Here is a 288,358-nt window from a genome sequence, read left to right as displayed (position 1 = left end):
TGAGAGGATAATTATAAAAGAAATATTGGGTTAGTCAGCCACTGGATGACTTATGTGGCCCGTAAGGGGCTGGCAGAGGCCAGATGAGGGCTGCTAGTGATCTCAGATTCCTGATCCCTGAAGCCACTGTTGGGTGTTTTACACTGCTCTTATGAAAGGCCAGAAAGGAAGAAAAAGCTTGTTTCTTACAACTGAGCAGACTGGATTTTAGGCAGAAATCAGAGACTCTGGGAACCACTCCTAAAACAGCTAGAGGCCATTTATTACGCAGCATTCCCTAAGGAAGTACCCCTTAAGCTACAAAGTGAGCCTTAAACTCATTGTACAGATGTGGAAGCTGAGGTCCAGAGAGGGCAAGCAATCTGCACACAGTCACACAGCCAGGAAGTGTCAGAGCTGCGATCTGAATCCAAGAGTGTCTAATTCCAACGCCCAGGACGTTCAGAGGCAGGAAAACATATGCTTCAGAATGGGGGCGGTGGTGGAGGGGGGCGCGGGTGAGGCGGGGGTGTGGGGGGGTGTGGGGGGGGTGGTGATAGCTACCTTTCCTTTACCCACAAATAAGTAAAATAAGATAAAATAAAACAAACGAAATAAAGTAAATAATTAGATTAAATAACATGAATTTAAAGATAAATTAATCAAATAGAGAAAATGAAAACAAAATAAACGAAATACACTAGTAAAATGAATGTGAAGTGAAATAATAAACCGAGTAAAATAACCAAGAGGAATAAAGAAAATAAAAACGAAATGAAAGGAAATAACTAAAATAAAGCAAAATCAATAAAACTAAACAAATACGAGAAGATAAGTAAAATGAAAAGAAAGAAAACTAATCAAACACCATAATCATTAAAGAACACCGAGCGTGCGCTTTCCCGCCAGCATCTTTGGGCTCCCGGGTGTCGGCCAGGGAGAAAGCTCAGCTCCGGAAATGCTGGGTCCCCAGCACTGCACTCCTCCGCCCGGGGTGGGTTTCCAAGCCGGTAAAGGTGCAGCCGCGCTGGGGAGAAGGGGCGCTCGGGGCTTGACAGTGACCCGGCTCTTCCCGGGCTCGTTTCCCCGAGCCCACCGACCTGCCGCCGGTAGGTGGCGCTCTGCGACCCGAGGCCCACGCGCGGCGCCTGCGGATCAAGTCCTCCTGGCGCTGCCCGGGCACCAGGAAAGCCGCTTTAAACCCGCGCATCTCCACCCCAGCCGCCTCCTAACCCTTGGGGCTGAGTGTCTCCCTCCTCACCCCACCATCTGCGGTCTCTGGGGTGCTCACTGAGGACGAACCACGCACTGGCTAGTTTGGAGCCCCTGCAGTGTCTTATCAAACGCAGGGTTCTTGCCACAGGAACATAAATGTGCAGCTGGACATCCAATGCTTTGATCTTCCTTGATGGAATACGTTGTTTTACATAAAATAATTGGAAGTGTTAAGTAACATCTTGAAGTTGGAGGGGAAAACAAGTCACCTGCCTGGCGCCTCGGGGGAAAGCTATTCATTCCCAACGTTCCCGAACAGCTACCTGTGGCTTTGGCGGGGATGAATGCCGGCAGAGGACACTGGCAGACTGTCTTTCCATCGGCCCCAGAGGTCCCCTAGGAGCTGTGTTGGGGGAGGGGAGAGATGGGGGTGGGGGTGGGGACAAGGGGCCGCTCGCATGCAAATGCCGCTGTGACAATCCAGCCGGGCGCCTCCGCGCCTGGGGGAGGCCGAGGCTGGAACAAAGCATTAGCATTTTCTACATGTGAAAAGCCCGCATTCCTGGGCCCCTCTCCGCATTCACACACCGGACCACACAGAGCGCTTCTCCAGCCAAAGGCTCGAAGGTTCGTTTCAGCTTTCTTTTGACCCGGGCGATGCATACGAAATGTAGATATTTCCCTAAACGCCGGCTTTGACATTTAATGCGATCCTAAGTAGTCTGAAATGTGGACCGGATTAGGACGAGGCTTGGGGCCCACAGGGACACTTGGCCAAATCCTCCTAAATCCTCCCGGACAATTGTTTGTCACCACACGGATCCCCTCTGCCCCAAATGAGGGGGCTAATGAACTTCGCTGCCTCCTCCCCCGGTGCCCCCACTCCTACCCTACAGCCCGTATTTCAGCCCGGTTCTTCCCTGGGAGAACAGGAAGGTGAATGTGTAAACTGCTTGCTTTGTGTCAGTGAGGGTCTGATTACTCTAGGCTGGGCCGCGAGTCTGACCAGTACCCACCTGTGTTGGGCCGTATTTAACACTTGATAGGGCTCAGGTCAAGGATGCTGAGTCCCTGTTATGTTAATTGGCCAACCCAGCCTTGCAAGTAGTTCCTTGGGACATTGACAGGCCTAGGAAGAGAACATCATCAAAATTCTTCCCTTTAGCCCGGTGGGAGTGGCTCAGTGGTTGAGCATCCACCTATGACTCAGGAGGTCACGGTTCAATTCCGGGTCAGGGCACATACCTGGGTTGCAGGCTCAATCTCCAGTGTGGGCCGTGTAAGAGAGCGCCAATCAATGAGTCTCTCTCATCATTGATGTTTCTCTCTCCCTCTCACTTCTCTGAAATCAATTTAAAAATATATATATATATATTTATAATTCTCCTGTTCAGATTTTATTGCTCATACAGATCCTTCTACTGTATCATGAACAGGAAGGAGAAGAAAACAAATTACAAAGAACAGAACATAGACTGTGCCTGCAGATTTGCCACATCCTCAACAAAAAAAGCCCAGAACATGCCTTTGGTGAGCATGGGTGGAATGAAGAGTTGGGGCATAAGAGACCCTCCTTGCAGGTCAGGGACCCAGGGAGGCAGTGTGAGATGACGAGGATGTGGACACAATGAAATTGGAAGAGAGTTCCTAGGAGCGGAGGAGACTGAAGCAAAGCCCTGGGGGTGGGAAATGGTGACTCCTTTTGGGTGACAGCAGAGAATCCAGTTTGGGTAACACATGGGTGTAAAGGAGGGATCCACAGAAGCTAAGCAGAAGGGAGCAGTTACCATGAAAAGACCCTGAAGCTCCTGAAGGAACCTCTGGGCGGGAATCAGAGCTGTTGGAGGAAGTGTAGGGTGGTGAGGAAAGGGTGGGAGAAGGGGCCTGAGGCAGGGAGACTCTGGACTTGTCATCACAGGGTAAGGGCCCGAGGCAGGTAACAATGGGATGAGAACACAGGATGCCCGTGAACTGGGCACTGGACATTCCAGAGTAACTTACCTCGGAGCCCCCTGTCCCCTACCACCCACCTGCAGTGCTACCTCCACAATGTCACAGGTTCAGAAAACAGTCTCTGCTATGACATCTTCTATATCACACAGTGAAAATATCTGCACTGTGGAGTTCCCAGCATGTGCAGCCATAGCAACAATAGCCAGGCCTTAAACCTCATTCCAACCTTGTGAGGTAGGTGCTGTTTGTGTCCTCATTTTACAAATAAAGAAACCGAGGCACAAAGAAGCAAAACAACCTGTTCCAGATCAAACTGTCCCAGGGAGAGGGCCAAGATTTGAAGTCAGTCTGAGTCTGGCTCCAGGGTCTGTGATGTCATCACTTTCCTCTAGGTGCAGAGGGTGACTGGGCTGAGCAGGTCCTTAAGACAGCAAGAGGGAGGAGTAAGTGAACTCACCTGTACTCAATGGTGCGCTTTGCATTCACCATCTCACACTGGACCCTGAGGAAAGGTGCGCTCATTTTGCAAACCTGTCAAAGAACTTAGAGACCCAGCATTTGCTCAACATTGCTTGGGTTGAGTAAGGGGCAGAGCTCCTAGTCTAGTCAGATAAGGGACTGACTGTGAGTGCTGGAAATAGCCATCAGGGCAGGTGGTTATGACAGGGGGCAGAATTTGAGACGTGCCGCCTTGTGCAGGCAGGTGGAAGAGGATCCGGAAAGGCCAATGAAGGCTTCTGGGCCTACATGCCGGTCAAGGAAGTGGCCAGAGCGGAGCGCTGTTGGGGGCCTCCTAAGGGGTAGGAGCCAGGAGGACGACCCCAGCCCTTCTAAGGGTTCATTCCTTGCAGTTTGGGGAACACCTACAATCACATTCTCATTGGGTCAGTGAATTTTGCCCCATTTTGCAGCCGAATGGATAGTGGAGCTTCAACAGGGCGCTTCTCAGAACTCACGTCCCCATCAAATAAGATGCCATCCTTTGAGGCTAAGTCCTACAGCACCCACACCTGTTAAACTACAGAAAACCGTAAGATCCCCCTTGATGGCACATACAAGAATCGACCAATAAATGCATAAATAAGTGGAACAACAAAGCGATGTTTCGCTCTTGCTCTCTAAAATAAATAAAAAATTAAAGCCTTTTAGCAGAGTTAGTATTACTTTGGTTAGCAGGTGGCATTAACAACAGGGAGTGGGGGCCGGGGGTGGGGCAGGAAAAACAGGTGGGAAGAAGCCTTCCTGGCTGATGCACCCAGTACAGTCACCAGGTGAAGAGCTTACATTTAATGTGCCGGGATCTGCCCAGGGTGGCAGTGGAAGGCAAAGCTGGGCTGCTGGAATCCCAATTTGACACAAGGTATCAGAGATAGTTCTCAGGCTGGGAAAACATTTAATGGGGCAGCGACTTCACTTCTTTCCCAGCCTTCCTTGCAGCTAAGGATGGCTACACGAGGACCTGACAGAGGTGATGTAAGCTGAGGTCTGCTGGGGTTTTCTGGGAAAGCTTTGATCCCGACAGTCTCCTACCAAGATAGATTGCCTTTGCCCTTGCATTCTTGCCTTCCATGTGGGTATAATGCTGGAACATCTTGTGGCCATGGGGACAAAGGCCCCAATGCTAAGAGTGATGAGGGAAAATAGGGCCGAGTCCCTGCTGGCGTCATGGAGAACTAGAACCCAGGCCAGCAGGCGGCTGCCTACGTGGCCCCTTCAGTGAGGGAAAAACATTCGTCCTTTAAACAGCGGGTCCATTTTTTGCTGCTTATAGCCAAATGTGCTCTTATTTAACACAACAACCCGGGGCCTAACCTGCCTCACAGTTGATTCCCGCTTTCCCATAAACCGAACAGCAAGCGGGGAAAGTTCTCATTTCTTGACATTTCTTCCAAGATTATCTTTGAGTATAAACTACAGGCCTTTTCCCACTTCACACAACGCAGGGCCCGGTGGGGTCCTAGCCATTTTTGAGGTCTGTAGACTCTCTTTCCAGAAGGTGCCCAGGTTAAGCAACCCTGCGGCCATCCTGCAGCAGAGGAGGGGTCCCACAGAGCTGGGGCTTGGAGAGTAGAGGCTGCACACCTGGACCAATAGCCAGGGCACTTTAAGAAAACTCCTTTCATCTCATCTGGAAAAGGCTTTGAGAGGCCCACGGAAACGAGGGCCTGTATTCTGGACCTACATGGAAAGAATCTGTTCTGTGTATAAAACTGGAATGTCACAGCCCTGGCCGGCTAGCTCAGTTGGTTAGAGCACAGTCCTGACATGTCAAGGTTGCAGGTTCCATCCCCGGTCAGGGCACATACAAGAAGGAATCAATGAATGCATCAATAAGTGGAACAACAAATCCAAGTTTCTCTCACTCTCTCACATCAGTTAAAAAACAACAAAAACTGTAATCTGACAAAAGAGCAAGACCATGTGCACATCCATCCCTGCGTCTGAGTGATCTGCAGGCAATGTCTAATACACTACAAATACTCAGTTCTGGGATACAGCCCTAGGCTCTGTTGGATTTCAGCTAGTATCTAATTCAGATAAAGTTCTGGATAAATCTTGGGCTATGCAAACACTCACTTTTCTAGCTGTGAAACCCAGGGACCTGCATGGAGCTAGCTAGTGTGATACACTGTTCCAAATCTGGGAACTGGAGAGATGCAGATAGCAAGAGTACTCCTAAATGACTAGCTTTGATGAATCTACCCATTTGATTTTAACTGGGAGGTCATCCATTTTTCTAAAGCAAGTCTGTATTACATCTGCTTTTTTTTTTTTCTACTTCAAGTTAGTATATTAACCCTATGCACAAATTTTGGCCACGTTGATCCTGCAACACGTACCTGTCTTCGGGAAAGGAGCTTGTAAATTTTTGTCTGCATCTGCAAAGGGGTTAGCAACAAAGCTTGAACAACTTGCTAACAGACTCCAGAATCAGTGCCTCTGCCCAAGGGGATGGAGGTGACACGGGACCAGAGCCCTGAACCTTGTTGTCTTCACTTGTGATTTTTAGCAAATTGATTCCTATCAAATCAGTAATCTCTTCTTTTGGCCAATTTAACTGGCCCTCTGGGTTTTATTCTGCATTGTTGGTCCTTTTATTCATAACTAGGCGTAGTAAAACACATGAACTTCTCCTCCCCTATGCCTCCGGGTCAGCTTCTGAAGGGCTACTCATCTACTGCTGAGGTGGTTCTCTCGATTTTACAAACTTTAATACTAAATAAATCTCAGATGCTAACATACTCTGAACAGTTGCAAGAAAGACAAAATCTGTTATATGAGGCCGTTCTGGTAAGACCATGATTTAATTACCTATGACACAGATACATTACATAATGGCTCCAAATTAATAGTCTAGCAAAGATTAAAGAAAAACAGATGAAAATTAATTTGTGAATCCTTAATTTTAAGTGAGCTTCCGGCAAAACAAAAAATAGAATCAGGGGTTAGAATCGTTTCAAATTGTATGTCCAAAACTAGCACCCTTCACCATCTGTCTTTTATTCATTTTGCTGTGATACAACTAAAAAGGCCCATAAGTACTCCCCTGGGTCTCAGGTAACAGTTTTCCAAGAGCAAAATATCACTTTCTCTGTACAGTGAACGCTGGCATTTGGATGGGCTGGATCGGGTGGACGGGCTGAAACACTGGCTTCTTTCTCATTTCAGAGAGAGTTTTCACTGTAGGGAGCAGCTGATTCCTTTTGATGATCTGTAAGGCCAGCTGGGTATTACCTAAAAAACACTTCCCATTAAAAAAATAAAAAGAGCATACAACAATACCACCACATCTAAAGCAAGCCACTGGAATCTGCGAGGGGGTTGAGATGTTCTGGAAGAGCAGGGGTCGGCCCCTCTGCTACACCCTGGAATCACATCATGCCTCCGTCCCAGCCCCACAGGGACGTGTGTGACCTGGGCAATGGGATTTTTTTTTAAGCTCCGCAGTCATGCTCAGGTATAGCTCAGGCTGAAAACTTGTCTACAGGCAGAAGGCACAGAAGGGATCTAGAACCATGCACTGACCCTAATCGTGCCTTTCAGGAGGCCATGATTAGTGCCAGGCACCTAACGCCCCTTCTTCAGCTATAAAGAAGGGAACCTTGTAAGGATTCCCATGATCCACAAGAAGGTCTGACTTTCAACTCTATTTCTCTCTCTTCTAATTTCTCCCATTCACATATCTTTTCTACTTATGTTATCTCTTACGTGGGACCCATAGGTTTCTTGCAGGGAGCCATATCCTTGAGGTTATCTATACCGCAGAAGTGTAAGCGGTATTTAGGACTGTCTAAACCAGGGATGGCGAACCTATGACACGCGAACTCATTTTTTTGGTTGATTTTTCTTTGTTAAATGGCATTTAAGTAGATAAAATAAATATCAAAAATATAAGTCTTTGTTTTACTGTGGTTGCAAATATCAAAAAATTTCTATATGTGACACGGCACCAGAGTTAAGTTAGGGTTTTTCAAAATGCTGACACACTGAGCTCACAAGGTTCGCCATCACTGGTCTAAATAATTCTTAGCAAAAACCGGTTTACTGCAAAACTCATTAATGATATCTGTCTTCAAAGTACTCAGATGTACAACTCAGAGCCACTGGCATTCTGACTCATGATCTCAATTAGAGTCATTTGGCTGCCTAAGAGAAAGATTAATCAGTAGGGATTAAATTATAATTAAGTGTCAGAAGTTATGCTATTTCACATTTTCACAGATAAAAGGAAATACACTTAACTTGCAAGAAGGAACAGTCTGCAAAATACCAAAAATTGCCTAGCTACATTTTTGTTTAGAAGACCCTGATGGGTAATATCTTCAAGGAAGGCTAAGTTCTAATTTCAAAGAGAAAAAAGCAAACCCCAGTAAGAAGAGGAGGAAAGCATTCCTTACCATTCTGCAGTTCAAGGTAGACTGCTAGTAGGATGGCTTCAGGGGGTATCTCTTTAGGATGGATCATTGAAGCTGCCTGTGCTCAAAACAAAAAAGTCACTCGTGAAACCAGCAGCTTAAGATGCAAATGCCAAGTAATGCCAAAACAAACAAACAAACAAACAAACAAAAAGGATGTCAGCCTACCAATGACAAGTTAGCAAACTTATTGAAGCTCATTCCCACATGACCTCCCAGGGACCACTATAGTTCTGCTCTGATGGCTCTCAGATGCCTTTGTCTTGATCCCTACCAACGAAACCAGACATGTAATTTTTAGTTAAATATTTATTTTCCCTTGCCTAATCCATAATAAGGTCTTCAGAGGGGAAAGCCTTTCTGCCCCCTTGGCTTTCACTTGTCTGGGTTCTTCTATCTCCAGGCTAAATTCATTTGAGAGTTAGGCCCTCCTGACTCCACTCACCAGCTTTTCACCACACATACACTGGCACTTGAGTAAAATCTGCATGCCCATTCATCTTCCTACGTAACCTGCAAGTTCCCAATGTTAGCAACAGGAATTCAATCTTAAAAGCTGGCGATATAGGCCTGGCCGGTTTCTCAGTGGTTAGAGCACTGGCCCTTAGGCTGAAGGGTCTTGGGTTCCATTCCAGGTAAAGGGCACATACCCTGGAAGCAGGTTCAATCTCCCCTGCCCATCCCCCCTCAGGAGCTTGAAGGAGGCGCGAATTGATGTGTCTCTCACATGTCCACATTTCTCTCTCTCCCCCTCTCCCTCCCTTCTACTCTCTCTAAAAACCAATGGAAGAAGTACCCATGGGTGAGGATTAAAAAAAAAAATAGGCCAGCGATACAGAAAATAGCATACCACTATGCCTATCATGTCTCCATTCTTAAGGACTAAACTGCGATTTAGTCAAAATAATTTCTTTGCTCAGGCAAATGCTGTCCTTCCCCAGATCCAAGATCCATTACCAGCCAGCAGCTCTCTCTGCCCTGGTCCTTGGAAAAGGAAACCTGGACTGCTCTGGACAAAGATGCTGAGGTCACAGGTTTATTTCCTCCGCCCTGGCCTCTCTGGGCTGCAGCCTTTCTGACACTTAGCACGGACTCATATCTCCCCATCCAGTTTCAGGTGCTCGTGCTCCCAGACTGCTTTGCTTCTTCCCTTACCCTAACCAGAAAGTGTACTTCTACAAATATTTACTGACCAGATAATAAACAGGCATGTAAATAACTGACAATCACACTAACCAATTTACCTAAATGCCAGGGAGAGAGGAAAGGGAATGTACTGGGAATACGGAGAGAAAAGGCGTTTCTTTTGATGGACAGCTTCCAGGCGAGGGAAGCCTGCCCTACTCCTTGCAGGGTCCGTGTCTGACAGGCAGAGAATGGGGAGAAATGGCATCGCGGCCGAGGGGTGACTGCGGGAGCTGTCCTTGGGTCCAGACACTTGCCCAAGTTCAGTTCCTGGCAGCATTAGGAGGAACCTCAGACGAGTGGGGATTCCTGTCCAGAGCACATGCTCCCGAGTCCCTCGGGAGTGAAGCAGGGAGCTCTCTGTCCCTCCCACTACATTACTGAGGGGGAACAACTCCGTCCAGAAAAGGAGACTTTATATTTCCGGGCCCATCTTTTATATATATATATATATATATATATATATATATATATATATATTTTATTGGTTTCAGAGAGGAAGGGGTGGGGGGGAGAGAAACACCAATGATGAGAGAGAATCCTGCACGCCCCCCACTGGGGACTGAGTCCGCAACCCGGGCATGTGCCCTTGACTGGAATCGAACCTGGGGCCCTTCAGTCCGCAGGTCGATACTCTATCCACTGAGCCAAACCAGCCAGGCCAGGCCCATCTTTATACAGGCAAGCTCACCATTACAGCATTTTGTGAATATTAAACTCTCCATTTTCCCTCCAACGGGCCACTAACATTGGTCATTTGTTATTCTTCGCATTGACCACAGTCTGCAGCTTTATCTATTATGAGACTTAATGGTGTTTTGCTTACTCACTGTTCAGAACGGTCAGGGGTGGGCAGGCAACCTCAGAAACATATGCTCAGGAGCCCTTTCCAACCCTTCACATCACTGTTCTGCCCTCCCAGGCAGGGTGGGCCTCCCAATTAACAAAGGTCCAGCAACTGGATTAACCTAAAAAACCCAGGGACCAAAACAAACCTCCGTCAGACCCCGAAGCAGGCCATGTGTGCCTCCCAGCGTGGCAGCCGCCATGGCCACCTGCTGCATGAGAACCTGAGCTGGACCGTACACGCTGTAACTTTAGATCAAAAGCCCTGTTAGCTGCTGTCATCGGGGTCCACCAGCACTTTCAGAGGGCTTTTAACCACCCTTGCCTTGCCACTGAGAACAGTGAAACGTTGGAACTCGTACCCATTTAACTCCTGTACTCAACTCCTAGATAACATCGAACGTGTTTCCCTGGATAGTCCATCACTTAGCTGTTCTGATTCTGGATCACAGATGCTGACCAGATGCCACTAAGTTGACTAAGCATCACTCCTGGTTATTTTCTGCATGGTAAGCCCAACACTGCTGGACACACCAAGTGGCCTTCACGGGAAGGAATCTCCCGAAGCCACCATATCCTGAGAATAGGTTCAATTTCAGTTACTCTGACAACATCTGGGGATGTGGGCTCTCTCATGTGCTGCTGGTCAATATGTCACTTGGCACAAACTTTCCATATTAAAAACCGTAACATCTGTATACCCTTTGACTTTGTAATTCCCCTTTTTAATAAGCCCATATTTAGATAGTTTGCAATATTTTTTTTAAAATCCTCACCTGAGGATATGTCTTTATTGATTTGAGAGAGAGAGAGAGGGAGGAAAAAGGAAGGAGAGAGAGGAAAGAGGAGAGAGGAGAGAGGAGAGAGGAGAGAGGAGAGAGGAGAGAGGAGAGAGGAGGAGGAGGAGGAGGAGGAGGAGGAGGAGGAGGAGGAGGAGAGAGCGAGCAAGAGAGAGAGAGAGAGAGAGAGAGAGAGAGAGAGAGAGAGAGAGAGAGAGAAATGTTGATGTGAGAAACATTGCCCTGATCCAGGGCTGGTTTCCAATCTTTTGAAATTTAAATTATTAAAATCATCAGAAAAAAACTCTCCATTAAGTGCCTAGGTTCATTTTCTTTCTTTCCTAATCAAGTCCTAAGTTCATTTCCATACTGCTCAGATGTTTACCTTGCACGAATATCTCTAAGCTTGGAAAAGAATATTCCAATGTTTAACCAACTCCCCAGGAGCCTCAAACAAAACAACGAAGCCCACACTCCACACCTTTGCCGGCTGCTTTACAAGAGGCCTGCACAGCCCTCTCTGCCTCACCTGGTGCAGACACTTGCGGGCTTTGTCGTACTCGCTCCTCAGGCAGTAGGCGCTGCCAAGGTTAAACAGCATCACGGTCCTGGCAGAGTTGACGGAACTGGGGTAGCACTGAGGGGCCCGCTTCCCAGCTGGGGAAAAAGAGCACAGACACTGGTGAAGAGGTCAGGCCAAGGGCCCGGGAGCAACCCAATCCACTGCCCAAGAGCCATTCCAAACAAAGCACAGCTCTGCCCCTCAGGCTGACAAATGAAGGACAGGAGGCTGGAGTCTAAATCTTCGGGATGCAGGCCAGGCTACTTAAGTATTTACAAAACTTCTCACTTACAGGATTCCATTGCTTCATTTTCTCCTTTGTCTGATCCTGCAAAGACATGAAAATAAATCTCAGGAAGCAGGACAACAGAGTATATATCCTAAGAGCCTAATTTTCTTTATGAAATGAAAATCCAAGGTCCCAGCAATTGTATTTACTTCTCTTGTAGTAGAGGTTCTATTAAAAGACACCAAAACTCGACCACCACCTACCACCCTGTGCCTGAGAAATAACCTTAAATGAAGTGGATGCCAGTCTCACTCCTTCAAAAAAACTTAGCCATGATTCAAAACGATAGATCTAACACTATCAGCCTTTTAAAAGTAAGAATTAAGACCACATGATAACCAACGCCTAGGTCTACTTAACAAACAATTACTTCAAAGGCAGTACAGCTAAAAATGTAGATAGCCACCTAAAACTTCCTTCCATTTACAACTGTGCCCTTAAATTTCCACACATCCTGAGTTACAACAGGAAGGAAGTGGAAATGGTGACCACTTCCGATCAAATGTGTCCTCATTAACCTTGGTCCTGCTCATTTGAAGAGATCCCTAAGGAGACATCAGTGACATTCTCCGGGTTCAAGTGAGTAATGGCATCAGATATTCTGTCCAGAGAGATGAGGGCTTCTGCAGCATATAAATGACCCAAAAACCTAAAGTTAAAAAGAAGAAAAACAAAAAAACGGATTTCAAACTGAAAAGGAGATCACCACAAAAATACCCAATGTATAAGAGTTGGTATGTTACATATATTCAAGTCCTGGAACTGATATCTAAGTTTATAAATGGATAATTAAGGGTCACTTAAATGGTATCTCTTTAAAACAATCTTTTTTTTTTTTTTTAAATATACTTTATTGATTTTTCACAGAGAGGAAGGGAGAAGGATAGAGAGAAACATCGATGAGAGAGAAACATTGGTCAGCTGCCTCCTGCACACCTCCCACTGGGGATGTGCCCGCAACCCATGTACATGCCCTTGACTGGAATCAAACCTGGGACCCTTCAGTCCGCAGGCCGACGCTCTATTCACTGAGCCAAGCCAGTCACGGCTAAAACAATCTTAAAATATACAATAATAGCTCACTTGGTTGGGTGTCATCCCATGAACTGAAGGTGGCAGGTTTGATTCCTGGTCAGGGAATGTGCCGGGGTTGCGGGCTCCAACCCCGTTTGGGGGCGTGCAGGAGGCAGCTGATCAATGTTTCTCTCTCTCCCTAAAAAACAATTAAAAAAAAATCTTTTTAAAATATACAATAATTTTTATATTAACTAAGTAGGGACAAATTACACATATCAATTAAGAAAGCTCAAAATTGGCAAATTTATGCTGTTCTAGTTATACAGAAAGTAACATTAACATAGGAAGGTAATGAGGCTCTAAAATGAGAGGCAAGGCCAAGGAGGAATGCCCATCGAGTGAAGATTCAGAACCAGATTGCTCCAGTCTCTGCTGCCAGAAAAGCCAAAACACACCAGAGTGCCAGACCAGACTGAGACCAGATTTCAGTTGCATCGACTCTACTTCCATTCTAAAGGTTTCTGCTTTTCTGATCATCTATTTTATGCCCACTGGTGCCAGAGCAGATGCACATCCTCCTGGCTTGCCATAGCCGCTTCTTCCAGTCTCTTTCTTACCTTGAGCCATTTTCCCCTCGATGCCCTGATTCATTTTTCAAAATGAAAACAAGCTCAGACATATTACACCTTTGCTCAAAATCTTAATGATTTTTTTTTCTACACGAGAACAAAACAGACAAAGCTAAACTTTTATAGATTTAAAGCTTCCACAGTTTGGTCCTACTGTCGTTCATCCAGTCAATATTCTTACTCCCTCAAAGATTCCCCTGTTCCTACCAAAGAGTGTCTGGGCAGAGCACGCCCACTGCTCCCGGATGGCCTTGCCTTCCTGGGCTCAAAGCTGGACCTCAGCTCCACAAGCCATTACCTAACTCCGCCTTTAAAAGGGCCAGCTCAGGGCTCACCTCCTCTAGCTAGCCTGCCCCAACTGAGGTTGGGGGTGGAGGGGAGGGGAGGGAGGAAGGGGCATGCAACAAGTGAAAGAATTTCACTCTTAAACATGAAATATATACCAGTTGTTTTCTCTTAATAATATATATTCACTCCAATGGGGGAGTAAAAAAAAAAAAAAAAAGCAATATGCACCACAAACTAACTGAAAACCTCCCAACAAAACAAAGCAGGGACACACAGGGCAAGTCACACTTACTTAAGGGATCCTGACAGCTTGGGCTGCTGAAGAAGTTTATCTGCGTGATTCAAAGCCATAAGGTTATCACCCAAAGCCAGAGCCACGTATGCACTACAGGCCAGGATGGAGCATCTGCAACATAAAAGGGGAGGGCTGAAAACCCGAGTTACAAAACTGACAATGGTTACATCTGCTAGATAGGAAAGAACACCCTAGTTATGACTGTGACAATCTGGACACCAGGAAAGCAGAGAGGAAGCCACAATAGTAATGGAAAATGCTTAGAATGATGTATAAAACTTTGGTCTAAAGCACAGTATAGCTATTTCCCTAAATAAATCATCTTTGGCTTCCATTCAACTGACCCCCATCTCCAACAAGTTAACCAAATAGAGTTACGATATATATATTTAGCCTGTAAAAAAATACTGTAGTTAATGGCTTATTGAGAACTTATTTCCATAGAACATTTCTTTTAACATCCTAGAAATAAAGCTATAGAAGCAGATGTTATTCTTCCTATATTTGAGATTTTGCTAAGAAACAGTCCACTTTCAAAAATCCATTAACTTAGCTACTGTAAAAGGTCCTTCTCTGAGCCTATTAAGTAGTCATAGTTCTTGCTAAGCAACAACAGAAAAAGTAACTAAAATAATTTCAGTTACACAGGTACTATTATCCTAAATGAATATTCAAGAAAAAAACCCAGGCTGAATAAATACCTGTGAGAAGAAAAACATTAAGTTACACTTAATTTTGCTAAGTTGGGCTGGAAACCCACATTTCTGTTTGGTTTTCTACTTAACGTGTGGCTCATTTAAAACAGCTCTCGCTGAAGACTTGACACTAATAGATCACTCGAATGTTAAACAACCGTTCCACAAAGCAATCTTAAAATAAACCCTTGTCAAATAGAAATGAAGTCTGAATGGCCGGCCGCAAATGACCTGACTCAGATACAGGGTTTTGAGTTATGTTTACAAATTACAATACATATGTATATCATTAAGCGCATTTGGGTTGTAATTTCAGTCTAAGGAAGAACGTAACCATATCACCACTGAGTTTTCTAACACTCTGAAATCCTCTGACTAGAAATGGCCCTTTTTAGTAAAAGCCCAGCTGGGCCAGTTGGAGAGTACTCTGCCGTTTCCTCTCACTGGCTCACTCCTGGCTGCCGGAACCTCAGAAAATGATCTACTAACGGAAAAGTAGCCCCTCAACTTTGAACAACACAGAAAAGTAGACTGGTCCCAGAGAAGGCAAAAGTAAATTGAGATGTATGGCCTTAGGCTGCAATGGTAGGACTAAAAGACTGCCTAATGCGGTCCCTTGTTTTACCAATGGAGAAACTGAGATTCAAAGTAATTAAATACACTGTTCTCTAGCTCAGAGGGTGTGATTCGAGTCAGGCTGACAGTCAACACTGTGGACTCCCAACTCACTGCTCTCCCCAGCCTATTCTCACTGCTTCTCTATCAAGTCCCAGGACTGCCCTAAAAATAAAGCAGAAAGATAAGATTACATTATGATTTGTCTATGCACATATTAACTTTGCATATATCTGTACCTGCTGTCTTTTTAAAAAGGAAGAGAACAATTTAACCCAGATATTACAAGTTTAAGTATTGTTACTGAGCACGTAACTGAAAATCTGATAAGAATTTAAGAGCAGGCAAATAGTGCCGCTTCCTGAGGGGTTTCCCTAACAAACCTACTATCAATATCCCTCTATCTCCAAGAGCTGTCCTCACCAGCAAGACCACCCCATGGCTACGGCCCTGGGGGGATCCTCTTCCTGACAGAAGACTCACAGGCCCAAAGGAGGGAGGCAGGGGCTACTTATCTCCCTTTTTCAGAAGCACTGCAGTGGTTAGCTCCCGTGTAGGGAGATTAGGGAAATTTAATTTCCTCTGTTGGTTTACTTGTAGGTTTTATTTTACAACTAGTGGCCCGATGCATGAAATTTGTGCACATTAAAAGGGAATTAATTAGAGGAAATATTTTAATATTGCTATTTGCTCTTTCTCTATAATAGAAGTGTCTGGCCAGCCCCACCCCTATTGGATGACACCAAGACCCACCTCCGCGGCTCCGTGCACACGCAGCCCCGCCCACCCGCCCGCGCCCGCTCAGCACGCAGCCTCCTGGTAATGGATTATGACAGCATGGCGGCATCACAGCGTGACGACCATTTACATATTAGCTCTTTATTATATAGGCTGGTGATGAACATTTAGTTATCAGCAATGTATGCATCGCTTCTGAAGAAGAAGGAAGACTTTGAAAGCCGTGGGTCAGGTGTTCCAGAGGCCTAAGAAGATCAACTCAGGGCCTATATGAATGAGAGTCACAGAGCTGAACACCCATTTTCATTGGTGACTCTGCCAAAGATGGGGACAAAACATAAGCTCCTGAAAAGCAGAAGCCCACATCTTTTCCCTCCACAAAGACAAGAGCAATTGTTCACCACGTGCGGTAGGTGTTTACAAGGTATTCACTGAAGACCACTGCTTCAATGTTTTCAATTTACTTCTCAGGCACCCAGAGCCACGCCTGTCCTGTTGTAGGTCACCCTCTGACCAAGCCGATCCTTCCTGGCTGCCATAGTCAGGGGAGCCACAGAGAGTGCCCTGGGTCCCAGAGGCCAGGACAGCCACTCCTCAGGCGGCTCGCTGGGAAAAGTCTGCCCTGGCCTCTCCTGACAGTAGGGGGCTATTACTGCTCCAGCCCACTGTCAAGCCCACTTTGGGTCCAGAAATCAGTCATGTAAGATTTGCAGCAAGGATTCTGTTTCCCAGGAAGTCCAAACGATAATAACATACAAGGTAAGTCTGTTAACTTCTGCCCCTTTCCCCATAAGACACCATTATCAAATCACAACGGGGTAAAAGATTCTAATAATAAAACAAGCTTTCTAGGAAAAAACACACACAAATATGTGAATGCAAAACTTGAAGGCTGACTTTCTGATTAAAAAAACATTAGGATTAAGCAAGTTCCACCGCATGAAACGCAAAGTAACATTCATGCCCCTCTTCTCTTAGTGCCTTACAATGGCCCCAACTCACCTCTCCTCACCCTCTCACTCATCCTCCTTTTCCTCTTAGAAAACAGTCCTGTACTCTTCTGCACCATTCTCACAGACCGGGAACCCCAGAAATGTGCACGGCTTTATCTACTAAGCCCCTGGAGAACACACTTTACTTTTGATAGTTGCTACTTAAAATAGTGACACTCCCTACCCCTGCCCCACTGTTTCCTCGAGTCACTGTCCAATCTGCTTACCAACCCCTCAGTGGATCTGACAGTTCAGCAGACTGGAAGGACTATACCTCAAGGGAAGAGACACAATAGCTTCTGCCCGCTGTGGAGGATCTCACACAATCCCACTCTCTCCTCCACACACTGGAGAGCTGGCTCTAGGTCCACAGACCGCCAACCCTTGGAAAAGAAAAAGATGAAGAAAGGAAAGAAAAAGGAAAAAAACTCCTTTTCTTAAAGCACCAAATTACAGCAACAAGCTACACAAGATTGGGCATTAAAATCTGTCAAGCCATATATCTCGTGAATTAAATATATCTAAAGCAAGTATCTGAAGTAGTTTAACCTTTATTAAAGAGAGGTTAGAACAGGGGGAAATTCAGGAAGTCACCATTTGTCAAAGGAAAACAAATTCACAAAGTGATCTCATAGCAAACATTGTTTGAAAACTTGACTGCAAAAATCCAGTAAGAGAAATTCTTCCAAAAAACTGAATATAGTATTGAATTTTAAAATGTAAAAAAAAAAAAAAAAAAAATTCAAGCTGTTTCCATTTATCTGTAACCATCTAGAAAATGGTAAACCTGTCAACTTTCAACTCTTTAAGAAAATTCAAAAGTTAAATTAGGTAAGTTTTTCACTTCATATCTTCTGTAATCATTTTGCTTTCCAATAATAGTTCTATGCAAAAAAAATAAAATAAAATAAAGAAAAATTAAAAAATCTTACTGATAAACACACCCAAATCCAAAACAAATAGAAGCCCAGTATAAAGAAGCTGAAAAAGTTTTTCGTTTTAACCAAATCTAGCACACTGGAGAACCCAGTCCACCCCAGGCGGCAAATAAAATGCATAAAGTCAGAGATTTTATACGTGGACCTTATGATCACCCAACTCAATTTACTTAGTGGACAGAAGAGAATAGTAAAGCCCAGAGGGAGTAAATGATTTGTCCGGTGTCAGCAGAGGCCTGGGGGGTTTCCACAGAGCGGCAGACCACTGAAGAATTATTCTAATCCTGGCCTGTGAGGAATCTCATCACCAGTTCACCTAAATGAAATCTGGGACGCACATGTGAATCATACCAATCTGAGCACAAACTGCTGATAACGCAAACAAAATGTCATACCTAAAAAAAAAAAAAAAAGTCATACCTGCAGGCAGGTTTCTTCTTTGGAAGTTTATTAGATGGACAAGCGTTAGTAGGACCATACTCAGTTACAAGACTGAAATGGGGGAGATTCAAAAGATTATTAGCCATAATCCTGTTTTAGGTATGTCTCGTGAGGTACAATAGAACCATTAGGCTAAAACCAAAAGAAATGTGATTCCTTAAGTACACTAAAACTGCCCATGATATTTATGTTATTAACCATTTGTTTGACTCATTTCCTCTTATAAACATTGGGCCATGGGAGGTCCCTTTCCACTGAATGGGAAATAAAGAAGGTTCCACAATTTATGTTTATGAAATAACTTAACTGGGCTTAATTAAATTTGGTCTGAACATTTCCTTTATCTATTTTTAAGCCTCTTATTTTTAAAAGGACAAATTGAAACTTCATTTTTATTTTGTATGCTTTGATTTCAATTTCTCACACAGACATTTCCCATGTTAGTCTCAACATTATTTCCTACCCTTTCCCAATTCTATTATACTATTTTCCAGGTTCTAGAGCAGCCTCCATTAACTTCTTCTAGAAATTAAAATTTCAGCTAGTATCACAATCTCAGAATGAACAACAAAGATATCCTCTAATATGCTACATGGAAACTCAGTACATACTTATGACAGTAATTAAGCCACTATGCAAACATGAAATGTTAATGTGACTAATTTTCTGAACTTATTTATTAATAATAAAATATCAGTATGCAAAAGAATTAAGTTAAGCCCTTATCTCATACCATATCTAAAAATTAACCCAAAATGGATCAAAGACCAAAATGTAAGCGCTTATAAACCATAAAACTCTTAGAAGAAAACATAGTGGTAGGCCCATGATCTTGGATTTGGTAAAGAATTCTTAGATATGACATGAAAAGTACAAACAAATAAAGAAAAATATAAACCACTTCATCAAAATGAGAAACTTCTGTGATTCAAGGGATATCTTCAAAAAAGTCTAAAGACAACACAGAAAATGGGCAAGGGTATCTGCAAAGAATATGCCTGATAAGGATCTTGTATTTGGAATATATAAAGAACTCTTACAACTCAATAACAAAAAGATAAATAACCCAAGTGAAAAATAGGCAAAAAATCTGAATAAACATTTCTCTAAGGAAGATATACAAATGCCCAATGCACACACAAAAAGGTGCTACACATAATTAGTCTTCAAGGAAATGCAAATCAAATAAGGAGATACTACTTCACACTTTCTTTTTTTTTTTTTTTTTTTTGGGCCAATGAAATTGCTTTATTTACTCTCCATCGTAACTCAAATTCCTAGTGGAAGAAGGATTAGATAAATATATCTACACTTTCTACAATGTATTATCAAGTACTGGTGAGGATATGAAAAAACTGGAGCCCTTAAATAGGGCTGGTGCAGCCACTTTTAAGAAGTCTGGCAGTTCCTCAAATGATTAAACAGAATTATCACTATGACCCAGCAATTCTACTTCTAGGTATACACCTAAGAAAAATAACAACATGTCTACCCAAAAACATGTACACAAGTGTTTATAACAGCATTGTTCATAATAACCTAAAGATGGAAACAATCCAAATGTCCATCAATGAATGAAATAATAAACAAAATATGGTATGTTTATATAATGAATATATTTGGCAATAAAAAGGAATAAAATACGATACATGCTATAACTTGGATGAACCTTGAAAACATTATCCTAAGTGAAAGAAGCCAGTCATAAAAGCCCATATATTATATGATTCCATTCACATAAAATCTAAAAAGGAAAAACCTATAGGAAAGTAGATTAATGGGACTGAGGACTGGGGCAAAAGGTGATAGCTAAAAGGTACAGGGTTTATTTTTGAGGTGATGAAAATGTTCTAAAATTTACTGTGGTGATGGCTGCACATACCTGTGAATACACTAAAACCCATAGATTGCACACTTTAAATGGATTAGTTATATGGTGTGAATTATCCTATATAATAAAAGGCTAATATGCAAATAGACGGAAACAACTGGAACAACTGAACAACCAGTTGCTATGATGTGTGCTGACCACCAGGAGGTGTGTGCGAAACATGGCAGGCATTGGCCGCGGCAGGATGGTGGAGCAGGTGAGTGGGGGCGCCAGACCAAGGTGGGGTGCCCTTCACTGTCATCGGGGTGAGACTCTGGTGGTTACTGAAAATTCTTTGCTACCATGTGCTGCGGTCCCACCTGGCGCTGTGCCTGCTGCCGGCACTGGCCCCGCTTGCACGCACTGCCACCAATGGAGCTGCTGCTTGCCCCTGAGGGCTTCTCCACCTCCCCCTGCTCCTGAGGGGCGATTGAGGCAACAGCCGCCACTTGTACCCGCTGCTGGCGCCGGCCCCTATCACTCTGTGCTGTTGGCAGGTGCGAGTGGGGCTGGCGCCATCAGCACATGGGAGTGGTGGTGATGGGAGTGGCGGTGGCGGGCGGGAGTGGGGCTGCATGCAGACAGGGGACTGGGGGCTGTGGCGAGAGGGGCTGGGCTGGGGCGCGCAGGATGGGCCAAGACTGCCCCTGTGCCTACTGCAACCTTGTAGCCCACAGTTCCTTTCAAGGTGCACAAATTCGTGCACTGGGCCCCTAGTATCTCAATAAAACTTTTAAATATATATCAGTTGACAGTCAATAAATGGTTGACTCTTTTAAAAAAAGAAAATCTTGCCCAACCAGCATGGCTCAGTGGTTGGGTATTGAACTATGAATCAGGAGGTCATGGTTCGATTCCTAGTCAGGGCACATGCCAGGTTGTGGGCTCAATCCCCAGTAGGGGATATGCAGGAGACAGCTGATCGATGATTCTCTCTCATCATTGTTGTTTTTATCTCTCTCTCTCACTCTCCCTCTCCCTTCCTCTCTGAAATCAATAAAAATAAATTGATTTAATTGACTTAATATATACATATATTTTTATTGTTTAAAGTATTACATATGTCTCCTTTTTTCCCCCATCAACCCCTCCCCAGCCACTCCCACCCTCCAGGACAAGCCCCCACCACCCCAGTGTCTGTGTCCACTGGTTATGCTAATAAGATTTAATATTTTTTAAAAAAGAAAATCTTAAAAGTATACCCTTGTTATATAATCAATAAGTGCATAAGAAAATCATCTCCAGCCGAAACCGGTTTGGCTCAGTGGATAGAGCGTCGGCCTGTGGACTGAAGGGTCCCAGGTTCGATTCCGGTCAAGGGCATGTACCTGGGTTGCGGGCATATCCCCAGTGGGAGATGTGCAGGAGGCAGCTGATCGATGTTTCTCTCTCATCAATGTTTCTAATTCTCTGTCTCTCTCCCTTCCTCTCTGTAAAAAATCAATAAAATATATTTAAAAAAAAAAAAAAAAAAAAAAGAAAATCATCTCCAAATGCATGTGGCAGCATTAATAATTAAACCAAAACATATGGCCCATATATCAAAACTGTGCAACCTTCTACATTCTAGGATTCATTTGGACCCTAGGCCTTTTAAAGACAAAAATATTTCTGAAGAGATATTCAGCTAAAATTTGTGGCATGTGAGAAAACTGACATAGCAACAATATTATACATTTATAGAAACCATATATCAACAATACAAACACTTCAAACCCAGCTCAAAAACCTTGAAGCAGCACTGCTCAGTAGAAATACAACTGGAGCCATAAGTGTAATTTTAAAATTTCTAGTCAGCACATTTTTTTTAAATATATATTTTATTAATTTTTACAGAGAGGAAGGGAGAAGGATTGAGAGTTAGAAACATCAATGAGAGAGAAACATTGATCAGCTGCCTCCTGCACACTCCTTACTGGGGATGTGCCCGCAACCAAGGTACATGCCCTTGACCGGAATCGAACCTGGGACCCTTCAGTCCGCAGGCTGACGCTCTATCCACTGAGCCAAACCGGTTAGGGCAAAAATTTCTAGTCAGCACATTTTTAAAAAATAGAAAGAAACAGGCAAATTTTAATTAATTGTATATATTTTAATTAACCCAATATACAATCAATACCAGAATTACTGAGATAATAAATTCTGAAATCTGGGTATCACCTATTTAAACAGCACACCTTGTTAACAGCCACATTTCATGTGGTCAATAGCCACATGTGATGAGTGGATCTGTACTGAATACTGTAGCCTTGGAATCTAAGAAATATGTTAAATACAAGTAGAGGAATTTTTTTTTTTTGGTTAAGAAACCAAGTTTTCCATGTCATGGCACTTCATAAATGATGTGTAAAGGAAATTGACTTTTTATTGGTTAAATTGTATTTCCTGAAAGAATATATTTTAGAATTATATTAATTTTCTAAAAACCTTAAAATTTTTTAAGTGAGGTATAATTTACATACATTAAAGTACACCATTTTTGCCCTAGCTGGTTTGGCTCAATGGATAGAGTGTGTCGGCCTGCGGACTGAAGGGTCCCGAGTTTGATTCCAGTCAAGGGCACATGCCTAGGTTGTGGGCTTAATTCTCAGTAGGGGGCGTACAGAAGGCAACCAATCAATGATTCTCTCTCATCACTGATGTTTCTATCTCCCACTCCCTCCTTCTCTGAAATCAATAAAAATTTATTTTAAAAAATACACCATTTTAAGTGTACGGCTTGATGAGGTTGAATATACACATACACACATATATATTAGCATACAGAACGTTTCTGTTATCCCAGAATGATTCCTTCTAGTTAATTTCCCAACCACTGTTCTAATTTCTATCAATATAAATTATTTTGTATAGTTTTGTCCATCATATTAATGGTACAAATGGAACTATATAATATGTACCTTATACTAAGTAAAAAAAACCCCACAAATATTTGAGATTCAAATCATGTTAACTTGGGCATCAGTGATTTCGTCCTTTTTTTATATAGCTGAGAGTACTCCAATAGATAGAATAAATCACACATTTAGTTATCCATTCTCTTATGAATGGATAGCTGGGTTATTTTCTAGTTTTTGTATTATGATGAGTAAAGCTGCTATAACATTCTTGTGTGGACAAGTTTTCATTTCTCTTGTCTAAATACCTAGAAATAGAATCATCTTTTATTTTAATATATATATTTTTTATTGATTTTTTACAGAGAGGAAGGGAGAGAGATAGAGAGTTAGAAACATCGATGAGAGAGAAACATCGATCAGCTGCCTCCTGCACATCCCCCACTGGGGATATGCCCGCAACCCTGGTACATGCCCTTGACCGGAATCGAACCCGGGACCCTTCAGTCCGCAGGCCGACGCTCTATCCACTGAGCCAAAGCGGTTTCGGCCATCTTTTATTTTAAAAACTTAAAATCAGAGCATTTGTTTAATTCAGAGCTGAACTATGCGTTTTCCTAACTGAATGAAACTGATGCACACACACACCTTTCTTGATCCATTATATCAGTACCTCTAAGTTCATCTGAGCCTCACAATTAAACTATTTAATTTCGCAGACATTTCCCTGATTTGGGGGCAAATTTCTGTTTTAATTGTGAAACTACTTTTCTGAAACCTACCTTGATTTTATAGTATGGAATCTCTCAACTAATTCAGGTGTCATATGCCTTCTGAAAGCATACTTGTAACCTGGTTAGAATGAGTACTTTTTGGAGCCATCTTCCTTTATGTACAAATGAAAAACAACAAAACAAAACAAACAAACAAAAAAAAAGGAAAATACTCAAAACGCTGTGAATCCATACCATAAGAAGTGGTCATCAGAACAGTCATGATAATTTACTGCTTATTAGTTATGCTGGAAACAGGAAATGAGGTTTTGCATTGGTGTCTTGGGTATTATAGAGCACAAAGGGGTCAAATATAATAGTCCATAAAAACTAAACTATTCACGAGTCACACACATTTCCAATCACATATAAGAATTCAGGACAGAAATAGATGAAATCTCTAAGAATTCACGATCCTCACAGAGCCAGTGTGCTCCTTCCCTCCATAGAAGACAGCTGGCTCCTGCCACAGAACTGCACTTGATCATACCCAACTGCATTGTGAGCTTTTATAGCCTTAAAAATTACGACACTGATCTTTCACGACTCTTTCCCTGCACCATTTGTCTCCACATTACCATGACTACTGTCTTGCATAGCAGTCCTTTTTATAAATTTACCCTAAGGCTCCTTCCATCTTGTCCCATTTCCTTTCTCCCATCTGCTCCGTAAGAAAGAAAGGTTAATATAAACCGAACCCATCTTCGCCTCACTTTATGACGATGAAACTCCCTATGGGAATCCTTCACCCCTTTCCACAAAAATAGGGAAGTAATTTTAATTTTCCCTGAAAATCACCAATCCTCCTGCTAGGTAAGACATGGAAAGCAAAGAATTATGCCATGAGAAGTACAAAGCCCTTTGAGAAGTAGGCCACCCTGCACATACCCTTTTCTTTAATGCCATTTTCAGAATATAAAGTTAATTTATACCGTTCTGCAGCTGTTCAACTATTATGGGATAATATACTTCTTAAGCTGCATGCAAAAATTAAGAACCCTAAAATGAGTATTCATTCAAATAAATCTGTAGACATTAAATCAAGTTTCAAAATGGTTTCAAATACCTTCTTCTTTAAGAAGTCCCCTATAGATTGTGTAAAATGATATTCACTGAAGCACTATTTATAATAGCAAAGGCTGAAACATTATAAGTAGCCAAATATAAAGGAATGTTAAATAAACTGTGATACCATATAATGCAACGTTATGCACCCATTAGAAAGAATGAAACAGAGATCTGTACTAGTATCAAACAATAAGATACACATAAAGTCAAATGGGAAAAGTAAGGTATAGAGAAGTATGGACACTATGCAATTACTAGTATAAAAACCCCACCATATATACATATGCTGGAATTGACAAATACATAACCTACCCAAACTGATACAGAAATAGAAAATGTGAATAAAATTCTTCTATTGAAGAATCTGAATTCATTATAAAAAATTCACCACAGAGAAAAACCTAGGCCAGATGGTTCCACTGGTGAATTCTAGCAAACATCTGAGAAGAAGTATTTATCGTACATACACTCTTTCAGCAAACACTTCCCAATTCATTTATATGTTCAGCATAACCATGACACCAAAACCTGACCAAAGACATTACAAAAAAGCGTGAACCAATCTTCCTTGTGAACACAGAAGCAAATATTCCTAACAAAATATTAACAAATTAAATCCAACAATTTACAAAAAGGGCAATATATTCTGATTAATAGTGTTTGTCACGAGACTAGAGGTTAGCTTAACATCTGACATTCAATCACTGTAATTCATAATCTTAAAAAGAATAAGAGAGATTAAAAACAATGTGCTTGCCCTCACCGGTTTGGCTCAGTGGATAGAGCGTCGGCCTGTGGACTGAAAAGTCCCAGGTTCGATTCCGGTCAAGGGCATGTACCTGGGTTGCGGTACATCCCCAGTAGGAGATGTGCAGGAGGCAGCTGATCGATGTTTCTCTCTCATTGATGTTTCTAACTATCTCTCTCCCTTCCTCTCTGTAAAAAAATCAATAAAATATATATTTTTAAAAAAACAGTAACAATGTGCTCATTTCAGTAAATGCAATACTGATTTTGTTTGGATACTCACTTTAAGTTTTCTAATTCCTGTTTTCTTAATGGAGAAGAAGGTGGAGCTGGAATGAATTTATCTCCTTCATGACTTTTACTGCTAAAATAAAGAAGGACTCTTAATTATGAAGAGCAATAAATAAAAAATTAAATGTAAAATTTTGTTTCCCATGCATTTTTTTGTAATGAAAGTACAAAAGAGGCAAAACAATGAAATCTGCTTATAAGTTGGTATCATTGATGTGTTAAAGCTATACTGTTTATTAGTTTCTTTCCCCCAGCACACAATACTGCTTTAAAAACCTCTAATTCAAAACATTATCTCCATCATACAAAAAAACCCACTTCAAGGTTTTCACACATTTCTCATTCTTCTGATGACCTTTTATCAACTATGGTAAAACATAACCCCTTCATGGAGAGAAAAAAAAAAACCCACAATTTTTCCCCCCAGATTTTCTATATTAAACACATATTTCTATTATCATTAAGAAAAAATGCTGGGATAGGAGACTTGAGTTTAAAGGTGCCATGTGTAAAAAAGAACACTCTCTGTATAAAATGGTGTTTGTTTATTACTAAATAAGCTTTCCCAATTTCTATAGATTGGTACAATTTTAGGATTTAAGTATTTATTTTATTTATTTAAAAATATTTCATTAATTTTTAGAGAGAAAGGGATAAGGAGAAAGAGAAACATCTATGCGAGAGGGGAACATCCATCACCTGCCTCCTGTAGGCCCCTCGGGATGGAACCGCAACCTGGGCATGTGCTGCCTGGGAATGGAATTACAACCTTCCGGGGCACGGGACAATGCCCAACCAACTAAGCCACAGTGGCCAGAGTATTTATTTTATCAAAAGTAAAAAAAAAAATACAAACAAACATTTATACTTTCCTTCCTTATTATTCAAAATGGAGAACTTTGGAAATTCGGGGTGAAGATTTCAGGGATTCACCTGCAGCACACAGAGGCTTGCTTACTAATAAAGTCCTGAAGGGATTCTGCCAAGGAGAGTCAAAGGGATTAGAATACCTGCAAGTTTCGCTGCTTTCGCTGCTCTCAGTGTTCCCACCTAATTGATTACTGTTTTTAGACCCATTTTCCTGCTTCAGATCCTGCTGTTCTTCAGGTAACAGCAACAAGGCATTTCTGAGACAAATGGCTGCAAACTCCATACTGGCTACAGGAATGGCTGAAGACTGTCCATCACTTAAAAGGACAAAATCAAATTAGCTACGTAAATAACATAAAAATAAATAGCATTTTTCCATTATCAGAAATAAAACCAATATAATTGTAAATGAAAACTTTGCCCTGTGACAGGTAGAAATTTTAATATAAGCAGTTATAAGAGAATGCTTAAAGCTCAAATTGTAAATACAAGGTGCAACAAGTATATAGATTGCAAGTATATACATTATACCCATTATTGTTAATGGATTAGAGGAGTTATCAACAAGAAAAATTGTAATGAGGGCCAAGATAGGTATAATGAGAATTGGAAACAAGGGAAGGAAGATTTCCACATTTGAGCCTTGTTTTGGTTGATTTTTAACTTTGAAAAATGCCTTTATTAAGTTTTACAAAAGCAGCATTATTTGTCTTATAATTTTGTTGAGATTTTATATAACTTTATTTGCTTTGATATCAAACTAAACCGAAACTAAATAGGCTTATTAGGAAATATATAAATGTGAAAATTAGTAACAATTTTGAAATTGTAGGAAAGTGATGTGCTATATCAAGTCCTTAAAAAAAAATCTGCATCGTAGTTGAAATAAATTAATACCAAAATATTGTGTGCCAGATACTATTCTAAAACTTTGGGAAAACTTTGAAATGGTAGTGAACAAATTTTATGTTGGGGGGGAAAAAGCACGAAGTTTTTTTTTAAAAAGCCTACTACTTTAGAAATAGTAACAACTCTAAATTGGAATCCTTATACAAGATAAAGACGTTCATATTTAACTAAAGACTTTTTTACATGTGACGGATTTATATTGCTTTGGATGTTTTATGTATTAGTACTTTTTCCTCCTAATACAAAGAATTCGCTTTAGGGACTATGAGAAAATTACCTAAAAGTTAACAATGACACTATAAAAAGGAAACATTGAGATGCCCTCTTCTGGACATTCTGAATAATGGCACTGACTAGACAGGGCTTCTTAAGCCATCAATAATTTCAGCTCCCAGGAATGTAACAAACCAAAGTCACATGTCAGGTAACATTCACTATGCACCTATTTTGAAATAGTCATAAAACTTAGTTACAAGGTGGTTCCTCCTATGAAATAATAGGAGGAACTTTCTCTTTGCAAATACTTACTTATACACTGTGTTCTGTATGGACTGTGAGGCCAGAACGATCTTACGATGATAGCCTTGACCAACAATAGACTGTACAATTCCTTTTTTACTGGGAAGACCTTTAGTTTCTTGTTCAGAAGTCTATAAAATACAAATAATTTCTCATTAATTTAATGGAGCTGTAAAACAGGGTATGAAAAATGATCCACTACCTTTCCAGTTACTCTAAGAAAGTTATTAAGATGCATCAATGTGGAGTTTTTGGTGATACAGGAAATACGTTCAGTATTGAAGGAGAGTACATGGGGCTGACAGTCTGTGTGACATATGCTATGCTTCATTAATATGAGGTTTGAGGTAGTTCTAAGGAACAAAGGCAATTTAAGTATGACTTAAGCATGTATTTAGAACAATTTATTTAGGACATTCTATCCCCCCAGGCACTATGCTGCATATTACGGACACTTTGACATTAGAGTAAAGAAAAAGGGAGTCACAGAAACACAGTGAAGAAGAAAAGGGAGGCAGCTCCACTTCCTAAAACACAGATTCGCCCCCCCCCCCTTTTTTCCTTTCTTTCTTTCTTTATTGATTAAGGTATTACATATGTATCCTTATCCCCCCACTGCCTCCCTACCCCCTACCCCCTTTAAAAATATATTTTTATTGATTTCAGAGAGGAAGGGAGAGGGGAGAGAAAGATAAAAACATCAATGATGAGAGAGATTCATTGATCGGCTGCCTCATGCACGCCCCCTACTGGGGATCAAGCCTGCAACCTGAGCATATGCCCTTGACAGGAATGGAACCTGATGTTTTTTCCTTCTTAAAGTGAAAGTATTAATTAATTTGTCAACAACATATGAACTTTAATAAGCTACCTATATTAAGACTTACATGGGCACATGTAAAAATATACATAGTTTAGCCAAAACCGGTTTGGCTCAGTGGATAGAGCGTCGGCCTGCAGACTGAAAGGTCCCAGGTTCGATTCCGGTCAAGGGCATGTACCTGGGTTGCGGGCATATCCCCAGTAGGAGATGTGCAGGAGGCAGCTGATCGATGTTTCTCTCTCATCGATGTTTCTAACTCTCTATCTCTCTCCCTTCCTCTCTGTAAAAAATCAATAAAATATATATTTAAAAATATATATACATAGTTTAAATACTTAAGTCTTTTAAAATGAAGGGAGAGGGAGAGAGAGATAGAAACATCAATGATGAGAGAGAATAATTAATTGGCTGCTTCCTGCACGCCCCACACTGGGGAGCAAGCCTGCAATCTGGGCATGTGTCCTGACTGGGAACTGAACTGTGACCTCCTGGTTCATAGGTCAATGCTCAACCACTGAGCCCCACTGGCCAGGCAATAAAAATATATTTTAAAAAAAAATAATAAAGGCTTCAGCCCCAACTATTCCCAGCATTTTTAAAAAAATTATACATAATTAAAATATTGATTATTTTATAATGTCTTCGCAGTAATAGCACTCACAAATCTTGAGTTTTAGAACTCAGAAAAATAAATGGTACATTTTCAGAAAAGTAAATGGTATATTTTATGTTCTTTTAAAATGCCTTATCTTACATTGGTTAAATACTCTTCCTACAACTGAGTCTTATACTTTCTATTTAGCAGATATTTTCTCACATATTATAACACTACCCACCTAAACATCAGTCCTGCTTGTGCCAAAAGGTCTGAAGCAACCAACATACATCAGGTAAACAGGACCAAATGATCTCCTTAGTATCACCAATTTAACAATTAAGTTGGTTCATTTTATTAAAATATAAATTTGTTTCTGAGACTACAAATTGCCTTCTTCAGCGTCCCCTGTCCTGACCAAGTGAAAGAAAATTTACAGAATCTCACTTGGAGTTTCTTGTTGCTCCTATTGGGATTTTGCTTTCTGATTATGAAAACATTCTGGCTTGTTTTTACTATCATTTTAGGCCACTTCAGGTCATTTTTAAGAGGAGAAACACAAAGAGATAATTATTCATTTCCTATTATTAGCATAGACTAATACCAGAGTGTAATCTGGTAGCACAGATACCAGAGTGTTCTGGTATCTACCAAGTTATGGCAACCAAGTCATCTTGACCATTTTTTAAAAATTACAAATTTTTAAACTTTCTAGATAAAAGGGGGGAGGGTTTGCAATCCACAGAACGAAGACAGTTTTAAAAATACTATTTCTAAAAATATGTAATTTGAAAAGAAAATATTAAACCTTAATATGTGTCTCTACTCCCAGGAAGACGTAATGCCCTGGTTCCCATTAACTGAACTACAAGAGAATGGCCTACACTCATAAATGGATGAAATAAAATAGCAATTTCTAGAGAGCCTTTTATTTTAAAAAAGTATAAATTCTGCCTAGAATTGTCAGTTAATTTTAACAATTATCCAATAAGCAAACAGTCATGTAGAAGGAAAAGTAAGATGGAATAAATCAATGACACAAACTTGCAGATGTTTTCAGGAAGTGCTGTCTAGGAGGAGGAGAGCCCAAATACCTTCTACCACCTTTGGCAGGCCTGCCAGGCAGCGTTCCATGCCACCCCCTCCAACCCACCGCCCCCAAGAGCACAGCAAGGGTGGGGGGTGGTTCGGAAATGGTGATACAGACATCTGGTAATTCTGATACAGCCTGTCTTCCCCCACTCCCACTGACCACTCCTCACTTGAGATACAAAGGCTTCCACTCAGTGCCTTGTGGAGATAACCTAGGCATGGACACCGACGTTAACTGGCCTATTTCTCTTAGACACTGTGGATAAATGTGTGTCAGAGGGAAACAGCCTGGTAATTGTGATCTCTGAACCAATTACTGAATCAAAGTAAAGCCTCGGGCCCAGCTGGTGTGGCTCAGTGGTTGAGCGTCAACCTATGAACCAGGAGGTCATGGTTTGATTCCCGGTTGGGGCACGTGCCCAGGTTGTGGGCTCAATCCCCAGTGTGGAGCGTGCAGAAGACGACCGATCGATGATTCTCTCTCATCATGGATGTTTTTCTACCTCTCTCTCCTTCTCCCTTTCTCTCTGAAATCAACAAAAATACTGATATATTTTAAAAAAATAAATAAAAGTAAAGCCCCGGGCACTGAAGGGAATGCAGTGTAATGCAGTCCTCTCCACACTCACTAGGTTATCACCAGGCCTTCTCTAATCGCCTGGTACACACAGCATCCTCACACCCACAGATGACATGGCCCCTGCCCAGCAGCTAGCTGACCACTGTTCCAACAGGTATGACCTTGTTGGCTTCAACTCTGTAATGTGAGTGCTGATACCTGTTGCCATACTTTCCAAGAACCAGAATGTTAACAAATGACTTTTGGAACCTAAAATTTTTTGTCCAGCTATTAAAGAACAGAAGACTCTATAAATTCCCTGAGAGTTAAAAAGGGGATGAGGTCTGGTAGATTTCCAAGTATTTTTTGCTTTCCATGTAACAGTGTGTGTGTGGGGTGGGGGTGGGGGGGATGGGTGGAGAGTGAGGGTTCCGAAAGGTACCCAGGCAGCACTCACCCCCTTATTGGCAGCGATGCAGCATTCAGCCAGCCGCAGCCAGAGGCGGGGATTGGCGTGATACACCTGAACAGCTTCGATCAGGCACTCGAAGGCAGCAAGAGGTCTTCCGATGTGAAGAAGCTGAATTCCACAGTTATACAGCAACTCATACCTCTTGTTGGTCAGCAATGTACACATGGGTCGTCCTGAAAATTTTTTGCCTAATGATAAACATTAGGTGGGAATCAATCATTAGATTTAAAATAGCAGTTACTTAATGGAAAACATTCATTCCACTAAGTACTTAAACACTACTTTGTTCAATACCACTAACCCCAGTGTGAAGTTTAATAGCTCTCATCAATGACAACCTCCAGCCCCCAACCCACAAGTATTTGCCAGAATCATTTCCGTCGTCTGTGTTGCCAACAAGTGAGAAGCAACCCAGGCCACACATATTCCAGGAAGGCAAAGAGAAGAGAGAGGACCCACTCTCACGCCTTTGAATCTTACACATTTTAGAGTCTGTAAAAAGATTCCACTCTTTTTTAAGTTTGGTTAATTATTGTCATGTACTTTTTATTAACCAGAAGTATTCAGTTAATGTTATGGTGTTACAGAATTTTACTGTGGAAATGAAAGTTAATGTGCTATACCTATGATAACTATCATTCACTCACTCAGAGTTTCACCATCAATAATAAAATAAGACTATTAATGATTTTGAATACATTTTTCATAAATTAGTTTTTTTTAAAAAATATATTTTATTGATTTTTTACAGAGAAGAAGGGAGAGGGATAGAGAGTTAGAAACATTGGTGAGAGAGAAACACCGATCAGCTGCTTCCTGCACGCCCCCCATGTGAGGATGTGCCTGCAACCAAGGTACATGCCCTTGACCGGAATCGAACCTGGGACCCTTGAGTCCGCAGTCCGACGCTCTATCCACTAAGCCAAACCGGTTTGGCAATTAAATAGTTTTTTAAATTCAAAGCTAAACGATTGCTTGATTTTAAGCATTTCAAATCAAGAACCTATATAATATGAATATTAAAGGAATAAATTTCAGGAATTGCTTAAAGATTGCCAGGTGCTGCCAACAGTACCACATGTGAAACCCTGAAAATAAGTTATAACATTAGTTTGGCACAATCAAGAAATCGTCAAAAATTACTATGTTTTTTAACATTACCATATGGGATTACTGATTTTCAAATCTATGAAAAAAAGGGAATTAAAATGTCTTTGATAATTACTCTTAACTCCTTGCTATTCAAATATCTACTAAAAATCCCCACAGTCAAACTTGTTGGGCAGGGTCAGTGATAACTGTAAATGCACACGGCATGCATTTTGACCAGATGCTTGCTCTCTGAACTCAGACTTTCCTCAAGTAGTAAAATATAAACTGTCCCCCAGCAAAGGGCATACCTGGATCAGTGCTGCCTGCACTGAGCTGTGCACAGACATTGTCATTCTCCTGTAGAGCTTTTTTAAAGTAGAAAATTCCCAAATTGTGCTTGCTCATGGCAAAATGGATGCAACCAAGATTATTCCAGAACATACATCGCAAGCATTCACCTGAGAAAAACACAAATAAGTTTGTCCACAGACAAATTTTACTGTTGATGTACATCAGACAAGAATTGGGCTTATCTAACGTGAGTTAATTCTATATGCAATTCCACATAGTCCCTATAGAACTGTTTATAAGGTATTTGAAATTTAGGAAACATCTGAAAACTTTGTAAGCTCCCTTTCCTCTTTTTTTTTTTTTAAATCCTCACCTAAGGATATGTTTTTATTGGTATGTAGAGAGAGAAGAGGGAGAGAGAGAAACATCGATCAGTTGTCTCCCATACACACCCTGACCTGGGATTGAACCTGCAACCTAGGTATATGCCCTGACCAGGAACCTTTTGGTGTACAGACGATGCTCCAACCAACTGAGCCACCTGGTCAGGGCAAACTCCCTTTTCCTTTTTTTTTTTTCTTTTCCTCGTAAATGTTTATTTTTCTTTCTTTCTTTTTTTTTTTAACAATATACAAAATAAATCTATTACCAGATTCCCTGTCCTTTTAAAATGTCATTTATTAAAGGCAATAAACCAACCCTGCATAATGATTTAATTAGCCTGTTCATGTTTTTTTATGATGTAATTTTATCTTTTTAAAAAAATATATTTTTATTGATTTTAGAAAGGAAGAGAGAGAGAGAGAGAAAGAAACATCAATGATCAGAGAGAATCATTGACTGGCTGCCTCCTGCACGCCCCCTACTGGGGATTGAGCCTGCAAGCGGGCCAGCTGAGCTCTGATGTAATTTTATTTATTTATTTATTTATTTATTTATTTATTAAATATATTTTATTGATTTTTTTTTTTTTACAGAGAGGAAGGAAGAGGGATAGAGAGTTAGAAACATCGATGAGAGAGAAACATCGATCAGCTGCCTCCTGCACATCTACTGGGGATGTGCCCGCAACCCAGGTACATGCCCTTAACCAGAATTGAACCCGGGACCTTTCAGTCTGCAGGCCGACGCTCTATCCACTGAGCCAAACCGGTTTCGGCACTGATGTAATTTTATTTTATTTATTTTTTAAATTTTTTTTTTAAAATATATTTGATTGATTTTTTACAGAGAGGAAGGGAGAGAGATAGAGAGTTAGAAACATCGATGAGAGAGAAACATCAATCAGCTGCCTCCTGCACATCCCCCACTGGGGATATGCCCGCAACCCAGGTACATGCCCTTGACCGGAATCGAACCCGGGACCCTTCAGTCCGCAGGCCGACGCTCTATCCACTAAGCCAAACCGGTTTCGGCACTGATGTAATTTTAAATCATTATAGGCAACAGATTAAAAAAATTGCAAAAAAGGAAAAAATATTTATTAGTAAATTAATATATATGTATTGCATCCACATAACAAAATACTATGTAGAAACTGAAAGAATTAAGTATATATGGAAACAGTGAAAATATGTTAAATGAAGAATAGCAAAAATACATAAAGCAGGATATATAAAATCCTGCTTTTGCTTGTTAAACTGTAAATTTCCACTAACCTGAGCGCCTATCTTTTCATGCTAGTTGGGCATTTGTATTTCTTGTCCGGAACACTGCCTCTTCCTGTTTTTTACCCCTTTTTTTATTTGGTTACAAATGTTTTTCTACTGGGTACCTGTTTAGAAACCTTCTGTCACATCTGTTTCAAATATTTCCCCCACTGCCAGTTTGTCATCTGTCTTGTGATTTGGTCCAGTGTATCTGTGTTTATTGTTTATGTTTTTAATCATAAAAAGTTTCATATTTTATGTGGTCAAATTTAGTAAGCTTTCCCAAGTGCTATGGTTCTTAGATTTTGGGTAATGTTTAATCAAGGCTCCCCTATCACAATATTAATATATTCCTCCAAGTTGCTTTTGTGATTTTATTTTCATATTTTAATCCTTCATCTCTCTGGACTGTATTTTGGTGTAATGGAAGCAATCCAAGCTTTAGTTCCTTTTTCTAAATGGCTTCCCAAACATTCTAAAACAGTTCACTGATAGTCCATCTTTTCCTCAATGATATAAAATGCCTGACTAGATTGACAAAATTAATAATCAGGATAGTCAATGCTTAATACTAAAAACTAAATGTTGGCTTTTGAACTATTTTAAAATTAAGCAATGACTGTATTTTAAAAAGAAAAACTATGCTAAGGTAAAAATGTTTAAGTGAGGTTGCTTCAGGGTAGTGGTATTGAGAACAATTTTTAAAAACTTCTATTCCCAAATCTCCTCTAATAAGCATATTTTATCAGCAACAAAAAAAATAAAGTTTATATGAGGGAAGCAAATTAATAATTTAAAAATTAATAGTTATAAAAAAATCAACATATAAAATATACAACTATTATATAAAAATATTTCCTATTAAATGATGGTAACTGTCGATTAGTCAACAACATGCCCTGCTCCCAACTCCATTTTAGAGATTGCCAATATCAATTCTGAAATCTGTGCCAAGACAATCCTAAGCAAAATTTTCTCAAAGCATATTATCTGCGTAGAGTCTGAGAGATCATTTCAGTGATTGGGTGTTAATGGGCCCCTAAGGGGAAGCCATGACAACAAAAACATCAAAAATTAAAATTTAGCATAATTAGAAATGGGTACTGGAGGGGTGGGGGGACAACAAAGGGTAGAAAAGCCAGGAAGAAAATACAAAAATTTCACCATTTTCTTTTACCTGTTTTCAAGAATCCTGGATGTTCAGCAATGTTTGAACTATTTAATAGCTTCACAGCTTTTCGGTAATTGCCTCTTAAGTACTCAAAATTGCTTTTAAGAAACAGAGAGGGCGCAGACTGTAAAGAAAACATCAGTTACTTATAATTTGTTTTTAGATGCTCAATGAGATCATAATCGCACTGTTGTGGTGTCCTGCATTCAAGGGCATAAATGAGCCAGTTAAGTCATGGTCACCAAAACGAGGCTCTCCCTCACGTGTTCCCTGTCTCAGGGGTAACAACTGTTTCTTACATTACAATGATTTATTTTTCTGTTTGCCTTTCCCTATGACTATGATATCCTTTAAGGCAAGGATCATGCTTTTATTTTTTAATCTCAAAAAAAGGATTCATAATGACTGCCTGGCTACGTAGGCCTTTCCCCTCCTCTTAGGTCTAGGCTACAAATGTTCTCAAAAATCACTTGAGTACTGACCCAGTGGCTAATCTGAATCCTGCTTGGGATTTTCTAAGGTCAATTTTCCTGAACTATTCCTACTACAAACCATATCTTGTCATGATTTAATACTTCTTTTAAAAAATATTTTTTAATTGATTTCAGAGAGGAAGGGAGGAGGAGGGAGAGATAGAAACATCAGTGATGAGAGAGAATAACTGATCCGCTGCCTCCTGCATGCCCCCTACTGGGGACTGAGCCTGCAACCCTGGCATGTGCCCTGACCGGGAATCGAACCATGACCTCCTGGTTCATAGGTCGATGCTCGACCACTGAGCAACTGTGGCCAGGCATGATTTTATACTTTTAATTAATATCCTAAAAGCCTCAAGATTTTTCACTTCTGTCCTTCCCACTACCATCTTAATAATTATTTCTCAGTGGGGGGCTGGGGTAAAGGGGGTGGAAGAAAGGAGTAATTATATCTCAAATACTAGCACTAGTCAAACTGAAGGCATTGTCAGGCCAAAGATCATTTGGAAGGGGCAGTTTTGGGCTACAACTTGACTGTTAATCTTGAATTAATGTTGTCAGTATAATCTAAAAAAATCCTAGTGTCTTATAACAAAGAATGTTTATATGAATTGTGATAAACAACTCACAGAACACTGGTTAGCTATTTAAAATAGTGGTTTGAAGGCTACATACCAAGGAGAAATGCTTGTGATAATTTTAAGGCAGAAACATATTGCATTAAATTGTAGTAGACACAGTATGATCATTACTTCATAGTTCACTATCAGGGTTTATATCTGGTAGTATAATATACCATAACAGACTAAGATAAATTATTTAAAACTGACAAATAACAAATTGTACAAATAAGAAAGTTTCAGGACATGAGAGACAAAATTGAAAAAAAAAAAGTCAAGAAGAAACTTACATTTCCAGCTGTGTTCATGACGGACTTGATCTCCCTTTTGCACGCTTTCAGAGACTTCATTTGGATATACGCTCTTACTTTATACTGTCAGAGGAAAAATGCTAGCATGTAAGAACTATGGTGTATTTACACATAGTGAAGCAGTTCTGCTTTCTCGTTAAGGAAATGAAACCCAATCTGTTTACAACATGGGTATGCCAGCTACTTGCAAGTTAAAAGTTATCTTAAATAATCTCTTTTTACTGTATTAATGGAATACACTCTAAAAAACTAGAAACATGGTAAAATAAATAAATAAATAAAAAACTAGAAACATGGTAGAATAAAATTTATACTTAAGTTCCAAGCAAAAATCCTACCAATTCTTATCTGCACATGGCTAATTAACAATGAATTTTTAAATGAATGTGATTTCATCATCTAATACACTCCCAGACCATTTTTTCTCTCAATCTTCTATTGAATAAATAAAAGAAATGATATTGCATTATCACCTTAAGTATACTTAGAAGGATTAAATGGCTTCTAAACTACAATACCTCGAAGATAAATAAACATACATGTCTTAAATGATTTACTGCCTTCAATGATCCATCACATTCTTCATCATTCATAACCACAAGTAAATAAATGTGATGTATAACCTCTCTTAAGTCACATTACCTGATGTATCTTTGATTTTGCAGCTTCTATTAGAGCTCCACTTTCAGCTTTATGGTTAGAACTGTCTTTGTTGGTGTTATTACCAGTCTAGAGGGTGATGAACAAAGTTTATCAAAATGAAATATTTCTGACCACAACTTAAATCACAGATTTCCAAGTGAGCGAATCTCAATCACCTAGAGAACGTTTCAAAATTCAGAATCCTAGGTCCCAGTCCCAGAGACTCAGGTTTACTAGTGTGGAGTGTGTGACAGGAAACTCTACCTATGAGAAGCTCGCTGTGGCGCACAATGATAGACTAGGTTTAAAACGCATAGGTCTTACTTGGGCAAAACTCAGCTTAGCTTTCTAAAACCCAGACACGATCATGTAATTCCCTTCTTAAAAACTTCCTCTGTCATAAACACTCCCAACCTCATACCCTAAATTCCTAGTACAGTATTCAAAATCCTTCGACAATAGGACCCATATTCGAGTGGTCAATCTCCCCTGCTGCTGATCTCCATTACATTTCTCAGGCACGACTTCCCATTTCAGATGACTACAACTCCCCCAACACACCTTCTCACACCTTTTGTGCTGTTTATTCTGCAAGGATGATTATCCTGCTTCTTCCTTCCTTCCTTTTCTGATTTGTCAAACTATTACATCTTTAAAGGCCCAAGTCAAACATCCAAACTTCTCTGAAACACTCCCTAACCTCCATCCTCCCAGTCCCTGAGCAGATTTGCTCAGTATTTTCCTCCCACAGACCTGAGTTCCTTGAAAATCCAGAACTGCAAGGTTTTCATTGTTGTCACCTTAGTACCAAGCAGAGCACAGAAGCATCTGTTGAACTGAATTATACTTCACCAACTATTACAAGTATTGAATATGGGAATAGTTTACTACAGTTTATGAATAATGCTCAGATTATTTAACTGAACTCTTATACATACATGTTTAAGACCTACACTCTAAACAACTTTCATATATGAAATACAATAGTATTAACTAGTCATCATGCTGTACAGTGAAATAGTATTTCAGTAAAGCTATTAAAATAATAAATAACTACAAATGTTCATTATTATTTAAATTTCAGTCTGATCACTTTAGGATACTCACCTCGTTCTTTCCATTTTTGTTATTGTTACCCTGTGAAATCATCTTTTCTAGGACAGCAAGAAGATGCAAAGCTTTCTCAGCTTGGTAAGTTAATATATACAGGTCTACAAGTAGGAAACACACTGCTTGGGCAAATTTTTCTTCTGGGGGTGGGGAGCGGGAAAATAAAACAAAAAGAAAGATTACAATCCAAAGTGAAGCAAACATCTCAGTCCTCCCTCCGCCCCTCCAAAGCTCTAAAGAGCAAGGCCTAAGCCTTTACTTAAATGAATTTCATCACCTAGAGCAGTGGTTCTCAACCTTCCTAATGCCGCGACCCTTTAATACAGTTCCTCATGTTGTGGTGACCCCCGATTTCATTGTTACAAACTGAACATAATTAAAGCATAGTAATTAATCACAAAAACAATATGTAATTATATATATATATATGTGTTTTCCGATGGTCTTAGGAGACCCCTGTGAAAGGGTTGTTCGACCCCCAAAGGGATCGCGACCCCCAGGTTGAGAACCAATGACCTAGAGCCATGGTGGAAACAACTTGCAATTAGGCATCTTGTGTCCCCTCATTTCATCCCAATAGGCATCTCACCACCTCTCATTTCAGGAAGTCTAGTGACTGAACATCCTTTGGACACCAGCACATGAGATGACGATTTTACTTTATGTGGAAGGATATCTCAATTCCCATTCCTGCCTGGCTACTTACTAGTTATGTGGCCTTTACACGTCATTGAACTAATTTTTAGACCTCAACTGGCTGACCTGTAAAATGGGGAGAACATTTTACCTGCCTAAAGGCAGGGGGGTGGACCAGGTTATCTCTTGAAGTTCCTTCTAATTCTAAAAAGATCTTTGACTCCGGTAAATATATTTCCTTTCAAGGTGCAGAGATGGGAAAAAGAAATAATTTGATTGCAGACACAAAAGAACCAAGGTGTGGATTGGAGTATATCAGAAAATGTCAACAGCCAAGAGGGAAATATCAAGACAAGAACATCAAAGGAAGAAACCAAGGAAGAAAGGAAGGGTGACCCAGCATGACATAACACTATTTCCTTTCCTTTCAAAGAGAAGATAAAAGGAAAAATAAGGATGAAAAGAAGGCTGCTATAATCAAGAACAGAAAATTTCAGAAGTCCTTAACAGCCTCCTAGCAAGTCTTCCTGATTCCCTTCTTGCTCTTACATAGTAGCCAGAGCGGTTTCCATTTAAAACTAAAATCAGTGCAGTTAATACGCAAAGGTGGCATCTCCAAGGGCTTCCCTCCAACTTAAACAATAAATCCCGACCCAGGTTACAATACTTTACCTGTTCTGTCCCTGGCTACTTCTGAGCTCATTTCCTACCATTTCCCCCACCCAGCTCGTCACAGTGGTATTCCAGCTGTTCCTCTCGAAAAACAATATCCCCAGTCAAGCTCTATTCTATGCCCAATTTTAGCTTTTCTTCACAGCACTGAACTATCTCACAATATATTTCTTGTGCAGCGCTCTCTCCCATTAGAATGTAAGCTTAATAAGGGTAAAGACTTTTTTTCTTTCATTCACTGCATCAATCTTTAGGTCCCAGTGTCTGGCCCATAGTATATGCTCAATAAATATATGTTAAATGAGGAATCCAAGTAGTAAAGTTAAAAAAATAATAATTTTCAAAGAAGAAAAATACATTTGAGTACTAACTGGTTGCTAGATTCTGCTCAACCCTAGCAGATTAACAGGATTTCAGGAACTGTTCTGGAAATTCTAAAAACCAGCTTTATTTGGGGGCGGGGGTGGTGTGTGTGTGTGCAAAACCACATCCGTGCCATCCTTGAAGTATAACTCTGACTTCTAGCTTTTCAGAAGAAAAGGACTAGTCACCCGTTACACAACGCTTCACCACTGAGGTCTCTCGGGGGCAGTGTGTCCAGCCACCACGCCCTCAGGATTGGGGTAAAGAAGAGAAGCGCCCTGAAAATGCTTCCCTGGAGCCATAGTAAGCAGCTGTTCAACCAGCTGTCAGCAAAAGGGGGCTCTGTAACTCTCCCCAAAGCATCACGGGGGAGCCACCCCACCCCACCACATGTCCTGAGGGGACCACATCAGCAACCGGGTGTTTATAAAGCAGGAATCTGCATTGCCGTTTTGAATTTAAAAGAAAGTAACCATGGAGAAAAAGACAGAAATGTGAATCACAACTGAAATGTGCTTGTGAGAGGAAACCATTGGTCCTCTCTAACAACCATTTCCTGCGTCCAGCTTTGCTGCTTTATTTGCTCTCTCTTTTCCCTTTGCCCTTCCCTTTGTTCCTACTCTTGAGGCCAGTGATTGTAAGCTAGTTAAGATAACAAAAAAAGCTAACACAGTTCTCTACTATCTACTCTACTTCAGTTAGGCAGTAGACAAAATAAATTACTATGCAGTCCCCTAACATTACAAAACAGGCCTTCCTTCATACACCACTTAGGTAAGAAAGGATCAGGTACACAACCAAAGAAAACCCCTCGAATCAGCAACTCTTTCATATTAGAAACAGCAATTCTAACAGTTATCTTAAAAAACTGGGTTGGGAGTGTGCTAAAAGAAAACCTGGATTCATCTGAAAGTGATATACTTTTTATCTTTTCTAACCATTAAGAAAACCGAACAGAGCTTTTTTCCCTTTCTTACTGACATGTAATTCTCCGATTTAGGTTATCTGGGTACAAACACCAGAGACCTTTGCAAGTATGAGAAGATATGGAAACTACTGACTTGAAAGATAACATACCAAAAGGTTCTATAAACTGATAAAGTTTTTCACCAACTGATATGGCTTCTGTATACTGCCGCAAATGATAAAGAATGACTGCTTGATTGTAATACAACATGCTGTTTTCAACATCATCTAATCCATCCATTTCTTCAACAGCTGAGTGGACCTATAAAACAATCCACAGGGATTATACTCTAACAACAGTCAGAAAATAAAGCACAAAAGTGAAAGAAATCTACATGAATAAACAGCAACACAGGCCAATGCTTCTTACTCTGAATTTTCCCACATTTTCAACAGGATCTCTAGATTTCAATTACTCTCACACTAAAAAGTATCCCATTCATAATAAAATTCTGTTTAGTAAACTGTTTTGATGGGACTTAATATTAAGTACCTCGCACAAGGCAAGGTGATTCTCCTTCTTGCCACTGTGAAGATACTAGTATATCTTTAATGCTGAACTGCCAGCATGGTTTCTGGGTTGGATTTCCACCTTGTAGACTCATGGGGAGTGGGCCAAACTCAAAACGGCCTTTCCCATGAGCATGTTACACAGTATGTACACAGAAACTTGGTTCCATTTGTAAAAACAAAAGTAAAATTTAAATGTGAACAAACAATAGCTAACTACTTAGCTATGTGCCAGGCCTGCTACATTGAACCTTTTTACAGAGAACACCTCATTTAATCCTCACCATACCTCGAGAACAGAGATAATATTGCCATTTCCATCTTATAAATAAGGAAACCAGCACAAAAAGCTTAATTATCTTGCCCAAAGCCATATAACTAGAAAGTATACTTTCTGATTTTCCTATGATGTCCAGGTTTTGTTCCCTTAGTAAAAAGGATAGATTTTTTTTGAAGTAATTAACAAAATACACTTTGTCATACATGGCAGTGAAAACAGACTCCCAAGGGCTTTACTAGAACCCTAATGTCACCATCTGATACCAAAAGAAAATTACACCACTTTGCATTTTCAAGCTAGACTCTCTGTCTACCCAAAGCACATTCAAATTTGGTATATAAATCTATTTTATTCAAGTAAGAAAACCCAATAGAAAACAAAATCATATTACATAACTTTCATTTCCTGGAATAATAATTTTATACAAGTAAAATTAATACCAATGAATGTTACAGATATATTAGAAATTGTGCTATGAATATCAGACAATAAGTCACATTAATTTTCCTTAACTATTTTTATCCTAAAATTTAGAGAGCATAATAGCTAAATTCATTTGTGTATATTACCTGATTCTTCAGCTGGTTAAGTGTTTGTCTCAAACTATCTGTTGTTGTTTGGTTACTTTTAAAAAACTCAGCTACCGCTGTATTTAAAATTATTTTATAATCATCTTTGTTTATATCTTGTAGGCAGGCAAGGTGTTGAAGACAGGCATCATAATTTCCAGCCTAAAACAAAAATGAAAACACACATTCACAAAACTACAAACCAGCTTTAAGACCTATATGATCATTTCCAAATATATTCCACTCATCTTTATTTTAAAACTCTTTAAAAAGATATAATTCCCCAAAATATGCTAAAGTTGTTAGATAAAACAATGTTTATGTCAATTAAGAAACTGTGTGCTCTAGCTGGTTTGGATCAGTGGGTAGAACGTCGGCCTGCAGGCCAAAGTGTCCTGGGTTTGATTCTGGTTAAGGGCAGGCTTGGTTGCAGGCTCCTCCTTGGCCCGGGCCCTGGCTGGGACTTGTGCAGGAGGCAACCAATTGATGTGTTTCTCTCACATCAATGTTTCTCTCTGTCTTTCCCTCTCTCTTCCTCTCTCCCTAAAAATCAATGGAAAAATATCCTCAGGTGAGGATTAATAAAAAAAACAACCCCCCCGCCCCAACAAACTGTGATATGTCAATCATATCTCAGTAAAATTGAAAAAAAAAAAAAAGAAACAGAAATGGTGGCTATATATATCCTAAGAATCAAACTCTAACACTGATAAATGTGCATCATTTCTATAACACATATACATATAAGTATATATATAAACTATACCTATATATGTTATAATCATATCTATATATATAAAAGCCTAAGTGACTGCCTGACCGGTAGCTATGACATGCAATGACCACCAGGGGGCAAACGCTCAACGCAGGAGCTGCCAAGCTGCGGTGACTTGGCAGCTGTGGTTCTTGGGTGACGCACCTGGAACCAGAGAAGAGGAAGCCCGATTCCGGGGTGCATCACCTGAGAACCACCCACTCGCAATCCAGGACCCCTCGGGGGATGTCAAAGAGCAGGTTTTGGCCCAATATCTGCAGGCCAGGCTGAGGGACCTTGCCAGTGCACGAGGGGCCTCTAGCATCTACACTAATAAAAGAGAAATATGTAAATTGGTCACTCTGCTATGCCCATCAGCCAATTAGAGTGACTATGCAAATTGACCCAACAAAGATGGTGGGTTAATTTGCATATGCAGGCGCGGAGCAAAGACTGAAGACAACTGAAGACTGAAGAGGCTTGGCTTCTCCGCTGTGGCCAGAATGGAGAAGCCAAGCCTCGCTGCGGCCGTAGCGGAGAAGCCTAGCCTCGCTGCGGCCGGAGCAGAGAAGCCTAGCCTTGAGGCTTGGCTTCTCCGTTGTGGCCAGACCAAAGGCCTGGGTCCTGGGTGCCAGAGGAAAACCGATGCCAGCAGCCAGGGGAAGGAAGGCCTATTGCGCGAATCTTCGTGCAATGGGCCTCTAGTAATATATATATTAATTATTAGTATATATTGGTACATATTGCTAGCAGGGTATAACAGCCAAAGCTAGCCAAGAAAGGTAATGTGATTACTCCACAGTTTATTTTCTAGTTAATATACTTGAATACCAAAGTCTCAAGTTCTTCTGCTTACATGTATGCAACTTGATAATCAAATATAAGGTGTGTTTTTTTATATATTGTTTAAAAATGTCAGAATAGTTAGTGTGACAAACTTTTGGGGTTCTATTTTAAAGTACATTCAAGAAAAAAATTGAAGAGACTAGTGAAATGAAAAGGCTGACCCACATACTTACAAGTATAAATTTAAAAGACTTAAAAAAAATGTGTGAGAGTTAAAATGTATTTATGAAAACACAAACACTTGGGAATGGCTCAAACCATTCCTGATCCTTTACCATAGTTAAACTCTAAAATATTTTTATTTTAAAACTAAACCTACTCTCTAAACTTAACTCTTTAATTAGTACACACACAGAAAAAGTATAAATTTAAAAATTCAATGTGAAACAATTCATACTTGACAGATCCTAAAAATGGAGCTTAATTAAGGGAAACATTTCTTACCGTGAAAGCTTGGAAAGCATTGGTGGACAGCTCCTTCTCTTGATCAGTGATCCCAGAGGACTGACCTGTCCCTTCATGCTTCTCAGCTCCCTGATCTGCAAGTAAACAGTTTTACACTTCTTTAGAAATAACAGTTGTGCAGTGATGTGTCCCTAGTTTTCTTCTTAATAGTGTTCTTCCTAATGAAGTTGCCAAAGTTAGAGCTCTCTCAACTACAATGACTAATTAGTGTTGAATAAGAAGCTACTCCTCTACAAACTTAAAAATTTCCTTTAGCTGCAGCCAAATTCAATGAAAGCCCACCATTATTTATGTAAGGACTAGAGGCCTGGTGCATGACATTCATGCACTGGGCGGGGGGTGTGCCTCAGCCCGGCCTGCGCCCTCTTGCAGTCCAGGACCCCTTGGGGGATGTCTGACTGCCAGTTTAGGCCCGCTCCCTGGCAGTTGGACATCCCCCGAGGGGTCCTTAGTGCTGCTGTGGAGGCAGGAGAGGCTCCCGCCCCCGCTGCTGTGCTTGCCAGCCGTGAGCCCTACCTCCTGGTGGTCAGTGTGCATCGTAGTGACCGGTTGTTCCACCATTTGGTCTATTTGCATATTAATGTTTTATTATATAGGATTACAGCTCTGCCCATCAGGACATTAGGGCTTAGAATGTTGTGCTCTTTTATTTTATTTTTAAAATATATTTTATTGTAAAAAAAATATTTTTTACAGAGAGGGAGAGGGATAGAGAATTAGAAACATCAATGAGAGAAAAACATTGATCAGCTGCCTCCTGCACAACCCCCATTGGGGATTGAGCCTGTAACCAAGGTACACGCCCCTGACTGGAATCGAACCTGGGACCCTTAGTCCGTGGGCCGAGGCTCTATCCACTGAGCCAAATCGGTAAGGGCTGGTGTGCTCTTTTAAAGATATTAGTTCTGCCGAAACCGGTTTGGCTCAGTAGATAGAGCGTCGGCCTGCGGACTGAAAGGTCCCAGGTTCGATTCCGGTCAAGGGCATGTACCTGGGTTGTGGGCACATCCCCAGGAGGAGATGTGCAGGAGGCAGCTGATCGATGTTTCTCTCTCATTGATGTTTCTAACTCTCTATCTCTCTCCCTTCCTCTCTGTAAAAAATCAATAAAATATATTAAAAAAAAAAAAAAAAGATATTAGTTCTGTCCCTCTAGCAATATACCAAAAGTAGGCCCTAGAGACCCAAGGAGATTATAAATACACTAGAGGCCCAGTGCACGAAATTTGTGCATGGGTAGGGTCCCTAGCACCTGCTGACTACACCCTCCCTTCCCCCAGATGCCTGCCACTGCCACCAGGGCCTTCCTTACCCCGACTGCCTGTGGCCACCGCCGGCTGGGGCCTCCCTTCCCCCGGCTGCCTGCTGCTGTTGGCTGGGGCCTTCCTTCTCCCAGCTGGGCCTCCCTTCCCACGGTTTGCCGGCTGGCCCTGCGCCCTGGTCGAACTGACAATTTGCATATTAGGCTTTTATTATATAGGATGTACAATGCCTTCAAGAAGTTTATAATTCAGTTGGAACATAGTAATAACATTTAACAATGAGAAATCTACATTGATAACTCAGAGGTAATTTCCAGGCAAAGAATGCTTTCATAAACTTAGAAATCCAAAAGTCAAGATTAACACATTTAAAAAGCTTCCTTAACATGAGTTAAGTGTCCATATACATTCTAAGATTAATGATTCCTGCTCCACAATTTATTATTTTAAAAATTAGATTTTTTCTTCCCTGACTGGGTAGCTCAGTTGGTTAGAGCATTGTCCCAATACGCCAAGGGTATGGGTTCAATCCCTGGTCAGGGCACATACAAGAATCAACCAATGAGTGCATAAATAAGTGCCCAAATCAATGTTTCTCTCTTTCTCTTCCTCTCTCTTTCTCTAGTCAATAATAATAATAAAAAGAAGTGATACTTCTGTTACTTAAAGTTAGCAGATAAATTGGCATTTCATTTTATCATCAGCATACAAATAAAGAAATAGAAGAAAGTAAAAGGGGGATAATGGTGATGGATGGAGACTTTACTTGGGGTGGTAAACATGCAATACAATACACAGATGATGTATTGAAGAACTATATACCTGAAACCTATATAATTTTATTAACCAATGTCACCCCAATAAATTCAATAAGAAATTAAATTAAATTTGTAAAAAAGAATTGAGTCCTAATAGGGAGGAGGAAGAACTAATAGTTTAATGGAGAAAGTTTACCAGTTTAAAATAAGGACAGTGTTCAAACAGCTTTTCCTTTAGAAAGCCAACATGCTTGACTGCAAGACTACTGTTTACACCAGAGGTCCTCAAACTTTTTAAACAGGGGGCCAGTTCACTGTCCCTCAGACATTCCACACATGCGCACTGCGGGCCCAGGACGAGTCGGCTGCTAAGCAGGACAGGCAGGGCGGCAAAAACTCCCGGCGGGCCGGATAAATGTTTTTTGGGGGGCCGCAGTTTGAGGATCCTTGGTTTACACGGTACATCTATTTTACAAAACTTTCAGGTGCACAGGAACAGTAAGAACCAATTACTTCAAAATGTGTAAAAATGGGACACAGGATTTCAGGACCCCAGAAAGCAAAGTATGAGTTTAGAGTGAAACAGAAGTCTCAACTCCATGTCTATTTATTATCTATCTATATAAAAGGCTAAGTGTCCGTCCTTCCCTCTGACCAGTAGCTATGCTGCGCAATGACCACCAGGGGACAGACACTCAATGCAGGAGCTGCCATGACACGCACTGGCCATTTAAATATATACAGCACCACGGACCTGATGCCCAAAAACCAACACTTGGCTTCCCCCAAGTGGGACACAGGCCCTGCCACCACCCCAAAGCGACACCCCACCAAATCGCAGCCAAGACCCCATCGCGCAAAATGCAGCCCACAGCCCAGCCCGGAAACGGTCGCTGTGGGTGCCGGGTAATGACGTCATATAGCAACGCCCAGTTTCCTCTACCTAGCGACTAGCCTCCTTGGAGTTTCTTCAGCCCAGGAACCTGACTTGCTTTATAGCCAGGTGCAAACATTTTACAGTTCAACCAAATATCTGTGAAGCGTGTTCCCGTGCCTCCTCTCATTTGATCCTCACAGAAGTCTTGGAGTAGGCAGATAGGAGACTCAGTAGAATCCTATTTTCTTTTCATTAGCAAGACAACGGAGATTTTAGAAAGTTTAGAAACTTGACCCAACTGAAAAGAAGAAATGGTGGAACTTGAAAATGACTTCAGGTTTTCTCACTGTGCAGAATATAGTCAAACATTGCTACAGTTAAATATTTTACCCTTTCCCTGCCCACATGATCTACAATAACAATCTGCTCTTTGTTAATATTTACTGCTGTGTTGCTGACAATTACCTGAAAGAGAAGTTGGGGTGCTTCACTGGGCTGGAAAAAGTTTAGCTAAATCAGAAAGCAGGTCTAATTAAGAAAGTGTATGTATGTATGTATGTGTATGTGTATGTATATATATATGTATATATATAAAAGGCTAAGTTGACTCGTGTATGTGCGATACATATAAAGCTCTTGCTGGCACCAATTGCACACGTGTGCTTCAATCTGTCATTGTCGATTGTGAATTTGGTTAACACTTCCATTGTAGAGAAAGGGCGAATAGCGACATTGAAGTATTTCTTCTAATTAATTTCCTTTCAATGTGCACAAATCCGTGCACTGGGACACTAGTCAAATTACAACGAACACAAATACTTAAAAAAAATTTTGGGAACCTAAACTGTTTTAAAAATGTATCTTCCCTCATCATAAGAAAGTAAACTAAATTTAAGACAAATAACAAAAATTCTTGATCTGCCGTCAAGTTATCTCCATAGCTTCTTCAAAAATATATCCTAAAAAAAAAAAAAAAAAAGAATGCTGTAACCAGTTTGGCTCAGTGGATAGAGCATCGGCCTGCAGACTCAAGGGTCCCAGGTTCGATTCCGGTCAAGGGCATGTACCTTGGTTGCGGGCACATCCCCAGTAGAGGGTGTGCAGCAGGCAACTGATCGCTGTTACTCTCTCATCGATGTTTCTAACTCTCTATCCCTCTTCCTTCCTCTCTGTAAAAAATCAATAAAATATATTTTTAAAAAATCCTCTCTGGACTAGATGACATTCTTTAATGGGACTTCTGGGCTCAACTGTCAAAGAGTGATGTATAAACACAGGGCAGAGGGAAATACACACAACTCACCAAGGTGTTGAGGAATTTAAGCTTCTATCTACTTCCACCAAAGGCAGATTGGCTCATGCGGCCACTGCTGCTATCATTATCCTCTAGGAGCTGTAAAAGTCTCCTAAAATCTTCCAGGAAAGGAGAGAAGCCAACTTTAAGATAAATAAATAAATAAGCTAGACTCGAAGGCTGACAAGAGACTCTGAAATTGTCATTTCTACAGACATTTCAAAGAACTAAGCTCAATAACAGCCTTTTACATGTTAACCAACCATCATTTTACCTACATTCTTTTACATTAAGATATACTTCAATGGAATTTTTATTTTCCTTGTTATCTCCACTTCTCAAGTTTTCTGCAAGAAGTGGGTATTATTTGTATAATCCGTTTTAAAAATGTTTTTAAAACATTCATTTTTTGGTAACTGCTGATTTCTTACCCGTAAGAGTCTGCACGTAATCCCACAATGTGTCTTTATTTGTCCAAAAGTAGTCTCCATTGCCAATTGAAACGGTGTATGACCGTTCATCCATAAGCTTGACTTTCCTTCTACTGTGGCCTAATGCACATGGCTGACCTTCTAGGCGCACAGAGCTCTTTGGCGCACAAAACTTAACATTCTTTAAGCCAAAGGGCTTCATTTTGAACCAATCAATTGCCTTTAGGTTTGAACTAAGTACAAAAGAAACACACTGCTTTTTCAAAACTGAGAAAAGTCAGTTAACTGAAAGCATAGACACATTCCATTAAAAGAATGCTAATTCAAATATGATTGGAGGAAGATCTTCTATACAAGCTAGCTAGACTTCTCAAATTTTAACTCCAGTGACGTTCAAGGAAAAAATTTTGTTCCAAAGAAAAAAAGGATTGCTGAGGCCGAAGGAAATCTGCAACACTCACAAACTAGTGTTGATGCCTCTAGTGAAGGGAAATTTTAAATAACAAAGACATTTTAAACAAAAATAATTCAGGTTCACCACAGTCACCATCTAGCTAAGGCTCACAAGCCTCATGTGTGGTTTCCTATCACTTGAACTAGTACAGCCAATTTATAATGCTGATTTCTGTACAACTCAGAGAAGTAGCATGTGACCAGTAGTGCTATAGACTTCAGCACCCTATCCAGCACTGCAGAAATAAACAGAATATCAAGAATCAAGAATATAACAGCATGCTTTGGGGAAGACAGGCAAAGCAGAACACTACCACTGCCAATGGGTATTTTTATTTTCATATCTGAGAGTAGTTTTATGCACAGAAAAAAAGATTTCCTCTGGTTTTCAAACCCATAACCGATGCTCTAACCACTTAGCAACACCAGCCAGGGCTCTTTTTTTTAAAAAAAATTGAGATATAATTGACATATTAACATTATATTACTTCCAGATATATAACATGATTTTGTGTATATCCCATAGATTTCTTCTCATTGCAAATGGAAGATGTTCCTGTCACCATCTTTACAAATTGATCAAATTTAGCATCTAAGAGTGAACAAACTGACAATATGTACTTCATAAAAAGTATTCAGCTTCACCTACAGAGTATCTTACAAATATATTAACCCTAAATCTAATTAAGCCTGTTAAAATAACTTTTAGTTTACAGAAAATACAGGATAAGGAACTAAAGGATGCCAGGAAGAAACAATCAGAAAAATCCAGAACGTAGGATGTTCTACAAGGCAACCAACTTAGTTTCTTAAAAAAAAAAAAATCATGGAAAAAAAAAAAGGAATTAAGAGACATACCAAAATATAATATATGAATCTTAACTGGTTCTTAATTTGAAAGGCACAGTTTCTTTAAAGTTTTTTTTTTTTTAATATATTTTATTGAGTTTTTACAGAGAGAAAGGGAGAGAGATAGAGAGTTAGAAACATCGATGAGAGAGAAACATCGATCAGCTGCCTCCTGCACATCTCCTACTGGGGATGTGCCAGCAACCCAGGTACATGCCCTTGACCGGAATCGAACCTGGGACCTTTCAGTCCGCAGGCCGACGCTCTGTCCACTGAGCCAAACCGGTTTCGGCTTCTTTAAAGTTTTACGGAACATTTTTGGTTCAACTGGGGAAATCTGACATATTCAAATATTAGTTTTCTGAAGTATAACGGTATTATGGTTACATAGGTAAATGTCCTTATTTTAAGAAATGCATGGTGAAATATTTAGAGATGAAATATCATGATGTCTGTAACTTCTCCAGAAATGACTCTTAGCTAGAGATAAAGGAAATAAATACAGCAAAATGTAACAATTGGTGAACGAGGTGGTGGTTATATGGGTATTCATTTTATTTTTTCAATATTTTGGATGTTTGTTAATAAAAAGTTGAAAAAATATCAAATGAGCACAGATTTTTGTAAGTATGTATGGTGACACATGTTAACTAGACATACTGTGGTGATCATTTTGCAGTATGTACAAATATCAAATCATCACATAAAAACACACTAACCTATATTGAATGCTTACTGCATTTTTCAAGGAAAAGAGAATATCCAACTATAAAGTTGTGTGACTCTATCAAGGATGTCTCTTTCTTTTTTTTCTTTTTTTTAAAATATATTTTATTGATTTTCCACAGAGAGGAAGGGAGAGAGATAGAGAGTTAGAAACATCGATGAGAGAGAAACATCGATCAGCTGCCTCCTGCACATCTCCTACTGGGGACGTGCCCGCAACCCAAGTACATGCCCTTCACCGGAATCGAACCTGGGACCCTTCAGTCCACAGGCTGACGTTCTATCCACTGAGCCAAACCGGTTTCGGCAAGGATGTTTTTTTCAAGTCAGTGTGAGGTTGGGTAGGCCAAGAAAAAGTCTGGAAGAACACACAAACTTATATTGGTTACCTGGAGAAAGGGAAGATACAGGACTTCATACTTTTTTAAAATATATTTTTATTGATTTCAGAGAGGAAGGGAGATGGAGGAAGAGATAGAAATATCAATGATGAGAATCATCAATCAGCAGCGCCACCCCCCCCCTCCCCCCCCCCCGCCCATGCCATCCTGGGGATGAAGCCCACAACCCAGGCATATGCCCTTGACTGGAATCAAACCTGGGACCTTTCAGTCTGCAGGCTGATGCTCTATCCACTGAGCCAAACCAGCCAGGGCTGGACTTCATTTTTTTTTTTTTTTTTTCACCTTATACACTTACTACTAAAAAGTTTTGGGTGTTTTAAATAAAATAAAAAATACCCTTGGCTTAAAGTTTTTCCACTTTTAGTCAGTCTGGCTCAAAATTTCAAAGCCCTCCCTTTAAGTACTCATCTCCTGGTTTCGTATTATTCACCTGGTCCTGTCTTTCCCTTGTTCATATCATCATCAACCTTTCCCCATTAAGCCTACTACTGCCATCCTCATAGTCCAAATTCTCAGATAAATTCAAACCTAGGATTTTGTTTGCTAACTTCAGCCACATTCTCCTTTCAAATAACTATCAAAAGTAAAGTAAAAAATGATACTGGTTTTAGACTTTTCTGGTGTGACTCAGTTGCTGAGTGTCGACCTGTGAACCAGAAGGTCATGGTTCGATTCCTGGTCATGGCACATGCCCATCAATCCAATCGAGGTTGCAAGCTCGATCCCCAGTAGGGGGTGTATAGGAGGCAGACCATCGCTGTTTCTCTTTGACTCTCAAATTAAAAAAAAAAAAAATTAAAATGATATTGGTTTTATACCGCCTTTATATATTATATAGGGACACAAACCTTGTGAACCTTCCACTGCCCTTCAATCTCTGGCTTTGGTTGACGCCCCATCTACCCTCGGACACTCCCCCCTTTACAATTTGGTTGAAATATAACTCAGGGTGTGAGACTGCTGGCTGATCAGTCACTGAGAGGCCACTCAACCTAGAAAGACAGGTAAATTTGTTCCCAGGAGGTGAGTCTTGACCAATTGGAAACAAAAACAGAAGGAAGCTAGACAGATAAATGATCCCCTTTTTCTTCCTCATGCGCAGTTTCTCCTGGAAAACCTTTAAGAAAAATCCCACATGCAAGTGACCGACTAGGTCTCTTCCCAGCTCGAGGTGAAACAGTGGCCAAGGATGGAATGTACTGCATCTCCCTCTGCCTTATTCGTTCTCTCCATCCCTCCCACTACCCTGGACTTTCACTTTCCAAATAAAAAGTTAGCACCTTAATTGGGTTCTGCTTCCGAGAAGATGTGGGCTAAAATACACACCTTACCTACCTCCTGTTGATCCTCACAAGCTACAACTCTGTGAGGTAATTAAAAAGCTACTAGGAATAAAGAAAGAACAATTAGCATCCCTATTTTATAAATGAAGAAACTGAGGCTCAACCATTCCTGAAAAGCAAGGCTTTCTGCTTACATACCATACCAATTAGTCATAAATTCTGCCAATTTTACTCCCTAAACATTTCCCATATCTGCCTCTCCTCCCCATCCTACCACGACCCCAAAGTAATAGTAGTCAGCATTTTAAAAAACTAGGGTCTGAGATGATCTCACTTATACCATTACCAACTCTGTGCAGTAGGTGTCATTTCTATTCTACACATAGGAAAACTGAGACATCAAAAAGGCTTCTTAGAATTTACCCAGGTCTCAAAAATACCAAGTGGTACCACTTGAATGAACGTAGGCTCTCTGATTTCAAACCCTATGCTCCTAACTCGTCATCGATTGTCACCTGGTTTAGTTAAACCATAAATCAGATCACATCATGCCCTAGTTGAAATCTCCCAATGGTTTTCCATTAGTTTGAATGAATTCAATTTTTTAAAAAAATATATTTTATTGATTTTTTAAAAAAATATATTTTATTGATTTTTTCACAGAGAAGAAGGGAGAGGGACAGAAAGTCAGAAACATCGATGAGAGAGATCAACCAGCTGCCTCCTGCACGCCCCCCAGTGGGGACATGCCCGCAACCAAGGCACATGCCCCCGACCGGAATCGAACCCGGGACCCTTGAGTCCGCAGGCTGACGCTCTATCCACTGAGCCAAACCGGTTCGGTTATTTTATTGATTTTTAAAAATATATTTTACTGATTTTTTACAGAGAGGAAGGGAGAGGGATAGAGAGTTAGAAACATCAATGAGAGAGAAACATCGATCAGCTGCCTCCTGCACACCTCCTCCTGGGGATGTGCCCACAACCAAGGTATATGCCCTTGACCGGAATTGAACCTGGGACCTTTCAGTCCTCAGGCCGATGCTCTATTCACTAAGCCAAACCGGTTAGGGCAAATTCAATTTTTTTTCAAGGCCTGACATAAGCCATCCCCTGCCACACCTCTGACTTCATCTCTTGCCATGCTCCTTTGCTCGCTATGCTATAATCCTCGAGTGCCTCCTATATGCCAGCCATTGCTCTAGGTCAGTGGTTCTCAACCTCTGGCCCTTTAAATACAGTTCCTCATGTTGTGACCCAACCATAAAATTATTTTCGTTGCTACTTCATAACTGTAATGTTGCTACTGTTATGAATCGTAATGTAAATATCTGATATGCAGGATGGTCTTAGGCGACCCCTGTGAAAGGGTTGTTCGACTGCCAAAGGGGTTGGGACCCACAGGTTGATAATCGCTGCTCTAGGTGCTGGTGAGCGAGCACAGCTAACACAGACAAAGCCTCTTTCCTCAAGGGGTCTTTGAACACAATTCCCCATTTGTTTCTTTCCGCTTACGGCTGGCTCTTTACCTTTAGGGTCTCTGTTCAGATGTGACCTCTAAGGGAGCCCTTCCTTCTCTAACCAATCTATTCACAGTGGAGTCTTGCTCTCAGTTATCCTCCATCCTCTTACTCCTTTTTCTTTTCTTCACAATATTTATCACAACTTAAAGTCATAATTATTTATATTGTTTAAATGTATATGTCTTTCTTACTACCTTATAAGCTCCATGAGAACAAAGACTTTGCAGTGCCCCCGCAGAGCAGGCCATTGGTGAGCATTAATTGAATAATATCATATTAGCTGATCTTAGCTAGTCTCTGGCCAGTCTTGGAATCCATCCTATACCATAGCCAGTGTGATCTGGTCACTTACCTTCTTAAATCTCTCTAGATCCTATGGGCTTCTTTTCTTACCCTAATGAAGAACAAGTATACAAGATCTTCCATGGAAAGGGCCCTGGGCTCAGGAGCTCAGAGATGAAGAGCATATCAACTAGATTTCTGAATGACGAGGGTGTTCACCAGATAGAGAAGAGAAAGCAGGGTGTTGCCGCTCAGAAGCTCAAAAGAACACAATGCTTTTCAAGAGTGTAATTTCAGATGTGAAGAGTTAGATTTGCTGATATGAAAACATCCACTGAAAATAGTTTGTGAAGAGCCTTACAAATGACATTACTAGTAAGTTTTGATGCACACAAAAAATGGTACTGTCTTAGAAAGTTTATTGATAGAGGAGGGGTATGACCCAATTAGTTTTTAGAAATAAAATGAAAAGGCAGCCCTGACTGGTGTTGTTAAGTGGTTAGAGCATCGGCCCCAGTATGGAAGGATCTTGGGTTTGATTCCCGGTCAAAGGCATGTAACTGGTTTTGGGTTCGCTCCTTGCTCCCAGACAGGGTGCATGCGGGAAGCACCGATGTGTGTCTCTCACATCGAAGTCTCTCTCTCTCTCTTTCCCCTTCCCTCCACTCCCTTCCCCTCTCTCTGAAAAGAAATGTTGTTGAGGATTGACAACAGCAACAAAAAATGTTTAATGAAAAGACAGCAGTGAGAAGAACAGACTGGATAAAACATCAGTCAAGAGATTGCTTAATGTGAAACAGATCACATAAAGAGATAAAGGCCAGAATCTCAGAAGCTGAAATGGGGATGGAGTGGAGGAACAGAGAATTCAAGCAAGCCCCACTAAACACTGATCCTTACAATAAAGAGCTAATATGCAAATAGTCTTCACACCCTCGCAATGGGACCAGGAGACCTGAGGCTGGGCCGGGGGACCTAAGGCTGCGCCCCCCCACCCTGTGGGGCTTGACGGGGGTGAAGCTGGTTGGGTCTGGGTCTCGAGCAACTTCTAGATGTGCATGGGTGGGCGGGGACTTGACTCTGGGTCCCACAGCAAGCCCCAGACTCTGACAGGAGGGAGATTTTCATATACATTTTACTAATTTTCTTTCATCTCTGACACCTCTTTTTTTAAAATATATTTTACTGATTTTTTACAGAGAGGAAGGGAGAGATAAGAGTTAGAAACATCGATGAGAGAGAAACATTGATCAGCTGCCTCCTGCACATCTCCCACTGGGGATGTGGCCCCACCAAGGTACATGCCCCTGACCGGAATCGAACCCTGGACCCTTCAGTCCGCAGGCCGACGCTCTATCCACTGAGCCAAACCGGCTAGGGCAGGAACTTATTCTTCAACTATACATATTATATAGCTCTTCACAGATGGGAGTGCCACTATAACCATCCTGTCTCTAGCAGACTAAATAATAGGTCCTCCTCAAAGGCAGGGAGTATGCCATATCCATTTCTTCAATATCTAAGGCGGCACCTGGCACTTTCAATCTTTGTGAAAGAATGAATGAACAAGTAGAAGAATGCTTTATGACTGAGATTGGACTTGAAAACTAGGTGAGCTTCAGGCCTAAAACGGTCATTCCAGGAAGTGGTATGGTATGGGTTATTAGGTCTGGTAAACCTGGGAAATAGAGACACTGTCCTAAATTAAGAAGACAGATGTTGGGCCCCTTGGTCCAGCCTTGGACAGGCCGTGCTATTCCCTGCCTGAGACCTTCTCCCCATCCACACATCCCTGTTTCCTTCATTGCATTCAGCTGTCTGCTCAACTATCCCCTCACCTGACGCTCTCCCTGACCAGCCCACTTAAAATTCGACAGTACACTCTATTAGCCTCACTTTCTAAACCTTTTCTCTGTTATTCTTTTTAGCAGATTACCGAAGAGATCCTCTAACGGCTTTACTTACCTGTACCTATACGAGGATGGACTCACTTTATTTCAAATCAAGTGTATCTGTCAGTTATTAACAGCAGGACCTACTGAAACCTACAGCACACTGAGATTTTCTTTTCCTTTAAAAACTAATTTCACGGTGAAGTCTAAGTGCTGACCACCTCTCACTCCTCTCACTTACGTTCCTTCCAACAAAACCTGGGTGCCACAGAGATCATTAATTTCTTACAGGAGACATAGGCCGCCACACCGTCTCAGAGGTAGGCAGGGAAGAATTTTATATTCCTTAAAGGAGACGATTCTAGGAACGGGGCAGTAATTCATCAACAAAATCGAGGTGAAAGCAATCACAAGGAACTAGGGGGAAACAGGTTCTAAATGCAAGATGTTAGTGCAGACCCGAGTGGCAACTATAATTCCAAGTCTATTTAAATAAGTGCCTTAAACACAGTTAATCACACAGCACGTCGCTGACCAGAGGCAGACTGATGCGGCCAAAAGGGCGCCCAGGTGAGTCTTAGCTGAGCCAGGGGGTCATTGAGGCAGCTGTGTGTTCCGGGAAGAATTCTCCCTGCTCTGCCTTCACACTGGGAAGTCGAAAAGTATATGAAACGGCTATCTAAATTTAGGCTTTTTCAGCCAGAGATATTCTGGAGGAGAGGGGCGGGGGAGGAGGGGGGCGCAAAGGCAGCCAGTAGTGACTTCAAGCCGTACTTGGGTGAAGAAACTATTGGACCTGGGGTCCAAAGACTCACATGAGCGAGGGCTGAGGGCGGGGAGGGGGCAGAGAAATGCACGCCCCAATTAAAGTCGCCCTTGAGTTCTTACCCCCCGTTCCCCACTCGGGGCCCCGCGGCCTCAGCGCGCAAGGTCTGCACCCCGCTCCTCCCCACCCCCCGCGTGTCCCGCCGTCTCAGCGCGCAGGGCGCGGGCGCCTCACCTGCAGGCTTGTCTGCAGCCATCTTCTCGCCTCGGCTCGGGGTCTTCCCTGCAGGTGGCGTGGTCTCGACTCCAGCTGTCCGCCGGCCGCAGTCCTGGAACTCTGAGGGCGACTCTGTGCCCACCTTGGCTCTGGGCGCCGGAGTTCCGGCCTGGACGGGAGGGAGGACCGCGGGCTGAGGAAGTGACGAAGGCTAGTTCGCGTCGTCTAGCAACAGCAGCGGCATCTCCGCCCTGGCGGCTACACTGCATCCTGCCATGTACAGCCTCCGCCCGGCGGAGTCCCGGCCACGCTACTTCCGGGGGCGTCGGCGGCGTGGGAACTGCGGAGGCCCCGCCCCGCGCTGGCGCCCCGCCTCCTGCGGCGTCCGTGCGCGCGCGCGCGCGCCTCGGAGCGTGTGCCGGGGCGGCGGGACGGGGTCTGCGCGCCACTGGCTTCCTTCGGCTCATCCTGGTTCAAACACGTAAGGGTCAGAGCTGTTGTCCTTCGTTTTACATAAAATCACCGTAACCGTACCTGACTTCATGTGCTAAGCACTGAGCCCTGCACTGGACCTGACTTTCTCATTGATTTTCCACGACTCTGTAAAGAAAGCACTGTCGTGGTTCCCGTTGAAACAAAACATTTTTAGAAAAGTTTTAGACTTACAGAAAAGTTGCTAAGATGACACAGAGAATTCCCGTATACTCCTCACCTACAGTGCCCTGTAGTGGACATCTTAATTTTTAAGTTACTATGGTACATCCATCACACCCAAGAAGACACCTTGATTGGTACATTTGTATTAACTATTTTTAGGTTTTGCCATTTTTCCTTTTCCGTTCCAGGAACGGGATACCTACCACGTTACATTTCTTTGTCATGTCTTCTTAGGCGATTCTTTTTTTTTATACTTGAATTTGTCTCAATTTTTTAATTGAGGTGTAATTAACATACATTATATTAATTTCAGGAGTACAACATAATGATTTGATAATTGTATTTATTGCAAAATGATCACAAGTCCAGTTAACATCCGTCACCATACATAGTTGTAAATAATTTTTTTCTTGTAATGAGAAAAAAAATTTTTTTAAATATATTTTTATTGATTTCAGAGAGGAAAGGAGAGGGAGAGAAAGAAACATCAACGATGAGAGAGAATCATTGATCGGTTGCCTCCTGCACGCCCCACTCTGGGGATCAAGCTCGCAACCTGGGCATATGCCCTGACCAGGAATCGAACTGTGACTTTCTGGTTCATAGGTTGATGCTCAAGCACTGAGCCATGCCAGCCAGGTTAGAAAACTTTTTAATATGAGAACTTTTTCTGTTGTTGTTAATCCTCATATAGGGATTTTTTTCCCCCATTGATTTTTAGAGAGAGTGGAAGGGAGGGGGAGAGACAGAGAGAGAAACATTGATTGGTTGCCTCCCCCTGGCATGTGCCCTTGATCAGAATTGAACCCGTGACCCTTCAATGGGTAGGCCGGCGCTCTATCCACTGAACCAAAATGGCTAGGGCTTAATATGAGAACTTCTAGCAACTTTTTCTCTTAGCAACTTTCAGTATTATTAACTATAGTCACCATGCTGTACATTACCTGCCATGACTTATTGTTTAACTGGAAGTTTATACCTTTTGATCCCCTTCACCCATTTTTGCTTCCTCACCTCCCACCCCCACTTCTGGCAACCACTAACCTGTTCTCTGTATCTATGAGCTCTTTTTTTAAACATTATTTTTTAAAGATTCCACATATAAGTGAGGTCATATAGCATTTGTCTTTCTCTGCTTGACATATTTCACTTAACATAATACTCTCAAGGTCTGTCCATGTTGTCGCAAAGGCATCACCTTTGTCCCCTGTCCCCTTCCTGCTTTGGATATGGTCAGGCAAGGGCATGGTGCTCAGAGCTTGGGCCCACCAAGGGAAGACAAAAAGAATCCCAGGGATGTCAAACTGCAACCTGACATTGTTGAGTCACTGATCCAACAATGGAACCGCCTGCTGCAGATTTCTCATCAGTGAGATAATTAATGCCTATGTTATTTGCGACATCAGGACCATTGGCAGTACAGTATCTCTTCACATGGTGTGCCACTGTTGTCACAAGAAACCCACTCTGCAGGTTTTAATTCTGGCACTTTCTAGATCTTACCAGAAGATGCCCCAAAGGCAGGTTTTTAGATTAAGTTCGCAAATACAGAGGGAATGACAAGTACATCACCACAACCATCTGACAGACAGTGATTGTGAAATGCTATGGGTTGTGAGAAGCCTTGCCAATTTCGGAGATGAAAGATTGTGTTTTAAAATCAGTGAAATGTGGTGAATCTTCCCTAGAAGTCTCTCACCAAAATTTCCCCTTAGTTTTCATTGTGGAATTAGTTGCCTGCCCACCACTGGGCAGTTACTGGCAAAAATAATGAAGTCAGGAAAACCAAGATGGCAGCATAGGTAAACACCGGAAATTGCTGCCTCGCACAACCACTTCAAAAATACAAATAAACGACAAAATGGACATCATTCGGAACCACAGAAAGGCTGGCTGAGTGGAAATTATACAACTAGGAGGAAAGAGAAAAGCACACTGAGACTCAGAGGAAGTGCGGAAGTAAAGTGCAGAGGTACGGAGGCGCACACGGAAAGGGCTGGCAACTGAGGACACAGCTGTCTTTTTCAATCGGGAGGGAGACACAAGCTCCTGACTGCTCTGAACTCCAGTTCCGGGCGAGTCTCTGGGGATCCAGACACATACGGGGAGGAACTGAACTGTCTGGCATTGGGGAAGAACTCGAGGGCGACTTTCTCTCAGAGGTGCGTGCAGCAATTACCACACGACACTGAGACCCGGGACCTCTTAGGGCAGGACGGAGGATCAGCCATAGCTGTTTGCTCCGGCCTGTTGATTCCCTGAGACCCCGCCCCACCCAAGCTGTGTGCAGCGGCTTTTGCATATGAATGGCCTGGCCCTTTGCAATCTAAAATTACCTAACAAACTGCAGCTGGGTCAGAGAGACCCAGAACATCCAAAAGAAGGCCCAAGGCCCCACAGCAGCTTGCACTGCTTCACAGCTGGGCCTCATCTGGGCACCTCCAAACCCCAAACAAAGAAGAGGAATTTGCAGATCTCTCCATAGCTCCTGCTGGGTAGCCTCAGGCAGAGGCTAAATTAGCACCTCCTTAGAGATCCAAGAGCCAGTGTACCCAGTGGTCAGAGTGGGACCATCCAGATGACAACTCCTCAGATCCATAAGGGACACACTCAGGGGACAGACTCAATGAGCACCAAAGCCCCACTGAAGCAAGTCTTGCCCCAGAAGGGTGTCTCCAGCACAGAAGTTCTCCCACTGTAGACACAGCTGATTCTCACAGCCAATTGGCCTGGAGGTCAATTTCTCCCAGTGATACCTACAACAATCAAGGCTTAACTACAACAAGACTGTGCACAAAGCCCACAAAGGGGCGCACCAAGAGTGTCTACCTCAAGTAATTGGGGAGGCTGAGACACTGGGCCCTAGAGGACACCTAGCACAGAAAGCCACTCTATCAACACAGGGAAGCAGCCAAAATGCGGAGACAAAGAAACAGGTCACAAATGACAGAAATGGAGGAAAGCAAACTACTGGATATAGAGTTCAAAACCATGGTTATAAGGTTTTTCAAGAATTTTCTAGAAACCGCCGATAAATTTAGTGAGATCCTCGATAAATCTAGTGAGACCCTCGAGGATATGAAAAAGGACCAACTAGAAATTAAGCATACACTGACTGAAATAAAGAATATTATACAGAGATCCAACAGCAGACTAGAGGATCGCAAGAATCAAGTCAAAGATTTGAAATACGAAGAAGCAAAAAACACCCAACCGGAAAAACAAAAAGAAAAAGAATCCAAAAATATGAAGATAGTGTAAGGAGCCTCTGGGACAACTTCAAGCGTACCAACATCCGAATTATGGGAGTGCCAGAAGAAGAGAGAGAACAAGATATTGAAAACCTATTTGAAGAAATAATGACAGAAAACTTCCCCTACCTGGTGAAAGAAATGGACTTCCAAGTCCAGGAAGCACAGAGAACCCCAAACAAAAGGAACACCAAGACACATCATAATTAAAATACCAAGAGCAAAAGACAAAGAGAAAATCTTAAAAGCAGCAAGAGAAAAACAGTTACCTACAAGGGAGTACCCATATGACTCTCAGCTGATTTCTCAATAGAAACTATGCAAGCCAGAGGGAGTGGCAAGAAATAGTCAAAGTGATGAATAGCAAGAACCTACAACCAAGATTACTTTACCCAGCAAAGCTATCATTCAGAATTGAAGGTCAGATAAAGAGCTTCACAGATAAGAAAAAGCTAAAGGAGTTCATCACCACCAAACCATTATTATATAAAATGCTGAAAGGTATCCTTTAAGAAAGGAAGAAAAAGAAAAAGGTAAAGATAAAAATTATGAACAACAAATACATATCTATCAACAAGTGAATCTAAAAATCAAGTGAATAAATAATCTGATGAACAGAATAAACTGGTGAGTATAACAGAATCAGGGGCATAGAAAGAGAGTGGACTGACATTTCTCAGGGGGAAAGGGGTGTGGGGGTGTGGGAAGAGACTGGAAAAAAATCATACACCTATGGATGAGGACAGTGTGGGGGGGGTAAGGGCAGAGGGTGGGGTGGGAACTGGGTGGAGGGGAGCTATGGGGGGATAAAAGAGGAAAACTGTAATAATCTGAACAATAAAGATTTAATTTAAAAAAAATAATGAAGTCATTTCCAATTTTCATTTTACAAACATGGCTGCAGAGCTCACTCTTGAACATGCGCACAGTTAAATGAGTTTCTCTAGATTCTAGAATAACACTGTACCCATATTTTTAGGGGGTGAATTTAATTGTGAAACTTTCCAAAAATATTCAAAAGTAAAAAGTATAACAAACTCCATGTGTCCATCCCCTTGTTTCATTTTACCATATGCTAGTAGTTCTTTCATTTATCCTTTCCTCCTCATTATGTTTTGCTGCTGAAGTGTTTTATTTTTTTAAAGGGGAGAATGATGATTTTTATTTTTTAAATATATTTTATTGATTTTTTTACAGAGGGGAAGGGAGATGGATAGAGAGTTAGAAACATCAATGACAAAGAAACATCGGTCAGCTGCCTCCCGCACACTCCCCACTGGGGATGTGCCCACAACCAAGGTACATGCCCTTGACCGGACTCGAACCTGGGACCCTTGAGTCCGCAGGCTAATGCTCTATCCACTGAGCCAAACCGGTTAGGGCGCTGCTGGAGTGTTTTAAAGCAAATCCCAGACATCATATAATTCACCTCTAAACACTTCAGTATGCAACTCAAGAAGAAAAATCCAAATATTTTCTTGCTTAACCACAATGCCATGATCACATCTAACAAAATTAAAAATATTTCTTTAATATGCAATTACCAAGCCATACTCAAATTTCCTCTATTATATGAATTTTTTTTGTAATTTCTGTTTAGAATCAGGATCAAACAAGATTGATTGTTATGTCTCTTGTATTTCTTATAAGCCTTTTACTAGTAACTCTTATGTTTCTCTTAATCTAGAACAGCCCCCTCCCCTTTTATCATTTCTTTCATTGACTTGTTGATGAAATTAGGATCCAATATAAGATCCCTCCTTTGAGATCTGGCATGTTTCCTTGTGGATTGCATCCTTTATGCTCCCTTTTTCCTGTGGACTACAGGTCAGCTCTAAAGTCTTGATGATTATGTTATGATTCAAACATTTTTTCCCCTGAGAATCCTTCCTAGGTAGCGCTTTCTTCCTAGGTGTACTTTTTGCATCTGCATTAGAAGGTACATAGTGTTGGTTGTCTCACTTTTTGTGACATTAGGATTGATCCTTGCCTCCAGGCAGTGACAGCCTGATTTTTATACATTTCCTATCAGCCTTTCTCCTAGTGGTTTTAGAAGCATTAATGACCACTGCCTGAATCACTAATAATTGAAATAAATTTCTAATTTGGACACTCTTGCATTTGTTAACTAGAATCAGGGGTGAGTGCCTTCTTAAATTTTATGCTTTAGGCACCCACTCACCTTTACCTTACTCGCGGCCTAAGGCAGAATTCTTCTGTACTGAAGATCTTTCCCTTTTCCATAGGGATATTTGGTTACACTGAAATTCAGTTTACATCAGAAAGCAGGATGAATGTTTAGTTCTTTCCCTATGATTACCAATTTTCAGAGGAATAAGTTTGATGTTCCAGAAAACTGCAGGATTATTTCCTTTCCGAAAAATTATCTGAATCCATTGCTTTTTACATATTCAACTAGAGGCCCGGTGCACAAATTTGTGTACCAGTGGGGTCCCTCGGCCTGGCCTGCAGGATTGGGCCAAAACCAGCTCTCCGACATCTCCTGAGGGGTACTGGATTCCGAGAGGGCACAAGCCAGGCCCAGGGACCCCACTTGTGCATGACCAGGGCTGGGGAGGGTCGTGGGAGGTTGGCCAGCTAGGAAGGGACCGAGGGAGGGCTCCAGGGCGTGCACAGCCCGCCTCACTCAGTCCCGATCTGCAGGACCCCAGCAGCAAGCTAATCTACTGGTCGGTGCATCTGCCCCCTGGTGGTCAGTGCACATTATAGCGAGCGGTTGAGTGGCCTTAGCATATCATTAGTATATTATGCTTTGATTGGTTGAACAGCTGACCGGTTGACCAGGCACTTAGCATATTAGGCTTTTATTATATAGGATGTTTTAGCCAATTGCAGTTCTTCATCTTTTTCTTTTATAATATATTTTATTGATTTTTTACAGAGAGGAAGGGAGAGGGACAGAGAGTTAGAAACATCAATGAAAGAGAAACATTGATCAGCTGCCTCCTGCACACCCCCCACTGGGGATGTGCCCGCAACCAAGGCACATGCCCTTGTCCGGAATCAAACCGGGACCCTTCAGTCCGCAGGCTGACGCTCTATCCACTGAGCCAAACTGGTCAGGGCTCTTCATCATTTTGAAATTAAAATAATTCCATGTGTGTCTTTGAGAGCACACAATCCTAATGATTGTCTGTTATTATAATTATACCTTGCTGTTAATCCCTTAATTTATTTATTTATTTATTTAAAAATATATTTTATTGATTTTTTACAGAGAGGAAGGGAGAGAGATAGAAAGTTAGAAACATCAATGAGAGAGAAACATCGATCAGCTGCCTTCTGCACACCCCCACCGGGGAAGTGCCCGCAACCCAGGTACATGCCCTTGACCGGAATCGAACCCAGGACCTTTCAGTCCGCAGGCCGACGCTCTATCCACTGAGCCAAACCGGTTTCGGCAATCCCTTAATTTAGCTGCTGTTGTAGATGTGTTTTAGATATATTCTCATGTTCACCAGTTTCTTTGCTCATACTTCCTTCTTTTTAAAAAGATAGCTATATAGAGATATAATTCATGTACCTTACAATTCACCCATTTTAAGTGTACAGTTTGATGAGTTTTAGTATATTCACAAAGTTGTGCAACCATCACCACTAACTCCAGAACATTTTTATCACACCCAATAGAAACCCTGTACCCATTAGCAGTCATTTCCCATTCCTCCTATCCCCCAGCCCCTGGCAATCACTAATCTGCTTTCTGTCTCAAAGTGACCATCTGAGGATCTGTCTATTCTGAATTATCCTATATAATAAAAAGCTAATATGCAAATTGATCAAACGGTAGAGTGACTGATCACTATGACGTGCACTGACCACCAGGGGGTAGACGCTCAATGCAGGAACTGCCTCCTGGTGGTCAATGCGTTCCTGCAGGGGGAGTGCCACTCAGCCAGAAGCCCTGAGCTGGGCTCATGGCTGCCGAGTGCAGTGGTGGTGGCGGGAGCCTCTACCGCCACCGCAGCACCGCTAAGGATGTCTGACTGCCAGCTTAGGCCCACTTCCTGAGGGCCTACCATAGGTTGGACATCCCCTGAGGGCTCCTGGACTGCAAGAGGGTGCAGGCCAGGCTTAGGGACACCACCCCCTCCACACACACTGCATGAATTTCATGCACTGGGCTTCTAGTCTTATATAAAGAGAATCATCATAAAATGTGTACCTTTTGTGACTGGCTTTTTTTCACTTAGCATAATATCTTCAAGGTTCATCAATGTTGTAGCATGTCACAGATGTATTTCAGATTGTTCATTGCAAACATATCTATAATAATAAAAGCATAATATGCAAATTGACCAAATGGCCGAACAGTGGAGTGACTGTCCAGACGTCCTTCCGGACAACCTTCAGGACGAAGCCGGGGCTGCAAGGGCTGAGGCAGCCGACGGGGTTGCGAAGGCCTACTCTTGCACGAATTTCATCCATAGAGCCTCTAGCAGTAATATAATTGATTTTTAAAAATTTATAATTATTGTTGAAAGTATTACAGATGTTCCCCTTTTTTCCCTCCATTGACCTGCTCCACCCCACACCCACCCCCCACCCCGGGCCTTCACCATACTATTGTCTATGTCCATGGATTATACATATATGCAAATAAATTCTTCGGTTAATCTTTCCCCATCCACCCACCCCATTCCTGCAACCTCAATGAACTGGTTATTAGTTTTAATGGTTTTTCAGTTAATTCCTTAGGATTGTGGACACTCCAGGTAATTAAAAAGGCGTTCTCTCTTATGGTGATTTTTCTTTCCAGAACCTGCTGTCTCTCATTCCAGTCCAGCCTTCTTTGGGAAATCCCAGTTTATTAGGCAGGTCTGTACCTGTCAATCCAATTGTGAATTGTTTCAAGTTCTTTTTGTGTTTAGGACTTCTGGGCCATTGCAAATTAAGAGGTGAAATTAAGCAACCGTTTTAAATGTCCCTGCATTATCAATGATAGTTAAGAAGTTCTTTGAACTTATTCCAACAGAGAGGAGGTTGGTCTGCCCAAGGCACATGGGAATTTTCTAGGAGCCTCGTTTTCTCACCGACTGCGTGTCAGCTGTATTGATGAATGTCTTAGTTGGCTCCAATGGAAAGAAAGCCAAGCCCAATTACCCCACTGGGTAACACTGGGTAAATCAAACAGGTTTTACATACCTAGGGGAACCAGAAGGAAATGAGCAGAGTCAGAAAACAGCATAATGATCAGCAGCATTTTTTTAGATAGAGTAAAATGCTAGCTTCAGTACCAAAAAAATCTCACCACAGGGGTGTGTGCGCTAGTGGTGGGGGTGAGTTACAGATGGAAATATCTCAGTAAAATTGGGTCACATTAGGCCTTTAGGAAGCTCAACTCTTCCTCCTAGGCCCAGCCCTCTGTGTGTCTATGTCAGCCAGGACATAAGCTGGGCCAGTGACCCTCATCAAACCTGGGGTTAAACAATATGCAACAGTACTATTGGGTACCACTCAAGTACCCTCAGCATGAACAGTCTTCATTCATCACCCTCTCCAACGTCAGGTAAATCCAGCCTGGTCCAAAACATTCCTGAAGTCAGAGCTGGGGACCTAGAACAAGGCTCAGTGCTCCAGAGCCTCTGAATCATCCAACAGATCCTTAGACCAGACGAACAGTTTAGCTGCAGGTATCTAGTGTCAAAACAGAATCATCTTTCACCATCTATATTCAGGAAATGCCTCCCACAACTTCTGCGGTTTCCATTGCTACCATCTGTCCTAAGACCTCATCATACTAAGCTTCAAAACTGGCCTCGGAAATGCCCTTCACGGTCCCTGGTTCTATATAATTCTCACGCATGTGGCTTGCACTACAGATGTATTGGACAGCGCCAATTTAGACCTCTGTGACTTTGCTTGTATTACACCTCTAACTTGAAAACATAAATTTACCATTGACCAGTAGGTGGCACCCTGTCACAAATTATACTACATTGAGTGTAGGCTCATTATGACAGCTTTCTTTGTTTGAGATTGCCCCATCCACACAGGAAAAGGCCAATCTCATGTGTCTCCTGCTCAGTCCAGCCTGTCTAGTCTCAGAACTTTGCCAATAGGGAGTATGCCTTCCACCTTTGTCCTTTCATTTATCAATAAGACGGAAGGGAGAACAATAGGATCACAAATCCTTTTCCTTAAGTGGTCCAAGAAGGTCCAGGCCACACTATTTATAGCAGTAATGCAAATGGAAATAAGCCAAGATATCTTCTCCTGTGGATTTGATTGTTCTGGTTCCTTGCTACTGTTGAACATCCTGTGGTGATTGCAGCTATCTTATCTAATCTAATAAAAGACACACATGCAAATTGACCATACCTTTGCTACGCCTTAAGCCACGCCCACCAGCCAATCAGAGCGACCATATGCAAATTAACCCAACCAAGATGGCGGCCGGCAGCCACAGAGCTGGAGTGAGCAGGAGGCTTGGTTGTTCCAGTGATGGAGGAAGCCAAGCTTCCCGCCCGCCCGCCCTGGCCCGCTCTGAGCTCCACTGAAGGCAACAAAGTTTCAATTATAGAAGGTAAATAAATCCCAGAATAAAAGAAAAAAAGGAGAGGCTGGGAGCTTCTGTTGCCAGGGGGCTTGGCCAGCCTGAAAACGACCCTCAGCCCCTCACCCAGGCTGGCCAGGCACCCCAGTGGGGACCCCCACCCTGAAGGGGATGTGACCAGCCTGCAAAGACCCATCACCCAGGCTGGCCAGGCACCCCAGCGGGACCCCCACCCTGATCCGGGACACCCTTCAGGGCAAACCAGCCGGCCCCCACCCATGCACCAGGCCTCTATCCTATATAATAAAAGGGTAATATGCAAACTGACCCTAACAGCAGAAAGACTGGGAATGACTGGTCACTATAACACACACTGACCACCAGGGCGCAGATGCTCGATGCAGGAGCTGCCCCCTGGTGGTCAGTGCGCTCCCACAGGGGGAGCTCTGCTCAGCCACAAGCCAGGCTGCCAGCTGCCAGTACAGCGGTGGTGGTGGGAGCCTCTCCCGCCTCCTCAGCAGCAGCACTAAGGATGTCAGACTGCAGCTTAGGCCTGCTCCCCACTGGCAAGTGGACATCCTCCGCGGGCTCCTGGGCTGCCAGAGGGATGTCTGATTGCCAGCTTAGGCCCAATCCCCCGGGGAGCGGGCTTAAGCCAGCAGGTAGACATCCCCCGAGGGGTCCCAAACTGCGAGAGGGCACAGGCCAAGCTGAGGGACCCCCCCACCCCACCCTGAGTGCACAAATTTTTGTGCACCGGGCCTCTGATATAATAAAAGGCTAATATGCAAATAGACCAGTTGCTATGACGCACACTGACCAGCAGGGGGCAGACGGTCCATGCAGGAGCTGCCCCCTGGTGGTCAATGCACTCCCACAGGGAAAGTGCCGCTCAGCCAGAAGCTGGACTCACGGTTGGCGAGTGTAGTGGTGGTGGCAGGAGCCTCTCCTGCCTGTAAGATGTTTGAGGGCTCCCAGACTGCAAGAAGGCGCAGGTTGGGCTGAGGGACACCCCCTGAGTGCACAAATTTCATACACCAGGCCTCTAGTATTTCATAAACCTGGACGCAGCTGGCCCTTGCTCTATTGCAGCAAATGCTGGGAGGTCCTAGCCAACTCTCCCTTCATCTGGTCCCAGTGCACTTGCAAACTAACAAGGCTTGCTATCTGATTTCCTGTCATGGCATTTGGCTTATTTCATGTTCCTAGTATTCTTGATTCAAAGCATATTTTTTCTTTATTGCAATATGTGTGAAAGACTCAGTACTCTACAGGCCACTCTGTGAAGGTTGTTGCCCCTGGCAGAATATTATAAGATGCAGAGGATTTTAAAGTAGGGAAAGGGGGATTGACAATCAGGTTAGTTAGTAAGACACAGCAGCCCTGCTAACTCAAGAGGAAATCCCCTGCTGGTTTGCATTCTGCTTAGTCCTTTTGAGGAAAAACAGAAAGTGAGAAACTAGCAAGGTATGAAAAGAGACTTAGTGTTAACCTACTTTGGGCTTGTGGGATTAAAAATAAAGATTTCTTTCCCTTTGACTACCACATACTCTCCTAACAATAGATTGTAGTGGCTATGCTTATGGGGTAGATTATAATTACCATGATTTGAAGAGGGAGGATTTATTTGTGTCCTCTACCTATGGTTGAACAAAAACAACAACAATAACAACAACAAAACAATTCTTTCCTTCTGATCACAAACCTCAGGTTTATCTGTAGATAGCAATTTGTACACACAGTGCAGAAACAACATAAGGATCTTGCTTTATTCAGAATTTGGCAAATAAAACGGCAGTGACTTGAGGTTAACTATGTGAAGTCACCGGGCAAACTAGACTGTCACCTGGACCCAGGGTAAAAAGGAAGCTAACTAGTTGATGATATCAGGAAATGGAAAGCCACAGATAAGTGGGAGGAGGTGCAGTCCGTGTGGAATAAAGGAATATAGTGATGAAAGGAGGACATGAGAAGCAAGTGTCCTGAGCCTCACACATGATTGTCCTTCTTAAAGACAAATATATTATGACTGCTATTTTCATCTAGGCCTTCTTTTCTTTACCTGTGAAATAAGAAAGTTCAACTACAGAATGTAGGGGAAAATATGAAAGACATTGAAATGGAGCAAAATGATTACTAGGTGCCAGCAACAGAAAAACAGGCAGACATTATCCAAACACTCCTGGGTTATCTGATTCTATGGAATATCTGTGCCTTTCATTGTCTTGGAGCTCTTTTGTAAGTATATAGACCAGCGGTTCTCAACCTGTGGGGTCGAACGACCCTTTCACAGGGGTTGCCTAAGGCCATCGGAAAACACGTATATAATTACATATTGTTTTTGTGATTAATCACTATGTTTTAATTATGTTCAATTCGTAACAATGAAATTGGGGGTCACCACAACATAAGGAACTGTATTAAAGGGTCGTGGCATTAGGAAGGTTGAGAACCACGGGTATAGACTGTAGACAACCAATAGCAAAACAGATTATTCTTGTCCAAAGACATGCAAATACATTTCGGTATGTGGAAATGCAACTGAATTCCCTCTCCCTGTGTTCTTCCAAATTTGTCATGTGTCATTTGTGTCCACTCAGGGCTGTCTGCTGACAGAGTAGCTATGATTACCACACTGGGGTAGTCTCAACTAAGACCACGTTGCAAGAAATGATGGTGGAAGGAGATTTGGGGTGGGCAGCCTTGAGAGAAAATATACATATGGGAGAAGGAGTTCTGAAGGGGATCTTCACAAATCTGAAATAAATCTTATTCCTTTTTTTTTTTTTTTTTTTTTTTTTTTACTGTGATAACCTTAAAAATAAAAAACCAAAGTGAAAGGCAACAGATCTTTATTTGCCATCAAAGAATAGCTATTTGGGAAGCACTGATTCAGGCAGAAACCCAAATAGAGTTCTGATGATTATGAGGTGCAGGCAAGGAGTATTTATGAAAAAGGGAAGGGAAATAATTCCATGAGTAGAAGGAAGGAATTTCTATAGGTGCAAATGAGCTAAGTTGTTCTTCAGCTACACATGGCGATGCTAATTATAAAGAATGCCCCTAATTTTCAGTCTTCATAGTCAGGATGTTGGCTTTCTTGTTAGCTTTACAAATAGTTGTTTCAAGGTTATTTGCCCAATTCAAACATTCCAACGGTTCGAGTGGTAAAATTTACAACGTCATTCCTCTGGGATGGCAGCCTTGACTCCAGTTTGAAATGGCTCTGTTCATATAATTTTTCACAACTGTGTATCTCTGAGCTAATTCTATAGCCTGGAGATAAAGAATATTTGTAGAAACTGGGTATCTTAACCTGATTCCTCTGAAATGAGAGCTTACCATTAAAGCTTATGGGGAAGCCATTTATTTGGGAATGTGACTCCAGGAGACATGAGTGAAAACAGGGATGGAGGAAAAGCCAACACAAGGATGCATCATCAAATTGATATCACTAAGGGAGACTGGTTGCTCAGTCCTCTGAGAAGCCTTATGAAATTCATATCCAAATTGTCCAACCTGGGGGAGCATTTGAGATCTTGCTCCCGGTTTATGTTGTCAAATTTTCCAACTTGGGAATGAAAGAGAAAAACATTTATCTCCCAGGGCCTGTTCCCTATTAATCAAAGGTTGCTCCCTGGGGCATTAGCTTCCCTCACTCATAAGTGCTGAACTGGTTTAGAGAAGCCAGGGCAGGAAATAAAAAGCTTGGTGAGGTACTTGTTGAAGCCTGTGTGCAAGTGGTCCCTGCAGCAGGGCTTAAGGAAAAGGCGAGGCCACGATAGTAGTGTCTGAATAAATGCTTAGCAACCAGCTTTTAAAGACAGGAAAGAAGCTCTAATTTGTAACGCTGGCCAATATCCATGGTATTAATACTCCCACCAGGGAAAACTTCAAGCCTCCAATGTGATGTCACTGAAGACGGAGTTGGGAAGAGATGTGCACAATGGACCTGATGAGCTGGTAGGAACCAGCTCCAGGACATCTGGATTTGGAGTAGTGTCCAAGCCTTGCATGATACCCTATTATTCAGGTTCTTATAGCTGCAACTCAAATTAGCTTAAGATTTTAAAGCATTTTACGCAAAGAGGAAATGTATTGGCTCACATGATTAAAAGAGGCAGAGGTGGAAGTGACCAGATAGTTGCTCAAAAAATGTACGTGAGCATCTGTTTTCATCATTCGCCTTTGTCTTCTTCCTACTGGCTTCATGCCCAGGCAGTCTCTTCCCCCATAGTAGCAAAATCAACTTCAAGTTTACATATCAACTATCTTTTCAAATCTCTAGTGCATTTTTGTATGGAGGTTCCCCCCCTCCTTGTCTATGTATTTCTTAGATCTGCCATTGAAAAGGTCTAGAAACAATGATAAAATAAGCCCAGTAACAATGAGCACCATTAGCATCCAGAAAGTGGCTTTCAAAGTCCATTCCCCACTGGAAAAATAAAGGCTCTTTGGGGAAATGGTTGCTTCCAAATTTATAATAAAAAAAAAAGTACAAGATAAGCCCAGAACATCCTGTCATATGAACTAGCAAGGAAGCTATCCAAGAAGCTGACGTCAAAAGGATTCAGAAACCAAGTTGAAGGGGTTGCACTGGTCTAATGTGAGACAATCTGAACATTAAAAGAATGCAATGGGCCTGGCCAGTTTTGCTCATTGGTTAGAGCGTCAGCCCATGGACCGAAGTAGGCTTGCTCCCTGCCCCTGGTGGGGGCAAGTGAGGGAGACAGCCCGTCAATCAATGTGTCTCTCTTACATTGATGTTTCTTTCTTTCTCTCTCTCTGTCTCTCTCTCTTCCCCCTCTCCCTTCCTTCCTTTCACTCTCTCTGAAAATTAATGGGGAAAAATCTCCTCAGGTGAGGATTAAAAAAAATTCAATGAATAAAAAAAAAATTTAAATCCATGAGTCTATAGTGGTGCTCAAAAAATTTTTAGTGACCGTTTCAGGATGTTAGTGAACAAGCTCAGTTGGGAAGCTTGAAAATAAAGGTAAAGAATCAGCTATGTATGCTGCCGCCCTGGTCCCTCTACTTGGTACTGTCCCTCTATGTAGCCAAAGAGTACATGCAGAGAACTGTTCTTTATAGAAGTATTCCAGATAATATATGAAGAAGAAATGACCAAGTTAGAATATCACTATATTGTAACTCCTAATGGAATAATGGATATATTATTGATCAACACTTGATCCTAAGAGAGGCACAGTCATTATGTGCCTACTAATTGGAAAACACAATATAATCCATGAGGTAGTCTTACCAAAAGAAAACCAAACTCAAAGCAGATTAAACCTCTAGATCTAACTACAGGAAATAGAGGGCAGAGGAACATGTTAAATATACCATGAGGAATGCAGTCAGCAAAATCGAGCCAGCACTACTAGAACTTTGTTATTTATTTATTTTTATTGATTTCAGAGAAGGAGGAACAGGGATCATTGATTGGCTGTCTCCTGTGAGCCCCCTACTGGGGGTCAGGGGGTCAAGCCCACAACCCTGGCATGTGCCCTGACCGGGTATTGAATTGTGGCATGACCTTCTGGTTCATAGGTCAATGCTCAACCGCTGAGCCATACCTGGCCATGCTGGAAATGTTTTTAGTTTGTTAATCCTCTCCTGAGAATATTTTTCCATTGATCTTTTGGAGAGAGTGGGAGAGAGAGGGAAAGATAGAGAGAAGCATCGATGTGAGAGAAACACATTGATTGGTTGCCCCCTGCACGTGCCTGACCAGGGCCCAGAAGGAGCCTGAAACCAAGGTACGTGCCCTTGACCAGAATCTAACCTGGGATCCTTTGGTCTGCAGGCCGATACTCTATCCACTGAGCCAAACTGGCTAGAGCTAATAGAACTTTATGTAACACTGGAGATATATTGTATTTGCACTGTCCAGCTATTAGTCAACGTATTGTGCAGACCTATCTGTAAGCCAGATTTGAACTTTTCTTTCTCTAAAGCTGTCATAAGAAGCTCTCCATGAGGCCATGGGTGTGGGTTAATGGACTGCAATGCAGCAGGATTGGGTATCATAGGAGGAGTAGGTGCTGAACAGGTCTGAGCCATCTGCATATATACCTTGCTCATGCCTTCTAGACCTGCTCCAATCTGATCTCTAACCTACCACTACCATTTGAGGTGGATTGCTGCTGCACATGCCTGACTTCACGGGTTGACCTATCAGAGAGCACCCAGTTCTTTCAGTTACTTAAGTTTCCACAGTCAAGCATTCATCTCTATCAGGGCTTAGGAGCAAACCAGAAACTTTCTTGAAAGGAGAATGGTTAAACGCAGAAGAGGATATGGCTTTGCTCCCAAAACATACCTATTTATGCTATGATTTTCCTATTGGGGCTCATCAGAGTCTTTGTCTGGTGCTTTTATTTACCAAAGAACACTCAAACGTTATGCTGAGTCAAAAGACCCACATGGCCCAACTAGTGTGGCTTAGTGGTTGAGTGTCCACCTATGAACCAGGAGGTCATGGTTCAATTCCTGGTCGGGGCACATGCCTGGGTTGCAGGCTCAATCCCCAGTGCAGGGTGTACAGGAGGCATTAGCTGGGAGATTATCAATGATTCTCTCTCATCATTGACGTTTCTATCTCCCTCTCCCTCTCCCTTCCTCTCTGAAATAAAATACATATACACACCCTAGTGGCAGGTTGGCATGTACCTCAGCTTGGATTTGCTTCAGAGTGTTTTATGTTCTTTTAAATTAATTACAAATGTTTTGTCAATTACTATTGACATACAATATTATATTAGTTTTAGGTGTACAACATAGTAATCAGACAATTATATCACTTATGAAGTGCTCACCTCAATAAGTCTAATACCCATCTGGACACCATAAGTAGTTATTATAATACAAGAGGCCCGATGCACAAAATTCATGCAAGAGTAGGCCTTCCTTCCTTCGGCTGCCGGCACCAGCTTCCCTCTGGCACCTGGGACCTGGGCTTCCCTTGAAGCCCTGGCTTCATCAGGAAGGTCATCCGGAAGGACATCCGGTCTAATTAGCATATTATGCTTTTGTTATAGATTATGCTGCATCGTGCATTTTCTGTTCTGGGACCACACTCAAAACTGGCTTCTTTACAGCAAGTGGATTGGAGCTGCACACTCAATATGGTATAATTTTGCCTTCAAAATCTAAAAAAGCTAAAACTATAAAACCTAGAAGAAAATATAGGCATAGATCTTTGTGAGCTTGAATTAGGCAATGAGTTGGCACAGCAACCAAAGGAAAAACAGATAAATTGGAAATCATCAAAACTAAGAACTTCTGTGTATCAAAAGACACTCAACAACAAAAGACAACCGAAGGATATCCAAATGGTCAATAAGCACATGAAAAAATACTCAACATCACTAATCATCAGAGAGATGCAAATCAAAACTTCACACCCACTAGGATGTCAATAATAAAAAAGATGGACGATAGCAAATATTGGTGAGGATGTGAAGAAATTAAAATGTACATCGCTGGGGGAAACGTAAAGTAGTACAGCCACTGTCAAAAGCAGTTTGGCAGTTCCTCAAAAACGTAAACAAAGTTACCATATGAGCCAGCAGTTCCACTCCTAGATATACAACCAAGAGAACAGAAAACATATGTTACCCCAAATACTTATACATAAATGCTCACAGCAGCATTGTTCATAATACCCCAAAAATGTCAACAACCTAAATGTTTGTCAATTGATGAATGGATAAACAAAATGTGGTATATCCATTGAATATAATGCCATTAGGCCAGTGATGGCGAACCTATGACACGCGTGTCAGAGGTGACACGTGAACTCATTTTTTTGGTTGATCTTTCTTTGTTAAATGGCATTTAAATATATAAAATAAATATCAAAAATATAAGCCTTGCCGAAACCGGTTTGGCTCAGTGGATAGAGCGTCGGCCTGCGGACTGAAAGGTCCCAGGTTCGATTCCGGTCAAGGGCACGTACCTGGGTTGCGGGCACATCCCCAGTAGGAGATGTGCAGGAGGCGGCTGATCGATGTTTCTCTCCCATCGATGTTTCTAACTCTCTATCTCTCTCCCTTCCTCTCTGTAAAAAATCAATAAAATATATATTTAAAAAAATATATATAAGCCTTTGTTTTACTATGGTTGCAAATATAAAAAAATTTCTATATATGACACGGCACCAGAGTTAAGTTAGGGTTTTTCAAAATGCTGACACGCAGAGCTCAAAAGGTTCGCCATCACTGCATTAGGCCATAAAAAAGAAGACAATACCGAGACTCGTGAATAGGCAAATCCATCTATACAGAAAGTAGATTAGTTGTTGCCAAGGGCTAGTGGGAGTGGAAATGTCGAGTGACTGCTAACGGTATAGAGCAGCGGTTCTCAACCTGTGGGTCGTGACCACTATGGGGGCTAAACGACCCTTTCACAGGGGTCGCCTAAGACCATAGGAAAACACATATATAATTACATATTGTTTTTGTGATTAATCACTATGCTTTAATTATGTTCAATTTGTAACAATGAAATTGGGGGTCACCACAACATGAGGAACTATATTAAAGGGTCGCAGCATTAGGAAGGTTGAGAACCACTGGTATAGAGGTTTCTTTTAAGGGAGATAAAAATATCCTGGAGTCAGATAGTGGCGATGGTTGCACAACTGTGAATATACTAAAATGCACTCAATTGTACTTCACTCTTCTTCCATCTGAAAAGAGTTCTTCAGTCTTCCATGGCATTTTGACACCTTTGAAGAATATAGGTCAATTATGTTGTCAAGTGTCCTTTATTTGAGTTATTTGACGTTTCTTCTTGATTAGATTCAGATTAAGCATTACATCATTTTAGAAAGCACCTGATGTCAGTTTTCCTAATGTCCGTTTGTCCCAATACTGGTGATATTAACTAGGATCATTTGGTAAAGTTGGTGTCTTCCGGTCTTGCCACAGTCAAGTGACTATTTTCCCCTTTACAATAAATATGTAATTTGTGGTGGCTGATACTATATCAATAACTTATTCCTCATCAATTTTCACTCATAGTTTTAGCATCCTTTCATTATTTTCTCAATCTTCTATGGTTTAAAATAACTTGTTCCTACTCAGACTAGAAGCTGTTTAAATACATTATTGTCTTACTCCTAAGTTAATACCAATTCCTCTACAAAAAGTTTTTTTTTTTTAAGTCCTGCTACTCTGAATATGTATCTTCTGATCACAAGAGAGGCATTTAGGCTGAGAAAGAGTTTGACACAAGGAATTAAAAAACAGCAGGGTGCATTTTCCTTTCTGTTCTCTTGTTTTCAAATGCAAGCTCTGTGTCTAGACATTGAAATAAACACACAATTGTTCAGTGTAATTATATGTATTGTTTATGAGGCTGGATAAGTCTGGTCGGGGAGGATAGACTAATGAAGAGGTTAACACTATTTCTTCCTCCCCACTCAGGCATAGATTGGAAGAAGTACAGCTTTGGAAACACAAAATAATGTTTTCGGAGTCTTTATTAAGCCCATCATTTGATTTCCGTCTCTTGTTGTCCTGGTGATAGTGGGTGCAGATTTGTGGTGAAGCTAGTGACTCAGGAGACATTCTGGAAATAAAATGCTGCAGGAGCAAGCGACTGGGGCTCCACTGATTGAGGCTCTCTGCATCAGTTCTCCCTGGCTATTTATGTCCTTACCTTCAGCTTTCCAAGCCTGTTTCCTCATCTGAAAAATGGGAAGGGGTGGTAATAATAATATCCAACTAATTGTTTAAATGAGTTAATACATGGGAAGCACTTGATATGGGGTTGGCACCTAGTAAGAACTCTGTAATGTTGGTTATTATCATTATTATCGAGCAGTCTTAACTGGGCTAAGGTATATGCAATGACAATTTTTTATTTATTTTTATTTTTTAAAATAATTTTTTATTTTTTCCAATTAGTATTGGAATTATTACATATTGTAATATGTACAATATTATATTAGCTTCAGCTGTACAACTCAGTGATTAGATATTTATATAACTTATAAAGTAATCACCCTGATAAGTCTACTACCTATCTGACACCACACAATTATTGTATTATTGACTATATTCCCTATTCTGTACTTTACATCCCCATGATTATTCTGTAACTACCAATTTGAACTTCCTAATCCTTTCACCTTTTCCACCCATCCCCCAACTGTCCTCCCATCTGGCAACTGTCAAAATGTTTTCTGTATCTGTGAGTCTGTTTCTATTTTGCTTATTTGTTTATTTTGTTTTTTAGATTCCACATATAAGTGAAATCATATGGCATTTGTCTTTCTCTGTCTGATTTATTTCACTTAGCACAATACCCTCTAGGTTTATCCATGTTCTTGCAGATGGCAAGATTTCATTTTTTTTAATGGCTGTGTCATTTCATTGTATATATCCATTCATCTATTGATGGTCACTTAGGTTGCTTTCATATCTTGACTATTGTAAATAATGCTGCAATGGCCCTGACTGGTTTGGCTCAGTGAATAGAGCTTTGGCCTAGGGACTGAAGGGTCCCAGGTTCGATTCCGGTCAAGGGCATGTATATATTTTTTTTAAATATATTAAATTTAATATATATTTTTTAAATATATTAAAAAAAATAATGCTGCAATGAACATAGGGATGTATATGTCTTTTCAACTTTATGTTTCGGATTTCTTCAGAGAAATACCCAGCAGTGGAATTGCTGGGCCCTTCTTTGTCTCTTGTTATAGTCTTTGTTTTATTTTTTTAAATATATATATATATATTTTTAAATATATTTTATTGATTTTTTACAGAGAGGAAGGGAGAGAGATAGAGAGTCAGAAACATCGATGAGAGAGAAACATCGATCAGCCGCCTCCTGCACATCCCCCACTGGGGATGCGCCTGCAACCCAGGTACACGCCCTTGACCGGAATCGAACCCGGGACCCTTCAGTCCGCAGGCCGATGCTCAATCCACTGAGCCAAACCGGTTTTGGCTTTTTAAATATATTTTTATTGCCCTGACTGGTTTGGCTCAGGGGATAGAGCGTCAGCCTGCAGACTGAGGGGTCCTGGGTTCGGTTCCGGTCAGGGGCATGTACCTTGGTTGTGGCATATCCCCAGTGGGGGGTGTGCGGGAGGCAGCTGATCGATGTTTCTCTCTCATCAATGTTTCTAACTCTCTATCCCTCTCCCTTCTTCTTTAAAAAAATCAATAAAATATATTTTAAAAAATATATATTTTTATTGATTTTAGAGATGAAGGGAGAGGGAGAGAGAGATAGAAACATCAATGATGAGAGAGAATCATCGATCGGCTGCCTCCCGCACACCCCACACTGCGGATCAAGCCTGCAACCAGGGATGTGCCCTGACCAGGAATAGAACTGTGACCTCCTGGTTCATAGGTGGATGCTCAACCACTGAGCCATGCCAGCCGGATCCAAGCACTGTTTAAATGCAGCATGAACTCAGGACTCTTCACCAAAAGCCTATTATGTAGGTTGTATTAGGATCTCTGTTTTGCAGATGCGATATGTCTCAGGGACAAAGAAGTCACAACTAGTAAGGGTGGAACTGATTCAAACTCAGGCAAGTTCATGCTTTTTGTCTGCAGGCTCTTTTTTAATATCCAGAAATACAAGAAGGGTAGAACCCAACATCACTAAAGACTTAGATCATCATAGACGGTCATCACGCACTGAGGTCTTGGTTATGGAGAACAGGAACTTGCTACAGGGGTTTGGCTCCTGCTTTGTGGAGCTTGTTTAAACTGGAGCCTCTGTGCAGGTATAACACATCATTGCTCTCTCTGTGAAGACTGTACCTGTGGGGGTGGGGTGGGGAACAGGTTCCTGGTGCTTTCTAAAAAAAATAAAAGCTTTAGAAATCCATAGCTTTGAGTATATTCTCACAGATGGAAACAAGCTCACCTCAATTTGCTAAATCTGGCAGCCCTAGGCATTGGCTATTCAGCTCTTCTGCCCCATGTTTCCTTCTCTTGACCCAATTTTTCTTCCAGCAGTTGCTGCAAAACCCTGCTGCGAGCAAGTGTAATCTAACAATACCTATCCTGTTCAGTAGCCAGATTTTTTAATAAAAAAAGTAAAATCCTGTAAAATTCTAACCATGAATTTTTGCTTCAAAATTGGGACCAGTTCTGCGTTCTGTCGAGGATTTAAGGGAAGAGCCTAATTTCAATTTATAGTAATTATTTTAAGAACATCCCTTCTATATTAAGGCTGCCTGCTTTGGAACCCCCAGCTCCACCACTAATTAGCTGTGTTATTTTGTACAAGTTACATGATCTCTCTGGGCTTCAATTCCCCCATCTAATAAAATCAGAGTGGTAATACTACTTAATTCATGGGATCACAGTGAGGCTTAAATGAAATAATACTTTAAAACAGAACAGTGTCTGGAATGTGGTCAATAATAAACGTTCTCACTTTTCCTAATCCTGTATTTCCAATTAGCTGTGCGTAAATCACGTTTTGGTGTATTTTAATTACATCCAAGAGGCCATTTAGTAAGATAAATTTTTTGGCATGCAAATAAATGACCTCTTAATCAATCTGTTTAATTGTAACAGCCCTTTTCCACAATGCTTTCAAGGGAAGAATGACAGCCCCCCTCACTAGGAGGCGCCAGAGTAGGCTCCCCTAGAGTGAAACTAGGGCCTTAGAGCGCATCCCAACCAGAGTCTGGCTCACCAGCTGCCAGATAGCGTCATAGGTGTGTGGTCAATTTGGCCTGCAAGGAATTCACAACATGTTTAAAAAAAAATTTTTGCCAACATAAAAAAATCAGAAGATTTCATATAAAAGCCAGATATCCAGCCAGTCAACAAGTTGGAAGATCTGTCAACCTCAGGCCTGCAGTGGTGCCTCCAGAAGACTGGGCTGGTGTCCCCGAGTCCAACAATGCCTCCAACGGCCCCCCAGACCACATGCCTCTCTCATTGGTTCCTCCCGGGCTCCTCTGGGCATTTGAGTTCGTAACCCCTAATTCTTCCAATCCCTCCCTTTTCAGATGTGGAGGCTGAGGTCCTAAACACAAGTTGAGGGCTGGACCTACAATCTCAACACTCAGGCCAAGGTCCTTTTGACACCTATTATGGTTTCTTTTACTTTGGTTGTCTGCAGAGAAGGAATAAAGTGAAACAGCAAGAGAGAGACATATGGGAGAACTGAAATTTGGGGGATTTGAGGCATCATTTAGATGACTAAAATGAGCTTTGGGGAAAAGTTGAGGTCAGAGGATTTTTTTTTCTCTGTGGAAAATAGCTTTTTTTGGGGGGGGGCGGGAGAAGTGATATAGGTTCAGTGCAAAAGATGAAAACAATATGGAAAATACAAAGAAGAAGGTAAATGTGGTGATTGCAGAGGTGGGGATGGAGGTGGAAGAGAGTATAGGAGGGATAAATGGTGAAGGGAGAAAAAAGAGGGTAAAGATTACCCAGCATTTCACTTTCATTTATGACTTCCATGAACATTTTGGTGTCTATCCTTCCAGCCCTCTCTGTGTATTTATAGAAACACTTAATATAAGCACTATATGGGCCAAGGAATACCTGAGAGTGTGGGGTTTTGGGATTCCACATAATTTTCATCAGCTCCTCTCCAACTAATTCTTTTATTTCCAAATAATTCTTTAATATGGCCAACTGAGAGTTTTTTCAATTATACTGAAGTGCTTAAGCAAATGCAATGGCAAGCCTTTTTGCTTACCCCACCTCCCTTCTAATCAGATTGTTATTTAGCCCACCTCTATAGAAATTCTGGAGCTGCCAGCATGCATGTTTGAAAATTTCCATAACTGAGAACATACAAGTTGTTCTGTAAACTGATTTTTCTAGTAATAGTACTCCTGGGATATCTGTCCCTAGTTCATCAATACAGACTTAAAAAAAAAAAAAAAATCCCACCTTCAAGAACATTCTTAGTATTCTCAAGACAAGCTAAGAGGTCTCCTATTTTTTTTAAATGTTTACTTATTAAATTGGGGTGACAGTGGCCAACATGAACATATAGGTTTCAGCGCTATTACACAAACTTTGCTCCATCTGATTAATGACTGGAAAGATGGGGACCAACTAATTGGAACCCAGAGTGCACATTTCAAAGTCCGTATGATTGCTCATGGTAGGCATTATAGGAACAATTAACTTCTTCATGATCATAATGTTACATAGCAAGTAACACCCAAATGTCAGTGATTTATAACAACAGACATTTATTTTCCTCTCACTGGTCTGTGCACTGCATGTAGGTTGGCCAGGCTTGCCTTGGGCTTAGATGTTGGTCTGCTCCTCTTGTTTCTCCTTCCAGGAGTCAGTCTAAGTGGGCATTCTCTCCTCATGGCAAATGGCAGAAATGCAGGAGATCAAGTCAAATTTCACAAATTCATATAAAACCTGCCGTCAGACATGGCATATGTTATATCCACCTGCATTCTATAGACTAAGGCCTATATGAATGAGGTGGGGAAGTGTGTGCTGTATCCATAGCAAAACATGTCAAGGGTAGGGAAGAAAGGAAGAATTGTGAATAAAAAATACTGTCTACCACTGGGATCAAGCAGGATGAAGGGTAAAATGAAACTGACACCGAAACCTACTGTTGAGCCTTATAATGCAATTTAAACCCACAGTGCTTAGGAACCACAGCAGCTTCATCTAATGGCTGCCTTAATCAAAGACCTTTCGTCAACAAAGATCCTTAATGAAGCTTCCTCTTTGTACTCACTCTGCCTTTATATTTAATATGCTTTATTGCTATACTGCATTAGTATACTGTATATATATCCTATACGGCATTAGTATACTGTATGTATACAGTATATCCTATACAATAAAAGCCTAGCCCTAACCGGTTTGGCTCAGTGGATAGAGCGCCAGCCTGTGGACTGAAAGGTCCCAGGTTCGATTCTGGTCAAGGGCATGTACCTTGGTTGTGGGCACATCCCCAGTAGGAGGTGTGCAGGAGGCAGCTAATTGATGTTTCTCTCTCATCGATGGTTCTAACTCTCTATCCCTCTCCCTTACTCTCTGTAAAAAATTCAATAAAATATATTTAATAAAAAAAAGCCTAATATACTAAGTGTCCAGTTGTCCAGTCGTCCATACAACCAATCAAAGCATAATATGCTAAAGATGTGCTAAGGCTGCTCAACCTCTTGCTATGACCTGCACTAACCACCAGGGGGCAGATGCTTCGACCGGTAAGTTAGCTTGCTGCTGGGGTCCAGCCTATCGGGACTGAGTGTGATGGGCCCGACATGCCCTGGAGCCCTCCCTCGGTCCCTCCCGGGCTGGCCAACCTCCCGCGTCCCTCCCTGGCCCCAAACGTGCACCAGTGGGGTCCCTTGGCCTATGCCCTCTCGCAATCTGGGAAAATATATATATATATACACACATATATATATATATATATACACACACACACACACACACACACACATATATATATATACACACACATATATATATATATATGTATATATATGTTTTCTATGCTCTTTAGGGTTATGGAGACCTCATTTGGGTATTTTGAAAAAAGATTAAACTGGCCTATCCATTCTTGAGTGTTGAGAGAACTATATTCTCTTTCCCTTTCCCTGCCAAAGTCCCACCAATCAGCAAAAATAAATTTCCCTGTGAATAAAATCAAAGAGTATTGCTGCCAGGCAACTAAGAAAGTGCTATTTTTGTTTTTTGGAAGGTGTTGCATCTTGCTCCACTGTTTCCATGGAGAATCCCAATTGTCGAGATAAATCAAATGCTGGAAAACTGAAATTTATCCAAGGAGACTAGCTTAGTAAACAATTATCCATGCTAAGTGACAACTAGGAGAAATATTTAGATGAAACCTCTTAGCACGAATCAAGCATTATCCTCTGGCACAACTGACTCAAGTTAACACTTTCATGTGCGCCAACTAGCTTTTCTAAAGTCATTACAATGATATGTCATTAAAATCACAAATTATGGGTATGTCGTTTCCAGTATAAATCAGCAGTGAATGTTTAGAATGCATTTGAACTGCATCAGAATACTGTAAGCAATATGTAAGGAATGGTTGTAAACAAAGTTGTCTCTATTTTGTTAGCATGATAATGTGTCAATTTTTAAAGTTCTCCCTAATAAATTAATAAGAGAGACTATCCAAGACAATTCAGAAAAAGTAAAGGAACTCCTACAACTCAACAGCATAAACAAACAACTAGATTAAGACATGGTCAAAGGACTCGGATAGACATTTCTGTAAAAAAGATACACAAATGGCCAATAAGCACTTAAAAAGATGCTCGACATCACTAATCATTAGGGAAAGGCAAATCAAAACTATAGTAACACACCACTTACACCCATGATGATGGCAATAAAACAATCGGTAAATAATAAGTGGTGAGGATGTGGAGAAACTGGAATCCTTATGCATTGCTGGTGAGAATGTAAAATGGTAAAGCTGTTGTGGAAAACAGTATGGTGGCTCCTCAGGGAAAAAAAAAAATCAATCATAGAATTAGCACATGAACCAGAAATCCCACTTCTGTATATATCCAAAAGAATTGAAAACATGCATTTGAACAAATATGTGTATACCCATGCTCATAGCAGGATTATTCACACTAACCAAAAGGTGAAACAACCCAAATGTCCATCAATGGATGAATAAACAAAATATGGGATATACATATCATGAAATACTCTTCAGCCTTAAACAGGAAGGAGATGCAGACACATGGTACAGAAGGCATGGACCTTGAGGACATTATACTTAGTGAAATAAGCCAGACACAAAAGAATCTAAATATAATTTTAAAATCCTAAATGCTGCCACTATGCTATTGCAATATTTATTACAATCATGGGTTTTTGTTGTTGCTTTTTCCCCCTTCCTCAGGAAGGAAATGCTGCAGACTTTTCTCTCTTATTAAAGAAGTGATGTTTAGAAGGTGAGGTCTGATAATTATCTAAACTGTTTTAAAATTGGGGAGAGTTATGTTTACAGGGACACAAAATTTAATATACCTACTAGAAATACACAGGAACTGATTTTTTTTTTTTTAAAGGGGAATCCAAGAAGTGTGTGTAAAGGTTATTGTTTCTGAGACATGAAAAGAAGTAGTGGTCTAGCACCAGCCCAGGCATCTGGTTATGAACCATCAGTGCTTTGGGGAGGAAGTTGCAAGAATTGAACTTCACACTACAGGCAGCCATCCTCACTGCTGGGGAGCCACAAGAAAGGGGAATCTACATCAATGTCAGGGTCCTTTTAATGGGGATCAGCGAGGGCCAATGGCAGCAGGCAACACAAAACATCCTGATCATTCAGGAAGAAGGAACCCATGGGGACAACACCCAGCACAATAGAGTAGAGCAGAAGGTGAAAACGTGGATGTCGAGAATGATCTGGTGATGAGGAAAAAGGAAAGACTCAGCACTTGACTAAGGTAAGACCAGAAGGACCTAGTCATAGATCCTTTTCTACAACATTCCTGCTACATATGATGGACCAGAATCTACTCTAAAAGGACAAACCCAGAAAATTGAGACAGAGTCCTACATTATCTCAAAATATATGCACCACAGAGTCATTGGAGCAATTTTATAGAAGACCCCATAGGGACTCAAATGCCTTTCCTAGACAATTATTCTACCTCTGGCTACTTCTTGGACCAACAGTGTTTTGGTAGTAATAGTGTGTTAGTTGTTGACACAACTTTCTGAGGATCAGTTTAACCAACTTGTGTTCTTAAGATCGAGTTGGGTTGAGTGAGGGGATGGGAGTTTTGAAGGGCAAGGAGGAGAAGCAGAGCAAGAAGAGGCCAGGAAATGAGGGAGGATGGAAAGTGCTGAGAGGGAGGTGTGAGAATAGGACCAGGAAGGAAGTTAGGAAGGCCTATTTTGTAGCTATTTGGTTAGCCTTTTATCAGTGTTCCAAGTACTTCCAGTAATTTCCCTTTTGTGTAAGGTCTCTCACTCAGGTTCTCTTTGTTTAAAATATATTTTTTATTGATTTCAGAGAGGAAGGGAAAGGGAGAGATAGATAGAAACATCAATGATGAGAGAGAATCCTTGATCGGCTGCCTCCTGCATGCCCACACTGGGGATTGAGCCCGCAAGCCGAGCATGTGCCTGGACTGGGAATCGAAACGTGACCCCTTGGTTCATGGGTCGACGCTCAACCACTGAGCCATGCTTGCTGGGCATGGTTCTCTTGCTTATAACCTAAAGAATCATAGTAGTACAGTTACTTTATTTTCTTTTGTCTATGTGCAGAGTAAAAAAAAAAAAGGATCTAGGAACAGATCACTAATTCAGAAGAGGGTGAATTCAGGGCTTCTGAGCTTGGTGAGAAAAAGCCTACCTGGACAGCTCTCTTTGCATCAACAAGAGGTAGGAGCTAACAAAGCATCTCTCAACTGGTTAATTTACACTTTCATCCTATGTCAGAGGCTGAATTAGTTTCTCCTCTTGGAAAGTTGGTGTCTGGCTGTCAGCCTCAAAACTATACACTTCAATCTGCAACTCCCTCTCCATTGGCATTTTTCCTTTTCTTATCTGTAGATGCATTTTTCCACATTTCCCCCTATATGGTCATGCAACAATGCTGAAAATAGAGCAATTCAACTGCATGAAGACAGCTTTACTTCCTAATGAAAATATCTTCTGAAGGAAAAAAGTCTTCCTTGTGAGTGAAATTTTTACCCCAAAATTGTTCAGTTTTTTAATTGTAGTGAAGGAAATGAACTCAACAGAAAAACCAAAATAGACACACATGACTCCAAATGATTCTAAAGACAATCCTCTGATCTGAGTTACCAGGCAACTGTCTCCCCAAGGATGCTGCCATTTAAATTTTATAGAATAATCAGGCACGTGATTTTCTGACTCAAGAGACTGTGGGATAATAATGAATTCATCTTTTAATATTTAAAAAAATTATAAGCAGAAAACTCTCTCTTGCTTGGTGCATGTTTGCTTTTTTTTCTTTCAGTTTCTTTGTTGTGTGCCTTCAAAGCAAATAGTTTTTCATGTGTTTGGGATTTTTTTTTTTTTTTGATCCTTCTGAAAGTGGGGATGGATGAAAAACTATGCAAAGTGCTGATTTTTAGTTGCTTCAGATTCTGACCCTCTGGTTATTAAGATGTTTTAACCACAAGAAGCTCAAGAAAAAAAATTGCACTTAAACATCACCTAAAATAGTAGTTATGGTAAATTCATCCTTATGCCTAGAAGTGAGGTCACTGTACATAGGTAGATAAATTATTATTGGATAAAGAGCTGGACAAAGAAACAGAGCACACAGAAGACTGTTTTCATCAATATTTGAAAAAGAAAATCCCTACAGAAGCACAATTGTCTGTTTGGGTACTTGTGTATAAAATCACACATGAGTTATAGAAAAAATGCATGCTAATTTTCCTTTTTTTTTTTAAATCTGTACCATGATGTGTTACTCTTTATTCACTTGCTGATTAATGAAAGCCTAATTTGTGCAAGGATCTCTTCCATACATGAGTCTACACCAGTGGAAGAGTCCATAGTCCCATCCTTCAAGGCGTTTGCTCTCTTAAGATGGACAGAGACATGTCAACAACTCTTGACCAATGATATTGGAGTGAAAATAGTAGGATCTGCTGTCTATGCCATTACAAGTGGCTTACTATTTAAGGCTTTTTGAAGTTGTTAAATGTTATGTATAGTGTGAGCTTCTTGTATTGTTGTTGTTAATCCTCACCCGAGGATATTTTTCCATTGATTTTTAGGAAGAGTGGAAGAGAGAGGGAAAGACAGAAACATCGATGTGAGAGAAACACATTGATTGGTTGCCTCCTGCAGGTGCCCCAGCCAGGGCCCGGGCTGGAGAGAAGCCTGCAACCAAGGTACATGCCCTTGACCGGAATTGAACCCAGGACCCTTTGGTCTGCAGGCTGATGCTCTGTCCACTGAGCCAAACCAGCTAGGGCTGAGCTTGTATTTTTGTTTGTTTTTTAAATATATTTTTATTGATGTCAGAGAAGAAGGGAGAGGGAGAGAGAGATAGGAACATCAATGATGAGAGAGAATCATTGATCGGCTACCTCCTGCATCCCCCAACCCCCAACTGGGGATTGAGCTCGCAACTCGGGCATGTGCCCTTGACCACCATTCCACCTGGGACCCTTCAGTCTGCAGTCCGATGCTCTATGCACTGAGCCAAACCAGCTAGGGCTGCTTCGTCCACTTTCTACTTCCTTGGGAACATTTCCTTAATAAATCACTTCTGCATGAATATGTATCTCAGAGAAGGCTTGTAGGGTACCTGACCCTCTAGGAAAATTCCCCAAAGCCTCACCTCTCCAAGGCCACCCTGGCCCCTCCCATAGGATGTCTCATATCTCCCTGTGAAATAATGCCTGGCCCAGCAGGGATCCTCTTAGACCAGTGGTTCTCAACCTTGGCTGCACATTAGCATCACCTGGGAATCTTTTTAAAATCCTGATTTCTGGGCCTCATCCTCCGGAAATTCTGTTTCGTTGTTATGGGATGGGGCCACAACATTAGTAATAAAGAAACAGAATTTCCGGAGGATGAGGCCCAGAAATCAGGATTTTAAAAAGATTCCCAGGTGATTCTAATGTGCAGCCAAGGTTGAGAACCACTGTTAGACCCTGTTCCTAGACCACAATCAACATTTGTTCTGAATGGTCAGCACCTGGGCCATGGCAGTTGTTAAATATTTTGAATATCAACCCTGAACCTATTTAAGTGTGAGGGTCCCGGGTGTGGGGTGAGGCAGAGGCGGTTAGGGACAATCAGGCCAGCAGGGGAGCAGATAGGGGCCATCAGGCTGGTAGGGGAGCAGTTAGGGGTGATCAGGCAGGAAGGTAGAGGTGGTTAGGGGTGATCTGGCAGGCAGGTAGGCAGGCGAGCAGTTAGGAGCCAGCAGTCCTGAATTGCGACAGGCAGTTGGACATCCCCCGAGGGGTCCCGGATTGGAGAGGGTGCAGGCTGGGCTGAGGGCCCCCCCCCACATGAATTTCATGCACCAGGCCTCTAGTCCTCCTATCTAATAATAGACAAACATGGTAATTGACCATACCTTTGCTATGCCTCCCATTGGCTAATCAGCACGATATGCAAGTTAACCACCAACAAAGGTGGCGGCTAATTTGCATACTGCAGGCAGGGCGGGACAGCACCATCCCGCCTGCCCCGCTGCCATCTGGGCCTGCTATTTGTGGCCCGGGGCAGTGGGTGGGGCAGCAGAGATCGGCCAGCCCGTCCAGGCGTCCCGTGTGTGACCCGACCAGGGAGGCGCCCCAACCCCCGGATCGGTCCTGCTTGTGTGCCACCCGGGGAGGTGGGGCACACACCGAGGGATCGGGCCTGCCATCTGCCACCTGGGGAGCGGGCCTAAGCCAGCAGGTGGTTATCTTCCGAGGGGTCCTAGACTGTGAGAGGGCACAAGTGGGGCTGAGGGACACCCCCCACCCCCTTCCCCTGCCAGTGCACACATTTTTGTGCACCGGGCCTCTAGTATGTAATAAAAGGCTAATATGCAAATAGACTCTTACGACAGAATGACCGGTTACTATGACACACACTGACCATTAGGGGGCAGATGCTCGACGCAGGAGCTGCCTCCTGGTGGTCAGTGCACTCCCACAGCGGGAGCGTCACTCAGCCAGAAGCCCTGAGCTGGGCTCATGGCTGACAAGTGCAGCGGTGGTGGCAGGAGCCTCTCCCACCTCTGAGGCGGTTGGACATCCCCCGAGGGCTATGGGACTGGGAGAGGGCACAGGCAGGGCTGAGAGACACCCCCCCACACACACCGTGTGCATGAATTTCATGCACTGGGCTTCTAGTATAATATAAAAACTAACTAGAGTGTCTACTCCATTCACAAAATTTCCCAGTTTCTGGGAAGACTCAAATATATAGGGGCAGGTCCCTCTTAGTCATGTGTGAGCCACTTGAACCTACTACTCTGGTCATGGTTGTTTGGACTAAGTATGGGCACCTCACCTAAGTTGGGCCAATCAGGTTCTCTCCCCAGAAACTTGAAACTTAAACTGAGGAACAGAGCAGTTGGGACTTGTTGGCGTGAGTCAGACCATAATGGCATCATCATTGCCCTAAGGGAAAGGTCCATGAACACCTGGTCCTGCCCTATCCAGGGCTTGGATGTTTAACTCTTTCAACAGTTGTGTTCCAATAAATTTCCATTTTTGCCTACATTTGCTAGAGCAGCTTTCTGGTTTTTTGTAACCAGAAGACTTAACTAATATCATATATTAACATCTGGAACAAGCATTACTTGTTTGTCTTTTTCACAAGCTTACTACAGGTTAGGCACTCAGTGAATTTTTGGTGCCTCAATTAATAGCTCTCTGCAGGAAACAGAAAAGTACCTTGAATATATACATATATACATGATTTGGATACAGGCACAGGCTTGAAAATGGGGAAATGAAGGCAATAGAGTGATTGGATTAAAAGTGTCTTCCTTTTCACAACCCAAAAAAAAAAAAACTGGCCTGTGTTTCTCAAAAGTGTTATGTTCATGAAAGATTTTAAAAAGAAGAAAAGTTGAGGAATTGATGCTGATTAAAAAAGCTAGAATGTGTGATCATGGATTGGTTCATGAATGAGAAGAGGGGAAAGTTACTGTAAAGGATATAATGGGGCAATTTGGAAGTCTAAATATGTGCTGTATATCAGATAACTTAATTATTTCATTGCTATCTTTCTGAAATGTGATTATTCTATTATGTAATATCCTTGTTCTTGGGAACTACACACTGAAGTATTTAGGGGTAAAGCTGCTTAATGTCAGCAACTTACTCTCAAATGATTTATCAAAACTACTACTGCCGCCTGGCTGGCATGGCTCAGTGGTTGAGCATGAACCAGGAGGTCATAGTTCAATTCCCAGTTAGGGCTCGATCCCCAGTGTGGGGCGTGCAGGAGGCAGCCAATCAATGGTTCTCTATCATCACTGATGTTTTCTATCTCTCTTTCTCCGCCTCTCCCTTCCTCTCTGAAATCAATAAAAATATATATTAAGAAAAAGATATATACCTTTTTACACTGCTTAAATGAATCAGGACTATGAGTAAGGAGAAATAAATCTGGGGATATAAGTTAATGAATTAAACCATACATGCTGTTGCTTCCCAAGTATCTTGAGTGACAGAGCCAGAAATTTTACCTTCAGAAATCAGGATGTTGCTGTCACCATAGAAAATCAGGCCAGCAGAAGGGTGTTCTCGGGCACAAAACAACTGGTTTTGCTGGTGGTGGCTTCTTAGACAGCATGTGGGTGTTAACTGTAGCCATCAAAACAGGCACAAACCCAGAGAAAAACAGTTGGGTAGTTGTACCTCCTGCTTATCAGAAGGCAGTTTATATTTAGTTTTGAAGTAATTTTGAAAGTTCAAGCAAACAGAATAAGCCCTTTAAAAGATTGGTAGGGACTGCAGCTTAATTAGAAAGTCTGGGTAAGCCAGAGGCATAGGAATGGGGCACGTGGACCCAAAGAAAATGCTTTTGTGTGTGTAGAAGAAAATGGACTTGAACCCGTAAGAACTGTGAAGTGTTTTCATTTTCTGCCATTTGAGAAGGATCTGTGACAAAGGTGTCACCTGAACTTAAGAATAGAAAACAGTCTATGAAAGACACCTTACTATGTAAGGGTGTGGCAGCTAATGAGAAAAAGGCCTTCTCTCTCAGACTCCAAAGCATTACTCATTTTGCCCACGGGTGGCTCAAATCGAAGCTGAGAAACCGTCTGAACATGGGGAGCACACCCACTAACATGCTGTTTGTTAACGCTGGACCTGCTGAAGACGGTGAGCTCTTGCTTCCACTCCTAATTCCATCCTTGCAATAGGGAGATGTGGCACCATATACTGAGGTGTTTCATTTATTAGATGTGCCAGGTGCTCTGCTAGGTCATCATTCACACACAATCACGAAGTCTCCTGGACAATTCAATGAGGCAGGTATTATGCCCTCCCACTTTTGTATTAATGAGGAGACAGCCGCAGAGGGTGAAATGACTTGCCCAAGACCATACAGTGGTAGAGAGCAAAGATTAGCACACAACTCCATCTGATCCCAAACCTCCGGCTCTTGGCTGCAAGGAAATGCCCAGACAGACTGAAGTGTCTGGTGCCCTTCAGAGTGGTAGGAAGATGTCCACAGTCTGCCCCACGCCTCCCTTGCTACTTAGCAACATTTCCTTGCTGAGTGTGATCTCCAAATCGGTATCAGCCAGCATCTCCTGGAAGCATCTTAGACTTGCAGAAACTCAGGCCCCACCCCAGACGTACTGAGCCAGAATCTGCCCTCTGGAGAGGAAGCCGAGAGGATGGACGTGACCACCTTCCTCACTGGAACATCTATGACAGGCCTTTCATGAAGTGCTAATTATCCTGTGGTAGAAAGCACCTCTGAAAAACTATTTCTGTGCCCTTTGTCCAATCTTTGACTTTTAAAGGGTGTTCCTTCTACTACAAAAGGGGTGTCACTTCTAACTGACCCCTTGAAAGAACAGAAATCTCCATGGATCTAGCAGGGGGAAGAAGTAAGGGAAGTATTAGAAAGGGTTTGCTGGTAAGCCTAGCCAGCTGCATTTACTGGCCCGTGGATAGTAGAAGGTAATGCTAAATATTAAACCTAAAAAGATTAGCGGAGATCGTAGGAGGAAGATTTTCATTGCGTTAAAGGTCATTTATTCCCAAATATCTTTGTTTCAAGGGAGCCTCAAACAGTGCTTGAGGAGGGGCCTCATAGTGGAAGTGACAGTGTCTGTAATACACATCAGACCTGGAGTCTAAGTCTCCATTCAACAAACAAGAAAGGTTCTAGCTGCCCTCACAAAAGTGCTTTGCCTTTCCCAGTGTAGTTTTCACTGAGTCAGTCTGACCCAATGGGCTGTATTCCTCTGGTTTATTTTTGCTCCTAGGCACCCCACCAAACCTCATGGTTCTTCCAAACGTAGAAAGATATATTTTATCTTATGTGTAGTCAGCTGATGGGGAAGGAGGCACCCTTTCAGGCCCCCCAGCATCAGAAGAACATAGCCTCTCTTCTGGTTGGGGAGCCAGTTGTCTGATCATTCCATCTTCTGTGTCGTGACGCCATTTAATTTCTAAAAACAAGCCAAGTCTTGAGTCTGAGTCTGGCCCATGTGTGCTTCTTTCAGAGGCTTGTCAAGGGCTTGCTTACATGTGTGCCAGGAGAAGTGGTACATAATTGCCAAAAATTGCAAGTGACTAAATCTCTTTGAGACGCAGTTTCCTTATCTGAAAAACAACAAAGAGGGTTTGGGAGGAAACCATCTCTGGGGTTCCTGCAAGTTCAAGGACTCTGATCCTGTATGTTGGCACACCAACGAGTTATCTCCACCAGGGAGTGCCTGTAGAACGCAGCCCCTTAACTCCGTCCTCAGACTTTTGGTCTCATTCCCTTTTGACTCTGTAATTTCACACCCAAAAGTACAGTTTGACAAAATACCCAGAGGTCACATGGTGTTCACCACACAGGTGTTCACCACAAATTTACAAAGGTATTCAACACAAATTTACAGAAGAATGGCCAAGGAGTTCATGGCACATCCAGGTTATGGCATATGATTGAGATGACAGAAACATTTTCAAGAATTGTCAATGACATGCAGAATATGTTTGAGCCCCCTGTGAAGGGATTTCCATCTAAAATGGAACTAGAGGATATGAAATGGAGAATCTCAGGTTTCAGGAATACAATTCCACATTACATCATCTAGGAGAACAAACTTCGCTGAGAGACCGATTTCCCGTAAAATGCCTTATTTACAGAAGACCCAGACTTATCTCCTGGCCAATGAACATCTGCCAAAACCCCTTCTCCATTCTCAACCCAATGAACTTACTGCTTGGACTCCGACTAGACTTCCCCTCTGTCCCCTTTGCCCATGAACACAGCCCTCTACCCCCACACTTACCCTCTACTCCCACGCTTATCCTGAATTGCAATTCCTCTGCTATTCCCAAATCAACTCAATTTCTGGTCACTTGAGTTTTCCTCAGTTTACTTTATTTAGGTTGACACATGGTGTGCTATAGGAAGAACAGGTTAGAAAATCATATATGTAGAAGATCCCAACTGATCCCAATATGGGATTATACTATGAAAATTCTGAATTTTATGTACATATTTATAAATTTGTCTTTTTTGTTTATATACTTATAAAAGATCAGAAAATGGACTTACAGGTGATTTCCCCCCTTCATTACCATTTTCTGTATTTTCTTAGTTTTCTGCAATATTCGGAAGTATGTCTTGTTTTTACAAACCAAAAGAAAGCAAAAGTGTTCTTTCTTCTTAGAAGAAGAATTAAAATAGAACATGTGTGGACCTTCTCATTTGTCTGCAAGAGCACTAATGTGGGTACCCGGCACTATACTAGACATCTTGTACTCATTGGATTTAATTGTCATGGCCATCATAGGTAATCAACAGTGTCTTGCATCATCTAGATATAGATGATGGAGCCTGAGCCCTGTTCTTCCTTGTTTCTTGCAAGTACTGTCGTCTCAGTTTTCTGCTGAGTGTCAGTGGCGTCATCTTCTGCCCACACTTGTGCTGACTCTACAGGGAGAGGGTGACCTCATTTACTCTGAGTACAGTTGGAGAAGGGGAATGGAAACGACAAATGGTGAAGGCTTCAGTTCTAATTTGCTTTTGCTCCACAGCCAGTAGCTACAGCTGGGTTTTCTGCTACCTTTCTTAAAGGCAAACATATCTTAAAGGCAAAATGGTCTTTCAAAAAGACAGACTCTATATTTTAAATGAGGAACACAATGGTTGTTTATAAGTCTGTCTCTGACTCTTGTAACAGACGCTGTTAGTGCCCCACCCATGTCCTTTGCCTACCTGGAGGACTTCCTATGCCTCTGTTTGAGGACATTCTCTGACCTTGGAGGGTGGGGCTGTTCAGTCCCCTTTAGGGCAGTTAATGAAGTGTCAGTTAATGTCCCAGGAGCAACCTTCAATCATTGAGGAGTGGGAGTTGGTGTATCAGTACCACAACTCATCCCTAGAGGGACCGTTCTGAGGCATGTACTTGCAGACTCTCAGAGAGTCCTCAGCAGGATTAAGCACCAATTGCCCACAACTGAAACTTGCTATTTAACATCTGCTTTACTGGCTCTCCACTCTCCCCTTCTCCCTTAACCACTCCCTCATGTGGTCCTGAATAAACTACTGGCACCAAAATCCTTGCCTCAGAGTCTGCTTCTGCATTTGAGGGAATCCAACTAAAAGAACCTCACTCCTTGTGAATCTGACAATGTTCTTGGGCCATTTGGAACAAAAGACATCACCTTTATTCCCTCCAAACTAAGGTGGTATTAGGGATGTTGAGTTCATCTACTGTATCGGTCATAAAGCATAAAGATGCCCTACATTCCTGTGGTTTGAAACTCTCCAAGTTGGAGGTGCTTAGCACCAGTTAAAACCCCTGGTGCCAGTAAGCAGTGAATTGTTTCCTGTTACTACAAAGAAAGAACACATTCTGGTTACTGGTTGCCAAAAAAAAAAAAAAAAAAAAGACAGAACCCATTTTATTTCCCTAAAACTATGAAGACGTTGCCCCCCTGGCAAGTGAGCTTTTAAATTATTGTACCCTGCCCTAACCGGTTTGGCTCAGTGGATAGAGCGTAGGCCTGCGGACTGAAGGGTCCCAGGTTCGATTCCGGTCAAGGGCATGTACCTTGGTTGCGGGCACATCCCCAGTAGGGGGTGTGCAGCAGGCAGCTGATCGATGTTTCTCTTTCATTGATGTTTCTAACTCTCTATCCCTCTCCCTTCCTCTCTGTAAAAAATCAATAAAATATATTTAAAAATAAATAAATAAATTATTGTACCCTAAAAATAACATTCTCATTCCCGAATGGGTTATAGAAATTGAAATGGTAGTGGCTATGCTGGCCACAGGGAGCTTGCCAATTGGTCTGCAATGGCAGAGGTGGAGGAGACACTGAAGCGACGTCAGAGACAGAAGGAATGCAGGGAATCACTGTGGTGAACACAGAAGGCATTCCCATATAGAGGACCATGGACAATCCCACCACCATACAGTACGCCAACCTCATGCACAACTTCATCTTGAAGACCCAGAGTACTGTGTGAGAAGTTGACCCCCAGAATGACCTCACCTTCCTTTGAATTCACTCCAAGAAAAATGAAATTATAGTTGCACCAGATAAAGGCTATTTCCTGTATTGTGATTCAGAATCCAACTGATATCAACCAAAGAACTTGTATACATATATGCATAACCCATGGACACAGACAATAGGGTGATGAAGACCTGGTGGGGGGGCAGGGAGGGCTAGAAGGGGTCAATGGGGGAAAAAGGGGGACATATGTAATACTTTCAACAATGAAGATTTTAAAAAAGAAGAAGAAAAGAATCCAACTGAATAAGCCACTCTCTTGGCTCCACACATCATTCCTTAATTTAATGTTCCCCAAGAATAATAGTGTTAATCATGTCAACCAACTGGCAGGTGGAAATCACGTTGGAGTCCATGCAGACCAATTCAGTGACCAAGGTGGGATGCAGCACCACCCCATCCCACTAGTCACCCCTCTGCTGGCCATTTGCCCCTGAGATCCTAGGAGGGCCTTTTTTCCTCAAGTCCAGGTTTTGGAGCAAGAGCTTATGAGAAGCCTTATACCCTGCTTCCTTCTGACCTTCAGTTCACTTTGTTGCCCTTGGAAAAGTCTGTTTTTCTTTAACTAAAAATAGCTGAAACTTGAAGAAGAAGAAAAAATTGAAATGGTGGGTTATTTTCATCCACCCCCAGAGCAGCTGCTCAGGAACTCTGAATGCTGGAGGGAATTATGCAATGACTTGGTGCTGTCTTCGACTTGGCAAAGCAAATCATTGTTCTGTGATGGGCTTTCAAGGTACTGCAATAGGACATTTGAGGTTCTACGCAGGAAGGGAAGAAAAGAGATTAAGACTAGGACAGATGAAGAGAGGAGTAGGTGTCTGCATTACATGCAGGGCCTATCTACCTTCCTGCTCACCTTCGGGAGCCTCCTGCCCACCATGCTCAGGAAGGCCCTGCTCCTCTCTGCCCTGTTCTCCTTGTCTGTGATTTCCTATACTACCTCTAGGACAGATCATTGACCTAGAGTTAACCACTGACTTCATACTGTCAACCACTGATCTAGGGTTGACCACTGACCATGAGAATTTGCTGACAGGTGTCTGGAGAATATACAGGCTTTTGAACTGTCTTCTGATGTGGAGTCAAGCACCCCCAGCTTTGTAGAAGAAGCCACGGAGGCCACAGTCGATTGCAATTCAATTCACACAGAGTTTTTGAGGGAAGATTATTGCAGATGCCATTGCTGTTTATCATGACTAGAGCACTAAACCAGCCCAGCACCTCCACAGGAAGCCACATGCTCTCAATGCTTGTTTAAAATGAAGCAAATTCTCCATTAGCTGTGATCATTACTCTGCAGCCCACCACTTTCTAATAGTCTGAGCTTCTGAACAAGCCTATCATTACAATATAGGAGACTGTGTAATTGTAGAAAACTATAGAGAACATGGAATATACCTACCCAGTTGAGGAGAAATTCAGAGTAAAGGGAATTGTACATAGACAGAGGAAAGGCATTTCTTAACTATTTCCCATTTAATATGGGATCAATAAATGTTCATTTGAATTGAAAAAAAAAAAGACTGGATGAAACTAGGGCTTTGTGAGACCTAAGAATATTTTCCAAACAACAGGGATGATTGATAATTAATATTTGTATTATGCTTTCTACCTTACAAAGCCCTTCCATAGACTTAGCCTTACTCAATCCATAACAGCCCTGTAAGTATTTAACCCCTCCATGTATAGATGAGGAAATTAAGGCTCAGAGAGGTCAAGTAATATGCTGCAGTAAACCCCGTCAATATAGCTGAATGTCAGTTGCCACGTGACATCACTCTTAGTAGTTTTCTTATAATCAAGACGACAAAGAAATATCTCTGCATGCATACCCCTAACAAAAAGTGGGAAAATTAAATACAGATCACAATGCTATGTATTGAAAGAAAATTATGAGAGCAGTGTTCTTTGTGGAAGAATACTTCTAAATGTTTAATGTGCACAGTATGTGCATATCAAAAGAAGAGAATGTAACATGTTATTCTGAAGTGGCCCATAGGAAGAGTTACCATGGGTATAGAGCAAAAAGGCCTGCTGAAAAACTTATTCCCTGAAAAAATGGGGTTTAGCTCAGTTGGTTAGAGCATCATCCCAATATGCCAACTTTGCGCATACAAGAATCAACCAATAAATGCATAAATAAGTGGAACAACAAATCAATGTTAAGTAGTGGTCCCAAATTACACAGATAGTAAGTGGAGGAGTGAGGATTCAACCCAGATAGTTTGACCCTAAACTCCAAGCTATCCACCATTGTCTTCTCCTTGAGAGCGATAGGTAAAATGGATAAACTAATCTATACCAACAGTAATTTGTTATCTAATATTAGTTTATTATTTCTTCAGGAAACATAAGACCATAATTCATTATATGTTTAGAGGGCCCTGAAGAAATGAATCTAATGAAGAAATTTTGCCCTTATTATAAGCCACTGCAGATATAATTTGAAAGTGATATTTTTTCTCATGCCCGTCAGATCACACTCTAACTTCAAGGAAGGCCAAAGGTTCAGCAAACTGAAAACTTATAAAGAGAAATTTTTTGGGAAAAAAATTTGACCATGTGTACTCCACATAGGGAGCACGCATATTGGATGGCAATCAATGAAAACACAAATATCACTTTAGGACTTTCTTACCCTTAAAGGTTTTAAGAAACTTGGCTTAAATTCTCCTTCATGAGGATGGGCAGCTCCAGTACCTGCCCAGGATTTTAGACTCCACTTCCTGGTGCTTGTTTGGATTCTGGTCCCAAACAAGCAGTTCTGTTGTCTCCATGTCATGTCTAGATACAAAACTCCACCTTCTTAGTGGTTCCTGCAAAAATATCAACGAGACCAAGCATGTGATCTTTTCTGTTTTTACTAAAGATTTTAAGACACAGAGGAGAGGATCACATCACAGATTATGCAGCCACTTCCATCTCTTGAGGCCCCAATCCGTTCCTCAGGTCACACCTCTTTCAAAAATCCTTACACTCTCTACACATGGAGTACTGGGTGGGCAGTCCCCCAGCTCTGGCTGCTTCTCTCAAGAGGAACAATCCTATGAGGCCACCTGTTTCTCTAGCTTTCAGCCAACCTTTCCCCCAGAATTTTGACAAATACAAATTTTAAAATTTTGTTACAGTAAGAAATATTAAAGAAAATGATGAGCTAAGACAGTGGTTTTCAATCTTCTGGCCCTTTAAAATAGTTCCTCATGTTGTGACCCAACCATAAAATTATTTTCGTTGCTACTTCATAACTGTAATGCAGCACCACCCATCCTTTCCTCTCTGAAATCAATAAAAATATATATTTTAAAAAAGAATATGAAAGGCTTTTCTTTTAAAATATAATTTTATTGAAAGGTGAATTTCATTCTTTGCAGATGTATGTTTATACATACAATTGTTTTGTATGTTTTATTTTTTAAAATATACTTTTTATTTCAAAGAGGAAGGGAGAGGGAAAGAGAGATAGAAACAGCAATGATGAGAGAGAATCACTGATTGGCTGCCTCCTGCACGCCCCACACTGGGGATTGAGCCCACAACCCAGGCATTTGCCCTGACCGAAAATCAAGCCGTGACCCCCAGGTTTATCGGTCCACCCTCAACCTCTGAGCCATGCCGGCTGGGCACCTTTCATATTCTTTAATAACTTTTTTGTGTGTGCTCTAAACACGTTCATTTTAAAATGTCTAAGACACACACAAAAAATACTTTAACCCTTAGTAGGTAGTCAGAGAGACTAACCAAATATAGTAAAATAAGAGACAAAACTCCTTGATTGCAATTTAATGATAGAAAGGTAAGGTTAGATGTGAAATACTTTGTTCTTATTTTGAGAGGTTTTTAGGTAATCATGAGACAGGACAAATCATTTTACATTCCTGCCTCTGTGTTCATATCTAGGGGCTCAACTATGAAGTTCCTTCCAACTCTAATGTTTTATGAGATCCTGGAACTCTAAGCTCTTTGTGAGAGTTTAGAACTCTGATCAGCTTGCCAGGAGTGACCTGCTCCTGGCAAAAGTTAAAAGCAGTCTCCTATCAGCTGGAGAGAATTAAGCAGGGAATGCTCAGGATACAGAGGACAATGTGGAAAGGAAACTGACACCTAGACTTGGCAGGCCAATTAGGAACCAGTAGGAGCAGTGAGAGGAGGGATGCTGAGAATGTTAGTCCTGCAGATGAGATAACTGTTCTGCTCTCTTGGACAACAGCAATGTTTTGGGAACAAGTATATCTACTTTGTTCTTAAGTATTGGGATATTTTGAATTCTACATTATATGTATATCTCTTTACCTGTAGTAAAAATTGATGGTAATTAAAATATATACTATCAATTCAACAGTTGCATATGTGCTTGAAATGACTAGTATAATGGTATTATAGTTATATTTTTAAAGAAAAAAGTCTTTATTTTTAAAATATATGCATTGAAATGTTTATGGATGAAATGATACCATGCCTAGAACTTGCTTTAAGATAATTCGGAGAAGGAGGGTGATAGTGGAAGTCAAACTAAAATAAGATCGGCCATGTGCTGCTAACTACTGAAGCTGAGTGACGGGTACGAGGGGTTCATTATACCATCTCCCTATTGTACTGCATGTTTGAAATTTTCCATACTAAAAAAAGGCAAAAATAATAGTAAAATAAAATGCTTCATGGGCTAATTTCTTTTCTCAATTATCTATATACTTGCAGAAATTCTACCCCCTTTGACTTTAAGCCTACCACTTGCCTGGGGCATCTCTCTAATATGTGCCCACAATGCTTGCCATGCTATAATAATCTTTTAAGTCAATGTTGAAGTTGCTTTCATAATGATAGGATTGTAAAAAAATTTTAAAGAAAATTAGAATTTTCATCTTTTTCAGGAAAGGATACTTATCAGGGTCTCCCATATTGGATGGACCGGTGAAACATTTCTTTTAGAAAAATGGAACTTAGATTTGTAAAGCACCAACAATATGTCAGGTACTGCTTGAGTACACTATTTTTTATTTAACAAAATTGATTTAATTAGAAATACATCATATTATGTCCATCTTAGAGGTGAGGAAGCTTGACCTTCCTGAAATCCCATTGCTAACATGTTTGGGGCCAGGATGCCAGTCGATGGGTGGATAAATCCAAAGCCTGTGCTCTTTCTGCTGCATAACCTCGGTTTGTCGCTCAGCAGTGTGAAAGCCCACCTGGAAGCTTTTAGAGGTGCAGTCTAGACTCTCAAGCCCCACCCCCAGTCCTACTAAATTAGAATCAGCATTTTAACAAAGTTCCCCTGGAATTCATATGTACATTTAAACCATTTAAAATTGAGAAACCCTTCTCTACAAAATACTGTATAAGATCATCTCAAATAATAATAGACATTTCTGCTAACATTTATATGGTCCTTACTATATGTCAGATTTTGTTTAGTCCTCACAACTCTAGCAGCGTTGACAGATAGTCAGCCTACAGAATTTAAATAACTCCAAGGCCACAAAGTTACTAAGTGGCAGAATTTAGATTTGAACTCAGATTGGTCTGATTCTAGAGCCTGGACCCATTACTCCATGTACCTCACTTCAAACATTGAATCCAAACATTTTATTTACTCTAAATAATGCAAATTAGCTGTCTATATCACTCAATTTTTCATTAATATTGTTTAATCTAGTACTTAGGTCTGATAGTGTGGACAGGGTCTCAAATGTCACATTCAATATAATAGTGCTGCTATTTAAAACACATTTCAAAACCATGAGATCATATAGCCAATATACTTCTTAGACGGGAGCCAGTGTATCCCAATAGATCATGGTGAAAATTCTAGTAGGTTTTCTGGCGATTCCGCATTTACCAAAGGGTGAAGTGAAATATAAGATGAGCTCGACTCCTCAAAACAAGCCTGGGATTTACTGAGGAAGGGTTAGAAAGGATGCTCTGCGTTTCTATTTCATTTTTACATTCCAAGGCAACTCTAACTTTTTGTTTCCTAGTAGTAAAATGTTTAAGATTATTGGAATCTACTCAAACACCTTCAAATAAACAGCTCTTTTATTTTATATGGTGTAAAACAACTGATTCGTTTTGCTTATAAGAAATTTCCCACTGGGCAACTCTTTTGTACTCTTTCCCATGTGAAGAAAAAAACAAAACATAATGTTTTTGTTGGTGCAGAATACAGTAGTTCATAATTTCCTGCAGTTCATAATTCTAGGCTTACTTTTAGTAAAAGCGGTAAGAAACTATAATTAACTCTAGACTAACAGTAGATTGGATTATTATAAATATGAAATCACCTGCAGCTACAAAAGAAAGCACATTTCTAAAAATACCAGGGAAGTCCATATTTTTTCTACTTTGCCTCATATAGGGCTTCCAAAGCAGAAAAACTGGATGACTTTTATGACCAAGTATTGGCATATCTCAATTTATAAAATCAGTTATTAGATATCTTCTCCTTTAGGAAGTAAGGAGGTACTTACTTCCAGAGTATAACACTGGAAATCTAAGAAGTAAGCTGCATTAAAGTCACAGTTTTTTTTTAAAAGGTAATGGATTTGAACTTCAGAGTATTTGATTACAAGGAAATGAGATCCTCCAAAAATACATACCCAGCTAACAATTCATTAATCAGCGAACCTTTATCTTTCTTCTTTTTAGTGGTAAAGAACAGATGAAAACAATGACACCAAGTATTCTAAAAATCCTATCTATTCTGTATTTTATAATGTATAAGTAGATATTTAAAACACACTGATGAAGAATAAATATTCTTCTAGCCTATAAAATAGTCTCTTTGTTTTCCCTGTGCATTTTACTGGTTGTCTATTCAAGCTTCTGTGAATGTAAATTGATTTATAGGTTGTTATCCTTCCCATCATCACTTATTTCCTAGGAATGAATTATTTATAGTATGGTGGTAGGTTCAGCCTGAAATAAAAAGACAATTCAAAGTATTACTTTATCTAGAAAGTTAAAAAATATTCAGGGTGTATTTTTCAATGATGTATATTTAAGCAAATACAAATTTTTTTCTTTGTAAAATGTAATCCTAAAGTATGCTTGCACACAAACACACACATATGCATACACAGGTATTGATTTTTTAAGAAGGAGGTGGGGGGTGAATTTCATCTTAGATGTACAAATACAGGAGATTTTCTTTTTAGTGTTTTCTATGAAGGGAAAACACTCCTTGGTTATTTCCTTTTCTTTTGGTTTTGGCTTTTCAGCTGGCATTTATATCCACTGTGATTGCCAGCATTTGGCACAGTGGGTGAAGCAAATCTTATCTGAAAATCTGCTGGAGGCAGCCTGTGGGAGCTGGTACAACAGGAAGCAGCTCCAGGGGTGGCTGCCTTGTCCTAGTTCTCAAACACAGAAGGAAACATCCCCAATGGAAAGAGGAAGTGGTCTCTACCCCCATTTCACCCCTCCAGAAAGTTCCCCTCCCACGCCAGTTTTCTACAGAGCTCTGTGCTTGTCAAATGATCCCTTTTCTTGAGATAAAGAAATGGCTAAGTGTGGCCTTCAGAAAGCTGATGGGTAAGATGGGGATGATTGGGGGGGGGGGGGGGGAGAAAGAGAGAGAGAGAGAGAGAGAGAGAGAGAGAGAGAGAGAGAGGTAACTCTCAGTAGATAGAAAGCTGCAGAGAGGAGGAGCTGTCTCTTTTCTGGCTAGCATTCCATTTCCCACTTCCAGGCCCTGAGGCTCAGCTAAATCAGACACAAAACTGAAAAAGACATCTGGGGTACACCGCTGGGCATCTCAGCAGGATCTAAGCACTTCTTTATGAAAGCAAGATACTATTATTAATAAACCTAAGGAAACCCAGAGCCTCCAATAAAAAAATCTGTGTTCATATCACCTGTTAACGTATCAAGAGAATGTATATTTTAGAAGGATTTATATTAAAAAATAGTTAAAATATTGTAAATGAGAGCTTTCAGGTGTTGGAGTGAAGAATTTTTTTGTACCCACTTTTAAAACACACACACACACACACACACACACACACAGAAGCACATGCATCATAATCATCATACTCATCATTATCATTATGAAATTTTAGAACCCTGGTGACAAGGAGTAAGTCTGTTCATTCATACCTTCGACAAAACATTACTAAATGCCTGCTTTTGTTCCAGGCACAAAGCGCTTGGGGTATATTAATGAAGCCCTCACAGAGCTTAAATTCTAATAAACAAGTAAATTCTATACCATGTTAGAAGGCAATAAATGTTATGGAAAACAAAAAGGCAAGCAAGATATGAAGAATCTGTAAATCCAGGGATAAAGGTTCAAGTTGGAGTGTTAAATAGAGTGGTCAGGTTAGACCTCATCAAGACGCTGAGAACTGAGCAAAAACATTGCAGGAGGAGAGGGAGTTAGCTAAACAGATTTTCAGGTAAGACTTGCTTCACCAAATGCTGGCGATCGCGGTTTATATAAATGCCAACTGAAAAGCCAAAACCAAAAGAAAAGGAAATAAACTAGTGTTTCCCTTCATAGAAAATACTAGAAAGAAAATCTCTATTTGTATGTTTAAAGAACAACAGCGGGGCCAATATGGCTGGATAGGAGAAATTGAGGGAGAAAGTGGAGCAGAAAAATTCAGAGAGCCATTGGGTCCAGATCCTGTATAGCCTATGGGGCACTTTAGCTTTTATTCTGATTAAAATGAGGAGCCACTGTAGGTTCTGGATAGAGGAGTTACATGATCTGGATTATATTTTTAAAGATTCCTCTAGCTGCCATGTTGAAGAGCCTTTTACAGTAATATAGGGAAGAAATGATAGCTCAGACCAGGGTGGTATCAGTGGATGAATGATAAAAAATTGGACTGTGGGTATATTTTGAAGGAAGAGACTATAGGATTCCAAATGGATTCTATGTGGGAGGTGAGAGACATGCTCAGGCAACAAAGCGTTGCTACCTAGTGGGAAAGGCAGTGGGTAAAGGAGCTTTTGCGGAGATAAGAAGTTCAGTTCGGAGCATGCCGAGTTTGAGACACTAATAGACATCCAAGTGGAGATGTGGAATAAGCAGCTGGATGTATTAATCTGGAGTTCCAGGTGGAGCTCTGGGCTGGAGAGATAAATTTGGGAGTTTTGACGGAGACTTGACTTGGGGTGGTGAACATACAATACAGTGTACAGATGATGTGTTGTAGAACTGTGCACATGAAATCTTATAATTTTGTTAACTAGTGTCACCCCTATAAATTTAATAAAAAAATAAAATAAATTTGGGAGTTTTATCACAGAGACGAAATTTAAAGTAATAAGACTAGATGAGCCCTAATCGGTTTGGCTCAGTGGATAGAGCGTCGGCCTGCGGACTGAAGGGTCCCGGGTTCGATTCCGGTCAAGGGCATGTACCTTGGTTGCGGGCACATCCCCAGTGGGGGTTGTACAGGAGGTAGCTGATCGATGTTTCTAACTCTCTATCCCTCTCCCTTCCTCTCTGTAAAAAAAAAAAAAAAAAATCAATAAAATATATTTAAAAAAAAAAGACTAGATGAGGTCACCGAAGGATTAAATGTAGACACAGAAGAGGAACAAAGGCTGAATGAGCCCTGGAGTCCTTTAACTTTAATTGATCAGGAAAATGAGGAAATGGTGAAGGAGACTGGGAAGGAGCAGTTAGTGAGGCAGGAAGAGAACTTCAAGAGAATATGGTGACCTGAAAGCCAAGTGAAGAAGGATACTCAGAAGGGGTGATCAACAGTATCTTGTGCTGCTGAGAGGCCAAGAGAGACAAGGATGGAGAATTTACCATTAGATTTAGCAACAAGGAGGTCACTGACAACAAGAATAAGGGCAGTTTCTGTGGCATCATAGGGTAAAAGTCTGATTGAAGTGGGTGATAAGGGCAAGGGGGGAGAAAATTGGAGATAGACAATAAAGACAACTATTTTAAAAAGTTTTGCTGTTAAAGGGAGTGGGGAAAATGTAGCAGTACCTAGTTAAGGAGTAGGGTTAAGAGAAAAAAATTTTTTTTAAGATGGGAGAATTAATAGCATATTTGTATGCTAATGGAAATGATCCAGTGGAGATCAATAAATGATTATATAGAGAAAGAAGGGGAAGAATTGTTGGAGCAATGTCCTTGAGTTGAGGACAGGAGACAGAATTTAGTGCAAAAGTGGAGGGATTGCTTTCAGTGTAAGAGTATGGATTATTCTTTTATTTATTATTATTTTTATTGATTTCAGAGAGGAAGAGAGAGAGAGAGAGAAACATCAATGATGAGAGAGAATCATTGATCAGCTGCTTCCTGCACACCCCACACTGGGGATCGAGCCCATAACCCCGGGCATGTACCCGGGAATTGAACTGTGACCTCCTGGTTCATAGGTTGATGCTCAACCACTGAACCACGCTGGCTGGGCTCTTGCCAGCTGTCTTAATGGAATAATGCTGGATAGGGATATTATAAAACCACAAGGAATACAACTTTGACCTCAATATAAGTAGGTAGCTGGGCATCTAGAAGTCATGGGGCATTAGCGGCCTGACACTGTTATAAAATTAATACTTCCCAGAATAAGTAAATATGATATGGAACTGACAACTCTGTACGTAAACAAAATTGAGGTGGAAATGCTTAGGAAAAAAGATGACTGAGAGAATAAAGTATAGACAGTGCATGAACTCTGAGGGGCCAAGTGCAGTACACAGTTCTTTACAACAGTGATTTCAAGTCCCAGCTGCCCGCCCCCCCCCCCCCCCCCCCCAGTCCCCATCCTGCTTGTCACCATAGAAAGCCTGGGATTTCAAGACAGGGTTCTGGTTCCTCTCCTAATCATACAAACAAACAAAAAATGAAGAGTTTTAGCTGCAGGAGTTCATTGGGCCCTTCAGTTCCAGGGTTTGGTCAGATATTACTGGTTTGAAAGGTAAACATCAGCTATTAATCATAAACATGTGCTGAGCACTTAAAATGTGTCAGTCACTGGTCTAAGCCATTTTACTGGAATCATCTTAATCTTCCTAACAATTCTAGGTCCTTCTTATCCCCACCGTACAGCTAAGGAAACCGAGACTCAGCGAGGTTAAGGGACTTGTCTAAGGTTACATGGCCAGTAACTGATTGAGCTAAGACTGAACTCTGATTTGCCAGCTTCCAAAGCCTTTCAGGCTAACCGCAATGTTAATGTACAGCAAGCAGCCTCTAGCTGTGGATTTTCTCACTAGTCTAACGAACTGATGAGGTCATATATTACCAGGTGATCTTCAATTGCAAGTTGACGGTAAAATGCACAAAGGCCAGATTATTTTAAGCAACTGCTCTGACAAGGTGTCCTAGAATAGAGCCTTTGACCGACAACTCTTTCTGGACATGGGGCTCGACATTCAAGTATTTTTAACCAGTCAAGTTTCGATCGAAAGGGGGTTATTTTACAGCTATTGTAGGTTACTTTTTTCCCCCATCTGTGTATTCCCGGTACCAACTGCGCCTGCCATTGTAAGTGTTGAATAAAACGCCTGTTGACTGGATGGATGGATGAATAACTCACCTAGTGGATCTTTTCGAATCTCATCAGGAGCGTCTCCTGCAAAAATCCTGGCCATTAAAACAAGTCTAGCCAACACACTTTTTTTTTTTTTTTGTCATGCAGCTGCTTAGGAGCTGGGGGAATCTGCTCCTGATGGGGGGACAAAGGTTTGAGGAACACGTTGCCACCTGAGAAGGCGGAGAGCCCAGAAACCCGGGGCCAAAACAACACTGCAAACCCCGGGCTACACCACGGCGGCCTCTTTTGCAGCGGAGCGGCCCATTTCCCGGTAGGTGCCGGTGAAGCCCTGGTGTAGGCTGGGAACCAGGCGCTGAGCCTGAACGGTGGAACGGCAATGGCAGCGCAGGAATCCCACGCCGGCTGCGGGGTTGGTGGACCCAACTGAAGAATGGGAGGGAGCACTGTTCACCTGACACACCCCACGCCGCCCTGATGCAGCCCTGGGCTGCGAGCGGGGAGGCGCGAAGCAGTTCAACGTGCTGAGCTCAGCGGAGCAGGGCTGCAGCACCGATCCGGCTCCTCGGCCGTACGCGGCGCACGCGCACGCGCACGCACATCCCCCTCTGCGCCCGCCAGCCTGTGGCGCACGCGCAGTCCGTGCTCGCACCCTCCCTTCAGTCCCTGCAGAGCCCGGACTCCGCCCCCACAGGCCACGCCCCGCTCCCGTGCGCCGAACGCTCCATATCCGGGTTCCCGCCGCCGCTGCCGCCGCCGCGGCCGCCTCGCTCATTCAGCTTTGCCGGGAGTGGTGTGATTCCCGACCAAAATGGCGGCTGTGGGGCGAGTCAGCTCCTTCGGCTCTTCTCCGCCGGGATTAGCCTCGACTTACACGGGCGGCTCCTTGGCCAACGAGCTAACCTCGGGCAACGGCGGCGCTGCAGCAGGCGACGACGAGGACGGGCAGAACCTTTGGTAACGACCCCACCCCTCCCTGGGTCCCCGCTAGCACTCCCGGCCCTGCGGGCGCCTGGGGATCCGTGCCCGCCCGAGCTCGGCGCCGGGCCCAGGCCACTGCGTCCTCCGCTGCCCCAGCCCAGGCGCGCCGAGGCCGTGTCCATCCCTCCCTCCCGGGCGGTGGCCTCAGCCCCCGGCCTCAGCGTGCGCCTTGCTCCCCGTTAGGTCCTGCATCCTCAGCGAGGTCTCCACCCGCTCGCGATCCAAGCTCCCCGCGGGGAAGAACGTCCTGCTGCTGGGTAAGTGTCCCCCTCCTGCACCTCCTCGCCTCGCTCCACCCCGCCCCGCCGGCCCCCATCCCGCCGGGTCCGGTCCGCCCGCCGCCCGCCAGCTCGCTTTGTGCGGACTGTGGACCCGGGCCCCGCCCCGCCCCGCCGCCGACCTGTGGCTGACAGCTGGGGGGGAGCGAAGAACCCGGACCCCTGCCCCGGGACCTGCGGGGACCCGCCCTTCCCGAGCTCTTCCACCTCCTCTGCATGTGGGAGGCCCGAGCGGCCACCTCTGGCAAGGACAGAAGCCGGCAGCCTATCGGAGCGGTCCCAGTGGCTTGGGGTTTATCTAGAAATAAGGACCTTTTCCCTCTCGTCACAAAAATCGGTAGCAGGAGGCTCGTTCTGGAGAGAGCTCCAGTGCAAATGGCATGCATGCCATTAATCTTTAATAGCCGCCTCTTTGTATAATTGACAGAGAAGCTAGAAATGGGACCTGGGAGTCGGGATAAAATGTTCTCCTTCAGTTTTTTTCACGGACAATGTGGGCTCATGTTGCAGCCGCCTCTCTAACCGTCACAATTGTGAAATTTATAAATGGCAGTAGAGCACCTTTAGAGCTCAGCCCCTCCGGCCAAAGGGATGGACCGAGGAGCCGGGTCTAATGGCTCAATTCTCCTGCCTGTTCTGTGTATCTCTTGTTTGTTCTCTGGAAGTTATGTATTTTGTTTCTTGATTGATTCTGGGGGTGGGGTAGAGGACAGCGAGGGACAACAATTCACAGCTTCATGTTTTCACAGGCGTGGCTCCTGAGTCATTTACATATGCGGTATTTCTTCCCTATTTTCACATGTGAGGTTCTGGCTTAGAAGATGATGGTTAAATTTTAAAAGTTTGGTTGTTGATGCCTCCAGACATTTTTGCTGTGTACATCTAAAAATAGGAAACAGGTCAAACCTATTTGACAGGGTCTGCTTTTAATAGGTGTGTTTCGATAGAAGCAGATTACTTCTTTCGCATGAACTGCTGCCACGCTAGAATGTGCTTAGTGAAGTTCTGTTCTTTTAAAGGTTACACGTAGCTAGTTGGAAAATGAGTTTTCACCTTACTAGCTGAGTGATCTTAAGCATGATTTTACATCTATAAACCTCAGTTTCTTCATCTTTAAAATGGATGTTGTAGAAATAAAAATGCCTACCTCCTAGGGTCAGGTCAAGTTATAACAGCACAGTGACTTTTTATGGTGGATTTGTTTTAACTGGATTAGAAAATATTTCCTCAGAACTCTTTTTTTTAAAAATTGAATTAGTGCCTGCATCAGTGATATTTATATGGCAAGGATAGATTAGGATCCAAAAGCAAAAATAAATAAAAAATCCAGAAAATATTTTGAAATTTACTAATTTAAATTACTGTTGATTAGTATATTAGAGTGGACTTAAGACAATGACTTCATTGAAGTGAATTATATTTAATTAAAGTTTATAAGACCTCTTTTCAAATATTGCCATTGTAAAGATACGATTCCTGAATTTTGTTTTTATTTTATAAGTTCTTCCCAGTTATTCCTGTGCATTAGATATTACTTGGATGGTTCTGTTTGTCATGAAACAAAAGTGACAGTTTTGTTCATTTCTTGATGTTTCTGATTTGCACTGAAGTTGCACCATGTTTTTTTTTGGGTTTTTTTTAGCATGCTTTAAAAAAACACACCCTGCTTTTTTGACTCTGGGTCAGTGCATGGGACTGAGTGTATTTAGAGGCCCCAGACTCTTCCATTCCTCCATACTTAGGATAGATTAAATTTCCTTTTTTATGAGCTTAATAGTTTATAAAGCTCCATTTAATATCAAGTTATACGAGCTTGAAATGCAAAATTTTTATTTGAGTACTATTGGGATTTTCATCAAAGTCTTTTTAGCTTTGGAAGAAGCTAATAGATTTTTATACTGATTGTAGAAATAGGATTAATTTCGTAAAATACCCCTAAAGATTTCTTAAAGACATTTTACTATGGCAGCATTCCGTCTGTGCTGGTTGAGGGAAATAAGGATATCAATAGGGATTGTGGTTTTCTTTGTTATGAGTTTGAAGCTGCTAGGCAGGAGGATGATTGACCCTAATATGCCTTTCATGAATTATGGGGATATCTGGAGTCCCACATTTAAAAAACAAATCTGAGACTATAACAAGGTTTTACATTTCCAGAAACAACCTAGAATAGGAATGATGATCAAAGCTTAATGTATCCTAGACACAAATTGCAGTTTAACCTTAGCTTGCTACTTGTCCTCCTCTCTCATGCATTGCCTATGGGAGAAAAGGGTCAGGATTGGCAATGTGTGAGCTGTTCTCGAAGCATTTTCATATAAATCTTAGTTTACCTCCTCATTCTCCTTGTTCCCCCTACATCCACTCCCCTCACCCCAAACCTGGAAGATAGATGTTAGCGCCAGTTTTTGGATGAGGTAATGAATTTTAGAGACCTTTTAAGTGAGTGTTCCCAGGTCACATAGCTATAGAGATCCTGTGTTCTGTGACTCTGGCATGACTTTCCAACTTGATAGAAGTTCCTGCAAGGGAGAGTGCTATGTACTCTTCCTACTGCATAACTTTAAAAGGCTGTCTTCGGCTCTGGCTCAGTGATTAGAGCATTGTCCCTTGAACCAAAGGGTGTCGGGTTCGATTCTGGTCAAGGGTAGTACCTGGGTTACAGGTTTGATCCCAGGCCCCCAGTCAGGGTGTGTACGGGAGACAACCAACTGATGTATCTCTCTAACATCGATGTTTCTCTCCCCCGCTTTCTCCCTCCCTTCCACTTTCTCTAAAAATCAGTGGAAAAAGTACCCTCAGGTGAGGATTTAAAAAAAGGGCTATCTTCAAGTGAAATTGAAATCCAAATATTTGTGGAATTCTAGGATGTAGCTTAGTAAGAGACATCACTCTGGCTGTGGCACTTGTGGTTAAGCAGTCATTTAACTACCGAGGCCTGACCCCTATCGAAACCCCCAAACACTGTGACATTAGTGTTTAACCATTGAGAAAGAGCTTCAGCAAAGTTTGTTTTTTAACATCAAAGGCAAAACTTCTGCATGTTTTGTGTGTGTTTGTGCATGTTTATTAAGTAGGATTTGACACATAAATTGTCCTTTTAGGGACTATTTTTTCAATTTTACCCTTCATGTTTAATCAATATTTTACTACAGTGATCGTAATTACATATTAATAGCTGCTTTTAAGAGTACTTTCTTCATATCTTGGTTACTTTCCCATGTTTTGATAAGAAAACTCCCTAAGGGAAATAATAATTATAATAATAATGACTAATATTAATAGAATACTTACATGTACTACCCATGTATGATTGTTTACATACTCTGATTATTCCTTTAAACATCAAGAAGTAGACACAGAGCTGTTAAGTAAATTGCCATAGGGTTACACAGCCAGAAAGAGGCAACGTAAGAATTCTAAATTGTGCAGCCTGGACCCAGAGTCAGCATTCTTTTTTTTTTTTTTTTAATATATTTTATTGATTTTTTACAGAGAGTAAGGGAGAGGGATAGAGAGTTAGAAACATCGATGAGAGAGAAACATCGATCAGCTGCCTCCTGCACATCTCCTACTGGGGATGTGCCCGCAACCCAGATACATGCCCTTGACCGGAATCGAACCTGGGACCCTTTAGTCCGCAGGCCGACGCTCTATCCACTGAGCCAAACCTGTTTCGGCAAGAGTCAGCATTCTTAATCTATACGCTGGACTAGCTCCCTAGAGGAAAAGAGAGCTTTCTTCGTAGGAAACGTAAGAAGGTGTTTAGCAGTTATTAAGGAATTTAATCTGATTCTTCTGTTGTATCAGTTTCATTGCAAAAAATCTCCTTGCTTTAGATTAATTGAATTCATTGTCTACTAAGATAACTTATGGAGACCTGGACCCCTGGCTTATAGATAGATCATCAATATCACTTTCTGATTTGAGGTAGCATGGATTAATGAAAACTAGCTGGCCCTTTGGCAAATCATGTATGTTTTATCTTTATCATCTGTAAATTAAGATATTTGGATTTAGCCCTAACCGGTTTGGCTCAGTGGCTAGAGCGTCGGACTGCAGACTGAAGGGTACCAGGTTCGATTCCAGTCAAGGGCATGTACCTTGGTTGCAGGCACATCCCCAATAGGGAGTGTGCAGGAGGCAGCTGATCGATGTTTCTCTCATCGATGTTTCTAACTCTCTATCCCTCTCCCTTCCTCTCTGTAAAAAAAAAAAAATCAATAAAATATTAAAAAAAAAGATATTTGGATTTAAATCTGTAAAACTTTCAACAATAAAGACTTTAAAAAGATATTTGGATTTAGTGATCTCTAACGTCTGATCTGACAGTCAAATATTTTTAAATTCTAAAGCTTTTGAGTTATTAAATATATTTAAAGAAACATTTTGAAGAATTAACATTAATTAATAAAGTATTTCCTTGTAGTTGTGGGCTGTTTGATTCCACACAGGGAAGAAATCTAGAGTCTCTAGATTTTTTCCTGAAGGCACTAGTTCAGGATAGTGTGCAGCCAAAAAATCCCACATAATGCTGAACATCATCAGGAAGTATGTTTGAAACTGTCTTCTTTCTTATTCAGGAATAAAACTAGCTTCTATTATGCTTGAAGTATTGCAAGTAGGAAACCTCAACATATACATACATGGTGGAACTAGAGATCTGTTTAGAGAAGTGACTTGTGGAGAAGTGGATGTTTTTCTTTTTTTTTTAATATATATTTTTTATTGATTTTAGAGAGTAAGGGAGAGGGAGAAATAGAAACAATGATGAGAGAGAAGCATTGATTGGCTGCCTCCTGCACGCCCCCTACTGGGGACTGAGCCCACAACCCAGGCATATGCCCTTGACCAGAATTGAACCCAGGACCCTTCAGTCCCAAGGCCCATGCTCTATCCACTGAGCCAAACAAGCTAGGGGAAGAAGTGGATGGTTTTCTATGTGAGGCCTGACTCTAAAGATGAGATTGTTCGGTCTGAAACTGTTAATCTTTTGAGAAGCTGGGATTAAAGACCATCAGGCTAGAGTGGTAATTCAGCTGGTGTGAAATCCACATGAGAAAATGTCAGCAAAAGAACTTTGAAAATGCAAAACTGAGAAGAGCTTTGAGTTAGGAAAAAGAAAGGACCCAAATTCAGCATGGGACTCTATCTTTTATTAATTAGTGAGTGACCATGAACTAACCTTTTTGGGCTTTATTTTATTTGTAAAACCAGAACAGTGGCTGTTAGACCTCACAGGTTACCTCTTTATTCATTTATTCATCAAACATTCATCAGAACGTGCTGTGCATAAAATACTTTGCTGAGTCATATGGGGAAAAGTAGGGCTAGGACTTGGTCCCTACCCTCCAGGAGCTTATAAACTCCTGTGGGAAAAGATTCAAAATAGTAAAAATCAAATATATCAGCATGAAATAATTGGTAAAAGGGTCACATTATTTTGATGAAATGGTGGTATCTGAATAAAATTTTGCTAAGTAGAGTAGGGAGGAGAAAACACTGGCGGCTGTGGACAAAGGAACGTGATGCAGTAAAAACTTGGTGAAAAGGACCATGGCAGCTCAGGTTTGGTGGAGTCCTTGCCTAGACTTACCAGGTCTGGTAGTCAGCCTTCCTACCATTTGAAGCTGGGGGATTGTGGGCAAATAATAACCTCTTTACATGCTCATTGAGGTTCTTTCAGACTTCGTGGGATTAAAAGAAGGAAAAGAAAGTATGTCTAAAACATCTTCATCTCAAAATTAGGACTCATTATTTTAAATTATATAAGTGTTACATATTTTTTGCTAGAGAGAGAAAAATTTGACAAAGAAATCAAAATGTATGATCCCATCATCTAGAGATAATCACTTCATTTTTTCTATGTGTGTATTTAAACAAAACAGGCTCATTGATACCTTATATACTGTTTTGAAATCAGATTTTTAAAATTTGTTTTATGAATCAGGGTTGTTTTTAAATGGCAGTAGATACGGATTTCTCCTTTCCAGTGACTGAATAACATCTATGGCTATACCATAATAATAATTGATTGGTAGATTATTTATGGTTATACTTTATTTTCTATTTGCTCAGTATTCTTTGGGATAAATTCCTGTAAGTTGAATTGCTAGGTCAAAAGTATATATCTTTTAAGCCGTTATACTAGTATATATTACCAAACAGTCTTCTGGGAACATTGTACCATTTACATTCCCACCATCAGTATTTGAGAGTATTTGTTTGTCTAGCATAATTGGCAATGCTGAGCATTATTCATTTTAATCTTTGCCTATCTGGTCGGTAGGTTAAAAATTGCCAACTTAATTTAAAGCCGAAACCGGCTTGGCTCAGTGGATAGAGCATCGGCCTGCGGACTGAAGGGTCCCAGGTTCGATTCCGGTCGAGGGCATGTATCTGGGTTGCGGGCACATCCCCAGTGGGAGATGTGCAGGAGGCAGCTGATCAATGTTTCTCTCTCATCGATGTTTCTAACTCTCTATCTCTCTCCCTTCCTCTCTGTAAAAAATCAATAAAATATATTAAAAAAAAATTGCCAACTTAATTTAAAGTCAATTTAATTGTAGAATATGTATCAAATTTGTTGATTAAGCATTATTGCTTAAGTGTGACTTTGACCTTTGGGAGCATAGGAACTGTTAATAACCATTGGGATTAGCATTTATTGGCCTTTGTAAATGTTTGTTGAATTAAACAGTAGTTTCCAGTTCATGTCTAGTCAGTCTGTGAGCGTGAGGGAAATGAGAAAGTACAAGTTCTTATTTTTTTATGTAATGTGGATTGCTGAATGATAGTATTCAAAGGTAGGGCCTTGGCCAGCCAATGGGATGGAAACATGTATTACTGGTATTCCTGTTACTTGGGTGTTCTGATAAGTGTTTTATTATGTAGCATGTTCACTGTTTTACAGAAGACGATTTTGAGCCCTAGCTGAGCTAGGATTCAAAATTGGGTTTGTCTAACTCAGTGGTTGGCAAACTGTGGCTCGCGAGCCACGTGCGGCTCTTTGGCCCCTTGAGTGTGGCTCTTCCACAAAATACCGACTTCTGCGCATGGGCCACGAAATTTCAATCACACTGTACGTGCGCACCTGCACGTGGTATTTTGTGGAAGAGCCACACTCAAGTGGCCAAAGAGGCGCATGTGGCTCGCGAGCCGCGTTTTGCCAACCACTGGTCTAACTTTCCATTATATAGGCACTCCTTAACGTATTGGAAGGATGTAGTCTTGAACAGCCATGCATAAATGTTTATCTGCAACCACCGGGTGCAGATGCTGCAGCTAGTTAACAACAGCCTCTCCCAGTCTTGCTGACTGAGACAAGGGAGGGGACACTCTGTGAAATGGGGAGCAGACCAAAGCCCCCATGTTGCCTGGGTCATCCAGATAACCTATGGGAGGCCATGCAGAAGGTCTGAGCTCAAAAGTAGTTCCAGTGAAGACCCCTCATAGCTTTTGTCATCAGAGCTTTCAGATAAAATAGGATAATTTACTTTACATCATGCAAGGCCAAATCAAAAATGTCAACTTTACAATGTTGATATCTCACTTGGATAAAGAAGGAATATGGCCGGCTAGAATTCTCTCTGTTCTGATTAAGATTGTCAAGATGCTATGAATCATAATGTGTCCAACAGAGGTAAGGAAATGTGAATCAAAGCTCTGTGTAGAATGCAGGCATCGGGCACACAAACCTGTGCAGAGCAAGAAGAGTATAGTACTCTAGCCTTCAGGACAACAGGGGAGGAAACGGAGAAAAGGAAGGCAGAGTACTGCTTAATTTTACCTTTTGTCATCCCTGCTAGTCTTGAGCTGGTCAAGACTAGAAGCTGCTCTAGGAACAATGGTAATGTCATAGGGGTTAGGAGCATTACTGGATTCAGATCATAACCTTTCTTTAGCAAGTTGCTTAATCTTTCAGACTATAATATTTACCTTTTAGGATTATCATGAGGATTATATGAGATGTTTGTAAAACACTTCAAACAGTAGCATACATTGAAGTGTTCAAGATAACTATTATTAATGTATTGTATACTGAAGTGTTTTTGCTTTGACTGCTCATTTTTACATGGCTAATGTTTTTACATCTTTTTAAAACACCATTGACTTATAAAGGAGTTTTCTTTCTAATGTATCATTGATCAAGAAGTAATGAATAGTAATAGTTACATAGCTTTAAAGCCATTACCATAGTGCCTGGTCTTACCACCTCTATTTAGAAGAGGGGTGGGGGGAACAAATGGAAATACCTGACTTGTCCAGGTTCTTCAAATAATGGTACAATGCTGCAGTTAGAAATTATATCTTCTTAATCTTCTTGTTTTTAATCTGTTTGATAACTATCATTGTAAAGTTTATGGACATTACATCTTGTTGAATTAGAGATCTGTTGGGGAGATAAAACAGTATTATGAGCACACCTTTACTCCTACACTGTTTTGGTGACTGTTAAAGGAGATTTTCTTTTGTAATCAATTTGGCTTTCAAATTTGAGCGAAGAAGTGAGACTTGATGGCTGTTATTGCTTTATGGTAAAACTGAAGTACTTGGATCTTATACTTGGCTCACAGAGAGTGACTAATTTGGACTTGGTTCAGACAGATAATTAGGAATACAGGTTTATTTGCTATGGAGAATTTCACTGTAATCTGATTAACAAGCCTTTCCTCCTTTGGTCTATCTACTGGGACAGGCTTTGGCCTGTATGCTATTTTTATGTGGCCAGCAAGCTAAGAATGGGGTTTGTTTATTCACATTTTTAAGAGTTGCGGGGGGGTGGGGGGGAGGAAGAACACAAAGATGAATATGTGACAGAGACCTTATGTAACCTGCAAAGACTAAGATATTTGCTACCTAGTTCTTTATAGGAAGTTTCCCAAAACTGGGATGAGGGCGTGAAAATGGCTTTATTAGAATAGAATTTGATCTAATGAAATGTTTTGATTTTTTTTAAAGATATCCTTCTTTAAGAAAATTTAATATAAGTAAATTTAGATAAAAACATTTAAAAATATTTAGAGAATAATTTTAACATCATCACTAAAGGGTTATTTGCTTTATAGAAGGACTTTTGTATTAGCTTGTTTAAGTAGGAACTCTATTTGTGGAAGTGTATGTTTACAGATCATTAACTATTTGGCTGGCACATGCAAAGCTGGTATGTCTGTTTCACTGCCAGCTGAAGGCCAAGGAACTGAAGATAAAGCTTTCTTACAGTTGATTGACAATCGGCTGATGAATTCTTTCATCAGTGTTTGAAATCACTCAGGCTCCATTGCCCTACTTGCTACTTGAAAGGTATATTAATTGCATACAATGAAATACATATGTAGTTTTTGTTTTTTTTTTAACTCCTCAAACTATTAGGCACTATGTGCTGTTTTATAAATAACTTGGAATTCAGTGATTTTTTTCTTAAATGGTTTGGCCACTAAAGCTGATTTAGTCACAGGCACTCTCTGGGCACTGGGGCTGCAGCAGCAAAGAAAACACAAAATACCTGTTCCTCTGGAGCTTTTGGGGGTAGGGGAAATACATAAGTAAAATATGTATTATGTTCGTAAGCTCAATGGAAAAAAAGTAAAACATATAGGAAGGCATATAGGAATGTTGGGCAGTTGTGATTTTAAGTCAGGTGGTTAGGGACAGCCTGCCTGAGGAAATGATGGTTGGGGGAAGGTAGGAAGAAGGTTAAGCAACATATGGATTTCTGAAGAGAGCATGTTCTAGGTAGAGGAAACAGTGGCTATAAAGGCCTTGAGGTTGGAGTCTTATGTTAATAATTGTATAAGTGAGTGTGTTGGGGAAAGGTGACAAGATAATGATACTGCTTTTGTGCATGTTGAGATTTGAGGTATTTATGGGACACCCAAGTAGTTACATCTAGCAAGCAGTTCAGAAGAGGCTGGGCCTGGAAGGAAATCTGTGGGTCACTAGGTTATAGGTGGTATTGAAGTCATGCATGGAGATCCTCCTGGAGTTCCATGTGCAGCGAGATGAGTAGAGGACTGAAGAAGGAATGCTGGGGAACACAAATGTGGGGTGGGGATAAAAGAGCAATGTGCAGGGAAGACTTAGGTCCGACCTCATCAGTGTAAGTGGTAGAATAGGAGAGGGCAGTGTTACTGAAGTTGTAACAATGGAGAGTCTTGTCTGACTTTTATGCCTTTCTCATCTCTGCTAACTCACAATCAAGTCAGCCTTCAAGTGCAGCTGTCCCCACTCCCAGGCTAATACCTTAGTTCAGTCCTACCTCATTTCGTGGAGGACTCCAATAATAGTCTCTTATCTAGTCTCCTTACTACTAAACCTACCCTTGTCAGTTAGTTTTTAACACTTTTGCCATAGTGGTCTTTCCAAAATACCGAAACACTGCCAGTGGCTTCCCATTATCTTCAGGATAAAGTTTAACCATCTCAGCTTGGCATAACATGCCCTTCATGATCTGCATCCCCTATTTGTTCTCACTTTCTGGCTTCTTTTCCCCTTACATTTTAAATTTCGTGCATGCAAATTATTTGTCCTTTCTAGAAGGACACTTGTTTGCCTCCAGCCTCTGTATATGCTTTCCTTACTTTGACTAACTCTTCCATGGCTCATTAACACTACAGTACAAGATTTGGCTAAAGTGTTACCTTCTCTTCAAAACCCTTTCTGAGTTCCAAGCAAAACCAGAATACTCCCTTAGGGCTGGCTTCCTAGTTTGTCACTAATCTCTAGTGTGGTCCTAATGACAGTATCTTGAAATCATATCCTGTTTGTTTTCTCTCTCAAATTTATGAGCTCCTAGAGGACAGTGACTTTGACATAAGGATATTTGTATTCCTATTGCTTGGCTTAGTGTAGTAAGTCTATTGCACTGGTTCTCGACACTGGGAAGTTGTTAGAAATGGAGATTCTCAGGCCCCACCCCTGGCTTACTGAATCAGAACCTCTGGAGGTGAGGTCCAGCAGTGTGTGTGCTTTAACCAGCCTGATTATGAGTCTGATTATTAATGAGTCTGATACATTTTTGAGAACCATAAGTCCAGTAAAATGAATGATGAAAAATAAGCACTGTGGTCTCAAGAGTATCTTATATTCAGTCCTTAGAAAAAGGAAATATCTATGCTCTAGTGCTGGTTGCAAGAACTTAAAATAGTGAGCATATGTGGTTAAGATTGACAATATTTTTGACGTCATGAATTTGGGCTCAGAATCTGTTCTGAGCCTATTGAACCTTTAAAATTGGAATTAGATCAACTAAAAGGAAGATGCAAACTTGTTATTTAAAGAATCACTCATGGTATCACCAATAGAGATAACCAAATTATCAGTGATTATTTCTAGCTGATATTACGGTTTTTATTCTTGTGTCAAATTAAATGAAGTTTCATGTAATTACTGCCTATTTTTATGGATCTATATATACTTTAGAAAATTCTTTTTGAACATTGTATTGTTGTAAGCTTCTATCATAAGTCTGGGCACTAAATTTTTGCTTACAGTACATAATATTATTTCTGTGGGATAATCATTTTTTCAGTTGGTGTCATTTTAACTCAGAGGATTCCTTTCAGGAAAGTAACCTGCCATAAGAAAAATCTTGATTCTTCTTTTTTTCTAGGACAGGCTCAGGTACTTTTTTAAGTTAATAAACTTTATTTTTTAGAGCAGGTTTAGGTTCACAGCAAAATTGAGTGGGAAGCACAGAGAGTTTCTGAATATTCCCTGTCCCCACATTTGCAAAACTTCCCCCATTATCGACAATCCCACACAGTGTCACATTTATCACAGTCAATGAACTGACATTGACTTGTTATTGTTAGACAGACCCTATCCACTTTAACCTTTCAGTTATCACCTGCAGTCCATAGTTTACAAGAGGGTTCTCTCATGGTGGTGTACATTATATGGGTTTTCACAAATGTATAATGACATGTAGTTACCATTATAGTTTATACCAGTGATGGCGAACCTATGACACGTGTGTCAGAGGTGACACGCGAACTCATTTTTTTGGTTGATTTTTCTTTGTTAAATGGCATTTAAATATATAAAATAAATATCAAAAATGAAAGTCTTTATTTTACTATGGTTGCAAATATCAAAAAATTTCTATATGTGACACGGCACCAGAGTTAAGTTAGGGTTTTCCAAAATGCTGACACACCGAGCTCAAAAGGATCACCATCACTGGTTTATACAGAATAGTTTCACTGCCATAAGGAGCCTCTACTCTGCCTAGTCAGACTCCCTGTAAAAGGTTTTCATAGACCTCCTTACCCAGTGACTTAAATTATTTTTGTCTAATTTTCATGCTATTGAGGTGAATAGATATAAATTCTTTAAATTCTTTTTGTTTATAGTTCTTGAACAATTATAAAACTAAAATGAATTATAAATTAAATGCCATTAAAACTATAGAACTGTCCTGGCCGGTGTTGCTAAGTGATTAGAGCGTCAGCCTGCACACTGGATGGTCACAGGTTTGATTCTCAGTCAAGGGCATGTACCTGGGTTGCAGGTTCTATCCTTGCCCCTAGACCAGGAAGCAACCAATCCCATATCAATGTTTCTCTCTTCCCCTCCCTGTTCTCTTCCACTCTCTAAAAATCGACGGAAAAAATATCCTCACTTCTTGGGTGAGGATTAAAAAAAAGAAGAAGAAATATATATATGTTTACTGAAATTAAATGCCATTTGGGTTTAATAGTAGACATAAATACTTACGTATTTTACTTTATTATTTTCATTTTTAAGTATTATGGATCATCATAGGAATCATTGTCATTATCATGCATATTACTGTTTTCCACCCAATCTGTTATTTTGATGGGCTGTTTTAATAGTACACTACAATAATAGTACTAAAAAAATAAGTACTCATCTAATGAAAAGTTCTTTATTGTCTATTTAAAGCTATTTATTGCTATGAAGTGTTGGAAAATGGTTCATAAAAAGAACCAGTCTGGCCAGTACAACTGAATATAGAACTGACAGCTCTATGACACTTTTTTTTTAGTTTGGCATGCTTGTTCTGTCTCAGCTTGGCACAGTAGGGTTATAAATACCAATGCAGAGGTGGGTACGGCAGTCTTGTTGCAGCATTTAAATATAAAGATGGTCATTCAGAAGATCTAAGATATATATAATTTTTAAAAAACTTAACATGAAAATGAAAACAATTTTTAAATTCTCAGAGAACTCATGAATCTCCAGGAATAAGTCCTTAGATCCAAGGAACTACTATTAACATAATATTGCTAATAACTATATAAAGTCACAATTTAAAAAAAATCCTCACCAAAACATTGAATAGCTAGCCTAGTTTTAAACTTTTAAAACTTGTGCCAAGTTTAAATCATATGAGTGTTTTGTTATTAATATTTTTAATAGAAATGAGTATTTTTAAAAATATATTTTATTGATTTTTTTACAGAGAGGAAGGGAGAAGGATAGAGAGTTAGAAACATCAATGAGAGAGAAACATCAATCAGCTGCCTCCTGCACACCCCCTACTGGGGATGTGCCCGCAACCAACGTACATGTACATGCATGCCCTTGACCTGAATTGAACCTGGGACCCTTCAGTCCGCAGGCTGATGCTCTATCCTCTGAGCCAAACCGATTAGGGCTGTTATTAATATTTTTAAGAGCGTTTACCTGATATTCTTCAAACTGAAAACTGAGAGTATTTTGTTCCTTGTAGATTAAACTGTGATGACATGAGTTGAGCTTCCTGAAAAATACCCACAGAGGAAGCCATTTATAATAGGATAGAACCAGAGACTTAACAAGAGGAACAGAGACACCGGGAGGGAAAATCCTGGAGGCAACGTCTGCCTCTTCAACTCTATGGTTTCCTGATTATTTTCCATCAAATTACCCTTTTGATTGAAGCTAGTTCCAATTAGGTTTTTCACTTTACACTAGAAAGCATGTGTGTGTGTGTTCCATATTATAATTTAAAAGATTTGTTCTTTTTTTACAGGTGAAGATGGAGCTGGGAAAACAAGCTTAATAAGAAAAATTCAGGGAATAGAGGAGTACAAGAAAGGAAGAGGATTGGAATATTTGTACTTAAATGTTCATGATGAAGACAGGGATGGTGAATATCATCTATTTGTAACCTAAGTTTTCTGAAGTCTTTCCAAGGTGCACTGCTGCTCATATTAGTCTTGAGTGTGCCGTTTTTCACTAAGAGTACTACTATGTCATGCCAATCGGTAAATAGTTATGTTTAGGCATATGTTTATTGGTTTGGGATTGGGATTCATATAGTGATACTTTTAAACATCCTAATGTATTCTGGTGTGCAGACCAGCTTTCTTGCTCTCATTGAAGACTATCAATTTTCACTCAGATGATGAAATAATAGTATCCCATGATTGTTTGCTGACTCCCCTTTATCTCCTTTTCATTTTTTGACATAAAAATGTCATCTCCCCAGCTTTTCTTATCTGATCAACCATTTTTTTCTTCTATAGATCACTTGCCTTCTCATTTTTATATATAATATCTTGAATATGCATGGCTCTATCTGCTGCTGGTAAGAATAGCAACATGTTATTCAGTCTGTGGTTTGGGATTAAGAAATATGAAGTAGAGGATGCTGATGTTCCATGTTGGCAGTTAAATCATTTCCCTGAATATTTGATAGGCCTTTACTAAATTGGTAGATATGACCTAAGTAGTTGAACTTTGTCAAAAGAGGCATCTCCTGTGGAGATGATCTGAAATACCAAGTATTGTTAGTTGGATGATGAAATAACTTAATCCTGTTGCCTTGGTAACTTTCCTGTGTCTGTTGTAGATCAAACAAGATGTAATGTGTGGATCTTAGATGGAGATCTGTATCACAAGGGCCTCCTGAAATTTTCACTGGATGCCATTTCTCTGAAGGACACTCTAATTATGCTGGTTGTTGATATGTCAAAGCCTTGGACTGCTTTGGATTCTTTACAGAAATGGGCAAGTGTTGTTAGAGAACATATTGACAAATTGAAAATTCCTCCTGAAGAAATGAAAGAAATGGAACAAAAGTGTGAGTAGTCTAGAAATATTAATATAGATTTCAAAAACAAATTTCCTAACTGGCAATCATAATTGTTGGGAATTTTTTACTTTGAATAAAGTTTAATGAAAGAAATACAATGTGAGTTCTGTTTTTGAAATTCAGTTTAAATGCTATGCTAGATTTTAATATAGTTTTAAATTGGAAACATCTACATAATGGCAGACTCTTTCATAGAGGTGCCTTAGCTCCTTTGCCAAAAGGCCATATGTGTTCATTTTTAAAAGTTGTTTTCAAGATTTAAAAAATCTGAATCTTCAGCTGCTCATTTTCAGCAGTTCATTTGTTGATAAGCAGAACAATCTTATCAACCTTGTCAAAATGAAATATGTCTAAAAAGATGTTAACCTAAATATAGGGTGTCCCCCAAAAAGTATATACACAGTATCTGTAGATTCTATTACATCTTGAAAATGAAATGTATTTTAATAAACACTGCCTTTACAATTATTCAAAGTGAATATATATCTTTTTGGGGGGATACCCTGTATAAAGATGTTAAGCTGGTTTTATTCACAAAGTACATAATATATTTTGTACATGCCCATGTAAATTGGAAGTTTTCATGGAAATTATGAAAATGATGTGGGTCATTTCCAACTGTAAACCAGTTGCCACAGTTCTGAATTTCACCAGTAGTGCTTCACTTGTCAATGTTGTACTTTGCTTAAGAAAATATACAAATGGAATACTGCTTTTCTTTGTTATTGTTAGTTCATAATAACTTTTTGGGGAGAATTGGCACTTACTGTAATTTATATGCAAGGAAACAGAAAACTTAAGAGAATATATGTCCTAAATCATTGAAAAAGATGTCTAGCTGTTCTTAATCTATACCTTTCTTTCCTGTTGGCCATTGCCTTGGGTTTTTGTCCCCCTCTCCAAATTTATACTACAGCAGTGGTCCCAGGACTACCAGCATCAGTATCAGTACAGCCGGGAGCTAGTCAGAAAATACACATTCTGAGGCCCCACCCCAGACTACTAAATCAGAAACTCGAGTGCATGCTAAAAACTTGAGAAGCACTGTTAGATTTCAGCCTTTGATTTGAAGGGTAGTAGCTACCAAAGTTGCTAAGGGTAAATGCATGTCCCTTTGTTCTTGGAGGAACTGCACTCAAGTGTTTAGGATTCCCTCTTCCTTGACGCCATGTAAGTTTAAGATACTTTCTTCCTTTATATCTCTGTATAATATTCCCTCATATACTGTTTTAATCCTATGCTGTGGATAATTTGTTTCCAGATTTGTTTTGCTTTTAAACATGAGAAGCAGTCTTATATGGGAATCCCAGTCTTATATAGGAATCACTGATTGTTTCTTTGAGAATTCCTCAAAGAATAATTACTGAGTCAAAGTATATATTGTTTAGGCTCTTGATACATTCACCTTGTTTTAAGTGAAGATTTTGACAACCTTGCAAATGAGTTGTAAAAATTTATCAGTGGTGATAATACCTCATTAATTCTCACCAGGGTTAAAGAATGAATGTGGCCCAAGATTGCACCTATGTAAAAAGAAGATCTGAATAAAGGGTTTAGAGAAGGAAGCTAATATTTAGAAAATCATCTAGGATTGTCATTTAAATTGTGGAATTCCCTCTTCCTCACACATATATTTTTCTTTTATCCTTTTTCAGTACTCGTGAATTAGAGAAGATAGACAAAGCTAGATTGTGACTTTCCTAAAGTAATTTGCACAAACTAAACCATGCCTATGTTGAATCCCACTCTTTGGAGTCATTCAGTCTTGTACTCTGCCTCCTAATAATTAATGTGGGATCAGTGTTTCTGTACTGTCCTTGAAATAGTTTTCACAAACCCTTTTTGTTTCTTTTACACAAGACCAAGTATAAACTCTAGTAAAATATATATTTCGATTATGGTAGAAAAAGCTACCTGCTGAAGTAAAGCAATTTCTAAATTATGTATTAAATTATTTACTTTGATTTTCAGTGATTAGAGACTTTCAAGAATACGTAGAGCCAGGAGAAGATTTCCCAGCTTCTCCTCAGAGAAGAAATACCATGTCACAGGAAGACAAAGACGACAGTGTGGTTTTACCCCTGGGTGCGGATACACTTACACACAACTTGGGCATTCCAGTACTAGTAGTTTGCACAAAGGTTAGTTTGCTTCCTAGAGATTCTGTTACTGATATTAACCCAGGATGAACAACTGTTCTGTTTCCCAGACCCCTTTTGGAGTTGACACATTATTTTTCCTAGATAATTTTTCTTAAATATAAATAATAGTTTAAAATAATTGAATGATATTTACATGCTGGTTTTATGATCTTGATCATAGTTTCTTTGAAAGAAAACATTATTTTGGATATTCTCTTTGTGATTGAATATCATTTCCCAAATTCCAATTAGACTTTATTATACAATCAGTTTAAAGAAATAAACACAGGTAAGATGATAAGTTAATTATTAATTTTTATAAATTTGCACATTAAATATTGGAATACTGATATCCTAATATCAGAAGATTATATACTTAAAATAAAATAGACTTTTAAACATCTGCTTTTAACACCTAAAATAAAATAGGCTTTTAAGCACTCATTATGTAAAGTTAATATGCAGTTATCAGGGGCTTTTTACTTATTTATTAAAGAGGTTCTGAGAGGATTGCTAAAATCAAAATTCTGTTCATTTAATCTGTCATATACACTTTATAATAAAGTCAAATTTCCTTTAAAAATTATTTACATATAAAGTTTATCTTCTCACCATTTGGTCCTAAGTAGTATGCCTTTATTGTCTGTAAGTCATGGAATAGTTAAGAAAATGACAGAACAAATAAACCCTTTCGAGATCTAAAATTATTAATATTTTTTGTAATACATAAAATTTGCAAATATAATTGAAGGAGGGTATGAAATTTATTCATCTTTGGGATAAAAATGATAAAAAAATTTTAATCTACCTTAAATTTTACTTTAAAAACTACAAAATTTATCAATAACAATTGGGGAAGGGTAGCATTTAAATCAAGTCTGTTATCTGCTTTTCAAATGATGATCCTGCTTTAGTTAATTGTTACTTATACCTTTTCTTTAAAACTATTTTTAAACTGTCACACTAGAATCCTCTTGTGTGTGGTTTGTTTTTGTTTTGTTTGGCAAAGAGTTGTTTATTGGCAGATATTTTCCTGCCAATTATAACAACTTGCTTCATAAATTTCCAAAGGAGAAAACTGTTAAGCTTAAAGGAACCTAAATCATTAAATAATGTCATAGATGCATAGAACTTTCAGGCCAGAAGAGATCATCTACTATATTTCACAGAATCTAAAGCACCATCAGATGTTCTTCAGTTTAAGAGCTTTTAAAATATGTAGGGGGATGGGAGAATGTGTGTGCTGGAGTGGATGAAGAATGGTAGTTCCACTGGGCTTAAAAACTAGACATTGAGATTCAGAGAGACTAAGCTTCTTGCCTTAGGTCCAGATCCTCTTATTTCATTTAAAGATTTCTTTACATGTCAAATTTGACCCCAAACTAATATTAGGTATAATGAGCATTATTGAGTGTTTATTTTTAGATTTTATACCTTCAATTCAGAAAGGTTTTGATGAAATATTTGAACATGCCTTTTTTTCTGTAACATTTTTCTGTAGCAAGTAGAATTTAGAATTTGTTTCATTGATTGTACCGGTACATTTAAAAAATAGCCTGTAATCCCCCCTTTTTTTGCTATTGGTGAAATTGTAGTGAGAGTGAAAAGACACCAGAGAAGAAATGAAGGTCAACAGAGTTATCAGATAAACAGAGGAACAAAGAGGAAATAGTGAGAGATGCAGACTCCCTGGGAACATAGTGTTTTATAGAACTAGAATAGATTTTAGATCTTAAAAACTTTGTTCTAGGACATAAGTAGTTGAATTAACAAGTATTATAAACTTGTCTTGTTCTGTACTAAAACTTTCTCTATAGTGTTTTCGCCACATTCAGTATAGCTTTGAATTCAGTGCTTTTTTTTTAAAGAAATAAAATTACTTATTAGTCTTAGGATTCCAACTAAATGTCTCTAGACAAATAGGAGCAATTGCTATTCTAGGTCCTACTGTTCAAAGTGGTAGTTTTGTGATATTCCCCCACCCAAAATTGAACTGTTTAAATCATTATATTTAAACTTGATTATTTAAAGTTAACGTATTGTTTTTTTAAATTATTTTAACCCAACAGTGTGATGCCATTAGTGTATTGGAGAAAGAACATGACTACAAAGATGAACATTTTGATTTTATTCAGTCACATATCCGGAAGTTTTGTTTACAGTGTATCCTTTTAATACATTGATTAGTGCAATGTACCTTAATGTACCTTACCTGTTTGTTTGTTTGTTTGTTTTTAAGGAAAGGAATTAAATTGATGGGACTTTAGAAATTCCATAAGCTTTGTTCCTTCTGCCTCTGGCTGGAAATATCATTTTAGTTCTCAAATCATTTATATCTGGGTATTTTGAGATATAAAAGCAAATATTAAAGTATATAAATTTGATTTGCTGTGTTTAAAGTACTAAAGAAAAATAAAAGTCTTATTTGGAAAGTTTTAATGAGTATGCATTGTAATCATTCTGATTAAAAAGTTGTATTTATACCACCAATGTGTTTATATCCTAAAATGCTGAGATGAAACTGTTATGAAACCTAGTATGTATTATTATCTTTTTTTAAAGTTCAATTCTCAGTTATAAATAGAATAATTCAATACTCTTAGTATAATTAATAATCTTTTAGCTGGCCATTACACTATTGACATTCTGTTTTAGAGTCTGAATAAATGAAACCAGTTGCCCCCCCCCCCCCAAATTGGTATTCATTTACTGGGTGGGTGGTGGGGCAAGATCAACATTTAGGTTCGTTTGTTCTTATTTTTAATATATTTGGTATGTTATCTCCACATATAATCTAAAGTAGTGGTTTCAAAATCTGGCTGTGCCATCTAAGACTTACTAATTGGGAACATTACAAGTCAGCTAGAGAATCTATACTTTTTTTTAAAATATATTTTATTGATTTTTTACAGAGAGGAAGAGAGAGGGATAGAGAGTTAGAAACATTGATGAGAGAGAAACATCGACCAGCTGCCTCCTGCACACCTACTGGGGATGTGCCTGCAACCAAGGTACATGCCCTTGACCGGAATCGAACCTGGGACCCTTCAGTCCGCAGGCCAGCGCTCTGTCCACTGAGTCAAACCGGTTAGGGCGAGAATCTATACTTTTGAAAAGCTTTCTGGGTGATTTTGATCATCACAAGGTTAGAAAACCTATCATAAGGAATCTTGTCTAGTCTAGGTTACAAGGATTAGATGAGCCAATTAATAACATGTACAACTAAAAGGAGGATAAAGTGAGGGTTAGGAGTGAATGTTTTTAAGAGAATTTACTGTCAAAAACTTCACCACAGCTTGAGTGCACCAAAGGGAGAGAGTTGTGCACCAGATAGTTTGTGGTTTCATTCCGCAACCAAAGCTTTTGGGTCTGAAAAGTGAAGAAATGATATTAGGAGTAGGTAAGAATAATAAATAATATACACGTATTTATAGTATCAGTAGTTTTTCATTTTCATTAACGGACATTTAATTTAAGGACCACTTAATAGAAAGCCTAGCTGAATAATGAATAAGATCACTCAACACTGGTAGTTTCCCTTTCCTTTTTCCTTCAGTACTTTGTTCTCTCCGTGGCCCTTTCTCATGTCACATAAAGGCTGAGTCAGGTTGAATTAAAGGGCATTAGTCTATATAAAGAGTCTTCAAAAAGAGAACAAAAAGTGAAAGTAATTAAAGTAGGTATATAAAGCCCTTTTTATCTTTGAAGATTACAAAATTTGAGAACAGTCTCTTTTAAGATGTATTAATGCTCTATTTGAAAATGTACATACAGAAATGTAATCAGGAAGTAAGCTGTCCACTGAGATAATTACAGACCTTTTAGTAGAGCTAGTTGACTTTAATAGTGAGGTGTGTGTGTGTCTGTGGGTGAGGGCAACAGTTCAAAATCATCTTTATTTTTAAAATTTTAATTGCAATGCAAAATTTTCAGCTGTAGACATCTTTCAAATTATAAATGGGTTCACATGAGGAAGATCATTAATGAAAAATTTACACAATTAAGCTTTTACTTAAGACTATGATATTTATTTCTACCAAGACTTATGCTAAGTAGTATTTAGCAATACCACTTTCAAGTTCATGTCCTAGCAAATATGAATGTCTCAGATCAGAAGTCAGCCCATTCCCAGCATTTCCTCAGGCATAAGTTACCATCTCTTTCAGGACATCATGGCCAGTGGTCATAGAATTTCTGATAGCCTCTCTGACCACATTGTCAGTAGTCACACTGACCCTTTTTTTCACAGGCCTCTTTTGATTTATGTTGTTTGGGTAAAAGTTATGATCTGCTTTTATTAATATATCATGTGAGATTGTCTTAGCTCAGGTTTTAGCCATGAAATCTACTTTACCTTGGATCATTTCTGAAAGCTTCCTGGTAATACCTATTGGTTCATCTTCTCTTTTTTATGGGTCTCTGGAGCTTTGTCCCCAAAGTCCTCATTCCTTGGAACTAGTAAAAATCGTAAGAGGTACTTGTGCAAACCATTTTTGTTGAAAAGGCAAACAAAACGGTTGTTGATAAATAATACCCCTCCATGAAGTTTTAAAAAGAAATTGCCTCTTCATGTGCTTTAAATATAGGTAGTAGTAGTGTCAGTATTACTAAATTTACCTTTTCTTTTTTTGCTTAATGAGACTTTTGGTTTTATTTTATTATAGCTTATTATAAAATGTTTTGTTTGCCTTTTAGCCTGCATTTAAGTATTTTATACTTTTGAAATCTTCGATGACCATATATAATACACCTTTAGAAATTATTTTTGAAACGAATAAATCATGTAGCTGTGAATGTTAGGCTGAGAACAAGAACTTTATGACCTGTTTGTGGAATTTGTCCAGAAATTTCTTTAATGGTTCTATTCAGATGGTGCAGCACTTATTTACACTTCAGTAAAAGAAAACAAAAATACAGATTTAGTATATAAATACATCGTTCAGAAACTATATGGATTTCCGTATAAGATTCCTGCTGTTGTGGTGGAAAAAGATGCAGTATTTATGTAAGTATGCTCTTAAATATATTATTTTATCACGTATTGTTGCTACAGTTTGATGGTGAGTCATCATTTTCAGTTTTGAGGTGAGACCAGTAGAGACCTTTCCATGATGAGTAGGTGAGAATCTGTCCCTAGACTGTTTTATTTATAACCTGCCCTGGCCTATTTATCATTGTCTTTTAGATTTACTGCTGGCCTGAGCCCTCTTCGAAAGGCCATGTTATTGCTATCTATTGAGTGTATATATCAGTATATCTACTTACTCTTTAATTGGTTATGATATAACATAAAGCATCCAATATATAATTGAGACCTGATTTTAAAAAGTTATCTGAATAAAATTGGGAGGTGATTTAGTAAACTATAACTTGAGCCCTATAATTTAAAAAGCTGATTGGTTTTCCATAATTGGTCAAATTTATTTTCATAAAATGTTCCTTTTAATCTGATCATGGCTTAAATGAAAAGAATAACTATATAAATGCTTGAAAATTTCTCATGTGTGTTTCTTTCCAGTCCAGCGGGGTGGGATAATGATAAGAAAATAGGAATATTACACGAAAATTTTCAAACATTAAAAGCAGAAGATAATTTTGAAGACATTATAACTAAACCACCTGTTCGAAAGGTAACAGTTTTAGTATATACACACATAATCTCAATACTTTTGCATTTAAACTGAGGGGGAAGTTCATAATTTTAAGATTGTAAGGTAGAAAGATAAAAGTGTAATTTGGGTTTCCAAGTGTAATTTGGGTGTTGGTAATGTATCATTCAAAATAAAGGTCTGTTTTATCAGAACATAAATCAGCTATTCAGTTACTGAGTCATGACTTAGCCTTTGGCATGTTTATATTAGAAAATATTAGTTCAGAGTTCATATTTTAATGGAAATCACAGATTGGTATGAATGAGTATGTAGATCTTGAATAGTTTGAATAGGTAGAAGCTGTGAACTTTCTAACCTAGAACTCAGATTTAGTCTTGACTATTACATATCACTCTTATGACCGTTAAATTGGATTCCAGAAGGTACTTTTTCTTCATATATCTTAATTTCATGTTAAGCAGTTCATGGTGTTCTGTAGTTAGGTATTATAGACATTTCTGAAAAGTTGTATATACTTCTCACTGACTTTGAATTTGTATGTTTCAAGAAAAAGTAATTTTGATCTAACATACATTAAGAGTCTTAAGAATCCATTTACATTCGGCAGCTGTCTTCTGTTTGTGGGTAATCAAAAAAAAGAAAAGTAATGTCAAGTGAAAAATCAGTTGATGTGGTATTTGGTTTGGCTGTCTATTAAAGAAATGCACACATCAGAAAGCAATGGTTTTCCCCAGTTTTTCTTTTACCAACAAATTGGGCTTTGTTTTAGTTGTTTTTATCAAGCCATTGTTTAGACGCTAGGTGTTAACTAGGAGGGTGTGATGTAACAGTAAATCAATACATGGGCCATCTCTCAAGTGGTCAGAAGTGCTATGCAAGTTAAGCAGAGGGGAGAAACAGAGGACAGGGACCAGAGGCATGCTGTTGTTAAATGGTTAGGGAATGTCCGTGGTAAGAGGGGAGAGTGGTGAGGCAAAGGGAACTGGAAGTGCACATGCCTGAGGCAGGAATGCCCAAGGGGTTAGGAGATGAAAGGCAGAGTTAAGGTCTTTGGGGCCTCACTGGGGCTGCAGAAAGGACTTTGGATTTCATTCTTAGTGGGATGGAAAGTGCTTGGAGGGGGTGTTTGAGTAGAGGAGTGATGTAATCTGATCTAACCTTTTAAAAGGATCACTCTGGCAACTGGTGGAAAATAGACCATGTGTGCATGAAAAGCAACTTGCTCCTGGTTTCCCTGAAATAAGAATGTGATGGCTCTTCTGTCTGCTGTATAATTAGGAATAATAAGTTGCAAATATCCCTGCTTCTACTGCTTCTAGACTTGCTCATTTATGCATTGCTCATTGCTCATTTCAGTTTGTGCATGAGAAGGAAATTATGGCAGAAGATGACCAAGTATTTCTTATGAAGCTACAGGTATGAAATTACATCATAAACAGACTGAGTGTGGTTACTGGGTAAACTGTTATTTTATGTAGTTTCTTTAAAAATACAATACAGCCCTAGCCGGTTTGGCTCAGTGGATTAGCGTTGGCCTGCGGACTGAAGGGTCCCGGGTTCGATTCTGGTCAAGGGCACGTACCTGGGTTGCAGGCTCCTCCCCAGCCTGGGCCCTGGTCAGGGGGTGTGCAGGAGGCAACCAATAGATGTGCTTCTCTCACATCAATGCTTCTCTGTCTTTCCCTCTCTCTTCCACTCTCTCTAAAATCAATGAAAAAATATCCTCGGGTGAGAATTAAAAAAAGAAGTAGAAGAAAATACAATCATACTAGTACATGTTATATGAGTATCTAACCTAGAATTCTTTTGTGTTTTTCAGACCCTTTTAGCAAAGCAACCACCAACTGCAGCTGGGCGGCCTGTGGTCAGTATTACAGATTTTGACAAAACTATTAAAATGCAGTGCATACTGCTTTAGTTCTTTATTTTTTAAAGCAAATACATGTCTCATATGGGTGTGCTTTAATATAAACATGAATTAAGAATTCTTCTGGAATTTGTGAGATTTTTTAAAGATAAATTTTGCTCCCTTTTAGATGACTTAAATGGTAAAGATCTATTTTGCAGTGTTTATCATGCATCAGTTTTGAACCATTTATATGTGTTATTTTATAAATCCTCACAACAGCCCTATGAGGCAGGAACTATTATTAGCCCCATTTTGTACTGGGGGAAATGGAAGCTTTGAAGGACATTGGCTTCCCTAACATTATGCAGCTGGTAGGATGTAAGTCTACATTGGAACCCAGATCTGACTCTCAAACTTATGCCAGTAACCACCCTTTAGTACTCAATACGTTTTCTTTTTCCATTGAAGGGAAAATTAGTATTTTAAAATGTGATGGGTCTCCGGTATTTGCTAATAATGAAGATGTTAGGGTTTGGCCAGTGAAGGAATTTACAACCAAAAGAAGAGATGAAGAGAGGAAATTTATTTTACTTTCCCAGAAGGGAAAGGCCTGGTGCATTGCTAATCAATACAGGGCAAGAAACAAAAAGCACCTTCCCCTTTTAAAGAGTAATGGCTGCTGTTGCTAGGTGTCAAGAAAGGGAGGAGGATTTTGGGTTGAAGTTGAGCAGACATCAAGGAGGTTGTCTTGAAAATATAGTTTGTTTTTTAGGAGATGGGGACAGATGTTTTAGGGAGGTGTCTTATCAGATTTTTCCCCAAAGCCTGTAAAACGGTGGTTCTCAACCTTTTTTTTTTGGCCATGCCCCACCTAAGCATCTCTAAACTCCTGCTGCCCCCCCCCCCCCCGTGACATATAATTCTTATTATTAAAAAAGTGAACTCCTGTTCACGTGGAGGAAGCCTAAAAGGCCATTAACTTGGTCTAAACAAGCTTCCAAAGAACATGGCACCCATGAAAGAAAAAAATAAAAGAATGAAAGGACAGTTGAAGTACTGAGGAAGAAATCACTAAGAAATTGTTTAAAAAAAATAATATGAAGTGATATGAAAAAATAGCAAATAAAGTTTCAAAACAGAGAACTGAAATGCATAAATATGTCACAATATATATTTATATACTGTATATGAGGCCCCTAGAACCATAAGATATTTAAAAATTCACTGTTAATAATTCATTCTCAAATTGCCCCCCTTAACAATCAAATTGTCCCCCTGTAGAGGATGTGCCCCACGTTGGGAAATACTGTTGTAAAGCATGCTTAGAGCAAAAGTTATGAAGAGTTCAAAAGAGGCTTGTTTGAAGGGGAGGAGAGCGAGGGAACTGTCTACTAACTAGAAACTCCTTGATGTGAATTATACCTGAATTGTAAAAACAGCGTGGAGAAGGGGGAATGCAAGAATGTAGCCTTGAGAGTAGCTTATCTTGTTTTGCAGTTTGAACAGAGGGGCTGTTTGAATCAGAGGAGCTAAAAACATTGGGATTTAATTACCAGGTGCTTTTATAAATTGTGGAAGGCCACAGCAAAGAAAAAGACAGGCCTTTTTTCTGTCATTAACAGAGGACACGATTGCTAAACGTTTTTGTCAGTGGTTTGCAGTGTAAAAGAACAGATGGGGTACAGTTGCAAAATAATTTCTATCTTCTGTAATAATAAAAGCGTAATTTGCTAATTAGACCAGACGTCTTTCTGGATGTTCTTCCTTCTGGACAAAGCCACAGTGGGCGGGAGCCACGGGAGAGGCCCCCGGCTGCGGCAGCAGCGGTGGTGGGCGGGGACCGGGGCCAAGGCCCTTGCACGAATTTTGTGCATCGGGCCCCTAGTTTGTAATAAGAACTTTTGTGAAGTTAAAAGTTTCTAGTTTTTATAATTATGGCTTTCCTATTACATAGGATGCTTCACCAAGAGTCCCAGGAGGCTCCCCTCGAACACCAAACAGATCAGTGTCATCCAATGTTGCCAGCGTGTCACCCATCCCTGCTGGGTCAAAAAAAATTGATCCAAACATGAAAGGTACATTTCTTTTTTTCTTGGAGAAAATAACACAGTATGTTTTCAGTAGAAAGAAATCTACCTAAAATCCCCTTTTACCATAGTGGTTTTTGTGCAATAGCTTCTAATCTTTGTCTCTATAGATATAATCTCATAGTTAGACTGAAAACCATTTTACAGTATAGTCTTAATATGTTATTTCTATGATGGAAGCTTTATGATAGCTTTGTGTTTATTTAATCATTCGCCTATGGTAGGTCATTGAAGAAATTCATATTTTTATAATAATAGGTTACTTGCAATTAACATGAAAAACTATATGGATAATCATATAGGAGAATTAGATAACTTTTTATAGTACTTGAGGCAGATATTTTTCAACATTATATTTTTAAAGAACCCCTTTCAAAGAAGAGATATATAGCAACTAATATCTGTTTAATATGCCTTTGGCCTTTTTAAAATAACATTCTAATTTTTAAATAATTATCTTGCATTTTTAAAGGTTATTTATATTTTGTTCTATATGAATAGATCAGAGAAGTTACCCAGCCTCTAATATCAAACTAGACTTGAATTTGGAACATACAGCTCTTAAATTTCAAGTCTATTACTCATTTTCTATGTGTGATTACTAAAATAATAATTTACAGAAAAACCTGATGTTTTGATTGAAAGTTTTTGTGTTTTGTTTTATAGCTGGAGCTACAAGTGAAGGTGTCCTGGCAAATTTCTTCAATAGTTTGCTGAGTAAAAAGACTGGTTCTCCGGGAGGCCCCAGTGTTGGTGGTGGCAGCCCTGGAACTGGGGCTGGAGGTGGAAGCAGTGGTTTACCACCATCTGCCAAAAAGTCAGGTATAGTTACCGGAGCTTTTTTTTTTTTTTTATATAAAACAGTCTTATGGAGATATAATTTATATACTGTGAAGTGAAGTTCACTCATTTAAAGTGTATAGTTCAATAGTGTTCATATAGTTACAGAGTTATGCAAACCATCACTATAATCTGATTTTAGAATATTTTCATCTCCCCAGAAAGAAACCTCCAACCTATTAGCAGTTACTCTTTCCCTCCCCTGGAGCCCCAATTCCTAGGTAACACTAATCTGATTTCTGTTTCTGTGACTTGCTGATCAGGAGATTTCATATGAATATGGCTTCTTTAACATAATGTTTTCAAGGTTCTTTAATGTTTCAATATTTCAATATTTTATTTCTTTTTTACTGCTGAATAAAATTCTATTGTATGGATATGTCACACTTTATCCCTTCATCAGTTGATGGACATTTATATTATTTCCACTTTGGGGCTATCCTATCTAATAAAAGAGAAACATGGTAATTAGCCGTACCTTCGCTACCCTTCCCATCGGCTAATCAGGGCGATATGCAAATTAACTGCCAGCCAAGATGATGGCCAGCAGCCAGGCAGCTTGAAGCAAACATGAGGCTTGCTTACTCCAGTGATGGAGGAAGCCAACGTTCCCCGCCTGCCGCTGCCGGCCTCTGAGCTTGCAGTTTGAAACATTGTTACAAATATAGAAGCTAAACAAAACCCCAGAAACCTGCTTTCAGCCAGCCGGGATCTCAGAGCTGGAGTTGAAACAGTGTTTCGATTATAGAACCCAAACAAACCAGATACCTGCTTTCAGCAGCCGAGGCCTCAGAGCTGGAGCCAAGCCTCAGAGCTAAAGCTGGCCCAGAATAAAAAAGAAAAAGAAAAAAAGGAGCAGTTGGGAGCTTCAGTCACCCGCCAGCCTGAAAACAGTCCTCAGCCCCTCACCCAGACTGGCCAGGCACCCCAGTGGGGACCCCCACCCTGAAGGGGGTGTGACCAGCTACAAACAGCCATCAGCCCCTCACCCAGGCTGGCCAGGCACCCAAGCGGGACCCCCACCCTGATCCAGGACACTCTTCACAGCAAACCAGCTGGCACCCACCCGTGCACCAGGCCTCTACCCTATATAGTAAAAGGGTAATATGCCTCCCAGCACCAGGATCAGCGTGACAGGGGCAGCGCCCAAACCCCCTGATCGCCCTGCGGCTCTGTGTGTGACAGGGGGTGGGGCCACAACCTCCCTATCCACCCTGCTCTGTTCGTGACAGGGGAAGGCGCCCCAACCCCCTGATCAGCCCTGCTCTGTGCCTGATGGGGGGTGCTCCCCAACCCCCTGATCGCCCTGCGGCTCTGTGTGTGACAGGGCACGGTGCCCCAACCCCCTGATCGGCCCTGCTCTGTGTGTGACAGGGTGTGGCGCCCCAACCCCGCCCCCTCCCCCCCCCATGGGCCCTGCTCTGTGTATGACGGGGTAGAGCCATAACCTCCCCATTGGCCCTGCCCTGAGTATGAGAGTGGCGGCGCCCCAACCCCCTGATCGGCCCTGCTCTGAGGGTGATAGAGGGCGGTGCCCGAACCCCCCCTCCCCCCGCCACAGGCCCTGCTCTGTGTGTGACGGGGTAGAGCCATAACCTCCCCATCGGCCCTGCCTTGAGTGTGACGGGGTGCAGCGCCCCAACCCCCTGATCCGCCCTGCTTTGTGTGTGACAGGGGGCGGTGCCCCAACTCCCCTATCGGCCCTACTCTGTGAGTGACGGGGGGAGCTCTTCAATCCCCTGATCGGCCCTGCTCTGTGCGTGACAGGGGGGAGCTCCCCAACCCCTGATCGACCCTGCTCTGTGCGTGACAGGGTATGGAGCCCCAACCCCCCTGATGGGCCCTGCTCTGTGAGTGACAGGGGGCAGCGCCCCAACCCCCTGATTGGCCCTGCTCTGTGCATGACAGGGGGTGGCGCTGCAACCTGCCCATGGACCCTGCCTTGAGTGTGACGGGGGCGGTGCCCAACCCCCCAATCGTCCCTACCCTGAGCGTGACTGAGGGTGGCATCGCAACCTCCTGATCCGCCCTGCTCTGTGCATGACGGGGCAGCGCCCCAACTCCCCAATCAGCCCTGCTCTGAGTCCGACCAGGGGCTGCACCTAGGGATTGGGCCTGCCCTCTGCCACCTGGGAGCAGGCCTAAGCCAGCAGGTCGTTATCTCCCGAGGGGTACCAGACTGCGAGAGGGCACAGGCCGAGCTGAGTGCACAAATTTTTGTGCACCGGGAGTGCAGAAATTTTTGTGCACCTCCCCCCGGAGTGCACAAATTTTTGTGCACCGGGCCTCTAGTCTATATAATAAAAGCCTAATATGCAAATCAACCAAACAGTGGAACGACCCGTCCCTATGACGCACACTGACCACCAGGGGGCAGACGCTCAACATAGGAGCTGTTCCCAGCCTGCAGTCCCCAGGGCAGCCAAGGCGGGTGCCAGTGGGGGCCCCCCCCCCCGAGCACCCTGCTGATCCCCCCACAAATCCGCCCTGATCATTGACCAGGCCTAAGCACCCTACCCATGCATTAATTTTGTGCATTGGGCCTCTAGTTATGAATAATACTGCTATGAACGTACATTCCCCAAAGCAAGGTATGAGGGTCCCAATTTCTCCACATTCTCTTCAATATTTGTTATTGTCCATCTTTTTTATTAGAACAGTCCCAGTGTTTCTGAAGATTCCAGGGTCTAGGATAGTGATGGTGAACCTTTTGAGCTCAGCGTGTCAGCATTTTGAAAAATCCTAACTTAACTCTGGTGCCGTGTCACATATAGAAATTTTTTGATATTTGCAACCATAGTAAAACGAAGATTTATATTTTTGATATTTATTTTATATATTTAAATGCCATTTAACAAAGAAAAATTAACCAAAAATATGAGTTTGCGTGTCACCTCTGACACGCGTGTCATAGGTTCGCCATCACTGGTCTAGGAAGTCCTGTCTCATTGTGATTTTGGTTTGCATTTCCTTGATAGCTAATGATGTTGAGAATCTTTTAATGTGTTTACTGACCATTTGTATACCTTCTTTGGAGAAATTTCTGTTTAAATCTTTTGCCCATTTTTAAATTGGGTTATGTATCGTTTTACTGTTGAATTTTAAGTGTTCTTCAAATATCTGTGTACTAGACCCTTATCAGATAAAGGATATGCAAATGTTTTCCCTCACTGAATTGGTTGTCCTTTTACTTTTTTTTTTTTTTTAATATATTTTATTGATTTTTTTACAGAGAGGAAGGGAGAGGGATAGTTAGAAACATCGATGAGAGAGAAACATCGATCAGCTGCCTTCTGCACACCCCCTACTGGGGATGTGCCTGCAACCAAGGTACATGCCCTTGACTGGAATCGAACCTGGGACTCTTGAGTCCGCAGGCCGATGCTCTATCCACTGAGCCAAACCAGTCAGGGCCCTTTTACTTTCTTAGTAGTGTCCTTTGTAGCACAAAAGTTTTTAATTTTGATGAAGTTTAGTTTCTTTTTATTTTGTTGATCTTTAAACAGACTTTTTAACCCATTCTCCTTTTTTAATCCCACCTCCTGTCACCCTTATCACAAATGCCTGCAACTACCATGTTTTTGAACCTTTTACAGGTTTCTGGGTACAAATTGAATTACTGTTTGGCTTTTTTTATGGACAGTGTAGTAGATTAAGTTTCTCAGTACTGCTAATTTAGTTACCACTAATCTATCTTCTTTCTGGATTCCAAAATTTTATTATTTTCTTTTTTACTGTCCTTATTGTTCTATGCCTTTTTTGAAAATACCTTTATGAGATTAACTGATGGGTGCTAGTTTTTATTTCCATTCAGACTCTACAATTTAAAATGAGGGAATTTGCCCTAACCAGTTTGGCTCAGTGGATAGAGCATAGGCCTGCGGACTGAAGGGCCCCAGGTTCAATTCTAGTCAAGGGCATGTACCTTGGTTGCGGGCACATCCCCAGTGGGGAGTGTACAGGAGGCAGCTGATAGATGTTTCTAACTCTCTATCCCTCTCCCCTCCTCTCTGTAAAAAATCAATAAAATTATTAAAAAAAATAAAATGAGGGAATTTATTTTTAAATTAGGATGTTTATGCCACTTAATGTTAACCTAAAAATAAAAGACCAAATGAGAGACAATAGCATTTATTTGAGGTCCAAAAGAATAGCTATTCAGGAAGCACTAATTCAGGCAGGAACCTAAATAATTTTAGGAGACAAAGACCAGGGGGATCAGGAATATTTATGAGAAAGGGAAGGGAAACAATTCCATCAACTGCTCAATTATGTCAGCTTCTAGAAGAAGGCAATTCTATAAGTACAGATAAGCTAACATAGGGATGCTAATTCTAAAGAATGTTTTTAATTTTCAGTCTGTAGCTATAACAATCTGATTTCTTGTTGTCTTTGCACACAGTTGTTTGGGATACAGTGCTGCTTTAGGCCCAGTCAAAGGTTATTTTGCCCTATTTTAACATTTCAAAGGTTGGAGGCATCCTCTGGGACCACAGCTCTGACTCCATTTTAAAGTGGCTTCGTTTATATATATATTTTTTACTTTAGTATGCTAGATAAAATTAATGAAACCTTTGGCAGTTTCTTGAATGAAGAGACATTGCTATAAAAGATACTATTACTTATATCTAAATCTCATTTCTTTTTCTTCAATGTAGGCCAGAAGCCTGTCCTATCAGATGTTCATGCGGAACTGGACAGAATTACACGAAAACCAGTCACAGTTTCTCCTACATCACCAACATCTCCTACGGAAGGAGAAGCTTCTTGAAGATACCAAATAAAGCCATTTATTCAGTTTTCTGGGATAATGTAAACTTGCCTCTGCCTTTTCCTTCAAGAGTGGAATTAGGGAGCTGCAGTGCTTTGTCAGATGGACTAAACTTACCTTTTTTTTTTTTTTGTGGTTGCCCATTTTTATAAAAGGAAGCTATACAGAAGAAAATGATTCTTCACTATGTAGGATTGCTATTTGCATTGCCACTTTGCATAAGGAAGTCAGTTTGGATTTTGAAAACCTCAAAATTTATAGATCTGAAATTAAACCATGTGATCATATTCTAAAGGCTACTTAAAACATACAGGAAGGTTTAGGGAAGGGCAGAAAACAATATGCTTTGGGCATTTGACTGACATGGAAGTCCAAGCTTATTTTAGTTAAGACTATCCAAAATCATTTTTTAAAATTATGTGTTAGTTTTACTGGAAAAAAGATGATTATCAAATTTTCCACACCAACATAAATATACCACCACAAATGGAATATGCTGAGAAAACTATCAGATAGCATTTGATACACTAGTCATTGTCTAAATCAATGATCCTATAAGTTGTTATCAAAATACAATTTAAAATATTGGTCAAGATTCATTTCTGTGAGAAGAAAAGAAAGCACACTGCCTAAATGTGTAAAAGAAAAATGCAGAGGTTATTAATGTAAAGCGGTAACAGTCTTTGGATTTGTCTATATATATATGTCATATATATGTATGTCATATATATATGTATATATATATGGCTCTGCCTTAATACACCCCTTTTTTGTTTGTGACTTTCAATTGTAATCAGTTAATAAAGTATTTATTCTCTGCATTCAGGTTCAAATACCTTGTTGCATTCTCTTATATTTAAATTTGTTTTTTAAAGTGTTTGACTAAATAGGATTATTAAGCATTCTGATTTTTCTACCTGTTTCTAAGAGACTGAATACATGAGATTCAGTATCCTGGTAAGTTTGCTTAAATTGGGAGTTTACTTTGATCAACACATCTTCCCCACATGTCTTGATCTGCAGAACCCTGTGTCAGCATTCCTAGTAGATAAAAATACAGACTTTTATCATTAATTAATGCACAGAAGCTGTTTTTAAAAGCTTGGCAAATGCACTGACACATAGCTACTCTCTTCGAGGTCAGAACACCTGTTAGTAGTTCTATTCAATATTTAGTTTTCAGTGCTTATTTTAGAACCTTCCTAAGAACAATTTCATTTTATTGTTCACCTAAAGAACACTTGTACATTAGACCTATTGAGTCATTTCAGATAATTGGAAAATGTGGTTACTATACTTTAAATTGGGCTTTGTTAATACTTTAAAATACATATTCCAAAGATTTTTTCCCCCAACAAAATGTTGAAGGATAAAACGTCTACCGGCTTACATAATACTTTTCATTAGAACCGTAAAATCTTTTTAGTTTTATAATAGTATTTGGCTCCTAATAGTTGAGTATAAATGCTAAAAATATATGAGGGTAATAATTTGTTTCAATGTGGAAAAAATTTAGTTTGTTCAGGACATGGGAAAACATATGCATGATAAGCATGAGATGAAAAATGCTATTGATAAAATCTTTAGTCCAGAAAGGGTTGTACAATCATGGTGTTGTAAAGACCAATATTTCTAAACTAGTACTTGATTAAGTGAAACTAATGAAGGAAAGAAAATTGTAGACTGTGTATCGAGCTCTGCTTTGCTATGGCTGCTGTGTTTGCATGTTTAGACCAACTCATTTTTTCTGTATGACATTGGAGTTGTATTAGAAAATCCTTGAAATTAATAATTGAGTTGTTACTTGAAATAACTGTAATTGTTCCTTATATGAGATTCCATTTTAACTAATGTAAAACCTTGTGTTTACCATATTTAAGCCTAAAACCTATGTCCCAATTTTGCAAGGAAATTTAAGCTTTTTTTTGAAGTATACATTACAGAGAAGTAGAAGTTACAGGAGTATAGCTTGAAATACCACACAGTGATCACATATAACCAATACCATGATCAAGAAAAACATTACTGGCACCCCCGTTGTTCCCTGTGTGCCTCATCAGAACTCTCACCCACCAACCAACCACTGTCCAAAGCCGTAGGTAAGGTAAGTTTTCTTTGTGTGTACCTCTTTGTGTGTTTTTTCACTTTTGGAACCTTTGTCAGTGTTTCACATTTCAAAAAATAATATTTAATCAACTGAGGGAAAATTGAAGACTTTTCTATATATAGAAATGACAAGGCTTTGTGTTAGGGTTGCCTGGTGACAGGATTCCCTGTCATCCAGATACCAAACTGGGCCCCACCCTCACTTCCCCAAAAAATCAGAAGAGTCCACCTTTCTTCATTACATCTCTCACACATAATGAGACTGGACTAAAGGACAACTAACACAGAAGCAAGGAGACTAAGTGATTCATAGTCTTTCCCTACTCCCAACTACTACTCAGGAATGAACGCGCATCGAGTGCAGAAACCCTAGAACAAAAGGCGTTATGAACATTCCTTTGCCATTGTGGCCCTCTGGTGGTATAAATGAAATGAGAGTGATAATTTTGTTTGCTTATCCTCAAGGCTAATTTAGTTAGGAGAGGAGCTTTGGTAAACTGTAACCCCTGGAAAAATTCTGAGCCAAAGTTCTCTTTGTTTCTCTGGCGCCCTTGTCCACTCTGAGTTGTTTGGAAATGCTGATAAAGAAACCAAGACTTTTTATTTGCCTTACATCACACATCCTGTGTTCTCCTTCAGCTCTCGAAGTTATAAGTGAACATAAATGAGATGGAGGATGTGGGGTGCTTTCTAAGCTGAAAAGTGTTACAAAATGTGTTTATTGCCACCAGGGGAGGAATTTTAATTTACATACAGGTAATTTCAATACCAGTATTTAAATACTAGTCCCATGAGTAAATTATTGAGGCAGGCATACTGTCGATGTAAAAAATGTCCAAACCTGCTCTGGCTGGTGTGGCTCAGTTGTCAGTGGTTTGGTGTAGTCCCATGCACTTGAAAGATTGCTGGTTTGATTCCTGGTCAGGGCACATGCACAGGTTTTGGGCTTAATTCTCCCTGCCCCCATAAGGGGGCCTGTAAGAGGCAGCCCATTGATGTTTCTCTCCCTCTCCCTCTCCCTCTCCCTCTCTCTCAAATCAATTTTTAAAAAATCTTTAAAAAACAAAAAACAGCATCCAAACCAGTGTGGAGAAAATGAGTTTATTTGGGCCAAATAGGCAGGAGCAAGATCTCAAATGCTTTGGAGAATAACAACTTTGCAGCTTCTGTTATGCATTTGAAATTGAGGGGACAACGAAGATGACATGAAAGTGGGAGAAAGTAAGGTGGGGATTGGATTACAGGTTAGTTAAGATGATATGCTCTCTTGAGGGTGATTGTTTAAAAGATGTGTTAACCCAGGTGCACAGATACAATGGGCATGGTTTGGGTAAGACAAAGATAAACCTAAAAGGTTATATGCCTGTGGCATGACTACCCACCATGACCTGTCCAGTTAGGAATTCATAATCAGATCGATCTGTGAGATTACTTTCCATGGAACCCCCCTCCCCCCCCCCCCCCCCAATACTCAGCTACTACTCTAAATGTATTAGTGTAATTACTGGTAGACTACTGAAAAGCCTACTACCTTGTGTGCTGCTTCTCCAGCCCTCTAAACACTTATTTCTCTGTCCCCTCTTCACCTTCTGTCACACACCCACAAAGTTCTAGCCTAAATCCTCTTTCTGGAAATTCATCCCTTTCACGTTTGTATGACCCACATTCTTCATCTCCTCCAATGCTCCGGGTGCATATTTGAAATTATTTACCGAGGACTCCCCTTGAAGCCCTCTGGCACTGCAACCTCAGTGAGTCCTAATCTTAGTTCTGCATCTTCCTTTTATTAAGACATATGATTCAAACCTGGGATTAAGGGGAAGGATTACTGAGTACTATTTCGATGTCCTATGTCATAGCAGAGCAGTGGTTCTCAAAACCAACAGCACTTGGGAACTTGTTAGAAATGCAATTTTCCAGGTTCCATCAGAGATCTATTGAGTCAGAAACTCGGGGGGTGAGGTCCAGAAATCTATGGTTTCACAGGCCTGCCATGTGATTCAGATAAAACAAACTAGTCTAATCTCACTAATTTTATCACCCACAGCTTTTCTTGGAACCATCCCCTCTGTTTCCATGACTAAAGCCTGAATTTAAACCCCTATGCCCCCTTTCCTGAATATTTACAACCCTACCTGGCTCTTTGTAATCAGTCTACACAAGTCTGTTGGAAAATATCCCCAAGGAAGATCTTGGGCCATTTCACTTTCCTACGCAAAACCCTCCCTGTTCAACTGCAAAGGAAAGCCTTCCAAAGTTTGACCCTAAGCAGATCTTCCCTACTTGTCCTTAATAATAATCTCCATAATCTGTGCCTATATGCACTTTCAGTACCTTCCTCATGTTGTCCCTCTCCCTTCCTGTTTCTGCATGTCCAAACCATTCCTTAACTCCCAGTTTGAAGCTCTTCCCCCCTCATGCTGATCCTCTTATCCTAAGTCATTTCTCTCTGCAGTGAGTTCCCAACACGTTTACTTGGTATCTCTCTTGCGGTACATATCACTTTCTATTTTGAGACATAGTCCCTTATGGAAGTTTCTATGGTCTCATTGTACGACAGTCTTTAGGACCCAGTTTTGTATCCACATTGTTACCTATCTGTGCTGATATTGCTAAGAGCCAGTGAAATTTTTGAGTATGAGCCATTGAAAAATTAAAATCTCAACTGAAAAAGTAGTACCAAATTATTTTTTGAATGTATAAAATCTCATCATAATATATTTTCCTAAGCTTTTTGTGACATTTCTTTCTCGCATTTAACAATATTAGTTATTTAATATTAAAGGAGAAAAATGAATGTTCTTCAAAATTTAAGTGAATCTTTCTTCTATTTGATACACCTTTTCCCCATAAACAAGATTTCTGATTTCACTGTGGCAAGTCCCAGCATTTAATTATTCATTGTTGTTTATTCATTAGTGAAGGTGATAGTTTTCTGCAGGGACACATCCATCAAAAGGGCTCCTTGATGCAAGTGTTTGTTCATGAAGTCCTACATTCTTTATTTGGCCTTTTATTTTATTAAAAAAAAATAAGTGATGCATACTTTTTTTTTTTTTAACTGGGAGGGGTATTAGCGTCTAAATTTTGGGTACCCCAAATCAATCAAGGCAAAGGGAGTTATGGCACATCTGCTGTCTCCTACCTACTGGTTTTATTCCGATCACATTAAAATAGAGTGTTCCTCCATATGAATGGATTTCTCACGAATATCATCTGGAGAGCTTGTTACAAGAGTTTCAAGCCCTACCCAAATTCAGACCCTTTGGAATTGGGTTTCTTTCTATCTTTTTTAAAATATATTTTTACTGATTTCAGAGAGGGAGGAAGAGAGAGAGAGAGAGAGAAAGAGAAATGGATTGGCTGTCTCCTTTGCATCTCACACTGGGGAACGAGCCAGCAACCTGGGCATGTGCCCTGACCGGGTATCGAACTGTGACCTCCTGGTTCATAGGTCAATGCTCAACCACTGAACCACAATGGCCAGGCTGGATTTCTAAGAATCTTTTTAGTTAAACTCCCAGGTGATTCAAACAAAAGCAGAGACCCCTATAAGAATTGCCCTAGTGTACCTTAAACAAACCAAGAGGTTTGAGAGTCTTTGCTTATCTTCTCTTCTGTCTCAAAGTGTTCTTTTTTTTATAACTTTCTTTCGATGTTTTATTTTGACAATGTTCAAACACACAGAAAAGCTATTGCTTTACCACAAGTCTATCCTTTTATCTATCTCTATTCATCAACCCATCTGATTTTTTTTTTATAAATTTCAAAGTAAATTTCAGATATCAGTAGTGTTTCATTTGGGATGGTGATGACTTGAAGAACGACAGGACAGTGAATCCTTGTAGCCTTGGCGAAAACACAGTGGCCTCATTTTATTAGAATCAGTGACTGCTTGGCCTCACAGCACATTTAGAATGCATATAATCAAAGACAGAAGGATAGTTTTGGTTGGCTGTAGACAATCCCTGCAAAGTAATGTCTACTTGTCTCTATTCATTTGAGAGCTTTTTTGTTTTGTTTCTGGAGGAAGAAAGGGAGGTTTGGGAGAGAAGATAAATGTGGAGGCAGGTGGCAACAGTTACCCCTCCCCTCTTCCATGGATTTTGAGTCCCTAATGGAAGGATGGGTTAGAAGTTGAGGTTTGGTGGCTTAATTGTTAACCAAAGATTCCAAGTACCTAGGCTTTCATCCCTACTGCCCCTGGATGTTTGATCTGGGATGTGATCCTCAGACTTTTGGCTTCACTTTTTTCATCTGTAAAATGGAAGTAATGATAGTACCTACATTATATTAACGTGGAGAAAATATGTGTGCCTCTCATGTAATTTAATCAGTTTCAGGTGCTAAAATATAATTACATTCCTTGATGAGTTTCCATAAGTTCACAAAAAATTAACATGTGACTGCAGCAGCTGAACAAGAAAAATTAAACTAAATGATGTTGATGAATAAACCTAAAATAAATTAAGAGATGCAGAAGGTAACATGCCTCAAAGTCCTTCCAGACAACCCATTTCACTTAAATTCAAATTCAATTTCTTCACTTGCCCTTTAGGGTCCCCGATAGGCCTCTACATTACCTGGCCTTTGCCCACATCTCCAATTTCATCTCCTCTCCTCCCTGGCTTAGTCTTTGGTTTCAGAATGAGCCAAGCTCATTTGGTTCTTAGGACCTGTGTACCTGCTATTCCTATGAAAGCCTCCCAAGATCTTTTTATTTCTCTCCCTCGATCTTTTGTTTATTTGTATTTTTTAATTGATTTTAGAGAGAGACAGAAAGAAACATTGATTTGTTCCACTTATTTACGCAGTCATTGGTTGATTCTTGTACATTCCCAGCTGGGGATCGAACCCACAACCTTGGCCTGTGGAGCCGATGCTCTCAGCTGAGCAACCCAGCCGGGGATCCCCAGATCTTTACCGGGCGCTTGATGAGGTGGGAAAGGCCTAGCGGCGACAGAGGCGGGGCTCGGGAAAGGGGGCGGGGCCCGGGCGGGCGGGGCGGGGCTCGGGAAAGGGGGCGGGGCCCGGGCGGGCGGGGCGGGGCCCGGGCGGGCGGGGCGGGGCCCGGGCGGGCGGGGCGGGGCCCGCCGGATGTGCGGAGGCCCAGGAAGTGACGGCTCCGCCCGGGGACGCCTGGAGTCGGTGAAGTCCGCACCGCCACCGCTGTGGTCGCAGTGTTCCCCGGCTTGGGCGATGGAGAACGGAGCCGTGTACCGCCCCACCACCGAGGAGGACCCGGGCCCGGCCAGGGGCGCCCGGAGCGGCCTCGCCGCCTGCTGCAACCTGGGCCGGCTCCGGCTGCCGCGGCGCGTGCTCAAGGGCTTGCAGCTGGTAAGTCCCGGCCGGGGCGGGCGAGCCGGGCGGGGAGGGGCTCGGTCCGGGGCCCTCGGTCTGTGGGCTGGGGAGGCCCGGCCGCCTTTCATCCTGGTGGTTCAGGAAGCGGCCGTTTCCACACCCGGGTTCCTTCGACCGCCACTCCCCCTCCCCCCGCTGGGCGGCCCCTGGTCCCTAGGTGGCCCCCGACGGCGATGCAGGGCCGCTGAACGAGTTAGGTGGGTCCGGGAAAGAATTAATATTAATCGGAAGCGTTCTTACTGCTTACAAGCCGTCATCGATATTCATCTGCTGCCCATTAAATCTGTTTTCAGTTGCCTTTATTTTTTTTCTTCCTAATCAGAAATAGCACAGTTCAAGTAAAAATTTTCGTTACCTTGCTTATAGTTTAACAAACTATAGTTGTGTATGTTCAGAATAGAATACAGCTAGAAATTTTGGTGATAGACGTAACTTGGACGTATCTCATTTACTCTGTAGCCACCTTCGTCTCTCCTCCCCGCTGTTGTTCCTCTGCGTTATCTCCCAAAGGACCTGTATTTAGACTACGAAGAGCTTTTTTTATCTTTCCCTGGTGCTTGCGGTTTTCCTGGGGCGAGCCCATGGGGTCAGTTCAATGTGGTGGCCACGCACTGGCATTGAGATGTGTGTGTTCCGTAAGCTGCCTGCCAAAAGTTTGGTATTGATTGGGAAAGAACGACTTCTGCATGGGCGACATGTGTAAACGAAGTACAAAGTCAAAGGACAGCTTTTTGTGTTTGAGGGCGGGTAGCAGGACTAGGGCACGGTGTTTTCCATTTCATCGCATTTTAGTTTACTGTAGGCAGCGAAGGTACCTTAAACCTATTAGCGAAAATATCAAAACACCTTTGCGATTTAAATTTTAATTCCGCTTACATACTTTGAGCTCCTGTGTCTTGTTTTAACCAACGATGAGCAACATTTTCTGCAAGACAAAATCAGGCTGCTTAGAATGTTTACAGGTTGGTTTGTGTGTTGTTTTTTTTCCTAAAACCATCCCAAGTAAAAATAGCCATTAGTTTCTTTGGGAGGAACTTAAATTCTTAGAACGCAGATAACCAGAGCTTATGTTCTTAGAAGTCAGGTGACCTATTTTTATTGAATAGAATAGCAGGAAATGGGCACTACAGTAATTGGGAAGTCACTTAGACTTAGGCAAGTGGTAGCTTGGCCTGTGGATCCCTAGAGGTTCTGGGCTGTCTCTCCAGCCTCCTTCGTAGGCCTTTTAGGTTCTTCAAGCCACAGGGCTCCCTATTTCTTGCATCAGCTATTCAGTCCTACCCAGAAGTGCTTCCTTCTGCTTTCCTCTTGTCAGCTCTCACATGACTTTCAGATTTCAGCTCTTTCTGTGCAGTAGAGCTACTTGAGTAGAACTCTTTAGAGCAGAAAAGAATTAATACTAATCTGAAGCATTCTTCCTGGTTAAAAGACATCATTGATACTCATCTGTTGCCCATTATTAAATCTGTTTTCAGTTGCCTTTTTTTTTTTTTAATATATTTTATTGATTTTTTACAGAGAGGAAGGGAGAGAGAGAGAGAGTTAGAAACATCGATCAGCTGCCTCCTGCACATCTCCTACTGGGGATGTGCCCGCAACCCAGGTACATGCCCTTGACCGGAATCGAACTCGGGACCCTTCAGTCCACAGGCTGACGCTCTATCCACTGGGCCAAACCGGTTCCGGCCAGTTGCCTTTATTTTTTTTCCTTCCTAATCAGAAATAACAAAGCTCAAGTAAAGTTTTTCATTACTGTATTTATAATGTAACAAACTATAGTTGTGTATCTTCGGAATAGAATACAGCTAGAAATTTTGGTGATAGATTTAACCTGGATTTAACAGAAGAGGGGAAGATGAATTTGCCTTGCCAGGTTGTTAGACGATTCCTGCGTGTTCTCCATCATCCATAAGGAGAAAGAGGAAAAGAATAAAAACTAAGGTCTCTTTAGAACTCTATTAGTTTGTTTATGGGGAACTTGTAATATTGTAAAAATGCTTTCTTTAATATACATATTAAATAATATTTCTTAATTTCATTCTTTTTTTTTTTTTTAAATATATTTTACTGATTTTTCACAGAGAGGAAGGGAGAGAGATAGAGAGCCAGAAACATCGATGAGAGAGAAACATCGATCAGCTGCCTCCTGCACACCTCCCACTGGGGATGCACCCGCAACCAAGGTATATGCCCTTGACCGGAATCGAACCCGGGACCTTTCAGTCTGCAGGCCGACGCTCTATCCACTGAGCCAAACCGGTTAGGGCTTAATTTCATTCTTATGGTTGTCTTTTTGTTCCTGCTTTGTTTGTTTTAATAATGTCTTATCTCTTCCCAACAGTATATTATAGGAGTCACACAGAAAGTCCCAAGTAAATTAAAACTGTCATCCAGCCTGGGGCAGCAGGCAGAGTCTTATTTGCCTTAACTCAAATTCTGTGTTTAGATTGTTTTATTTTAGACTAGAGGTCCAGTGCACGGAATTCATGCACAGGTAGGTCCCTAGGCCTGGCCGGCAATTGGGGCCAATCTGTGGGACGACCGGCGGGGCGATCAGGGCCCCGCTTGCACCTGCCTTGGCCTGGCGCTGCCCGCTCACCTGCTCCACCATCCCACTGTGGTCCCGCTCTCGTCAGCACCCATCGGGGCTGGCAGCGCCTCCACTGCCACCCGCTGCCAGGACTGCACCGACGCCCACCATGTTCCGTGCCGCCCCTGGTGGTCTAACTCCCAGTCGGTGGAACACCTGCCCGTGGGGACAATTTGCATATGAGCCTTTTATTATATAGGATGATTTATTTTAAAAAATTAAATAGAATTTCATGCCCTAGCCAGTTTGGCTCAGTGGATAGAGCGTCGGCCTACGGACCCAAGGGTCCCAGGTTCAATTCCAGTCAAGGGCATGTACCTCAGTTGCAGGCTCTTTCCCTGCTGGGGGTGGGGGTGGGGGGGCACGTGCAGGAGGCAACCAATCTATGTGTTTCTCTCACATAGATGTTTCTTTCTGTCTCCCTCTCTCTTCCACTCTCTCTAAAAGTTAATGGAAAAATATCCTTGGGTGAGGATTAAAAAAAAAAAATTGAAATAGAATTTCAGAGTTCCAATAACCAAGCACTGTAATGGAGAAATTCATAATCAGAAGAGGAGGTACTTTCACAAGGGACCTGCATGCCCTATGACATTTTAGTTAAAATGTAGTGCATTTTTGTGTTTGGGCATGTGATTCTGAACCCATACTTCTTATCAGATTCTCAAAGACCTCAAAGAGAAAGGAACCTTGCTTAAAACTTAAAAGCCAGAGCCTGTTTACTTAGGAATCCTAGATTAGAGTCCTAGGAGATTGAAATGGATTTCCTTTGAGATTCTTTCCACTCCTTCAGATGTTTTTTACAAATTTCTGAGGCTCTGTGGGGCATGCTGGTACAGAACTGAACCCCAGAGGGCTAGAGAGCGGAGCCTGCAAACACAAAAGGGGAGTTTAGAGACAGAAGAGTGTGACCAGCTCTTGAGTTATATGCATGTAACTCTGAGTTGGAGTTGTACAGCTTTGTCTATCATTCAGGTATGACCTTAATTTTTTCAAAGGCTTGTTCAAAACATAAGCATCCTCCAGAGCTGAAGGAAGAATAAAGGTTCAGCTAGGAATTCAATATAAGGAGTCATTGCAGACATAAATTTATGCATTCAGTTTATTACCGGTTTATTCTACCCTTAGATTGATCCTTATGCCCATGTACTACTATTTTTTGTGTGAGGTTTTGGTTGTTACTTTTGAAGGAGTTTGTTTTTGTTTTAAGGGGTGAATTGGCCTTTGACAACCTAATTCCTGTCTAGCTAGCTGGTGCAGTGATCTAAATATGTGTAATATTCTCTCTGCAACAAGCTGACATTGTGTTTATGGTACCAGTTGAATGTCCTGAGGGCTGCACAGTACTGTGATTATAATGACTCTTCAAGCAAGCAGTTTGATTGGGAATTCACCAGTGATTTAAATTTATTAAATAGAAGCAATTTATCTTATATTGGTGCTCTTTTCATTATTTAAATGTGAAAATGGTATGTACTCAATTAAATGCTCCATTTTTACCTGAGGAAGATCCATAATGTCAACAAATTTTATCTTTGAACCTATGTCAGAGTAAACGTTTGCGTAAGGCAGGGGAGGGGAACCTTTTTTCTGCCAAGGGCCATTTGGATATTTCTTTTTTTTTTTTTAAATATATTTTATTGATTTTTTACAGAGAGGAAGGGAGAGGGATAGAGAGTTAGAAACATTGATGAGAGAGAAACACCAACTCAGCTGCCTCCTGCACACTCCCTACTGGGGATGTGCCCGCAACCAAGGTATATGCCCTTGACCGGAATCGAACCTGGGACCTTGCAGTCCTCAGTCTGACGCTCTATCCACGGAGTCAAACCAGTTGGGGCCCATTTGGATATTTCTAACATCATTCACTTAATATAATTCACGTAATATAAATTTATGTTGCTATGCATAAAACTCCTAGATTTATTGAATTTCGAGTCCCACTGTTGGTTGCCTTGGCAGGGCCAGACCTAAAGATGTCGAGAGCCTTATGGGCCCCGGGCTGGGTGTCCCCCACCTGGCCGAAGGCGAGGGAAGCCTAGCTTACCTTCAGGCTGACAGATTTGTTTACTTGAACCTTGCATGTGACTACAAGTTCATTCACAAATTAACATAATTTTGTACATGGAGTTTTATAATTAGTGGCAAACATTAAAAAGCTCTTTTTATAAGAAATTTTTTCGTAACCCACTTTAAACAAAGTGATGGAGAATTAATACTTAATGCAGTGACTGTTAATTTTAAGGAAGACTTGAAGTTTCAGGAAAGGTAGTGAAATTGAAATGGAGAGAGGCACAGGGTAGTAATTATCTGAATGTTTAAATCACTAGAACTGTTAGGCCATATTTTAGTCACCAAGACTTCCCAGATGTGCTGACCCTGAGAAATTGGTTTTAATGTGTGATTCAACAGCAAAAGGGGAAATGCACAAGACTATGGAACCTCAAAAACCCAACCTTACAGGGAAAACCCACACAAACATGCTTAGTCGTTAAATGAACTTAATAGTGTTTTATGGGGGGAACAAGTACAGAGTAGGAGTCAGGAGACCTGGGTTCTCGTGTGTGCCTGGCCAACTTGGGACTTAACTTGTCAGAGATTAATTCCATCATTTGTAAACATGAGGTTGGGAGACTGCATGCTCTGCAAAGGCCCTCCCAACTCCCAAAGCTTGATAATTCCCTTAAATATATTTGGGTAAAATTTTATGTCATTAGAAGGAGCAGCATTAGTGTCCTGTCGTTAGGGGGTTAGCTTCCTATTTAGTAAGCAATACTTTGTTCAGAGCAAAACTATTCACCAGACAATACTAATTGAGCCTTTTAACTTATGGGTTGCATTCACCACTATTTCCTTGTCTAATTCAGTGACCTTATTTCTTTTTACTGTCCTTAACCACTTTGGTATTTAGTGTTGGTGACGACCCACTTTTAGAAATTCTTCCTTCCCTTCACTCTCACTTTTTTAAAAAAATTAAAATAATTGTCTGCTTACAAAAAACACCAACTAAAAATATGACTAAAATAAAACAAGCCACACTACACCCCTCACACTCTCACAACACCCGGCATCACGGCTTTTCAAAGGAGTTTTCCTAAGAAGTGCAAAATGTCCTGTTGACTTGCTTGTCTGGTGTTCCTTGCTTTCCCTCGGACTCTGGGACTGTGCTGTTCCTTCAGGCCCCCGCCCAGTCTCTGTTCCTTTTGTTTTCTATCCAGCTCAACCAGGCAGGCAGCTCCCGTTGTCTTTATCTAGAAGTCCATGCTCCCTGGTATGATTTTCACATAACCACACCCAACACCTTAACCTTTTTTCTCAACACTCCCCATCCAGTTAGGTCAGTTGCCTTATTATCCTTTGGGGCTTGCCATGATAATTCTTTTTTTTTTTTTAATATATTTTTTATTGGTATCAGAGAGGAAGGGAGAGGGAGAGAGACACAGAAACATCCATGATGAGAGAGAATCATTGATCGACTGGCTGCCTCCTGCACTGCCCCTACTGGGGATGGAGCCCACAACCCAGGCATGTGCCCTGACTGGGAATCAGCCGTGACCTCCTGGTTCCTAGGTCGATGCTCAAGCACTGAGCCACACCGGCTGGGCAAATTCTTGCTTTCCTGAATCTGTTCTTGTTTATCCCCCTCCTGGACCCTGTGTGTCTCTTGGCTCTGGTCTGAGTCTTGCTTTTCTACCCATCCTTCTTGAACTACTCTTAGTCCAGGTGAACGTTTTCCTGATATTTCCTGAACTTAGATATAATGAATACTCAGTTGTGAGATACAAAATATATCGTGTTCTTATTGTCTTGTACATTGGTCTGATTGCTCTGTCATCACATGTTCCTATGCATATTATAGTGCTGCATACATAATACTCAAATATACTTTATTTTTTATATTTTTATTGAGCTATAATTGAAATGTAACATTATATTTGCTTCAGGTGTCCAACATAATGATTCATTATTTGTACATATTGTGAAATGATCATTTTATTTTGTACTACAGACTATATAGTGCTGTGGGGGATATCAAGGAAGCTTACTAGCATTAGAGATGGGGAGTCAGGAGTAAATTTCAAACTGAATATAGCTCATAGTGCTAATTCCTTGGCCTTCACATGGGAACCGGCACTAGTCAACGCCCAAACTTGATGTTGTACCCCTTCAGTCTCTTAGGACACCCATGCAGAACCCGCCTCTTAATACTGCTCTGAGGCTTAAGGTTAGTAAGAAAGACTTCTGATGATAAGTTTGGAACAGGACTTGTAATTACTTGACACTGATTGCTTCTGGCCAAGCTGGATCCTCCCCTTTCCTTCCTAAGACTTAGATCAGCAGTCTGCATTGATACTACAGAAAAGATTTCTTTTTTGGTCAGCCTGCACAGATGAGTGTTCCTGATAATCTAGTTATTGTAATAAACATGCTTCAGCTATTCTAAAACCCCAATTAGAGTTTTAGGCTATCTTCTCATAATTAATTGGCTTTTATACAACTGAGGTGTATTTTGCAAACTCCTCATAGAGAAACTCCTAAAACTCCTAAGATAGAGGCAAGAGTAGGGCATACGGAATATTAGTATTTTTTTTTTTTATTAGTATTTTATTATACTCCAGACATGTAAAGACTCATCCTGTAACTAATTACAGGAGACTAAGGAAGTACCTTTACACAATGACCTTCTGGTGTTTGTCTTGGTGTGGCCTTTATATCCTGTGGTTTAGTGATTGGAAATACCTCACCTAACATTTGTATGAAGGAAGTTGTTTGGGATATACTGGATGGTTTTATGCTTCACAACAGGAAATATAGCAGTAGGATTTATTTTTGTCTTTCTGTAGATCCTTTGAAGTTGTGGGGATAGATGAATTTTGTATTGCTCAGTAGAAAGGGGAAATCCCTTAGCCCAGTGGTTCTCAACCTTCTGGCCCTTTAAATACAGTTCCTCATATTGTGACCCAACCATAAAATTATTATTATTATTTTAATATATATTTTTATTGATTTTTTACAGAGAGGAAGGGAGAGAGATAGAGAGTTAGAAACATCGATGAGAGAGAAACATCGATCAGCTGCCTCCTGCACATCTCCTACTAGGGATATGCCCGCAACCCAGGTACATGCCCTTGACCGGAATCGAACCTGGGACCTTTCAGTCCGCAGGCCGACGCTCTATCCACTGAGCCAAACCGGTTTCGGCCATAAAATTATTTTTGTTGCTACTTCATAACTGTAATGTTGCTACTGTTATGAATCGTAATGTAAATATCTGATATGCAGGATGGTCTTAGGCAACCCCTGTGAAAGGGTCATTCGACTGCCAAAGGGGTCGCGACCCACAGGTTGAGAACCGCTGCCTTAGACGCTTAGATACCAATTTAGATTTGACCTTTTTAAAAAACTTTTATTTTTTTAAAAATATATTTTATTGATTTTTTACAGAGAGGAAGGGAGAGAGACAGAGAGTTAGAAACATCGATCAGCCGCCTCCTGCACATCTCCCACTGGGGATGTGCCCGCAACCCAGGTACATGCCCTTGACCGGAATCGAACCCGGGACCCCTCAGTCCGCAGGCCGACGCTCCATCCACTGAGCCAAACCGGTTTCGGCTAAAAAACCTTTTATTTTGAAGTAACTATAGATTCACAGGAACTTGCAAAAACTGTACAGGGAGTTCCTGTATGTGTGCCTGTGTGTGCGCGCACGCGTTACGCTCATGCAGTTTTATCTTGTGTGTAGCTTCCTGTAAGCACTGCTGCAATCAAGATCCAGAACTGCCCATCACCACAGGGTTCCCTCATGCTTCTGCTTTAGCCACACCACCCTTCTCTCCCCTGGGCACCACTAATTTGTTCTCCATTTCTATAATCTTTGTTTTTTGAGGAATGCTATAAACAGAATCATGCAGTCTATAACCTTTTGAAATTGGATTTTTTTCACTTTGCATAATTCTCTGGAGATTCATCTAGGTCCATGGTCGGCAAACTGCGGCTCGCGAGCCACATGCGGCTCTTTGGCCCCTTGAGTGTGGCTCTTCCTAAACCTTAGGAGTACCCTAAATAAGTTAATAATAATGTACCTACCTATATAGTTTAATTTTAAAATATTTGGCTCTCAAAAGAAATTTCAATTGTTGTACTATTGATATTTGGCTCTGTTGATTAATGAGTTTGCCGACCACTGATCTAGGTTGTGGCATATGTCAAACTTGTTCCTTTTTGTTGCTAAGTAGTATTCTGTAGTGTGGATGTACCTACCACAGTTTGCTTAACCATTGAAGGACATCTGGATTGTTTCCAGTTTGGGGCTATTGTGAATAAAATTGTTATGAACCTCCATGTATCAATTTTTGCACGAACATAAGTTTTCATTTCTCTTGGTTGGATGCAGAATGCAGAAATACAGTTGCTGGGTTCATGGCAGTTGCATGCTTCTTTTTTTAAAGAAACTGCTAAACTGTTTTCCACAGTAGCTGTACCATTGACTTCTTTTGTATGGAAATGTTTAATAGGGTAAAAGTTTTATTATACACTATGAAATGTGTCTGTTGACTTTGGTAGCAGTTTTGTTGCCTTAATACATCTGGTTGCTTCTATTGGCCTGACTTGGGTGAGATGGCATTTCCCGATAGGCATCTACTTGGGTCATCAGTTATTTTGATAGTTTTAAAGCTCAGGAGGAAACTCCCTCAGCTTCCTCAAAACCCACACAAACAGCCCAAGTAAAACTCCCTTCACTTTCTTCCCTCTTATTTCTGGAGAGGAGCTAGCTAGTCCCACACCTGAGCTCTGAATCCTACCTTTGAAGAACCTCTTTTCTTCTTGTCTTTAGAGACACCAGTCTTAACTGATTTCTTCTGAAGAAGCATTTAAACACACCCAGTTCTCTCCCATCTTGTAATTCCCTTCCCTTTGACCTCATCTACTACTGCCCTATCTGGCCACTCTTGAAACCACGCATCTTGCCTGTGCTGTCTGTATTCCACTGCCTTGACTTTCCCTTACCTCCCACTATGCAGTACTGCAGTCTAAGCTTCCCGGTATGACTGCACTGAAGTTGTCTTGCTGATGTCATCAGCAACCTTCTTGCAGCTCAGTCTAATGTAAGTGTTTTAGTTTTGTTCTTTCCTGACTCCTAAGTAGCATTCAGCCCTCTGGATTCCTTTCTCTCCAAAGAAATACTTTTTTCTTGGTCTATTACCTCTTGGACTCCTCCTCCTTTGTTGGTGTCCCCCCCTCTGCATAGCCCTTAAATCTTTGGGTTCTTCAGAGTTCTCCTAATTCTAGGTGATCTCACTGGCTGACTCCCACATCTTACTTTTTTTTTTTTTGAGAGTGAGAAAAAGAGAGAGAGATCAATTTGTCGTTTCCCTTATTTATGTATTATTGGTTGCTTCTTGTGTGTACCCTGACCAGGGATGGAGCCCTTAGCATTGGCATATTGGGACGATACTCTAACCAACTCAGCTACCTGGGCAAGGCCCCACATCTTTATCTCCACCTCACACCTCTCCTCTGAGCTATATATCCTAGCTCTTGTACAGAGCCCTCATACACAGCATAATTAAAATGGAATTTATTCTCTTCCCAACAGCCTTGCCTCTTAAAAAGAAAAACAAAACTCTTCTTCCTGCAGTGAAAGCATCAGTATGTTAATACTAATGTACAACAGTGGGAGCACTGTTAAAAGCCACTGCCATTTAATTGAGTTGCCAAATCAACCAGAGTTAACCATTCGTCATTCAGTGCAGGAAATCATTCTGACCCTGCCTGTCTATCCTGGGCAGCCATGGCCAGTAAGCCCATCTGGATCACTCTTCACTCTGTGTTGTTATTTTTTAAAAATTTTGTTTAGGGAGACGAAGAGAGAGGGAGAGAGAAACATTGATCACCTGCCTCCTGTATGCGCCCCAACTGAGTATGGAGCCCGCAACCCCGGCATGCGCCCTGACGGAATCAAACTGGCAACCTTTCAGTGCACGGACGATGCCCAACCAGCTGAGCCACGTTGGCTGGGGCTCTCTTTACTCTTAACCTCTGCCATCAGTTGACTTAATGCTATTCCCATAATGGTTTGTACTTCTTATGATTTTCATGGTCAGACTGAAGTGTCCTGGGTTCAGTTCTGGTCAGGGGCACATGCCCAGGTTGCGGTCTCGATCCCTAGTAGGAGACAGCTGGTCAGTGATTCTCTCTCATCATTGATGTTTCTATCTCTTTCTCTCTCCCTTTCTCTCTGAAATCAATAAAAGTATATTTTAAAGTATGCTTTAAGACAAAAATAAGTTACTAAAATATTTGCTGTGGAATTAAGAGCAAGACAACTGTGAAAGGCTGGTCCAACTCTGGAAAGATTCTGTACTCTGATTATCAATGTCCAAGATCTTGCTCCACTTCAAATACCATCAGTCTGGGAGTGGTAGTCATAAATGATGAAAGGGATTAATGCAAAAAACATGATGCGGAATTCCAATTTTGTAGGCTCATGCTCAGAGAAGTTCAAATGTTTCAGTACATATGTTTCAGTATTATCTTGTTTCCTACTCTCTTGTTATTCATCCTGTTTAAAAAGGGCTTCTTACTGCATTTTTCAGCGATTAGCCATTCTTCTTCTCCATTACTACCGCTAGCTACCCTGGGTGCTCTCTTTTCCTGAATGTCACACATGAGTTTCCTGACTAGATGTCTGCCCAAGTTTTGTTGTGTCTCCAGTCCCATTTCCATATTGCAGCTAGTGAGAACTACTAAAAGCAAGAACCTGATCATGTTATTCGTTGCTTTAAATCCCTTAAACTAAAGAGGACATTTAGATCTGGCCTCTGCTTACCTCTTGTCTCATTTAATCATTTTTGTGCTGCTATCTTCTTCCTTCAAACTGGACACTTTAGTCATGGTGACTCAACTCACTTTCACAGTGGAGTTGTGGTTGGATATATGTGTGTGCATTGGGGAAGGAGGGTGCCCTGCTCTCTCACCTCTTAAGGCTTTGTATGTCTCGCTTCTCTGCTATCTTTAACCCCTCAAATGAACTCTACTGCCCTTCAGGCCTCAGCTTTCCTTCGGGAAGCCTTTGCTGGCCTCCCAAGTTTAATGGCTCGTCTGTGTGTTTTAATTTTTTTTAAATCCTCACTGGAGGACATGGAAGGGAGAGAGAAACATCCATGTGAGAAAGAAAACATCGATCCATCGTCTTGCGTAGGTGCCCTGACTAGGGATCCATCCCAGGTATGTGCCCTGATCTTCCCTTCAAAGCAACCAGATTAAGTTCTGTGTAGATCAGTCATTCAGTAAGCTTGTTTGCCATGGTCTCCACTTGATAAATATTTGAATGAACAGATGGTGTTTTCTGAACACTGAAGGTTTCTCTGAAAACACTAGCAGTGGTTCTCAACCTGTGGGTCGCGAACAATGAAAATACATCCTGCATATCAGATATTTACATGATGATTCATAATAGTAGCAAAATTACAGTTATGAAGTAGCAACGAAAATAATTTGATGGTTGGGGGTCACCACAACATGAGGAACTGTATTAAAGGGTCGCGGCATTAGGAAGGTTGAGAACCACTGCCTAAAGTGAAATGTTTCTTTTGCAGTTGCTGTCTTTGCTGGCCTTCATCTGTGAAGAAGTCGTATCACAGTGCACTTTGTGCGGAGGACTTTACTTTTTTGAATTTGTAAGCAGCAGTGCCTTTCTCCTTTGTCTCCTTATGCTGATAGTGTACTGCACTCCGGTTTATGACAGAGTCGATGCTGGAAAAGTCAAGTCCTCGGTAAGCATGAAATATATAATCTCTATACTAACAACATAGCTGTTTTGGAATCTTTGTATAGTTTTATTTTACAAAGTAGTAAGGCTTCCAAAACTCAGTAACATGAGAACTCAGTTTTCCCTGCCAAATGGGATGATAGGAGGGGAAAGTGAAATTAGAATGAAAGTGACAAACACTACCCATAGTTTACAATGACTGGTGGTTTAACCTAATTCACATTATATATATATATATATATATATATATATATATATATATATATATATATATATATATAATGTTAATATTTTTATTGATTTCAGAGAGAGAGAAAGAGAAAGAGAAAGAGAAAGAGAAAGAGAAAGAGAAAGAGAAAGAGAAAGAAATAATAATGATGAAAGAGAATTGGAGAATTGATCAGCTGCCTCTTGCACGCTCCTTACTGGGGATCGAGCCCACAACCTGGGCATGTGCCTTGATTGAGAATCAAACTGTGACCTCCTGGTTCATGGGTCAACGCTCAACCACTGAGCCACACTCGCCAGGCTCTTTTGATTTTATTATGGAGAAAAGTCTATAAGTGAATTAAGAAGGTTTTTATTAGAGATGCAGAACTTTCTAAAGACTTAGTCTGCTGACCCTGTGTTTTTTTTTTGGTATAATATAAGGATTTGTGAGATGACAGATGAGCTAATTCTCATAGGTACTGCATTAAAGAAAGAAAGAATTGAGTAATTTACTTCTGCAATAGCATTTGAATCATCAGTAGTGGCTCATTAAGAATTAATTGTACATATGAAAGAATTCACATCTCTGAGAGAAATAAAAATTAGGATAAATTTGTAACTATTAAAGGTAGGAGATAACAGAATAAATACAAAGCAGTATGATTATGTTTTTATTTAAATTAATGAGAAGCAAGCATTGGGTCATATGTTGATTATACACCTAAGATATTTATTTTTTTCTATATACCTTTTTGTATCTCATATTTTGTGCTGTAGGAGTCTGTTACCTTCTTTTCAAATAATTATTTTAGATTTAATTTTTTTTAGAAAGCTGTACCAAACAGTTAAAAAATAACTTTGAAAAACTACAGGTAGAGTCTGAGCCAGATCCAGCAAGTCTTTGATGAGCTCCTACACACAGCTCTTGGTATGGCTGGTCTGTGATGGCTCTGTCATCTTACCTGGTAGAGCTGCTGTCAGCGCCGGCACTTTCTATGCTACGTGGCTTAGTCCTCACACCTTAGTGCTCCATTTTACTCTGAGGAGACTTACTAATAGGTGCAGGTGGTTTAGCAACTTGACCAAAATTACATAGCTACAGTAGAAATAAATTGAGATTTGACCCCAGTAAAGCTCTCACACTCTGCATTCCATTATGTAGCCTAAGCAGAATCTTACTAGAACCAAGGCCCCACCTAGCATAGCACCTTTTTTTTTTAATGAGACTTTTCTTTTGACTTTTTTTTTTTTGAGAGAGAGAGAGAAATGTTGATTTGTTGCTCCACTTATTTATGAATTCATTGGTTAATTGTTGTATGTACTCTGAGTAGGGATAGAACCCACACCTTGGTGGATTGGGAAGGTGCTCTAACCAACTGAACTATCCGTCCAGGGTGGCTGTAGGAACTTTAGATGCTTTCAGGGCAGATATCACCACAGGAGTTTCTATATAACAATGACAACGGCACCATTCATTTCGTGAAATACATATTAAAAAGAGGATGCAGAGAATACCTTAGAATTTTTGTTTATGATATGTTTAGTACAGATATGAGAGTTGGACAAGAGAAAAGTTCACTGATATCTGAGCTGATTGATTTGCTCTTTGTATAAATCTATATTTTAAACATTAAAGGTTAAAAGCATCACCCGACCAGTGTAGCCCAGTGGTTGAGTGTCAACCTATGAACCAGGAGGTCACTGTTCAATTCTTGGTCAAGTGCCCTGACCCATTGCAAGCTCGATTGCCAGTAGGGGGCGTGCAGGAGGCAGCTGATCAATGATTTTCTCATCATTGATTTTTCTATCTCTCTCCCTCTCCCTTTCTCTCTATAATCAATAAAAACAAACACACTCCCCACATCTTTTTCATTTCTTATCTCTCAACAGCAAAACAGTATCACTATCCATAAGAATCTTTTTAGAAATGTCAGTTTTTACTTTAGTGCTATATCAGTAGTATTTAAGAACATTAATCTTTTTGACAAGAAACAATAGTATGTTTTCCATTTAGTGTAATGATCTAACTTAACTAAATGTAAACTATTTATTACATCAAACCTGATTATAAAAGTTATTTTCTAGTAAGTACTGACTTAAAAATACTAGGGAATAAAAAATTCAATTGTTTTATCTTAAAACAGCTTTTGTAAATATTTTACTATCTTTTGGGTCTTTTGTTTCTTTTAATAGGTGATTTTTAAAATTTAAAATACGTTATTACAGAAAGTTTAAGTGGCTAAAAAACCTACTCTTGACATGATTATTTAGTTAATGATGGGTAGTTCTTTTGATTCTCTCTTTTCCAAAATTTAATAGGTAATCATTGAGTTATATACATTCTGATTTTTACCTAACTATGTAAGGATTTCATGTTTGCTTCAATGGTTTAAAAATCACTTTTACTGTATGCATATTAATGTACTTAAATTTTAAATATATATTTTTTATTTTTAAAAATATGTTTTATTGATTTTTTTACAGAGAGGAAGGGAGAGGGATAGAGAGTTAGAAACATCCATGAAAGAGAAACATCCATCAGCTGTCCCCTGCACACCCCCCACTGGGGACATGCCCACAACCAAGGCACATGCCCCCGACCGGAATCGAACCTGGGACCCTTCAGTCCACAGGCCGACGCTCTAGCCACTGAGCCAAACCGGTCAGGGCTTTAAATATATTTTTATGTAAGGGAGGTTTTCTGTTCTAGAGAAAACGTTTTGAGTGGGTGGTGGTGGTGTCTAGGGTGGAAGGGTAATCTTTTACAAAAAAGAATTTTTTGTATCCCATGCTATTGTGGGTCAGATTCTATGGAGAATAACAATAGCCAGCTTCTACGGGACATTCACTATGTGCCTGGCACTGATCTAAGCACTTCCAGTGAATTAACACTAATCTTTAGAATCATCTACTGAAGAAGATACTGTAACTTCCTCCATTTGCAGATGAAAAAACAAAGGCACACAGATGTTAAGTAACTAATTCAAAGCCATATAGCTGGGAAGCAGTGTAACTGGGATTTGACCTTAGATAGTCTGGCTCTAGAACCCATGCTTATTGAATAATGAACCCCAGTTCATTATTCTGTCTCAAAATGACTGTCTTGTTTAAATACCTCCTTGAATGTAATCCAAATATTAGTGAATAGGGTTTTATATATGTTTGTAGATTTGAAATAATATTCAAGGGGATAGAAGTAACAAAGAACTGCAGAAAAACACCTCTTATTTTTAAAAATACTTTATTGTTTAAAGTATTACATATGTCCCCCTTTTTCTCCCATTGACCCCTTAGTTCCCACCTCTACCCCCTGCCCCAGAAAAACACCTCTTTTAGAAGCAAAGAGAAAACCTCTTTAATTTTTTATAAATGTTAAGTGAACAAATTGACAGTGGTATCGGAATTCTCTGTTGGATAGTTATATCGATATTAGGTTTAGTGGAGATTGCCCTTCCGAAAACTCAAAGTATCAGACTTAAGCACTTTGGAGTGGTTATCATTTATGTTTCTCCTCTGAATCAAGTATGTATGTCAAGCAGTTTTCAGTTGGCATATGAGAGAGAGAGCCTTATGAGGTGATGCTGAGAGAGCACTTGGAAATCCCTGAAGAACCCATTGTTGTAAGCTTCATTGTGATGAGATATGGAAGCTCTTATGGTAGTGGATAGTCCATCATACAAGCTCCTTTTGGGTTGCCTACCCACTTGGAATAATGGAAAACAGTATGTTATTACAGAAAGTTTAAGTGGCTAAAAAACCTACGATTGACATGATTTTAGTTAACGATGGGTAGTTCTTTTGATTCTCTTTTTTCCAAAGTGCTTTCAAAGCACCAAAGTCCTCTCAGGCTGTCCTAGCACATAATACGTTGAAAGGAAAGAAAAATGCTTTCTTTTGCTGGAAGTAAGATATAGGATTTAATAAGTCCTTTGTCTTTGACAACTTTTTAAAATTGATTTTAAAGAGAGAGGAAGGGAAGGAATAGAGAGAGAGAACCATCCATTGGCTGCCTCCTGCACGATCCCTACGAGGGGGTCAAGGTAAAACTCAGGGACACACGCACACACACACACCCCTCCATTGGGGAACTGTTTCATAAAAAGATTATTTTGTAACGTATTCTCTGAATACGCCCTGTCTAAAGCATACATGATGTTCCTTTACAGGGTGTTTATTGAAAAGTTAGAAATCTCAAAGTATGTAAATTTGGGTTGTGTGAAAGAAAATAAATCTCTAAATTTTTTTGAGAGTAAAAAACTAAAATATTTGTTTTTATCAACCTAACCTTACTGTATTCCTTATGTGTTTTATATATATATATGTATAGGATTTTTACATTACTTTGGGGATAGGATGTGTGTTTTTGTTGGCGTCCATCATTTTCGTTTCCACGCATGACCAAACCTCAGCTGAAATTGCTGCAATTGTAAGTACTTTGTATTTTTATCTTTGCTTATTTTCATTTCATTAGAAATATGGAATCTGGAAAGTACTTGACAGGTTATACAATATGGTAGAGTAGTTTGTCTTTTAACTTATTTTTTATTGTAATTTTGAATAGGAGACCTAACAGTAAATAATGATAGCTTTAAATATGATAGCCTGAAGAGCCTAGAACCTGTCTTTAGAACTTGAGTTTTGTTAATAAAAAACCCATTTACTCCACATATGAATGTTACTGCTAATGCAAGTGGTAGAATCAACTTTATTATCTTATTCTCCACTTTTTGGTTCAACAAAAACATCTGCATGCCAGGTGTAGAGACTGCACAGGAGAAATCCAAAAGTTGAGTCTAATGAAAGAGATGAGATTTTTATATGAAATCCTTGGCAGAGGGAAGCAGATTATTTTTAGAATTCAGAATATTTTAGACTTTAGAAAGGGATTGCTGTACATAAAGTTTATTCCACAATACCTTCAGAGGGCCTGAGACATATCCTGTAATCCAGCATATTAGTATTTCTGAAGCATGTGAATATTCACAGTAAAAGGAACAGGTAAAGATTGTAAATAGTTCTACCCCATGTTAATCTTGAGCTGAGCAAATCATGAAAACGTTGAGCTTTGTTTTTGAATTTCAGAATTGCAGCTCAAGGATCATGGACCTGAATTGGTACCAGAGCTCTGAATGAGAACAGTTTCCAATTAATACTTTGTTCATGACAAAACTGAAATTGTAATTAAGTAGTCAGCTAATAGATAATTAAAACTACTTTTTATGATAGAACTTAAAAGGAGTTCAGGAATTGCATGGCTATATCTACCTATTCACGGTTTCTTAGCACTTTACATGGGTAAAAACAAAACAAAATTATTGCAGCACTGTGACTCATTCTAGCAGTAATAATATTTATCCATGCCCTGACCGGTTTGGCTCAGTGGATGGAGCGTCGGCCTACAGACTCAAGGGTCCCAGTTTCGATTCCGGTCAAGGGCATGTATCTTGATTGTGGGCACATCCCCAGTAGGGGGTGTGCAGGAGGCAGCTGAATCGATGTTTCTCATCGATGTTTCTAACTCTCTATTCCTCTCTGTAAAAAATCAACAAAATATATTTAAAAAAAAATATTTATCCATGAAGACATGAGCCAATTAAACAGAAAACCAAATGTTTTAATAGAGCCTTATGGCCAATTTCAGTTTATATACATATTTTTATAGTGGAGGAAGATGATAGGATGGTCAAGAAAATATTTTCAAGTATAGAAATATGTTACTATAAGTCCTGTGGAGGAAGTGAAATGGAAGTTGAGGAAAAGTTGAGTTTAGGGGGGGAAAGCATGGCATAAAATTCCCAGCTATTAAAAATGAGCCTATTTATTTAAATTAGATGATATGTCAGATTGTTACATTATTTAGATTTCATTGGATTAAGAGTGACTGGCAGTTTAAAAACTCATTATTTATAATGTGCTGAAAATTACCTTTTGCACTATTTAAATACTGAAACATTTTATAGAATTAAATGAATGAGGGAATCCATTAAAAATTGTGTGTGTGTGAATTATGTCAGCAAAAGAGCTGGAAGGTCACCTACCTGGATGCTACGGCATAGAGGGCCCTGCATGGACGGGAGCTCTCCGGGATCAGGGATGGCCTCACAGACAAAGTGACATCTGTCTACCTTTAGTCCTGAATCAGCCAGTCCAGTGAGATGGCAGATGCCATCAGGCGAGAAGAGCACATGGAGATGGGGTGCTAGGGTTGGAAGGGACGTTAGCCATTACCTGTGCCAATTTCCTCGTTCTTATAGAGCACTTGGCTCCTATTTTCCCTCGTGGTTTTGCTAGTAAAGAGCTAAATTTGAATTTTGTCTCTTGACAGAATTCTCGGAATGTCGATCCGAGAAGTACAATAATGAGGAAGTGTTTTAAGGAAGAGGAAGTAAATAGTGGCATCATGTTGCTGTGTCATTGGAGTGTGACAAATAACTGGAAAATATATTTTTTAGATAATTCTATTTCTTCAAAATAGAATTTCTGGGTTTTTTTTGTCATTAATAACTTTTTCCATTTTTACCTAGTCTCAGCTGCCTACTCACATATGTCCTTTATCTCATCTGTGGGACCATTTAACTATTACTGATAATCCCGTGTTTGTATCATTTTATAGGATTTTTTTTTTCATCTATTAACCTTAGTTTCATAGATTGGCACCCCACAAGTGAACATGTACTTTGTAAGACCCCTGTGATTTGTGATTTTTTGACTAATAGCTACCATTCTGGAATTTTATTTTGTTGGTAACTTCTTTCCATTTTTTGGTGACCTTCAACATTTCTTTACCACTGAAGTTAAGATAAAATTGATGAAGTCATCTTGCTCGTATGAAACTCTCTCAAAGCCAAGTAGGAAATGTGAGAGTATATTATAAAATTCCTCATCTAATTTTTGCCATTTTTCCTCCTCAGGTGTTTGGATTTCTAGCAAGTTTTATGTTCCTGGCTGACTTTGCCATTATGGTGTATGAGAAACGGCAGGAGTCCCAGAAGAGAAAACCTGAGGCGACTGTTAGGGCAGAGGCCCTCACCGAACCACTTAACGCTTAAGGACTCTAGGGAGCAGGCTTACGGAAGGCGGCGACTGCGTGGTGCCTGAGCCCGGGCAGAAGCACGTGTACTATCTGTGTAATTACTAAACCACTTTTGAAGAGCAAGGGGAAGCGTCAGAAGGCAATGTTGTCAATATTGGACAGTATGTTAGTCACCACAAGTTAGGCCAGGGTTTTTTTTTTTATATATATATAACATTTAAAACTTGTATTATGCAGTCTATTATTTTGGGGGGGTGGGGTGGGGAGGGCAGTTTCTTTAAATCACAGCTCACTGATAAATTATTCCTTCATTGTTACTAGGCTTAGCTTTCAAATGATTCTTTATAGCTATATAAACAGCATGATTAAGTTAATCCATTTAGATATTATTTCATTTTTAAGTTAATTTGCTTCACTATGAGGTTGTTTTTTGATGATTAGATAAAATTTAATGTATATTTAAATTTTAAATATTGGTCTAGGTTTTTTCCTTCAAATATAATACTTAGGCTTTACTGTATCTTCCTTGGCCTTAAAATTATATTGTAACATTTTAAGAAATTGTTATAAGTTCTTTTGTTGCCTAATAGAAAGCGTATGGGAGATGTTGGTATTTTATATGTATAACCCAATATTTATACTGCACTTTGGTGGTTATTGGTATCAAGCCGGGAAAAAAAGATTTTTATGTAACACATAGAAAAATGGAAGAAACTGATATCACACCTAAGGACCAAAGATGATAAAGGCATGCTTTTTGTGCAATACAGTGAAATTATAAGAGCACGCTTCAGCCACTCACCAAGTGTCTGCAGAGGTGAGTTCATCCTGTGAGTGAGCGAGGGTTCGTTCTCCTATTGGCACGTGATTATTTCTACTGAGACCGAAGCGGCTCTGCGGGTCCTCCGCGGTGTGTTCTCTGGAGCCAGATTCCGTTTTAAAACCCCAGCCTGTGATTTTCCATCTGTTTGAGATGCTTGCGTTTCTGTCTCCGGACCAGGATGGTCTGCACACCGCTTCCCCGTCAAGCAGAGGTGGGCCTCTGGCTCTTCCTTGTTGGCAGTGCCTTTCGGGGGCCCAGGATCTTGGGCTCTTTTATTGCCTAGCGTGTTAACACGGTCCTTAGGGTTTTGTTCCCACAGGGGCACTGCTCTACTTTCCCTTTGGAGGAGACCTTAAAGTGAACATCTGGAGCAGGGTGGGCAAACTTTTTGACTCGAGGGCCACAATGGGTTCTTAAACTGGACTCAGAAGAAGGAGCTGCGGCCGTGTTTCCCGACGTTGCCATGTTAACACTGCTGCTGGTGAAGGAGCGGAGGGGAGAGCAAGAGAACCCTCCGCTCTTTCGGCTCCGCGGGCCGGATAGAACAGCCGAACGGGCCGGATTCGGCCCTCGGGCCGTAGTTTGCCCATGGCTGATCTAGAGAATCTTGCCCAGGTTAATACTGTTGATGGTGTAGGGAGTAGTCTTACTATTCTCAAGAGACACTTCATAACCAGTTCTGATAATCAGGAAGAATTGTCGGCTGTTGGGTCCCAGACTAGATCTTTCTTGTCCTCCTCTTAGATTTTTGACTCAAGACTTTGGTGTTAAGGTGCTGAGCTGTGCGTCAGGTCCTGAAGGACTTTGGTGGAGGTCCCCCCGGCTAGGCATCCTAGGTTTTCTGTCTGAACAAGTGGAATCGTGTTTCCAATGAGGCAGTTTAATGATCCCATCCTTTCTTAACTTCTCATCTGCCTGTTGTAGACAGGTTTTAGCTACATAAATGTGGCTGCTGTGGTTCTCAAACATTAGTCCTGACGGCCAGGCACAACTTCTGCTCTGGCTTAGTGACTCAGGACTTACCTATTTGAATCAGAGTTTGGATGCTAGTGCTAGTGGCAGTGTCACCAATACCTGCTTGGGAGATAAGGAAACCAGTCATGGATGCTGATGGTACTGGGCGTGCCATCTAAGGGAGGAGAAATAGCCGGGGCTTGGGCTCAAGAATAAAGACTGGTTCAAAAATAGCCAGCTTATGGTAGGCAAGTTCTGGGATTTCACATCAAACTACTGTACCACTGCCATTGTAAATATCACCTCAATCCAGCTAGAGTTGACAGCAAACCATCTGCACTACCTCGGGGTCCCCACCCCTGCATTGGGTTTGGTGGCCTTGTCCTCAGCTGGCTTCACACATAGAGCTGGCATGAGCTTAAGCCCTGGTTGTTCTGACGGTTCACTTCTATTTGTTTTCTTGGCATGGGACCACTTAATCTTTGCCTTTTCAGAAGGATAATATATTCGCTGGCATTTTTGGTCTCTCTGGAACCTTTCCTCACATTGATTTTTATGGGACTTATGACTGGTTAGCCTCCCTCTTCTATTGTAGAAGAAATTAGGAGTAAAAAGACCATTGTGGTAAATAAAAAAGTTCAAGGAGAACTTGAGACCAAAACCACGGTTATGTACAGGAAAAGGCAGACTCAGTAAACTCAAGGTTAAAATAATTAACACCTATGATAAAATTGTTATATTTTATACAAATAAACTGTTTAGAATGGTTTTTAAAAATCATAAGGGAAATGCTTACAACATAACAATTTTATAATTGCTGTACTTATATTCTGTTTTGGGACTGGGAAATGTATTTTTACATTGTTTATAGCCAATCATTTTTGTATTTATCAATTGAAATTCTGTCGGTCTTTTTTATCTCTCTTCATGTCAAATTTTGTAGTCTTCTTTTTAAATAAATCCATCTTATTGTCCCTAACTTTGTACTTGTTTAATTATTACAGAAGGGTGGCATTTAGAAGAAAGCTTTCTCCAGAGTTGTAGGAGTTGACACCTGTATACTCACTCATGGTACAAGTGAGTGGGTCTGCACAGGGGTGGGGCACAAGTAGAAAAGAAACACACCCAGTTCCTACCATGGGCTTGGCCTCTTTGTTGGAAAGTTGGAAAACACATTCACATTCAAAGAAGAGTTTTAGGGAGCTAAGGGTGAAGAGTTATAAAGGAATGTTACAGCCTTTAAATCCTACCAAAGAAGCAAATGCGGACTCATCACATTTCTCAGCATGGCTACCAATGCAAAAAAGCAAATCGGCACATTCTCTTTCGGACCGTTCGATGGTTAGGAAAGTGTGAAGCAGAACTAGGGTGCGCCTGTACAGCTACAACTATTTGTGTGGTTTGCAAAATCTCTGCCTCCAGTTTGAGAATAACAAGGTCTTTATAGTCATCAAGAACTCACTGGAATTTGTGCATTCTTCAGAGTTTTGTGTTTTGTTTTTTTAAAGAGCAATTAAATGGGTCTTAAACAGTAAGAAAAACAGATTTCACAAGAAGTCGGGGCAGGACAATTCTGAGACTGGTGAATTTGGCAGCTCAGCGGTGTGTGCAGGGACCCAGGTTCGTTCTTTCCATGTTTTTCTGCCCACCCATCTGCTGCGAATTTTGGTCCTCAGGATGGACTTTTTTTTAAAATTTAAATTCTTTATTGTTTAAAGTGTTACATGCCGCCCCCCCCCCCCCCATTGACCTCTCCCCAGCCATTCCCACCCCCCAAGGATGGACCCTTTTTGGTGTAGCAAGGCTGTGGCAACATTTCTAGGCATCTACGTGCACAACAATGTCCAAAGACCAGAAGAGGAGAGATTGTGTATTATTCTGTGTCTCTCTAAGGTGTTCCTTATTTATTTACTTTTTTAATTTTAAAAAAAATACATACAGAGAGGGATAGAGAGTTAGAAACATCGATAAGAGAGAAACGTCAATCAGCTGCCTCCTGCACACCCCCTACTGGGGATGTGCCCGCAACCAAGGTACATGCCCTTGACCAGAATCGAACCTGGGACCCTTCAGTCCGCAGGCCGATGCTCTATCCACTGAGCCAAACCGGTTAGGGCAAGGTGTTCCTTTTTCACAGAGGCACCTGGGTGCACTTTACCTACTTGCTTACTACAAGACATTAAATGCCCATTTCTAAATCACTTCTTGACACAGAAAATGGAATTCCTGCCCTGGCCGTTGTGGTTTGGTTGAGGGTTGTCCCATGCACAGAGAGAATGGAATTACTATAATTGCCTTAAAAGAATCAAGATTCCTCCCCTTAGGTTGTGGAAACCCATTGAACCTGGACAAAATTGGTTCTGGAGGCAAGAGAAAGGGCCATTGGATTGGGGATCAAGAGTGTCTGTCATAGGGTATGTAAGGATTGTGCCCCAGCTAGGAGAAATAAAATTCCCAATTTAAGTCATTTTTTGTGGGCCTGACTATCCCCAAACATTTTAAAATAGAAAAACTCAGTTTTATTTTTTAAATATATTTTTATTGATTTCAGAGATGATTTCAGCGATGAAGGGAGGGAGAAAAAAATCAATGAGAGAGAATCATTGATTGGCTGCCTCCTGCATACCCCACACTGGGGATTGAGCCCACAACCCAGGCCCTGACCGGGAATCAAACCTGGTTCATAGGCTGATGATCAACCACTGAACCACCCTGTCTGGGCCCAAGTTTTCTTTTTTACTGAATTATAAGTCTACAAATAATGTGTATCATAAAAAGTTGGTTTACTAAAAGGTGGGAAGCATTGTTTCCCCTCTGATATCTTTGCATTTGGCTACCTTTATTTTTATTATTTTATTTACTTATTATTTATTTTTTTTAAAATATATTTTATTGATTTTTTACAGAGAGGAAGGGAGAGAGATAGAGAGTTAGAAACATCTATGAGAGAGAAACACCGATCAGCTGCCTCCTGCACATCCCCCACTGGGGAAGTGCCTGCAACCCAGGTACATGCCCTTGACCGGAATCGAACCTGGGACCTTTCAGTCCGCAGGCCGACGCTCTATCCGCTGAGCCAAACCGGCTTTGGCAACCTTTATTTTTAATTTTTAAAATAGGTCAGGCACTGCCCTGGCTGGTTTCTCAGTGGGTAGAGCGTTGGCCCACACACCAAAGGGTCTTGGGTTTGATTCCTGGACAAGGTCATGTACCTGAGTTACAGGTTTGATCCCTGGCCCTGCTGGGGCATGTGCAGGAGGCAACCAATTGATGTGTCTCTTTCACATCAATGTTTCTCTCTCTCCTCCCACACCCCTCCCTGCATTCTCTCTCTAAACAGCTATGAAAAAAATACCCTCTGGTGAGGATTAACAAAAAATAGGTCAGGCGCTGAAAGTACCTCAGAGGATAATTTCTGTTGTAAATACACCCAGCTTTACTTTTTTAATTTAAAAAATACATTATATATATATATATATGATTGATTTCATAGAGGAAGGGAGAGGAGAGAGAGAGAAACGTAATGAGAATCATTGATCAGCTGCTGCCTGTATGCCCCCTACTGGGGATCAAGCCCACAACCCAGGCATGTGCCCTGAACAGGAATCGAACCGTGACTCGACCACTGAGCCATGCCAGCTGGGCAACACCACCAGCTTTAGTAAATCATAACATTTGCTATATTTGCTTTAAGGTTCATATACAGGTGTATCTATAAACAAATTACGTGGTAGTTGTGCTATATGTATCCTTTTACAGCTTGCTTTTTCCCTAAGTATTTTGAAATGTATCTGACGCATGTAAATCTAATTCATTCCTTTTAAGTGCTGTTTGGTCTTCCGTTGTACGAATATGCCACAATTCTTGTTGCCCTGTCGATAGGAAAATTTTAATGTGGTTTTCTTTTTGACCATTTCAACCGACGTTACAGTGAACAAACATTTCAACATCTCGTGCTCATGTGCAAGGGTTTATGTGTTGAGTGTGTACTCAGAAATAAAATTAGTGGGTCGGAGGGTATGTGCAATTTCAGCGTACCTAAATATTTCCAAACGGGTCTCCAAAGCGGTAGAACCAGTTCATCTTCTCATCAGCAGCGTAGCCAAGTGCCTGTTCCCCCACACTTCTCTTGTACTTAATATTAGTTCAGCTTTTGCCAATGTGAACTGGAGTGGTCTTTCCTTTTATTTTAATTTCCAGTGAGCCTGATCGCCTTTTCATTTGTATGTTGACCTTTTAGGCTTCCACACATCTGCGAGTTGTTTGTTTATATCCTTTGTCTTTTTTTTTTTTTTTTTTTTTTGGTATTGAGGTCTCCTGCATTTGAGAGTCCTCAACATATTATGGATATTATCCTTTGTTAGTAATATGCCTTGGAAATACTTCCTCGCAGTCTTGTGATTTATATTTTAACTTTGCTTCACTGGTTACCTCAAGGTCAGAGATGTTCTCTGTTTTCTAAAATGTTGAAAGATTTGCATCTTATATCTAAGTACTTGATTCTACCTTAAATTTTTCTGGGTAAGTTCCTCATGCCACCTCATTTATTGCTTCAGCAAGTGACTCCTTGCTCTCCTGATAGACAGGGTTGCCTCTATCTTTACCAAGTTTTTGTATGCATGGGTCTGGTGCTGGCTTTCTTGGGCTATTTTTCTATACTTGATTTTTAAAAGTATCTATCCACTAGGGCAAGTTCAAAATTGCTTGTTCTATTCCTGGATTTTTTTTTTTGTTTGTTTGTTTGTTTGTTTTTTTTTTTTTACTTTAAATACTGTTTTTTAAGGCAGTTTCACATTTACAATGAAATCAAGAGGACGCTGTACATTTTTAAGGTGGGGTTGGCAAGTTCCATAAAATGCCCTTACTGATTTTTTTTCTTCAAGTTGCATTGAATTTATAGATTAATTTGAGAAAACATGACTTATGACTGAACTTTACAGTCATTACCATAGGATCTCCACTGATTTCAGTCTTTATTGTTTTTCGGTAAAGTTTTATGGCTTTCTTTATAAAAGTCCTGTACATCTTTTTGTCATATGTATCCCAGATACTTTATTTTTATAGCTACCCGGAATGGGATCCTTATTAAACATTTTCATCTTCTGATTAGAATAGTCAAATGTGATTGATTTTTACTGATCTTGGATTCAGCGGTGTTGCTGGCATCTTTTGTTCACTGTTAACAGTTTGTCTATGGATTCCTGTAAGCCATCTCACGGGGTTTATCTGTTGTGTCCTCATGTTATTTAACTTGTCCCTCTAATGAAGTCCCATTATTCCCTCTAAAGCTCTAAAAGGCTTGATTAAATTCAGGTTCGTCTTTTTCTTCTTCTTAATATATTTCATTGATTGTTTACAGAGAGGAAGGGAATGGGATAGGGAGTTAGAAACATCGATGAGAGAGAAACATCTATCAGCTGCCTCCTGCACACTCCCCACTGGGGATGTGCCTGCAACCAAGGTACATGCCCTTGACCGGAATGGAACCTGGGACCCTTCAGTCCGCAGGCCGATGCTCTATCCACTGAGCAAAACCAGTTAGGGCTTGTCTTTTTTTTTTTTTTCTTGAAGGTTTTCTTGCCGGCGATGCTGTGTACTTTATCAAGCCGTTCGTCCTCTTGAGAAGAACCACACTTCATGCGCACTTAGTCAGTGAGTTCAGGTCCTGCAGCCTGATCCCTCCGGCTGTAAAGTTTCCCATGAATGGTTTAGCAAAAAGGTCCCACTCATTGATTTTTGTCTAAATCTGTTATTTGATCAGAGGTCACAAAATGGTGACTTTATAATTCTGTAATTCCTGACACCTTTATTAGCTAAAATTCTTCAGTGATACTTGTTACATTTTTAGCATGCATACTCGACTTTATAAAAACTTATAAAGTTCTAAGATTTGGAAACAGCCCAGGTGCCCCTCAGCAGGTGAATGGATAAGAAAGCTGTGGGGCATTTACACTATGGAATACTATGCAACTGCAAAAAAGAGGGATCGCTTAGCCTTTGGGACACCATGGCTGGATCTGGGAAATAGCATGCTAAGTGAAATAAGCCAAACTGAGAAAGACAAATATCACATGATCTCACTTATTTGTGGAATCTAATGAACAAAATGAATTGACCAACAAAGTAAGACCCGAGGCATGGAGCAGACTGACAACCTTGATGTGGGTTTGGGGGATGAGAAGAGATAAACCAAAGAACCTGTATACTTATGTGCAGAGCCCATGGATATGGGCGATGGGGTAGTGAAGACCTAGGGAGGAGGTAGGGGCTGGGAGGAGGGTAGGGAAGCAAGGGGGGGGGGAGTGGGAGAGAGAGCTGTAATATTATCAACAATAAAAAAATATTTAAAAAATAGAAAAAAAACAAAGTTAATCAGTACTCCTAACCCTTTACTGTGTTGCTATTGCCTAGTGATTTAAATTTATCTTGTGTTAACACCTCCCTCAAGTTAGCTATTATTGTTTGTGCAGTCATTGCTTTTTTAGATTTGCCAATATATTTTTTCTTCACTTCCTTGCATTCTACTTATTTTTGCACTCCATTTTCTTCTGACTCAAGTATTAGTTGCCATTAGCCAGATGTAGAATTCTAGATCGGCAGTTATTTTTCTCTGTTACTTCAAAGATACTATTCCATTGTCATCTGGCCTCTGCCATTGCAAAAAGTCTCCATTCATAGTACATCATTTTGGGTTCTTTGAGGATTTTATTTTTGCATTTGATACTGAGATTTACTGGAAGATATGTAGGTGGATTTCTATTCATTTAACTTGCTGTGGAGGAAAGACTGATCCATAATCATACAACTCTTGAGTCTATAATTTAGTTCTACGTTTCCATGAGGGGTGTACCCAATCCTAGTATATGGTGTGTCTTTACTAGTTCAGTCCTGGGTGGCCCAAAGAGTATTGGGGTGTACTGCCTCCAATAGCCAATATATAAAGCAGCCGATTTTGGCGTGGGGTCACCTTTTGCAGTTGGTGGCGACTACCTTATTTGTCCTGACCATTACTACAGATAGGCCATTAATGACAGCATGTAAGCCTCTGTACAGATATTATTCAGTAAATCTCGGGGTGGTGCACTCTGGATAGAAGCCCCACGTGTTCAGTCCATTGCATGGAGTGGACCACTGCTGTGGGCCACCGGCCGTTTGCCATCACTGGATGGTGGTAGCTTGCAGGGACCTGCTCACCTTGGAAGTGTGTGGGCTCTTTCATTGGTGATTCTTGTCAGCTGGTCTCCTGCAGGTGAGACCTTCATTAGACCAGCAGTTCATTAGGGAAGACACACCGTTTCTGTCTAATGCGCGGGCAGCCGGCTGTTGGTAAAGACGATTAAAGGCTGGTTCTGGTCCTTCATTTGAAGACTCATCTTCTCATGATCGGAGCTTGTCCCAGCCATGGCGTTCAGTTCAGGCTTGCACCATGAGAATGGCAACCTGGAGACAGTTCCGAGTGGAGCTCTAGTTGCCTCTCTCAGCCCGAGGAAGTCCGCAAACTAAAACACTCCGAGTCCCAGAAGAAGTGGAGGAGCTTTGGTTGGGAAAGGCCCCAGTCAGCTGTGTAATCAGTCATGGTCGCTTGCGGTTCCGGGAGATCTGAAGGAGACAGCTGTAGGGTAAGGCCTCTTCTACTGCCTGAACCGCTTCCAAGATGGTCACTGGGGTGCTCACTCAAGCGTGGCCACGTGACTGGGGTGGAGGCTGCAGGAACAGTCCCAGGCTTGGGGTGTACTGCCTCCAACAGCCAATATATAAAGCAGCCAATTTTGGCGCGGGGCCACTTTTTGCAGTTGGTGGCGACTACCATGTTCGTCCTTAATGGATGGTGAAATCTTTCTTTGAGCTGTGACATAGTTCCCAAGGTGGTTCCTGGGGAGGCAAGTCACTTGGATTTTGACCTCAGTCAGGGCCCATCTGTCTTGCCTCAGCGGCGCCTGGGGGCATGTCATGGGGCCACTGTGGAAATACCTGCATTTCACATTTTACCAGGTGTGTCTAAACCACTGATGCTCTATCACTAGAGACTTCAGGGCCATGAATGTGTACTGTATCCTGTGTCAGGTGAAGGCCGGCTGATCTCCTCCCCACCTCTCCTCACCGCCCCCCCCGCCCCCCCCCCCCCCCAAGAGATCTCAAAAATAAAGTGTTAGCAATCCCCTACCTAGGCTGCAAACCAAGAACCAGGTATGATGGTGGCAGCACATTTGTGGAAACCCCCGAGGGTGGCCATGCTCTTGCTTAAGCTTCCATCGTCCACAGCAAAGCCCCCAGCTTCCACTGGCCCAACAGCTGTGTTCAACATATAGGAAGTTTTGGAGCTTTGCCTAGCACACCCCGCTACCTGGCTACAGGAAATGCTGTGTGAGGAGAACGTGGACTTTTTCTTCCTCTCCCAGGAAGAGGAATTGTTTCAACTGTTATGCTTGGCAAGCTTTATGGGTAAATGCCCGTTCTTGTTTCTGCCTGTGGCTGACCCTTATGTGAGCTACCAACAGGGGTCGCAATGAATGTGCCCCATGAGTAGGTTCTTGAAAAAGCAGTAAACACAGTCCAGGACAAAAATCCCCCAAACAAGCAAAAACAGGCTCCCCCCCTCCCCACACACACACCACACACAAAACCACAGCCAGTATCTAGTAAGTGTAGGAAAATTTGGGGCTTTCTGGGGGACCAGGGGGTGAATCTGGAGACCCAGTCCCATCCCTGATTCTTGTCCCTGCTGGTCCCATTGCTGTAATTTGTCCAGCCGAGTGGTATCATCTCAGACTTAGGTCTTTGCCTCTCGGAAGTGGTGACATGTACTCTAGATTTTTGCTTCTGCTGTTGTGTGCACCCTCAGCCCCCGGCTAGTCCTTTAATTCTATCAGTCCCCTGGCTTTCAGTTGTAAATATCTGCATCTGGGCAGGGTTTTTTTCTGGGGTACATTTATTTATTTGTTAAATATATTTTACTTATTTCAGAGAGGAAGGGAGAGGGATAAGAGATAGAAACATCAATGATGAGAGAGGATCATTGATCGCCCGCCTCTTGCATGCCCCCCCGCTGGGGATCGATTCCGCAACTTGGGCATGTGCCCTTGACCGGAATTGAACCTAGGACCCCCTCAGTCCTCAGGCTGACGTTCTATCCACTGAGACAAACCAGCCAGGGCATGGGGTACCTTAAAAAAAATTATATATATATATATATTGATTTCAGAGAGGAAGAAAAAAGGGAGAGAGATAGAAATATCAATAATGAAAGAGAATCACTGATGGCTGCCCCATGCATGCCCCACACTGGGGATTGAGCCTGCAACCTGGGCATGTTCCCTGACCAGGAATCAAACCATGGCCTCCTATGGTTCATAGGTCAACACTCAACCACTGGGCCACAGTGGCCAGGTCTGGGGTACTTTTTTACCAGCATCCAGTGGTCTCGTTACCCAGGATTTTTATTTTGTAGGAAATGCACTTTTTTTTTCAAGTCACTTGCTCATTTGAGGACTTCGGTGGCTTTCTGCCCCAGCTACCCCAGGGAACCTACAGGTCTTTCTCTTTCCAGCCTCTGTCCATGCACCACTCCCCCAAGACTGTGCTTTGCCCACTGGGGACATTTTCTTTCATTGCAGTCTTTTGAGGTCACCCAAGTGAGTGAGGCCATTCAGGCAGCTGCACATGTTTTTGGCATGTCCCTACAGCTATAGCTGGGAAGGAGAGAGAGCAGGGATGCAAGGATGACTCACTGAGAGATCATTTGCCTGGGCCCACAAGGCTGTCCTTGGAGAAGCTGTATGAAATCAGCCTTGGGACAGTCCTGGGAATGAAGGAGTACAAGTGAATCCACTGATTGCTGTGTCCCCTTGGCCAATATTACCCTGCAGGGCAGACACTGCAGGTGGCACATGTGTGGGTGCTGAGTGGGTTCCCTGGCAGTGTCCATAGGAAAGCTCCAGCATCAAGAGATAGGCCAAGGGCAAGAGGATGTAAAGTGTTGCATAAAGGGGGTGGGGGTGTCTGTTACAGCAGCGATTTTCAACAGCTGTGCAGCAATAAATTTTTAAGACACACAATACCTGACACAGTGCCCTCAGTGGTCCCGCAGCAGCTTTTCCATATGAATGGCCTGTCCTGGCTCAGCCTTCCGACATTGCTAAAATCTCCCAAACAAGCAGCAACTGGTGTCAGCATGCCCCAAACCTATCAGTAAAAGGCCCAAGACCTGGCACTAGCACCAGCCTGCCTTGCTTCACAGCTGGGCTTCACCTGAGCACTTCCAAGCCCAATACAAGTAGCAGCTGCAGACCTCTCTGCAGCTCCTGTCGAGTGGCCCCAGGCAGTGGCTGACTTTGCCCCTCCTGGGAGGCCCCAGAGCCAGTGCACCCAGTGGACAGATTCAGACCATTCCAGATTACAACTCTGCACATCCATAGTGACACACTCATCGAGAGCCAAAGCCCCACCGAAGCAAGGCCTGCTCCACAGGGAAGTCTCCTGCACCGCAGCTCTTCCACTGTACTTGCAGCTGGTCCTCACAGCCAACTGGCCTAGAAGTCAACTCCTCCCAGTGATGCCTACAACAATCAAGGCTTAACTACAAAAAGACTGTGCTCTCAGCCCACACAGGGATGCAACTAGAGTGCCCAGCTCAGGTGACTGGGGTGGTTGAGCTACTAGCACCCAAAGGGCCAAAAAGAGGAACCCAAAGAGGTCCACACCAAGACACATCATAATTAAAATGCCAAGGGTTAAAGACAAAGAGAGTATCTTAAAAGCAGCAAGAGAAAAGCAGTTAGTTACCTACAAGGAAGCACCCATTTGACTGTCAGCTGATTTCTCATCAGCAACTTTGCAGGCCAGAAGGGCGTGGCAAGAAATATTCAAAGTAATGAATCGTAAGGACCTACAACAAAGATTACTCTACCCAGCAAAGCTATCATTTAAATTGAAGGTCAGATAAAGAGCTTCACAGACAAGAAAAAGCTAGAGTTCATCACCACCAAACCAGTATTACATGAAATGTTAAAGGGTATTCTTTAAAAAGAGGAGGAAGAAGAGATAAAATATCTGAACAATAAAATGGCAACAAATACATATCAACAATTGAATCTAAAAATCAAAATAAACGAACAAGAAATACAATGAACAAAATAGACTGCTGAATAAAACACAATCAGAGGCATGGAAGCATGGAGCAGACTGATGAATCTCAGAGGGGAGGGGGTGGGGTGGGAAGAAATTAACAAAAGACCTTACCTGTGGGCACAGACAATAGGGTGGTGAAGGCCTGGGGTGGGGCGGGAACCAGGTGGAGGGGGGCAATGGGAGAAAAAAAGGGGGACATCTGTAATACTCAACAATAAAGATTTAAAAAAGAAAAAAACACACACACACAAAACAGTGTTTGGATAGAACAGACCCAGGACACCCCTTCTTCCAGCCTCTGACCGCTCTTCAGCGTCTTAGCCAGTCACCACCTTCGGAACCACCTCTGAGACCCACCAACACGCCGTTTTTTTCTATCTTAACTCATTGCCCAACAACCATGAGCTCCCAAATTCGTCAGAATTTACTCCCCTGAGGTGGAGCTGCCGTCAACCGCCTGGCCAACCTGCATCTGCGGGCCTCCGCACCTACCTCTCTCTGGGCTTCTAGTTCCACCGCTGGGATGTGCCTCTGGAGAGTTGGGGCGCTGAGCGTCTCTTAAAGTTGCAAAACCAGCGCGGTGGTTGCATTCTCTTCCAGGACGTGCTGAAGTCTCCCAAGAGGAGTGGGCAAAACTCAGGACGCCATGGAAGCCGCCCTGGCCTGGAGAGGAACTGAACCAGGCCCTTTGGGAGCTGCAGGCCCTGGGTCCTACCCGCGCAGACCCCCATCTCCGTGACTTCCTGGAGAACCACTTCCGGGGTGAGGAGGTGAAACTCATCAAAGAGATGGGCAACAGCTGACTCACCTCCGCAGGCTGGCCGGCCCCCAGGCTGGGCTGGGCGAGTATCTCTTCAAGAGACTCACCCTCCAATCACAACTAGGAGCCTTTGGAGCCCAGAGGCCTTTGAGGGGCCCCTCTGCATCCCCTGGTGTCCGCTTGGCTTTTGCCTGAGCCTCTCCCGCAAACGCTAGCCATTCTTTTAACCACCCTGAAGCCCTCTCCCAAGTATTGGGACCAAATGGAAACAATAAAGCTTTTTGCACCAAAGCAGCCAACAATAGCCGTCTGGTGTGAATAAATCAAAATTACACCTATTTTTTGTTGTCAGGCCAGCAAAAAAGTAATATATTTTTTTGGTGTGCCACAGAATTTTTTTTTAAAATATATTTTATTGATTTTTTACAGAGAGGAAGGGAGAGGGATAGAGAGTTAGAAACATCGATGAGAGAGAAACATCGGTCAGCTGCCTCCTGCACACCCCCCACTGGGGATGTGCCCGCAACCCAGGTACATGCCCTTGACCAGAATCGAACCTGGGACCCCACAGTCCACAGGCCGACGCTCTATCCACTGAGCCAAACCAGTTAGTGCGGTGTGCCACAGAATTTTAGGAATTAGTGTATGTGTGCCATGAGATGAAAAATGTTGGACATTGCTGTGTTAAAGCAATATAATGCTAAGCAAAGTCCCAAAAGATTGCCTACAGGCGTGGCATCCTTTTCAATCAACTACAATTATCATCTGCCCTTTTTAGGCAGCACGTGTCCCTACAATAGAACTATATAAAAAGAGGCAAAGAGGTGGTGAATGGGCGATTCTGGAAGTTCCTTCTGGAGAGGAGAAATGGGCAGAGGGGACGGAGAAGCTTGTGGTTACAGTTAAATGGAGGTTACATCATGATACGCTTCACGGTGGCTGCATTATTAAAAACAGGAAGGGAGGAAGGAGGCCTTGCGTGGACCAACGATCACAGTGTGAGAGCGTCATGAACCGAGGATGATGACTCATCTGTGCACTTCAGGTCAAAGAGGATGCACAAGTTGGTGCATCAATTGTGAACCCCGGTTTTGGACACTTTTCCAAATCCTGCTCCTGCACGGGGACCAAGGGCGGCGCTGCACCCCGCTGGCCACAAGAGGGCGCGCGCCGCTAGGGGAGGGCGCGGACGCCGGCACCGGCCGTGGCCACCTGTGCCTTAGGGTTTTGTTTTTGCAAAAGGAAAGCTGAGCCCAGCTGGGAGCTGTGGCAGCGCCCAAACAGGCGTGGCTGCTGGCAGGAGATCCCGGGGGCTCCCCAGGGAGGGCCCCCGGCCCTCGCGCCGCCCTGGGGTTTCGGGAGGAAGCAGCTGCCCGCCCAGCGAAGCCTCTGCGCGCTCCTGGCCTTGACCCCGACTTCCTGCTGCGCGACCCCACCTCCCCCGAGGCCGGCAGAGTTAAAAACGGAGGGCCCTCTGGCTGCATGTACTCCCCCTACAGGCTTGGTCTGGCCTGGAGGGAGTGTACCTTAAAAAGGTGTATTTGACCCCGCCGGGTGGCTCAGTGTTTGAGCGTGGACCTATGAACCAGGAGGTCCCGGTTCGTGTGCCCAAGTTGCAGGCTCAGTCCCCAGCGTGGGGCATGCAGGAAGCAGCCAATGATTCTCTATCATCATTGATGTTTCTATCTCCCGCTCTGAAATAAAAATATATTTCAAAAAAGTTTATTTGGCAACACTTAAAAATCAGGAAGTGTTTACCCTAAAAATCCAATTTTCCCTTCTCTCGGCAACAGTGCGCTGCCGTCCCCTCCCGGTGCACCCCTGCATGGGAGCGAGGTTTCTTCATAGCGTTGGTCTGGCCAATATCCAGCGTGGCCCTATTCTGGCTGTCATCGCCGCCTAGACGTGAGCCACATGGCACACTTCATACCACAACATCCCTTTTCTGCACAACTCTACCTGGGGTTAATCGTGGTCTTTTTAAAAATGTGCATGATTTTCTATGTACACTGAAAATTGTAATAAAACCCAAATGATACAAGTGGCTTCAACCTCCTTGCAAGGTGCAGAGGCACCAGGTAAGCTCAGGGCGGTTGTCCTGAGGGTGCCCCTCCGTTCTGCCTGCTCTAACCTGGGCGGTGCCCTGTCCATGCCCCTGCCCAGCAGCCCGCCTGCAGCTCCTTCTATCGAGTTAGGGACTTCCTAGTATGTGTCTTTCCCAAGCAGAGAAACCCCCCTTTTTAATCTAAATCATATGTGAAATTCCATGATATCAAACAGGAAATAGGATATCAATACAACTATCAATTTGCAACATTTACTTATTATAAACCCAGTTCATAAGAATGGTGGGTTAGTTGGAAAAGCCCAATTTGGAGTAAGGAGCTAGTGGGGCTGTAGCTTCTTTGGATTCATCCTGCTGCTTTTTCTTAAAAAATATTTTCTTGATTTTTTACAGAGAGGAAGGGAGAGGCATAGAGAGTTAGAAACATCGATCAGCTGCCTCCTGTGCACCTCCTACTGTGGATGTTGCCGCAACCAAGGTACATGCCCTTGACCGAAATCGAACCTGGGACCCTTCAGTCCGCAGGCTGACGCTCTATCCACTGAGCCAAACCAGTTAGCTGCTGCTTTTTCTTAATTGTGTAGGACGGAGAGGTCCCGGCTGGCCTGGGAGGGGTTTTAGCAGCTGACAGGCCACAAGCAGGGTTCCCCCAGGGCTGCCCGAGGTGAGGGTGCCTGTGCGGCTCCCAGTGTCAGCGTTTGCTGCTGATGACAGCAGTGTGCGCGTTTTAGGTGTTGCCAGATGTTGTGCACATAAGACCAGGTATCTGTGAGCCCCCCGAAGCACAAAGCACCGCGTTCACAGGATGCAGGTCAGAAACCACCACACAGAGGGAAGTGGCGGTTGCTGAGGGCCCCAAACCAGCTGCGTTTCCTTGGCGACATGAGTTTGCTTTTCATGCTGGGAAGAGGCTGGGCGGCTGCGCCCAGGGCATGGGCCATTCTGGGTCACTGAGCATCCCGGTCCCGGCTGGAGGCCCAGCCCAGGGGTGCGTCAGGCCAGGGCCAACTGCCCACAGAGGAAGCCAGGCAGCGCCAGCCCTGCCCTAACATCCCAGTGGCCCCAGGTGGGGTGGGCACAGGCTGGGCCCAGGAGGCACCTGACCTGGACTCGCATTCCAGCTCTGTCACTTTCCTCATGCCCATTCGGCTTTCTCCTCGAGTCTCCAACTCCACTGCCGGTTCGCTCAGGGTGCAGGTGCTTCCTCTCAGGCCCTCAAAGACAGGGGCAGGCAGCCCTGTACAGCGTGCTCAGTGGTTAGCATGTCAGCTGGTGCTAAGGGTTGTGGGTTCAATTCCTGATCAAGGGCATGTACCTGGGTTGCAGGTTGGATCCCACCCCAGTCGGGGTGCATGGGGGAGGCAACCAATCGATTTGTCTCTCTCACATCAGTGTTTCTACCTTCCCCTCTAAAAATCACTGGAGTCCAATGGTGTGGCTCAGTGGCTGAGCATCGATCTATGAACCAGGAGGTCACGGTTCGATTCCCAGTCAGGGCACATGCCCAGGTTGCGGGCTCTATCCCCAGTGTGGGGCATGCTGGAGGTAGCCGATCAATGATTCTCTCTCATCACTGATGTTTCTCTCTCTTTCCCATCCTCTTTGAAATCAATAAAAATATATATACACAACAGATTTACCATTTTAACATTTTTTTAGGTATACAGTGCAGTAGCATTAATGACATTTACATTATGGTGCCCTATCACCACTGGCCATCTCCAGAATGTTTTCATCTTCCCGAATGGAAACGGTCCCATTAAACACTAATCCCCATTCCCCTCACCTCAGACCTGGCAACCACCATCCTACGTTCTGTCTCTGAATCTTGACTACGCTAGGTCCCTCATGGGAGGGAACCAGACAGCATTTGTTGCTTTGTGTCTGAGCTATTTCACTTAACAGAGTGTCTCCCAGGATCATCCCCGGGGTAGCGTGTGTCAGAATGTCCTTTTTTTTTTTTTTTTTGGTGCCAAAACGCGGGAACGAGAATGTCCTTTTTTAAGGCTGCCCGTGTTGCTTTGAGTCCTGCTTTATGTCTTTCGTGAACAGTACTGACTTTCACCCTTGAAATCAATTTACTTTGAAAATATGCAAATCTTGAGAGGCCACTGTGCGCTGCATCCTTTACTGGTCTCATCCCCCCTGCCCCACCCCGACCTGCGTGGTCCCTGGGGAGCATCTCTCCCTGAGCTTCGCGGGCCCCTTCACTTCACTCCTGGTTTTACAACTTTTCACATCGACGGATCCTACACTGTGTGGTCTTTAGAGACTGGTGGCCATCCTGCTAGCGTATTCTTCTGGTTTAATAAGAATCCTTCTACAATTGGTCAAGTCAATATTTTATTTAAAAATAAAAAACCTACACACGCACACACACACACACACACACACACACGCACACACACTTCTTCTGGTTTAATAAGAATCCTTCTGCAATTGATCAAGTCAATATTTTAAAAAAACACCTACACACACACACACACACACACACACACACACACATCCACACACACACACACACACACACACACACACACACATCCACACATACACACACACACACACACACAGCTCACGAAGGCAGAGCCGGGAAAGGAGACTGAGATCTCGTCTTTGGCGCCAGGCTGACCACAGAGTGTTTCTCTTCCACAGCCGGCCGCACGTGAAGAAAGAGAGCAGATGCCCACGCTGATAAATTAGGAGAGGGCTTGGTTTTTACAGGGAGACTTAAGGCAGCGCCACTCCCGCGAGGAGTGGGATTTGTGCAGGAGCACCCAGAAACCTCTCCGTTGTGTTAGATGCAGGCACCAGTCCCGGAGGCCGTTTGAAGAGCAGGAGGCAGAGACCAGATTTCCCTGGAGGCTGCTTTTCTTTCCCGGACGAGGAGAATGTTCTCCGAGGTGAACAGGCCGGAGAGAGAGAGGTCCGGGGCAGCCCGGGAGCCCAGGAGGGAGGAGAAGGCCCTCCGTGCCCGCCAGCCGGGCAGGGCTTTGGCACAGGAACACAGGTTCGGAAGTCTCTCCTGAGGTCACCGGCCGGCGGGTCCTTCTGCGGGCCCGGAGGCCGCGGTGTCCTCAGACGGCTGCATCTTGGGGAGGAAAAGGCAATGTGAGGCCGGCCGGCCCGGGCGGGGCCCGCCCAGAAGTCACACTCCAGCTGGGTGACCCACGTTCCGCTCCGTGCACTGCCTTCCTCCACCCCGCACCAACTTTCATTGGGATTATTTTATTCTATTTAAATGCATCTCTAAAAAAAAAAAAATTAAATAGTGCAGAGGGGATGCCCATCCCTATTCCTCCCACCCCAGGCCGCAACATTTTCTACAGTGTTTTCATCATCCATGTTTGCCCTTCCACAGCTTTATGGAGATATCATCCGTATCCCACAGAATTCACCATGGTCTGCACTGTAGCCGCAGAACTGCACGACCATTTTAGAACATTTTCATCACTTCAACAAGAAACCCCATGCCCGTTGGCGGGCAGCCCTGTGTCCCACCTCCCCTGAGCCGTGAGCAACCGCAGAGCTACTTTCTGTCTCTGGATTTGTCTATTCCGGCCGCGTCGCCTCAATGGCACCCTACACTGTGTGGTCTTTGGAGACTGGCACCCTTCCTGTGAGCTTTTTGCCAGTGGCCCTGGGAGGAAAGGGAAGCTCTTTCTGCAGGAAATGTAATGTAAATGCTGCCACCTTTTTCATGCATTTTTTAAAAAAAGAACAAAGAAAGGAAGTGCTAGTTCAAAGAAAGGATTAATTAAATTAGTGGGTTCAAGCTTTCAGCGATTCTTAAGATAAAAAATATTAGGTATGGTATGGGGATATATTTATAAGGATGTTCATTACAGCGTTTTTTATTAGCAAAGAATTATATAACAACAACAAAAGATAATGCCCCTCACAGGAGACAAGTAAACTGTAGCACAGACATGCAATAGGGTCAGTTTGATCCCATGGAGCCATTAAGGACAGAAGCCCTGGCCAGTGTTGTTCAGTGGGTAGAGTGTTGGCCCACTCACCAAAAGGTCCAGGGTTTGATTCCCATTCAAGGGCATGTCCCTGGGTTGTAGGTTTGATCCCCAGCCCCAGTTGGGGCACATGCAGGAGGCAACCAATTGATGTGTCGCTCTCACATTGATGTTTCTCTCTCTTTCTCCCCTTCCTCTTCCCTCCCTCCCTTCCACTCTCTCTAAAAATCAATGGAAAAAAAAAATATACTCAGGTGAGGATTAACAACAACAACAACAACAACAAAGATGACAGAAAAGAGCACCTACCAACATGGGGAAAGTGTCTGGTAGATGGTCAAGTAGGAGATTAAGGTCAGGTTACAAAATAACCCACACCGTTCTGATCCTTTTAATCAAAGCGACATGTATACATATGTATCTCCAGCGCGCGCTCTCTCTCTCTCTCTCTCTCTCTCCATCTCCATCATCTCCATCTCTATCATCTCCATCTCCATCTCTGTATATTACTCAGAGAGAGGGAATACTGGAAGGAAAGATGCCCAGCATGTGCTATTTTGGGATAGTGTGAGGACAGATGGTTTTTATTAAAAACATTTTGTTCTTATTTGCATTTTCTAAATGTCCCATATTTTCTCTCTGTCATTAGGAAACATGTAAAGAAAATGCTTCTCCATCAGCGGCTGGCACGTCGGGGCATTCCTGGGCGTGGCGGGCACGGGGCCGAGCAGAGGTCCCGGGTGCCTGTGCCTCGCAGCCTCCTCTACAGCGGCCTGTGATCTGTTGTGAGGCCCGGAACAGGCTGTGCTCCGGGCCCTGAGCTCACGGAGATCACCTGTGTTCGGACAACCAGCACTCACCTGTGGACTGGGTCACACAAGAGATCTTGTAGGACAGCCACACGCTTGCCAGGCAGAGGAAGGTGGCCAGGAAGCCAAAGATCTGCACAGGAGAGAAGGGAGAGGAAGCTCAAGGGCCAGCCACCCATCCTGTGTCTGTCCCTGCACTGACTGTGGCGGGGAGGGAGCCCGGGGAATCACCTGACCCAAACACTGCGTCCTGGCTCAGGTGCAGAGACGAGGCCCTGTCCCCAGGGCTCCCGGCTGGGACCCAGGTCTCCACCTCTCCGTCCTCCTCACTCGGGGCAACTTCACGCCCATGTTCAGGTTTGTTTCAACCAAGCTGGGCCAAGCCACTGTACTTGAGTTATCCTGGGCTAACGGGAAAGAAAAAGGTGGAATCGTGCATTTTAACTTGGGTTTTAAAATGTATAATGGCCGAACTGGTTTGGCTCAGTGGATAGAGTGTCGGCCTGTGGACTGAAAGGTCCCAGGTTCAATTCCGGTCAAGGGCATGTACCTTGGTTGCGGGCACATCCCCACTGGAGGGTGTGCAGGAGGCAGCTGATTGGTCTCTCTCATTGATGTTTCTAACTCTCTATCCCTCTCCCTTCTTCTCTGTAAAAAAATCAATAAAATATATTTAAAAAAATAAAATAAAATGTATAATGTTCAAATGGATTGTATTGGTGTGATAGCACTGTTTGCATTTCATTCATGATGGTTTCTGTCTGGCTTCATAGCTGGGTGAAAGCCAGGAGCTGAGGCTTTGCTATCTAGCCTTATGTTTGCACATCCTATATAATAAAAGGCTAATATGCAAATTGTCCCCTCAACTGGGAGTTTGACCAGGGGGTGGGGCCAGCCAGTCAACTGCCCACGGCCCCTCCCCTCCACCAGCGTGACCTGATGGCCCCCATAGGGCGAGCCGGCCGGAACCCATCTGTGCACGAATTTGTGCACTGGGCCTTTAGTATTTAAATAATAGTGGACTAAAATACGTTCAGGCAGTGAGCGCTCCTTTAGTTTCTGAGGGTCCACCCAGTGCTCAACTGTGGGGCCCTCACCTCGTCCAACCTCCTCATCTGTGGATGGGGGACGGGGCGCCCAGACAGGAAAAGGGCCTCACCTGGGGCTCATCAAACAGGCAAGCGAGAAGCAGGCACACACTCTGGTGTCTGGCATGGAACTGCGAAGCCTGAAGCCATTTTCCTTACTTGTGAACAAATCTGGCAGCTGCAGCTAGTTTATGGGGCACGTACTCTGCGCCCACCAGTCTTCTAACTCTGCCAGGTGGGTCCTGGTGTGACCCTCTCAGCCCCTCACTTTGCAGCTGAAGAAATGGAGGGTCAGGGGGTCAATGAATTGCCCAGGGCCACGGAGACAGCAAGGGCCAGACCTGGGATGGGAGCCCAGGGAGCCTGGCTCCAGAGTCCACACTCTGCTCTACCTGTGGCCCAGCTGACCTCAGGCTGGCAAAGAGCCCCAGGCTCACTATGCTGCCACCAGGTGCCCTCGGAAACCACTGCACCGTCCAGGAGGAGGGGCCCAGGGCGAAGGGCAGGATCTCCAAGGCTGGGCTTTCTCTTCAAGCCTGGCTTCTGGTTTGCATAAGGGGCTGCCCCCCCGCCCCCCGCCCCACACACCCTCTCCCCTCCCCCCAGCTCTGTTCCCTTGGCTCCTTTTGTACTGACTGTCTGCACCACATAATCAGCCTGTTCGAGCCTGTTCCGGCCTCTCATTGTCTGTTCTGCACAATTAGCACATTATACACCGTCCTGGTCTCCAACTGTCTGCACTGCATAATGGAACAGCTTCTTCATTATGGCCACATAATGCCCTTCCGGATGGCAATGCCTGGTTTGCGAAATGTACCACGCGCCTTGGCCCTGACTCCTGAGCTGGATCACCACTCTCCCTAAGCAAGGACCCTATCTTTTTATCTCTTCCGGCTCCTCCACGGAACCAGGCCTGGTCCCAGGCACAGAGACGGTGTATGATAAATGGGATTCCAGGGCTCACACCGTTCTGTGCCACCTGAATCATAAAACCCAGTGGGCCTCTCCCCATGTGGGCCTGGAGCACAGTGGGCACAACTTTTCTTCGTGCCCCCTCCACCGGCCTGTCTGCAGGTGGAACCCTGTGGGTGGCAACCACACCTCTCCTGGGAGCCTGCAGGGAGGGAGTCCTGAGGGGTGCAAGGTGGTGGAGGGAGGGAGGGCTGTTGGTGGCATGAGTGTTCGGAGGAGTGACCTTCTGCCCCATGCCGACCTTTAGAGGGCAGGCTCCACTCTCGCTGGAATTCCAGGTGCGAACCCACTCTTGGCCCAAAGCCTCGGGGATTTTGGTAAAGTCTGCACATGAAAGAGTGGCTAAAACAGCTTTGCCTAAAACTCATTTTAAAAGTCTTGCTCCTTAGTGAGGCAAATCGGTACTGGCCCACAGGCCACCAAACTGAAAAGAATTCGCTAAATCAGAAATCATACGACAGGCGTCTATAAATCTTTAAGATAATGGCATACACATATGTATCTATGCGTGTGTATTTGTGTGGTAGATATAAATGGATCCCACAGCACTGCAGTTTTGTACATTTCCATGCTACCTCTGTTCAGGCTATCAGAGGGGTCAATTTCACCTTTGAAAGGAATAGGAGGATTCCTTCCTGGCCTGAATGTGGCTAAAAGTTAGGACTGATAAAGCTGGGACGGATGGCCGACGTCACCAGCAGATCACAGCGCTGTTCCCTTGGGGCCAAGAGGCTCCAGAATATTGTCCGAGGCAGCCACGAGCCAATGACCACAATGGACACGTGATTTCAAATCCACTTGCTGCCCGATGTAAGTGGCGGCTGCAAGAGAGAGGCCCCGGCCGCTGGGGCGATTTGTTTGCCAACAGCCCTGATGATTCACCCCCTGAGACCCTCCCTTTCAGCCTCTTTGGGGACCGGGCTGGCTGGATCAAGGTGGGTACCGATTCTGAGAAAGAAAGGCCCCAGAAAGCAATCCCTCCGCTGTCCCGTCAAGAAGAAAATGAGCCCGGAAAGCATGAACTCATTGCGAAGGCGCCCCGAGGAGATCCTCACCGAGGCGGCTACCAGCTCGCTCTGGCTGTAACTCTTGGAGGCGGCCACGATGGAGGCGATGAGGAGAAGCAGGGTGCCGATTAAATAGTGCAGAAGTTCCTGGGGGCAAAAACAAAGCAGAGCCGTGGGTCGGAGGTCCGCTCCTGGCGCCGAGAGGCAACCGGGGGTCAGGAGAGATGAACAGAAGAGGAGGGAGTGTAGCACCCCCGACAGGAGCAGCGCAGATCACAGCAAACAGAAGCGTAAGGTGGCCGGGATGATGCGTGAGGCTGGCCAGGATGGGGCCGAGCAAGAGAGAAAAGATGCCAGGCAGGCAGGGAGGAAGGAAGGGGACAGGAAGAAAGGATACTTCCCATGTGAGGACAGAAATCCACCAAAAGCTGCTCCACTCCTGAGATCAACCTGTAGACAGTACCTTGACCTCCGGCCCCTGAGCTTCTCCCAGCACCCAGGCTGGAGAGTTTAAGCAAAGCTCCAGCCCCGAGAAGCGAGGCCCCTTAAAGAGATGGGTGTCCTGGCCTGGCCGGTGTTGCTCAGTGGATAGAGCACTGGCCTGCAGACTGAGGGGTCGGTTCCGGTCAGGGGCACATGCCCAGGTTGTGGGTTCGATCCCCAGTGGGGGGCGTGCAGGAGGCAGCCGATCAATGGTTCTCTCTCATCATTGATGTTTCTATCTCTCCCTCTCCCTTCCTCTCTGAGATCAATGGGAATATATTTAAAAAAAAAGAGAGATGGGTGCCTTTCGCTTCTGCCTCAGAGAATGTTCTGGGCTCACTGAGCTGGCTCTGGTGGCTGCCTGCCCTGTGAGCCGTTTTTTAGTTGTGGACTTGACAGGTGCTCGGCCCCCTCCGGCCCGGAGTGAGAGCCTGGAGTGTGGTCCCGGCCCTTCTGCCAAGTGCCTGGGCGTGTGGTGGGCGCGGGCATTCTCATTCCTCAGCCCGCCTGGTTTCGTCTGCATTTTGTCTTCCCTCCTCTCTTCTCTCCAGAAGTGCATCTGAGGCCAAGCTCTGCGGGTAAGTCTCCTGGTGGGACTGACTCTGCCTTTGCTCCGCCCCCTGGTGGGTCTGACTTCGCCTTTGCTCTGCCCCCTGGTGGGTCTGACTCCGCCTTTGCTCCGCCCCCTGGTGGGTCTGACTCCGCCTTTGCTCCGCCCCCCTGGTGGGTCTGACTCCGCCTTTGCTCCGCCCCCTGGTGGGTCTGACTTCGCCTTTGCTCTGCCCCCTGGTGGGTCTGACTCCGCCTTTGCTCCGCCCCCTGGTGGGTCTGACTCTGCCTTTGCTCCGCCCCCTGGTGGGTCTGACTCCGCCTTTGCTCCGCCCCCTGGTGGGTCTGACTCCGCCTTTGCTCCGCCCCCTGGTGGGTCTGACTCCGCCTTTGCTCCACCCCCTGGTGGGTCTGACTCCGCCTTTGCTCCGCCCCCTGGTGGGACTGACTCTGCCTTTGCTCCGCCCCCTGGTGGGTCTGACTCCGCCTTTGCTCCGCCCCTGGGCGGGTCCGCAGGGCTGTCCGTAGCCGTCCACTCACTCTTCAGGATTAGGGTGTCATTCAGCAGCATGGACGCACTTCCACCTCCTTCTTCCTCCCCAGTAAATACCAGGTCAGAGCAGGACTGGGGTTCAAGGCCATTCGTAACGCTCACTCTGAACCCAGAGCGTATGCATGTGCAGTCTCCAGCGAGAGTTCAGAGAAGATTCCTTTGTGAAGTTCTGGCCATCAGGGCAGGCGGCTGTTCAATGTTGGGCAAGCATCCCACTTTCAGGCTGCAGCTCCTGTCAAAGCCGTGCAAAATCGAAGACCCTGACTTCTCCCCGAGCGATGAGAAAGGAGTATCGCAAGGTGGACCACAGAGATTTTGACCAAGAGCAGATCAGTAACTGGAGGTTCCCTACGCCAAGATTCTCTGGGGAAAATGACTTGAGAGAGAGAGTCTTAAGGGAAGGTGCCAACATGTTCTGGGCTAAAAAACTGTGTGGCTGAATGAATCCTTCCAACATTCAGTACCCTTTCAGCCCTCCCTCATTACCCCTCCCCCCCTTTATTCTCTCCTTTGCGTGTTCCTTGTGAGTATCAGGGAAGCCCAGAGGAGCTTGCCCTCAAAAGCAGCAAAAAGGTGCCACAACTTTGAAAGGGGCCTTACAACTTAGCAACATAAAAGGAATTTCTCTTAAAATGTGAATGATTAAACAATTCAACCAAGAAGCAGAGGTTGTCAGGCTAGATTAAAAAAAAAATCCAACTACAATACATGTTTTCTATAGGAGACACACTTTATATTCAAAGACACAAATAAGTTGAAAGGAGAAGGATGGAAAAGACGTGTCATTCAAATAGCAACCAAAAGAAAGCTAGAGTGGCTGTAGTTGTATCAGACAAAGTAGATTTTAAAACAAAAAACGTTACCAGAGATTAAAAGGGACATTTTATAACGATGGACATGTCAATTCGTCAGGAGAATATAACAATTATAAACATGCATGCACCTAATAACAGAGCAACAAAATACATGAAACAAAAACTCAAATAAATGAAGGGAGAAATAGATAATTCAAAAATAATAGCTGGAGGCTCCAATACCACATAATGTTTAGAACAACTAGGGAGAAAATCAACAAGGAAACAGAAGGCTCAAACAATACTATCAAACAACTAGACGTAACAGGCACCTATGAAACATTCTACCCAACAACAATAGAATATACGTTCTTCTCAAACGCACATAAAACATTCTTCAGCACAGACCGTAGGCCAGCGGTTCTCAACCAGTGGGTCGCGACCCTTTTGGGGGTCGAACGACCCTTTCACAGGGGTCGCCTAAGACCATCGGAAAACAGATATATAATTACACATTGTTTTTGTGATTAATCACTATGCTTTAATTATGTTCAATTTGTAACAATGAAATTGGGGGTCACCACAACATGAGGAACTGTATTAAAGGGTCGCGGCATTAGGAAGGTTGAGAACCACTGCCGTAGACCATATGCCAAACCATAAAAACAACCCCCATAGATATAAAAGGACTGAAATATTGTGAGGTGTGTTCTCCAACTACTACAGAATAAAATTAGAAATCAATAGCAGATAGAAATTTGGGAAACTCACAAATTTGTAGAAATTAACACATTCCCTAACTAATTAATGGGTCAAAGAAGAAATCACAAGGGAAATTAGAAAAATACTTGGAGATGAATGAAAATGAACACCCAATACACCCAAATTATGGGAAGCAACGAAAGCGGTGCTCAGAGAGGTGTCTATAGCTGTAAATGGAAAAAGAAGAAAGGTTTCATATTCATAACCTAACCTTCACCTTAAGACACTGGAAAAGAGAAGCACAGTAAACCTAAAGCAAGAAGAAAGTCGGAAAATAGCCAGTGCTGACAGGATGTAGAGAAACCTGGAACCCGAATACATTGCTGATGGGAATGTAAACGGATGTGCCACTTTGGAAAAACAGTCTGGCAGGTCCTCAGACAATTAAACATAGTGACCAGGTGACCCAGCAATTCCACTCTGAGTTATAGTCCCAAGGGAGTGAAATCATGTCCATACAAAAAACTTGCACATGAATGCTCATAGCAGCAGTATTTGTAACAGCCACATGCCCATCAGGGATGAACAGATGTGGTATATCTGTTCAATGGAACACTACTTGGCTATTATGAAAAGGAAAAAAAGTACTGACACACAATACAACTTAGATCAACCACAAAGACACTCTGCTAAGTGAAAGAAGCCAGTCACAGAAGACCATATATATGATTCCATTTACATGAAATATCCAGAATAGGAAAATTTACAGAGACAGGAAGTACATTAGTGGCTGGTCAGGGCTGGAGGGGATGAGGGGTTGACGGTGACGGTGAAAGGGCATGGCGTTCCTTTCTGAGGTGAGGAAACGCTCTAAAATGCATTGTGGAGATGGCTGCACAGCTCTGGGAATACACTAAACCCACTGAATTATACACTTTAAACGGGTAACTGTATGGCATGTGAACTATCTATCAATAAAGCTGTTTTAAAAAATAATACAGTGGGAAGAGAAAACCCTGGCCACTTTGAGCTCTTTCCTCGGACTCTGCCGGTCCATTTTAGCTGACAAATGTCATCCAATACTCACCACGGTACAAATACCCATCACCTTCGTCAGCTTCTTCCTTCCATGTTCCTCCTCCCAACTCCCCCACACAGCCCATTATCTGTCACTTGAGAGGATAAACATTGGGGTGAGAGGCAGAATTTTTCTGTGGCTGGAAGGTGAGTGTTAGAAGCAGAGGGACATCAGACAAGCAGAGATGTCCACCAAACAGTGGGAAATTCAGGGCTGAAGCAGCGAAGGATGGTGCAAGAGGTGGGGTGGGCAGACGAGAGGGCTCCAGGGGGTCTCAGTGCCCAGCTAACATCCTGACTTCTGGGCCGAGGGCAGGACCAGGCCACCCTTACCGACAGGGGCCAGCTGATGCAGGTGAGCACGCGGTAGAGGCGGAAGAGGTGGACCAGGTAGAAGGCGAGGATCATGATCAAGTTGCAGATGGTGACCACTTCGAAGTATCTGTAGGCGCTCTGGCTGATCCAGGGAGAGCTCCTCACGCAGATGAAGGCGATCAGCAGGCTGACCTGAGACATAAGCACGGACACCTCAGAGAAATGCCACCAGGACGGGCGCCCGGGACCAAACGGCAACAACGTAACAGAAACACAAACCACCGCCGAAAATCGAGGAACTGCTGCAATTCAGGATGTTTCCCTACAAATAGGCGGGATGGGTACAATTTCCTGCAGTGCAAGCCTTTAAACTCTCTTTTTGTTGTTGATGCTCACCAGAGGATATTTTTCCATTTGTTTTTTTTTCTGAGAGTGAGAGAGGGAAAGACAGAGAGAGAAACATCGATGTGAGACACATCGATTGACTGCCTCCCGCATGTGCCCCAACCAGGACCAGGGATTGAGCCTGCAGCAGATGTACATGCCGGAATCGAACCCGGGACTCTTCAGTCCGCAGGCTCCATCCACTGAGCCAAACCGGCTAGGGCAGGATCTATTCTAAAAGGACAACTAATTTAGGACAAAATTTATTTTATGTTGCCCCTTCCCTACAGAAGGGTGATTCTCAGAGGGAGTATGCATGGTTGGCAGCACCCATGCCTGTACCACGCGATGCCGATAGCACCCCCCACCACGGCTGGGACAGCCAAAAATGTCTCCAGACATCGCCAAAGGACACAAAGGCGATGTCTGGAGACATTTTTGGCTGTCCCAGCCGTGGTGGGGGGTGCTATCGGCATCGCGTGGTACAGGCATGGGTGCTGCCAACCAGCCCACAATGCACAGGATGGTCCCCGGTCTCCTTTGTAGCCCAGACGGTTGTGCTGCTGTGGAGAACCGGCTGGAGGACATGGGAGTCTGTAGAGAGAATCAAACCACAAAAACGGATCTAACGCCGGTAAAGCAGTCAAGGCTAAAAACGCTTGCTTCCTGAAGCCCCTCATTCTAGCACGCTCCCCAGGCCCTCGGGACAGGCACAGCGGCCAGAAGGGCCCGCTGGGCTTGCGGCCTACGGTGCACACGAAGAAGGCTCTGCTCAACAGATCAATGCAGAAGAGCGTGACCGACGAGAAGGGACCCTCCACACTGGCCTGGTCCCCTTTGCTAATGAGCAACGTATTTTCATGTTCTCAGTTCCGCTCCGGCCGGCCAGCCAGCCGTGGTAACACAATGATTCACGCCTTGAGGTTGTTCCACGGCCGAGGGGAGGCTTGCCTGCCTCAGGAGCGTGCGTGCTGGCCCGTGCTCGGCTGCGTGGGTCCTCTACCTCTCAGTCCGACACCGACCCCCTCGGGGCCGGGGCGGTTTAGTTCAAGGCCCGCTTACATAATGCACACAACCCAGGAGGCAGGCAGTGCGTTCCCGGTGAAGAAGCAGTTCTGCACCGAATTTAACGCGAGGATTAGAATAATTCTTACAACCTTTCATCTGTGACAGTAGCTCTTCCTTGTGGTCACACAGAGATGTGTGGGGTTTCCCAGTGACCAAAAGGGGCCCGGGCAGGTCTCCCCCGAGCTCCCAGGCCGAGAGCACATCGCTGCTCCACCACAGCCCCTCAACCCTCCCTGGGCAACTCGCCGTGAAACGAGACTTCCTGAACTCTGCCCACCCACTGGGCCTGAGTCCGCCTACCACAACCTCTGCTTTAGGCAAGCCCAATGCTGGAAAGTCTCATTTAGACAGCAGAGGCTGTGCATGCAGGCAAGCTGCTGGAAGCTTCCTTTTTGCCCAAGGGTTCTCCCATTCCTAGTTTAGAGAGCCAACATCTCAGATAGTGCACTTGACCAAAAAAAAAAAAAAAAAAGAAGAGTTGATTGATAGCGATCTTTTCAGGAATTCTTCTAAGGCCAGTGGGTGGCCTGTGCAGAGGCTGGAGGCCCCAGAATCAGTCAGATCCATGCCCAGGCGGCCACCAGGAAAGAGAAGCATAAGAAGGGACAAAGCAATGGCAGAGAAAAAGGCCCTGGGGTGTTGGTCCCCGACCCCCAGCTGACCCTCTCAGGACCTCTTCTTGTTCCCTGTTAGAAAAGCAAGTCCACAAACACGTCTGAATTCAGGGATGAGTAGGAGTTCTGACCTCAGGATGGACTGAAGGAGTGCCCCCAGCTCCTTTCGTCAAGGTTTTGTTGGTAATCCTCACCCGAGAATATTTTTTCCATTGATTTTTTTTTTTTAAGAGAGAGTGGAAGGGAGGGGAGAGAGATAGAAACACCAAGGTGAGGGAGACACACAGATTGGTTGCCTCCCATACATGCCTGGCCGGGCAGGGGAACGAATGTGCAACCTGGTACATGGCCTTGACGGGGTATTGAACCCCAGACCCTGAGGTGCTCGGGCTGACACTCTAACCACTGAGCCACACAAGCCAGGGTTCATCAAGGTTTGTTCTTCTATGTTGAACTGTCATGGGCACTGGAAATAAAGTATCTAACATAAATGTCCACTAAAAGCAATGTTGCAAGGACCCTCAGCTGAGGGTCTCACAAACCAGCCAATTGCCTCAGATTAGAAACCAGCCCTTTTGCTCCAAACTGTGTCCCTTCTGACTCCACACAGTTGGAATTCTTACCAGAAAGAGATCATTTTTGTGAAAGTAGCCATGGGTTTCAATTTCACAGGAGATGAAGCCGGCCGACATCACCTGAGAGACGCAACTGTCCCCTGAGAACTCGGGAACTCAGACAAGCTGGTCCTAACTCCGCAGCCAGGCACCAGACAGCTTGGCCAGGTTCTCGGCTGGGTGGTGTCCCCAAAATACCCCGCAACGCCATACTGAAGACTTTGAATGAAGGTTACTTGACAGGCAGCCGGTGCCAGAGGGCACCTCGACCCTCCCTCGTGTCCCTGAGTGCAGGAACTACATCTCCCCCGTGACAGGTGCCTCCTGCCCCAGCGGGGCTGAGAGAGACCACCTTGGGACTGGAGCTGAGAGATCCTGAGCCAAAGGCTCACAGAACATTTCAGTTTTTTGTTTTTTTTTTAAACATATATTTTATTGATTTTTTTACAGAGAGGAAGGGAGAGGGCTAGAGAGTTAGAAACATTGACGAGAGAGAAGCATCGATCAGCTGCCTCCTGCACACCCCCCACTGGGGACATGCCCGCAACCAAGGTACATGCCCTTGACCGGAATTGAACCTGGGACCCTTCAGTCCGCAGGCTGACGCTCTATCCACTGAGCCAAACCGGTCAGGGCAGAACACTTCAGTTTTATAAAAAGGTTCCATCACTGAGCCTCAGTTTGCGATCCGCGCATCCTATTGTGATTCTCTCGTGCGCACGTTCTAAACTGGCGCTTCTCCTGTTAGTCTAATCTTGTGACAATTTTACTATTTTGTGACTGGCCCATCCATAAGGTCTAAATGAGGGCAGAGGGGGGTTCTCCCCCTCCCTGACAGCCTGAGGAAGAAATGGAATTTTGAAGGCTGGCCGGACAACTTTTGGAGAAGACTCAAGAGATGCCTTCTTCTGAGCTGGACAGCAGAGGCCTGGGGTGGGCTCGGGGCCCCTGCCGCCTGCAGCCTGAGCCCTCAGCAGGCCTGACCCCTCCATGTCCCTGCCTGGTCTGGTCCACTGAGCATGCCTGTGTCTGGCTGAAGCTGGCACCAGACACCTTTTGTTTTAAGAGCCCTGGGTTGGATTCTGGCACGTCACTGACCCCATCGTCTCCCCGTTTTTCAGTCTGACCTTGGAATACTGTGTCAGTGAGAGAGACAGGCAGGAGGAGGGGAAGTAATGGATGAAAGGTAACATCAGAACGTCTCAGGCCGGCCCGGGCCTGGTTGCACCAAAGGGTCTCGGGTTCGATTCCCAGCCAACGGATGTACCTGGGTTGCAGGTTCAATCCCTGGCCCCATTGGGTGTGTGTGGGAGGCAACCAATCGATGTGTCTCTCTCACATCAATGTCTCTCTCTCTCTCTCTCTCTCTCTCTCTCTCTCTCTCTCTCTCTCTCTCTCTCTCTCCTTCTCCTTCTCCCTCTCTCCCACACTCAATGGAAAAATATCCTCGGGTGAGGATTAACAAACAAAAAAGTCTCAGGCCCAACTCCAAGAGGCTTTTCTGCAAAAACCCGGGAGAGGAAAGCCAGGCGTGTTCACACGTCAGAGACGTGAATGATGAGACTTGGGGTAGCAAGGGCATGGAGATGGAAACAGGCCCACAAGTGACTTTGCCTGGCAGTGGGCAGGCAGGAAGAGGAATGCACACTGTCCCCACCTTTGGCTGAATTCTGCCCTGGGGAGTAGGCAAATTTACCCGCCTTCCTGGTAAAGCCCCCACGAGTCATCACCAGGAAACAGCCCTGGTGCCATCTCATCAACACCCACGGGGAGAGAACCTTACCCTGGCTTACTTCCTCTGGGCCCCCGTCTCACTCACCAACATCAGACTTTTGCTACACAGGCTTCTTCCCACCCTCTCACGCCCAGCACACACTTCTGTTCTGTATTCAAATATAAAAATGCCATAGAAAACCCAAGGGAGGCCCTCGCTGGTTTGGCTCAGTGGATAGAGCATCAGCCTGTGGAAGAAAGGGTGCCGGGTTCGATTCCAGTCAAGGGCACATGTCTGGGTTGTGGGCTCGATCCCCAGCGAGGGGCGTGCGGAGACAGCTGATCCACGATTCTCTCTCATCATTGATGTTTCTATCTCTCTCCCCCTCTCCTTTCCTCTCTGGAATCAATAAAAATATATATATATATTTTTTTTTTTTTAAAAAAGAAAGAAAACCCAAAGGAGGGGGAATAACGGAGGGAACATTCTGTCAGGGGTCCCGGGGTCCAGGCCTCGAGCAGCCGGGTAATGTACTGGTTTCTGAATGGAACCAGAGTCACCTGCAGTAAACGCAAACACCGGAGCCGGTGTGTGTCCTGCTGGGAACATTACCGGAAGGCCGCGGAAGAAGCTGCGGACAGTGGTTGCTTCTGGGGAGGAGAATGATTTAGTGGTTTAGAAAATGCGCTTCTTTTGTTCTCCTGTGTTATAAAGATCACAGAATGAGTTGTAAAATAGCATTTTTTAAGGACCTGTCTCGGGGATCTTTCATGGCACATATATGCAGATCTACCCTTTTCTTTTAATTGGCGGCAGCTTTATCTGACCCGGGTTTCTCAGCCTTAGCACTGTTGACATTTGGGGCCGTCTTATAGGACTTTTAGCAGCCAATAGCGACAACCAGAAATGTCTCCGGATCTTTTCAAAGGTCCTCTGGGCGAGAACCACTGCTTTAGACAGCCTCTTATTAACGAGCGTTTATCCCATCCCCAGTTTCTGACAAATTCAGACAATTTTGCTAATGGATTCTTGGACGTACTTCTTTGTATGAGCACTTCTAGAAGATTCCTGGAAGTGAAATTACTGGGTGAAAGCATTTTTACACTTAAGATTTTGATGTTTGCTGCCAAAAGGCTATCCAAAGAAGATACGAGTTTCCCCGCATAGGAAATCTTGCCAAAACAGATGATCATCAGTGTCATGGGGCTGTGGCAGAGGAGGGCACGATTCATTCACCTGATGTTGAACTGAGTACCTACTATGTGCAGGGCAGGCAGCGGGGAGCAGAGTAAGCGTGAAACCTACGGGGTCCCTGTACTCGCCGAGCTTGCATGCGAGTTGGGGAGAAGGGTAGTGAACAAGTTAACCAACAAACACGTTGCTAGGCACTGATTGCAAGGCAGGGTTTTTGGCAGATGTTCACTGGCCAGGAGATAAGTCTGGGTCTTCTGTGAATTAGGCGTTTTAAGGGAAATCAGTCTCTCAGCGAAGTTTGTCCTAGATGATGTATTGTAGAACTGTATTCCTGAAACCTATGTAATTTTATTAACCAATGTCACCCCAATACATTCAATTTTTTAAAAAGTTTGTTTTTCCGAAGGCATGTGCCTGAGACTCTCCATTTCATATCCTCTAAAATATCCATTTTATTTATGTTTGCTTGCTTATTTATTTTAATCCTCACCCGAGGATATTTTTCCATTGATGTTTTAGAGAGAGTGGAAGGGAGGGAGAGACAGAGAGAGAGAAACATCGATGTGAGACACATCGATTGGCTGCCTCCTGCATATGCCCCGATCAGGATTAGGAATCGCGCCTGCAACCGAGGCACGCACCCTTGACCGAAATCAAACTGGGACCCATCAGTCTGCAGGCCAATGCTCTATCCACTGAGCCAAACCGGCTAGGGCTGTTTTGCGGTAATTTGATCAGCAACCATAGTGTCTGGAGCAGGCACCGAAACAAAAACAAAAAAAAGGTCCCACTTGCTCTGTTTTGAAAGTAGCACATGAATTGTTCTGGGTTTCATGTTTTCATTCTTCGCACAGAGAGGTTGAGTTCTGTCCAGAGGGCAGTGGTGAGCCCAGGTGAGAGAGAGACAACATCTGGGACTGCACCTGGGACTCTGTCTTAAAAATGTCCCCTCAGCAGAGATGCACTTGGGGCAGGCTCAGCGGAAAGGCAGCTGTCGCCTCTGGGAACGCTGTGACTGAATATTCTGTAACGAAACCCGCTGTGGCGGAGATGACTTGAGAATCGCCGCCTCCATCCTGTATCACTGAGTGGATGCTCATCCGGACTCCTCGGCAGACCGGAGGCACTCGCTGATGGGGCGGAACCTGCTGAGCCTGGGGGCTCGAGCTTGCCTTACGTAGAGGGGTACGGAGGGCAAGAACTGCTGCCTTGGCATTCTCTCAGCCCCACACCCGAGCAGCTCAGCTTGGGAGGGCCATTTATGGATGCTTCCTGGTAAGATTTCATTTGAAAAGAAGATCCTACTACCAACGATATCTATATATTGGTTTTCTTTAAATTAAATGCGGCAACTCCACAGTGCTGCAGCACAGGTAGGCTCTTTCGCGTTTGGTGAGCTTTTACTGCCGAATGTGGTCATGAGCCTCCTGGTCCCAAAAGGATGAAAGACACGTAGCCAGTGCTGAGTGACTCCAGCTACCTCAGCTGGGTCCTCCCCAGCTCAGAAGAGAGAAGCCAACCCCCAGACATGGGAGCCAGCCTTGTTCATGATTACCAGAGCCTACCCCAGATGACCTCAGTCATGTGAGCAATAAACACTTATTGTTGTATGCCACCAAGGTTTGGTGACTATTCGTTATGCAGCAAAAGCTAACCGATACATCCGTTTTCAGAATTTTCTTGGTTTCCCAGTCAGGCAATCCTAGTTTTTAAAGTGGAAATAAGAGCCCGGCCAGCATGGCTTAGGGGTTGAGCATTGACCTATGAACCAGGAGGTCAATAGTTAGATTCCTGGTCAGGGCACATGCCCAGGTTGCAGGCTTGGTTCCCAGTGGAGGGCATGTAAGAGGCAGCCAATCAATGATTCTCTCTCATTATTGATGTTTCTATCTCTCCCTCCCTTTCCCTTCCTCTCTGAAATAAATTTTAAAAAATTAAAAAAAATAAAGTGGAAAGAAGAATAAAGTTATTTATTCAATGATTATTTATTGAGTACCAACCATGTTCTCAGTCCTGTGCTTAAAACTAGCGATATAAGGCAACATCGGTTTCCGTTTTTGCCAAAGACAACCCTAAGGAAACCTTCATGTGTGAAAAGTAGTGACGGTTGCTCAGGACGTTGGCCACTGTCCTGGGGAAATAAATCTAAGGAGAAGCTGTAGGGCCAGCCTCAGCAGGAGGCCTGGCATCCAGCCCTGAGCACTTGCCAGAAGTCAGCGCCTGTTGAATGTGAGAATGTGGGTGTGGGATGCCTTGATTGAAAACCCAGGCAGCATGATGCCAAATCAGTGCCAGGCTGGGGAAGAAGAAATTAGTCAGGGATAAAATATGACAAAGCAAGTACACAAGAACCATTAAGGGCTTGTAAGCATGTGTCACTGATGAAAACCACAGTGGTGAAGGATGCGTGCTTGCCATACGGTGCCCAGTGAGGAGTCAGGAAGGAAGTCTGGTCGCTGGCCAAAGGTTGGCCTCCAATCAGAATAAGTGAGGATGAACGGGAGCATAAGGCATGGCTGGCAACCCCTGTAGGTCAAATAGTCATGTCACAAACACAACCACTAGCGGGCCAGTTAGCCTCCCTGGGCCTCCGTTTCCTCACCTTTATAATGGGGATAATAACAGGCCTACCACACAGAGTGGGTATGAGGATTAAAGGAGCTGATTCGGGTACAACATTTAGGACAGCAGAGGGAACACTGCAAAAGAAGGCACCGGGGTGGAAAAACACAGGGCATATTTGGGAACCGAGGAGCTATCCATTTCAGGCAAACCCTACGCGTGTGTGAAGGGGCACAATGGGATCAAAGATGGCAGGGAGCAGCGGGGCATCAGATTCCAGGCTGAGAAAGGAGGCATCATTGGTGGGCAATGGGGAGTCAGAGAAGGTTACTGAGCAGAAAAGAGCCTGAGGCAGAATTGCACTTTCAGAAAATTAATGTCCCGGTGGACGGGGATGGGGAGGAGGCTCAAAAGTCAGTCAGGGTGAGGGGGTGTCAGTCCCAGCGAGATAACGAGGATAATAAGTCCCAGCCAGAGGGGTGGGAGAGGAGAGGAATAGGCAGAGGACAGGAGGTGGCATGGATGTCCCATGGCAGCCTCCGGGGATCCAGGCTGCATGGTGATGTGGGGACTAGACCCCCTGACACACACACACGCACACACGCACACACACACACACAACCACACACACACACACACACACACACACACACACACACACACGGTCTCTGCGGCTGGTGGGGCCAACAGGAAACTCCCTTTGCTCAGCAGGGAAGCAGCTGCCTCATTCCCCAGACTGCCCATGGCTTGCTCAGGATGAGCTGGCAATTCCATGGTTCCCACATTTCCACCGCGCCTCACCCCTGCCGCAGGCCACTGGGTCCTGCTCTAGGACCCAGTTCTGGAGCACAGATCCCAGAGAGGACCTATCCCCCTGCCCTCTGGCTGCCTGAGCCTCTGGGGAGCAGAAAGCCAGCGTGGTGAACTGCCCCCCTCGGACAGACAGGACCTGGGGCTGTGGGGTGGACACCTCGCCCCATTCTTCCTCCCTCCTCCAGCTACCTTGTCCTCAGTTCACAGACACGATCATGCTCAACTGTTCATTTTACGAAAGTCCAGATCATCAAACTTTCAACCCATTAAATAGGAAAATCATGAATTGGGTACCCTTTAGTATAATTACTTAATTGAAGGATTGTAAACTCACACGGACCGCGTAGATAAAATAAATAAAGGAATTGAAATCTTTGGAATAAACACGAATTGTGAAGAGAGATGAAACAATTGTTACTTAATGCCTCCAAATCATTATGATCAGAGTAGATGAATCTGGTATTAACAAGTCTTATGATAGTTTTCCAAATAAATTTGCATTTATTTTGGCAAAAACAAAGGCAAGATCACTCACTGTGACCCCAGGTTCGGGGAAGTCATTTCAGGAGGCAGGCAGGGACCAGGCCCTTCTCGGAGGCCGGCCGCACTCTCCTTTGCTGTCTCACCTGCGAGTCACCTGAGTGCCTGGTAAACACAAAGACCTTCCTTCAGAAAGTTCCCGCCCCCTTGGCCTTCGCTTGTTAAAAATAACCTGGTAAGGCTGGAATGGCCGCTCCCTGCATTCCCCCTCACTGGCCTCCAACAGCCCCTGGTGGTAAGACACAGAGGGCCTTTCAGTCCCCAAGAAGCAGCCTTGCTTCTGCCCTGGTCTGGGTGCCTTGGGAAGAGGCAGGGAAGACAGGAACAAAAGGTTCGCCCTCAACAATGCCTCCTCTCCTGCACCTGCTCACCTGTGGGGAGCTAACTGGACCACTCAGGTAAATCCCACACAAACGCACTGTCCTCCAAGGACAGCACGCAGCAGGACCGCAGAAAGGCAAGACAGATCAGCCACTGGACTCACATGCTTCTTCTTTCATCTTGATTCTGAACTGAGTTTCATAACGTCCTGCTTTCCTAACATGTGAGCAGAAGTGAGGAACAGGTAAAGCCCAAATGAACGGCCACCACAGGAAGAGGAAAGAGAGAGGAGAGAGGAGGATTCAGAATGACCCACACTGGATGCTTAGTATGTGACTGTCTTCGAGGGGAAGGACTGGAAGTGGGCTGGGTCCTTAGCAAGCTTATGGATAAACTCTTTCCAGGCTATCAAAAACCCTCAACAAAATATCAGCATAGTGAACCCAACAACATATAAAAAATGCAAATGCACAACAAGTAACTCAATTTTATTCCAGGAACACGTTTCAACATCAATGAATGCACCACATTAACACACCAAAGGAGAAAAATCAAATATTCAATCGACGCAGAAAAAGTGTTTGATAAATTTCAACACCCATTCAGGATAAACACTTGCAGCACATTAGGAGAGCAGGGGACGTCCTTAACCTGGTAAAGGGCACCTACAAAACAAAACTCCAGCGAGCATCACGTTTGTGGCGAGCCTGCAAGCTTTCTTCCGAGACAGGACACAAGGAAAGGATGTCCTCTCTTATTAACATATCCTCAGAAGTTGCAATAAGGTAAGAAAAAGAAATAAAAGGCATAGAGATTGAAAAGGAAGAAACAGAACGTTTTTATTTGTAGACAACATGATAACCCATGAAGAAAACCCCAAAGAATCTACAGAAATAGATCCGAGGACTAATAAATGAGCTCAATAACTGCAAGATCAATACACAGAAATCAACTGCATTTCCATATGTTAACATTACACTGAAATGAAATATTGGAAATAAGACTATTTCCAGTAACAGCCATAAAACGGGGAACTATTTATTAGGTTTACATCTAACTATTTATTAGTTTTAAATGCTGAAAACTACAAGATACTGGTGAAAGAAATCGAAGAAGACCTGAATCAAAGGAGAGGTATAACATGTTCATGGATTGGAAGATGCAATATTGTCAACATGTCAATTCTCCCCAAATTGATATACAGATTCAACATAATCCCATTCAAATCCCAGCAGGCTTTTTGGGTAGACTGATCCTAAAATTTATATGGAAAGGCAAAGGGGCTATGAGGTGAGGACAGGGGTTGACTACACAGTGAGAGCACAGGAGACTTTGGGGGTGAGAGGCTGTTCTGTTTGACACCGTGTTGATGGGGACGTGGTTCTATGCATTTGCCAAAATGTACACAACTGTCATCAACCACCTGAGGACACCAGTTGGGACACTGATTGTGGTGATGGTGGCACATATTCTGTGAATATGTTCAAAAGCATTGAGCTGTATACTTTAAAGGGATGAACTGTATGGTATGTGACTTCTATCACAACAAAGCTGTTATCAAGAAACACGTTTTTAAAACTCCCGAAAAACTACAAAAAGAAAAGACATCTGCAGAGAGATGGTCTGATGACACTGTCAAACCACAGAGTGTGAGAGGTCATGGAGATAAGATGAAGAGCAGAGGTCCCAGCCCTCACGACAGGACGTAAAAACCTCACGGTGGCATTTTCACAGGGTTTTTTCAGAGCTCAGACTTTCTCTGTCCTGAAATTCCTTGATACCAACAGGAAAACCTTCCAGAAAAGCCCCTGATGTAGGAATGGCACAGCCCCCCACCCCCAAAACACACAGTTCATCTACATTAGCGCCCAGGCTTTGGGAACTTGCCAAGCAATTCATAGTCTGATCCTGTATGTTCGAGCGTTTATAGGGTGGGGTAAAAGTTGGTTCACAGTTGTGAGTACGTGAAACACAAGAGTTTATTTTTGTATCACTACTTACTAATTATTGTATTATTTTTCCACACGAATAACTGTAAACCTACTTTTGCCCCACCCTGTAGATATATAACGATGAGAACAGTTAGTGATCTTGAAAATTTCCCTCCTACTTTACTGGAGATAAATTTGAGACCAAGAAAAGGGACATGATTTATCCAGGGTGACTCAGCTGATGGGCAGCAGAGGCAAGACACAACTCGACCCCTCGATACCTCTCTGCTTAGTCAAAAATATGAGCCTGGCACGTACTACGTGCTCTACACTTGATAGCGAAATGCAAAATAAAATGTCTGCAATCCCCTGGATGAAGGTGGGTTCCCTCCTCATTCAGACACTGACCTGTGCCAATCTAATATTCCGATCAAAAGGACCAGCACAGACACATAGAAATAAGATGGGGACATGTGAAGGGGGAAAGAGGATGAAGACCTAGTAGGCAATACAACTACCATAAATATTAAGGAGTTCAGTTGACGTCTGAGGAAAATATTAAAGATGAGAGCTCTCACTAGGACACTGACTGGAGGTAACAGAGTAATAACGAATGTTTACTCAGAGCTCAAACACTTCACATAGGATCTGCCTGGTAACCCTCGGGACCAGGTGATAGCATCATCCCCATCTCACAGATGAGGAAACTGAGGCTCAGAGAGGTCTGGTGACTTCCCCTAGATCTCACTCAAGCAGTGGGAACCCCACTACCTCTTTCTAGCTACGTGACCTGGAAAAGCTAAACTGAGAGACATGCTACTAACAAAATTAATAAACTGAGAGGACACTGTGTAAAAATACATTTAAAAAAAAAAAGGAATTTAGGAGGGCTCTGACTGTAAAAAGTTTTAAGAATATCTTAACAAATTTATTTTCCTTCACCAATTTTCCCATATATATTTACAAGAGTATATATATATATATATATATATATATATCCATTTAATTAAGTCTGAACGACCTCTTCAATAATCATAAATTAAAAACTCTAAACGGTAAAATAGATTTGTGATATCATTAAAAGCATTTCCTTTCCTTCCTTCCCTCCCTCCCTCCCTCCCTCCCTCCCTCCCTCAGCAGTGCCTTAAACAATGGTGCCTTAGAGGTGATGAAACACCACACCTGTTTAGTGTCCAGATTTTCAGTCCACAGGGGAGTGTCCGGACCTGCCTTGTTCACCGCTGTACCCCCAGCAGCTGGCACAGGGCTGGGACAGAGTAGGCACTAAATAAATATCTGACAAAGTGACTTAAAAGCCTTGGCCAGGCAAAGAGACATGACGAAGACCCAACTGAAGGGTTAGTTCCTGAGCCAGAAAGAGAAATCCGAAAGTGAGCTGGCACTGGGTTCTTTTAGCCTTTCATCCAATACAGCGATGCCACTATTCAGTGTTCTCTGGTGTTTGAAATGAGGAACCCCGTCCTGACAGCTTGACAACCTGACAGACGCTTCTCTCATCCCTCGGCCTGCCTGTTTACCTTGGCGCAGGAACCCATGTTTTGGCGGTGTGAGTCAATGGAAACCTGCTAGCTCAACTGGACAAAAAGGGAAGGTGCTCTCAGGCCTGCAGCCGGTGCAGAAACCGCATCTTTGTCAGAAACTCCGGTTGGGCATCCCACCTTCTCCTTGCTGGGGGGCCACCTGCCCTGAGACTCCCCGCTTCCCGGCCCGGAGGTTTGAATTGATGCACCTCAGGCCCCGTAGCACATTCTGGGGCCCTTCCGCAGCTGGGCCCACATGGCACCCCCCAGTAGGCCCCTCCAACACAGTCTTCTGAGGAGGATCCAAGCTGGCCAAGCACTTCACCCAGATTGCCTTTTTTGAAAGGAGTGCTGTTACCAGAGGCTTTGGCAAAGAAAATATGCTTTCATTCATTCATAAAAAAAGATTGAGTGCCTTTAAAAAAAGGTTTTTATTGATTTTATTTATTTATTTTTAAAATATATTCTTATTGCTTTCAGAGAGGAAGGGAGAGAGAGAGAGATAGAAACATCATTGATGAGAGAGCATCATTGATCGGCTGCCTCCTGCACACTCCCCACCAAGGATTGAGCCCACAACCCGGGCATGTGCCCTTGATCAGAATCAAACCTGGGACCGTTCAGTCCACAGGCCGAGGCTCTATCTGCTGAGCCAAACCAGCTAGGGCTATTTTATTGATTTTAGAGGGAGAGGGAAAGAAACATCAATCGACTGCCTCCTGCACGCCCCCTACTGGGGATCGAGCCCACAACCTGGGCATGTGCTCTCACCAGGAATCGAACCAGTGACCTTTCGGTCCATGGGTCAACAACCAACTGAGCCACTCCAGCTGGGCTAGGAGGGCCTTCTGTGTCCCAGGTACCCCCTTAGGAACCAGGCACCCTGTGGTGACCAAGACAGAGAAAGGTTGCTGCCCTACCGCAATCCTGGTCCTTGTGGTGAAGACCACCACAAATGAGTAATAAAGTAGTGAACAAGGGGGCTTCCGCTAGAGAAGGGCTGTGAAGAAATCAGAGCTGCCCACAGGATGGGGTGTGGGGTGGTGTCAGGGTGGAGGGGTGTCGGGGAAGGCTCTCAGACCTGGGTTTGTTTGTTTCCTGATCTTTAAATATAAAAAATAAGATCTTGGAGTCCTCTGCCTACAGCTGACAGAAGAAGAGTAGAGAATCCTGCCTCGTAGAAGCCTCAGACAGGAAGTGGCAATATCACTTCCACAGTCGTTCCACCGGCGAGAGCTAGTTAGTCACACGGCCTCACTTAAATACAGAGGCTGCAGGAAATGTCTGTCGGCACCTCGGTCACCAGAAACAAGCCCACATTGTGAAAGAGGGAGCATGAGTTTTGGGATAACAGCTAAATATCTCTGCCATCAAGGTGACCTCATATGGCAACATCTGGCTGCATAATTATTGTGAATTCTAAGGCTGGACAAAAAAGATGAAAAATAATAGTCCCTAAATGATAGGGGCTGCTTGCTGTGAGGATTCAATGAGGTAATTCATGTCAAGCTCATAGAAGAGACTTGGTAGGTGAAAAGGCCTCAATAACTTTTAGCCATTGTCCCAAGACATGCTGTTAAGCTCAACTTGAACTATTAACTAACTTCAGATAGGAAGTTAGCAAAAGGGACTTTTGTGAACACAAAAGCACTAACATTGAGATAAGGTGTGCCATGATCCAAACACGTCTCCTGTTGCCTCGCTGTAGCTACAATAGGCTGAGAGTCAGAAGGGTCCTCAAAACTAACTCTAACGTCCAATATGGGGCTGCTCTGTCCTGGACTCTTCTCAAACGTCAAGGTCATGAAGGACAAGAGAGACTGAGAGGCTGTTCCAGATTGAAAGAGATTAAAGAGACAGGACAACTGAACATGTGGCCTCATGCAATCCTAGACCAGAGAAAGGACGTTAGTGGGTCAACCAGTGAAATCTGAATAAGGCTGGTAGGTTAGATAATAGCACCGGTGTCACTAATTTCCTGATTTAGCGACCTGTTCTGTGGGTGTGACCGAGAAGGTCCGTCTTAGGAAAGCACATTGAAGTGGTTCATTGAGAAAAAGAATGTGTATATAAGTGGAAAAGGAGCCAACAAATGCAGTAAATGTTAACAACTGAAGAACCAGGGGGAAGGGCATATGGGAGTTCTTTGTATGGTTCCCGCAAGCAAATCTGAAATGATTTATAAATGAAAAGTCACAAAAGTGTGTGTATACACACACATACATAATTTAGAGACATCGGGCACTTCCACAAACATCTGAAAAATAGCAACTATATTGAGTAAGCAGATCAAGCAGGGCTTCTTTGCAAAGCACTTTCATCGTTTGCTTTTAACCTGCTGTCTGAGAATGACTCTGATGTTCTCATGTTTTTATGCTTCTGTCTTTACATTTCTGCTTTTTTCAGCAGAAATCCAATATTGCCTCTCTCTTTGAATAAGCTATTAAAGCAAGAGATGTACTTAAGTAAGAAAGACTGAGATGTACTTGCCACCCACAGTGGCAGAGGGTGGCCGTCACCTCTCTGAAACTTCTTTCCTGGAAATGAAGAAGCCCTTCTAAAAAGAGAAAACATTTTACGCTGCTGGAGATTTTTAGAATCTGACCACAGAGGAAAGTCCTTCGTTGGCTGCACTAGTTTCCTCTAGCTGCTGTGACAAATGATCACCAACATGGTGGCTTAGAATAAGAAAGCACTTATTCTTTCACAGTGATGGAGGCCAGAAATTAAAAATCAGTATCCCTGGGCTAAACTCAAGGCATCAGCAGGATGGCACTTTCTCTGGAGGTTCTAGGGAGAATCCAGTCGCTGTTTCTGCCAGCTTCCGAAGGTGGCTGCCCTGGCATCCTGGGCTCGTGGTACAACCTCCGTCACATCTGCACATCACCATCGCCTTCTCCTCCTCTGTGTGTCACTTACAGAAACACTCGTCATTGGATTTGGGCTCATCCAGATAATCCAGACAACTATATGTTGAAGTAACGACCGCATGTGTAAACACGGGATTGATGTCACCATGAACTGTGACAGTAGACTTAACTGTCAGCAAGGAGACGCCCATTGGGCCCCGGGGGAGGCCTGTAACGCCGCAGTTTTTCTTCTGCCCAAAGTGACAGCCGGCAAACAAGACACACTGCTCAATCACGGTGACACGCAGGGAACCCTCGGAAAATCAACGTCGCTTTATAAACACAAGGGTCAGAGGTGTCTCTTTTTTCCCTCCCACGTGAAATTCACAACACTATGTGTCAATGAGGGCCCTATCTCTGAAGTCAGATGCCTGTTCTCCAGGAAACGTTTCCCCTGGTTATGGTGTTAGGTCCTCCCAAGGAGTTAAAGCAAATACGGTCCAACTTAGCCCGCCATGACAAGGCTTGTAATTCTCCCACGAAAGGTTACAGAAGTAATTTTTCTCCCTCGTGCTTTTAGTTTGCATTCGGTAAACACTGATCTGTTTTCTTCTCGCCTCATTTCACATAGGAGTTGGAAAAAAAATAACACGACCGTTGAAGTGGACAGCAAAAAGTAACATCAAAAGCCAGTGCGGTCTGCCAGGCGGCTGCCTGCCATTGTAGGTCCACAGGGCGCCTGGACAAACATTCTGATAAACCGGTTCTGCAGGTAGAAGGAGGCTGTAGTCAGGTATGTGCCCAGAGTGCATCAGCTTAGAGCCCCAGCAGAGACCAGGCAGACGGGAAGCAATTCCGATGGCTTCCGAAGAACACAAGCAGGCACTCCATTCGTCGATGCAGCCACAAGGGTGCAGATCTGATGTGCGGTACATGGGCTTTTATGGGCCTATGAAGTATCTACTGCTATGCTGCTTGAGACAGCATACATTTATCATCTCACAGTTTCCACTGGTTAGGAGCCTGGGCAGGCGTCCTCTGCTCAGGGTCTCTCAAGGTTGCAGTCAAGACGTTGGCCAGGCTGGGGTTTTGAATGAGGCTGGGGCCCTCCTCCAAGCTCACAGGGTTGTTGGTGGATTCAGTTCCTTGCAGCTGTAGGATTGAGGTTCCCATTTTCTTACTGGCTGTCAGCGAGGGCTGCTCTTTAATAATAATAATTATAATAATAGCATCTATGATTCATTGAGTTAGGTGACAGCCACTGGGCTAGGTGTGTCACCTCATTTGATGAGCCTCTAGACATCACCCTTAGATGCTTAGCATGTGGCTCTCTCCCAACAAGGCACTTTACTTCTTCAGGCTCAGGAAGGGAATCTGTCCCTCCGGGAAGGACCCAGTACCTTTTCTAAGGACTTTCACCTAAGTCAGGCCCACCTGGAGATAATCTCCTTTTGATGAACTCAGAACCAACACATTTGGGATCTCAATTACATCTGAAACATCCCCTCACCTTAGCATATATCCTCCTTCCTATATAATAAAAGGCTAATATGCAAATTTTCCCCTCAGGAGTTTGACCGACCGGGAGTTCAATCGCTCGCTATGATGTGCAATGACCACCAGGGGACGGCGCGGAACAAAGGAAGGCCTCGGCCGGCAGCCAGAAGGCCCCGATTGGCCCTGATCGTGGGCCAGGTCTAGGGACCCTACCTGTGCACAAATTTTGTGCACCGGGCTTCTAGTAACTAACATAATAACCATGAGATGACATCCCATCACCATTGTCATATTTTGTTGGTCAGAAGCCCAGTCGCAGGTCCTACCCACACACAAGAGGATGGAATTACACAAGGTTGTGACTCAGTGGGAGTCACCCTAGGCTGTGTCTGCCACAGTGGGCTAGCCTGAGAACCTGCCCACCACACATGGAGAGATGGCACACCACGGTGGGAAAAGGCTAGGCCTTGGCCTCACTGAGGTTCAAATGCTGGCTCCAGAATTTAATGGATATTTTGAAACTTGGGCAAGTTGTAAACCTCTCAGCTTCCGTTCTACCATAAGAAGGGGGAAACAAATAATACACAGAGTCTCTAGAAGCGTTAAACAAAGGGAAACTGCACGTAAAATCACCTGACAGTAGAGCAGACACTCAAACCTTAGTTCTATCTGGAGGAACTCATGACCTACCACCGAGGATGAAACAGGGGTGGGCAAAAGTAGTTTACAGTTGTGAGTATGGGAAACATAGTTTGTTCTTGTATTATTATTGATTATTATATTATCTTCCATATGAACAACTGTAATCCTGCGTTTGCCCAGCCTGTATCAATGGTTTCTTCTTAAGCTTCCCAGCAGCCCTGTGGATAACAAGTGAAAATGCTGTAGAAAACACTAGGCCACACTGTCTGTTCAATACCCAGCGAGGGGTTTTCCCCACTCCAGCTGACTTCATCTCTGGGTGAAACTGTGACCAGCACCTGAAACCGTCACATCTCATAGCACCTCCTTTTAGATCTGCTACCGCGTGCCCACCAGGGAGCCAAATGGATAAATTGTGGTACAACCAAGTAATGGACTCACGTGCAGTCATCACAACATCATTTTCAAACATGATTTAATGACATGGGAAAATACCCATGGCATACTGATCATGACAAAGAAATGACCCCAGATTGTCCTTCTATGAGCTCAAGACCTGGACTCAAACTTCCTGGTTCAAAACCCAGCTACACTATTTCCTATGTCTTTGGACACGTTACCTAACCTCTCTGCACCTCAGTAAAATGCAGGTGGTGGTAGGACCTACCTATCATGAGGATCAAATGAGGTGACACACCTAGCCCAGTGGCTGTCACCAAACTCAATTTTATTATTATTAAAGTACTACTTTAATATTATTTAATTTAATTTAATAGTATTATTAAAGTACTACTTTAATAATTTGAGAGGAAACGTTAAAAACAAAAAAGACTTCTTCATAAACTGGCATAGCCCTAGCCAGTTTGGCTCAGTGGATAGAGAGCCGGCCTGCGGACTCAAGGGTCCCAGGTTCGATTCTGGACAAGGGCACATGCCCGGATTGCAGGCTCGATCCCCAGTGGGGGGCGTGCAAGAGGCAGCCGATGAATGATTCTCTCTTATCATTGATGTTTCTATCTCTCCTTCTCCCTTCTTTTCTTTCTGAAATCAATAAAGAAATATATATTTTAAAAAAACAACCCAATATTGGCATTGCTGCTGCCTTCTTAGGGAGATAAAGAAAACCTAAGACAGCGGTTCTCAACCTGTGGGTCTCAACCTCTTTGGCGGTCGAACGACCCTTTCACAGGGGTCGCCTAAGACCATCCCGCATATCAGATATTTACATTACGATTCATCACAGTAGCAACATTACAGTTATGAAGTAGCAACGAACATAATTTTATGGTTGGGTCACAACATGAGGAACTGTATTTAAAGGGCCAGAAGGTTGAGAACCACTGATCTAAGAGGAAGACATGAGTAAAACGACACTGAAGTCATACTGTTTTTAGCAATTCTCTCTGCTTCCAGAAGCTTCCGATTTACTTTGTACCTGAAAGCACTGAATTAATTTCTCCTTGCCATTCCTTCTGAAGGAACATCATTTTCTCCATCTTTAAAAATGAGGAGGACCTCTCAAGTTTCCCAGCTATGCTTTCTGTGGGTAAGCTATATAAACCACTCCAGAGATGACTTTGCTCTTTCTCTATCTGAAATTTAAATTAAAAAAGAAAGAAAGAAAAGAAATAAGAGTGTGGCTGCCCCAGGGAAAGGAAGAGCTATGTCACTGCCACTTGGGCTTAAACACAAACCAGGGGAACTGCTTTCTTTGCAGGAGGCTGAGAGCTTGTCTGTTCGTGGTTTCCGCCAGCGCCAGCGGGAGTGGGATGGGCCCGGTGGGGAGAGATCCCATCCCGTCCTCCTTTCCCTCCGTCCTCCTTTCCCCTGAGGAAGAGCCAGCGCTGGGCTCTGAGCCAGGCTGCTGATGCCAGGGGTTGCTAAGGACCCCGGTGAGGAATGCCAGGGAGTGAGCAGCGGGCGCGGGAACCACTGAGCCACACTGGTGACAAAGAAAGCGAGCATGTGGCAGGCGGCAGGTCAGAGGGAGGCTGTCCGGCGGCGGGCGGCACGCCTGGGCCAGCCCAGCCAGGCAGATGGCAGGGGGAGGAAACAGATGGATGTCCAGGGGCGCTGAGCAGGAAGTGCCAGTGCTGACAGCCAGGGACCAGGGCTGGGAGGAAGGGAGCAGGGGGGCGGCCTTCCCTGACACAGGAATTTAAATACACACACTGACTCCCATAGGGAGTGCCCCCCAGGGAGATCTAGGATGGCCCTGGAGGGTCTCCAGGACGCATGGTAATGCCAGAAAACTTGTGGGACCACACATACCCCTACACTCCACCCTAGTGGCCCCTTCAGCTGGTGTGTATTTCTCAGTACCATCTCCTCTGGGCAGTGGTTTCCAAGCTGGGGCAGGTGGTTATTTGGGGGGCTCTGGAGGGGAATTCTTGCCAGTGGTTAAGAAATCCACAGGCTGCCCCTAGCTGGTTTGGCTCAACAGATAGAGTGTCAGCCTGCAGATCAAAGGGTCCCGGGTTCGATTCCAGACAAGGGAAAGTACCTTGGTTGTAGGCTCCTCCCCGGCCTGGGGCATGCAGGAGGCAACCAATCAATGTGTTTCTCTCACATCGATGTTTCTCTCTGTCTCTCCCTCTCTCTTCCACTCTTCCTAAAAATCAAAGGAAAAATATTCTCAGGTGAGGATCAACAACAATGAAAACAACAAAAAAAATAAATCCGCCGAAACCGGTTTGGCTCAGTGGATAGAGAGTCGGCATGCGGAATGAAAGGTCCCAGGTTCGATTCCGGTGAAGGGCAAGTACCTTGGTTGCCGGCACATCCCCAGTAGGAGGTGTGCAGGAGGCAGCTGATTGATGTTTCTCTCTCATCGATGTTTCTAACTCTCTATCTCTCTCCCTTCCTCTCTGTAAAAAAAATCAATAAAATATATTAAAAAAATAAATAAATAAATCCACAGGCTCTGGAATAAATAAGGCCTCACAGCTGTGTGCTACTCTCATCCTTCCAATGTATGCACAAGCTGTTGCCACCACTTAAAAACAAGTGCATTTGTAACAGTACCATGGAATTTTCTAGCCCATCAATGTCATTGTTCCTTTTCCAAGTCATCGGACATCAAACAGACTATTACGACTTAAAATATGATTACTATTCCATTAGGCTCCTTGAAATGTCTGGATGATAAAAGGACACCCATTAATTTCTAGGTGTTAAAGAGTCTAGACAATTGTTTAATGTCACCCTGCTCGGAAGTGTGAGAAGCCCTTCATTTCTCCCTCTGTGAAAGGTCACAGCCATTTACTCTGAGGAAGTATTTATGGATTTGTGCACGAGGACTTCTCTGCAAGGAAGTTCATCACAGCCTTGTTTGTACGTGGGCAGAACTGGAAGCTCCTTGAGCCACAATAGGGGGGAAGGGACTGGTCACGCAGACCACGGTACACGCATGACTGGCTACAGTAGCGTTGTTAAAAACAAATTGCAGCCCTGCCGCGGTGGCTTAGTGGTTGAGTGTCAACCTGCGAATCAGGAGGTCATGGTTTGATTCCCGGTCAGGGCACATGCCTGGGTTGTGGGTTCGATCCGCAGTGGGAAGCATGCAGGAGGTAGCTGATCAATGATTCTCTCTCATGATTGATGTTTCTATCTCTCTCCCTCTCCCTTCCTCTCTGAAATCAATTAAAAACACACACACACATAAAAAAAAATTGCACAAGGGCGGGGGGGGGGAAGGAGACATATGTAATACTCTTTGTAATACTTTAAGCAATAAAAAAAAAAAAAACCAAATTGCAGACAAACATTAAGTGACATAAGAAAACATCCTATCTAATAAAAGAGAAACATGGTAATTGGCGTATGACCACTACCCTTCCCATTGGCTAATCAGGGCAGTATGCAAATTAACTGCTGGCCAAGCTGGTGGCCGGCAGCCAGGCAGCTTGAAACTAACATGAGGCTTGCTTGCTTCAGTGACGGAGGACTCCAACGTTCCCCGCCTGCCGCTGCAGGCTTCTGAGCTGCAACTCTAAGCAACTATGTAACAAATATAGAAGCTAAACAAAACCCCAGAAACCTGCTTTAGTCCCGGGCTTCAGCCAGCAGAATCGCAACATTGTAAGCAAAGGCCAGAAACCTACTTTCAGCAGCGGAGGCCTGAGAGCTGGAGCCAAGCCTTAAAGCTAAAGCTGGCCCAGAATAAAAAAAGAAAAAAGAAAAAAAGGAGCAGTTGGGAGCTTCAGTCACCCCCAGCCTGAAAACAGCCCTCAGCCCCTCACCCAGACTGGCCAGGCACCCCAGTGGGGACCCCCACCCTGAAGGGTGTGTGACCAGCTGCAAACAGCCATCATCCCCTCACCCAGGCTGGCCAGGCACCCCAGTGGGGACCCCCACCCTGAAGGATGTGTGACCAGCTACAAACAGCCATCATCCCCTCACCCAGGCTGGCCAGGCACCCAAGCGGGACCCCCACCCTGATCCAGGACACCCTTCAGGGCAAACCAGCTGGCACCCACCCGTGCACCAGGCCTCTACCCTATATAGTAAAAGGGTAATATGCCTCCCAGCACCGGGATCAGCGGAGCCGCGAGGCCTCCCGGCACCAGGATCAGCGTGACCGGGGGCAGTGCCCAAACCCCCTGATCGCCCTGCGGCTCTGTGTGTGACAGGGTGCGGCGCCCCAACCCCCTGATCGGCCCTGCTCTGTGGGTGATAGAGGGCGGCGCCCCAACCCCCTGATTGGCCCTGCTCTGCGCCTGATAGGGGGGAGCTCCCCAACCCCCTGATTGCCCTGCAGCTCTGTATGTGACAGGATGCGGCGCCCCAAACCCCTGATGGGCCCTGCTGTGTGTGTGACAGGGTGCGGCACCCCAACTCCCCTACTCTGTGACGGGTAGAGCCATAACCTCCCCATCAGCCCTGCCCTGAGTGTGAGAGTGGCGGCGCCCCAACCCCCTGATGGGCCCTGCTCTGTGCGTGACAGGGGGCAGTGCCCCAACCCCGATTGGCCCTGCTCTGTGCGTGACAGGGTACAGAGCCTCAACTCCCCTGATGGGCCCTGCTCTGTGAGTGACAGGGGGCAGTGCCCCAACCCCCTGACTGGCCCTGCTCTGTGCGTGACAGGGGGTGGCGCTGCAACCTCCCCATCAACCCTGCCTTGAGTGTGACAGGGGACGGTGCCCCAACCCCCCAATCGGCCCTACCCTGAGCGTGACTGAGGGTGGCATCACAACCTCCTGATCGCCCTGTCTGTGCATGACAGGGGGCGGCGCCCCAACTCCCCAATCGGCCCTGCTCTGAGCCCGACCAGGGGCTGCACCTAGGGATTGGGCCTGCCCTCTGCCACCCGGAAGCAGGCCTAAGCCAGCAGGGCGTTATCTCCCGAGGGGTCCCAGACTGCGAGAGGGCACAGGCCGGGCTGAGGGACCCCCCTCCCCCCCGAGTGCACAAATTTTTGTGCACTGGGCCTCTAGTCTATATATATAAAAGCCTAAGTGACCAGATGGTAGCTATGATGCGCACTGACCACCAGGGGGCAGATGCTCAATGCAGGAGCTGCCCCCTGGTGGTCAGTGCGCTCCCACAGTGGAAGGGCCACTCCGCTGACCAACGGGTGCCAGATGGCGAGCTCATGGCTGGCGAGCACAGCTGTGGCAGCGCGAGCCTCTCTCACCTCCGCGGCAGAACTACCAAGCCACCTGCCACTTCATGCACTACTACATCCCCTGAGGGGTCCCAGATTGCAAGAGGGTGCAGGCCAGGCTGAGGGACCCCACCGGTGCACGAGTATGCGCACCAGGCCTCTAGTTCATTATATATTAAGTGAAAAAAGCATTTTACAAAATATATAGTATCCTAATTTTGTAATAAAAAACATAAAAAACTCAAAACATTCAAATTATATGTCTACCATGAAACAGTGTGAAATTTTACTTTAAAATATTAATCTAAGTGGAGTGAGTGGGAAAGTATTTTCTTTGTGTCTCAAAGTTTCTACAATGAACAGATATTACTTTTGTTATTAGGAATAAAGCCTATAACTTATTTTGTTTTAGTGTTTTTATTATTATTTGTTTGACCATTAATGGAAAGTAGTTTCTTGTTCTTAGATCAAGACAGGGCTGGACTGTCCTAGCCAACTGGGCTCAGTGGATAGAGCATCGGTCTGTGGACCGAAAGGTCCCGGGCTTGATTCTGGTCAAGGGCAGGTACCTCGGTTGCAGGTTCTTCCTCGGCCCGGACCCTGGTTGGGGTTCGTGCAGGAGGCAACCAATTGCTGTGTTTCTCTCACATCGATGTTTCTCTCTGTCTCTCCTTCTCTCTAAAATCAATGGAAAAATATCCTCAGGTGAGGATTAAAAAAAAAAAAAAAAAAAGACTGGGTTGGAGTCAACAAATGTTGGCAGTGAGGTTCTTTGCTGCCCTTAACTCTCCAGCTTCCAGGAAATAGGATGGGGGTGTGCAGATTGCACTTGGGAAGCAAACTGGTGCTCCCCTGCTACACAGACCTCACACAGAACTTAGGCGAGTGGACCGTTCTGTGCTATGCTGGGTCATTCTCCACTCATAAGTCTACTCACAGCTAGACCAGAGGCTGACATCACCCACAGTCTAGTTCAGCCATGGGCAAACTATGGCCCGTGGGCCGGATCCGGCCCGTTTGAAATGAAAAAAACTAAAAAAAAAAAGACCGTACCCTTTTATGTAATGATGTTTACTTTGAATTTATATTAGTTCACACAAACACTCCATCCATGCTTTTGTTCCGGCCCTCCGGTCCAGTTTAAGAACCCATTGTGGCCCTCGAGTCAAAAAGTTTGCCCACCCCTGGTCTAGTTCCACCTGGGAACTGGGCTGTAAATGCCAGAGGGTAGCCCATGATTTCCCATGATTACCCTGGCCTTCTCCCCAGACTCACACACCCACTCAGGTTCCGCCCAGCCCAGCTAGGCTCCTTCAATCTCCTTTCAGACAGAACACCTCTGTAGGATAGTAAGTTTTTGCAATGCCCTCATTACTATCCTGAAATGAATAAAATTTGTATTTCATATGATCCTAATCCCTGTGACAACAAAAAGAGACTTTCAACGAAGTTCAAAAATGACCCATAGGGGAGCAGTGAGGCCCCAGTGGTGGGTTGAGATTGACATCATGCTTCCCCAGTGTGATCTGGCATACTCTCACCATGATCTGGCAGGCCTTGGATGGTCTGGTCCCTGTATATTTCTCCAGTCCCACCCAGCCTCTCTTACCCTTGTTCCCTCCACTGCAATCACAGTAATACTTCTTCCTCCAGACTCAGATCCACTGTCTGTGGGACAAGGAGGCTTGTCTGTTAATGGCTTCTGCTAGTGAGAGTGGCTGGGCTGGTTGGGGAGAAATCCCATCCTATCCTCTTTTTCCTCAAATCAACTGGCAGCCACAGGGAGTTCCCCGAGGAAGAGGTATTTGAAGGATGAGGGAACAGCATTACCAGAGGTTCACTCATGTTGTAGCATGTGTCAGTACTTCTCTCCATTTTCTGCTGAATAACATTCCATTGTATGAACATACCACATTTAATTTAACCATTCATCAGTTTATAAACATTTGGGTTGTTTCTACCTTTTGGCTATTATGAATAACTAGAGGCCTGCTGCATAAAATCGTGCACAGGTAGGGTCCCTAGGCCTGGCCAGCAATCAGGGCCGATCGGGGCCTTCCTTCCCGCAGCCGCCGGTTGCTGGCCAGGGCCTTCCTTCATTCTGTGCAGCTCCCTGGTGATCAGCACGTATCATAGCAAGGGGTTGAACTCCCAGTTAGTCAAACTCCCGAGGGGACAATTTGCATATTAGCCTTTTATTATATAGGATGCTGTAATGAACCTTTCTGTATAATTTTTGTGTGGACATGCTTTCATTTCTCCTAAGTAGATTATACCTAGGAGTGAAATTATTGGATCATATGGCAACTCTCTGACTCAGAGTCGGAGGACCTAATTGCCAAGACGGTTTGCCACAGTGGCTATTGGCAGTGTAGGATTCTGACTTCTTCCCATTCTCCACATTCCTGCTGCTTGGTATTATGTCTTTTTTACTGTCACCACCCTATTCAGTGTGAAGTGAGTGGCATCTCACTGTGGTTCTGATTTCCCTAGATACGTTAATAAGCAATAACTCTGCAGTCTTCTGGGGATACGAATCAGTCAAGCTTGGATTGTCGCCCCCTCTGCTGCCAACAGCTGTGTGACTTCAGTACCTCAAACTTTCGGCCAGTTTCCTCATTTGTCAAACATGTTACTTTACTGGATTCTCAAAAATATCCAATAACACACACGGTATAAGTATGTAATTCCTAGCACTTTATTGAGAATAGTAGGCTCAAAAAATATAGCTAAATACAACGACAACAACAAAGCAGTTGAGCCAACAACTGTGACTGCATCTCTAGTCTAAAGAGGAGACCACAAAGCACTAGTCCATCATGGGCACAGGATTATGAGGATTCACTGAAATGACATGTCAAGTACTAACATTCACATAGAAACTCATTTCCTATTTTTTCTCACCTTCTCATTTTCTGGTAGTGGTGACCCAGGAGAGGCCCAACACAAAGAAAGGAAGCTGTTCTCCAAAGAGCCTTTTCAATGATTTAAAATATATATATTTATCAGAGAGGAAGGGAGAAGAAAGAGAAACATCAATGTTGAGAATCACTGATTGGCTGCCTCCTGCACATCCCACACTGGAGACCAAGCCCGCAACCCAGGCATGTGCCCTGACCAGGAATGGAACTGTGACTTCCTGGTTCTTAGGTCAACACTCAACCACTGGAGCCATGCCAGCCTGGTGTCAATGATTTCTTAAGGTAATATGTTGACAGACCACGATGAAGACCCTTTAGAGGAAGTTTAGGAGAGAAGGTTCAGCCTCTTCAGGATACAAGTGAGATATCAATGGTCAAAATGAGAGACCCATAGCATGCCCAAAGGGTGGCAGCATTTTAGCTGCTTCTGCTCTCGTCCAATGTTAAACTGTGGTTATGCATTTTCCAACCAAGAAGACAAGAGAACATCCAACACCTAAGCAGGTACCCCAGAAAGATAGGAGGAGAATGGGGAGGAGTTAGACAAGAGGCCCAAGTAGACAGTCCTAAATAGTCTCTCTGTTGTAATATGACCATCCTGCAAGGGCCAATTCACTCCCAGGGGATCTGCTCAAATCAACCTGCAGCCACAGGGAGTTCCCCAGGGAAGGAAGAGGCATGACAATCCCCTGGGCATGGTTTCGTGAGGGGCACACAGAGAAGCAATTCTCCAAGTCTTTGTTCTCTTCTTTGGAACAGGCCCCGTCAATGTCGCCTGCAACCTGGCACAAGGGCCACAGGCGAGAGCTACTGAGGAGCTTACAATGAAATGGAGGTTTCTCTTCTCCAGTTTTTGTCCACCAGGCTCATACCAACCAGAGCCTCTCCTCCCCATTACCTTTGTTCATCAAACTCATAGGCCAAGAGACCATGGAGGCCTCTGATCCCAACCTTTGTCCACCATCATTTGACTCATGCTTCCAGGGCTCAGGTAGAGCCTGTCTCCCCCACTCTCCCCCCATATTTTTTAAGGATGGGAGGTAAACTGGTCCCCTTTATTTGGCAGATCAGGTCTCTCTTAATCTGAACAAAAAGCCATGCTCAAAATCAACACTACTTAGTACAATTTTTTTGTTTGGTTTGGTTTTTGTTAGTAGTGGCTAACGTGCCTCTACTTCCTAATTTTTGGTCCATTTCTTCTTAGAGAAAACGGAACTCAGTCCCCTTCCCTTCAGAGAGGGCCCAAGCAGGAAATGACAGCCCCCTCTACACATCCCAGAGTAAGTGCTATGAATGCAGGGCAGCTCTCACCCCGTGTCCAGCTCCCTGGGCTCGCCCACCTTAGCAGGCCCGGCGTCTTTCCCCACTCCCCTCTGCAAAACGCCCGGCCCCCCTTCACCGTTCTTGCTGCAAACCTTTCAATGGCTGGAGTCACACACAGCCCAACCCAGTTTCAAACCACCGCGAACGGGAAAGGGGTTTAAGATGAAACTTTTTTAAAGAAGAAAAACATGGAAGGGAGAAAAGAATGGGGAACAAGAGTACAGGCCGGGCAACATCTGCCCCGGTGCAAGGCCCCTGCGCTGGCCACACTCCCAAGCGACCTTCGTCCGGCGTGGCTCCACAGGTGGCCCCCAATCAGGGACGCCGCTCCCCCCAAATAAGTACGGACTCCTCAAAAAAGGCCTTCCTTGTCGATCATGTGCCTTCCACGGCCCCCTGAGATCTGGGCCCTCCCTCTGAACGTGCGTGGGCAGGGGACCAGGGTCCCAGTCCTTTCCCCACCCTGCCAGGGGCGGAGTGCGCACAGCGTGGGGAGGGAGCCCGGCGCGCTGGGTGGAAGGAAGGCGGAGGCCGCGGCGGTGGAGGTCGGGTTTCGCAGCCTCAGCGCCGCGGCCTGGGCGACTCTTCCGCCCCCGCGGCTCGGGTTCGAAGCGGCGGCGGGAGGAGAGAAAGACGCAAAGGAACTTCTGCCCGCAGTTTCCATCAGGAGGCGGGGGAGGCCGCGCACAGGGGCGGCTGGAAGAACTTGGGACCTGGGGATAGGTCCAAGGAAGCAAGGGCCTGGGGTGGCGCTGAGTTCCAGGGCGGGGGCTGCACGGCCAACTTTCCGGGAGGAAGGCTCCCTCCCACCTGACCGTGGCGCCCTGGCCCGCGGCGCGATGCTCCGGGGTGTCCCGCCCGGCTCCAGGCTCCAGCCACCCGTCGCGCCCCCTCCCGGGACCCGGATCCCTCCCGGGGCCACTCCGGTGACCCCGGCCCCGCGGCCCCGCCTCTTACCATCTGCGCCACCTTCAGCAGGGCCCCGTGGGTGCGGGGGTAGACCGGGTCCACCAGCCCCTCCGAGGCGCTGGTGCCCTGCGGCCCCGCGCCGGCCCTGGGTCCCAGCGCGCTGCCGCTGCTGCACGTGGTGCGGACCAGCCCGGCTCCGTGCGACATCGCGCGGCCCCTGCCCGCCGGCCGCCTCCCCGGGCCGCCGCCGAGGGGCCAGATAAGGCGGGCCGGGGCGGGGCGGGGCGGGGCGGGGCCTGTCCCGGGTGTGCGGTCCCGGGCGGTGGGAGGGCGGGGCGCACGCGTTCCCCGCCCGCACGGGAAGCGCTCGTCCAGCTGTGGCCGACTAAGCCGGGGAGGGGCCGGCCGGCGCTTTCCCGAAAGGCCTTGTAAGTCTTTCCTAAGTGGGCAAGGCCGGGCCACAGCTGGGCCTGGGCTTCCTGCGATGGTGTGTGGGTGCAGATGTGGGTGCTGAGAGTACCTACTCTATTTAAGTATAACTTGCCAAACCTTTCGAGTGCAGCTCCGTTACCTTTTCTGTGTGTCTACCCCGGTGTAACTACCACCCAGATCAACAAATAGAACATGCCAATGCCCCAAAAAGTACCCTGGTGCTCCTTCTCAGTCTGCCTTCCTTCACTGCACCCCCTTTTCGGCTAAGCCTCAGGTAACCAAGATAGCCTGCTTTTCTGCACTATAGTTTTGCCAATTCAATGCCAACAGCAATCCCCAATTTGGGGTGCAGTGAAAAAGGAAACTCTAATGGATGCTGGATTGTGAGAACAGAATGGCCGTGGAACAGCTCAGTGGTGTTACAGCTCTAGTATGAAGCAGCAAAGCTGTGAACAGCAAGGTTGTCAACACATGGCTGTTTGGATGCCCTGAGGGGTGCTCTGGTCTGCCCCCCACCCCCACCCCCCAGGTGTTTCATCTTCAGTTCCAGCTCCAGCCAAGTAAACACCATCTTTAGTGGAAAGGGAAAGTGCCCTTTCAGAGCCAGAAGGGAGATGACTTATATGGACAGAAGTCCTGGACCCGGGTCCCCAACTGGTCCATGCTCATGCAAATGAGGACTTCACAGCCTCACAGTTTGGTCCAGAATGTACTCACTGTCCTGACTGGTCAGAATGGAGCCTCTCTGATTGGTTGGTGAAGATGCTGATGAGGAAAACCTCAGGCATACTGGTTGAAAAACAAATCCAGGAACTCTTTTTTTTCTTTAAAAAAAAAATTTATTGATTTTTAGAGAGAGAGAGAGAGGAAGGGAGAGGAACACATAGAGAAGCTGCCTCCTGCATGCCAAGTGACCTGGGCATATGCTCTGATCAGGAATCAAACCAGCAACCTCCTGGTGCACTGAAGGATGCTCAACCAACTGAGCCACACCGGCCGGGGTGCCAGGAACTTCTTTATAAGGGCGGGCACAGGTGGTGAGCACACAGTGCAGGTGTAGGAAGGCAGTTCAGTGCAGGAGACAGACAGCTAAGAGTAGCCTTCTCCCTGAGGTAGTCTGCATGAGAGGCCCCTGTGTAGTTGGTAAGCTCTGTGTTTTTGTTTTTTAAATTTGAGTCCAGTTAACTCCCAAGAACCCTTTCTCAGGGTCCACAATCCTATATAATAAAGAGGTAATATGCAAATTGACCCTCACTCCATCACACCACCACAAGATGGCTGCACCCACAGCAGAGGTGGGGTTCCTGTAACGAGCTGTAAGGAGTGATTAGCAGGGACCTGAGGCTGCAAGGTGGCAGGCCGGGGCTGGGGACCTGAGGCTGTGCCGCCCCCACCCCTCACCCCCAGTGGGGCTTGATGGGGACCTCAGGCCGTGCCCCCCGCCCTGGATGGGGGACCTGAGGCTGTGCTCCCTGACCCGGCGGGGCTTGATGGGGATGAAGCTGGCCAGGTCTGGGTCTCACATGATTTCGAGGTGCACGTGGGTGGGCGGGGACTTGACTCTGGGTCCTGCGGTGTGCCTCAGACTCTGACAGGAGGAAGATTTTCATATACATTTTACTAATAAATGAAATTTTCTTTCATCTCTGACACTTCTATTATAGAGAAAAGGGCAAATAGCAATATTAAAATATTTCCTCTAATTAATTCCCTTTTAATGTGCATGAATCAATTATATGTAATCGATTTCAGAGATGAAGGGAGAGGGAGAGAGAAATAGAAACATCCATGATGAGAAACACTGATTATCTGCCTCCTGCATGCCCCACACTGAGTATCAAACCTGCAACCCCGGGCATGTGCCCTGACCAGGTATAGAACCATGACCTTCTGGTTCCTCGGTTGATGCTCAACCACTGAGTCATGCCAGTCGGGCAATATACTTGAAATAATACGTAATAATCTCATTTGTGCCTGGCTTCTTTCACTCAACACAGTGCATCTGAGATTCATCCTGTTGTACCCAATAAAGTTGTGATGAACCTCTGGTAAGATTTTTTGGTGGACATACACTCTCCTTTCTTTGGGGGTAAATACCGATGAGTAAATTTGCCTGTGTCACAAGTTGAGCATATGTTTACCTCCACTGGAAGCTGTCAGTTATCCAAGGAGCATATTATGTTGCACTCCTTCTGGGTTATTTCTTAATAACCACACAAGATATGTTATCAGTGTTCTTTTTGAGCAGAGTGTCCCTGTGGCCAAACTTGTCTTTATTTGGAGATAACATTAAAAAAAAAAATCTCCCTTATGAGATCATTGGATGCCAGAGCTATGCTGTCATCAGAAGACTGTCGTCAGTGTGGCCGTCTTGATAGTTCTAGAATGTGGAGCTACTCATGCAACCTCTGTTTTGACAAGTCTCCCAAAGGATTCTGGTGAATGCTCCAGTTTGAAAACTGGTCATTGACAGAGTTGAGACATGGTTAATTTTCATGACAAAAAAAAATGGTCTTAGATATCTGTCTTCTCTTTAGACAGCAGTCACAGTGCCTGGTACAATCATTTCTTTCTCTATAAAACAATGGTAATTGCACCTAGGGGCTGCTGGGACCATGGAATAGACATGCAGGCATTCTGTAACATTCCCAGCCCTGTGCCCCCAGGCATGACGTTGGCATTGTGGATCATTTTTCATGTAGATTTACATTTTCATCACGTACTTGTCCCAAGCGTCAAAACCCCACAACGGAGATGACAGGGAGTCTTTGTTGCAGGGAAGGCTTCAGGGAAGCGCAAAAACCAAGCCCTGGATCATTTCTCCTCCGCCCAGTGGTCTTCATCCGATTCTCCAGTAAATCTTCTAAATCACTGATTTTCAATGTATGCTCCCCGGACCAGAAGCACCTGGGAACTTGCGGTTAATGCAAATCCTTGGGTCCCACCCAGACCCGCTGAATCAGAAACTCTGGGCGTTAGGCTCCGCAGAGTGTTTTGATAAGCTGTCCCCTCACCTCCCCTGTGATTCAGACGCATGCTGGAGTCTGAGAACCACTGTCATTTCCTGAGCCCCCTGGAGTTGACTTTGCTGGGTTTCTCTGACTGCTGTTGGCCAAGGTGCCACCAGCCTTGATGGGAAATAATCACTGGCGATGGCCACTTGGTGTTAATCACTTCATCATGATCACTTAAACGCTTGAGCAAGATGCTTGGCAGTACAAGGGCCATGTACAAAGGCTCCACCGATCAGACCTCTAGATCAGACAGCAAGCACAATCCCACCAGCAGTGTAGGGGAATGCCAGATGGCCCACACCCGGCCAACTCTTTGGGTATTGCAGTCTTTTCCATGTTAGACATTCTAGAGGGTGTGACATAGCATCTCATTATAGTTTTAATTTGGAAAAAAACAAAACAAAACGCACTGCCTTTGATTTATTTCTAAGCCCTTTTATTCTGTTTGTAGTTTAGGTTTGATCCTCACTCTGATAGGGCCAATGTCTTTGGCCAACTCACTTCCAGAGAGGGAAGCCACTTTTCAAGAGTGACAACTGGTTTTTGAGACACAAGGTGTTCTTAAGTTCGAATAGTTGGAGGCCAGATTGTTTCCCGTTCCTTCTTCACACTCAGGTCAAGAAAAATTCCTTTGAGAACTCATCCTTCCGGCTGCTTCTCTTTGCAGCCGTGGGCAAACTACGGCCCGTGGGCCGGATCCGGCCCGTTCGGCTGTTCTATCCGGCCCGCGGAGCCGAAAGAGCGGAGGGTTCTCTTGCTCTCCCCTCTGCTCCTTCACCAGCAGCAGTGTTAACATGGCAACGTCGGGAAACACGGCCGCAGCTCCTTCTTCTGAGTCCAGTTTAAGAACCCATTGTGGCCCTCGAGTCAAAAAGTTTGCCCACCCCTGTTAGGGTCTTCCCAGGCTAGCACCACCCTTAAACAACAGCCTCAGGAGGGCTTGAGTCACCCTCTCAAGTGGTCTCTCAAACTTTCCCTTTCCTACCCCTCTACTGACAATGAGCCTGTTGCTACAGTTGATTTGTCCTGCCATCACTGCCATCTGCCTAAGGCCCTATGGTGGCTTACTATTGGAAAGAAAACCAGAACCAAGATCTTAGGCCTTTGCTTGAAAGCCATTTGCCAGAATGCCCTGGGTATTGGTTAGGATACATACTGTTGCAAGTAACAGAAATTCATTTTACCAAAGTGCATATGATTAATTGCTCATGTAATTGCAAAGTCCAGAGTGTGCCTGCATTCAGGGCTCAATTAATTCAGTGGCTCAGTGACATATGTAATCATGATGAAGTTTCATCTCTTTTCCTTTCAGTCACCTTCATCCTATGACTGGCTCCCCCTTGTGGTCACAATATAGTTTTTGCCAACAACTTCCTGCCTATATAACAGTAGGTCCTACAGAACTCCTTTATCCAGAACTCCAGAGCAAGTCTTGGGTCACATCCCATCCCTGAACCAATCAGTATGGCCAGGGCATGGGATTACTTAGGCAGAGCCGCATGCTCCATTCCTGGAGTCACAGCGGCGTTGGCTCCCCTAAGTAGCTGGGGCTTAAGTGGGTGGTGTGGATCCCGAATAAAAAGAGGGTAGTTAGATAACAAGAGGAGGGAGAAGAGATGTGGGGGAGACAGTGAGAAAGCCTGCTCTGGGTGTTGTTATTCTGAGTGTTCTATTTTAAAAATCTGCTTGTGACATGGATGTTTACTCAAAACATACCTTCTAAATGAAATGTCTCCCCGGTAAACAACCTTCTTGCCACTCACTATTGCCTAAGTGTCTGAAAAGTCATCACCTCTGTGTTGCCAAGCACTTTCCCCCAATTACATGCCTGGGTTATTTTTTTTTTTTTTCTGTGAAAAATCATCTTTCAACTAAAATAATAATTGTCTAGGGGACAGAAATATAAACTCTGAATGATTTTTTTCCTACCCAGGGCTGCATCTTTAGTTGGTGTTTTTAATTGTCTGTGTTCTTCACAGACACTTTATGTATTTATTTATTTTTTTTAAATATATATTTTTATTGATTTCAGAGAGGAAGGATAGAAACATCCATGATGAGAGAGAATCATGGATCGGCTGCCTCCTGCAAGTCCCCCACTGGGGATTGAGCCCACAACCCGGGCATGTGCCCTTGACCGGAACCAAACCTGGGACCCTTCAGTTCGCAGGCCGACGCTCTATCCACTGAGCCAAACCGGCCAGGGCTGTATTTAAAAATCTTTAGTGTGCTGATACCCTGAAGGGATTTCCCTAGGAAGGAAGCAATTAAAAAATAGGCAAAAATAACTGATGTTGAACATTTTTTGTCTCTGGCTTCTCTTGTAGTTTTCAAATATTGGCTAAATATTTATCTTTGGGGGCTATGAGTTGGAAATAACAACGGAGAGGGATTTACTGCCTAAAGCATTTCATTGATCGGCCATGAGTAGGTAAGTACGTCAAATTAAAAACCCACCCAACTCCATCAGATTGGTTTGGAAGGGCTGATTGGTGCACGCAGACAGGCGTCACAGATGGCGGGGAAGAGTTTAAGCGCCCAGTATACTTACTACCCCTGTTACCACATTTTTTTTAAAAAACCCCAGAAACCTATTTCTGTCGTTATGTTGGCTGTGCTGCATGTGGCTTGGCTTTTTTTTCTTCTTCTTTCTTAAGAGAAAAATTAATGCAAACCCAGTTAGAAACTGACAGCTTGGTCTGAACTATAGAGACTCAGTTTGTTGTCCAAAAACCCACACTTAAAAATTATTCTTTGAACAAAGTCAGTATTCAAAGGAGGAAATAATTTCCTTTCAGTTAAAAATAAATGCTGTGTTTTTTTTGTTTTGTTTTGTTTTGTGTTGTGGTTTGGTGAACTTTCAGGACAACACAAAGGGCCATGCTCCTTAAAAACCGCAAATAAGGACAAGACAGCAAGTGACCCTGCCTGGACACAGGCGAGTCATTGTTCTCCTGAAACAGGTGTGTCTGGTGCTACCGGTTCAAGAAAGACCTACTGTTGTAGTCCATTTGGAAGATATTTCAAAGTGGTTTATGGAACTTTTTACCCCAGAAGTTGCAGGCATGATCACAGAAATCACACACACGTAGGGAGAAGAAGGGGGGGGGGGGAGAGAGAGAGAGAGAGAGAGAGAGAGAGAGAGAGAGAGAGAGAGAGAAAAGCAGGCTTCTTTCTTTATGACTGTTTCCAGAAACAGATCTTTGTAGGTTACAGTTTTTCTGCCTTTTATGGAGATTTGATTGCAATGGTCCTATATACAGAGTTTGTAAATTAGTAATCCACACATGAACCCTATATGTTCAAGTTGAGTAATGTCACCCCAATAAAAATTTTTTTAAATTAAGTACTTCAAAAGCACAGGGAAGATGAATATGCCTCGGTGAGTGTGAGCGATGAACAGAGTAGAGCACACACACTCTGATGAGTTATTTCTGCTTTTCTTGCAGAATGAATGAACCAGAAGCTGTCCCGGTGATGACTGGGGATACAGATCCAAAAAGATTGCAGCCCCGGTCACCTGTGGGTCTGCGTCGCTAAAGCTCAACCCTCACGGCTTGCTCGATGTTGCACTCCAAGTGGCCTCCTGTGCCCCCACCACCTCCCACTCCCACCTCTCATGTGTGGTGCCCCCTGCCCACTACCTCTTTGGACCCACAACTCAAGAACACTTTTCACTGTTTCCTCCAAAAGCCCGGGATGGGTGTTATTAGACACGGAAGAAATCCCATCTCTCCTCTATGGGGGTAAATGGAACCTGGATACGGAATTAGAATCAGGTAAGTAGGAAAACCAACACAAACAACAAACAACTGACAGCAGCCCGGCTGGTATAGCTCAGTGGTTGAGTATCGACCCAGGAACCAGGAGGTCACCGGTTCGATTCCCGGTCAGGGCACATGCCTGGGTTGTGGGCTTGATCCTCCGTGTGGGGTGTGCAGGAGGCAGTCGATGAATGATTCTCTCTCATCATTGATGTTTCCATCTCCCTCTCCCTTCCTCTCTGAAATCAATTAAAAAGAAACCATATAAAAATAACACAAACAGAAAGCAACAGCTCGGTTAACCGAGAGCAGAAGAGCAGAGGTCACAGCGTCTTGTGCGCAGAGCGAGAACGTGGCTGAAACTCTCTCCACTGTCATCAACTCGACTAACGTTTCTGTGGTTTTTTGTTTTTCACAAGAAGCTCATGTTGAAAAATCACCCGAGATACACTGCAGCAGCAGGAACCGTGCCGCCGAAAAGCACTTCCTCTAAGCGCACATCTGCCTTGCCGGCGGACAATACCGAATATCCACGTGACAAATAGCCAGTTTGGCTCAGTGGATAGAGTGTCACAACCTGTGGACTGAAGAGTCCCAGGTTCGATTCCGGTCAAGGGCACATGCCCAAGTTGCGGGCTTAATCCCACTGTGGGGTGTGCAGGAGGCAGCCGATCAATGATTCTCTCTCATCATTGATGTTTCTCTCTCTCTCCCTCTCTCTTCCTCTCTGAAATCAATAAAAAAAATATATGTATATTAAAAAAAAGCAAAAAATAAAGCAGGAGTGCTGGAGATTGGAGATGAGAATTTCCAGTCTGGTTATTTCCCACAAAATATGGTCTGTATGTCACTGTGGTCAGCAAGAGGAGCTGAAGATACACGTGAGTATTTATCCTTTTAATGGTATGCACTGATTTTAATAGGTATCAGGAGAAAGAGTACCACTCATACATGGCTCACTGGACTCAGCAGCATGCCTTAGGGCGGGCTCCTGACCAAGCGCCAAGTCCAGTGTCTCCTGAGATGCTCTCTGGGCCTGTGATGAGGACGTGAGAATCACGGACACCGATGATCTCCAGAATTGGGGAGATGGCTCTCTGCTGCCACCCCAGCCTAGTGGCCATGGACAAGTGTCTCGTAGCAATATCGCACCTGGATAGGATGAAGCCCTGAGAGGATGAAGGAGAGCACCCCACCTGGGTCTCCTTCCTCAAATCAATACAACATTATCCAAGGTTTTGAAACATTTAATCGAAAAAATCTGGCATTTTAAAAGTTCAAGGTTTACAAACTTGACACATTCTTCATATTAGCATGTTATCCATGTATACATCACCTAAGAAAATAATAATAATAATGTCTACGAAGACATCTGACAAGACCCTGAAGAGGTCATTACAACCTATCGCTCTTTGCAGATAGGGGTCCAGTTTCATTGTAACAAACCACCGTGAGCAAAATTTAACTAAGTATATAAAAACATTAGTTAAATACAATTCTCTGGAAATATACAGTATACCTACAGCTGTTTTTACAGTGAGAGGCTTCCTTACCCCCCGCCTCCCCCCATAATTCTCAAAATGGCTAATCACTGGACGGTCCTGGATCTCCAAGCTATAAAACTGAAATATGTGTTTCCAGCGTAGCAGACGGTGACCAGGAAGGCGAAGAACTGGAGAAAACAAAGCAGAATAGAAACGGGGTTTAGGGCACACTGTAGTGAGCAAACGCTATCATGTCACCTCCGTTGAATCATGTACCCACAGCATTTCTTGACTCCAGGCTTTCTTGGTTCAATGACCTTCCTTCTGAAATGATTTCTGGATATCTTTTATTTTTGGGAGCATATCTGGAAAGTTTATAGTTTTGCTCCAACCAGCTCTACCATGATCACTCTGGCCTTCCCCTTCTCCCTCCACCAACACTTCTTTTGCGGATGGGATATTTTACGGTCAATACTAGACAAACTTTCAACATGAAGCTTTTAAATTAGAAAAACAATACACACTTAATGGTTTAAACCTGCACACTGTACAGAAGCGCCCTAATGAAAAAGCAGATGTTTAGTTATAGTATGATTCACATAGGGGCGAATATGGTGGTGTGGATCTGAGGAAAGCGCCCGTATTTCCAATTTAGTGCAGTAGTTCCCCCTTCTCTGCAGGGGGTACATTCCAAGACCCCCAGGGGATGCCGGAAGCCGTGGGTGGCATCAAACCCTATATAGACTATGTTTTTCCCTACACATATATACCTAGAATAAAGTTTAATTTATAAATTAGGCCCAGTAAGAGGTTAATAATAACTGATCATAAAAAGGAACAATTACAACAGCATTCTGTAATAAAAGTTACGCAAATGTGATCTCTCTCTCCCTCTCTCTCTCTCTCATAACCTGATAACCAAGAAGGCTGCTAAGGGGCAGGGAGCTCATATGAGGGGAGAAAGGGATGATACACATCCTGGGCAGGAGAGAGTGGGACGGTGTAATATTTCAGCGTGATACTCAGAATGGTGTGCAATTTAAAACATATGAATTGTTTATTTCTGGAATTTTCTATTTCAGGGTTTTTTTTGGACCATGGTTGATGGAGGGTATAACACACAGCAGAAAGCAAAACCACGTACAATGGGGACTACTGTATAGGCAATTTTAGACCAGGGCTTACCCCCAGACTGCCACAGGTTCAGCTACCGTAAATGAGTCAGGCAGCAGGAGGGAGTGATGAGCCCCCCCCGCCCCCACCCCCGTGAGGTGTGTGGTGTGAATGGTGAGTCGGAAAATGCAGGCCCCTCTCAAGGAGCAACCTCCACCCAGTTCAGTGGACTCATGCTGTGAGCCCAGGGCCGCCACAGCTTGGTGTTTAATCGCATGTGCCCCCGCGCTTTCTACCTTTACATGGCAATTTTTAAATATAAGCAAAGAATATAATGAACACCCGGGTATCATCAATCAGCTTTAACATGACCACTCTGGCCTTCCCCTGCTCCCCCTACCAACACTTCTTTTGCGGATGGGATATTTTAAGATCAATATTAGACAAACTTTCAAAATGAAGTTTTTAAATTAGGAAAATATTACACACTTAATGGTTTAAAGCTGCACACTGTACAGAAGCGCACTAATTAAAAAGCAGAAGCCCCTCATGCCACACTCATCACCCAATCACAGTTCCTGAAAGGAACCTCTTTGTTGGTGTATATTTATTTTTCTAAGCGTCCTCAATGCACCCACAGACATTTCTACTTAAAACCAAACACAGAGCATCACAGCGTGCTCATTTCCTGCAGCTCTCTCCCCACTTACTAGTAAACTGCAGTCAGTGGAATGATTCTTAGAATGCCTCAAGTACTTTTTTCTCCCTCAACTACTTACTTGGTTCCAGCCATTTGGCTTTCACGGCAAGCACAGCCTCACCAATTTATGACGCTTGCAAACCAATCAGCTAATTGCCAGTGTGTCCTACTGCAGGCGGGGCTTTTTCCGGCCCACAGCTCTGTCCTCCTGATTCCCAGAGGGATGAGGGACTCACTCACCGAGGAGGCCGCCCAGCTATTGAAGTTGTGGCTGTCCCTCTCCGGGGCGACGGACGATGCATCCACAATAGCGGCCGAGAGGTACAGGATGAAGGCACTGCCATTAAAGCACAGACCCTGGGGAGACAGACGCTGGAGCGTTTAGGGAGCGTGGGGAGGTCTGGGGACCTCCGAACCTCAGAACTGGGCGGAACTGCACCCTGGCTGCGGTTAGGTGCTCCTCTGGACACATGGGGATGAGGGCTCCAAGAAGGTAGCTCCCCCGTGTTTTGGGGAGGGGAGGGTTTGATACCATCTCATTCACAGCACAACCAGACACCCCTCCTTTTTCCCCCAACACACCCAGTCTCCTTCAACTTGCTCTTGACCCCCATTCCATTCAATTCAGCCATGGCGATGTATGGGCTAGGAAGATGCCACCAGCGAGAAGGGCCTCAGCCCGTGGCCCCAGCAGGAGCCCCACCCTGCAGCACCTGCCCTGGGAGAGCACTGTCCCAAAGCAGGCCCCTCGCTCTAGGCAGGGAGGGGCATTTGAGTCAGTTCCTCAAGCCACTGCAAGTTCTTAAAAATGCAAAATCTACCAGAGGAGGACTACGTTCCATCCTACCTAGTGGGCAATGGACCCGAAGCACGCCCGGCTTCCTTACCACGGTTGTCCAGGGCACCTGGGGGATCCTGGTGTAGGTCATCGTTATGTAGACGATGAGGAAGAAGACGGTGAGGACCCAGTAAAATACAGCTACAAACATGACCCAGCCAAAGGCAGGGACCCGGAAGTACTCCGTTCCGGCGATAAGAGTCCATACCAGTAGTCCCAGAATCTGTGAAATGATGGAGGCAGTGGGAGAGGGAGGAGGAAGGAGAAAGTAAAGAAAAAGAAGAAGACAGAGAAAAAAAAACCATTACAGAGTGTCAGTTACACCTTTCACCCCCATACACACATATATGTGACTTTTACAAATATAATAGGGATTACAAACTTACATGCCTACAAAGACCAGGAAGGTAAAACAAATGAACATAGTAGGCTGGGCAGAGACCATGAACCCAAGAAAAACTATGTCTTATTTTAGGGGCAATTTCTTCTCAGCCAATTGTTGTGAGCTGGTTTTGCTCCCTACCCCTAATCCCCACCCTACCCCCAGGGAAAAAAAACAGAAACTCAAGTTTCTACATGTGCACCTTGATTTTTATTTTTCAAAATATATTTTGATTGATTTCAGAGAGAAAGGGAGAGGGAAAGAGAGATAGAAACATCAATGAGGAGAGAGAATCATTGACTGGCTGCCTCCTGCATGCCCCACACTGGGGAGGGAGCCCGCAACCTGGGCATGTGCCCTGAGAATCGAATTGTGACCTCCTGGTTCATAGGTCGACACTCAACCACTGAGCCACGCTGGTAGGGGGGATCATCTTGATTTTTAAATGTTGGCACTAACAAGAGTTTTAAAACATCATGAGGGGCCCTAGCCGGTTTGGCTCAGTGAATAGAGGATTGGCCTGGAGACTGGAGAGTCACGGGTTCGATTTCAGTCAAGGGCACATGCCTGGATTGTGGGCTTGATCCCTTGTAGGGGGCGTGCAGGAGGCAGCCAATCAATGATTCTCTCTCATCACTGATGTTTCTATCTCTCTCTCCCTTTCCCTTCCTCTGTGAAATCAATAAAAATATATTTTAACAAAAACATCATGAGGGGCAAAACAACACTCATCTGTGGCTAACATTTGCTCACAGGCTGATACCCATCCAGGGAACAAGACTGCAGGTTCCTGGACCAATCGTCTCTCAGGGGATGAATCATGAGGATTCGGCACCTGCTACGGCCGCCCTCCTCACAGGCGGCCTGAGAGCCTTCGGGAGGGAAGCTAAGCGAGGCCGGCACGGCACTCAGCGTTTTAACATAAGCCGCAGGTGTATCCAGCGACAGTCGTCAACGCTTCACCACTGCTGAGGAGCAAGACCAAATCCACGTCACCGCTGCCTACAGGGGGACCTCACTGAGGCAAAGAACCTGACCCAAATCCCAGGCATGCTTAGTCCTGAACTCAGTAAGGCCAGAGCGAGGGACACCTCTCACAGCCCAGCACCTCCCAAGGACCAGGAGGACTTTATTCCTAAGCCACGAAAAAGTTAGCAACCACCAAAATAAAAGACAGAACAAAAACAGCAAAATAATAAGAAAAAGAAAGGGAAATGTTAGTATCATTCTAAACCATATCCCCAGGAGACAGCCTCAGGGGCCCAGGGCGGGCTCTGGCTGCGAGAGCCAGCTTGCTGAGCGACTCAGGACAAACGACTGCATTTCTGTTTTACAGGGAACAGGATACTGGAGTGCTTTTCATCACAACGCGAGGGGCGGAGCTTTCACTCATTTGTATAGCAACTGAGAGCCCCTAACATGTGCCTGGCTTCCCACTCTCAGGCCCCAGGGACAGAACGGGGCACAAACACTAGGTACAGTCGGTGGGGAGAAGTATTTGGGTACAGATATGAAAGAAATGCTATCAGGGGAAAAGGAGGCTAGTAAGGGACTGTAGCAGGAAGGCAACATCCTAGGCCAGCGGTTCTCAACCTGTGGGTCGCAACCCCTTTGGCGTCGAACGACCTTTTCACAGGGGTCGCCTAAGACCATCCCGCATATCAGATATTTACATTACGATTCATCACAGTAGCAACATTCCAGTGATGAAGTAGCAACGAAAATAATTTTATGGCTGGGTCACAACATGAAGAACTGTATTTAAAGGGCCAGAAGGTTGAGAACCACTGTCCTAGGCAGACGGCACAGCACAGGCAAAGGTCTGGAGGGGGAAGGGCTTCTGTCTTCTAGGGCATGTAAGAAAGTGCAGTCAGGAAGGACATCAGTGCAAAACGCTAGGAAGGTTGGGGAGGGTCAGACCACGTGGACACCTAAGGATTCTGTATTTTATCAAAGGCGGAGGGAAGGTTTTGAGCAAGACAATGATGGTAAGATCAGGCTATGTTTTCATAAGGCCACTCTTATGAAATGGACACATGGAGGAGAAAGGGTAGGTGTGAGGGGATAAGTTCAGAGACGGTCACGATAATCCAAGGGGCAGAAGATGATACACAGTCGGCCATCTGTGTCCGCGGTTCCACCGCTGTGGATTCAACCAAAGGTTACGTGGCTGCTGACATCTGCTATGTAGTTAGACCTATGATGGTTGCATCTGTACTGAAGACTTACAGACTTTTCCCCTTGTCATTATTCCCTAAATAAGACAGTATAATAATTATTTACATACCATTTAGATTGTATTAGACATTAGAAGTCATCTAGAGATGATTTAAAGCATACAGGAGGATGTGTGTCGGTTGTATGCAGATACTGCCCAACTTTCTATAAGGGACTTGAGCATCCTTGGATTCTGGTATCGTCAGGGGTCCTGGAACCAATTCCCTGCAGGTATCCAAGGACAACTGTATCCAAGACCAACGCCATGGCAGTGAATATTGGGAAGGGAGTGAATTCAAGACAAGTTTCAGAAGCAGACAGGACTTTAACAGATTAGATTAGGATAAAGTGGAATGGCCCCACGGTCTCTAGAAAGATTTAGAAAGTGGATTCACATGCCATCTCCTCAACGGGAAGAACAGCTTTATCCTTTCAAAACAGGGCAAACTTTTTGACTCGAGGGCCACAATGGGTTCTTAAACTGGACTGGAGGGCCGGAACAAAAGCATGGATGGAGTGTTTGTGTGAACTAATATAAATTCAAAGTAAACATCATTACATAAAAGGGTACGGTCTTTTTTTTTTTTTTTTTTTTTTAGTTTTATTCATTTCAAACTGGCCGGATCCGGCCCGCAGGCCGTAGTTTGCCCACGGCTGTCTTAAAACAAAGTCGGACAACCAAGGTCACCAGATCTGTTTTGAGGGCAAAGCCTGTAGAACAGGGCGGAAAGCTAAGACCAAGACACAAACCAGAAGAAAGTAACTGAAGAGGGAGGCAAAAAAACATTTAAAAAATTAGTGTCCGCAGGGAGAAAAGACATTACGATAGTGGAACACCAAAAGGAGGTTCCAGGAGGGCACAACTAGTCCTTCCAAAAACAAAATCCGCTTTTGAAATGAAAAATAGGATGGCAGATATTAAAAACTCAATAGATGTGTTACATGATAAGATTGAGAAAACCTTCTAGAAAAGACAGCAAAAAGATGAAAAACAACAACAACAAAAAACCAGGATAGGTAAGGTAAGAAGTTAAGAGTACAGGGTCAGGAGGTGTAACATCTGATTAATAAGTTTCAAGAAGAGAGATTGGAGTTTCCCTCCCTCCCTCCCTCCCTCCCTCCCTCCCTCCCTCCCTCCCTCCCTCCCTCCCTCCCTCCCTCCCTCTATTCCCACAAACACACAGCATGCACCAAGGAAAAGTCATGTGAGCACACAGCAAGAAGGCAGCTATCTGCAGCTCAAGGAAAAGGCCTCACCAGAAACCAACCCTGAAGGCACCTTGATCTTGGACTCCAGCCTCCGGAACTATGAGGAATAAATGCCTACTATTTAAGCCACCCAATCCACAATATCTTGCCATGGAGGCCCAAGCGAAGACAGCCAGTCACAGGAAGTTACTAGCCAACACGTGAAATTGAATCGGATGGCGGCAGCACACATATTATTCATTACTACGAATGGGAGTACAGCCAGAGGTGTCTCAGGCGGCTGCCCCTGGGGAGGGAGACCTCTGGCATAAGGAGGCCTGGGGTGAGAACTGTTGTTGCTATAAGCCTTTTCGTTCTACAGGTATCTGACCACCCTACTGATCTCAGCTGATTTCCTAGCATTATCTGGCTACGATACCTGTGATAATGAATGGTGCTTTGGACGTCTTCCAATATTTATACCTCGTTTCTTTTCTTGTGTGATTGCATTAACCAGAATCTCCAGAACCACCTTCCAGAGCACAGTGACAGAGAGCACCCTTATTTTATTCTGTGTCGGTGTTCACTCGGATGTTTTACGTTCGTATGATGTCTGTTATGAGTAGGTGGTGAACACCCTTTATCAAGCTAAAGATTTCTATTGTTTAGTGCGCTGCAAGGTCTCTACTCCAACCTCCTTCCTGAACAATAGGGTAATGAGCTCCGCTGAATGCGTTTTCTGTATCTCCCTTTTACAATTAAGTACAGTGTTCCTGACACAGCTAACCCTTTTGACGACCCAGGGTCATCACAAACAGAGTATCTCCATTACTGCCTGGTGCTATGAAATGAGATTGCTTGCTCCTGAACGGTACCAAATATCTGTGTTTTTCTAAGAAGAAACATTTAAAAAATATATATATATTTTTATTGATTTCAGAGAAGAAGGGAGAGGGAGAAATAGAAACATCAATGATGAAGGAGAATCATCGATCAGCTGCCTCCCGCACGCCCCCCACTGGGGATTGAGCCCGCAACCTGGGCATGTGCCCTGACCGGGAATTGAACCATGACTTCTTGGTTCATAGGCTGACACTCAACTGAGCCACGCCAGCTGAACATAACAAGAAACATTTTTAATGGAAAATCATCAATGGTCCCCTCTGGATACTCAGCGAGCTAATTCTGACAGCTCTCCTCTGCCCTTTGCATGCACAGGCCCACGGACATCTTAGGGACTAAAACACAGATGTCTTAGATTTTTAACAATCATACAGGAGACACAGTAAGTCTGTCTGTGAAGGCGCCTGTAAAGCCAGTCTGTGCAGCCTGTGAGCTGCGTGACAGCTATTCTGCTGCCGAGAGGACCCGCCTGATGGCGGTGCTGAAGGGTCTCATTTGTTCAAATATCTTCCGAGCCTTTACGACGAGCCAGGGGCTTCTCTAGGCGCTGCTGGTGGGGCAGGAAGTGCAACACTGCTGTAGCACAGGGCAGGCTGATTTACCTGGCACGTTAGCCTTGACTGGCACGAGCCCCACGACTGCATCTGTATTTCAGTCTTGAAAACAGACAGGTGACTCCTGACAATGAACGAGGCTGCCCTAGGAGCACCACTCCAGCTGTTGCCAGCTGGCGTTGCCCAGGGCAGCTGCGCTGTACCAGGTGTGAGCTCAGCACACTTCTGAAATACTTCACTGGGCTTTTGATCACTTACCGCGTTCATTCCGTGCAATGAAGTGGCATTGGAAATCAGCTATTACAGATTTACTCTTATGTGCCTTGCGACGCGGGAACCCAACAGCATGACCATGCCTGGCTGCTGTTCTCCTGACAGGTGTGTCATATAGCACACCTGGGCAGCATTCATTCATTCATTCATTCATTCAAAAGCCTCACAGGTAGATAATCATGAGGGGAAATAGACATGGTCTCTGCCCCTGGAGAAGGTACATCAATGGGTATCTCACCACACACTGTGATAAGTCCCATGAAAGGAAATGGGGCTGATATGAGAATGTAAAGCATAAGGACCCATCCAATCTGTGTGGTCAGAGGAAGTTTGAGATTTAAATGAGTGACTGGGAGTTAGCAAAATGTGTGTGGTGCAGGCAATGCTAAGACTCTGAGACAGAGACCCCACTGGGTAATGTGAGTTAAATGGCTTGGGAGAAATATTCAAGCTCTGAATTCTTTTTTTTTTTTTTTAATACATATTTATTTCAGAGAGGAAGGGAGAGGGAGAGAGAGTTAGAAACATCAATGATTAGAGAGAATCATTGATTGGCTGCCTCCTGCATGCCCCCTACTGGGGATTGAGCCCACAACCTGGGCATGTGCCCCGAGCAGGAATCGAACAGTGACCTCTTAATTTACAGGTCGACGGTCAACCATTGAGCCATGCCGGCCGGGCAAAGCCAGACTATTAATACATCGAGCCAGAGAAGATGACAGGACAAAAGTGTGTCTCCCTTCCCCGCACCATTAGGGAGCCACAGCATGCTCAAGCAGAGGCTCCCCACACCTGCCGGGCACTTCCCTTGTGGAGGCAAGGGGAGTCCTCCACCCAGGCATCTCTACGTGATTCTATTCAGCAAGCATGGCAACCTTCTCCATGTATCCACTAGAGGGTGGCCAAGCTCTGCTTATGAACGATTAAGGCGCTACAGCCCCTGTTCAGTGGAGATCAGAATTTACCCTCTGTCTGGATGAGCTCCTACATTCATAGCTCAGTCCACAGAGGTGGCAGGACGTGGAAGGATAAACTCGGTCTGGTACTCTCACCCATTAGGACTAGACGTTGCCTGGAGACAGATCTGACAGATCACACAGGTCTGCTATCAGCTGGCTGAGATAAGGATTCATTAACACAAAGACTTGGAAGGGCGAATTTAACCCACAAGTTCATGGTCTCCGTGTGCCCCTGCGAAGTGTCTACTGAAGACTGTTTGACCCTCCACAGGAGGGACTGTGGGGAGGATCGACCAGGGTGGCCGAGGAGGCTCGGGCTCTGCTGCTTTCTCTAATAAGGAGCTTAGCCTCTTCAGGCCTCGCACCAACCTGGGAAAGGGCGGAGGATGGTGTTAGACAAGCAGCTCTCAGATAAGAGTGGGGGCCAGCATCTGGGAGGAGCATCCCTGAGCCACCAGGGGGATTTCAAACCACTTGGTCTGCTTCCCACTTGCATACAGGCCCTGAGGTAGGTGCCCCCTCTGGGCCTCCCTGACTCCCCAAGTGCCCTTGGGTGCTTCAGAGCAGAACAAAGCTCGAGGTGTGGGTCATGCTAGTAATTTGTGACTTAACCTTGCGCTTGCTTGGAACTCACATTCTATGACCAACCAGGCCTGCACTGGGACAATCCATCAGGACCCCAATATTCCCAGCAAGCCATGGAATGGAAGTCTGCGTACTGGGCTGGTTTTAAAATATGGCTACACTTCTTTGACACACCACTCGGAATACAGGCCTCTCTTGCATATAGGGGCTTGGTTCTAATGAACAGAGTTGGCAGAAATGACGCAGGTGACTTGGGAGGCTAGGTCATAAAAAGGATACAGCTTCCCCCTGGCTATCTTGATCTCGGGTCACGTGCTCTGGGGAAGTTGCAAGCAGTCTTGTGGGGAGGCCCACGTGGAGAGGAACTGAGGGCTCCATCCCGACAGCCAGCCAGGTGGGTGATCTCCCTGGAAGTGGATCCTTCAGTCCCAGTCAAGCCTTAAGTGACTGCAGCCGCAGAGGACATCTGACTGATGGCCAGGAAAACATCTGAGCCAGAAGTGCCCAAACAGGTTAACTCTGAATTCCTGGCTCACAGACATTGTGAGTGATAATAAATATTTACTGCTGTTTTAAGTTTTGGCATATTTATTACACGGCAACAGATGACTAATACACCAAGTCCCATCCATTTGGTCTTGTATACAGAGGGCACTGTGATACACAGAAAGGACAGAAGACCTAGGTTTGTCAAGAACTTGCTTTTGGAGCACAGGTTAGGTCATTTTCCTTCTGGGCCTCAGTTTGTACCTCCCTAAGATGGGTACAACACCATCTAGGTTGCTGCAGGGTCTAAAAGGTAATTTGTGACCTGCAAAGAGTGACTTCAAGTCTCATGCTTTTTTTCCTTTCAGGAAACATGATTTAGTGGGTGGGCATCCTGGCAGTGAGGGTCCTAGAGTACTTAGCCAGTGAGAGAAAGGGGGAGTCTGTGCCCATAATTAGAACCACTGAGCTCAGGGTACTGAGGAATCATCAGAGCAGAGTTGGTACGCTTTGTAAAAGGCCAACTTGTCAATACTTTCAGCTTTGAGGGCCATATGGCATGTGTCACAACTACTCAATTCTGCCATGGCAGCCTGAAAGCAGACAGAGACAATATGCAAATGGACAGGCGTAGCTGCTCCACTGAAAAGCCATATTTACAAAAAAAAGGTGGCATTTGGCCGGTGGGCTATCATTTGCTAACCTCTGCCCTCAAGTCTCGCTTCTCTAAGGGTGTGGTCCCCAGGGCAGTAGGGTCAGCATCCACAGGTGCCTGTTAGAAATGCAGACCCTTAGGCCCACCAGCTCTGCCGAACCTGCCTCCCTGGGAAGGGGCCCAGCTCCGTGCTTTCCTAAGCCCCCTGCAGCTGGAGTTAGAGAAACCCACCTCCTGACACTCTCTGCCACCCGAGGCCCCCTGCACCAGGGACTTCAGAGGGATCTTGGATGACAATGACAAGAGCAAAGATCTTCTCAGGCCTCACAAAGAACACACATTATCTCTATATTCTCCATGAATCGGTGAAACACCGAGAAGCAAAGCAGCAGCCAGTCCTAACCAAGTCGATTAGCCTCTTCAAGAAAACAGAACAAATTGTGTGGCAACAGCACACCTGGAGTGAAGAGCTGGATTCAGTGACAGCCCGAGGCCTCTGTATGGAGCCCTTTGAGGTCAGAGGCTAGCCTGGCTCTCAGCCCTACTTGCTTCTTTAAGCAAATTTATTTGAATGTTGGTTCCCTTCTGTTTTGGTGAGGGGTGGGGGTGTAAAAGGCAAAGATGGGAAGGAAAAAGGATACCTTCGAAGGAACAAAAGAGGGATGTACAGGCTAGAGAACAGCAGCCCAGTGAAGGAGTCTGGGAAAGAAGCAATAGGAAGGATGAGAAAGGAATGAGGGGGAGGCGAGAGTCACCATGAAAGTGTCTTCTGCTGCTACCTGGGACAGAGACACATGATCCCATAATGACAGTAACTGTCTTGCCTGTAAGCACCACCATTCATGTTTGTCTAAGGTATGACCAGTCACATAACTCTCATCTCATTTGGCCACACGACAGCTGAATGATGTAGACATCCCCATTTAGACAGACAGATTGCGGCTCAGAGCAGTGAAAGGCCATGTCCAAAGCCATGGTCCATGAGGAGGGTGGAGCCACAGCTCACAGCAGATAGAGGTCTCCTATCTGCTACAGCACCTCCCAGCACTGCCCACAGGTCCACAGCTCTGTCTGAGGTCAAAGAAAAAAAATCTTACATGCACAAGCCTTGGTGTGTGCCAACTCCATTTTATCGCAGGTCGCCTGCGGGGACTGCTCCCAGGTGAACCTGCTTCTTTCTACCTGGGACAGCTCCACCTTTCTCTTCCTACCTTGAGGCATCAGGGATGGAGGAGATCAGACCAAAAGGTCTGTTATAAACAATGTAACATCAGCCCGACTGGCATGGCTCAGTGGTTGAACGTCGACCTATGAACCAGGAGGTCACGGTTCATTTTCTGGTCAGGGCACATGCCCAGGTTGCAAGCTCGATCCCCAGTGGGGGGTGTGCAGAAGGCAGCCAATCAATGATTCTCTCTCATCATTGATGTTTCTATCTCTCTCCCCCCTCCCTTCCTCTCTGAAATCAATACAAATACTTTTAAAAAAATAATAAAATAAACAATGCAATATCGAAAGTCACAAACCACTGTTTACTGTCAATCTCAAAAGAACCAAAGTAAAAATCAAACAAGGAGGATTATGAAATGCTTCCCTCCGCCAAAGATGCTGAGCGCCTGCCCCACGGCTGTCAGGTGTGAAAAGCCAAACCCCTCGGGTGGAGAATCATTGGTCTCCAAGTGGGAGGCTCACCAGCTCTCCGTCTGGGCAGCTGTTTTCTGGCCTCTGTCCTCCTCTGGGTATTTAACAGCCTCTGGGTGCAGGAAATACGACTGTGATTCATCGTCAAGTGAGAGTTTTGACCTCGCAGCTTGCAGGTCTCCTGGCTTCCACAGAACTGAAAGGGCCCTGGCAGACAGGCTTGCCTCTTAGGAATCTACACTCCTTTGTTGCATCCATTCTTAATTCTGTTTCCTGGGTTATCAGGTCTTTTATTGGAAACAGAAGGAAATTTAGGAAGAGGGCATCAATCATGACAGTCAATCCAGGACACACCTGGAACAGGCAACCTTCAACACATCTGTTCCACCCGATTAGCCTTTGCTCTGGGGGCACCAGCTGGACCAGGCTCAGTGGGGTCCGATGGCCATGGTCAGTGAAGTCACAGCTGCACATATGGAGAAAGGTAACCATCTGGCCCCTAAAAACAAGCTCAGGAGTCTCAAGCCTTAGAGTAAGGGGAGCCTGACCTCTACATTTTCAAGGAGACTTTCCCTTGGGCAAGCTGTCTGCTTCTGACGGGAGATGCACACCTCACCAAAGAATCCTACCACTCGTCAGCTAGCACACCTGACCCCAACGTAACAGAATGGTCCTAAGGATTAGTGATGTTGAGCATCTTTTCATATGCTTTCTGGCCATCTATATACATAACAGCCAAGTGACTGGAACGCCAGAACGACTTGAATGACTGTTCGTTATGATGTGCACTGTGGCTGGCCGGCTGGCCAACTGGCCCGATCAGGGGGCGACTCTCCCAGCACCCGCCAGCCCGATCAGCCCCCCCCCCCCCATCGGGGGCAAGGCTGGCTGGCCAACCTTCTGCGTCCCCCCCGCCCCCCCAGCACGGCTTGATCGGCTTCCATTTGGGGGGCTGGCCAGACCCTACCTATGCAAGAATTCGTGCACCGGGTCTCTAGTAAGTATATACATATTTTTTGAAATTTTCTCTTTTTTTTTGTAGAATTTATTCACGTGACATTGGTTAATAAAACTATATAGGTTTCAGGTGTACAATTCTATAATACATCACCTGTATATTGTATTTTGTGTTCACCAGCCCAAGTCAAGTCTCCTTCCATCGTCATCTTAAGTATATCTTCTTTAGAGAAATGTCTATCCAAGTCCTCTGCCCATTTTTAAACTGGATTTTGTTGTTGAGTTGTAAGAGTTCATGATAGAGTCTGGGTATTGACCTCTTTTCAGATATTTGATTTGTAAATACTTTCTCCCATTCTATAAGCTGCCTTTTCACCCTGATTGTTTCCTCTGCTGTGAAGAAGTTTTAAAGTTTGATGTAGTCCCATTTGTCTATTTTTGGCCTTTGTTGCCTTTGCTTTGGGTATCCAAGACATCATTAGTGAATACAATGACATGCTTGACTGTATTCAGTGGAGAATAGTGTGATGCTTGACTGAGGCGTGCCAACCTCAGACGGAAGCTGAGATTTGCTGGCGCTTGAACCCATGTAGCCCTTTCCATGTGCTTCATATTCCAACCAGCATTCAGAAACTCGACAAGCCTTGGCTCTGCCAAGAGAAACTAACAGAGCCGCCATCATGGACTGCATGAAGGCTCAGATGGCATCTGTGACAGCTGAGTCCTTTGGCTGAAACATGGTCCTGGTGACATACTGGCCTGGCTTTTTATCGGCTTGGACTTGCCTCAAAGTGAGCCCCAATGATTTCGTCAGGGTTTTTCTGGGTAGCAATTTGTCAGATTCAGCATGTGCATTCCAACAGCTTATGGAAGTTTGCTAATGTTGGTTTTAATTGTAAAAGCAGCATATTTGTGACAGAAAACTTGGAAAATCCAGAAAAGCATTAAGAAAACAAATCATTCATGCTCTTTTATCACTCAAGAGAATACGACTGCTAGTTAACACTTTGGTAAAAGTGCTTCAAATGTTTCCCTCTTGGAAATTATATATATATATAATTTTAAAAGACATTTAAAATATATATACAGCATCTTTGTATGTGCTTATTGGCCATTTGTATATCTTTGGAGAAATGTCAATTCAGACCCTCTGTCCATTTTTTAAATTGGTTACTCTTTTTATTATTGAGTTTTATTTTCAAATGTGACAGTCATCAATGTTTTCCTTCTAAAATATTTTTAAAATGCATCAAAAGCTACATTTTCAAATATAAGTGAGCCCCAACGTTTTAAGAGATTTTTTCTAAAAGATGTTATCAAGTTGCTAAACATCAAAATTTATTTTAAAAGCCTCAGGAAAGTACTATTCAAAAGAAGATGCATAAAACTATTTGGGGCGGAAAAACAAAACAAAAAACTCTTTCTGGGAGGATAATCACTTTCTAATTGAGTTTCCATGTAAACTCGTTTTCCTGGAATGCGTTTATTATAGCACATCTGTGTAAAGCTCCATTTTCTCATTCTTCCATCAGCCGAATGAGGCCAACGAAGATCCCCAGACACCAGGACAACCAGACGGACAAGCATGGCACAAGGCCGATGCATACAAGGAAAATGACACAGCGCTTCCCCTTGACGGATGCTCAGTGTGGCCAGGGAGCTAAACAAACAGAAGAGAACACTGGAGCACGGCCCATGTGAGGGCCAAGAATGTGCAATCATTTCAAGAAATGCCGAGGCTCATTCAGGAGAAGCAATAAGTGACCTGGGGGGCTCAGAGCGGCCTCATGTCCTCAGGGAGGCCAGGGCCTCCATGTGAGCAGCCCCACTTCAGGGACAGGTGACCCTGCGACCTGGCACCTTCCTGCTTTAAGGACGTGGGCAGAAAGACCAGGAGGATGGCAACACTTGGGATGGCAGTGAGATTGAGGGTGGGGTGGGGGTGGACAAGGGTAGTTGGAGCTGCATTGTGGGGCACTTGAAATGGCAAGTGAAAGAGTTCAGACAGGGTTTTATTCACTGGGCAGGTGTGATAGAAGCAGAGGCATTTTTTGAAACAGGTATTTCCAGCATCAGTGTTTCAGAGTTGGCACATCTTTAAAATCTCCTTTGGCAATGGTGGCCTGGGGGGAACCAGGCATCAGGAAGGCCCGTTTCAATGGGCTGTTGCCTCGGAGGCCAGCGCACGGGCAGAGTGCAGGTGGGGGCCCTGCCAGGCGGGCCTCTGCACCTCTCCTGGCTGCCTTTGCATCATGGGAGCAGACCCACGTTCCCGAGAGAAGGTTCTAAGCCACCTCTCCCCAGCCGGCTTATTTCTCGGGTGCTGCGAAGCCTCCATCCTGATGGATGCCATTAACCACCACTGCTCCTGGGAGAGTAACATCCCTCTGCTTAGTGGGTTGGAATGCTCGATCCAGAATAGCCTGCCCGTGGGACTTCCTTTGTGACTATCGACTGGTGAGAACGAATACTGTATAGTGTATGACTGGTCTTGTCAGGGGGACCCAGAAGTGTGCCGGGGTAAGGGAAGCCACATTATCTTAGCATCAATTTTACTAAAAGGTTTAGGGGCGAGATAGGGAAGAAGTAGTTAGTATTGCAGATAAAGTGCTTGCTATAGACTGAATGTTTGTGTCCCTCCAAAATTCACATGTTGAAACCTAATCCCCAATGCGATAGTACTTGCAGGAGGGTCCTTGGGAGGTGACTAGGTCACGAGGGTGGAACCATCATGGATGGGATTAGTGCTCTTGTATAAAAGAGACCACAGGAAGCTCCCTCTCCCCTCCTGCTGTGTGAGGACACGGGGACAGACGACTGTCTGTGAACCAGAAAGCGGGCTCTCACTAGAATCTGCTGGGTACCTTGACCTTGGAAATTCCAGCTTCAGAACTGTGAGAAATGAGTATCTGTGAATAAGCCACCCAGTAGGTGGTACTCTAAGCAGGCAGAGCAGACTAAGACAGTGTCTTTTCACTGAAAGTCAAAACCACAAATATTGTCAAGGAGAAGACAGCTTACAGGAATTTAAAAAATAAAGCATAACATGCCTCCTACCCCCGCGCCCCTCTGAAATATCACCTGGGCAGGTTCAGGATTCATCCTCAGATCCCTAAGTGAGTTCACCCTCAGAAGTTTGGGATACTTTGGTTGAAAAGCTGGATAAGCCCAGGTGTAAAGAAACCAGACTCATTAATGTAGACACCTACCGTGATATTTCCCTGCCACCGAGTGTTAAGAAAAGACAAGTCCCCTCCCTGTCCTAGGAGCAGTCATAACGATGGTGGCTCAGTGTGGCCTTTTCTCTGAAGAAACAGCCATCTGGAGGCTCCTTGAAGCCTGCCAATAGCAACGCATCTCTCTTCTTGGAACTCTCCCCCGCTGTAACTCAGTTACACCAAAGCACTCCTGGGTCTGTTTCACAATTTAAATAGGCATCGTAATGATCTGCTGGGGACAGTCATAGTTCAACACTCCCCCAAAAACTGGAATGAGACGCTGCTGCCCATTGAGCTGAGATTTTGAAGAGTTCACCGAGTCCCTTCTTGGGCAAGATGGCCCCAGGAGACCCCAGCGTCCGTTTTCCTTAAATGAGTTTAACAGTAAAATCATCCCCTAAATGAGGAAAATGAGATTGTCTGCTACTTTCTTCACCCCTCTCCGAGAGGCACGACAGGGTTTCACGTGAGAGGACATCCCACAACAAGCCTCTAATCCTGAGATGATTACGGTAGCCCTCCCTTATCCGCAGGACGTATGTTCCAAGACCTGCAGTGGAGGCCTGAAACCACAAACAATACCGAACCCTACATATTCTATGTTTTCTCCTATATAGACATACCTGTGAGAAAATTTAATTTGTAAGTTAGGCCCAGTAAGAGATGAACAACAATAACTAGTAATAATGAAATAGAACAACTATAACAATAGACTGTAATAAAAGTCACATGAATGAGTTTGGGGCCATTATGAAGCAAAATAAGGATTACTTGAACACAGCATTGTGGTACCACAACAGTTGATTTGATGACCAACACAGCTACTAAATGACTAACAGGCTGGACTAAGGATGATTCACAACCCAGGTAGAATAGAGCCGGGTGACACGAGACTTCATCATGCTACGCGGATGGTGCACCATTTAAAACCTATGAATTGTTTATTTCTGGGCTATTCCATTTAATCACTGCAGAAAACAAAACCGTGGATAAGCGGGGGGGGGGCGGGGGAGGGGGCCTAAGGTAACTGGTGGCTTGCCCCCTGGAGGCAGGAATTTTTAGCAAAGAGCTACATCAACCATTTATAACACGTCCATATCTTCTGTTGGAAGGAGGGACCCAGAGAACGCTTTTTGCAGGGGATAGCTTGAAAGCGCTTGCGGGTGAAAGTAGGTTTTCAGAACTCACCAGGAACGACTCCCAGGCTGGAAAAATGTTTTCACATTATAAGCAAATGGCTTCACAACCAGAAGCCCGACAACAGACCTCATTGTTCTTACTAGTAAGTAAATGGCGCAATAGGTCACGCTGCAAACTACTGCTGAAATTAAAAGTCTGATCGTTGTGAACTACATAAATATGAAGGCAAGGCTCCCAACGGAAGGTTAAGATACGCCAACTCAACTGGTTGCAGGAACACCGGCTGGCGTAGCCACGTCGGTTTACCAGAAATCCCCCAAAGTCACTTCAGCAGTTTCAAAACCATTCACTGCAGCTCCCACCCGGTTTTTTGCAGGGCTGTTAGCAACGAGCAGAACCCTTCTGTCTTGGCCTTGGCCTGCATCATTTTACAGGGGAGAAAAAGAAACTGCTAGCATTCCTGGAGCCCTAGCACACCTAGAAGGCTCCCTAAGTATCACCACCAATCTCCGAGAAAACTTGATAATGTTGGTCATTTTGTCCACATTTTAAAAATGGAAAACCAGAGGCAAAGCTGGCCATTTGCCCGAAGCCAGCAACAAGCGGAGGCGGGATCTGCGCCTGGTTTTCAGTGCCAAGACCTCTGGTCACCTCTTCTGAGTGATGCTTAGAGAGCCAGAGAGGGATGTCGCACTGCAGACGCTCTGGGCACCAGGCCCCGCTCTGGGCCAGCTCGAGCAGGGCGCTTCATCACAAAGCCTCGGGAGTCCTCCGAGGAAGGCCTTAGGATGACCTGGTCCCTTGTTCAGGAACAACAGGGAACATTTCTGTGGAATAATGATTAGAAGCAGAAGCTACAGAACTACATTTTGGGTAAAAGTTACCAAGTTTTAAGTCCGGTCTGCTGTCTGTAACTTAAAAAAGTATTTATTTTTTGCCCTAACCGGTTTGGCTGAGTGGATAGAGCGTCGGTCTGTGGACTGAAAGGTCCAAGGTTCGATTTTGGTCAAGGGCATATACCTTGGTTGCAGGCATATCCCCAGTAGGGGGTGTGCAGGAGGCAGCTGATCGATGTTTCTCTCTCACCAATGTTTCTGACTCTCTATCCCTCTCCCTTCCTCTCTGTAAAAAATCAACAAAATATATTTAAAAAAAAAAAAAAAATATATATATATATATATATATATATATATATATATATATATATATTTTACACATAGAGAAAGTAAAACAAGCAGCCATTAAGTACACAAATGGGCATGGCTGTGTTTGAGCAAGAATTTCCGAAGAAAACAGGCAGCATGCGAGATCTGGCCCCAGGCTGCAGTTTGCCAGCTCCTGGTGGAGCAGATTACAGCCACCATTTCCCTTCCTATCGAATGGGGTCAGGGATGGTGGAGGGGGGGCACCTTCCTCCTCACCACGTGTCTCGGACGAAGTCAGGACTCGCCGCTCCCTCTTCCTCCCCAGGTTCCACGGAGGGATCAGAGAAGTCAGCCCTCACACGCAGACACGCACACTGCAGGTGCATTTTGCCAGCTGTGTGTTCTTCCCTCTCTCCCCGCTACGGCTTTCCCATTTTCAGCAGCTTTTTGGGTGAATGCACCGGCCTATGACCCAAGCCTCAAGCAGGTCCCTGATGCTGTTTCAATGGTGCCACATGTCCCAGGGAAACAACGCTGGTGTGGCTCCTGCAGCAGGAAAAGACACCTCTGCCGTGGGCGTTGTGTCGAAACCCTGTCTTTTTGTGGAGTCCTAGAAATAGAAGGTCTGTCTTTAGCCGAAGCCAGCACTGTTTTGTGAAGATCAAAGCAATTTCTGACACGGGAGAACTCACTGATGGTCATCCAAGAAGAGAAAGATGCTTTACCTTAAGTTTGGGGGGTGAGTAGAGATGGAAGGAAGCTGTTATCCGCTAAAGGAATGACTGTCATGCCCCAAGTGAAGAATGGGAAGTAAAATAAGATCACACGTCAAATAAAGTGGCTACTGTCTTCCATGTGATTTGGGGGGGAGGGGGGAGGGAGAGAAACTAAGTTTTCATAAAGTTTCAAGGGAGAAAGGAAACCCCATCTCCTTCCTCACTTACCTACCACCTGGGCTGCACTGCACCCCACTCCAGGAAAAAAACAACAAATGCCAAGGAACAAATGCTTGCTGTCCTGACTTCACCCATTTTGGGGATCTTTCCTAAGTACTTACGGAGCATCCTTATTTCTTGTTCAACTACCACTATTCCTGAGTGTTCACTGTTTCTGCCAGTTTCCTATGGGTAGACATGTTTGCTTGTTTCCGGTCTCCTGCTATTGTAAACAAGAATCACCTGGTCCAAACACCCCTTTGTATGTGTTTGGATTCGCCGTAGGCACATTTATACAGAAGTGCAACCACTGGGTCCAAGAATATCTGCATTAGTCATTAGGATGGCTATTGCTAAACTGCCCTCCATAGATGTTAGACCGCCATTTACTTTCATTTACTTTCCCACCAACAGGCTGCAAATTCAAAAAAGAAAAAAACCCCGGACAAAGTTATGACCATTTCTCACCTCCTTCCCTTCAGCAGTACAGTCTTTCATCCACTATTGACGTTTATCTTCCTACTAAACGTCACTTTGAGTAAGATGGACTAAGTCAGACATGACGAATTTACTTTAGAGAAGTAATCACCATTACGGCTTAATCTGTATTTTACGTGTTTACATAAAAAGTAAACTAACATTTACCGAGCCGCCCCTAAGGGCCAAGCAACACTCGTAGGCCTCTCTGTGCAGCAACACGATTAATCCCAGCACAGCCGTGGGGTCAATTCTATTAGCAACATCAATTCAGAAGAGAAAAGACGCCCAGAGGCCAGTCACTATGCCAGGTCCCACAGCTTTCGAGTGACAAGCAGATAGCAGACGCGCTCCACCCTGTCCCTCTACTGCTATTTGTACACAACCCCTGGAGGGTTAGAAAAGGTACACATTTAGAACCCAAGCCCCTTCCTAGGGGTCTCTTACAGTAATATGCAAGCCAGGTATTCAATTTTCACACACTAGTATGTCCTGCATTTTTATTTGTTTTGTGTGTGTGTTCTTAATCCTCACCCGAGGATATTTTTCCATTGATTTTTAGAGAGAGTGGAAGAGAGAGGGAAAGACAGAGAGAAATATCGATGTGAATGAAATACATCGATTCGTTGCCTGCTGCACACGCCCTGACCAGGGCCCAGGCTGGGGAGGAGCCTGCAACCGAAGTACGTGTCCTTGACTGGAATTGAACCCGAGACCCTTCGGTCCGCAGGCTGACACTCTATCCACTGAGCCCAACCGGTTAGAACTGTCCTGCATTTTTAGAAATAAATTATATACACAAGCCTTCTCCTATCACAGGAAAATATCTACCATACTGGTAAACAGATTTTCAAATCTGGGCTCACGATTAGTCGGGGATTTGACCTGAGTGTTGAGCTTTGAAATATTTATAAATGGAAAATGTTTCACATTGAAAGAAGAAAAAATAACAACAGTCTATATATTGTATAACTGAGAAGAAAAAGAATTGAAGCTTAGCCCCGAAGAGTACTCTTGCCATATAACCCACAGGTTTCTAAAATCTTTACTGAAAAATTTACTTTCAAATCAAGTCATTCAACTCACCTTCCCACCTCACCCCAAGCATCATTCCCCTTGAATATACGCTTTAAATCTCAATGGAAACTGCTGCTGTCTTAGAAAAAAAACAACCCCCGAACAAGCAGGCAAGCACTTTTGTATTCAGCTTTGATTTCATATTCAGGGAGTGTAGAGCTCAACAAATGATCTGACATCTCCATAAGGCCCTCCATACGGCCCTCCAGGTTTAGCCACAAACCTTCTAATAACGAAGGCTGCATTCTTGTCATGCCTTCTGCCAACCATCGCCTCAGCTGTTCTAAAAAAGTCATCCATCTGTTGAGGTTCAAGACCCAACGTGTAAACACTGGGCATCTGGAAAAGTCTCCGTTAATCTCAGAGGAATTAAAAAAAAAAAAAAAAAAAGAGGCAATGGTCAAAACTTCCTGAAATCTGCTTACTCTGTGGATGGATGGGCAAGTGAAAAAGTAAAGTCAAACCAAGAACTGAGTAAAATTTTGGATCTTGATGATTTCTTTTTGTAATTTACTGGAGGGCGTCTAGTTATTTCAAGGAATGTCAAGTTTCTCAACATAGAACTAAATCATTAAAAAAGAGAGTGAGAGGTAGTTTGCTTTCTTAAAAGAAATAAAGTATAGGTTGTCAACTCCAGATAATTTAGGAATTAATTTCTAAGACCACAACCCATCAAAAAATATGGCACCTGCTCCATAAGTCATATTTTTAAAATATATTTTTATTGATTTCAGAGAGGAAGGGTGAGGGAGAGATAGAAACATCCATGATGAGAGAGAATCATTGATGGGCTGCCTTCTGCACGTCCCCCACTGGGGATCAAGCCTGGAACCCCGGCATGTGCCCTGACCAGGAATCAAAACGTGACCTCCTCGTTCATGGATCAATGCTCAACCACTGAGCCAGGCCTGTTGGAAAAGTCATATTTCTTAAAACTTATTTTTTAGTTATAGTTGACCAGAAGTCATGTTTTTCAAAGTATGTTCTCAGAGGTACTCCATGAATATAGGATTTCGGGTCATAAATGTCTGGGAAAGGCTGGACTCTAGCCATCTCATGAAATGCATTACCTTAAGCCTCTGAAGGCCTCACAGTAATAAAAATACTTGCCTAACCTGGCTTTTCCAAACTTTCTTGGCCATGGAACCCTCTTCACTTTGCATACAGTACCCAGGGGTTCCGCTCTGGGAGTCCTCTCAGAGCACCCGGCCAGATACCTCTGTTCTAGCACTTTCTTCACCTTGCCTTGTGCTTCACGGTCAGCGTCCACATCTCTTCTTCCCCGAACTGTAAAGTTCAGAAAACAGAAGCTGTGGTTTAACTACATTTGTTTCCCACATAGCACTTAGCTCACCTACTGAGCAAATGACCAAAGGCTCGCTGTGGCCCTCAAAAGCCAGGAAGTTTGAACAGAGAAACCAGAGAGCTGTGGTGGGAATTTCTGACACTTAGCTAAAGTGTTAGGCTACGTTCACTAGAACCCATAATTCAAGATCTGCGTGAAAGGCTGTCAATATCTCCATCAGTGAGTGGATAAAAAAGCTGTGGTACAGCCCAGCCAGTGTAGCTCAGTGGCTGCGTGTCAACCTATGAACCGGGAGGTCACCATTCGATCCCGGTCAGGGCACATGCCTGGGTTGTGGGCTTGATCCCCAGTAGGGGGTGTGCAGCAGGCAGCCAAACAATGATTCTCTCTCATCATTGATGTTTCTATCTCTCTCTCCCTCTCCCTTCCTCTGTGAAATCAATTAAATATATATATATACAGTTCATGAAATATATATATATAGTTAATTAACTGTATATATATAATTATATAAAGTTAAGTCATTGTTAGTTTATGGGTCATACAAAAACAGGCAGTGGGCTTGGTTTGGGCTGCAGACTGTGGTTAGCTGACCCCTGACACAGTATATACTGTTTTGTGTCTGGCTTCTCTTATTCAACATAATGCCTGTCATTCACCTGAATTGTTGCATGTATCATATGGGTATCACTCGCTCATATTTCTGTGCAGCACCCCACTGTATGGCTATGGCACCACTGTTTATTTGTTCAACTATTGAGAGACAGGCCCCCCTGTTTACATTTCTCTATCATGATCTTCATGGATTGTTAAAGCATCACGCCCATGCTCTACAAAATGTCCAGTATGAAAAGCAGCAATCATAGTTCTATTAGCACAGATGTTTAAACATTTAAAAATTTTGTTCTGCATTTCCAAATTTCTATATATTTTTTTTCTAAAATTTTATAATTCTTTGTATTGGTATGCAAAACAATGCCTTACAACAGGTGAGAGTATTTCCTAAACTGTTTAGCTGTTCAGAGGTACGCCGGGAACCTGGCACCACCCGCAGCCTGTGCCCACTGCTGGCGATGAAGGATTGCCAAGAGATGACCCTGGCAGTGGAATTCTCGGGTCCCTAGGAGGAAATGCACTCATAATTGCAGTGCTGCCCCTAACAGTCGGATTCCTTCCTCGTGTTGCAGGAAAATAACCCCAGAAAAAAGCGGTGAAGGGCTGCTTTTAAGTCCAGCCTGCTTCCACTGGACTCATTTCTTCCTTTGGCAGCCCTCGCAGGCAAGGACAAGGCCTCCTAGTAAGATGTTATTTACTTGGTGGGAGATTTCTAAAGCGCCTGCAGACAGCGTATCCACAAGTCAGGTGTATTTTTTCTTGGAGGAAAAACACGGCTGGACTGTAAATGCAAACTGCAGCCTAACAGTGCCTGCAAAATCCCTCTGCTGGCCACCACCACGGCAGGATTCAGGGACCTTCCTTCCAATGAAGCCATCTCCCAAGCCCTCCCCCGCAGATGAGTACAGATGTGGCTTCTTCAAAGCCACATATTAGCTCTGACATATTTGAGTTATTGAGAACACCCTCCCCACAAAATATTTTTAAGATATATTTTTATTGATTTCAGAGAGGAAGGGAGGAGAAAGAGAGAGAGAGAGTGAGAAACATTAATGATGGGAGAGAATTGATTGGCTGCCTCCTGCATGCCCCACATTGGGGATAGAGCCCACAACCCAGGCATGTGCCCTGACCAGGAATTGAACTGTGACCTCCTGGTTCATAGTGATGCTCAAACCACCGAGCCATGCTGGCTGGGCACCCCCTACCCCCAAAATGTAAAAAACCATTTATATCTCCATTATTCCTTTGTAACATGTAACTGAAATGGTAAGAATTAGAGTGGATAAATTTCCTCCTCTGTTTTCTCTTAGTCCTATTTTGAAATGCCCTTTGCTTGCTTTCTTTTTCTCTTCTAAAGACTGAGCTAAGGCCCAGCCGGCATGGCTCAGTGGTTGAGCATCAAGCTATGAATCAGGAGGTCAAGGTTCAATTCCCAGTCAAGGCACATGCCTGAGTTGCAGGATCAGTGGGGTGTGCAGGAGGCAGCCGATCAATGATTCTCTCTCATCATTGATGTTTCTCTCTCCCCCCACCCCCTTTCTCTCCAAAATCAATAAAAATATATTTTAAAAAAAGACTGAGCTAGGAAAAGAAAGACTGGCTGTGAGAATCTCAAATGATCCTGCAGAAAGCAGGGCTGACCAAGCATGGTCAAGGGTGACTAACCACGGTCATTAGATGCCCAGCAGAGCGAACAAACTCTCCCATCACAAACTCAAAGAGGCCCCCACTAGGCAGCCATGCCTAGAAAGCTCCTATTCCCTGTTGGGACTTGAGAAATTACAAAGCCTGGAGAACAGAGACAAGGCTAGTGCAGAATTTGAACACTACCTCCGGCCTTCCTGATGGACCAAAGGCGTGGTTAGACTGGCTGCATTAGTGAAAACACAGCGGGGCTTTCACTGGGCTGGCCTTTGAGACAAAATGAGACACCAAGATGCTCTAAGTTTGGAACACTTTGTGGGCAGATGAGCCAGCCTGGGGGCAAAAGAAGAAACTGGTTTTCAGCTCAGGCATGCGTGAGCCCTTCCAAGTTTAAACTCATAGCAACTGGTCTTTCTATGGCTCCAGGAGAAGCTGAGGGAGGCCCAGGCAATGCTTTGCACCACTCGACATTTCTGTGAGCCAGTATTGGGTTAAAGATGATTGTCTAGAGTTAAGCAACTCAGTGCACATGACCAAGACACAAGGTCTCCGCAGGGCACCCAGCTACCTCTGTTTCTACCCATGAAACATGCAAACCCACTAATCCTCCCAACCCCCTAATGCCGTAACCCACAGGCAGGGGCTGCCCCCAGATGGTGCCATTCGCATCTAGTCATTGCTGATTGAAGACTTATGAGGACAACTTTCCAGCAGACAGCATACGGAGCAAGGAGCATCCCTAATTGTTAGGACTGCTGTGACCTAAACTGTGAAACAGCTAAAGGAGCCACCACTGTATTTTCATAAAAGGGTTACACCATGGGTTCTAACATAATATATTACAATTCACTAAGCTCCATTTTCTCTAGCTACCCATCTCTAATAATAAAAGTGTAATACGCTAATTAGACCCAACAGTTGGACGACCTTCCAGACGAAGCCGGGGCTGCAAGGGCTAAGTCACCATGGCTGTGAGAGCCGAGCCCCTTGCACGAATTTCATGCATCGGGCCTCTAGTATTAAAATATAATCACAGCCCTGGCAGGTGTGGCTCCGTTGGCAGGGTGTCGTACCGGGCACCAAAGGTCACCAGTTCAATTCCTGGTCAGGGCACATACCTGGGCTTGATCCCCAGTGCGGGGCATGCAGACGGCAGGGGATTAATGATCCTCACTTATCACTGATGTTTCTCTTTCTCCCTCTCTGAAATCAATAAAAAAAAATATTTTAAAAAAGAAAAATCAAAGATTTACATTTACCCATAAATGTGGTTGCTAATGACGTGGAGGGAAAGGGGGGGTAAGTAGGGAAACAAGAAGAGGCCTCGGATGGGCCCGGGATAATGCTGTGTGAACTGAGGCGTGTGATTTCTCAACCTTCACACTTAGTAATGCCCACTGGTCCTGCAAGCTCCAGCCCAAACGGAGCTTGTTTACAGCCTCCTGCACCCCTTTCTCTCACACAGGTAAGGTGGCAAACAGGTCTGCTTTCCTAAGATGATGCGCTATGAGTGCAGTCTTCTTTTCTTTTCTTTTTTTTAAAAAAATATATCTTATTGATTTTTTATAGAGAAGAAGGGAGAGGAATAGTTAGAAACATCGATGAGAGAGAAACACCTATCAGCTGCCTCCTGCACACCCCCTACTGGGGATGTGCCCGCAACCAAGGTACATGCCCTTGCCTGGAATCGAACCTGGGGCCCTGCAGTCCACAGGCCGCTGCTCTATCCACTGAGCTAAACTGGTTAGGGCCAGTCTTATTTTCTTGACATACCCAGTGCTTCATATACTTCTAACACATGTCGATAAAAGAACTCTTACCATCTGTAAAAAAAGAGCTTTTCAACGTCGGCACCATTGACATTTTGAACCGGGTATTTCTTTGTTATTGGTGGTGGTGTGGGAGGAAGGTGGGATGGACAGGAGACAGTGCAGGATGTTTAGCAGCATCTCTAGCTTCTACTTACGAGATGCCAATACCACCCTACCACGGTGACAATCAAAAATGTTAACATATGTTTTCTGTGGGTCAAAATCACTCCCTGGTTGAGAACTATTGCCATAAAGCAGAGGTCGCCAAGCGGTGGTCTGCAGGCCACTGGTGGTCCGTGAGGTCCGAAAGGTTGGTGACCGCTGCCATAAAGCATTGGGCTACACGACGCTACAACGCTAAAATGGCGTTGTAGGAACACTTAATGTCTTTGAAACAAATAATGTTTGAGGTTACTAAATTACATTATGCTCTATATAACACTTCTCAAGGAGGATTAAATTGCCAACATTTTTCCTTCTTAGATGGTTCTCACCCACTGGCCCAAAACTAATGTTTTAGTTCACTACCCTGTGGGGAGAGATGAAATACAAAATTCACTTGAGTTTTCCCATCCATGCAGAAATATTTCTCCGCCTAAGTCTGAGTCAAGCCTTTTATTTACCCAGTTTAAAGCTGTCTCTGTAAGTCCACAGTACACGCGGCTGCCTTTTCTCTATGACACTGCAGAGGCTGTTTATCTAGCGGGGGCTGCTGAAGCAGGCGTTTGCTGCTCTGAACCATTAACTAAAACATGAAGCATCAGCGTGTAACCAGGCTGAAAGAATTCGCCTCATTTGTCTTGTGGGGGCCGCCGGGGCAGACATCAGGCGTCTTAACAACCTCATATAGACCTTCGGTAATCACTGTCAGCTACTGACCCCAGACAAACATTTGGGAAAACGAAGCTTCTTTTGTTCATATAGACCGAGTGGACCAGTCGGGAAAATGCAGAGCGCTCACATCCTTCATTTCTTGCAATTATACAAATAAAGGAGCCATAGGGATGGTTCTATACCAGCCGTGGGCAAACTACGGCTCGAAATGAATAAAACTAAAAAAAAAAAAGACCGTACCCTTTTATGTAATGATGTTTACTTTGAACTTATATTAGTTCACACAAACACTCCATCCATGCTTTTGTTCCGGCCCTCCGGTCCAGTTTAAGAACCCATTGTGGCCCTCGAGTCAAAAAGTTTGCCCACCCCTGTTCTACACAGACCTCACTGAATACCCTTATTCTGTACATATGCTTTCCCCTGAGCCACCTCCAACAACAAATCAAAATGAAGCTAAAAAGAACATGAGTAAATGCTGAAATCATTTTGGGGGAAAAGAACATTCGCAGGGTCTCAAAATAGGCCTCTGTAGACTTATTACAAAGGAAAGGAGTTTCTTTTCATAAGATCTGGCAGATACCAACTGCCCCAACTTAGCAACCTGATGTGGGAACCACTCGTTTTTCAAGTGCCTCCTGATGTGATAGGAACAGACCCTACAGCGCCACCTACGTGTTTCCCTGCAGAGTTGTTGAACCGGAAGCTCATCATGAGGAAATGGACAAATCCGGCTGTTGGCCTGGACTCCTAAAATGCCAACATCACAAGACAAGAAAAGGCTGGGGAATTTCTAGATTAAAGGTGACTAAAGAGATATGGCAACCGAATGCCACTTCTTGATCCTGATTGAATCCTTAAACCAAAGGTGGAGGTAAAGGACATGGAGACATTTGGGGAAATCTGAATATGCACTACATCATACAGGGTTGAAACGATGCTCACTTCCTTCGGTATGATGAAGGTATTGCAATTACATAAGAGAGTGTCTTCGTTCTTGGGAGATACATACCGACTTATTTAGGGAGTAAGCGACATGTCTGCAACTTCATAGTGATGAGCAACAACAGAAAAGTTAAAATAATACACACACACACATACACACGGAAATAAAGCAAATATGGCAGAATGTTAACTAGCAAGTTTCAACGAAGGGGGTCTAAAAATGTAAGTGAAGAAGTCACAATAGTTCTTTCAATTTTTTTATAGATTCAAAATTTTTCAAAAATAAGATTGAGAGGGCCCTAGCCGGTTTGGTTCAGTGGATAGAGCATTGACCCACAGACTGAAAGGTCCTGGGTTCGATTTCGGTCAAGGGCACATACATTGGTTGCAGGCTCGATCCCTGGCCCTGGTCAGGGTGCATGCAGAAGGCAACCAATGGATGTGTCTCTCTCACATTGATGCTTCTCTCGGTCTCTCCCTTTCCCTCCCACTCTCTCTAAAAATCAATGGAAAAATATCCTCAGATAAAGATGAACAACAAAATAAATAAATAAAAATAAATTTTGGGGAAAGAGAATGCTGGGTGTAAGTCTGTTGCTATCACTATGTAATCAAGCCAGAATGCTTCATAAATACATCACACAGGGGAGAAAAAAAGTATTAAGAACCAAATATTTTTTGCCTCAAATTTGAAGATAAGTAACCTTAGTTTATGTGTTTGGAAGCATAAGATTAAAAATTTTTTTTAAAAAATCCCCGAATCCAATCAAACATGTTTTGACTCTGTCACCAAATTAAGAATGAGCTGAAATCAGTAGTTTTTGATGCATCAGAGCTCTCAAATTCTAAAAATTTATCATAGATATGATAATGAACATGAAGATTTATGCACACAATAAACGAATTCCAAGCAAAGATTACAGTAATCTCTATAACTTGTTAACACAAGTGCTCTTAAAAGAATTTGAAGAAGTCTTGTCAGAAAAGGCCTCCATTTCCCAGCAACCAGTGGCTATCGGCAACATAGAATAAGAAGGCAAAGATTTTGTTTAGAAAAACTTTACTTATTGACAACCTACATTTGTTTATTTTGGATTCTGGAGTTGTGCAATTTGGGCATTCATTTAAAGTTCATGTAACAGCGATCAAGAACAATTTGTTGGAAGAAGGAGAAAGCTGCACAATTAGGCATGTGGTTGTTTGTAAAGGTTGGAGGTTAGAGAGACAAAATTAGTTGAGTAGTTCAATAGGGCCACTTGGGTATTAAAACTAGAGACGAGGTCCTTCTTCAAAGACAAGATTCTACACCAAATGCCCTGATTCCTTTGTTGAAACTCAGCAAGTCAATCTCTTAGTGATCTGGGGGTCTCAAAAGATTCTAAAATTACAGGCAAAACGTGGTGTGTGTGTGTGTGTCTCTGTGTGTGTGTCTGTGTTTGTGTGTGTGTGTCTGAGAGAGAGAGAGAGAGAGAGAGAGAGAGAGAGAGAGAGAGAGAGAGAGAGAGAGAGGAGAGACCTTGGCTTTCCTCAGTTCTCAACAGATTCCTGACCTGCAAAAGAAGGTTAAGGGCCAATGCCTTTTGAGATTTGCTATAATCTCCTCTCTGGGCTTAAAATGCCCAGGGGATTTCAAGCACCCACAAGTGTACTTTTAAATTCAAAAGGGCTTCTGGTTCCTTATCTTATTTCCACCTCTCATCAATGCTATGGCTTGTCAGGGTGCCAGCCTGTTTTCCTGGGGCTTTGTTTCATCTTATCCTCCCTCGACCAGGCTTAAAACTATCTTTGAACAGAGAAGTGACGCTAAGGTATAGGGAACAGAAACATCCTGCGAGAGGCACTTGGCACCATAAACCGAACAGCAAACAAAGGCAGACGATTCCATTTTGTACTTTTCCAGCACCATTTTTTTCCAAGTAGAAAATTAACTTCAAAGTGTTATTTTTATCTTTAAAATATGATTATATTTTATCTTTTATGTAAGAAGTCAACTGGAAATCTAGGCTCTGAACAGACTATGCTCTGCTTATTTAGGAAAAAAAATTAGGGATGAGTGACCACTCCATTTCACCATAAGGAATTTGAGTCTATTTTTGTTACAAAATGTTCAGCATCAGAAGGAATATTTATGACTATAGAGTGCAAGCCTTTCATTGTACATATGCGAAAACAGTAGTGCTATGATACCCAATGTCACACAGTTGGTCACAGTCTCAAAACTAGGAACTCCTTGACATTCAGTCCAGTGTTCTCTGGCATACCACCTGGCTTCTTCACATTAACGCCTTCTGAAAAGAAATGTTCTTTTCTTTTCTTCTTCTTTATAAAAATATGATCAATGATATGCCCTGGCTGACTTGGCTCCATTGGTTGGGTGTCGTCCCAGGCACCTAAAGGTTACTGGTTCAATTCGAGGTCAGGGCTCGATCCCCAGTAGGGGGCATGCAGGGGGCAGCCAATCAATGATTCTCATCATTGACGTTTCTATCTCTTCCTCTCCCTTCCTCTCTGAAATCAATAAAAATATATTTTAAAAAACAACAACAAATAATTAAAACTACCTTTCCACTGGTTTATGATGTTTTACCCATTGAGTCAATGACTCCTGTAGAAGGGAAATCTCCCTCCATTGTTGGGATAGCTGAGCTAGATAGAATCCTGGCGAGGTTAAGCCAAAGTCCTCCAACATGTTTACAAAATACAGGGTAAACTAAGCCAGTATTTGCATCTATTCAAACCAATATCCCTTCTGACCTCTCCTCCAAAAAGGAGAGGAAGAAACAGTTACACTTGGAAACATTGCCTTCACATTCTATCACCTCCCACTATATGTCTAGGTCCACGAACTGTTCGAGATGGAAATATATCAGGATTCTTTGAGGTGTGCGCCCAAGACGAATTTAAACTCCTCCCTTCCACTTCCCTCCCTCCCTCCCTCCTTTCCTTCCACTCTCTCTAGAAATCAATGGAAAAATATCCTCGGGTGAGGATTAAAATAAAAAAAAAGAAAGTAGAGGGCAATTTTCCTAAAACCATCTTTTTACACTAACACACAATAGGGGAATGTATTCTCTCTGTGCAATGACCAGACCACAAATCTTCCAGGAAAACAACCATCTTTTGGGAGCAAACACATGGGGTGAGAGTTGAAAAGGTAACCTCTTGATGGTTTGTTAAAATAATTAAAACGTAGCCCTGGCTGGTCTGGCTCAGTGGATAGAGCGTTGGCCTGTGGAATGAAGGGTTCTGGGTTCGATTCTAGTCAAGGGCACATTCCCTGGGTTGTGGGCTCTATCCCCAGTAGGAGGAGTGCAGGAGGCAGCCGATCAATGATTCTCATCATTGATGTTTCTATCTCTCCCTTTCCCTTCCTCTCTGAAATCAATAAAACATATTTTAAAAAATAATAATAATTAAAACGTGGACAATACAGAGGGCTGCTCTGCTGCCCTCTCCTGGCTAGGATCAACAGTTCACTAAAGCACCCATAAGGTGCACACGCCCTCCTGTGCCTCTGTGGTTGAATTAGGCACTCTTCTTTCCGAGAAAAACCTGGGTGAGTAAGGCAGGGGGCCTGACTATGGTTCCTCAAATTTGGAGCAACACAGCACATTATGCAACCCTATGGGTTGTACTCTCATGGGATACAGTGTCAACAGAGCCCTCAGTTAAGCAACCCTGCAGCCCCACTAGGTCATTTAATAAATGCTCCAGAAGAAAGAGTAAGTGATCTCTCCAGGGCCACCTGGCCAGTCATGGGGCCAGGAGCAGGGAGGGGCAAAGAAATCCAGAGCCCTCCAAAGGGAAACAAGTTCCAACTGGGCTGGCTTGAATAAAGACAAATCAGAACAAGTGATGATGGCCTATCTTATGTTTCCATTATCCATCTGTCCATCCGTCCCCCCTTCACTGTATCAGGCACTCATCACAGATGCACTATACTAGATGAGAAATATACCCCCTTTTCCCGGCAGGGGGCAGGGCGTGTGCTAAACAATTAGGGAGATTCAGGCAAGTAAACCAGCCATTGCAATGTAAGGCTGTGGAAGCCTGAAGAGAAGGAAGTCCTGATTGTTCCTCAAGTACAGAGGAAGGCACACGACCCAGACCAGGGGGTGGGAGATCAAGGATGGCTTCCTGAAGGAAGTGACATCTAGCAGAGGCCCAAAGGATACGGGCCAGGTGAGGTAGGCAAGGAAATGATTCCAGGCAAAAGGGACAGCACGTGTAAAAAAGCAGAGATGAGACAGCAAGGGGCGTTCTAGAACTTGGAGGTCCAGTGGAGCTGGGGTGATGCAGGATTCAGGGGTAGGCAAGCCACCAGACAGCAGATGAGGCTGGAAAGGAAGACACATAAGGCCTGTGAGGCCACAAAAGAGGTCTGGAACGCACCTGAAGGCCATGAGGATCTGTAGAGGGGGTTAAGCAGTGGGTGGACATTGATAAATATGGGTGTGGGCTTCCTCCATCATACCAGGCCCCAAAGAAGTTCCTTAAAGAGCAGTCAGCATTCCCGACCCCAATGAACCTGCAGTGTAAACGCCTGTCTGCTGTCCCCCGCTTTGTTCAGGGTTTCTCGTTACTCTTCTCTATAGTTTTGTGAGGGAAGCATTGTTCCCATTTCACAGGCCAGAAAACTGAGGCGCAGAGACGCTAAGAAGTTTGGCCAAAGACCTGCAGATGGTTAATGGCAAAGCTGGAGTTCAAAGCCAGACCTGTCTGACTCTGGACTCCCACGTGACCCTGGGCAACCTGACAACTACGTGACTGGTGTCATCACAGAGCGGCTGTAGTAAGGCGAGTATGCGGAGAAGGAAGTGACTGGACAGTAGGGGTGGGAAGCAGAATCAGGAAGTTTCTCGGAGGGGATGGCATTTGGAAGCTTCAAAGGACCGTGAAAATTCTGAAAGGGAGGAGGAAGCGCATTCCTGGTGGAAGGCACAGCCAGAGCGAAGGCCTGAAACAGCCGAGTCCAGCCAAGGACACTTGCACTCAGGAGAGAGCAGGCAAAGCCAAGTTTCACTGAGCTCCTTGTTCAAGATGAATCAGACTATTAAAATAAGTGCGATGCTATCAGGAAAATGAGGCATTTCTCACCTACGGACCTGGCAAGAACCCAGAGGTTTCATAACATGGCTGGCGAAGCCGTGGAAAAACAGGCCTCCCCGTCATTGCTGATGGGAATGCCAAAGGGCATAGCCCGCGTGAGGGGGAATCTGGCAGCAACCATCAAAATGAGATGTATTTACCCTTGATCCAGCCACTCCACTTCTGGGGGTCTGTGCCGCAGATTCGCCTGCACCAGGGAGAAGGATCCAGAATTATGCTGACTGGCTGAGCACAGGGTAGCAGACCGGCAACACGGGGACTGGCTGAATCAATGATGGTGCCTCCACACCAGTGGATGCTATGCAGCCGCCAAGGTGAGGACCACCTCCGTGCATGGATACCGATGTAAAGTATAAAACATATACAGCGTGGGGTGAACGGAGCTTTACAATTGTTGAGTATGTGAAACACAAAGTTTAATCTTCGTATTTTTTATTTATTATTGTATTATTTATTTGTATTGCAGCTGTAAAGCTATTTTTACTCCACTCTGTATATATAATCAGTAAAAAAACAAAATAATAAACAAAACATATATATACACACACACACACATATGTAAAATCAGGAAGAGGAACTATGTGTATAGATTGCTACTTTTAAGTTAAAAAAATAGGTGGGAAGAAAAGATATATAGTCACATTTGCTTCTATTTGCCTAAAGCAGTGGTTCTCACCCAAGGACAATTTTGTCCCCCAGGAAGCATTTCTGATGGTCATGCTGGGTTGGGGGTGCTGCTGGTGTCTGGTGCCTAGAAGTCAGGAATGCTGACAGTCTCCACAACAAAGCATTACCCGGCCCCCAATGTCAACAGGGCTGAGGTGGAGAAAGCCTGGCCTGAGAAACAACAGAATGGTCAACAAGAAACCTGTGAGAGATAATGGCTGGGGCAAGATAAGGAGAGGTGGAGTAGCAAGATTTCTGTGCACCGCTTTTTATAATTTTGCCTTTCAACCACACAGACATAGTAACTAGCACATGCCCGTTTGGTAATTAAGTTTACTTAAGAAAAGATGAAGGCCTGGGTGGGCTAGAAGAGGCCAATGGGGGGTAAAGGGGGACATATATAATACTACCAACAATAAAGATAGAAAATAGAATACAAATAAAAATTAAAGAGAGAGAGAGAGAGAGAGAGAGAGAGAGAGAGAGAGAGAGAGAGAGAGAGAGACAAATACCAGGTTGCAATGTGTGGGCAACAGTAGGGGCTCTAGACTGGGACTCAGGAGCCTGGGATTTGCACCCAACTCTCAAAAACTCACGAGGTGTCCCCGTCTCTAGGCCCAAGCCTTCTTATCTGTAAAGGCATCTCTGTCAGAGGAGCTCAAGGCCTCTTGGAAATCTCCAATTTCAAGCTGCCGCACAGCAGGAGGGGGCCACTATCCAAGGTGACGTGGGTTGAATGAGAGAGACAGGCATTTCTACCACACTCAAACCCAACCTCAGGAACATTCACGCTTTTCTGAATATGGTCTCCAATCATCACCTGAAAGACACGAAACATCCCGTTTCCAGATCATGGTTGTTAAAAATCAAACCCCAAGGTAAATCTAGATTGAAGAGAATGACAGCTATAGATCAGTGGAGGGGTGATATAATCTCACCTAACATTTTTTTCTACTTCCAAGACATAGTTTATACTGCTGAACAAAACGGATCCAGAGACATAGAAGCACGGAACCGACTGTCGAATCTCAGAGGGAAGGCGGGGGTGGGTGGGAAGAGATCAACCAAAGAAGTTGTATGCATATATGCATAACCCATGGACACAGACAAGAGGGTGGTGAAGGCTAGAAAGGATCAATGGGGAGAAAAAGGGAACACATGTAATATTTTCAACAAAAAAGATTTTTTAAAAAGACAGTTTACAACACATGTTCAATCACCAAGTAATTTAAAACAACAGTAAAGGTCCCCTCCTCCTGTAAAAAAATAAATTCCCATGAGAGGAACTGGGTTTAAGGAGGCAAGGTTTGGGGCCCAGGCCTTATAGTACCCAGGTCACTGCCTTAACTCACCATTCACCAGGCAGGTTCTAGGTACCCTCAGACCTTCAGGAAAAGGAAAATTCAAGAAATAAGGCTTCCAGATTCATTCTTTTCTCTGGATCCAGTGGTGCCCATCCCCATGAGGTGACCATTCATCCCTTTTTTGTAGTTTCATAGAAAGGGATACAGTCTGAACTGTCCCTGCTTTTTAAAAAAAACCATTTTATTTTGAATTAATTATAGACTGTAAGAAGTTGCAAAAAAATAGTACAGGGAGGTTTTCTGTACCCATCTTCTCCCAATGGTGGCATCCATATATATATTTATATTTATTTATATTTATATTTATGTTTGTTTATGTTTATATATATTATATATATGACCCTAAGCAACCGAATAACCGAACGACCAGTTGACTGGTCGCTATGACACTCATTGACCACCAGGGGACAGATACTCAATGCACAGGATCGGGCTCCCTTCTGTCTGGATTGGGCCTGCAGGGATCGGGCCGAAACCAGCTATCCAACATCCCCCGAGGGGTCCTGGATTGCGAGAGGGTGCAGGCCAGGCCAAGGGACCCTAGTCTTATATAAAAAAAAGAGAGAGTCAGAGCAGGCCCTGAATGTCCATGTGCTGCCCCACAGCTTGGGCCAAGGCTTTATTTCTCAACCTTTTTTTCATTATTGCCTCCCACATCCAAAGGACCCTTGTCAATGTTTTTCTCCTAACGCCACCTCCCACCCCACTCTTCCTCCCATGAAAATTTTTTTTCTTTTAACAAACATGTATTTCGTGCCCATTATGTACAAGGAGCTATTTTAATCCTGGGGATATGGTATGAACAATACAGTCTCTACTCTCACATAGCACACATTATAGTGGGAGTATCAGACCGAAAAGAAAAGAATACATTTGTCAGATTGTCAGATGGAGATCAATGTTGTGGAGAAAAATAAGGCAGGTATGAGGAAGTCAGAATGGCTGGAGTGGCCGACCCAGGAGGGGAGCAGGACATGGGGTTATGTAGACCGAACAGACGTTGGCTCTGACTCCAAATGAGATGGGGAAAGGCATATGTAACATCTGAGCAGGCTCTCTGGCTGCCCTGTTGAGAACAGACTGGGGACTGGGAGAATGGGAGGAGAAACAGGGATATCGGTTGAGAGGATGTTAGTTTGGCCGAGAGGATAATACTGGAGGTGGTGAGAATTAATAACACTGTGGGTAGAATGTTTTTTAAAAAATATTTTGTATTGATTTCAGAGAGGAAGGGATGGGGGAGAGAGAGACAGAAACATCAATCATCAATGGTGAGAGAGAATAATTGATAGGCTGCCTCCTGCACATCCCCCACTGGGGATTGAGCCCACAACGGGAATCGAACCGTGACCTCCAGGTTCATAGGTCAACGTTCAACCACTGAGCCATGCCAGTATGTCTGGATAGAATGTTTTTGAACTTTTTTTCCTACTATAACCAAATCACCATTATCACAGCTAAAAAAGCTATTTAATATCAATACTTAGCCAATATTGAAATACCTCTTGATTGTCTTATAATTTTTTTCAACATTAGAGTCTGCATCCAAAGAAGACCCATATACAGGGTGGGGCAAAATGTAGGTTTTCAGTTGTGAGCATGAGAATCACAGACTGACAGGCTGGCTGGAGTGGGTTCAAAAATGAATAGGATGAGAGGAATTAGGAAATAATGACAAGTCTTTCAAGAAGTTTTGCTGCAGAGGAGAACAGCAAGTAGAGGTGAGAGTGAAAGGCAATGACTCTTGGCCTCACTCCTGAGAAGATGAGAGAGCCCAGGACTGCAGCAAACAGGTGAGTGCAAGGCCATTCACAGTAGAGAATACTAGCTGTTTATACTGCCCACTCTCACCTTCTCCCTTTAGTAAGAACTGGATGTTAGCTATCCACATGGCCATACAGAAGGGGACCACGCATCCCCAGCCTCATCTGCAGCCAAATGTGGTCACACCAGCACATTCTGGCCAATAGGATGTGAGATGAAATGATACATGCAACTTCTAGGCTGGGTCCTGAATCGGTGCATCCTCAACTTTCCCTTCCTATTATAGACTGGCGCAGACATGATGGTTGGAAACAAGGCACCATCTGGGACCAGGTGGAACCCAGCGTAGAGAGAGGACAGACGAAACAAGACAGAAGCGCCTAGACCTTCGGCACTATGGAGCCGTCGTGTCTGTCCTCGGCAACTACTTCTTCGACTGTCAAATGAGAGAAAAATAAGTTTCCCTTGTTTAAAGCCACTTACTTTGGTCTTTGTCACAAGAGTCCAACATGCATCTTGACCAACACTCTCACATGCTTATGGCAGCTATTTCTTGGCTCCCGTAAATTACTGCCATGAAGGACTGTGGGCCCAATGTTGTGCATTTGTCCAGTTTTACATGGAAACCTAGATTCCCTTAGAATATCTGACTTTTACATACTGACAACTAATTCTGGTTTTCAGCACTACACAGGCCAACAGAACTGGTCTGGGGACCAGTCTCATTTCCGTTTCACAGGCTTCACTGAAACGAAGACTTTTCACTGGGACAACTAACATAATTTAGGAGAACAGTGACTAGATAGTCAAAGTCCTACAAGTTTGGGCAACACAAGACAGTCCCCAAAACTCTCATCTCCCTCAAATACAGTGTCCAGGGCAGCTCCACTCCCCTGGAGAACTTTCTGTCCAAGCTCCTAAGTCATCAGCAGCGACAACCCTAGTGTCTCACCTCGCCTGATGCCTCAGTATGTGAGCCTCCCTAGATACCAATGGCCTTTACCACCGCAAACACTGTCTCTTTCTTTCTTCACTTCCCCCTTCTAAGATCAAACACCTTCTCATGAGACAGGGACGGACAACAGTATCGTGGAAGTGTCACCCATTTATGCAAAACATTGAAGGTGAAAAAGACATCCCTCAGTTTCATATGGAAGGTCTGGTAGCCTCACCAAACAAGTTCACCCAGACAAACCGCTCCTTGGAGAAGAGTGGGAGGTGGCATAAGACACAGAAGATGCAACATCCAACGCTCATTTCATGGGACCCACCGAAGAGACAGGTTACAAAAACACAACCTATGTGGTATCGGCACTGTGCAGGGCCCCAGCTGATACTCACATCTAAAAAATAAGATCCTGTGTGACGCAACTACAGCTAAGGCCTGGAATTTAGGTGAAAGGTCTGTATAAAAGCCCATGGTTAGCCAAAAGCAATACTCTAATTATCAGCAGGGCAGTAACTCCGTCAAGATATTGCTCATACAGGTTCAAATTACGTGCTATCCTCACAAGATGATACAAAGATAAGAGAAATACCACGGCATCACTGTTGCACAAGTAGCACAATGAACAGAATCAAAACAATCGTTCTAGAAAAATATGTTTCTACTTATATCACACCATTTGCCCTCTAAGGAGTAGGTCCTTGGTTCAGCGTGGAGCCTTGGTGCTGTGGGACCCTCACTGGGTTACGATATCCAAGTTTGAAGATAGAAGCTGGAGGGAGTTTCTCTGCATCATAGAGGGAGAAGGATTTGGAGGTGAGGAGGGTGAGTAATCCAAGAAGGAAGGTGACAAAACAATATAAGAAGGGAAGGAGAATGGTGTGGGAGGTCTGGGTGCATTTGCCAAGAACTTCTACCCCCATCATTGGTCAACACTTAAAACTAACCCAACACTCAGGCAGATGGACTTGTAGACACCGGGGATGGGCAATAGCAAGGGTAGAGGAGGTGGGTGAGACCAAGAGAACACTGGCTCTTTGCAAATTAGTGGAAATATATGGGAGGCTTTTAGGCTCCTCATACAGAGCTACTGAGGTTCTGAGCAATATCACCAATACCCTCAAGAGACAGGAGGCCCCTAGGACACTTGGGTAAGATCACCACCCCCTAAAACAAGAGTTATGAGTTCTGCCCTAGCCGGTTTGGCTCAGTGGATAGAGCATCGGCCTGCGGACAGAAGGGTCCCAGGTTCGATTCTGGTGAAGGGCACATGCCTGGGTTGCGGGCTCGGTCCAACCTGCAGGAGGCAGCCTATCAATGATTCCCTCTCATCATTGATGTTTCTACCTTTCTCTTCCTCTCCCTTCCTCTCTGAAATCAATAAAAATATATATTTTTAAAAAGTTATGAGTTCTTACTGTGCCACTGTGCTAAACAATTTACAGAAATTTGTATTTAATTTTTCAATAATCTCAAGATGTAGTATTATTAGATATATTTTACAGACAGCTTAAAAATGTTAACTATTTTGTTTATCATCAGAAAGGTAGTAATAGCCAGAGCAGGACTGAGAGCCAGATCTGTTTGATTATAAAGTCTGTCATTTCTGCTCAGACTTTAGTAGCCCATGTTTAGCTTTCAGAAAAGGGATTGGGTTAGATTCACGAATCACAAGACACGCCACCATCCTTACCTCCTAATATGCCACACTAAGAAGAACACCACATCAGTAGTATTCCTGACAACACCATAAGCTGAATCTACTCACGAGGGAACATCAGGTAAGCCCAAGTTGAGGAGCATTCCACAAAATAACTCCCCTGGATTCTTCAAAATTGTCAAGATCTTGAAGGACAAAGAAAAACTGAGAACTATTCCAGCTTAAAGGACACTAAAGAGATGTGACAACTAAATGCAACGCGTGACCCTGAACTACATCTTGGGCAGGAAAAAGTGAATAGAAAGGATGTTATTGGGTCTACTGGTAAAACCTAAGTATGAACTGTATTAGTATAAAGGATAATTTGCTGAACTTGATGGTTATATTGTGGTTATATAGGAGAATATTCTCGTCCTTGGGAGATGTATGCTAAAATACCTGGGGTGTTTGGGGTTCATGGTGTTTGTAACCTACTCCTGAATGGCTCCACAAAAATATTAAGTAGACAGATTGGGAGAGCGGAAGGATGAAGCAGGATATTCACATTTGAGAAATCACAGTGAACGAAGAGGAAGTTCATGATACCATTCTTTCCATTTTCCTTTGCAACTTTAACATTTTTAAATTTAAAAACTTGAAAGGATTCTGCTGTCAATTTCTGGCGATGTGACAGGCTGGGTATTCTCCCAAATGAAACAAATATGGATAAAATAGAAAACAGTTTAAAACAGTTTGCTGAGCTGGCATGAAAAGAAGGAATCCTAAGAGGCCAAAAATGAAATAAAATAGGAATCCTGGGGAGTAGCTGAACACCAAAGCCAGTTTTCAAGCTGAGGGTTTGTTAAACCTCTTGAGGATACAGAGCTCCCATCATTTTCAAAAAGCTTTTTTGAGATCTAACTCATGTGTCATAAGCTTCACGCTTTTAAAGTGCACAATTCAGTGATTTTCAGTATATTCACAGAGCCATGCAACCATTACCATTATCTAATTTCAGAACATTTCACTGCCTCCAAAGGAAACCCCTCTGCCCATTAGCAGCCACTTCCTACTCCTCTCTCTCCCCCAGCCCCTGGCAAGCATTAATCTACATTCTGTTTCTAGGGAGTTGCCTATTCTAGACACTTCATATAAATGGAATCCGATAACATATGGCTTCTTTCTCTTAGCATTTTGCTTTCAACTGTCATCCATGCTATAGGACACATCAGTACTTTATTCCTTTTTATTGCCAAATAGCAATTTATTGCATGGGTATACCATGTTTTGTCTACACATTCATCAATTGATGGGTATTTGAGTTGTTTCCACCTTTTGGCTATTATGAATAATGCTGCTATAAACATTCATGTACAGTTTGTGTGTATATGTGTGTGTGTGTGTGTGTAACATTTGTTTTATTAAATTTGGGGGGGGGGGATATACCTAGAAATGAAATTGGTGGGTCATATGCTAACTTTGTTTTTCCTTCTGAGGAACTGCCCAATTGTTTTCCAAAGTGGCTGCACCATTTTACAATCCTAACAGCAATACATGAGGGTTCCAATTTCTACATCCTCACCTAGACTTGTTATTGTCCATCTTTTTAATTATAGCCATCCTACTGGGTGTGAAATGGCATCTCATTGTGCTTCTGATTTGCATTTCCCAAAAGACAATGATATAGAGCATCTCTATCAAGTCCTTATTGGCTCTTCATATATTTTCTTTGAGAAATTGCTATTCCTATTCCTTGCCAAGCTTCCATTAATGTGCTGGATGGTGGAAGATAATTAAAGCCAGGTGCCCATCCAAGGTGAAAAGTCTAACAGGAACCTCCTTCCCTCCCCCATATAAAACTGAGATCGGAAAAGGCCATCCCTTCCAAGTGAGGGCGGATAAGAAATTAACTCCCTGTCCAGAGGATACAAGAGGAGAACAACTATCTCAATTTTGAGACACACTCAGTCTCTCATTTGGTTGGGCCTGAGTCTATGTAGGCTAAGAAGAGCACATTAGATCAGAAAAAGTTAAAAAATTTCTAGAAGTGTAAGAGAACTGAAGTTAAAAATTGAAGGTATGGCTTAAACAGCTAGTGAAATAATTATTAAAATGAAAAATATACTAGCAATAAATAAATAAACAATTTATTATAACTATCAATTTAAAAGACATGGACAATATAGCCTAAAGACCTAATAGAGATTTAATTAGAGTTTCAGAACAAGATGAAATACAATGAGAAAGACAATATTTCCAACATTTCCAGAGATAATGTCTGATAATTTTCCAATATTGCTGAAAGATCAATAATTGAGTCCAAGAATCCCAACTAAACCCAAGGATAAATAAAAAGAAATCCTCCAACATATCATAATGAGACTGCTGTATACAAAGAAAAGACCTTTTTAACAGCAAAAGCAGCTAAATTAAAAAGGAATGACAAATTGCAATTTGACTGCCAACTTCCCACTGCAACCATGGAAACCAGTGAGAGAAAAGAATGACACCTTCAATGAATGGGGACAAAAATAGCTGTCAACTTAGAATTCTATAGCCTGTGTAATTACCTTTCAAGAATGAGGAGAAAAAGATCTTCAAAAAACAAAAACAGATGGTGGGCCCAAGATATAAGAAGGAACAATGAGCAAACCATGTGGGCTGTAGATAAAACGAAATTGTTGACTGTGTACAACAATTATAATGCCTAGCTTGCAGGGGGGTGGAAACGAGGACAGAACTAAACAGCTAGAGGATATTATAAATAGTGAGGGATGTCATCAAAGTCAGGGTTCTTTGTTTTTGTTTCAGAACAGGATAAAAATATTGACTAATTTTAAGTTGTATCAACAGATTAAGTATGCATGTTAAATTAAGATAGCCAGAGAATCCACTAAAAGAATAGACAGAGCATAACTTCTAAACTACTAAGAGAAGGCAAAAAGGATGAGAAATACAAAAAGGAAAACTTAATCATTCTAAAACATGGCAAAACGAGGCCATCAACATAGAAGGGTCAAATTATGGCACATTCATGTAACAGAATGCAATACAACTTTAAAAGTTAATGAGCCCCAGCCGGGCGTGGCTCAGTTGGTTGGAGAGTCGTCCAGTATACCAAAAGGTTGTGGGTTCAATTCCCAGTCAGACACATAACTAAGTTGTGGGTTCAATCCCTGGGTGGGGTGCATAGGGAAGCCAACTGATTGATGTTTCTCTCTCTCTCTCTCTCTCTCTCTCTCCTTTCCTCTCTCTAAAATATATTCTTCGGTGAGGATTAAAAAAATTTTTAAAGAATATTTAAAAATAAATGAGCAACTCGTACTAGGCAACATGGAAAACACTCCATGATGAATGAAAGTAGCAAGTCATAGATGAAAATATGTGATTCTATATTCTGTGAAGTTCAAAATGAGTCAAGGCTAACAATGGCCAGAAAACACTGAACATTACATCTTAGTTCTGGGGGCGTGGCACAAGTCTGCAGAAGGCAACTCCTACTCCTTAGTTATGCAGGTCAGCAACTCAACGGCTGTGGCTCAACCTTTTCAAGTACCTTGAGAGATAGGAAACACAAGTGCCAACTCCCATCTGAGCTCCCTTTCTGCTGGCGAGTAGCTAAGCCAGCCTGGTATTAACCAGTGAACTAGTTAACTGAGCTTTGGTCTTTCACTAAATCAACCTACCCGCAGAAAGGAAGTTAAAAAATCCTACATTAGCTTCCCAGGGCAGTGAGCATAAGCTCGGGATCTGAAGTGTGAACAGAAGAGGAAAACCACTCAAGATTCTTGTCACAGTTAAGGAACCACAGACATGATTTCTGAAGCATGAGCTAGTAGAATATTAAATATAGCTATTATAGATCTCCTCAAATATCTCCAATTCTAAGAAAATTTCTGGGCCTGTGAAACCAGAAGAAGGTCAGAGCCTCAAAGCGCACAGACTCTTCCTAAGCAAACCTATAAAGCTGAAGGGAGATGAGCAAAGTCCCACTATTTTCTCCTCTTGACTGCCATGCGCAGGGTCAGGCAACCCAGCCGGCTTTCTGTCTCTAAAGAATCTTAGTCAAGACGCTCCTTCAAGTCTGCTCGTGGTTTAGTGTTTCAGATGGAGTTTTTCTTTTCAAAAGTGATCTTTGATGCCTGTCAATCCTTGATTAATACAGGTTTCTTAAAACCTTAATTTAAAGATTTCTGTCCTGCCTCAAGTCCTTGCTGGAAACAAGACAGGTTATAAATCAACAGTAAAGACATCTCTCACCTCTGAATTATTGTCCCTCTGGAAAGTGCCACCTCCTATAATTAGATTTTGGATAGATGACGGCAAGGGAAGGCAAGATGAGAAGCAAGGTCAGAACTTTGCGTGCTTTTCAAAACAGACCATTAAACTCAAACCTCTGGAAAACTGACCCACCCCCCGGCTTTGTAGACCTTCTTTGGATAAAGTCTACACAGGAACATAAATCCAATGAAATCTTTCCACTGCACCTGCAAAGCCAGCATCATTCGTAAGTGTGGTAGGGTCAGGCAACTAATCTTCCAACTAGTCTAAATGAACTAATCATGTTAAAAGTTAAAGTTAAAATAAGCAGGTCTTTGGAGTTCTCAATGGAGCCTTTAAACTTTCTTTAGTTATAAGTATGGTCCTAACCCTAACCCCAGTACATATAACAGAGGCTAAATTCTACTCATGCTCATTGCTGATGCATAAAAACTCAGCAGAGCTAAGATATGGCCATTCATTCTAAATGCAGCCCTGTCCCAATGGGACTAATCTACAAAGTCTGGACCTACCGAGAGAAGAAGGGAAGACTAAATCTACATTCACCCAAGAAATAAACTAATATTTACCCCCGGGACAGGGTTTACATGTGTTTTAGCTCATTTTATCGTCAGCTAACCTGTGAAGTCGTCATCACCCTCCTCATTATTACAAATGGGAGTTCAGGAAACAGGACATCAGCTGTGCAAAGCCACATAGCTAAAAATCAAATGCACGTCTAGACTGGAAAAGGGCCAATCCTTAGAATGTCACAGAAGTATGACACATCACAGGAGGTCTTCCACTTTCGACACAGTGATTCTAGGAAAATCTGATGAACGTGACGGTGGTAAGTGCTACATGTGGATCCCCCCCCCCCCCCCCCATTCCACTCTGTTCTCCTTGCAGGATGCCTTATTGCACACTAGAGGCTGGAAGTCAGACTACAGCTCAGGTGCCACACATGATGTAGTGCTGGCAGACACACCCACCCAAGACTCAGAAGGCAAGAGACAACATCATGGAGCTAGAAGATACGTGTAAGCTGCCCCCCACAGGCTCAGCCAAAAAGTCAGAGAGAGAGAGAGAGAGAGAGAGAGAGAGAGAGAGAGAGAGAGAGAGAGAGAGAGAGGCTATAATTGAAATCCCACTGTCCCATCCCTAGCTTCATAGTCTTGAGAGACAAGTCAGGGGGCAGCTGTTTGGAGCCATGTGTCATACAATGGAGGCAATAGAGATCCAGGACCCAGCAGTTGTGAGAATAAATCTTGTATCCTTGCTTTCTTGCCTGTGACAGGCCAGTTCCATGGTGTGATTCTGGGAGATTTTGCAAGAAGCTCACCCTCCAGCCTGCTCCTCCAGCCCTACCAATATTTTTGGAAGCCATCCGATGATGTACAATAAGACCCTTGCTGATTAAACTAGCTGGAGTGTACGCTGCATTTGCAACTGAACCTTGACTAAGACAATGGATAGATATCCTGCTTTCCCACAGAAGGGAGATTCTACTGGGGTGGTTACCATGAATCTCATGTGTGGGCACGGAAGAGGGAGAAGCAATCAGATGGGATTTGTTTCACCTCGCACTCCAGAAGGGTGTGGTTGACCCATTCATATATAATTCAGAAACTGTATCCTCAAATCACAGCTCAACTAGAAATGGAAATGAAAGGGATTCCCTCAAACCTGAGCTGGCTTAATATCAAGTGAAATAATAAATTAAAATTCATTTAGTTTTAAATGAAAATTAATGGTAACACACTCCTCTAAGGAAAAGTACTGCCACCTTCCTGGGAATAGCTTGTAGTCATAAATCTTAGCAAAAAGGAGGAAGAAGAGGAGGAGAAGAAGGAGGAGGGAGAGGGGGGAGGAGACATCATCAAGTGAATTTTTAAAAATACTGATAAGTGAATGACAAAACAGCTAAACATCTATTCAAGGTAGCTGATGAGGCCTATATGTTCATTTCCTCACACTCCCAAATTCTCACACCAAAACACCCACAAATAATTTAAAAATATATAGAATCTGGCCCAGCCAGCATGGCTCAGTGGTTGAGCATTGACCTATGAACCAGGAGGTCATGGTTTGATTCCCAGTCAGGGCACATGCCCGGGTTACAGGCTTGATCCCCAGTGTGGGGTGTGCAGGAGGCAGCCAATAAATGATTCTCTCTCATCACTGATGTTTCTCTCTCTCTATCTCTATCTCTTTCTCTCCCTTCCTCTCTGAAATTAATAAAAACACATATTAATATATATATATACACACACACATACACACACACACACACAGACACTGGAAAGAGCATCAGCAGCAGCCTAGAGCAGTGAGGGATTCCTGGGAGCTATGCAAGAACAAACTAATGATTAAATAAGCAATGGGATTTCCAGTCTTTAGGAAAATAGCCAATCTATCAGAAAAGTGCATTTCCAAGCAGACCCTAAGAAAACTCCACAGATTAGAGATAACAGAAGTGAGAGAAGGAATGGACCAACGGTCATCTGCTAAGGAACAAATTTAAAAGCTTAGAAGCTGTCCAGTTAATCATTCTCTCCCCATTCCTCCAGCAGTTACTTTTGGAAATAGCCCTGACTATTCAGACTGCCAGGCGTTTCAACGAGCTGTGTGCACACCTCAGAGGAAAGTCCATGCAGCTCCACTATCCCCATTGCCTCCCCGCAAAAGATAAACCACAAATTAATACTTCCCGTCCTCAGAAAAGAAACCACTAGATGCACCTGGTTCAGTGGTCAAGCGTCGACCTATGAACAAGAAGGTCACAGTTCAATTCCTGGTCAAGGCACATGCCCAGGTTACGGGCTCAATCCCCAGTGGCGGGTGTGCAGGAGGCAGCCGATCAAGGATTCTCTCCCATTATTGATGTTTCTATCTCCCTCTCCAGCTCCCTTCCTCTCTGAAATAAAAATACATTTTTAAAATATAAGGCGAAATCCTAACAACAAATATGGGCTTGATCCCCAGTGTGGGGCATGCAGGAGGGAGCCAATCAATGATTCCCTTTCATCATTGATATTTCTCTCTCTCCCCATTCCTCTCTGAAATCAATAAAAAATAAAAGAACACCCAGAAAGATTTTGTTTAAAGGATGTTTATTACAACATTGTTAAAGGAAAGAAAGAAACACAAAGGGAACAGTAGGAGCCTGGCTAGTTACGGAATACTATGTGGCTATCCTATATAAGAAAGAGTTAATATGCTAATTATATCGAACAGCTGAACAACCTTCTGGACAAAGCAGGGGCTGAGAGGGCTGCGAGGGCGGAACCTCTTGCACGAATTTCGTGCATCAGGCCTCTAGTTAAGTATATTATAAGAAATTAATCATTGATGAGGAAAGGCAATTTATCAGGTCTCAACAGGAAACTGGGCACGTTCAGATTGGGTAAGTTGAGTGGAGTTTAATAAAGGCGTTACTTATAAAGCAGGGTGCTAGCAAACCACAAGTGACAGTGCAGTACCTAAGCACCTGGGAATGTAGTTATCAGAGGGCTGCCAGACAGCCGGCCTTCCACGGAGGGACACAGCCAGCCTGCTGCACCCAGTAGGGGGGACTCAGGGAATGAATACCCAGCACCTGCTCTCCCTCACCCTACAGCCTCCTTTGGGGGGGACATCAGAGGGAAGTTCTTGCGACAGCACATGCATGTGTGCCTTTGGGGTGGAGAGCAAGGTGGAGAGCAGACTGAGGGACAAATGGAAGGCATCTATCACAGATGGCCACAGCAGTAAACAAAACGTCGTTTACAGGTGACTGCATTTTAAAAATTACAGATAAAGCCTGACTGGCTGGCTCAGTGGTCGGGCGTCGACTTACGAACCAGGAGGTCACGGTTTGATTCCTGGTCAGGACACATACCCAGGTTGCAGGCTCAATCCCTAGTGTGGGGCATGCAGGAGGCAGCTGATCAGTGATTCTCTCTCATCATTGATTTTTCCAACTCTCTCTCCTTCTCCCTTCTTCTCTGAAATCAAAAAATATATATATTTTAAAAATTACAGATAAATAACATATAACCACTTGAGAAATTCTAGAATGGTTTACTCCAAGAGGTAAACAGTGGTTCACTCAAGAGTTCCTTAGCTATGGTGCTGTTGTCAACCGGTGAAGCAATTCTTCATTGTTGGGGACTGTCCCAGGTACTTCAGGACATTTAGCATACCTGGACCCCAGGGCACTAAACTCCAGTAAATGGCATTACAATAACCATTAAATAAACAAATAAAAAAACCACCCACTCCCAGACAAAGAGTTGTACCACGCCCATGAGGAACCACTAGGAAGGCTAGAATTACATCTTTTTTTCTTACCTGCATTTTTCTAATTTTTTCTGCAAAGACTAGGTATTGTTTTTGTGAAATGGGAACTGTGCCCCCCCCCCTTTTTTTTAAAGGAACGCAACAGGATAGAGTACTTCAGATTCCAGCTGTCAGAAAGCCCTATTCTGTCTTCCTCAACTACGTTTGCTCATGACAATAATGAAAGGTGACCTTACATTACTACACAGATGCTATAATTCATTTTAAAGTCATCAGTAACAAGAAGGGTGCAACTAACTCAGCTTCTGACAAATCACTTTTAGTCTCAGATAAAAACTGGAGATTGTTATGAGATCACAGCATCCTCCAAATCACAGGTCAAGTACTGGATTGCTTTTAGTTTGTTATAAAATTTTGAAAAGGGAACAAATACAATTTGGTTTCAACACGATGTCATATTGGCACAGCCTAGAGTGTTTTAGTAGGTTAGCTGCTACCATTCACCCCTATGAGAAAGTCAGGGCAAGCATTTTTACAACAAATTTGGGGAAACATTGTGTTTTGTTCTCTATTATTTCATTTCCCCTGGGATGAGGTGGGGGAAGTCAGGTTCTTAGTAGTTCTTTGTCTCAGTATTTTGTTTTTTTTCAAGGCAGAAAAGTTAACATTCTTCTGGGTTTATCTTAATCTCTGGGCTGGGACAGCAATAGTTTGAAACCTGCCCCCCCATTGGACAAATGTAAAAAGAGGGACAAACAAGGAAGATTTCTACAGCACTGGCTATCCTAGTAAAACCTAGAAACATGCCAGTTTTACAATGGAAAACAGAGGAAATCAAAACAGTACTTCCTTATGACAGGAAACTATTATAGCGGGAGAGATCTCAGGCCCTGAAAAATGCTCATGGTATATGGTAAGTGAACACAGCAGGTCTTTAATCCATAAAAAAATATAAAACACACACATATGTATAGAAAAAAAGTTTCAGAAAAAACAACAAAACACTGAAAAAATGCAAAGATAAAAATTAAAATTTTAAGGGAAGGCAGGGGAGGATGGGGGCAGATGTTGAGGGGGTAAGAGATCAACCAAAAAACTTGTATGTATATAAGCATAACCAATGGACATAGACAATGGGGAGGGGGGGATGAAGGACGGCGTTGGGAGAGGGGGAGATGGCCTTGGGGGAGGGGGAGACAGGGCAGGCTAGGTGAAGACAATGAGGGGGAGGGGAAAGGGGGCATATGTAATACTTTCAACAATAAAGAATTAAAAATAAAATAGAGCTTCCATATAACCCAGACAAAAAGAAAAAAAATTTAAAGTTCTCCTTAAAGATACACGTAAGTTTTCCTGATTGAGAGAACACACCAGCTCCCCAGTATAATGGAAGAAAACAAACTCACATGAAGGCCCATGACTGTGATATTACAGAAGAAAGAAGATTCTACAGGATTCCAGAAGAAAAAAGGGATCACGAACTGGAATAAACAGGGCATTTGAGATCTTTCCCGGCAACTGTTGTCAGTTTTGGCTCAAACAAATGCTTATAAAATACATTTTTTAAAGAATTGAAATAAATACTTTTAAAAAATAAATAGAATAACTAGAAGACAACAGAGAAATACTTTAAAAATTCTGGAGGAAAAAAAAACAATTTATAATCTAACATTCTTTACCCAAACTATTCATTATGTTACAGTTGGATCAAGCCATTTTGAAAGACGCACATCTCAATTTACAGATGCATCCCTTCGTAGGAAACTACTAGAGCAGCCGTGGGCAAACTACGGCCCGCGGGCCGGATTCGGCCCGTTTGAAATGAATAAAACTATTGAAAAAAAAGACCGTACCCTTTTATGTAATGATGTTTACTTTGAATTTATATTAGTTCACACAAACACTCCATCCATGCTTTTGTTCCGGCCCACCGGTCCAGTTTAAGAACCCATTGTGGCCCTCGAGTCAAAAAGTTTGCCCACCCCTGTACTAGAGGCTGTGTGTCCCCCCAAAAGGAAGGCAAGACAGGGAGGACACTGCTCCTGGGAAGCAGGGGATCCAGCCCAGGGTGGTGCAGGAGACCCCAGCCATCAGCTGTGCCCAGGTGAGCTGGGGGCCGCTCAGAGGCTCCCTCCATTGTAAGGACGACCCTGACAGAACACCTCTCAGCTCTGTCTCAGAACATGTCTCAGTTTTTCTAAGAGGAGATTTAGACAACTAAGGCAAAACTAGTGACTAAATATCCAGAGAACGAAAAACAAATGGGAAGAAAGAATGACTAACTCCAGGGAAAACAAGAAATTGGGCAAGCAAGGAAAAGTGCCCATAGACTACTCAGAGGCTCAGTCTCCTCAGGTCAACACTTGTTATTGATCTAACCCAAAACGAAGGGGAAGAGCGGAGGGTCTATGTACAATGGGGTGGTAAAGAGGGGGCTGTATAAGGCCCGAGAAATCACTGGGTCTGGACCTGCCAAGGCATTAGCGGTGAGTTAATGAAATGTCTGACCAAATATAGAAGGCTGATTTTTAAGTTGGTACTTCTGTATGGCCCTTGAATGATGTTATAAATATCTAAATAGCCTTTGGCAGAAAAAAGGTTCCCCACCACTGATCTAGAGCTCTAAGGGAGTTGAATGTTCGTACCTCTGGTATGGAGACGGGTGGGGAAACATGTCTGCCTATAGGACTATTTGGCTCTGTAAACATGTGCATCTATAGTTCTGGCCAGAATTAAAACTCAACTGTAGCAGTCATAAGAGTAACTTTTCTTACGCTTTTTTGACTTTCTCAAAAAATGTATTGAAATCTAAAAGGATACATGCCAATATATCAACGGTGATTACTTGTAGGGATGGGATAGTGGGCCATTTACATGGTTTCCTTCACTTTTCTATTTTCTGAAAAAGTGTGGAACATAGAGCTTATTGATCATTAATCAGAAAACAAGAAGCATTTTACTTTATGCCGGGTCGAAATCCACCCCACAGTAAAAGCCCCATCTCTATCATTTTAGCTTCTGTTTGCTTTGAAAGAGCAGGGGAGCCTGCCAACTCCTTCATTCACACAGCAAATATTTGTTGAATTCCTATAAGCCAGGCCCTCCTACAAGGCGATTCCAATCCCTTAGCTTTTTATTGGGTCTTCTGAAGTCCTTCCACACCAGCTGGGGGGATGGGGGATCCAGTAACCCGGGGAGGGGTCTGAGACAATGGAGGAGCAAGTAAGCTATTTGATGTATACAGCTTTTGCTGAAGGTTTCTCAGAGTCATCAGTCACTTCTGCACCATCCTGACTCCCATTCTCCACCCCCACGTAGGCTAGAGTTTCATTCCACAAGTGTTCACAGGAAAGGACACCTGGCGGAAGGGGCACTGGTTAGGCAGCTGGATGGGATGCCCATTCCCAGTGAAGGGCAGGCCCCTGGCAAGTCAGGCCCGGGTTTGAATTCCAGCTCCTCCACCTGGGAGGGGCGGGGGGTGACTTACTTCCCCTCTCTATGCCTCAGTTTCTTCACCTGTAAAATGGGATAATAGCTGAAGCCACCTTCGCAGGGTAGGGTTGTTGTGCGGATTACGTAAGGGCAGAAGGCACCTAAAGAGCCTGAGGAGACCCTGGCACACGACGAAGACTCAATGGAAAGGCAGTGAAGGACTGGCTGGGACTTCGCAGGAAATCACTTACCCTCTCAGCCTCCCTGTCCTCCTAGGAAGGGGAGAATGCACATGCCCAGCCTCCTCCCCAGGAATGTTCTCAGCCCGAACCAAGATGTGCCACGGCACCAAGCGGGAGACCCTGGGTCCTCAGCGGCTGAGGCCCTCGGCTTGTATTCAGTGAACCTTTCCTGGCTCGCCGCAACTTTATTACCAGGGAGATAATTAGGGAAAGGGATGAATCCGTTCCTCTCCCCCCACCTTTGGAAAGCTTTGCTTTAGGGAGGAGGCCACCCACGTGGAGAGCAGGTAAGGGCGGCACCAGGTGTCTGGGACTCTCATTAACATAAACTCCCGGCTCACCAACCATCCAGCTCCCAGGACGAGCCTCCATCACCCACGGGGTCCCCCGCAGGCTGGGTTTCTCCCCCGACTGACATCCTGAGGGTCACGAGCCTCTTCCCCAAGATGACGGGACCTCGCTCAGAGAGGTGGTCTCTGAGTTTCACACTTTGGGAAGAAGGCGAGACGGAGCGAAAAGGCCCGTCCGCGGACCTGCGCTGGCTCCCGGCCGAGGCGCGCGCGCCGGTCCCTCTGCCCCCCGCCCCCCCCCCCCGCCCCCGTCCACCCCGGGGCCCCGGACTCACGATCTCCGCCACGATGAGCAGCCCGGGCGCGGTGCGGAGGAATTCCCGGTCGTAAGCGAAGCTGCTGCTGCTGGTGGAGAAGTTCTCGGCGAAGGAGCTGGCGGTGGTGGTGACGGTGTGCGGGCGGGTGCGCGGCTGCTCCTCCATCGTCGCGCCTCTGCCGGGCTGGCCCCTCCGCCGGGACCCCCAGCGCGTCGGGGGCTGGACCTGCGGCCGGGAGCCCAGGGGACCCGGGCGCGGGGGAGGGGCGCGCGGCGGGCGCGGGGAAGGGGGCGCGCAGGGGCGCCAACCGGGGCGGGTCCCGCGGCGGCGCGTGTCCAGCGGGTGCGCGGCGCCCCCGGCTCCTCGGCGTGCGGGTTCTCGGGCGGCGAGGGGGCGCGAGCGGAGAAGGACGGGCCGGAGCTGGGGGAGGCCGCCGGGCGGCCCAGGCTGGCGGCGGAGGCCGGGAGGAGGGGAGGGGGCGTGGAGAGGGGCGGGCGCCGGGCGCGCGGGGAGGGACCGCCCCGCCGGGGCGCCGCGGGCCGGGGCGTCTTCACCTGTTGCCCGGGACGGTGCGGCTCGGAGGGCGCGGAGTCGTGCCCAGGGTCGCGGGGCGGGCCGCGCGCAGGACGGGGTGCGGGGTCCCGGCCGCCCGCTGCCCCCCGGCCCGGCGCTGGCCTCCGAC

General features: G+C 43.4%; 5 protein-coding genes, 1 non-coding gene and 1 pseudogene across 18 annotated transcripts; 4 read left to right on the top strand and 3 right to left on the bottom strand.

Annotated features, from left to right (window-relative positions):
• Positions 1 to 6,420: 6,420 nt before the first annotated feature.
• CNOT10 (CCR4-NOT transcription complex subunit 10) lies at positions 6,421 to 58,539 on the bottom strand. Of its 11 annotated transcripts, none has more exons than XM_036332855.1 (20): positions 58,255 to 58,539; positions 46,533 to 46,666; positions 45,200 to 45,294; positions 43,156 to 43,317; positions 41,908 to 42,058; positions 39,157 to 39,299; positions 38,050 to 38,136; positions 37,387 to 37,470; positions 36,007 to 36,124; positions 33,198 to 33,347; positions 31,783 to 31,985; positions 28,266 to 28,387; positions 26,969 to 27,145; positions 25,951 to 26,031; positions 13,951 to 14,085; positions 12,243 to 12,373; positions 11,728 to 11,763; positions 11,355 to 11,530; positions 8,046 to 8,121; positions 6,421 to 6,882 (listed from the first exon to the last, which is right to left on the bottom strand). In XM_036332855.1, exons 1-20 carry the CDS (start codon positions 58,503 to 58,505, stop codon positions 6,731 to 6,733), a joined length of 2,664 nt encoding a protein of 887 aa, XP_036188748.1. In that variant the 5' UTR covers positions 58,506 to 58,539; the 3' UTR covers positions 6,421 to 6,730. The 11 variants fall into 11 exon arrangements, with proteins under 11 accessions (XP_036188748.1, XP_036188752.1, XP_036188750.1 ...); XM_036332859.1 differs by having other exon boundaries at positions 11,403 to 11,530; XM_036332857.1 differs by having other exon boundaries at positions 13,951 to 14,064.
• An 11,649-nt stretch (positions 58,540 to 70,188) lies between these two features.
• Positions 70,189 to 70,321, top strand: LOC118668685. The gene has a single exon (XR_004971706.1). It is a non-coding gene; the product is annotated as a small nucleolar RNA SNORA29 (small nucleolar RNA).
• Positions 70,322 to 96,630: 26,309 nt separating this feature from the next.
• Positions 96,631 to 97,287, top strand: LOC118668614 (annotated as a pseudogene).
• Positions 97,288 to 109,026: 11,739 nt separating this feature from the next.
• On the top strand, positions 109,027 to 142,747 carry DYNC1LI1 (dynein cytoplasmic 1 light intermediate chain 1). Of its 2 annotated transcripts, XM_036332852.1 has the most exons (13): positions 109,029 to 109,269; positions 109,477 to 109,550; positions 123,550 to 123,666; positions 124,372 to 124,602; positions 126,586 to 126,755; positions 128,825 to 128,918; positions 131,625 to 131,760; positions 132,274 to 132,385; positions 133,724 to 133,783; positions 134,187 to 134,231; positions 136,171 to 136,291; positions 136,970 to 137,125; positions 141,802 to 142,747. In XM_036332852.1, the coding sequence occupies exons 1-13, from the start codon at positions 109,124 to 109,126 to the stop codon at positions 141,912 to 141,914; spliced, it is 1,575 nt and encodes a 524-aa protein (XP_036188745.1). In that variant the 5' UTR covers positions 109,029 to 109,123; the 3' UTR covers positions 141,915 to 142,747. The 2 variants fall into 2 exon arrangements, with proteins under 2 accessions (XP_036188746.1, XP_036188745.1); XM_036332853.1 differs by lacking the exon at positions 133,724 to 133,783 and having other exon boundaries at positions 109,027 to 109,269.
• A 6,376-nt stretch (positions 142,748 to 149,123) lies between these two features.
• Positions 149,124 to 171,739, top strand: CMTM6 (CKLF like MARVEL transmembrane domain containing 6). Its single transcript, XM_036332851.1, has 4 exons — positions 149,124 to 149,357; positions 161,568 to 161,744; positions 166,278 to 166,376; positions 168,862 to 171,739. Exons 1-4 carry the CDS (start codon positions 149,220 to 149,222, stop codon positions 168,997 to 168,999), a joined length of 552 nt encoding a protein of 183 aa, XP_036188744.1. The 5' UTR covers positions 149,124 to 149,219; the 3' UTR covers positions 169,000 to 171,739.
• A 15,303-nt stretch (positions 171,740 to 187,042) lies between these two features.
• CMTM7 (CKLF like MARVEL transmembrane domain containing 7) lies at positions 187,043 to 226,339 on the bottom strand. Of its 2 annotated transcripts, none has more exons than XM_036332849.1 (5): positions 226,120 to 226,339; positions 197,048 to 197,221; positions 192,605 to 192,703; positions 189,541 to 189,622; positions 187,043 to 187,803 (listed from the first exon to the last, which is right to left on the bottom strand). In XM_036332849.1, the coding sequence occupies exons 1-5, from the start codon at positions 226,276 to 226,278 to the stop codon at positions 187,790 to 187,792; spliced, it is 528 nt and encodes a 175-aa protein (XP_036188742.1). In that variant the 5' UTR covers positions 226,279 to 226,339; the 3' UTR covers positions 187,043 to 187,789. The 2 variants fall into 2 exon arrangements, with proteins under 2 accessions (XP_036188742.1, XP_036188741.1); XM_036332848.1 differs by lacking the exon at positions 187,043 to 187,803 and adding an exon at positions 187,825 to 187,961.
• Positions 226,340 to 234,512: 8,173 nt separating this feature from the next.
• CMTM8 (CKLF like MARVEL transmembrane domain containing 8) lies at positions 234,513 to 288,138 on the bottom strand. Its single transcript, XM_036332850.1, has 4 exons — positions 287,695 to 288,138; positions 237,466 to 237,639; positions 236,819 to 236,935; positions 234,513 to 234,953 (listed from the first exon to the last, which is right to left on the bottom strand). The coding sequence occupies exons 1-4, from the start codon at positions 287,839 to 287,841 to the stop codon at positions 234,870 to 234,872; spliced, it is 522 nt and encodes a 173-aa protein (XP_036188743.1). The 5' UTR covers positions 287,842 to 288,138; the 3' UTR covers positions 234,513 to 234,869.
• Positions 288,139 to 288,358: the final 220 nt, after the last annotated feature.

The sequence above is a fragment of the Myotis myotis genome, unplaced genomic scaffold, assembly GCF_014108235.1.
Source record: "Myotis myotis isolate mMyoMyo1 unplaced genomic scaffold, mMyoMyo1.p scaffold_m19_p_13, whole genome shotgun sequence".
NCBI lineage: Eukaryota > Metazoa > Chordata > Mammalia > Chiroptera > Vespertilionidae > Myotis > Myotis myotis.
This window is presented reverse-complemented; position numbering and strand designations above follow the sequence as displayed.

What these genes read in the sequence shown, in the direction of transcription:
- CNOT10 (XM_036332855.1), bottom strand. Translation starts at nt 58,505, where the DNA reads ATGCAGTGTAGCCGCCAGGGCGGAGATGCCGCTGCTGTTGCTAGACGA. An exon ending in GGCTGCAGACAAGCCTGCAG is followed by an intron (nt 46,667 to 58,254) that starts GTGAGGCGCCCG and finishes GCAAATTGTCAG; the next exon opens with TTCGACCAGGGCGCAGGGCC. An exon ending in TCAGTTTATAGAACCTTTTG is followed by an intron (nt 39,300 to 41,907) that starts GTATGTTATCTT and finishes CCCCACCCCCAG; the next exon opens with AAGAAAAATTTGCCCAAGCA.
- DYNC1LI1 (XM_036332852.1), top strand. Translation starts at nt 109,124, where the DNA reads ATGGCGGCTGTGGGGCGAGTCAGCTCCTTCGGCTCTTCTCCGCCGGGA. An exon ending in TCATGATGAAGACAGGGATG is followed by an intron (nt 123,667 to 124,371) that starts GTGAATATCATC and finishes TGTCTGTTGTAG; the next exon opens with ATCAAACAAGATGTAATGTG. An exon ending in CTGCAGCTGGGCGGCCTGTG is followed by an intron (nt 134,232 to 136,170) that starts GTCAGTATTACA and finishes CCTATTACATAG; the next exon opens with GATGCTTCACCAAGAGTCCC.
- CMTM6 (XM_036332851.1), top strand. Translation starts at nt 149,220, where the DNA reads ATGGAGAACGGAGCCGTGTACCGCCCCACCACCGAGGAGGACCCGGGC. An exon ending in TGCTCAAGGGCTTGCAGCTG is followed by an intron (nt 149,358 to 161,567) that starts GTAAGTCCCGGC and finishes TTTCTTTTGCAG; the next exon opens with TTGCTGTCTTTGCTGGCCTT. An exon ending in CTGGAAAAGTCAAGTCCTCG is followed by an intron (nt 161,745 to 166,277) that starts GTAAGCATGAAA and finishes ATATATGTATAG; the next exon opens with GATTTTTACATTACTTTGGG.
- CMTM7 (XM_036332848.1), bottom strand. Translation starts at nt 226,278, where the DNA reads ATGTCGCACGGAGCCGGGCTGGTCCGCACCACGTGCAGCAGCGGCAGC. An exon ending in GCATCAGCTGGCCCCTGTCG is followed by an intron (nt 192,704 to 197,047) that starts GTAAGGGTGGCC and finishes TTTTGCCCCCAG; the next exon opens with GAACTTCTGCACTATTTAAT. An exon ending in TTGTGTGACCCAGTCCACAG is followed by an intron (nt 187,962 to 189,540) that starts GTGAGTGCTGGT and finishes TTTTTTTTTTAG; the next exon opens with AGATGCATTTAAATAGAATA.
- CMTM8 (XM_036332850.1), bottom strand. Translation starts at nt 287,841, where the DNA reads ATGGAGGAGCAGCCGCGCACCCGCCCGCACACCGTCACCACCACCGCC. An exon ending in AGGTGCCCTGGACAACCGTG is followed by an intron (nt 236,936 to 237,465) that starts GTAAGGAAGCCG and finishes CTGTCTCCCCAG; the next exon opens with GGTCTGTGCTTTAATGGCAG. An exon ending in ATAGCTGGGCGGCCTCCTCG is followed by an intron (nt 234,954 to 236,818) that starts GTGAGTGAGTCC and finishes TGTTTTCTCCAG; the next exon opens with TTCTTCGCCTTCCTGGTCAC.